Source organism: Lontra canadensis, unplaced genomic scaffold, assembly GCF_010015895.1.
Source record: "Lontra canadensis isolate GAN:19392208 unplaced genomic scaffold, GSC_riverotter_1.0 scaffold8, whole genome shotgun sequence".
NCBI classification, from domain to species: Eukaryota; Metazoa; Chordata; class Mammalia; order Carnivora; family Mustelidae; genus Lontra; species Lontra canadensis.
Genome location: NW_022631002.1, coordinates 6376885 through 6637508, shown reverse-complemented (window position 1 = coordinate 6637508; position 260624 = coordinate 6376885). Strand labels below are relative to the sequence as shown.

Sequence of the window (260624 nt, the reverse complement as noted above, 5' to 3'; positions counted from 1 at the left end):
GCTCTATGCCCAACATGGGGCTTGAATTCACAACCCTGAGATGAAGAGTTGCACGCTGTCCTGACTGGGCCCCCAGGGCCCCCCAAATTATCAATGTAAAATACTACAGTGGGGGGCATCTGGCTGGCTCAGTCGGTTAAGTGTCCAACTCTTGATTTCCTCGCAGGTCATGATCTCAGGGTCCTGAGACCGAGGCCCACGTTGGGCTCTGCGCTAGGCTAGAACCTGCTTCATATTCTCTCCCTCCATCTCCCTCTGCCCTTCCCCACCGCCCCCCTGCACCACTCATGTTCTCTCTTTCTAAATAAAAATAATAATAACTATGGGAGGTCCCTCAGACCCCCGGCTGACGTTTCACCGGCACCCCCTTCCAGTGTGCGAACCAAGTGCAGGAGCTAAGGCTTCGCACCCGGCAGATGTGGGCTCGGAATCTGGAGCACCCACCCCTCCATCATGTTGTCTTTCAATGGAAACCGAGGATAATATCCCTTGAAAAGCTGCCTGGAAGCTTGGCTGACACGCACGCGGTACCCGGGTACACATCTTGCCTTCCACCCGGCCTGCAGAGGGGTGCGGGAAGGTCCCTTATGTCTTTGGAGGAAATGCTAGCACCTTAGACAGCAGGGGATGCGTCTGGCTCTCACGCCAACCACGTTTTCTCTCTCCCCGTCAACCTGCAGCTCCTCCCCTCAGGGCCCCAGGCCTGCAGACTCTGCCGGCCGCCTTTCCTCGGTGACCGGGCCACAGCCCACCTCCAGAAGGGCCCTTCTGGCCGCCCCCGGACCACCCCGTCACCACAGCCAGTGTGACCGCTGAACTGTAACCACCCCTTAATGCGTACTCTCTTCCGTCGTTTATCCTCACGAAACCTGTGAGGTATTTTCAGATGAGAAAACAAAGACCCAGAGAGTTGAAGTCATCCGTAAAATGGAATAAGGAGCCAGCATGTGTCATCCTTTGTGGGAGAGGGATTTGAGTGCCGTGCAAGGGGTGGGCCCAGACCAGAGCCACAGGCCGGAGTTCGGAGGCCTCTGTCTGCTCCCACATCCTCGCTGGACTTGAATTTCTCCGCCCCAGCACATCCCAGGGAAGCCAGGAGCCAGCAGCATGTGACTTAGAAGGAAACAGGGTGCGTCCCTTCTCGGGAATTCTCAGGAACTTGGCTCAGCCCCGGGCGGATCTCCTACAGCCCTTGGCAGGGCAGAGCTGGGATGACTTCATGTTTGTGTTAGACACTTGCAGGATGGGACACAGCTTGTCTCCATATTTCAGGCCGATGACCTCGGTGTGAGTGGGTGACCTCCCTCCTACCTGATGGGAGGCAAGATCCAAATTCTCCGGCATCTTGATGCTGAGCAAAGACTGACATAGACCTACAGGGCGTCTGAGCAGCCCTCCAGCACTTCCTGACACCTGCTGGGTGCCGCCCACTGTCCCTGGTTCCCAGGACACCCCCCACCCAGCATGGAAACTCTAGCTGGTGCACCTCGCTTTTGCCTGAGCACTGGAATCCCCTGGGAACGCCTGCCCCCTGCACTCCGGCTTGACCTGAGACCAGAACCTCTGGTGTGGGACCCACACATTGGCATTTTTCTAAAGCTGATTAACAACCAGGCCAGAGCTACGACGCCAGTGAGTCAAAGCCCAGTGTTGAGCATTTGTCTTGTACCAGGCTCTAAGAATTTCACATTTATAAATATTAATTCATTTACTCTCCACATGACCCCTTGGAAGGAGGTGTTATTACCATTATCCCTATTTTACAGATGGAGGAACTGAGGCACAGAGTGGTGATGTCATTTACCCAGAGCCGGTGAGTGGCAGGCCCAGGATTAAATCCCAGACAAGCTGATCACTGAGCCTTACACTTGAACACCACACCCCACTGCCAGATGGGGCAGGACCGGCCGCCGTAAACATGGACAAGAAGATCTGGAAGTCAAAGTGGGCCACAGGCCAAATACAAATGTCCCTTTCATGGGAAAAGCATGGATGTTTTTGGAACGGGCAAAGGTCTGAGTTCGAATCCTTCACCCTGTCACTCCCCAGCTGTGTGACCCCAGGCAAGGAAATTAGCATTGTCATGCCTCTGTCTCCCCGTGGGTCAATGAGTGCCCACCTCATACACAGCTGCTGACACGGCAAATGGAAAACACTCGACAAAGAGCCTGGCAAATGGGCTGGAGAGTGTTCCGTAAGGAATAATTGTGTATCTTCCTCCCTGACCTCCCCATGTCCACCTTGGGTGTGTCCCCAGAGAGAAAACGGAAGGGGATCCTCTGGACCTCCTGGGTCTTCATGAAGCAATGCTTGCCTGGGACTCACCCTACAGAGCTTTGCAAGCATCTTGTTAGCAGAGGCTGTCCTTCCCCAGCTGAGAAACGATCAGCATTTCCGATCATTGAGACGGATGGGCACAATGCCTTCTTCACTTCCATGCAGTCCTGTCATTCTTTGAGGGTCGGGTTCCCGGATGCCTGGAGAGCCCTGACCTTCCACTCGGCGGTGTTGAGGGCCCTGCCGGAACTCAGGGTGCACAGGTACCAGGCCCCAAGTCTTTGGCGCGAACCCTGCCTCACTTGCTTCTCAAAGGAGCTACCAGACAGAGCGGCTCCAGCGGAAGGCAAAAGGTAAGCAGCTTTCACAAGCACAGGAGCCCACCATCTCTGGGGTGAATAAGGGGTCCTCAGCATCCCGGGGGCCCCAGTGCTCAGCCCACAGCTGAGAGGGCCAGCCAGGCACAGGAGAGAGCAATGACCCCGGGGTCCAGCCCGGGGTTTGACAAGGATCTACACCTGTGCGGCTGTGTGACTTTGGGTGTGGCACTTGGTCTTTGGAAACCTCAGTTTTCTTATCTGGAAAATGGGCTTGATTATACAAATGAGGATTGAGCTAGGTAATGAAGCGTGGTGCCCCTCACGGCTACTCAATCCGTGATAGCGATTAGCCCTCGTAGCTCCATCCATTCAAAAATTATCAAATAAATACCCAGTAACCAGGAGGAGTAGTTCGGTCATTAAAATAACTTTTTTACAATGATTATCATGGATTTCTATGAATCCAATAGCCAATAAATAATATCCAATATCTAACAAATAATACCGAATAAAATATCCTTAAGAGTAGTAATTTTACCCATTCAAGTGATATCCAATAAATAAGTTGGAGTAACAGTTACATCCATTAAAATAATTTTAATACTTGGGACGCCTGGGTGGCTCAGTGCGTGAAGCGTCTGCCTTCTGCCCTGGCCAGGATCCTGGGGTCTTAGGATCGAGTCCCACGTGGGGCTCCCTGCTCAGTGGGGAGACTGCTTCTCCCTCTGCATGCAGGTTCTCCTGCTTGTACTCTCTCTCTGACAAATAAATAAATAAAATTGTTAAAAATAAAATAAATAATAATTTTAATACTATTAGCATTGTGGACTACTGTGACTCCACTGTCCAGTAAATAATATCCAATAAAATGGGTAGTAAAGCAGTTATATCCATTAAAACAATTGTAATCCTGTAATCACCGTGGGCTACTGTGAATCCTAAGAGAGTCCATACAACATGGCGTGTGGAAGGGACTGAGTGGGGGGTCGTGGCACCGTGGACCCTTACTGATGGGGGGCACAGGCACCAACATGGAAACCATAGGCTCATATGCCCCATGCCTTCTTTCTCATCGCTGGGGGTCCGACCCTAACCCTGGGACTGTCTCCCCCTCCCCACGCGAGGAGAAAGACCCTCTATCCAGCCCCGCCCCCCTCGCCCCCCACGCCCCCACCTCCCTGCCTCAAACACCTGAAGATCCAATTCCGAAGGCGGGTCCCGGCGGCACCCGGCAAATACTGGGAACTCCCAGCAGAGGGCGCCCCAAACCCACAGGGCCGAGGGCTCCTACCCCGGGCCGCTCGCGGATGTCCAGAGGAGGAGCGAAGTCGCTGGTTCTGTCCTCCCCTCTCCCAGCCGGATCTCAGCAGGGGACCTCCTAACTCTGGATGGAGCGGGGTGATTCCCGCGGGTGATGCTGGAGGCTCGAAAGGAGGGTCGTCCTGCTCGTTCCGGGGCCCCGATCAGGGCTACCCCTGACAGTGGCAGGTGGCAGGTGGCAGGAGGGTCGGGTCCACCCCCCTGCTTAGGGCAGCTGTGGCCATTCAGGTGTGTGGCAGTGCCCACGCCCTTCAGCTGCTTCTCTGAGAACAGTCTTCTCCGGGAGGCGACTCTGCACGGCTGCCTCCTGCATTTGCCGCTGGAGCGCATCTGAGTTCGGGGCTCCAGGCTCAACAGGAGAAGCCCCGTTCTTTGTTCCTGTGCGTGGTCATGCGGACCCTGGGCAGTCCGTGCAGACAGGCATGCTTCCTTAGCACAAATCCAATCACGGGACTGTCAACGAGGTCTCTGGGAGAGCTCTAGCATCTCCCAGAGGCAGGTGCGTTGTGACCATGGTGGTCGCCCCTGTGCCCACAGCAAGGGCTTAAGTTCTCCGAGTCCTCGTTTCCTTGTACACACGGTGACCAATGGACCTGCCTTTGCCGGAGGATCATGGGGGCGGTGCCTGCATGGGGAAGGGCTTGCAGGCTTGCACAGGACCACTCTCCTCCATGCCCATTTGTTAATCCAGGCCACTGTCCTCCAGCCACCCCACCCCCCGGGACAAGACAGGCCACCTCTGTCCCTCACCCCCACTCTCCAGACAACTCAGTCCACCTTCATCTGCCCCCTGCACGGCCCCTCCTGTCATTTCTTGCCCCTAGATAATCTGGGCCGCCATCCTCTCCCCTTGCCCGAACCCCCAGGCTCCCGGAAGACCTCGCCGCCACTGGTCTCAGCCCCTCCCATCCACCATCCACCCCGTAGCCAGAATGACTCCTCTAAAATGCAAATTTGATCCCATAGCTTCCTGCTCAACATCCGCCAACGGCTTCCCGTCAAATCTGGGGCTACGCTGCAGCTCCCTGATGTGACTTACAAGCCCTTTGGTCATCGGGTCAGTGGCTGGCTCTCCAGCCCCATCCCTCTAAGTGACAGGGCACAACCATCGGGGTCGCAGGTAGGTTGGTGGTATGACACTCCTCTTGATAGTTTTTAAATATATGCACTTTTCTTCCCGAGGAAACATTTTTTGTTATAGAAAGGACATCTCTCTCTCTCTCTCTCGGGGACTACAAGAACATGCGCTCAATCCCAGTTACCGGACAGTTGATCTGAAAGTGTCTTTCCTTTGGCCTTTCCTGTCCTCATTCGGTGGCTAAGGTGAGTCAGCCACATTCCCGACAGACCGAATGTTAGGTGGATTCCGGTTCAAAGTCTTCCCCGCCCTGAAGAGCCTCTACCTCTCTGAACTGAATCGGGGCGACCGTGTGCACCCGGCTGCTCTCAGCTGTGTCCTCACATGAGACTCACACATGAAAACACAGATGGATCAACATCGGGCAGAGGTACCTTTTCCATTCCCACCTAAGGGCACTGTTAGAGGGGGCAGTGTGACATTCGGGTCCCCCTCTCCTAGTCACGGCCACATCACTGATTTATTCCTGGGGTCCGCGTGGTTCTTGGTGGGGGCCCTGAGGGCTGGCGGTTCTGTCCTTTCAGACCCGGCTCCCCGTCGCGAACCCACTTCCCCAGCTCCTAACTCAGGGGCTCAAAAACATTCACACCTGCTCCTTCTGTTACAAAACCAGTATTTTGTAATGTGACTTTCTATCCTGAATTTGATATCACAGGTGTAGAATTCACCTGCATGTGTGATTTCCAAACCAGCAATAGAATGCCCTAATTATAAAGGAGAAGGATTAAAAGGGAGATAATTTGCCATAAAATCATATGGAGTGGGGATGCTGGACCCCCTCAAAGATGGAGAGAAGGAGTTAGAAACCCACCCCGTTCCAGGATCCCCAGGAAGGCAGGTGCTACAAGAACAGATGGTCACAGGTGTGCCTGTGGCTGAGGCTGTCGGTGACATGGTTTTTAGAAATGGTGGCCAGCTCTTGGTTAATGTCCAAAAGAAACCAAGAACAGCCTTCCCTCCGCTGACACGTGCTTGCGCTCCTAGAAAATTCAGTGACTGTAATAACTGAGCAGGGAGGGGACATTTGCATTTATATGTACAATGAAGTGAGATTCTAGACACAGATAACGTCAGGCAGGGTTTCGCCTCTGTGAATGCGGATAAGTCGTGGCTCCCACACACCTGTTATCAGGACGAATTTCCAACCCTGGTAAGGGCAATTCTGCCCCCAGGAAAACAACAGCTGGTGGGTCAGCTCCCCCCACCCAGCAGGTTTGGTCATGCTGTCTCTCCCTCGCCTTCCTGTGGAGGGGCTGCACTTTCTGTAGTCCTCTCATAGGTGCCGCACTTTCTGTAGTCCTCTCATAGGTGCCACACTTTCTGTAGTCCTCTCATAGGTGCCATTCCTCCAGGGAGCCCCCCTGACCCTGCCAGGCTGGGTGAACACCCTTCTCGGCCCCCACAGCCCCACACACCACACTCTGTCCATCTGCCCCCAGGAAGCCCAGAGCTGTTGCTGTCACCTTTGAACCCCAGGTCAGCCTCAGCGCCTGGTGTCCAGGAAGCACTCCGTAGATTCTTGTCCAAGATGTGATCCTAGTAGTGGCTCCTGCCTCTGCGGTGCTCCCTGGATCCTCCTGACAGCCCAGGAGGTGTCTGATTCCTGTTTCAGAAGAAGAGACTGACGTTCAGAGAGGTCAGGTGACAGACCCAAGGTCGGACACAAGGAACTGGGAAGCAAATCTGGAACTGCAGATCCCCTAGATCGGCACCTCCCCTTCACTCTCTCTTGCTGTCCTGCTCAACGCAGCCAGTGGCTCTCCAGCACAGACACCAGGACGGGCCCCCCGCCAGTCTCCCAGATGACCCTGCCCTTCTGGGATGCAGGGTGTCTGCCTCCTTCCCACACACGCTCCCTCCTCCTGAACACAGCCATAATCCTTCCTGCCAGGCTGCCCTCTCCGTCCCCACCGTCTCCAGCTCAGCCACCCTGCACAGCCCACCTCGCAAGCTGCTGTACCCCCAGCCCAGCTCCCCACCCCAGCTCCCCGCCCTGGCTCTGCAGGCCATGCCACTAGAGCCTGCATTCCCGGTCCTCCCTGACAGCAGCGCCTGGAGGGTGGGGCCCATGCCTTACTCACTCCCGAGCCCTTCCCAGGGGCCCCGGCACAGGCCGGGCTTGTGTCCCGTCGCTGACCACATGTGGATGCTCCCTGCTGGCCGGGCTCCCTGTTAGCCGAGAAACCGCGGATGCACACCAGGGGCGTGGAGGTGCGGGCCACAGCATCATCAGGGCTCCCCAAAGTTGCAGAGAAGGCTGCTGTCACCCAGCGGGACTGGGAAGCAGGCGAGCCTCAGGGTCTCCTGCCAGCGCCGAGCCAGCCCCTCCCTCAGAGCAGAGTCGGCTGCACAGGCTTCAGGAAGCTTCCAGCCCCGAGTGGATGAGAGCTTGGCCTGTGTCTGCCTCCTCATCTGATGGATGAGGAGCCGGGAGCGTGGTTGGTAGAGCCCCAGGGTCACACAGCAAACCGTCCGGACGTCCTCCTTGCTGGGTCACCCCATAGCTGTGGTGACAAGTGGCTGACGCTTTAGCCTCGCTGTGCCTCAGCGTCCTCGTCTGTAAACTGAGGGTTTGGGAGCAAATGATTGCCAAGGTCTCTTGTGCCTTTTATACTTCAGGGTTTATCCCACAACTGCAGCAAGACTGTTTTGAGCACCTGTTATGTACCTGGAGAGTGAGATGCATTCCAGAATGAAACGAAAGGGCCCAGCCCACCTCAAATTGAGCCATCCTACTCCCTGTCCACCATCCCCACTTTATGTTAACTCTTAGCTTCTAACAGCACCTAAAATACTTGAGACTTCATGTATGTGCCACCCCCTCCCCCACCGCCACGAGTCCCCGTCCGCAGCACCCAGAGCGGGGCCAGGCACATAGTAGGCACTCAGTACATACATGCCCAATGCGGGGATGAAAGTATGAGCTGCTTTCTGGATCAGATGATCTGAATGAGATCTATCAGAGTGTGACTTCATAAGGACACCAAAGGCAAAAACAGTCACTTTTTTTTTTTAATTTATCTAAATGCAATTTAGTTAACATGGGCTGTATTGTGAGTTTCAGGGGTAGAATTCAGGGATTCATCAGCTGCCTCCAAGACCCAAGGCTCATGCCATCACGTACCCTGCTTAGTGCCCATCACCCAGTTACCCCATCCCCCCAACCACCTCCCCCAAACCATCTTTTTTAAATATATATATTTTATTTATTTGACAGAGAGAAATCACAACTAGGCAGAGAGGCAGGCAGAGAGAGAGGAGGAAGCAGGCTCCCTGCGGAGCAGAGAGCCCGATGCGGAGCTCGATCCCAGGACCCTGAGATCATGACCTCAGCCTAAGGCAGAGGCTTTAACCCACCCAGGCGCCCTGAGGCCTCTTTTCTAAAAAAATATTTATTTATTTATTTATTTATTTATTTATTTATTTATATTTGACAGAGAGAGACACAGCGAAAGAGGGAACACAGCAGGGGGAATAGGAGAGGGAGAAGCAGGCCCCCCACCAAGCAGAGAGCCCGATGAGGGGCTCCATCCCAGGACCCTGGGATCATGACCTGAGCCAATGGCAGAGGCTTTAACCCACTGAGCCACCCAGGCGCTCCCTCAAAACCATCTTTTAAGAGCAGGTTGCGATCCACACAATATTCCTGCTAACCTCAGACCTGCAAGGGGTCCTCGCAGGCCAGGTCAGCACTACCTTCCAGAGGAGGAAAGCAGCCCCCAGACCGTAAGGGATGGGCCCCAGCACCCCTGGGTTTCCAGGATGACGGGCACGTGCTTCAGCTTCCACCAGCCCACCCTCCCTGCCACAGGGAGCTGCTTTCTGGATGTTCCGGATCCTTCTTTCCCCCGCTCTGTGCCTCTGCACATGCACTTAGCCTTTGCCTGAGAAAATCCTTCCCCAGCCCCTCCCTTCTTGCCCCAGCACAGCGCTGCCCTTCCTTCCACTCCCATAGAATGAGCACCTTAACTGTGACCTCCTGGCAGCATCCCGGACGTCCGCCCGTTCCAGCACAGCGTCCGTGTAAGTGACCAAGCAAGCCCCTGCTCTCGGCCCTCCAGGCTGGGGGCTCCTGGAGGGCAGGGCTGTGCCTAGTGTCTAACTAGCTCAGTCCTCAGAGCTTCTGCCACCCAGGTGGGTGGGAGGCTGAAAGCAAATGCAGGGACTTGTGTGGTCCCTGACAGGCAGATGGGTGGGCGGGCTGGCCAAACACCAGAGCTTGCTGAATGACCTGCTGGGGGAAGGTGCGCGTATCACCGCCTGCTTCCCGGGAGTCGGTATACCGACTTTTGGTGCTGAATACAAAACCTTTTTTTTTTTTTTTTTTTTTTGGTCTCTCCACATGAAAGCACTTGAAAATGAGAGGTCTAACTCTTTTTAGGGGATCTCCTGACCTCCTGACCCATCATCACATTTTAACCTTTATTGTTCATTTTTTTTAAATTAGGGTGTAACTTATATCCCATAAAATGAACAAATCTTAAGTGTACAGCTCCATGACTTTTTACACTTTTACTATGAAACTACCACTGAGACCAAGTTGCAGAACTTGACCCCAAGCCCACTTCTCCCTCCCAATCAACATCTCCAAAGTAACCCCCATTCTGACCCACCCAGCAGGTCCTTCACCAAGCAGGCCAGCCTGTTTGCCAGGGTTACCATAATGAATTACCATAAGCTGGCGGGCTTAATATAATAGAAACTTATTCTCTTACAGTTCTGGAGGCAAGAGTCTGAGATCAAGGCCTGGGCAGGGCCAGCCTCCCTCTGAAGGCTCTAGGGGAAGCTCCTTCCTTGTCTTTCTAGCTTTGGGTGGCTCCAGGCATCCCTTGGCTTGCGACAGCATCTCTCCCATCTCTGCCTCCATCCTCCCCTATTCTCTGCATGTCTCCTCTCCCTTTTGGGTTTTGTAATAACACTTGTTATTGGATTTAGGGCCAACCCAGGTAATCCACGATGACCTCATCTACAGAGTCTTAACTTAATTACATCCGCAGAGACTCATTTTTCCAAACAAGGTCATCGTCACAGGTTCTGGGGATGAGGACGTGAACATATCCTTTTGGATTCAGTATTTAACTCCCTATAGGTACCAAATGCACAGAGTGGAGGTGATTGCCTTTCCATCTTTGTCTTGCACAGAGTTCTGGCATGTCCTTCCAGAGCCAGTCCCTGCCTGTGTCGGAATATAGGTATGTATGTTTGTGTGTGTGTCATTGTTCCACACACAGCATTCTCTATGCGCTTCTGGGCTTGGCCTTTCTTAATGCATCTTGGTAAGCATCCCGTAGCCATACAGCTGCCTTATTTTCGTTAACAGCTATGTAGTCCTCCCTGTCTGGCTGCACCCATTTTATTGAAGCAGTCCCCTCTTGATGAATATTCAGGGTGCTTGCAGTCATCTGCTGTTTCCACCAGTGCCACACAAACCACCTTGGCAAGTGATGTCTTTATACAATGTGCACAAAGCTACCTGTGCAGAAAATTCCTAGCTTTCCCTCCTTGATTTGCAAAAGACAATAAAAGGGGATTAAAGACAATCTTTAATTAAAAAAAAAAAATCTTCCCTGTGGCGCTTGGATAGCGCAGTCGTTTAAGTGTCTGACTCTTGGTTTTGGCTCAGGGTCGCGAGATCGAGCCCTGCCTCAGGCTCTGAACTCAGCAGGGAAATCTGTTAGAAATTCTCTCCCTCTGCCTCTCCCCCACTCCTGCGCTCCCTCTCCAATAAATAAATAAATCTTATTTTAAAAAATCTTGCTTTATCCGCACACACACACACGACTTTGCAGATTCATTTCCAGCCTGGTCCTCCATCGGTCCTCCATTTTGCAAAGCTGCAGGCACAAGACACTTAGGCTTTTTTTTTTTTTTTTAAGATTTTATTTATGTATTTGACAGAGATCACAAGTAGGCAGAGAGGCTGGCAGAGAGAGAGGAGGAAGCAGGCTCCCTGCTGTGCAGAGAGCCCGGACTCAGTCTCTATCCCAAGACCCTGGGATCATGACCTGAGTAGAAGGCAGAGGCTTTAACCCATTGAGCCACCCAGGTGCCCCAAGACACTTATGCTTTTTCTTCTGTTCCATAAGCTACTACTCCACGTCCTAAGAGTTTTCTGTGTTGCTACAGAGTCATCGGTTATGTTTTCGTGGCTGTGTGACAGTGTCCCTGGCCAGATGTGTCACCCTGTGCAAAACCGGTGCCCTCTGTGGACTTTTCAGGTTTATTTTCTCTTCCAGATAATTCTGCAGAGAACATTTTCTTTCCAATAGCTTTTTAATTTTTTTAAAAGGATAATTTCCTTAAAATAGTTTTCCAAGCATAATATTATTCAGTCAAAGGGTATGAACAATTTCGCAGTGTTAACTGTAAGCTGCCAAATTGCATTCCCAGGGAGACTGTCCGCCTCGTCCTGACGTAGGTGGTCACCGGGCCTGCCTAACTCACCAGCCCTGACCCAGCCCTGAGGACTCACTGCTCTCATCTAAAAGAGCGCAAGTGTGGACTTCCTCAAAGTTGCTCTGATCTGGGTGTCTTTGACCTCCCTGTCTTCCCCACCCGTCTGCTGTGGACTCCCACGTGCCCAGCTTCCAACCTTGGCTCAGCCACCTGGCCTCGGTCTGGCCACTTCCCCACTCCGATCCTGTTTCCTCATCTGGAAGAGGTAGGGTGACCACAGTTCGGGTTTCCCTGGGATGAGGGACTTCCGGTGCCATAGCCAAACGTGTCCCAGGCAGACAGGGACCCATGGGGGAGCCTAGTAAAATTCAGAGGCGCTCCCTGCCCCGAGACAGGCTGTGAGTAGGAAACCAGCTGATGGGAAGCTGGGCTGGACTCTGTCCCCCTCCTGATCCACAGCGGCTAGAGGACCCTCCCCCTCCCTCCCAGCACCCCTGGCGTCCTCCACCGCGGGCTCCCCGGCGCCCAGGAGGCGCTCACTAAGTGGGCACACGGTGAATTCGTGGGCGACTCAGAGCCTGCTCTCAGACCCTTCAAGGGCTCCCTGACAGGAGCAGGCGGGGCTGGGGGTGGGAGGTGGGATTCTGGCCATTCCTGAGACTCAGCATTTTCCATAAATTTGTTTACTCTTTGCATCTCCTCCTGGGCTTTCATAAGTCGACAGGCTCTGGGATTTGCATGCCTTTGTTGCTGGAAACTGGGTTCATTTTGTCTTGCTGGCAGCTTCTTTCTTGGCATATTTTTGTTCTTTTCTTTTCTGTTGCCGTGATGTGAAAGGTGTATCTGAATTCTTCTGTTTCTTTAGGAGACAAAAATTGGGAGAGAAAATTGCTATGTTGTGTTGCTCGTTCTGGAGTCTGTGTGTGTGTGTGTGTGTGTGTGTGTGTGTGCGCGCGTGCGCGTGTGCACACTCAGAAGTACTGCTTTCTGAAACTCACCTTGTATGCGGGGAAACCTTGCTGGGAGAAGAGGGGCCGTGAGCCCAGAGAAGGGTCAAGAATTAAGGAGCAGGTACCCAGACTCTCGTGTACAGCTTTGCCTGAGGCCCACCCCTGCCCCTCACCTAGTGGGCCATGTTTGTTGAATGGTTGAATTTTCCCTTATTTCCTTCAAGCCTTTTAAAGAAGCATCACCTTCTAGATCGGAGCTGAAGGCCCTGAGTTCAGGGGCTGTTCTGCGTCCAGGTTTTCTCTTCTGTCTCCAGGGCTATATCACCACTCTCCTGTATGTCCTTTCCCATGCGTGTTTTGAGACTACTACTATTCATTTAGCGAAAACTAGACGCAGCGTTTTTGTGGGTCTGCGTGTATGGAAACAGCATCACGCGGTCCGCGTCGCTCTGCAGCTCACTTTGGCTGACCGCTGACACCCCCAGCAAGTTTTCCACGGGGTGGATGGCCCACAGCAAAGGAGCCACTCTCCTTTGGTTGGTGGCTGTATTGGTTTTCTAGGCTGCGTGGCTTAATCAACAGAAATTTATCCTCCCACAGTGCTGGAGGCTCCAAGTCCCAAGTAAAGGTGTTGTCACGTGGGTTCCTGCTGAAGGCCAGGAGGGAAGAACCCGTTCTAGGCCTCGCTCCCGGCCCCTGGTGGCCCCGGAGCATCTCCGGGCTTACAAATACCCTTCTCCCCCGAGTCTTCCCGTGGCTTTCTCCCTGTGCATTGCTGTCTCTGTGGCCAAATATTCCCCTTTTCCTAAGGACACCAGTTGTGCTGGAGCAGAGCCCACTCATATGACCTCATTTTAACTTAATTACCTTTTTAGAGAACTCTCTCCAAAGAGAGTCACATTCAGAGGCTCTAGGGATTAGGGCTCCAACGTATGAATCTGGGTGGGAGAGGGCACATGGCGGACGGGACACAGGCTTTCCTGCTTCTCCGCCATCTTCATGGCCACCTAATGTCGTCGGACGGTTCCATTCTCTGCCAACCTGGTAATGGACCAATGGCACATGACCGCCATTTAATCTGTACCACCCCTTCCGATTTTTAAGGAAATCGAATATCTTTTCAGAGGTTATTGTTTCTGGTTCAGTGGATCCCCTTTTCATACCTTTGCCCGTTTTACAGCTGGACTTAAGAGTTGTGTCTCATGTTGAGTTCTGGAGTTCTTTCTAAATCCTAGGTCCTAGCCTGCATTGCAAGACTTTTCCACTGGTCTTTACCTTCTCTTTACGCTTGTTTATCCTTGGAGGGACAGAGGTTTTTAATTTTAACGTGCTCAAATGCTTCAAGCAGCAAGGTTTATCTTGTTGAAGAAATCCTTCCCTCCACCAAGGTCATAGAAATAACGTCTTATATTTTCTATTACATCATTCAAGGTTTTGTTTCTCAAGTCCCGGCCTCCGTGCACTTGGAATTTATTTGTGTGTGTGGTGTTCACAAAGAGCATCATTTTGTTATCCCAGATGGATTGCCAGAGGCTGTGCTCACCCCATTTCACACTCTGGTATCCCTGGTAGGCCGAGGCCCACATCCAGTTCTCTGACATCAATCGCACTGCGTACCTGGGGACTTCCCCTGACAAGGTGGGCGCCCAACACAGTGACACCTGTGCCTACCCCAAGGATGAGCCCAGCTGGAGCCTGAACTGTAGCTGCCTCCTTCTGGAAGGGTCTGCAGAGATGGGCACCATGTTCGTGTCCTGTGTCTGGTGTAACAAATCACCACAAACACGGGGCCTTGAAATAACAGATGTGTGTTCTCTCACAGTTCAGGTGGCCAGAAGTCCGAAGTTGATGTGTTGGTTCCTTCTGGGGCTCTAAGGGAGAACCTATCCATGGCACTCTCCTAGCTTCGGTGGCTTTCTGCAATTCTTGGCGTCCCTCGGCCTGGAGAGGCATCCCTCCGATCTCTGCCTCTGTCTTTACCTTCTGCTCTGTCTGTGTCTGTTTCCACTCCTCTTCTCTTCTGAGGACTGACATTAGATTTAGGGACCATTCTCATGAGGGATGATCTCATCTTGAGATCCAGAAGTTAATTTACCAAAGTCCTTTTCCCAAATAAGGTCACATCTACAAATTTTGGGTAGACACATCTTCTGGACACACTCAATCCACTACAGGGACAATCTAAAATGGGGAGAAGAGTTACTCCTCACAGGGGTGGGAAAGGAGCAAGCAACACCGATCTCCCTCACCAACGTATACTTCCTCTGGGCCCCTTGCTCAGTGACCAGCACCCAGTCTGCCATTTTCTTTCATTTCTTCCTCCCAACCCCAAATCCAGTGATGTGTTATCCCACCCCCAGAAATAAATCTTAAGGAACTGGTTCAACAGCATTAAAAATAAAACAAAACAAAAACCCTCCCTTTGTCATTGCTTTGTTAAAAATATTGAAAAGTTGGAAAGAGCCCCCAGGGGAGGAGGTTATTACTTAATTACTTCAATAATATTTGATCCTGCAAACTTACTGATAGACTTAGCAGTAGTCAGTCACTGGAGGGAGAGGGCAGCGAAGGATACTGTGGTCGTTGCCCACTCCAGAGTGAGGAGGGAACATTCCAACGTGACGACCCAAAGGATCACCTAAGGTAGATTAGGAAGGGGTCGCAAAGGGAAATCCCAGTTGCCATTGGGCGCCCTAAGCTAGTCCAAGTCCCTGAAGCTGAGTCATGAGAGCTAGGTCGACTTGGGTGAACCAGACAGAGACAGGAAGGAGGATATAGGAGATCCACCTCATCAGGACCCACAACTGGCCACCAAAATCACGAAAACATGGCAACACAGAAAAGCTCGTGACTAGATGAAAAGTACAGCCTAAAAATGGACCTGGAAGGGTTCCTCGAGAAAAAGAATTGCCATATGATCCAGCAATCCTACCCCTGGATATCTACCCAAACAAAAAAAAGGGGGGGGGCATCAAAGAGATGTGTGCACACCTATGTTCATAGCAGCACCAGACACACAATAGTCAAAAGGTGGAAACAACCCACATGTCCATTGATGGATACATGAATAAATCAAATGCTTTGTATATGAACGAGGGAATAATCTTGATTCGCCTCAATTCTGACATACGCTACAACCGGATGGATCTTGAAGACATTCTGCGAAGTGAAATAAGCAAGCCACTGAAGGACAAATACGGTGTGAGTCCACTTCTCCGAGGGACCAGAGCAGTCCGATGGTGGCTGCAGGGACTGGTGGGTGGCGTGAGGGGTTCAAGGTTCATGGTGACTGAGTTTCAGTTTAGGAAGATGAGAAAGTTCTGGAGATGGATGGCGGTGGTGGTTGTACAATGTTGTGAGTGTATTTAACGTTACAGAGCTGTACACTTTAAAATGGGCAAGATGGGGGATGCCTTGGTGGCTCAGTTGGTTAAGTGACTGCCTTCAGCTCGGGTCACGATCCTGGAGTCCCGGGATCGAGTCCCATATCGGGCTCCTTGCTCGATAGGGAGTCTGCTTCTCCCTCTGACCCTCCCATTTCTCATGCTCATTCTCTCTCTCACAATCTCTCTCTCAAATAAATAAATAAAATCTTAAAAAAAAAATGGGCAAGATGGCACATTCTAGGTTATGTGTATTTTACCACAGTTTTTCTCAAAAAAGGGTGGTTAGCTCATTGGTGGAGAGCCTCCTGCCTCTCTGAGTTCCATTGTCCGTTGGGCAAATCTTGATTTCTCCTGTCAGGTGAGGTGATGAGGGAAGCAGACAAGATGGCTGCCCTCCTGGGGTTCCAGGTGAGACGAGCAGGTAGGCCTTGCTCAGTCACACCATCAAGCTGACGTGTTGGTTCCTTCTGGGGCTCTAAGGGAGAACCTATCCATGGCACTCTCCTAGCTTCTGTTGCTTTCCGCAATTCTTGGTGGAATTTCTTCGCAGTTCTTAGCTCTGTCCCCTTGGCTGATCCACTTCTCCTCACTGAGTTTGTTTCCTTTTCTGTGACAATGGGGACAATACCAGGCCCTGAGGATGAGGCCCCGCGAGTGTCCTCTGAATGGCCCAGGAGAGAGTGCTCAGCTCAGGAAGTGCTCTATGGCTTAGCTCCTTTTCCACAGTTCTACGTCAGAAACATCTGCTTAAGGACACACTGACATAATTTGCGTCACGCAAGGATAGAGTCACGCAGCACACATATATTTTAAGGTATGCAAAATCCTTTTATATGCAAAGAAGTTTTAGATGGATATTCACAAGGGGGTGGAGAATGGGAGATGGTATGTGAGGTAGGAAACAGTCTTTAATCCCTATTAAGGGATTTACTAGCGGGGTGATCTCAGGCAAGTAACCTGACTGACATCTCTAAACCTCCCCTCCCCCGACAGACTGTTGTTTTTTTTAATTCTTTATTATGGGCATTTTCAAACCCTCACAAAAGAAGAAGGAATCATCCAATGGACCTCCACTAGCCAACCTCAGTGTAACTGCCAATGGCGTTTCCTCTGCACTTCCGCCTGCTGGCTCTTTTAAAGCGAATCCCAGACTCTTTAAAAAAAAGAATCGCCACAACACCATGATCACACCTAAAAAAGTTTTTTTTTAAAAGATTTTATTTATTTATTGGACAGACAGAGATCACAAGTAGGCAGAGAGGCAGGCAGAGAAAGAGAGAGGAGGAAGCAGGCTCCCTGCGGAGCAGAGAGCCGATGTGGGGCTCGATCCCAGGACCCAAGGATAATGGCCTGAGCTGAAGGCAGAGGCTTTAACCCACTGAGCCACCCAGGTGCCCCACACCTAGAATTTTTTTTAAAAAAACCATTTCTTGAGATCATCTAATACCTAATCAGTGTTTAATCATCCTTGATTGTCCCATAAATGCCTTTTTAATTTGATTTGCTCGAATCAGGATCTGCAAGGACCACGTATTACATTTGGCTGATACATCCTTTCCCCCAGTGTTTTACTAGGACAGTGTTCCAACATCCAGCAAAGGTGGTACATTTTACTGTGGGTCCTCGGCATAATGCCCCAGACGCAGGGGCTGGCCTGTGACTGTGCCTGGTCACGTGTCTCCCTGCAGCAGAAAGCACTTTAAAGTCTTTTTAAATTGGGGCACCTGGGTGGCTCAGTGGGTTAAGCCTCTGCCTTTGGCTCAGGTCATGATCTCAGGGTCCTGTGATGGAGTCCCACATCGGGCTCTCTGCTCAGCAGAGAACCTGCTTCCTCCTCTATCTCTCTCTCTGCCTCCTCTCTGCCTACTTGTGATCTCTCTCTGTGAAATAAATAAATAAAATCTTTAAATAAATAAAGTCTTTTTAAATCTAAATGCTAGCCCCTCTTCCATGTTTTTTCTTTGCTGTTTATTTGCTGAAGAAACCGTGTCATTTGTCCTGTGGAATTTCTCATTTGAAGATAAAAAGAGCTAACAGGCGTATTGTGTTTAGAATATAGTAGGTATTTAATTAATATTCATTATGACTTGCTTTCTTCATTTATTTATTTATTTTTAAAGATTCTATTTATTTATGTGAGAGAGAAAGACTGTTGAGGGGGAGAGGCAGAGGGAGAGTCCCACGCTGAGCTCACGACCCTGAGATCATGACCTGAGCTGAAATCAAGAGTCGGATAGTCAACCCACTGAGCTGCCCGGATGTGCCTCGTTTGCTTTTTTTAAAAAATTACAAATATCTGATTATTTTTCCAAGTGAAAATATATCATTTTTGTAAAGAAGGTAAAAAGTTCTAAAAAGTCCTTGGACTGTGAGGACTTTTCACAGCTGCCCAGGATTGTGGCCACGCAGAAGGGTGTGCTCAGCTTGATTGCTGGGCCTGCCCCATCCATGAGGCCCCCAGGAAGGACCCCGTGGGCAGTGGGAGGTGGCAGAACAAGGGGGTCGTGGGAGTGGGAACCAGAGCCAGAGGGGCTCCGTGGAAATAGGGGGCAGGAGCCAGGATCGGCCCCTTCCCTAGGGCTGAGAGATGCGATACCAGGAGGGGGCCCAGAGGAAAGAAAGGGACGTGGGGGAAAGCTGTAGGAATCCCAGGAGAGGGTGAAGGCAAAGGCATACATCATTAGGGATAGCGAGGAACCACACGGTGTGCTTTCAGTGGGTTGGGGCAGATGGATCAAAGAGGAAAGTGAGCCTCCCCAGGGAGCCGACACCATGAACTCGGACAGCAATCAGCAGGATGAGAAACACCGAGTCCTCCATCAGCCACTGAGGAGAAAAGCAGTTGGCGGAAGGGAGCTCTGGGGTGAGGGGTCAGGAGCTCTGTGCCTGGCTTTGCCACCCACGTGGTCTTTGGTAAGGCTCCTTACCTTCTCTGAAGGCTGGCTTCCCCCACTTGCCGAATAGGAGGGGTGGACAGAAGACCCCTGGTGGTTTCTTTCCGCTCTGGCAAGGCAGATGTTCCATCTCGCTGACTGCTCCTCGGCAGTGAAGGAGGGGATCGTGACCTCTAGGATCTGGACGCACTGAAAACCCCCTTAGCATTTTCCCTTACGAGGAGGCCAGCACGCAAGGACGGGCTCAAAACTGTGAGTCACCAAATCAAAGTACAAAGAGAACACGGACTCCAGGGTACACAGTCCCGGATTCCAGTCCCCTCCCTGCCACTTCCTGGCCTGTGATCTCAGGTAGGGTTCCGCGGTGGATTGGTGATGTCTGTCACGGCCGGAGGGATGGGCAGGGCCGACTTTCCACCCTGAATCCAGATCTGGGGCTTCTGAAATACTCAGGGTCGATCTGGCCAATTAACCTCTAGGTGAAATCTGCTTAAGATTTTCATCCAAACAAAACTGAAAGTGAATAAATATCGAAATAACCCACTTGCCTGAATGATGGGTCCAGGACCCAGGCACCTGTCAGCCACCAGCATGGTGAAGCCATGTGGTCAGGGGTCACACCGCTGGCTTTGATTCACAGGTCATCGTGGTGCATGCTGAAAGGGTTCCTGAGCCCCGTGTGTGCTGTTCAGGCTTCATGCCACTAACGCTGCCTCGTGGACCCAGAGCTGAGGCAGAAGCACAGATAATGGGCTGACCATCTGCAGGAAGTCTCCGGACGTGCCCCAGCAGAGGCGAGTCACGCCCCGCCCTGGGCACCCGCAGTGGCTCCCCTTGAATCACCATTGCTCTGGTATCAGCTTGAGGACAGTAGGGCAGACTTGTGTCGGTGCCTGTTCCAGAGAAAACAGGAAGAGCGACGCCCTCCGGGGCTGACCGGAGCCTGGGGACTGAGGCGTGTTGTGGGGCGAACTGGCCGCGGGCAGCACGGAGTGGCCCTTAGGTGGCAAAGTCCTAACCCCCCTGACCTCAGACTGTGACCTTATTTGGAGATAGGATTGCCGCAGATGTACTGAGTGAAGATGAGGTCATGCTAGAGTAGGGTGGGCCCCTGATCCAATATGACTGTGTCCTTATAAAAAGAGGAATTTTGCTCACAGGCACGCACAGCGAGAACGCCTTGACCATGAAGGCAGAGATGGGCAGGGGGGCGTCTCCAAGCCGAGGAACAATGCCAGCGAGCCACCAGAGCTGGACCAGAGCAGATCCTTTTCCTCACCCTCAGAAGGCACCAGGCCTGCTGACACCTTGATTTGGGGCTTGAGGCCTCTGGAGCTGGAGCGAATACATTTCTGTTGTCCAAGGCACTCAGCCTTGGTCCGCTCTGTCTCAGCAGCCCACAGAACTCATGCGGGCGCCGACAGACCAGAGTCCTGGCTTGGCCCCTTTTCTTGGGGAGACACCAGGCAAGGTGCTTTCCTGCTTGAGCCCTGGGCCTGCAACCTGAGACCCAGGGGCCGGGCCAGATCAAGTCTAGCCAGGTCATGAGATTCTTTACGTGGACTTTTAGGGATGGGAAAGTGGGAGATGGTGACGATTTAGCCCTGAGGGCCTGGGGTGAGGTGGACATGTGGGGCCCGGCGCCAGGCACATAGGCGAGGCTGTGTTCCGTGAGGGGCCCCGCGGACTCCCACAGAGATCAGAGAGAAGGAGGGGAGACAGGAGGCTCTGTGCAGACCCCGCCGTGATGCCTGCTCCTCCCAAGGCCTGGCTGGCGGCTCCTCGTGGGCTGGGTTCTCACGTGGACATTCTTTCCACAAACACCCTTTTCCTGAGTCTCGCAGTGACCGTATTTGGACTGAGCTCTTTGTCTATTTCTAGAAGGGTTTTGAGGGCCATGAGGTGAGGCACATGTTCTCCACAACCATGAACCTTGCTGTGTGCGGGGACAGGGAAGGAGGTGGAGAAGCTGCAGATCCTGCCCCAAGTGGTCGCAGGCCAGCGAAGAGTCACAGGGCTGTGCAGAGAGGCATGGGCAGCGCGACCACACCTGCACCCCCGCTCCAGCTCGGAAGGCAACAGGGAGACAAACAGCAGAACTCCAGCATCTTCCATTGTCCGCTGTTACGTGCTTCTGTGAAATGTTACATATTACATCTTCTCCTTCCTCATCCTTTTTTGCTTCTCTCATTTTGAAAGACTTGGGCTAACAGAGGAACTATAAAAAAGCATGACTGGGGCTAAAATAGTAACACACATGGTCAGAGATCGGGTCTGGTACCAGACTGGCTGAAGGCAGGTGTGATCTTGGGCAAGTTGCTTAAGGTCTCTGTACCTCGGTGTTCTTGTATGTATAATGGACAAAATAAATCTCATTGCCCTTTTGAGAGGATTAAAGCGTCATCATAGGCAAAGTGCTTATACCAGTGACTGGCACACAGTAAGCCCTATTATGGTTTTTTGTTATGATTATTAATAAGATAAAGAAATGCAGGGACGCCCGGGTGGCTCAATCGGTTAAGCATCGGTCTTTGGCTCAGGTCATGATCCAAGGGTGCTGGGATCAAGCCCCACATCGGGCTCCCTGCTCAGCTTCTCCCTCTGCTCTGCTGCTCCCCCAGCTTGTGCTATCTTTCTCTTCCTCTCTCTGACAAATACATAAGTTAAAAAAAAACTTTAAAAAAAGAAATGCCTAGGAAGGGAAGGTATATCGACAAATCTGGCAAAACAGGAATATGTGCAGAAGATCTGCTTTGACAAAATTAAGGTTTAAAGATGGAAACTGTCATTCATTACTGCGCCAGACCAACATGAAGGCATAATTTCCCCCCTTTTTCAAAAACTGCATTATAATTAAAACAGATTAGTCCATTACTTTTATCTTGTTTCTGCAATGTTTTGTTGATTTTTAATAATATTTTTCCTGGCATAGTTATAGTTACAAAAATCAGTAAAGCATTTTTCACTGTTTGAAAAAAAAAAGAAATGCATATAGTTGGGGAACACAATGAAAGAGGTGGTTGTTTCTTGTAATAAGACATTTCTTGGCGGGGGTTTCTGTCTGGCTCACCGTGACCTGTATAACCATCCTTCCCACCGTTAGGGAGTGGTTGTCAACAACCATGTTGGTTGAACTTGACTCAGACCCTGGCTGGGGGAGGGCATCTGGCCCAAACTGAGCTGACCAGGTCCTTCCCTTGGAACTGGGCCAAAGAGATCCTAGTTTGATCCCAGCTGGTCTCCCAAATGGCTACTTTCTCTCATGCTGAGGTGACATCATCAAGAAGACCCAGGGCCGGGGGGTCGGGGAGGATGGTACAGAGAAATGCAGACACACAAAGCAGAAAGAAGGCTCTGGGCCCTGGTTTCTTGCCTTTTCTGAAACGCGGCTACCTTTACGCCACTGGGGTTCAGTGAGACACCCCTGATTTGTACTCTTCATGAAGCTGCCCTGGCTTCTGTTGTTGCCGAGATCTTGGCTACATCTGGATGCTGGCTTCTCACGTCTCTGCTGGGGCTGCAGGGAATGTCCCCTCCTTTTGCTGTGGCCGGGCAAGCTGGAGTCAGTTCTAGTCCGGTGCTTATGATCGAAGAAAGAACAGACCGGGAGTGAGAAGCCGTTTCCGCCGACCACTGACGGAGCACACCGACTTCCTACTCAGCCTTGCGCACACGTCGTCTCACGAGCTCAACGGTGGAGGTCACTATGGGATCTCTGTTTCGCGGAGGAACAGTGAGGGTCAGAGAGTTAAGAGGGTTGGGTAGCGTCGCTCAGCTAAGCAGGGTGGCCAGTGGGCATCCAAGTCCAAAGTCTGTGCCACCAGCATCCCTTGCCGTCCTGCCGGGAGCCCCTGGAGGGCGTCCTCCCACTCTCCTGCTGCGGGCTCGGAGACAAACCTGGGTCCGCCTCAGCTTCCTGCTCTGCAGATGGGGGGAGAGCATCGTTCTCGCCCCTCTGAGCACTGTCTGGAGGGGCCAGTGCGCAAAGGGGGATGTGGGCAAGTTTGGGGGGGCGGCAGGTACTCCACACATGCAACACGTTCCCCCCGGATACTTCCTTTCTTGCCTCTTAGCAACGGACTCAGAGCGGATGGAGGGGAAAGATGTGAGGTCACATTTAAATTGGCCAATTTGAGCAGCTCACCGCAAAGGCTGGTGTGGGAGAGCGATGCAATTAATCTGAAAAACACAGTGGTTTTTATTTTTAAAAATATGATCCGTGGCCTTCAGTCCTCTTCGTAGCGGTGCCAGGCATCCATTTCCACGGGCCGGGAGCGGCCCTGGCGTTTGGGCTCTTTGTAAAGTCCTCGTGCATTTAAAACAGAAAACAAATGGTGCTGATCTTCTTTTCAAAAATTAAGGCAAATCAACACATGCTTGTAGGAATATTGGGGGGAAGTGGAAAGCATAAAGAAGAAAACAATATTTACCCATGTTACATCCACGTGATGGACCTAGTAAGTCGGCGACAAAAGAGACCATGAAACCCACACAAGCTTGGATGAGGCTTAGAAACACAGTCATGCTGAGTCAAAGAGGTCAGACCCTAAAGAGTATGTATCTTTAGATTCTGTTTATCTATTTATTTATTTTTTAAATTTATTTTATTTTTTTTTAAAGATTTTATTTATTTGACAGAGAGATCACAAGTAGGCAGAGAGTCAGGCGGGGGCGGGGAGCAGGCTCCCTGCTGAGCAGAGAACCTGATGTGGGGCTCAATCCTAGGACCCTGAGATCATGACCTGAGCCGAAGGCAGCGGCTTAATCCATTGAGCCACCCAGGCGCCCCTCTATTTATTTTTTTTGAAGATTCACTTACTTAGTTTTGAGAGCGAGAGAGAGAGAGAGCGAGCACGAGGGGAGGGTAGAGGGAAAGACTCTCAAGCTGACTCCCTGTGGAGTGAGCAGCCTGACACGGGGCTCGATCCCAGGACCCTGAGATTATGACCGGAGCCAAAACCAAGAGCTGGTTGCTTACCCGACTGAGCCACCGAGGTGCCCCTCTTTTGATTCTATTTCTATTTAGTTCAAGAAGGGGTAGAACTATCTATAGTTACAGAAAGCAGAGCAGGGGTTGCCTGAGACGAGAAGCGGGTGGCTGGGGTCAGCTCAAAGGAGCAACAGAGGAACTTTTCTGGGGTTGTGGGAATGTTCTGTGTTGCTATCTTGATGGAGATGGTGGTTACATGGGTGTATGCATTCTTCAACACTTATCAACCCTGTTCTCTTAAAGTGGGTGTGTTTTATTTCACGTAAATGATACTTCAATAACATGGACTTAAGAAGTGGAAAAAATGACCTGTAATCCGTCACTCCAGAGATAACCGCTGTTAAGGTTCTGTTGTGTGTAGGTAACTCAATCAATCAATCAGCTGATTGTGTGTTAGAAAGAATACTTCCAGATAAACACGCGATCCTCTGTAATGCTTTTCACGAACCTCAAGCATAATTATTTGGTGAAAACGAGGAAGGGAAGGGGAAGAGGATGGCACTTCATGTTCTTTAGATGCCCAGCTTTGCCCTCTGAAACGAGAGAAGTGTGTGTGTCTGTGTGTGTGTGTGTGTGTGTGTGTGTGTGTGTGTCGCACGGTCATTTAACTACCCAGTATCACAGGCTGCTAAGAGGAAACCTGCTCCCACCCCTCCCCCACCCTCCCCACCCAGAAGCCTAGAAAACGAGCCGACTTCACTGAGCTCAGAAGAGGGGAGGAGGCTCTTCACTGACTTCGGGATGAAAACATGACTCCTTTCCTTGTAGCAGGAGAATAGGCACATTTTATTATTTGATCAGTACATTAAATGCCGTTGGGATGGAGCGTGTGTTCCATTTCGCTGGCGCGTCTTGCCTGGTAGAAGTGGGGTTTGGGAATGCTTTCCTGGCTGGTGCAGTTTTGAGACAGAGTTTCCAGACGGAGCTTCCCGAGAGTGCCCCCGAAGAAAGAGCGCCGTGGGGAGGTACAAGATTGGGACCACTTACAGACAATCTTGTCTCCTGCTTTCGGTGTTTGGCTTCGCCTCATGCCATGAAATTGGCTCCAGAAACACGACTTAAAACAGGTGGCAACTTACTTCCTCCCGTGGGTCCCCGTGTTCCTTGACAGTCTGATAAAGCCTGCTGTGTGGTTTCCAGCCCCCAGGAGATGGCATCTGAGGAGGGACACGCCACTGCATGAGTGTGGACCATATAACGTCCCCCAGACGGCAGCCGACAGGATGCCAGCGAGCAGCGTGTCTGGGCTGAGGGGTGGGAAAACGTCTTCCTTCAAACCAGGGCTTCTCAGCCAGCGGTGAGGGGAGATTAAGCCTTCCAGGGGATGGTGGCCGTGCCTGGAGACATTGTGCTTGTCACGGATTACGGCTGCTGCGGCTATCTGTGGGTAGAGGCCGGGGTGCTGCTAAGTGCCCCTCCGGGGCACACAACGGCTGCCCCCAGGAAGACCTCTCCAGCCCCAGGTGCCCGCAGTGCCACAGCCGGAAACCCCTGCAGTGAGGCTGTATCGGGAGTGTCTGTGCCACCGCCATGGAGCAGGTGGGGAAGGTCGGGACAAGTGGGCTGGATGGAAAGTCGGGGATCAGCGCCGGGGGAAATGTGGGTTCTACACGGACGGTAGCCATGTCCGATAGCTACTGTTTATTCAAAGTGCCTGCTTTGTGCCAGGCCGTGAGCCCAACATCGATGATCTCATTTGATGTCTATGACCTGGGAAAAGGTTGTTACCAACCCAATTTAGGGTAAATCAACAAAATACAGCTGGGAAATGGAAGGGCAAGGAGTTGGTTTTCCTCCTGGGATTTTTTTCTTTTTTTCTTTTTCAGGGAGGGAGATGGTTGGAAGGGAGGGGTGTCTGGTTCCCCCCACTCAGCTAGGAGCTCTGTGAGGGCAGAATCTTGTGTGAGCCGGGTCTGCAGCACAGAAGTGCCCCTCTTATCTGTGCTGTCAGTTACTCGCCATCAACTCCCATCCAGGAACAGAAGATCCTCCTTGTGACATATGGCCAGAAGGTCAGTAGCGGGGGCACCTGCGTGGCTCAGTCGGTTAAGTGTCTGCCTTCAGCTCAGGTCACGATCTCAGGGCCCTGAGATCCAGCCCCACATTGGCTCTCTACCCGATGGGGAGCCTGCTTCTCCTTCTCCCGCTGCCCCTCTCTCACTCTCCCAAACAAAAAAAATCTTTTAAAAAAGTCAATAGTAGCCTAATGCTACATCAGTGCTTACATCACTTACCTCCTCTCATCATGTAGTCATTTTATCGTCTCACATCAGCACAAGAAGAAGGAGCACAGTTCAATAAGGTGTTTTGAGAAAGACCACATTCACATAACTTTTATCACAGTATATTAGAATTGCTCTATTTTATTATTAGTCATTGTTGTTCATCTCTCACTGTGCCTAATTTATAAATGAAACTTTATCATAGGTATCTGTGTGTGGGGAGAAACAGTCTATATGGAGTTTGGTACTATCTGTGTGGGGGTCTTGGAATGTATCCCCTGCGGATAAAGAAGAACTAATGGAACCTGGCAAAGTCCTTGGCCCTCTGGAGGCACAAATAGCTAGGTGTTTAATGGGATCAAAAGAAAGAATGAAGGAAGGAAGCAGGGCAGTGTGGCTTAGCAGTTTGAATATTGGCATTGATTTCCAGCCATTCAATGCTGTGTTTCTCCTCCGGGCCAGGCCCTAGACACAGGCTTACTGGAGCTGACCCTACACGGGCTCAGGAGAGCTGCTTGTTGGTTTTTCAGAAATTTTTCCAGTTGGTTGTCAAACAGCCACTAAACAAGCTTAAATGATATAAAGCTACAATTATGTGTATATATATATTTTTTATTATGTTCAGTTAGCCACTGTACAATTATATTTTTAAAAGGTACCAGAACTCATCACTTCCTAATTATTCTATTTCTATTAGTATCTCTGTTCTGAAGGTGATGCCTATTGCAGGGGTCTCCAAATGTGTAAAAGGGCCAGATGGTATTTTATGCTTTGCCAGCCACAAGGGGAATCTGGCCCCTCAGCCACTGTTTGCGGTGTGATCCTGGCACGCGGTATCTGCAGGCAGACATACCCTACAATGGGCTGCATCTTTTCCCAACTTCTGTTCAGTGATGCGCTTCGGGAGCCTGAAAACTGCCATGGGGGGAGTATTTCCACCGGAGAAGCCAAATGCTCTTTCAGTCAGCTGACAGTTAAACATTTACCAGTAAACCACTGGGCACAGTGATGGGCAAAACTGGAATGAACCCTGCCCTCTTGGAGGGTAGAGGGTGTTGGGTTCGTGCACCGTTTCATGCTGGAGTGGGGCAAGAAGGGGGCTGGGCAGAGGCTGGTGGGGATCTCCACTGGGAAGCATGCCAAGGAGGAGACCACCCAGATTCAGGCATGTCCCCCAGAGGGGGCAGGAGTGCTGGAAGAGGGTGGTGTGGGGGACCTCTACCGGGGCCGGCCATCAGTCCCACGTTCTCCTCCCCCAGCAGGGACTTTGCCACTTCATGGCATTCCTTTGAGGGCAGCCAGCTCTGTCCTTGCCCTCTCAGCTCAGGGGGAGACTTCAGGCACTGGGAGCGGAGATGAGAGTGCACGGTAGTCCACTGCCGTTCACTACAACCCCAGCTCCTAGCACTGTGTTTTGCCACAGTGAGTGGGCTCTCCACCCGTGTGGCCCAGGAGGGGCCTGGCTTGTCCTTTGGAGGGTCTGGATCCAGTGACACCAAGGACAACTTGTGATCCATCCGTGGAAACTCGACCAGCTTGCATCTCCTATGGAGGTTGGGGACTTGCAGGGAAGGGCTTCGGATGGAATCTGGCAGCTAGACTCCTTGATTTTTAGGTCAGGAACTTGGGACAGTGGGAGGCAAGGGTCTCTGCATATCACCCACAGAGTACTGACGCTGCCCGATGCACGGACCGAGTCCTGTTGCCTGCACATGCCCAAGCCCCAGGAAATAGGTGAGTGTGACTATCAACTGGTCAGTCACTGCCCATTTGTTGAGGTCTGACTATGTGCAGGCACTGAGCTAGCTCTTCCGTCGGCCAGGAACCGCTGGATTCTGCCTTCATGGATCTCTTCTTGAAGCATCGTGGGGGCTCCGTGTCACTGACTTCAAACGAAAACCAAGAAATAGTATTTAAGGATGACCTCAGTTGATTTCAACACTTTTCCCCTGAGCACCTGTGCAGGAAAAAATTGCAAAGATGGAGTGGGGACAACGTGGAATTTCAGGTCAAACGGAATTACGGGTTCACATCTTGGCTGGATTCCCACAGTTGTCTGACCATTTCTGAGTCTTCACTTCCTCACTTTAAGATAAGGATGATAGTGATTCTTGCCTTCTAGGCTCCTTGGGAGGAAGGAAGAAGAAGGAACATGAAAGCCCCACGTAGTACCTGGCACTTTGAATGCTGCTCATTTTTAATCCTAACTTTCCTATGTAACGTTCACCAGTCACCCACAGTACCAAGCAGCGCTGAGGATGTGTGGAAGGGCCCTGGAAGAAATCAGGGATTCTCTGCACCCTCGTAAATCTCACTCTGCTCGAGTTTGCCTCTTGAATGGGGAGAGGAGGGTCCACAGATGTCCCGAAGGTGGACAGCAGCTGCTCTGGCTGTCCTCCTCCACGACTCCATGCTGGCCCCCATCATCTCCCTCCTGGGTCCTCTCCGCAGCCTCCTCACTGACTTCCCTGTCTCCAGGCTGCCCCTCTGCAAACCTTGTCCATGTCATGCTGTGACAAGTGACCTTATGAAGGTGATATCTACAAGCCACTCCCACACGTGGTCCATGTGGCGGCTTTCTGCATCTCTCACAGGGAGGTCTGGTCCCTGCCCCTGCATTTCAGGGCACTACCTGCCCAGCCCCTTCTCACCTCTTAGGTCTCTGCCCTGTAACCCCAGGGCACTTTGTAAGTCTTAGCAAATGCATGCAGCTTCCTGGACAGGCTGACTATCTCCCATGTCTCTACCTTTGCATGTGCCATTTCCCTTCCAGGAGCACCTCTGCCCTTTACCTGACTCCTGAAGGCCTCCTGGAGTCAGGATGCGTACCCCAGTGCCACAGTATAGATTAGGGTCCTCTTGCCATTCCTATAGCCCAAGCACAGCATGGTCATTGCCTTTACATTGCTTTAGGGTCCTAGACTCTGAGCCTGATGAGCCTAGTGAGCCTGGCAAGTTACTCAGCCTCTCTGTACCCTTGTCTGCCAGAGGGAATGGTGATGGCACGTATATGATGGCGGCTGTGAGAAGGAACAGGTGTATGCACGCACAGCACTTAGCATACAGGAAGAGCTCCATAGCGGTTGGAACAGCTGGCCTAATCCCACCCCTTGATGGCCTGCGGGTTTTGGTCGCAACTATGCTCTGAATCCACATCTATACCATGAGGTGGGGGCATGGGCTGGACCCTTTCTTGTTTGATGATTGTCTCAAGGCTATAAACTTCAGAATTCCAAGAAGAGAATTTGCCAGCAAATTGTGGAGAGTTGACCAATTCCCCATTTTCTCAACTGCCTTCCTCCCAGGGCCAGGAGGAGGAAACAGCTCTGCCCATCTCCTGACACGGGGCACATGCTGGGCCCTGTGCGACCTTCTCACCCCCCATTCCTGGCCCTGGCCAGGCTCAGGGATAGGATCCTTAAGGAGCCCCTCCATCTTGCCTGTTCTTGGGAGAGAGTGGGGAGGGGATAATCCCCAGCACAGGGATGCTGTGGGCAAGGTGCCAGCATTCACCATGCAATTCAACACACACTCACACACTCATGTCATCACTACAGAGGCACCTTCCCTTAACAAAAAAGGCAAAAATCTGGGGGTTTAAATGGTATTAAGGGCAGAAGCATGTGGCTGTGAGAACGCCCCGTGGAGGTGCCAAAGCGTTCCCTGGGTGGCTTTAGGTGTCGCTCCTGATGGCAGAAAGAAGACGTTTTTGTTCCAGAGTTGGAGTTTCGAGGTGACACTGTGGCTCGTTACACAAGGGTGTTTCCAGTATGATCCTCTCCCAGTCTTGTGCTGGGCCTGCCCATGCAGGGATGAATGGGCTGGTCTGAGGGGAGAGGCAAAGCAGCTGGCAGGGCTGGGGCTCAGGCACAAGGGGAGGGGCCCAGGAACTTTGGGGAGGAACTTTGTTGTCTAGGTTCCTAGAGGGGTCAGACTCGAGGGGCACCAGGAGGGGGGCCGGGGAGTCTGTCCCCTCCCTCGGAACGCTTGAGGACCACACGGGCCGAGGCCCGCAGACATCTGTGAAAGGCCGGGGGGCTCTCAGAGCCCGGCAGGCTGAGACAGGGCAGTGTGAGCTCATCACCGGGAGAGCTGAGAGGACATTTTTAATTCGAGGAACCATCCCTGTCCTATGGCCCCACCTAGCCAGCCGGGTGGGCAGCCTGAGCTGTGCAGGGGTTGTCACAGGTGAAGCGATCCAGCCTCCCGCCCCCGCCCCTCCAGCCCGACCCGGCCACCCGCCCCTCCCCAACTCCGGACCCTGGGTTTGCACCTGGGTGCACGTCGGCCGCCCGAGTCCGCACGTCCCAGGGCGCTGACCGTTCCGATCCCGGCTGGCTGGGGCGGGGGCCGGCGGTCCGCAGCGCTCCGCACCGGCCGGAGCACCGGCCTGGGCACCCGCCTGGGCACCGGCGGGGGCGCGGCTCGGCGTGACGTCACGCGCCCCGCCCCCGCGGCCCCCGCCCACCCCCACGTTCCGGGCGGGGCCGGCCCGGGGCCTGCCGGGGCTCGCCCGCCGCGGCCCCCTCCCCAGGGGCCGCCCCCTCCCGTCGGGCCGCGCCTCTACCCCTCGCGTCCCCGCCCGGCGGCCGACTCCGCCTGCGAGAGGCCGAAGCCGCGGCGGCCGCCGCCGTTGCCGCCATTGACGTCAGAGGGGCGGGCACATGACCCCGCGGGGACCAATCGCGCGGGCGCGGAGCGGCTTCTGCAATCTCTCAACCGAGCCGGCCCCCGCGGCCCCCGCCGCACACTCGCCCGCGGACGGCCGCCCAGACACACGTACTGTACACACGAGCGGGCGGCGGGGCCGAGACACGCCCGCCCGCCCGCCCGCCCGCGCGGCCCCGGCCCCCGCCGCTGCCCCGCGTCCGCGCCCGCCGCTCCGGCCGCCGCCAGCATGCAGCCGAAGAGCTAGGAGGAAGCGCAGCCGCGAGGAAGCGCCGAGCGCCGGCCGCCCGCCGCCCGGCCGCCCGCCCGCCCGCCGGCCCCTCCCCTGCCGGGCGCCCCCCCAGCCCCACGCCCCCCCACCTTCCTGGGCGGTGGGGGGGGGTGCGGGCCGCCGCTCGGGGGCCCCGCCGCCCCGGCAGCCCGGGACAGCCCCCTTTCCCCGCCCCCGGCCCCCGCCCCGGCCCGGCCGGCCATGGATCTGACCAGCAGCTCGGGCGGCGGCGGCGACCCCCGGCAGATCGAGGAGACCAAGCCGCTGCTGGGGGGCGACGTGCCGGCCCCCGAGGGCACGAAGATGGGCGCCGTGCCCTGCCGCCGGGCCCTTCTGCTGTGCAACGGGATGAGGTACAAACTGCTGCAGGAGGGCGACATCCAGGTCTGTGTCATCCGGCACCCGCGGACCTTTCTCAGCAAGATCCTCACCTCGAAATTCCTGAGGCGCTGGGAGCCGCACCACCTAACGCTGGCCGACAACAGCCTGGCGTCCGCCACGGTGAGTCGCTCTGCGCGGCGGCGGCGCGCCGGCACCCCCGCGCCTCGCCTCGGGGCCGGGAGGCGCCCCCTCTCGCCGCCGCCCCCTGCCCGCCGCTGCACCTGGAGCCCGGGGCCTGCGGGGCGCCGGGGGTGCCGGGTCGGCCCGGGGGCCCAGGCGGGGGCTGGCGGGGGGACCCCGGCGCCCCCCCTCCTGGCCTGCCCTCGGGGCTGGCTTATGCCCAGCGGGCGGGCTCGGGGAGACCCTCGGAATTCTGCACCGGATCCGGCCCACCCCAGCCTGGGCATCTGCGGACCTCCCGGACCCAGCGCTAGCTAGTGTTTTTACGGATGGGACCGGGGGGGTAGACCCGGGGTGGGCCCCGAGGGTGGTGGGGGTTCCCTTTCTGAAAGCCCGCGGCCCATCTGGATCTGCGCTGGAGGGGAAACGAAACGAGCCCCCCCCCATAAAGAAAGAAAACCTAACAACCTCGAAACCCCAAAACCCAAAGAATTTCCAGAAGCCAGTTCTTTCTGTGCTTCACTGTCTTTTTCCTGCTCAGGCTGGTAGGCAAAACTGGGTGCTTCCCTTTCTGAAAAATCTCATTCGCACGCTGGGATGTTGGAAGAGGAGGGGGAGGGGCCAGGGGTCCCGGACTGTTTCCTCCCCACCTAGGGGTGGTCAGATTCTGGAGTGGAAGCTGGCTTTGGGGCCCTGGTCTGGCATTGTCTGTGAAGTGTGTGTCTACGTGTGTTCTGCGGTTGGTTATATTTTGTTACTGTTATTGTTTCAAATGTATGGCTGGGACTGGGTCAGCTGGATGAGAGGGAGAGGAGAAGTCATTGATGTGTTTCTGAAATCAAATCTGCAAGGTGGGGAAAGACAGCTGTGGTGGGGTCGTAGGGCATGGGGCTGGCTGGCAGGAGGCTGAGCGGGATGCTTTGTGTTTTGAAACAAGGACAGTTTAAAGCACCAGCTCTGCTTGGGCCTGAGCCTTGCTGAGGGGATCCCGTCCTCTCTGTGGAGAGGTGGCAGGTCTTCCCCAGAATGCACACTCCCCCTGGGGTGGCCGTGATCGTGATCGTGTTTACTAAGCACGGTTGTTGGGGCCGGGGGAGGTGGGGGGTGGAGGTGGCAGAATCCAGTACCTGCCCACGCCTGTGCCAAGAAAACCCAGCCAGGAAACAGGGTGTCGCTTCCATGGCATGTCACAAACATGTGGCGTGTGTAGACATTTCCCCGGCATCCATGTTCCCTTGGCAGTGTGTCACAGGCCGTGACACATGCTCCAAGGAATGGGGAGGGGGGGAAAAGTTAGCAGAAGCAGCCCTACTCCTCAAAACCACTCCTCCCGCCCCAGACCACTGAAACACACGAGGACTCTTATTCTGAATTTCGGGTCCGACGTGCTCAGAACACCTATTTTTTTTTCTTTCCTGTGGGCAGGTTGGTGCAGTATCTGCAAAGACTTCTTCCTCAGGGAGGATCGCTGGTTGCCGTGAGGCGGTCCGGTCCCGGGTTCAGGCTCATGCATGTTCTTAAACCCGTCCAAAGCCACAGGCCTGGGCATTTGTTTGGCTTTTCATTCCGTGGAGAGAGAACCTCAGAGAATTCACCAGCACGCAGTGTTTCAGGTTCAGGCAGGAACCAGTGCCCTTAATAGTTCCCTGCCTGGGATCAGGAGCCCCCCAACCCGGCTTCCGAATTTCCCCCTGCTTCCGGGGAGTGTTTTTGTTTTCCTCCCACCCCTCAAAATGAAGGGGAGTTGGGAGGGGAGAGGAAGTGGTTGAGAGGCACAGTGGCCCTCCATGGGAGAAGCCTGGAATGCGTGCTCTGGGGCTGCTGGCCATGGTCTGGGGGGGAAGCCAGCTTTGGAGGCTCCAGGCCCCCTTCCCTCCAGTGACTGATTGCTCAAGAGGTATCTAGGAGAGGAAAGAAGCAAAGACTGAGGCTGGGCACTGGTTTCTCCAGCAGCCAGAGGCCCCAGCACCACCTTCACCAGCCGAGATGGGTGGCACCTTCGTAGCTTGGCCCTCTCTGGTGAGGAGCTGTGATTTTCAGGACCGGGGGTGAAGGCCATCCGTAGAACAAGATTTGTCTCAGTAGAACCCTGCTGCGGCGGGGTCGGAAATGTGGAAGTAGGAACTATGAGCAAGTGTCCGATGGACTGGCCAGTCCCCCCTTCCTCCGCCTGTGGCCACTGGGCCCTGTGGGCAGGGGGTGGCCTTGAATTTTGCCCTGGTGGGCTCCAGTGGGGTGCGGGGCTCTCTGTGCCAGGGCCTGTGAGTGTGGAGGGGGCTGCTGAGGGCACTCCTGGCTGTGGCAGTGGCCTCCAGGGCAGAGGTGGGACTGGAACTGTACCAGGGGCCTTGTCCCATCATGAGATACCTGGTTGGTGTCCAGGCCCTGGGGAAGCAAAGGAACCCCTGAGGGGTTTCCCTGAGGGCTGGGCATTATGTAATCTGTCTGCATTTTATAGTGTGGCCCAAGGACGCTATTGAGAAATATTAACCCCAAATGAAACAAAGGTGAATTTCAGTGTAGTTCACTACCGCAAAAGCCCTGTGCAGCCCCGTGGCTTTGCAGAGTCCCCCGGCCCAGCCTCAAGGTATGATCAGGTATGTTTCCGGAGCAGGTCAGATCCTTTCATGAAATGTCCATCATCCGTGTATCAAGCCATCGGCACAGCCCAACTCAGAACCGTCTGGTAATTATCTGGTTAATTGCGTGGGCTTCAGGAACAAGACTCAGAGTGATTGATCTGGATTCAAACCGATAAACAAACCAAATACGCTCCTGCCCAAACCATCTTTGGAGTCTGTCTACACTGATCCAATTAACTGGATTGTTGTCAGAGATAAAGGCTTCCAGGACCACAGCTGCATTGGGCTAGGGTGGACACATATGGAGGCTCCCAGCACCCCCCCCCCCCCCCCCCCCCGCCAGTAGGCTGCTCTGGCTGGGCCCACCCTGCAGGTGGACCTCAGTTGTTTCCCCGCTGGGGAGATGGGCTTAGCCTGAGGCCCTGGGGGCTGGCGGCCTCGCCTCCTGGCCTGGCCATAAACTTTGCCTTCTGTGGGGTCGGGTTGGAGCTTGCCCCGGTGCCAGTCTCCTGGGCCAGTTACTGATTAAATCCTCACAGAGCCTGCCGTGTGCCGGACATGGCCTGTGACAGCGCTGGGCCCAAGGCACTCTGTGCTGGAGACTTTGGATCCCCAGTGCTCATAAACAAAGAAGGAAACACAAAGGCGACAGTGACCTGGCTGACGTGTGAGGGGTGATTGGGATGAGTCCGCCCCCTCCCTGGCGTACACAGGACCGCACTTGCGGTCCTGCCCAGACTGTGGCCTAGACGTGGTGCCTCATTCCCCTTTTGCATCCAGACTTGTCGTTCCCCTGGCCCCCTTGGGCTTTTCGTGGCTGCCAACGGTAGTGTGGGTTGGAGCCAAGGGCCAGGAGTTCTGCAGAAGCAGCCGGGTCCATACGACCAGAATCCATTTTGCTGTTCTCATGTGTGGGTTGAATTTGATCACCTGCTAGACATGTTTGTCCGCTGGAAGAGGGCTTTTGTCTGTGTGCTTTGTTTCTCTGCGTCGAAGAAGCACAAATAAGCTGCCTACCTTTTCTTTCACCTTATTTTATCACATGCAGCACATGGCGTCTCAGGATGGTGTGTCTGATCCGATTCCTCGACCAAACAGCACAGGGGTGGGAGCACAGGTGGCCGTGGCCTTCTTTATTTTCAAGCCTGAATTCCTCAGTGACTTGCTTTTAAATTTTCTCCACTCTGCTCCTCCGATGGCAATGTTTCTTCTGGGCTTTTTATCATGGTAAAGAAAAGAGAAGTCCCCTTAATCCTTGTCGGTCTCTTTAATTAGGAGTTCTCTTGGGCGGGGTGCGGGGGCAGCAATCTTCTGAACTTGGATTTTGTTAACTCAGCACCTGCTGGGTGTCCAGTGCCGAGTGGGGAGCTCAGCCCCACGGCGTGGTTTCCGCCTGAGAATGAAAGCCTGTGTCCTCCGGGGTAGTCACGGACCCCACGGGGATGTGTCTGCATGTGTGTGTGCACGCGTGTTTGTTTTTTTCCACTTTGTCACTTACCCAGCTCCTGTCTGTCCATCCTTCCCGCCTTTCGTTTATTGGATGTTTTCTGCGGCAGCGAGTAAACACAAATAATTTTTTTTTCCTTCAGTACCATTTGTCATTAAGATTTTGGGTCTATCAAGATTGTTTCCAGGGTAACATGCCTGATTGGAGGGGTGGTAGGGCAGGGGCCAGAGACAGAAGAGGAGAAAAGAATCTAAATTCTCCATAAACAGCAAATGTGTTCTTCCCCTCCCAGGTTGTAATAAATAAATGCACTTCAAGGAGGGTGTAAGTTTGATGCTGCCATTTGCCTAGTACAGTCGAGGTGCTCTTTCTGACTGCAGGCAGAATCGTGCCAGTCCAGGTGGTGGCATGTGGCATGCGTCTGGGCTTTGCTGCCAGACTGGCGATGGAGACAGGCATGTGCTACTGGCTTGGGCTCCATGGCCCACAAGTGGCTTCTGCTTGGCGCCTCTTGCTCCTGCACCTGCCGACTCGCCTGACACCGAGAGCGGGCGTTTCTGGGGTACTGTGTCTGGTGAGGCTTAGGGGTGTCCTGGCAGCCGTGTTGTCCTGAGAACAGAAGCTGTCTCAGGGTTCCTTACTGCCAGCCTTAGGTAATCAGAGTGGCCTCCCTCTTCTCCGGGCCAGCCGGGCTGGGCCCACGTGGAGGGCACCCTCTTGGTGTTTTGGTGGAATAGACATTTGAGGTGGTTGAATTATGCCTTCGATTAAAGGATTAAGTGAGATTAAGTGAGGGAATGTGATACAGTTTAGGGCGTCCCCACCATGGGGCAGAGCTGGCCTGGGCTTTGCTATCACATGGTACTGGGTCTGAATTCTAAGGTTATGATTTCCCTGGTTGTGTGACTCTTAGCACATGGCTTTCCCTTGGTGGGCCTTGCTTTTTTTTTTCCATCTGGAGGGTGGCATAATCCTACTTCATTTATAGGGTTGCTGTAAGGTTTGGAGATAGTTCCAAGTCCTACCGGGTGGGTAAGACTACGAGCAGGGGCCAGCATCCCAATGTGCATTTTCTTAATTGCCCCGAGAGAGCTTCTTGAAATTCTGCGCAAGTAGAAAGGACTGTTACTGTTTGCAAGTGGGAAGTCTCCAGAGCAAAGTCTCCTGAGATGAGCAGTGCTTTTGGGAAAGTTAGGTTAAGCAGGTTAAGACAGACTCCTTGGGAGCACAGTCTAGTTTCTTTAAACTAAACATCCCACAAAGCTCTTTTTTTAAAAAATTGCAACAATAATACCCACGTCAAAAAAATTCAGATGGTACAAGACATACCCGGGAAAAATACTGCTTTCATGACCCCGTGGCCCCTAGTTCTCCTGCTTGTAGGCAGTCCCGTTACCCGTTTCTTCTGTATCCTTGCCGCCCATTCCGGCCGTTTACATGCCGTTCTGGGCACGATTGGTCACTGGACAGTGTATTTTGGAGATGATTCCAGATCTGTGCGCACACGGCCGCCTTCCTCTTTGTCACGGTGCTCTGTGGTGGCAATGTGATGCTGCTGGACCATCTCCTGTGGCAGGACATTTAGGTTAGACCCGTTCTTTTGCTGTTTGAAACAAGACACTTTCCATTTTTCTTCAGTGGAGTTGTTCCTGGTTGGATAATTTGAATGTTTTTTGCTTCTTTGGGGGGGGTGTTCAAATACTTAGTCCCAGAATGCTTTGCAAGGAAGAGCAGACCTTCCCCCAGAGGGGGATGGGCAGTGTTGCCTGGGGTCATGGCCACCCGCAGTCATGCTTCCACCTGGCTTCATGTCACCAGCCGTGGAGCCCCCTTGGGGAGTCCGCCCACCTGGCCCCCCCAGGAGCTCAGCACAGGTGAGCCGGGGGGCTCTGAGCAGTCACGCTGACCTGTGCCCGGAGGACAAGAGTCTGTGTGGCCGGGGCTGGCTGTTTCCTGCTCCACCTGAGAGCGTGGTTTTTGTCCCCAGACTTCCTGCTTCCCCAGGATGGGAGCCAGGCCGCCCAGCCCCGGGGTAGAGAAAGGGAGGAAGTGAGAATGTCTCTTCCCCACTCCTGGCTCTGATGACAAAGCACCCAGTGAGTTCAGCGGGGCGCTGAGGGAGGCAGTGCACATTGGAAGGGAAGCTTTGCTGACATCAGCAGAGCCATAACCAAAGGGTGATGAGCCGCGTGTGTGCACTCGCGCGTGCCTGTGTGTGCTGTCCCTGTGTCCCGAGGCAAAGGAGATCTCGGAGGAAAGGTTTCTGGTGCAGGAATTGGTACCCGTGTTCAGTAGCCCTTTCTTTACACCTGCTGCGTGCAGGTGCCTCCGTGTTGGGCTGTGTGGTGAGGTGACTGGAGGAGAGCAGCCAGACCCAGTGGAGGGGTCAGACCCGTGAGCCTGAATCCCTGCCTCGCTGGGTGACCTTGGGCACGTCACCTAACAGTCTGTATTTTACCTGTAAAATTCGGACTCTGGGGATTTCCTTCTGGCACTGATGTCCGTGAGGTTAAGTGAGGTAAGGCATGGCAGTTCATTCATGCATTTATTCAACAGATAAATATCACTGCTCTAGGCACCTCGAAGAATACAGCACCCTGCCCCCATAGCCTGCCTGTTGCTGGGGTGGGTGAAGATAATAAACCACTAAGCAGGGAGATGTAAAATCTGCCTGGCTGTGACAGGGGTCCCAAGGAAAACAAAACAGGCAGGTAGGTGGGGTGTCCGGAGCTTGGAGACTGGCGACCTTGCTGTTTTGCATGTGGCAGTCAGGGAAGGGGGTGAGAACATTCCTGGCAGAGAGAATGGCAAGTGCAAAGGCCCTGAGGTTGGATTGTACTTAGAAATCACCTGGTAAAGTGGCTGGACTGGCATTTAGTAATTGCTGTACAATTGTTATTACCCCTGCCTTTTAGGAGCTGTTATCATCTATTGAAAAATATTTATGAACACCCAGAATGTGCAAGTCGTTGGGCATACAGGGAGCTCCCAGCCCCATTGAGCTTTTTTTATTCCAGAGCTTCTGGGGTGTGTGTGTGTGTGTGTGTTTTATTTAGCCAGGCTTCCTCTCAATAGAAGTGAATTGCTTTTGGAGCAGTGCTGTAAGAGACTCTTAAATTACAAAGCCCAAGGGCACCTGGGTTCCTCAGTTGGTTAAGCCGCTGCCTTCGGCTCAGGTCATGATCCCAGGGTTGTGGGATCGAGTCCTGAATCGGGCTCCTTGCTCAGTGGGGAGCCTGCTTCTCTCTGCCTCTGCCTGCCTCTCTGCCTGCTTGTGCTCTCTCTCTCACGCTCTCTCTCTCTGATAAATAAATAAAATCTTAAAAAAAAATTACAAAGCCCATCGAAACTTAAAAACCAGCTGCATTTGTCCATCCTGAGTTATAAGGGTCCTAGGACCTAGAACACTAATTTTTGAATTTGCCTCTAGCATTTTGCTGGGGTGGTGAGGGGAAGTATGTTGCTCAGAGACCCTTACAAATGACTCAGCAGCGGGACTGGGATTCACACCCAGGACTCCTACCTCCCAGCACCTTCCAATGTCTTCTAGAACCTTCCAGTGCCTTCTGCCTTCTTTTTCATTGGCCCTCCTGCCTTCAAGCTGTTATCAGAAATGATATGATCGAGAAAGGGATATAAGCAGATTAGGCTAAGTAAACTCACTTTAGAGGAAAGCAGAAGAGCTAGATTCTCCAGTACCTGGGTAGGTAGCTATATGGTACTCAGGTGGGGGGTGGTGGATATTTTCCTGGGGCTGGGCTGGTTGGCTCCGGCTCAGGTGGGGTCATCAGGAGAGGGAAGATAACAGTGGAACTAGTAGTCCTTTCCTGGGTGTCTTGAGCCAGTCCCAAGCTCTTAAAGGCCTGGAAAAGCTGCAGAGAGGAGTACGCAATCTGGAGAAACCCAGGCCTGGCCTCCCTGTCCCCCACCCCCATTTGGCTCACTGTCCAGACCAGGTGCATGTGATCACCAGCAGAGGCTCGTGTGAGGCTCAGAGGGGCCATGGATCCATCCGTGTGGGCGGGGCTGGGCGTCAGTGGGGGTGGGCTAACTGCGGGGACTGCTAGCCCCCAGATCTGCGTGACCTCACACAACGTGGCTTACTTCGTGCTCTGCTCAGTCCAGTGGTGGATTCTGCCCTGCTGGAGCTGGATTATATGGGCGCCGGGCTCCTGCCTGTTGTGTCACTGGCTGCCCCACTCCTCCCTCCTAGGCCTCACTGAGCGGGAGGTGGGAGAGGGAGAGAGCACCGAGCTGAGCCGCGGGTAGGTCTGGCCGCTCTATTGGTCATGTCTCTGTGATATGACAACTCCTGAGCACAGGGCCCTGGGGAAAGGAGGCCGTGGAATGGTGAGGGAGTCCCACCAGCATTTCTGGGACACCGCAGAGGTCTGGATGTCTTCGAGGACATGCTCTGGAAGGGAAGTTCAAACACCATGAGCCCTTCTAGCTCCTGGGTTTGCGCTCAGTGGCAGGTCAGGGGTTCACAGTCTTCTCTCTGGTGGAGAGTAAAGTAGGCTAAGAAAATGTATTGCAGGGAACGGAGCGACGCGTTCATGACCGCAGGGACATGGGTTGTCTACCTACTGTGTGTGTGGAGGGTGAGCGGAGAGGCAGGGGCAGGCCTGCCCCCATGCGTGGGTGCGCGTGTCCATGGGTACATGCACATCCGACGGGTATCAGAATTATTTCGGCCTCTTGCAGAAACATCTTAGCTGCGAGTCAGTGGGCTCATCAGTTTCTTGTCTGCTGGTGTTTGGCAGACATTCCTTCGTGAATTTGTCAAGTGAGTTCAGGGAACTGGTGTTGGGAAGTGAATGCCAAGTATTTGTAGAGTGCGTGCGTACCAGGCACTAAGTCTGCGAGTCGAGTACTGGATACTGTGTGTGCAGAGGGAGTTTCCCGGGAGCTGCGTTCACGAGGGAGTGCTCCCGGCGCTGCGCCTCCAGAGTGCGTGCGTGAAGGTGGAGGCGGGATCACTTGCCAGAGTGGGCCCCCCGGTGGGGGGCGAGGTGGGTGCCGGATTCACCAGGGCATGGTCCGGCCAAGAGGGCCCTGGTCGCAGTGCAGAGACGGGACACCAGCTGGGAGCCTGGGATCCCCCCAAAGTGGAGGCTTCAGGAGTGCAGGGATCTGAGTCACCAGGGCCAGGCGTCTGTCACGACAGTGACCATGGCGACAACCCCTTGTGAGTGCTCCTTCTCCCAGGTGCTGTGCCGGGTGGTTTCATCGGTGATCCCTGTGACAGCCCAATGACTTACTGCTTCTCTGCCCACTTTACAGATGGGGACACTGAGGCCCGGCCTCGCAGCAGACATCTTTGGCTGGCTGGCTGGCTGAGTGAGTGAAGAGTGAGGTTGCTACGGGCATATAGTTGGCGGGTCCCTCCTTGTTGGAAGGGGATTGGGGAGAGAGGTGCTCAGACCTCCGCTCTCCACCCCTGGGACCCTGTGTGTCTGGCCCCCCGCAGGACAGGCCCCTCACACCTATGCGGCTCTCCCCTCTAGGGCTGCCAATGCAAATGGACGGTGTGTGCCTCGGACCCATGTGGCACGTGGTGTGTGTGGCCAGCGCCAGGGGTCCCTGGTGTGTTGCCTTGGCCGTGAGGCTGCTGGGCTCAGCCGGCCAGCCCTGAGCTCCTCACCGGCTTCCATCAGAGGCCTCTGGTGCTTTCTGAGCCCTGGACCTGAAACTTCCCTTGTCAGCTCTAGCTTTCAAGGCTCCCCTTCTGGTACCTTCCTTCCTAGAGGCCTGGTGAGAAGGCTCAGCCTGGCCCTGGGGCTCTTGCGAAGGTATCACTATCAGGCTGAGGCCCAGGGTAGGAGTGGCAGTTTGCTTCGGGTCTGCAGTGGGGTCTCCGGCCGGTGGGTGAGCTGGGGGGCCGGGCTGCCCTGGCGGAAAGGGGAGCAGTGACTTGGCTGAGATCCATCTGTTGCTCTGGTTGGTTCATGTGTCACGGCCCTGTGACTGAGGCTTGCTTTGGGAGCAGGGAAAACGAAAGCGCTTGGACTTCACCAGTGTTCTTCCGGCTGCTAGGCTTGGGGATCCCAGCAGGGTCAGCCGTGGTGTCTGGTGGATCGGGACAGTACCGATTGTTTCCTCCTACACACCGAGTGCCTTGGATGTGTCTGTGCATTGATGCTCACACCGGCCGCTGGGGTTCCAGTTTACAGGTAGAAACTGAGGCCCTGTGAGTTTCAGGTTATACGTCTGGGACCCAGTGACCTGCATCCAGAGCCAAAGACCTTCCCCGTGTGCCACTATGCCTCCTTGCGGGGCAGTGGGGACTCACCAGCAGCAGCCCGTGATGGCGACAGTCAGGACTTGCCCAGTGCTTCTGTGCGTGGGAGCCCCTGTGAGGTGCTGCTGCTAATTCCCCCATTCGACAGATGAGTAGAGTGAGGCCCAGAGAGATGAGCTCACTGCTCAACCGGCTAGTAATGGTTGGAGCTGGGATTTGAACCCAGGCCATCTGGTGCCACAGTTGTAACCGCACGTGTCCTGTGGGCAGTGCTGAAGAGCTGAGGGTCAGTAAGACCCCCAGTGGCCAGGCTGAGCCCCACGCCGGGAGGAGGGCCTTACAGAAGTGGGGCAGAGGAGCTTGTGGACGGAGCGGAGTGTTTTGGCCTGGGGGGTGCAGCCACCTGCAGGCCTGTCTTGGGGAGAGCCGTGGCAGACGTTGGCTTCTCACCTGCCCCATGTCAATCTCGGGAGAGTGGACTCAGCCCCGTGGAGCCTCGCTTTCCTTGCCTGAGACGGCCTGGCCTGGAGGAGCTGCCCGTGGGAGCCAGCTGTGGTGACCTGCCTACGGCGAACCTGAAGTCCCGGGTCCACTGGGAGCACGCCCGGCCCTGCCCTGCCCGCCATCCGGCCCGACTACCCGGCACCCCAAAGTTCTGGCACCTCCAGCCCCTGGAGGCCTCCCTGACCCCCCAGTTGCCCTGGGGGTTCCCTTTCCCTCAGGGTGCGGTGCACCCCTTCCCCAGCTGGATGCCAGTTGCATCCGCGCCTGTCAGCCTTCCCTGCTGGCTGATGGAAGCAACAAAGATCATCACACGGGGACCATGAGCTTATCAAGTAAAGAAGCCAAAATTTCTCCCACAATCCCAGCCTCCCCAAAGCCATGCATATGAACCTTTGGGGGTGTAGCACTCTGTGCTTTTCCTAGATGAGGACGTAAGACACCCATGGGGTCCTTTGCACAGCAAGCAGGGATTAGTTCTGATTCCTAAACACGAAGCCATTAGTCCATTATCTCAGAGTGTTTCAGCTTTGTCCCCCATTGATATCGGGGCCCAAACCATTCTTTGTGGTGGAGGCCGTCCTTGGCATTGAGGATGGAGAGCGTCTCTGGCCTCAGCCCACTAGAGACTCCCCATTGTTGTGATGGCCCCGAACGCCTGAAGACATGGCCCCTGGGGGCCCCATTCCCGGTTGAGACCTGGGTAGCTCATTTACTGTCCCGCCTGCCCTGAGTGGGCCCTGGCTGTGGCTTGTGCTCCTGCCCCGGTTACCTGGGGCACGGAGGGTAAGGAAGAGCTTTGTGGGGGCTGCGGGGCCGAGTACCGATGCCCGTGTCTGGCCTGGCACGGGGCCAAGTGGCGGGGCTCTCCGGCGAGGCCCCTGGAAGGAAATCCCGCTGGCCAGAGCATCCGCAGGGCTCCCCACACCTGTGATCCCTGGATTGCCCCCCTGCTGTGCTGCCTTGATGACTCAGGACTTCAGAGATGGCCGTGTTGAAAGGAGAATTGCGTCATGCCAATAAAAGAAAGAAAAATTAGCATTCGAAAGTTTTGGTGTGAGGAAAATGAAACAACCTGTGTGGAGTGAAGTGTTTTTGGGCGTGGGGAGGGTTGTGGAGAGGAGGGGGAGTGGGCTGGTGGTAGGCTACCTGGCTGCTGGGCTCTTCTAAGAAGGCCTTCATCTGCTTGACTGAAGTACCTTCCCCTCCCTCCCAAGGCCAGGCATTGGGTCCCTCTGCCTCTTGGAGCTGAACCACACCGCCAGGAGAGATGCAAAAAGATGCTTCTGGAGTATCCATGGGTCGGGCTGGCAGGTGCGCCGCAGGAGTGAGGGACGTAGGGTAGACAGTGTTTCAAGGAGCAGCAGTCTGGGAGCTCTTCTGATGCCCCAGTGGTAAGCAGGGCCCCCTCTGGACCCAGAGAGCTGAGCCCTGGCTGGATCTCGGCCCCCATCCGGCCCCAGCAGGCCCTTGTCAGTGTTCAGGGCAGCTGCTGAAGGAGTCTGTGTGGAGGGTTGCGGGGCAGCACGCAGCCTGTCCCCCCCACACTGTGAAACCCGTGGTGGCAATGGGGGGTGCTAAAGACCCTGCCCCCCAGGTCAGCCCTTCCCAAGCAAGGACCCTCATTGTTGTGGCTACGAGCACTGGCCAGTGTTGTTGGACTCAGACCCTTGATGTTGGGCCACGGGACCAGTGGTGTGATCTGGTTCTGGTTCTGCATCTGTCAGGTGGGGGTAACAGCCAAGCTCCCAGGCTGTCTGAAGGGTGACGGAGATAGTCCCCGGGGTGGGGGTGGGGCTTAGAAGAGTACGGGTGTAGCAAGTGCTTCCCCCGGCCTGCATTCCTGCTTCCTGCTCAACTCTCCCTTCTCGAAGGCAGGGTCCTCTTCATCCAGGACACCTGCTATCAGTCCAGGCCTTTGGCTGAGTGCGGCTGTGCTGGAGGGTAGCTGGGGGCCCGAGCATCACGGGCTGTGAAGGGACAGACAAGCAACTCAGGTTTTCTTGGAAACCCTGTCCCTGGCTTGTGACCTTGGAGCTGTCTGGGAGAACCTCAGGGCTTGCTCCTGACCTTGTCTTGTGACCTCAGGCACCAGAATCGGGAGTGGACCCTCAGCCCAGGCCCCAACCCTGGCTGCCAGGCTCCTGATCTGCAGCTGGGAGGCTGGGAGGATTGAGGTATTATTGGTGGTTTTAGCTTTCAGCAGCAGTGCTTGGGAAATAAGATTTTGATCTTGGAAAATATGATTTAAAAACAGAATTGAAAGTCGCTTTTGTTTTCTCAACGATATTGCCCCTGACACATGCTTGGGGCCTGCAGAATAGCATCTGGTGCGAGTGTGCCAGTGGGCGACCATTCTCGGCCCTCCTGGGAGGTGCACCTGTGTGTGTGTCTGACGGCACCCCCCACCCCCCGCCTTCATGACAACCCTTTCTTCTGTGGTCACCTGCTGTGTCTCCTTGGCCTTATTTACACTGTCAGTGGTGACCCTGCAGCCAAGGGAGGGGGCTGCTTCCTTGGAGACCACCTTTGAATGAGGAGCATTAAATGTGTACGTATTGGCCTCATGGCGCTTGAGTCTGGTTGCTCTATCCCAACGCTCCCCTCCCAGAGGGGGAGAAGGTTCCTGTCCTTCCTGTTGGATGAGGACTGGGAACTCTGGATCCCCATGGGCCTCCCCGTGGAGACACCTGAGAGGTGGGTCCTGGTCCCCTGTCCATCCCAGGATAACACTCCCGTCCTGTTCACTTTTCTCTGTGCCCAGGAGCTGGCCACATGGCCTTCATCAGTGGGCCTCCATGCCCTGTGGCTTCCAGGGGAGGGGGGTTTGGTCAGTGGGACCCTGGAGGAGATGGAGGCTGTCGCCTCTTTAATTTAAGGTTGCTGTGGGTAGGCAGGGTCCCTCCATCACAGCTTCTGTCTCCCCCTCCCCCGCCCCCCCCCCACTTCCACTCAGGCCTGTGGTGGAAATGGGGTGGCTGCCTGGCCTGGCTTGCCTGGGACTGTCCCAGGAAACTTGTGTTTGCACTTGTGTCCCGGGAAAGCCCGCACTCCAGGCAGATGGGGACAGTTGGTCACCCTGGGGAGAAAAACCATCTCTTGTGCCTTCCCTGTGCTCTGCCCACACCTTGGTATGTCATCCTTTTGTTAACCGTTTCTCCAAATTACACCATTTTGTGTCTGCCATCTGTTTCTTCCCAGGGCCCCAGCTCATACACCAGGAGCTTCAAGAGGATGGAGTAGTTTTCAGAGTTCTTCCCTTTTAGAGCTCACAGTAACCAAATGGGTGATTCTCTAGACATGGGAAAATGAAATTAATTTCCTGGGTGTAGATTCTTTTCTGAAAGTAGTGTTGCCTTCGCAGAATGGTGACGATGCTCCCAGTGGCCCTTTAGCTGCCCAGTTACTTTGGACTTGTTGTTGTGTTAACTTTGACGCACTGTGGTGTTGAGTCATTATGACAACCCTGTGAAGAGTCTCCAGGGTCAGGAAACTGAGGCTGAGTGAGGGGAAGGTGTTTGACCAAGGCTCTGGCTGGGTGAGAGGTCAGGCTGGGGCACGAAGCCCAGTGGAGTAGTGTGGGAGGTTGGTTTGCTTATGGACCGACGAGGATTTGTACCACCCTGGCCAAACCTGACAGAAGCCACACTTGGGCTGCTTCTGGCTTGGATGGGGTGTCTCACTGGGTGTGCAGGCAGCAGATCTGATGTCTTCCACTTCCTCCCATGTGGCAGGGCTGTGTGCACAAAGCATGCACAACTGGCTGGTCGGCCGTTTAGGCTTTGCTGAATTTAGCCATGGGCAGTGTTGGAAAATGTTAATCTGTTTTTTCCTTTTCCATCCCCCCCTTTAAATTTTTGTAATTAGAATCAGGCAGAGAGAACCTGCAGGCCATCTAGGTCTGGGATGGCAAATATATGACACACGTGCTGCCACTCCTAAGTCCCTGTCCCCTGGTAGACATTGCTAATCAATCCTGGCTAATTGATTCTTGCCAGTGAGCCTGGAGACAGCCACTACTAATCAATTGCTGTTGGCCGGCAGTCTGTCTCTCACTGTACCGATTAGGAGCCTGAGACCCAGGGACATTAAATGACCCTCAGGGGAGCCACCAGGATTGTAGTGATGACTCTGTTGAAGGATGACTTTGGGTTAAAAGTCTCACATCTAAACAAGGCATGGTGTAGGGGGAAGGACCTGGGTTTCACACAGCAGTGTATGGAGCTGGGTCCAAATCCCAGTTCTGCCTCTTTCTGGTTGGAACTTCAAGTAAGTCATGTGACTTCTTGGAGCCTGGTTTGTGAAACTGGAAATTATAATCCCCGCATCCCAAGGTTGTGAGAAGTAAGTGGCTTGGGGTGTTCCTTCAGCATCCCGCAGATCCCACTTGAGGACCTAGTGTGTGTCAGGTGCTACTGCCGGCCTGTCGCGTGGTCACGCGCTGTGCGGACACTGCTCCAGCCCGGGGAGCTCAGCTGCTTCACCAAGATGAGTTCAATGATGTCTCAAGTTATGCCACTTTTCTTCCTCTTTCCTGCCTGGAGGCCCACGAAATTGTGTTGTTATTATTAATTTTTAATGACTCCCTGTCACGTCCACTTAAATTTTGGCCTGTTTGTGCTCTGCATGACTTGTTTGGAAAGTGATGTATTTTTTCTTTCATTCTTGGTCTCGTTTCCATCCTCACCCTGGAGTGGACGGTCAGGAGGTCTGTTTGTCACTTACAGGCCATCAAAAATGACAGAATCTTCCTGGCTGAATGAATGTGCCAGGACACTGGGTCTTGGACTTTTCTGAGCAACACACTCCTTTTGAAAATTTGATGAAAGCCGCGGACCCTCCTGCTGGTGAAATGATAAGATAACAGGCTTGTGGGATTTAGCATCTGCAACACAGGAAATCTTGGGGAGTCCTTCCTGGACCCCCCAGGTTATAAACCAGTCTCGGGGTCTGCAGCACTTTGCTAGCAGGAAATGGAACTTTGTACAGAAATAAACAAGTAAATGATTAAAAAAACCCTTCCTTTAAGTATGAAAGATCAAGATTTTTATTTGGGGCTCTGTTCCTTTGGCTGGGGAAGTGGATCTGTCCACGCAGCATTCTCTATGCTTGTAGCGCTGTGTTTAGTCTTCTTGGTTCTGGTGAAATATTTTTTTTTATCCCAGTCTGGAGTTTCAAGGTTGGTACTTCTTGCCCCTAAAATGTTTGTTTTCAGATTTAGAACAGCGCTTTGCTCTTCGATAAGGCAGAGCGCATCACTGAAGCCACGCTGTGGTCGGCACAGGGCGGCTCCGCCGGTGTCGCATGTGGAGCTCAGTGCTCAGCCCCTCTCGGCACACAGAGTGACCTTGGGCCGCCTCACCTCTCTGACCTGTAACGCTAGGGGACAGAATGGTCACCAACCCCTGGGTGGTCAAGGCTTAAAATGTAGTAAGCATAAAAAATTAGGCCCGGACAGTGTCCAAGTAGGCCATGGTGGATTTTGTGTTTGATCGCCTTGAACTTGACTCAGAAGTGTGGATCCGCTGTGCTGGGAAGGGCTGGTGGTTTTTTTTTTTTTTTTTTTTTTTTTGAGTGAATTATGCAGGTTGCTTGGCAAACTGAGCTGAAGGGAGCCGAGTCCCCTTGTGAGGTCCAGGACGAGGTTCTCGGGGGGCGGCGGGAGGCTGACCGGCATCTTTGTCTTCCTTGGTGGGTATCCTGGAAAAAGACCCCAATAAATGAGTTCCTGCATTGTCCTCACCTCTTCCGACGTGAGCTGGGCACCTGTCTTGAGCCCATTCTGGAGTGAAACACAGTTTAAGTGACTTGAGAGAGAGAGGGTTCCACGGGGCCATTTCAGATGTAGCCATGGAGTTCTTCTGGGCTGATATCTTTGCCACCGAATTTTGCATTTGCATGTTCTTAAGCCAAGAGAAGGAGTTGAACTTTCCCTTTTGTTTGCTTCATCACTCCCACCGCATTTCGCAGTGCGGAGGGATGCGGTGTGGTTTTTATGACTCTCAAATTCTTTTTTAAAAGTGTGCTGTGTGTCTGAACATTCTGGAGGGAGATCCGAGCCTGTTCTCTGTCCAGCTGGGTACCGGTTGTCATGGGGTAGGCCCGGTGAAATAATGAAATCTGTCACTTCTTGAGCACCTACTGTGTGCCGGGCACTTGTGCGTCTGTCTCATCCTGCAGCTGTCCCCTGGGGTGGGTTGTGCTTGTGTTTCAGGGCTGGGGACAGCCCCTGGCCTCGAGGGTCACACAGCTGTAGGGCTCAGAGTGGTGATGCACATCTTGGTCAGGCTGACCTGAGCCCTTGTGCTTTTCCCTAAGCCCCACGCTTCTCCTGTGACCTCCAGGGACTTCCTGGGTGTTCTTTATGTCGCACTCTTTGAAGATTCAGCTTAAGGAAGGGTGAGTAGGCCTTGGTTGGCCAACAAGGGAAGGCCCAGAGAGAGCTCTGCTTCTCCAGCTCTGCGGCCTCCCTACTGAGCTCGGGTGCAGCCAAGGTGGGCCCGGTCCTCCTGGTCGCTGGCCAGGGTGGCCCTCTCCCGGCTGCCAGCTCTGGGGTGAAGTCCGTGCTCCGTCTCCCTCCACGTGCGACATTGCAGGGCAGGCCTGGCTGTTTGAACAGGAAGGGGGAGTGCAGAGAAAGTAACTTTCTCATCATTCTCTCTACTTGATAGTGAAGAAAACTGAGGCTCCAAGGGGTGGGCGACTTGGACGTGGGAGACATAATTGAGACATAACGGGAGAGGTGGCTGGGTGAGCCTGCGGTGTTCCGAACAGGTGTTCGCTGCCCGTTTACCTGCCGGAGGTGCACCTCGGGAGCCGGCTTCACGACCTGGAGGCACTCACCTGCCGGCATCTTCCTCAAATGCACTCTGTGTCAGGAAGTGAATGAGCAGGTCACCGAGTCCGCGTCTGGTCCAGCAGGGCCTCGCAACATCATCTAGGCCAGTGCTCTCGTTTTTACGGTTGGGCAGACCCAGGCCAGGGGACAGACGCTGCCCGGTCACATCCCTCCCTGAGTACACCTTCTGGTTCTCTCGCTTTGTCTCCCGTGTGCTACCGCCTTCTTATTTATCTAGATATTTGAGGTTCTGCATTTTTTTTTTTCAGATTGGGGTGAAAGATACACGGCATTTACCATGTTAACCCTTCGTAGGTGCCCAGTTCAGTGGCATTAAATCCATTCACGGTGTTGTGTTACCATCATCACTGCCTGTACCCAAAACTTGTCACCCTCTCCAGCATAAGCTCCGTATTAAATCCTAGCCCCCCACCCCTCCCTGACAGCCTCTCTCCTACCTTCTGTCCAGATGAACTTGCGTATTCTAGGTCCCTCATGTAAGTGTAATCCTACAACCCTTGGCCTTGTGGGTCTGGCTTATGTCACTCAGCATAATGGTGTCAGGGTCCACCCATGTTGTAGCATATATCAAAGTTCCCTTCCTTTTTATGGCTGAGTACTATTCCGTCGTGGGAGGTGCCCTCCTTTTGTTTATCCTTTCCTCTGGTGTTGGACACTTGGCCCTGTGGTGATGGCGGCCTCACGTGTGGCAGCCAGCAGTTGTCGGGTTTCCTGCTTTTGGTTCTTTGGGTACAGAGCCAGGAACAGACAGCACTCCTTCATAGATGCTCGTCTCCCTCCCCCACTATGCAGAGAACTCGGGTTCAGTGTAGAAAAATTAATGCAAGTCCACGTGGAAAATAAAATTTACCCAGAATGCTGGCCTGTAACGTTTTTGTAGGATGGCCACTTGGATTTGCATTTTTTTCTGTCCACGCGGGATGGTGCTGCACACACTGTCTTTGGTAGCGGGGTGGGGGGGGGTGGGTCTTCACTTCGAAATACAGAAACCTTTGTGTAAGGCACTGGGACAGAGGGAGGAGGCGCCACTCAGTCTTTGCAGCCCAAGTAGAGGTCGCCACCTCCAGGAAGCGTCCCTCAGGGGTGCAGTCTGGGTCCGGGAGGGCTGCCCAGCACAGTGCCTGGCGGCAGGTTAGTCCTCAGGAAATATTTGTCAAATGAGGGACTGAAGAAATGAGTGGAAGAATGAATGAGTGAGATGAACAAGGGAGTCCACTCGAGGCTTGAGGTGGATGAGTGGCCCGGGGTCCTCTTGGGTTGGTCCCTCTCCTGGCGGTTCGTAGCGGGCCCGTTGTGCAGAGCAGTCTCAGTACAGCGAGCTCTCCCTCTTCTGAGTCCTCGCTCACATGTGTGGGAAAGGCAGAGGCTGTCCCTGTGAAGCGGGGTCCACACCCCAGTTTTGTCCTGGCAGGAGGGCCGGTGCTCAGAAGTTTGCTCAGGGTCTCCTGTGTGCTGGGCACTTGGCTGCGGGGGCGGGGGGTGGCCAAAGCAGGCCCCCCACAAGGATCTTACATTCCAGAGGGGGACACTCTTGCACGGAAGCACACGCTAATTTCAGATGCTACTAAGTGTGACAAAGTGACAAAGAAAGTACATGTTTTTCTTTCATTTTCCCTTCTGTTCCCTTCATCTCTTTTTTAAAAAATTAATTCAGTTATCTGTGTCTTAGGTGATTGGTCGCCAGGCATGTATGTATGTGCAGTTACTGGGTTTGACTCCCAGCTCTGCCACTTGCTAGCGATGACCTTGGTGATGACCTTAAGCATGGTGAGCCTCAGTTTCCCTGTGTGTATAAAGAAAGCTAGTGGGGGCGCCCAGGCAGAGTCCTGGGGTTGAGCCCTCAGTGGGGCTCCTTGCTCAGCCGGGAGTCTGCTTCTCCCTCTGCCCGACACCCCGTTCGTGCTCCCTCTTGCGTGTTCTCGGTCTCTCTCAAATTAAAAAAAAAAAAAAAGAAAAAAAAAAAAAAGCTAGCAGCGTCTGCCTCTAGGGTTACTCTGATGCTCGGTGGTGATGTGCTCCTGAAGAACTTAGCACAGTGCCTGGCAGGTCCGAGCTCAGTTCTCAAGGCTCACTGCCCTTGTCGTTGTGACCAGGCGGTCACTGGGCAGGGAGGCTGCTGGCTCTGTGGTTTGAAAACCACCAGACCCTCACCGTCCAGTTGACGGCAGAGCCGGAAGGGGGATAGGAAGGCCCTGAACGTTGTGGACTCGGCACAGCACCGCCTCCCGGGACGCTTTGGCTGACGGAATGAGTGTTCAGTAGTCCCTCCCTGCGTGAGGTTGTCTCCTCCCTGGGAACAGGAACAAAAGGGCCCAGCTCTGAAAGAGGCCCTTGTTCCTTCACCAAGTTTGGGAAAGGCAAAGGCGAGTTTCTGCAGATGGTTCCAGAAGTTCTGTGGCAGAACCAGGCTCTTCCCTCTTCCTGAGTCTCACTGGGGCCAGAGCCTTCTGGTTGGATGACTGGGATGACCAGAACGTGCAGGAAAACGAACAAAGAGAAAAACCCTCCAGCCGCCCTTTGAAGCGCCCTTGTCCTTGCAGGACTGAGACAGGGGTCTTCTTGGGCACAGAGAAGTTTTTTAATTGAGCATATTTCCAGTTTGTCTGGCAGAGGGCTTGATGATGCTGTCCGCCCCATGTGAGCGCAGCCCAGGTGTGGGTTGGGGGCCTTGGTCCTCTGTTTGCCACCTGTCCCTGACACCCACTGCGGGGTCCAGGGAGCCCTTCAGTATCTCGGGGTGTCTGCCCCAGGCCTCACCTACAGATGAGGCTCATGGCATCTTGGCCATTGCTGGTGGGGAGGGGTGAGCACAGAGGGAGCACGTGCAGGGCACCCCCAAGAGTGCAGCCCCCCGCCCCGCCCTGGGGTGCCTCTCCTCCATCTTTCCTCCCCGCCAAGAGAAGGCAGGAGGGTTTGAATACTGTCTCCTCAAAAATGCCATTTCTACCCAGGTTCAGGTCTGTGAAGAATAGAAATTTAGTGTTTTGCCTTTCATAGTCCTCCTGCTTTTGTTCCCAGTGGCCTGAGTTCCAGTGAACAAGACCATAAAATGCACCAGGGGACTCTCCATGGCCCTCTGGAGGCTGAGGTGACCAGGAGACAGCCTTAGGGTGGTGGGCGGATTTGGGAGGGGGGACAGCCACAGTTCCTCTGCCCCCAGGGGCCAGCTTGGCTCTGCCTCCAGAATCAGCTAGAGTGGGCTCATTCCCTCGCCCCTCCTACCCGCTCACACACTCAGTCCCCATGTGTGTCCTCCAGGTAAGGAGTACAGAGTGTGAAGGGCCTGGCTTCCCATCCCAGCGCTCTCAGTTCCTTACGTGGTGGAGCCTTCTGCAGAAGGGAGGGCAGGAACGAGAAAATGTACCAGGTGTCTGTATCCTCTGTGCACACTCAGTGGTTAGACACCCGTACCTGAAACATGCACTTATAGAACCCCTGCTGTGTACCAAGTGTTGTGCCAAGGGCTGGGAATACAGAGATGCAGAGACTGACGAATGTAAGGGTGATGGGGGAGCTGGGGGGAGTGCCAGGGTTCCCTGGGAGGCAGCGCTGAGCAGAGAAGGGGGTCGACTCAGGCTGGTGGGCAGCGCGGGGAATAGCATTCCAAGCTGGGACCAGCACTGGCAGAGCCTGGAGGTGTGGCAGGGTGGCACGTCTGTAGGAGGGAAGTGCCCCGTGGGCCAGGAGAGTGCTGAGTGGGGTGGGCCCAGGTGAGCCGTCCTCCCCGCTGGGCTCAGGACTTTGGACTTGAACCTGGAAGCCAATTCCCTGGAATGCCCCCGAACACCTTGTTCCTTCCTGCTCAGCCTTGAAAAAGCCTTGTTCTTTGCCCTGACTTGGTCATCATCAGGTCTGAGAACCTGGGAAAGGCTGAGCTGGTGAGGAGGGTGGGGCTCAGTTGGTTGCCAGGGAGGAAATGGCCTCTCTCCCTCAACCTTTGGTGTTGGTAGAGAGGCTCCAAGGGGCGGGCCCTTGACGTCATTTCTGGCAGGAAGCATCTAAACCAAGATAATGGAGAGAACCGTCTGGTATTGGAGATGCTGGGAGCGGTCTGCCCTGGTGAAGGGAGCCCTAGCTGGTGATCGAGTGGTAAACTAGAGTTCCCCCCGACTCGGCCCCCCCACCAGCTGTGTGACCTTGGGCAAGAGGCTTCGACTCTGCACTTCTGTTTCTCATCAGAACAATGGTGTGGACAGCGGTACCAGTCCCCGGGGCTTCTGAGAGGACGTGCATGCCCAGCATTAGCGCTGTGCCCAGCACAGAGGATGCGCGGGAGGAGAGAGCTCTTGTCATTACTACTGTTACTTCCATCCAGTATGCCCAAGACTGCCGAGGAGGGCCTGACTGAGCCCAGGGGAAGGACTGGCCCGAAAGGGCTCCCAGGGCAGGTGACATGGAACTTTGGAGTCACACATTCTGAAGTTCAGGCTCTGCCCGGCTCTGGCTCTGTGGGATGCTGGGCAAGTTGTTGAGGTTAAATTGAGTACGCTGTTTCCTTCTGTCTTAGTTGTCCCTCTTGGAAAATGGGACAGTACCGCTCAGCTCCCGGGCCCCTGCCTGCATCCCAGCTTCCACAAGTCTTTGGGAGGTGAGGTGGGGAGGGCTTCTCCTTTCCTGGGGAGCCCCCTCGGATGGGTGTGGGCAGTGCGCCCCAGCTGGCTATGGTCCCGAGGCGGCAGCCCTCTGCAGGTAAAGAGCGCTTCCCCGAGCCCTGCTGGGAGCCCCCGGAGCCCTGTGCTCTCTTTTGCAGAAGTCGTGAGCAGGAGGAAGGACAAACCACTTCCTCTACAGCCTTCAGATTTATCAGGCACAACTTTTGACAGTTTCAGTTTGAAGAGAATTGAAAAACAAAAACAAAAACAGAAAAGACGTCGAGAAGCATTAAATGAACAAAGTGGCCTTGTGCCTCTGCCCTCTGCGGCTTTCCCAGCTGGGTCCAGGCCCATCCGGGGCCTCGGGGACGCTTGATGGGGCCGTGAGAGTTTTCCTGGTGTGCCCAGGCTGCTGGCCTTGAGGCCAGGGTTCCAGGCCTATGCCTTATGGCAGGGGACGGGCACACAGGCCGGGTCGCAGAGCCAGATGTGTCAGACGTTTGACCTCAGAGCTGCTGTCTTTCTCCCTCTGGAGAAGGATGTCTGGAGAAACTGCTGAAGATAAGGCTGGGCCTGACCTGAAGCTGCCCACGGTGCCTGGAGAGTCAAGGCTGCGTGCCCGCCCCTCCACCGGCCTGCCCGTGAGGATGCCACACAGAAGTGGGCTCCTGGCTTAGATTTGGGAGAACCACAGGCAACTGTGATTTTGTAAGTCAGAAATGATTACACACTGGTTTTATCTACTTGGACCTACTAGTTCTGCAAGTAAACACAGTTCCTGACTTCCTGTTCGCATCTCTGCTGTAGCCCCGGGACTCCTGAGATCAGTGCGAAGGGAAACCTTTTCCTGAGGGGGCCAGCATGAAGCCGGGAGTCTGCAGATGCACGTGCTCACGCCCACAGAGATGCACACGTGTGTGAACACAGGCACACACAGACGTGTACGCAGCGACCCACCCACACACGTGCACGCACTATGTGGACACACACACGTGTATGCATGCGTTGGCATTTTACTGCTTGCATACTGATCTACTAAGTGTGCACGTGTGACTTTGGGCAAGTCGGATAACTTGTTTCGGTTTCTTCATCTCTATGGTGAAGTCAGTAGTAATATTTTTTCATTCTTTATTTTTTAAAGATTTCATTCATTAGAGAGAGAGGGCATGTGCCCATGCTCAAGCATGAGTTGGGGAGGGGCAGAGGGAGAGGGAGAAGCAGGCTTCCCGCTGAGCAGGGATCCTGCCATAGGGCTCCATCTCTGGACTCCAGGATCATGACCTGAGCCCAAGGCGGATGTTTAACCAACTGAACCCCCCCAGGTGCCCCAGGAGTAATATTTGTGACCTGGGATTGTGGTCAGGATGAGATGAAAGAATGCAGGAAACAAGCCCAGGACAAGACCCAGGCCCCAGAGGTGCCTAATTAAGATGAGCTATTCTCATTTTTGGTGTCCTTTATGGCGTCTTATCTTTAGCATTCCCACGGCACTTGGTTGGCCCGAGGGTCAGGGATGTGACCCATCTGGCCTGTGGTTCTCCTGGTTATGAGTAGATAGTGAACCCCATGACCCATTCGACACTGCTGACCATGAGCTCTGTGCTGTGCACTGTTCTAGAGCATTCTCACATGGCCTCTGCTCTCTGGAAGCTTGAAGTTCATGGTGGTGGGGAGGTGACAGCAAACAAGTCAGCAGTCTTAAGGGCCTTCAGAGGTGGCAAGTGCTGGCGTGACGATCACACAGGGCAAAATGGTGGAGACAGACGGGTCGGGGTCACATTTTAGTGCGCCCAAGGAGGGGCTCTCTGAATAGTGACACTGGTGGAGGGACCAGTCCTGTGGGCATCTGGGAAGGAATTTCAGGAGTCTTGATATAGCAAGTGCAAAGGCCCTGAGGTCGAAGGCTGGAGGGGCAGGCAGAGGCCAATCATGATTGCCATGGCAACCTCAGGAAGGAGCTTGGATTTTATTCTGAGTACGTTGGGAAGCAGGGACACGACAAGATCTGAAGACCTTTGGCAAAGGCTAATGAGAGAGGGGTCAAGGGCAGACTGTGTGTCCTGTTCTCTTGCCCCTTTAAGCCTATCTTGGGATCAGCCATTCAGTGGCTACCCCCCAGTCGGTGTCAGGTCTGCTTACGTCCCGTCTCCTGCATGTGCCCTCAGTGACCTGATCTGTACAATGGGCCCGGGTATAGGGCCCCTGATCCCTGCCTGGTGGCCCTGCCTCCCTGTGTCCTTCTCCGAGGTCAGTTCCTTTCAGCTCCCAGAGCACCAGCACCAGCGGCTGACGTTTCCCTGGCTTGTTTGTTGTGGGGGAGGGGTGTTTAATTGCATTCCTCCTGAGTGAATGACACAGAAAGGGCAGGGGTATGTCAGCGACGCTGCTCTGTAATTTTCGTGTCTGGGACGGGTTTCAGAGCTGAGCTGTTTTCCTCTGGCCAGCAGCGGCTGCTGCCCAAGTCAACAGCGGGGCACTCTCGGGATTGCCTTTGTTGGTGTTCTTCTTTCTTCTTCTCCTTCTTCTCCATCTTCTTTTTAAAATAAGTCTTTCTTTTTTTTACTTCCTATGAAATAAAACTGGCGACTTGGATGTGGTGGGTAAGAATTAGTAGTGTCTGTCCCTTTGGTGTGGGAGTCGGTGGGGGTTGATTTAAACATTTATTTCCCATTAAGAGATTCATGGGCTTGGAAGCCAGCATTAGAAGTGGGGTGATCTCAAGTCCCGACTGGTGATTTGAGATGCCTGTAGGACTTGGGCCTGCCTTGGAGGGAGGCAGGGACACGCTGAGCAGAGGTTGTAGGCTGGTGACCCATGAGCCAAGTCCAGTCTGCCCATATATTTTCCTTGGCCCACACATTGTTTTTGGAAAAAAAAAAAGCTTTAGTAAGTTGTCCGCATTTAAAAATTGGGAGTGTTCCCCCGCCCCCCCCCCTAAAATCTGGATTTCCATTTTCTAATAATAACAACAAAAGCAAACACTTCTGTGTCACTCACAACGACAGAACTATGGTTCTGTCGCTCTGCTCCTGTCCTCCTCAGAGCAGTCCTGTGATGCAGGTGCCTGTATTATTGTCCCCACTCCACAGCTGGGGACCCCGAGGCCAACCGGGAACCAGGGCGCTCCTGGCCGTGCCTGCATCCCTGTGTGGCTGGGCTCATGCTCTCCACTCCCCCTGCGGAGTAGGGTTCAGCGCCTGCCTGGGGCTGCGGGCATCAGACTTGGTCCCCTCTCGAGACTGGAGAGGTCGAGATCAGTGGTAAAAAAGCTGCTGTTCTGTGATCGAGTCGCCTGTCACGGACTCATCCCTCCCTCCCTCCCTCCTGTGAGGTTCCGATCCGGCGCCCTTCCTGCTCTGGGGCAGATCCACGCCCTCCCAGGTTTCACTCCAGACCTCCAGGGGAGGTGCTACGAGAGGGTCCCAGGGCAGACCTGAGTCAGGCCACAGGAGAAGAGGGACGCCAGCCTCCTGTCCCGTTGCAGCCACACTCCTGGGGACGGGGAGCAGTGCCAGGGGCAGAGACCCCAGTGCCCCCCCCACCCCCCGTGAGAGGAGCTGCAAAGGGCGCCCCGCCTGAGGCACCCTCCTCGTGGGGCTTCCCTTCCTGGGGTCCTCTTGCCCGTGTCTGTGCTGAGGCCCCGCCGGCCTGGCCGCCCGTGCCCCGCCTGAGGGGTTCCCAGCTCCTGCTTGTCTTTGTCAAAATGGCTGGTGGGTGGAACGTGGTTCTGGGGTGGCCAGGCTGGAGGGTGACTCACTTTGGGAGCTTTGAGACGTCATTTCACCTAAGGAGGCTCCAGCGACGTGGAGGTGAAGTGGCCCTTTCCGCAGAGGGCTGTGGCTTCGCGGATGGGGCCGCTGCGGTCAGCGTGGCCGGCCCCTCTGCAGCGGAGCGGAGCGTGGGCCGCCAAGTTTGGAGGCTTAACCCTTCCTTCCCTCCTTCCGCCGTGTCTCTTTCTCTGTGTCCCTAGCCCCCGTTTCTAGGTGCGTGATTTGAGCCGTGCCAGGCGGGGTAGAAGATAACGCCTCGGTCTGACCATCACCACCCCGCGTGAGGAGTGCGCCAGGCCGGCTGCCGGTCCTGCTGCCGGTCCTGCTGCGGGTCCTGCTGCGGGTCCTGCTGCGGCCGCGGGTGCTTCTCTTGCATTTGAACCCCTGCCTTTCTTTCGGCTCTGAATTCTCCACGGAGGTCTTCCTCTGCTGGAGTGTGAGAGTTTCTCCTGCTCCCTACCTTCTTCCCTTTCCTCTTGCCCTCCTCCCCGCACCCCTCCCTTCCTCTTGCCCTCACTTCCCAGGGGCAGCGCTCTCATCCCACGGGCCTCCGAGAACCTTCGGGAGACAGGGAAGAACAGGGGCAGAACTCCAGGCTGGAGTCCAGAGTTTGAGCGCCAACGTGCGGGATGTCTTAGGACTTCATCTGCAGCAGGGCTGTGTCTGTCTTGTGGGGCTGAGAGGATTCCGGCAGAACCGAGCTGGTCATTGGGGGCACAGGGTAAGTGCTTGGTAGATGTAGCTGGTTGTGATTCCATCCACTGGTAAAACACATCCACTGATTTTGTGGAAATCATCAGCCTTGGAAGTGTGGGCCCTAAATTCTTAAGGGGCAGACATTAGGGCCTAGTGTGGGCTGTTGAAATCACCAGGGCTTAGCCACTGGAGTTACACTCACTCCTGCTGGAGGTGGCAGGGTGCTCTGCTTTGTGCGAAGACAGCCACGCTCTCATCGTCTGCACTTGGACCCGATTTATCCTGCGGTTTGGGTTCAAGGCTGATATAATATTAAAAAGAAAAGAAAAGAACAACAACAAAAAACAACCCAGCAGCTTAAGCAAAACGAAGTTTTTTCTCTCATTTATAAGGAGTCTAGGGTGTAGGCTGTCACATGAGGACTAGTATGGTTACTTTGTGTTCTTTAAGGACCCAGGCCGCTTCTGTCTTGCTGCTCCACTGTTCTTAGCACTTTGCCTCCTGGTCCCAGTAACCACTCAGATTCCTACCATTGCATCTATATTCCAGTTAGTGGGAAGTGGGCTCTTGGCCGTCATAGCTGTATTCCACTTAGCAGGAAGTGGAGGTGGTGGAGAAAAGTGCGGAAGGATTTCAGCCCTTTTAAGGAGACTTCTGCTTTCATCTTTTTGGCCACGCTGAGTCACATGGCAGCTCCTAGCTGCAAGGGAGTCTGGGGAATGTAGTCTGGGAGACACACTGGGAATCTGGCACAGGTAGACCTTCATGTTTCTAGAACAGGCCCTCCTTTGGAAACCTGCTCACATGTGGAGTGGTGGAAGGAACTCTTTTCACAGGATCCTGGATAAGGACTAAGTTTTCTTCAGCAAGGGCGTAAAGTAGAGCAAAGAACCATCTTACCCTTTACGGTACCGGAGATTGGAACCGCAGTCCCTGGGAAAGGGTTGAGGCAGAGATTTTGGCTTCCTGTACATGGAGGAACAGGAGAGGTAGGAAGCTGTCCCAAAGTGAAGTGTGCGAGCAGAGGTTTGAATGGATGTGTGTCCGTCGGGAGGCCACCGAGTGTACTCCAGATCCGGAAGGAAGGTTCGTGGACCATCGTGGAAGGGATGGCTCTCTGGGGAATCTCTTCCGGGGGTGGCAAACACACAGACCATGAGCTGTGCCCCCTCCCCGTCCTGCTGATGGCAGCCCTCACTCACCCGTCCTGGGGCCCTGCTGCTCCCAGATGCCCCCTGAGAAACCTTCCCAGAGCCTCCCTGTTGCCAGAAGTTGGCTTATGAGCTGAACCCATTTACTTTTCCTGCTTGAGTCCGGTTCTCCCATTTCTGCTGGTAAGGACGTTAAAGGCCAGATGGGGAAGTGCCTGGCGAATGCTGGCGGGGGAGTCAGGCCTCCTGAGAGTCAAGTCCCTTTCAGCCACACCACTGCCCCTCCTGTGGGTCCTTCGCCTCCTGGAGACACACCCAGAGCTGCAGGGATTGCCTCCTGGAGCCAGCGTGGCCGTGTCCCGTTTCCCAGAGCTCAGTGCAGACGAGTCTCCCCTCGGAGCCGGGTGACAGGCCTGCACCTGCCACCCACCCTAGTCTGGGCCTTGCTGGATGCCCAGGAGTTGGGGGACTTGGGCAGGAAGTGAAAGTGTACACCGGCCCTTTTAGTTCTGCTATTGACCGGCGGGGGTTTTTCCTGGGGGGAGGGGCAGGGATCCGCTGTGTTTTCTTTACTTAATCTGGCCTTGCCCCATAGAGAAAACAAACGCACAGTCTCCATCCTGTTTGTAAAGAGGGCGTTCAGTTACTCAAGTTGCTCGCCTGGAAAAACTGGGAAGCTGCCGTCTCCGGCAGAAGCGTGGTGTGTGTGGGGACAGCTCAGATGGGACTGGGCTGCTCCATTTTTTAGGACAGTGGTGTGTTTGGACTGCCAGCACGTGACTATTTAAATTGTGGTGAAACACACATAATATAAACATTTCCCATTTTAACCATTTGTAAGTGGGCCATTCTCAGTACATTCAGTAATGCCGGCCTCACCGTCGTGCATCTCCAGAACCTTCCAGTCTTCCCAGATCAAAACTGTGCACCCTTTAACTCCTGACTCCCCATTCTTCCTCCGCACACCCCACCCCGGGCAGCCACCGTTCTGTTTTCTGTCTCTCTGACTGTGACTGCTCCAAGCTCCTCCTGAAAGCGGCATTGAATAGTATTTGTCCTTTTGTATCTGGATTATGATTGTTTTTTTTTTTTTAACTGAGGTGAGATTCATTTACCATAAAATCAATCATTTTAAAGTGAACAATTCAATGGGACTTAGTACATTCATGGTGTTGTGCAGCTTCCATCTCTGTCTAGTGCCAAAGTATGTTCCTCACCCCAAGAGGAAACCCTGTGCCCATTGACAGTTGCTGCCCATCCCCCCGGCCCTGGCTCTGGGCACATGGTTTGAAACCCATGAGTTTATACATACTAGCCACTTTGCAGTGTATGTTGAATGAATGAAAAAAAAATCGTCTCTGGCTGCTGAAATCATCTTGAGAACTTGCATTTCCCGAGCATCTGCTCCATGCCGGCTGGGTGTCAGCATCTGTGTTTCTGCCCTGCTTGTCCCCTGGAGTCGCCCCCCAGGTGATCTTCATAACCCCCGACCCCGGACCCCAGCCTAGAGATGCTGATTTCATTGGTTTAGGGGAGGCCTGGGTGTGCGACTTTCCCCAGAGCTCCCGAAACGATTCCAGGGTGAGAATGGCTGACAGGCATTATTATTATTATTTTTTTTTTTTTAAGATTTTATTTATTTATTTGACAGATTTCACAAGTAGGCAGAGAGGCAGGCAGAGAGAGAGGGGGAAGCAGGCTCCCCGTTGAGCAGAGAGCCCGATGTGGGGCTCGATCCCAGGACTCTGGGATCATGACCCGAGCCGAAAGCAGAGTCTTTAACCCACTGAGCCACCCAGGCGCCCCGACAGGCATTATTTTTATTGTGCCACAAGCTCTCCTCTGGGGCAGGTAATAGTATCTCCATTTCGTAGATATAGAAACAGGTTCAGAGAGGTTCAGCCACTTGCCTAGGTTCACACAGCCTCCAAATCTTTGAGTCCAGAGCCCTGACCCGATCCTTTTTCCTGCTGCTCTAGTTGTCTGTTGTATGTGGGGCAAAAAGGGGGCTTGTAGCTGCTCAGCTGTATGCTGTGGGATAAAGGAACTGCAAGCTGTCTCACTAGTGTTTATGGATGCTAACTGTGTGCCAGGCACGGTACACTTCATTGACATTTTCTTATTGGACCCCTGAGGAACCTCACGCAGGGGGACTGTTGTAGTGACATACGTTTCCCCATGAGCTGGCAGCAAAAGGGACGTGGTGACTGGGGAGAGACATACCGGGGAGATAGGTGGGGTTCCGTCAGCCATCACTCGGGGTCTCCCTTCAGCCATCATGGTTGGTGGGGGGCTCCACCAGAGCAGAGGGGAAAGGGAAGGTTGGCCGGTGTGGTGTTGGTCTGAGGGCCAGACCTGACGCTGGGCATGGGAGAAACTGCCTCCTTTAAAGCTTTGGCTTGGCTGTCTGTCTTCTTTCAGGAACATTGTGTCCCACGGTTTGTCCCTTGTTCCTCGTGTCTGCGTTTGCGATCTTCTGTGCTGTAGGACTCATGCCTTCAACAGCTGTTGCTCAGACCTGATTGCCTGGCTCTGTGAGGGGCTCTGCGGACGTGTGGGGGGCGAGACAGGCACAGTCTCCTTTCTCTACAGGCCCGAGGTCTCGCGCGGGGGGCAGATCGGAGTGGCAGGCCCTCGCTCTAGCGTGGCAGCTCTCTGGCTCTGTGGGTGCTCTCGTGCCAGCCTCACGACAGTTGTAGAAGGTCACAGGCCCTTTGGGAGGCCCTTAGGAGAGACGAGAAGGCGACACAGGTGGGCCAGGAAACCTTCCTGAGGTTGCACAGCTCATGAGAGGTGGAGGCTGAGGTCGCGCGGGGTTGTCTGGCTGCGGCGTGTGAGCTCGCAGGCGCTGACGTCATTACGAAAGAGGAAGTCCGGGAGCATCTGTCTGGGGCCAGACCGCGCTGGGGCCAGGGCAGGCCCCCTCTGGAGCTGAGGGTGCAGGCCGTGCGTCCGTTTCCTAGAACTGCTGTGGCCAAGCCCCACATGTGTGGCTTGAAACAAAACACATTTCTCATCAGACATCCCTGAGGGGGGCAGGGGCCCCCAAAATGGGTCTCATGCTACCCAGACCGAGGCGTGGCATTCCTCCTGGAGGCTCTAGGGGAGAATTCTGATTTCTGGAGGCGGCCCAGTTTCCTTGGCTTTTGGTAGTTTCACTCCACGCTCTGCGTCTGCGTCCCGTGTCCTTCCCTGACTCTGCCTCTCCTGCCTCCCTCTTCTGCAGACCCTTGTGATGATAACAGCCCACCCAGGTCATCTGGGACGGTCTCCCCCCACCCCCCTTAAGAGCCTTGACCTAAGCACATCTGCAGAGTTGCATTTGCCAGGGAAGGGAACATATTCGTGGGTTCTGGGGGTTAGGACTGGGACGTCTCTGGGGGGCCGTTACTGTGTATCCCGCTGCAGGGGAGAATGGGGCCGGCTGGGGGCCTAGAGGCAAGAGCGTGGTGTTTGGAGGGGCTCCTGGGTATCTGAGTGCCTGGACGGAGGACTGGGAGGGTGCTTGGTGAGCCAGACAGGCTGGTGGAGTGCGTGCTGGAGGCCGAATGAGCCACGATCCAGACTGGGAGGCAGGCACCTGCTAAGTGACTTCCGAAGGGAGTACCTGTCCTCCCGTCTGAGTTGTGAGCACTCAGGAGTTGCTGTGTGTCTCGGGAGGACAGAGGATGGAGCCTGATGGGGAGGACCCTGCCCTAGCCCCACGCAGGAGGGACTTTGGGCTGGAAGAGGGAGAGCTGGGAGCATTGGAGTCCTCGAGGACCCAGTGGACTCTGAGACAGAGAGAGTTTGGCTCTCTGGAGTCAGGCAGGCCCCCCATAACCACATCTATCCGCCTACTTCTCTGGAGGGTCACATACCTGGGCTTTGGAGTCCCCGGAGTAGAGTGGATCCAGTCTCCACCACATTCTAAGCTGAGCCCGTTCTTGATGCTAATCATGGGGTGTGCCTGGCACAGAGTGGGCCCACTCGCTCGCTCATCCAGCAGGCGTTGCTGGAGCAGCTGCTCTGTGCCAGGCGGTATATGGGTATATGCCCATATACCGCCTGGCACAGAGCAGAGCAGACGAGGTCCTGGCCCTCCTTAGGCCCCGTGGGGGAAGAGCATGGATAAGGAAGTAGAGAATCTTTTCAGCTGCTGAGAAATGCTGTGGAGAAAAGCACAGCAGGAAAAGGACAGGAGTGCTGGTATGAGTGGGGAGGGGTGCAGCATGTTTGTGTGGCAGCACGTTAAATGAAGTGGTCAGGGGAAGATCTGGATGAGAAGGTGATGTTTGAGTGCAGACTTGAAGGAGGTAAGAAAGCAAGCCATGCAGTTATCTTAGCACGTGCAAAGGCCCTGGGGCAGGAGTTTGGTGTTTCCTGGGAATGCAGGGAGACGAATGTGGTCACAGTAGAGCGAGTCAGCTTGAGCAGGGTGGTCAGAGTTGAGGTCAGTGAGTCAGGAGCCAAATGCTTTAGAGCCTTGTAGGAACTTAGGTTTTGACTCTGAGGGAGAAGAGAGCTGTGCTAGAGCAGACATTCAAGAAGATGGCAGCTCCAAAGCCCGAAAATGGCTCCCTCTCTCCCTCTGCTCTCCCCCTCCCTTTCCCTTCCTGTGCTGCCCACTCTGTTTTGTGGGAACGTGAAGCCCTGCTGCACTGAGCCCAGGGTCCAGCCTTACCTGCAGTCTGACCTGTGGACTTGACCTAGCTGTCCCCTCCTCCAGGCAGCCTCTGTGCTGGTCAGATACGCTTCTGCTATTTATACAGCACAGTGGTTTACAAACCCTGCTTCGAGAATGTCACAGTCTCTCCGCAGAGCATTATCTCTCCGGGCAAATAATGGTGATCTTCATCCAAATCAAAGGACAGAAGTTAAGGCTGTAAGATAAAAGTATCCGCATTTCAAGTTTTTTACCTGCTACATTTTTCCCTTAAATGTTGGAGTCCCATTGGAATCCTGTGTAAGGGAGCGTTTTATGGTTACGGACTCGGTTCATACTTGTTGAAACTACTCTGTGTGGGGTTTTCCGTTAGCCGGCAGATTTGATGGTGAACGAAATAGGTACCTCTTCTACCTTCTTCTCTCGAGCTTTACGGAAAGCAAGAAAGTAAGTCAGAATAGCTCCAGATGCATTTGGACGTCGTCCTTTCCCACGCATTTCCCCAGCTCAGGTGGGAGGACCACCTCCTCGAAGCTGTCCTTCCCTCCTTGGTCTTGCTGGTGCTGCTTCCTTCCAGCAAGGTCCGTTTTGGTGCGGGGGCCCAGGCGGTGGTGGGAGTCTCACCTGCCAGCCTGAGGAAGGGTTCTGGGAGGTGCCAGAAGCAGAAAGTGCCCAGCAGCCCACAGCAGGCCTGGCAGTGTGGCCACGGCTGCCTCCCACCTGAGGGGGCACGTTGACGCTAACGGAGAAAGATGGCCCGGTTCTAAAAGTCCCCACGTGAAACCCTCTTCCCTGCCTCCATCCCTGCAGACGGGAGCTTGAGGCACGGGCGCGACCGCAGGGTGTGCACACAGACCCGGCTGGTTAAGGACCGTTGACCAGACTTTGCAGACCCTTTGAGATGGGACTACGGGCAGATCCGAGACCCAGAGGCCCTGGGACTTGGGGCTGGGACAGGGCTGAAGGTGCCTGGTCTTTCTCTTGCTGTCGGCTTGCTGGGCCATCACTTGGGTTCACTTTGGGCTTCCTCCCTCCCCGGTTCCCTCCTGAGAGTATGCTCTGCCCAGCAGCACCCTCTCTCCCCCCTTTTTGCCTTCAGACACCCACTGAGACCCCCTTTCTGTCCAAGTCCCGCTCGGTGGATTTCGAGTAGCCCATCCTGGGCTGTGCATCAGAGTCGCGTGGTAGCCTAAACCCAGACCTGCTGCACCCGGGCTCCTCCCCGAGGACTGGGCTTCCTGTGAGGGGCAGTGGGGGCCAGGCAGTGTCACTGTCATGACACCCTCCGTCGTAATTCCTGCGGAGTGTTCTAGTGCCCGTGGGAGCCATGCTCCTGTGACAGACGTTTGAGTTGTTTCTAAATTTTCCTACCATGGTATGTTCTCCATCCATCTTTTTGTGAGATCTTGTCTGCCAGGAGATCCTGCAAATGCTTCTGAAATGGCTGGGGAGAGGCCCTGCGTGTCTCGTCCAGCTCAGCTGGGAGAGCGATTTCTGCCATTTGCTGCCTTTGAGCTGTTGCACAGTTTTAATGATAGAAAGATGATATTCATGTAAATAATTCTTGTCCACAAAAATGCCAGCTGACGGTGCCTGCAAACACACTTGCTTGCTGCTGGACACCACCGTTTGTAAACATTCTGGGTGACTGGGACGCACGGCAAGGTGGAGGCCTCGGAAGATTCTAGGAGGTTTCTAACCAGTCTCTGGTCGTCCCTCCGGACTCAGGGGAACCGATGGCTTATTTAGCACTGTGTGTGGACAGCCTGTCAAAAGAGTAAAAAGAACTAACATTTGCTGAGCACTTGGAATATGCCAGACACTTTCGTGAGGGTTTCTGGTGTTCCTCACGCAGGTGGCATTTTACACAGACGAGAAGCCGCCTGACGGACCGGCACTCTTACTGTCCCCCAGGAGAAGTTGGTTGCCGGAGGTAATCTGGCTAATGAGTGACCAAGGTGGGGTGTGACCTGCCTCGCCTGCTCGTCACCCTAGAGCGGGAACCCTGGGCTTTTGCCTGGACTCCACCTGTTCCTTCACCGTGTCACCATGTCACTGCTCTGAGCCTGTGTCATGGGGCTGATGACCTCGATCACTGGACCTGCTGCCAGGTGGTGAGGTGTGGGTGTGAGCCTGGTGCTGTCCCTTGCAGGCTGAGGGGGGGCTCGGCGAAGGCCACACTCAGGCTGTCACCCCGTGTTCTTTGTGTGTTCGTTCGCACACGTGTTACCTGCTTGGTCAGAGTGAGGGCGTGTGTTGGACTTCACGAGTGTGTCTCTGGGAGGAAAACGAGGCAGTTCTGGAACAGTTGGGCTTTCCTGGGGCTCTTCAGGGTCCCGGGACTGAGTGGTCTGTAGCTGGTGGACTTGAAAATTGACAGAGAAGTGTGCACAACCCCCGGGCCAGGGCCTTCCGTCTGTTCTACAGGCCCATTCCCAGAGCAGCCCTGGGAGGTAGATGCCATCGGCCTCGTTGGGCAGAGGAGGGAATGAGGTTCATTCATTCATTCCTGGGCTCCTTCACTCATTCACTTCACCTGGGCCAGATGTGCACTAAGCCCCAAGACACAGTGGCACACGGGGGAGCTGTGCTCTGGGTGCCTACCGGGGCTCCCTCTCCTCCGGGAGAGCTGGAACGATTTGCCCAAAGGCCCGGAGAGCTCAGGAGAGGTGCCCAGGTCACAGGCCCGAAGTGCCAGGGCTGGACCCGCGTGCCCTCCTGAGCCGTTTTGCACTTGCACATGTGAGGGCACTCTCCAAGTGGACGTGGAAGGCCCCCACCCCCATCACACAGTTTCTGGGTGTCCTTAGCCCATGGGGCCCTCACCCAGTCCCCAGAGAGAGCCGGGCTCCCCAGGAACTAATTTCTTAAGAGAACTTTATGGCTCTTAACTCCCTAAGCGGATCCAGATGTGCCTTGTGGCGGGGGCTGCAGATGTCCTGGCCATGGCCAGCTCGGTTTGGAAGCCCGGCCCTGGCAACCGCCAAGTCTGGAAATGAAGTAAATGAGCGAGTTGTTCTTGGCCATTTTCCCCTCATCTCAACCCAACTCAGATCAGACTCGGGCTCTGACCTCAGGCATCGTACATTCCAGCGTTCCTCGGCCTCCTGGGGTTCCGGGGCCTGCGCTGCAGGAGAGGAGTGCGTTGGGGGGCGTGGAGTGGGACGGGGAAGCATTCTGGAGGCGGCATGGACTGCGGGGGGTGAGGGCAGCTGAAACAACTCCATTCCTCCAGCCACCCATCCTGGGAGAAGCAGCAGGATGCCTGCTGGTTGGGGCCGGCCTCCAGCAGGAGGGGGTCCAAGGAGAGAGATGAAACTGGCAGAGCATCTGGGGTGGGGCTGGTTGGGGCCTCTCTAGCCCCCCAGCATATCTGCCCTGCGGGAGGGCCCCAGGCCAACTTCCCGAGTGCTGGGGGCCTTTCCAGGAGCTACACCTGGATTCCTGAGGTCTCGGGGAACCCGGTTCAAAGCTGGGTGGTCAGGGGCAAGCGTGGTGCTGACTCCTCTGGCCCCACCTCCCCACCCCAGGTCCAGACCAGACCACACAGCCCTCAAGGGTGAATCACTTTGAAGTGATGGGGTTCTGGGGCCTGTGGCAGGCCACGGGAGCCAACTTGGCGGGAACGGGCAGGCCAGGCAGGCTTGTCCCACTTGGCTTCCGGGCAGCTCCTCCTCTCCAACGGCGGAGGAAGCCAGAGACCTGGAGGACAAGGGTCCGAACTTGGGGGTCAGAGAGCAGCTGAGTTCAAATGTCACCTCCTAGCTGTGTGACCTTAGACAAGTCACTTAAGCTCTCTGAGCCTCAGCTGGCATTCTCTGCGATGGGGGTGGGATCCTTGCACAGACCTTCAGAGCGTCTGTGCGAGGATCAAAGGAGAAGAGCCCTGCCAAATGATTAGCTTGGTATCTGGCTCCAAAGTGTACCCAGTGGTAGCTTTGGAAGGGCTTAGCCCCGTCCGCATCTCAGAGCCACCCCCGGCGACATGCAGCCTCGACAGGAAAGAAGTGTTCGTTCTACCAGTGGTTACTAGAGAACCTGCGGATACTCTGTCTCCCTGAATCACCGCCCCCAGCTCCCCCTCTGAACTGGCTCTGGAGGGGCCGTTGGTATGCCCTGCTCCTTGGTATTACTGTTGTGGACTATATGGTCTGTGTCTGCTAAAACTCAGAGTATTAATTAACTAATTAATTAACTAATTACTGGCTGCGTGATCAAAGCACCCTGAAGCCAAGAGACATTAATCAGGAGTTAAGAGTTCAGATTCCAGAGCCAGTCAGCACGGGGTTTGGATTCCCTTTCTCCACTTCCTAGCTGCGTGACCTCGGGCCACTTTCTGAGAGTCTCTGTGCCTCAGTTTCTCCACCGTGAAGTGGGGAGAACACTGTCAACCTCACAGGGATGTTGGCAGCGGGCGTCCCGTGCTCAGGGTATGCTGTGTTGCCTGCTACGACTGTGATCTGTGCTTTGTCCTTTGGTAAGTCTTGATTACGGATCTGGTGCTCTCCAGGACACCGTGGGGAGACGGCACGCTCCTGGGGCTGCTGTAAGGGTGACCTGCCAGTTCCTTCCCCTCGGTGGCCACCCCTGGGGTCCCCTGCTTCCCTCACTTTGTCCCCAGCCCCAGCGCTGCTCCGGGCGCCCCTGGGACACTGGAGCCTCCAGACCGCCTTCTGGGAACTTTTGCCCGGCCCTTGACTCACCGTGTTGTCTTGCGAGCCCTTGTGATGTTGGCGGGATGAGGAGGAATGGCCAGCGCCGGTGGTGTGGGGACGGTAAAGCCCTCTGTGCACTGCTGTCCTGCGACTCCCAGTGCTGGGCTGCTGTCCTGGGATTCCCGGGTGTGCGTGTGTGCGTGTGTGCGTGTGTGTTCCATTCACGGCTCACTTCTTTCATTCGGTCACGTTTCCGTTTTCTCTCTTCCCCTTCGTCTTGCTGCCCTTTATTTTCGTCATTCATTCTGTACTTTATCTCATGTTGGTGTGTGCCAGCCTCACACATGTGGGAGATGCAGCCCGGAGCAAGGCCTGTACTGAGGCCGCCTGGGGGGGCTCTCCGAGGCTGACTTGAGGCGGCAGGGCCAGCTTCCTGGAGGAGGTGACATCTTAAGTGGCCGTTGGGAGGAGGAGCTGGAGTTACTGGGTGAAAAGGGGAGTTGGGGTTTCCTGCACAGGGGCCTTACCTGCAGAAGCTCCGGGTCGCCGAGGCAAGGAATGGAGTTCCAGACCTCTGGGGGGGGTGATGCTTTCTTCTCCCCTACAGTGAGATGTGTTATTTGGATGCAGAGGCCTAGAGGAGTGACCAGCAGTAAAGGTCTTGTTTGTGGAGCCGCTGTTCCAAAGGTGCTACTGTACCTAGAGGTCGGGGAGCTCTTTGGAATAGGCAGGGGGGACCTGGCATGCACGATCATCAAACTGACCCACGCAGCTGCCCTTCCCCTTAGGACCCAGCCCCTGGGGGGCCTTGGCCTATGCATCTGGGCTTCGGAGCCCCCGTCCGGTCTGTGAAGTGGCCCTGCCAAACCTGGCTCGGGGTCGGGGAGAGAGCTGAGCTGCGTGTGTGCCAAGTGCCCGGCACAGGAGAGGTTTCTGCAAATGGCATCTCCTGCCTGCAGGCCTCCAAGGTCCCAGTCCCGGCTGGGGCTGGGGTAGGAGGTGCGGGGGGTGGGGGGAGTGTCTCCCCGGCAGGAGGAGTCATGGGGGAGGGAAGGACCCTGGGAATGTCCCCAGCCATGCAGTGCTAGGAATTTGGCTCTGCTTCCTCCAGGGGTTCCAGAATCCACTAGCTGTATGGAGATGTGTGGTTCCTACTTCAGCACAGCAATCCGTCATGTTTCTGGCCAGCAGGATTCTGGTGTCTTCTCAGTGCCAGCCTTTTGGTCCCTGGGGAGCAGGCAGGGCAGCAGAGAGCGTGTGGGGCTTATGGACACTGTGGCGGCCTGGCCAGAGGCGTGCAGTGTCCTGCAGAGTAAAAGGTCACGTTGGCCTTTGGTTAAATGTGGCTGAAGGTTCCTGTTCCTCTGGCAGAATCATCACCACTGCTTATTAATTAATTAGCTCAACATTTATTGAGCTCTTACTGCATGCTAGGAAAATGGCAGCACAGTAAACAAAGTCCCTTTTCTTATGGTTGGGGGGACCTGCCCCTCACCCGATAAATATGTAGCATGTTGGGTATGGTGTGGGTAAGGACCAGGAAGAAGACCAAAGCAGGGTAAGGTGGTCAGAATGTCCACGATGTGAACAGCGTGGCCTTCACCAGAGGAACACGAGCTGAGACGTGAAGAAGTGAATGGGGAGCCACTTCGGCATCTGCAGTGCAAAGGCCCTGAGGGAGAACATGGCGGGAGGCATTAGACTGGGTCCCCTTTTATCCAGTAACCCCGGGAGGTTATAGCCCTGTTACCACTCCCGTTTTACTTGTTGGTTGTGTTGAAGCTCGGGGTGAGTCAGGACATAGCCAGTAAGCAGAGGAGTCGGGATTCAAACTTGGGGCAGACGGCACAGCCTCTGCTCATGCGTTTGGGCCGTCATCTTCACCTGCATTGGGCCACAGGGCTTGGATGAGGGACCAGGGGTCAAGGTTTGTCCCGCACCATGTGTGAGCCTGGCGATGAGCAGGTCAGGGCATTTCCCCTGTGGAGGCTCTCGGCTGTCAGCCCCAGTGGCACTAGGTGGTAAGGCCCTGATCCATGTCGTGTGTCATGGGGGAGGACAACCGTGGCCAGACATCCAGGCGGTTGGAGCTCTGGTGTCCAGTGTCGGTCTTGCAGGAGCCCAGGAGGACAGGCCTGGTTGGAGTCCCATCCACCACATGGCTGTGTGGCTCTGGGGAAGTCGCCTCCTTTCTGGTTCCTCGTTTTCATCTTGGTGAAAATGGGGTCATTAAACTCCCTGCCCAGCCTCCCTTCTGGAGCTTTTGGAGCATCAAGTAAGATTATACATGAGGTAGCCTTTTGTCAGCTCCTAAGCCCTGTACATGAGAATCCCGATTTTCCCCTTATTTAATTGCAAAAACAGTATCAAAGCAACATTAAAGACAGTTTAAAAAGAAAAAAAAGGGAGGGAAAAATACTTCCGGTTCTCCCGCTAGAGCCGAACAGCGGATACCCCTACCTGCCCACCAGCGGAATGGGTTTGAAGGCGCTCTCGGGTGAATTCCGGGCTCTCCGAAGTGCTCCGCTCGCTACCCCAGACTCCAGAGCCACCAGGACCTGCACTGCTGGGGTCCTCGCTCCGTGCTCTGTGGGTCTGGCCACCCACACTTGCTTGCGCTGTGGCTAACCGTTTGCTCTTGGTTTCGGTCCACAGCTGTGGACGGCGTTACAGTCTTAGAAGGTTCCATTTCTGGTGTTCCACCGTCGTCAGCGCGGATTCCATTTTGCGTCGTCTTCACACGCATTATTTTTGGGGCCGCACATGTTCTGTGGCTGTGTCGCCATCGGTTAGATACCGGAGCTGCCGCCCGCCCTTGTCGGCCACTGGGCAGGCCGCAGTGAAGTCCGCGCGCTCGTGGCTTCTCGCCCCCTTTTCCTACGGGGACGGATGGTTGTTTGGTGAAATTCCCAGGGGGGGATTGATTGTTCAAAGGGGTATGAACTTTCCGTTGGCTTTCCATACCGAGGAGGCTCTGTTGCTTTCCAGATGCCTGGGCCGCACTGGAGGGCCCTCGTGCTCACCCAGCCCGGTCTGCTTTGGGTTTTATTGTATGTCTTGCTCTTAAGTGAACTTTGCGGTTGAAGATGGGCCAGGGTTGAGTGTCGGTAGTCAGCGACTGACTCTGAACGCACACCTTAGCGTCCTCTGCCTGTGCCGTCCGTTCTCCTGCCGCCCCTCGTCTCAGCCGTAGCAGGGCTGTTAACAGCAAGGATCCCACTGAGTCCCCTCCGGCCAGGGTGAGGGGGGGCAGGAGCGTCTGTGGAGAGGGGCTCCCCCAGGAGTCGTGGTGGCAGCATGGCCAGAGGCTTGGGGATGGACACAGGGGACGGGAAATGAGGGTGTTGGAGAGAAAAGGAACAGAGACAAAGGTGGGTAAAGAGAGACTCCCGGAAACAGCAGTGGGGTTAAGGAGAAAGGGGGTGTGAGAGAGGAGGGGGGCACAGGAGATGGGGCAGAAAGTGAGAAGGGGTGGCAGAGGAGGGGCAGGGGTCTGGGTCGGGTGAGAGACAGCCAGCCAGCCAGAGACAGACTGACAGCGGGAGATAACGTGAGGAAGAGGAGGGATGGAGAAGGCTGGCGAGCGGGCAGGTTCATAAGTGGTCAGTTTGCGTGAGGTCATCCCTGTCTCTGTGGCCGGAAGGGCCTCTGAGCCTGGCAGGACCAGGGCGAGCAGTGGGGGTAGTAGTAGTAGTAGCCGTCCCTCCCCAGGCACGTGGCCCCAGCTCTGCCTCTGGCAGTGGCAGCGTTCCCACGGAGAGCGAGGGCACAGTCCTGGCACACAGGGGGACACTGGCACGGAATGCGGGAGCCACTGGTGCGGTCCTCCCCAGGGGCCTGGTCAGGTGCCCACATGATGGGGCTGGGGGTGGTGCTGGAGCACGGCCAGGGGTGAGGCGGTGCGGGCAGGCTGATGCAGCGAGTGTTAGCTTCTCCTGTACCTTCGAGCAGGTCTTCAGATGCGGGCGTGAATGCGGCTCCCTGCGGGCCGGAGGATTGCTCGTGGTGGGCAGACGGCCTGCGGGGCCGATGGCTGTGTGGCCCGAGGGGCTGCCCTCTGCAGCTGGTCAGCAGCCAGATTCCGGGGAGCCTGACCCAGAGCCTTGCGCCTCCCCCTCCACCCCACCCCCGAATCTCGGCTGATTTGGTCTGATGGCTCCCACCTGTCTCATGGGGAGCCGGAGGTTCTGAGAGTTGGTAATGACAGGGCTAGGAACCGTGGCGGCGACCCCGACATGCACAAGGCACGGGGGCCGTCTGCGAGCTGACCGAGGGGCTGGCGGATGAGCCAACGGGACGAAGAGGAGGGGCGGGCGCCCGGGGCTGCGGGTCTCATGGGGCCCCCACGCTGGGCTGGACGGCGACCCTACCATCCGGTGCATTTTTCAGGCCCAGCTGATGAACTGGAGCTTTCCAGAAGTCTTAGGAAAGATGATTTCCTTATTAGCTGGTTGTTGTTTTTTTTTTTTAAACTTCTAAATTAAATATTTTCGTGTCCATATGTGGAACTGTGATTCCGTATGTGATCTGTGTGGTGGAAGCCGGAGTCCCCGGCTCGGAATGTTCCGGAGGCTTGCCTCTAGGTGCCGTCCTCGCGCGTACACTGGTCACCTGGGGAAGCAGGGGCAGGTTAGATCGGCATCAGGCTGTTGGAGCTCCCTCCCGCCCAAGGCAGGGCCTGTTCTCGTAGGTGTCCTGGTCTCGGGGAAAGCTGGGCCACCTCCAGCCGGCCCTGCCGCACGCGTGCACCTGCCTGCAAACCGCAGGGCCGTTCCTCCTTCTGCCTCTCGCGGGGTTGTGGGCACCCAGGGCGGGACCAGTCCGAGGACGGTATTTCCAGAAGCGCATGGGGAGCAGAGCACTTGCAGGGGCGAAGTTTCCCCAGGGGCGGCCTCTGTTGACACAGACAGCGTCAAAGGAGCCACATGGTAAAGAGCTGCATGTCGTCCTCAGCGCCGGCTGGGCCACCGGGCCCGGCCTTCTTAGGAACTTTCCTAGGGAAGGCCATGCAACCCTCCTTTCACCTTGGGGAGGAAACAGAGCAGGGCACGCTTCCCACAGGAAGCTGACATCAGAAGAGAGGTTTGGAGAGAAGTGCTGGCAGGTTCCTTTCCCGGGACCAGTGTTTGGGTGACTCCTCATGCCAAGTGCCACACGCAGTCCCCTGCACGGTTCTGGGGGTCACGGTGGGAGCAGAGGGGCTGCCTTCCTCTCCTGGCGCGTGATGCCTGGGGCCACATGGTCAGAAGGGGTGTGGCTGGGACGCACATATCCTGGGCTCCTTCGACTCCCTGGCGTTGCCTGAGTGCCTCTGGGGACCTGGTGCTCCTGTCCCCCAATGACACAGAAGTGATTTTTATCGTGAGCATCCTTAATAAGTAACAGTAACTGCCATTGATGGAGAGCCTCTGGCTGCCGTGCACTTTCCTGCACTTTCTTGTCTAGCCTACTACAGAAGCCCCTGACGTGGGCACCATTGTCCCCACTTTACAGATGAGGAAACTGAGGCACAGAGTAGTTCCATAATTAGCTGTAGACTATAAAGTTGATGGCAGAGACTGGACTTCCACTAGGTTCTGGTGACGAAAGCCTGATCCCTTGTCACTCTTATGGTTTTGGGCAGGTCAGGTGACCTCCCTGAACCTCAGTTTAAACCTTCTCTACGCGGACCTCATTATGCTCCCGCTGGCAAAGGTTTGCATTTCTGGGAATCACTAACCGTGAAGTGCCTGGCACGTTGTCCGCTGTCATCGTCGTCACCATCCTTGTTACGATAACATAGGGTCTCATGAGAAACACACACTGGTGCTCACGGTGCCCCTTCCGGGCGGGGGGGAAGCAGAGGAAGAACCCCCGTGGGTGAGCCCCCGGGCAGGTGGGACACAGTGATCAGTGGGAGCCAGGCAGACCCACAGGGGTGAGGTTCCTCTGAGGGCTCAGGCGTGGGCGTGGACACGGAGAGGAACTGCCGTCGAGATTGGGCATTGTAGGGAGCTTCGGAGAACACACCCGTGCAGCCTGTCTGCCGCTCCATTTCCCGCAAGGAGGGAAGTTACAGATTTCCGCTCTGGCGTCCAGGGAAGGATGGGACCGACTGCTTGGGTGCGGTCCACTTGGGGGCGGGCAGTGGGGAAGCGTCCCGCACTCATCACGCCGTGTGGCCCCAGGACTGGATGCAGACCTGGCTGAAGTCACAGACCTGCTTATCGGAGGGTGGGCGGGTGCGCCCTCTAATCTGAGCTTTCCTGGGTCCCTCCTCCTTTACTTGTTGGGGAAGAAATGACTGAGATGTCTGGGCTGCTGCCTGCTGTGGTTAAGGGGCCTTGAGACATGGAGCCAGCTCGGCAGAGGAGGAGCAGCCCCAGCCTGGCCTCTGTGAGGGCTGTCCCCTCCTCCTGGAAGTTCTCCGTGATACTCAGTGGCAGGCACCGACCCTTCGGGGTCTCAGCTCCACTCAGCTGTTTTGCCGCTGGCTGTTGTGTTCCCTCCACCTTATTCCCCCTCCTAGACAGGAAGTTTTTAGTCTCTCAATCTCTGCCTGAAATGGGCATGTTTGTCAGATAATCCATGGACAGAGTGACCACATAGCAGGGAACGGAAGGAGCAGGGTCGTGTTCCCGGTGAAGGGAGCAGGACAGTTGGTGACCAAGGGTGGGGGAGCCTTGAAGATGTTGTAAATTCGGGGTTGGAAGCTCAACTGGGTCTCGGTTTTCTTATCTGTAAAGTGGGGATGATAAGGGGAGTGAATTCACACTGCAACGCGCATGGATGGGGTCTGGTGAATCGTGAGCACTGTGGTTATGATTATTGAATTTAGTCAATTAAAAAAGGAATGTGAAATCAATCTTTGCTGTGCCTGCTGCTGTGCTGTGGATATAGCAGTGAACCGAAACAGCCCCCTGCCCTCATGGGCATTACTGGTTGGGAGAGAAGGACAAAAAATGGGTAGGGACGTGAAATGTCCGTGCAGTGATGGTGAGCGCCACGGAGGGGCTCAGGCAGCACCCCGGGGCAGGGCGTACAACGAGGAAGGGTTTTTTGATGTCAGATTGGGGGGAATTTTTGTGCACACGCTTCCAAGATTCTAGTACCGCAGCGATCCTCAAACGACCTCACGAAGAGGAGGTTTGTAGAGGCGTGGTGTCTGGGTTGAGGTGGGGGTCAGCCTACACAGGCACACCCTGGAACCCATTTGGGGGCCCCTGGGAGCACAGTGGGAAACTCACACTCCATCTGATGGGCTTCTCCCCAATTAAGCAGTCAAAGAAGAACCTTCTTTTAAACAGAATGGGGAGGAGGACAAGCGGCGTCAGTGGGAGAAACCAGTAGCAGCTGGAAGGCCATCCTGGGGGTACCCACGGGTGCATCCTGGCCATGGGGCTCTTCGCTCACCCCATAGTGGCAGGGAGTGCAGGTGTTGGAGGAGGGCCTGAGGTGGGCTTGCAGAGATGGGCCGGGTATCCGAAGCTGTGGGAGGGTCTCATTGGAGAGGGAGGGGCGGATTTGGGCCTCTTAGACCAGTGCCCTGAGCCCATGGCATCCGCACTGAGGTCTCTTCCAGCCCCACAGCATCACGTCGCCGTGGGGCCCAGCTGCGTGGGGGCTCCCTTCTGCCCAGGAAGCTCTGGGCCCCCAGTGGCTGCCGTTCACAAGAACAGCCAGCATGTGGGAGGACCTGCTGTGTGTCTTGTGACCTTCTGCCTTGGGCAGGGTCATCTCTTCCCTAACACCCACTAGATGATGGCTCCATACCCCAGAGGAAGAGCCTGGCACGTGGCCAAGTGGAGCCACTTATCCGAGGCTGCCCAGAGTTGCACAGCTGGAGCTTGGGTTCGCTGGGCATGTCCGGGTGGGGGCCGGCGAGCCATTCCTAAAGAGCCCCTGGACCCTGCTGGCGGCTTCCGGAGGGGGCTTGGCCGGGGGTTGGGGGGAGAGACTTTCTTTCGCTCTCATCAGCTTGGCTCTCCGCGGCCTTACGACACAGGCTGCCGTGGGAAGGCACAGTGATAAGTCATCCTGCGGGTGACGTCCGCCGTCAGCAGCCTGGCTCCCCGAGGGCGTCCGGCCTGGGCAGTACGGTTCTAGCTAATCTGGAATCCCACAGGACGAGAGCAGGGCTCGAGCGCCAGTTTTCAGAGCCGACACCCAAGGCCCCGTGGCGGGGGACTGCCGCGCCCGCGTTCTGACTCTGCGCGGACGGAGGCCGGCCTGGAGAGCTCCTCGCGGCCCCGGCCCCCTCTCGGCGCACTGTCTTCGTAGCGTGGGGCCCCGGGTCCTTCGCGTGCCCCCGTTACCACAGCTCACACGTCTCTGAGTGGGCCCTGTCCGCGATGTGGCATGGGCCCAGGAGGCCGGCCGCTCCCCCCTGCCTCGTCCTTTCTGGGGGCACTAAGTTTCGGTTTCCTTCTCACGGCCGTGTGTGTGTGTGTGTGTGTGTGTGTGTGTGTTCGTCTGCGCACGCTTGCGTTCCCCCGTTTGTCACTTGGCGCATTCATTCATTCTCAGACGGTCAGTCATGGGGTCTGAGGAAGCTGGAACCCCCTCCCAGCTGTGGGTCTGTGGGCAGATTAGTTCTTCTTTCTCCTTGTCTGAGAGAACGGGGCTGGTCCTCGTCCTCGTGTGTCCAGCGGATGGCCTTTGTGATGTCACGTGGGTGTCTCCCTCCTTCCCTCCCTCTGTCCCTTCTTTCCTTCCTTCCTTCCTAACTTGCTGAGGCACAGGCTTGAGTCAGATGTGGCTCGCGGAGGCCTTGCTGGTCTGGGTTTTCTCCCCCACCCTTCTCCACGCACAGTCTGCTGGAGCCTCCCAGCAGCTCCCCGTCCCCCTGGATCACCCACGCTGCTCAGAGCTGCCTTCCCCTGCGGCGCTCTTAGGCCCGACTCACCATGATTTGCTCCTAGTGGTTCTGCCCACCGTGCGTACATGTGTCAGTACGTGCCCTGCACAGCCCTGCACACACACGCGCACACACACATTCACATGCCGCAGTAGCCCGTGTGCTGGGTACCTGCACGCACCTTCTCCAGGCGTCATGTTTACACATGGCACACACGTTCAAGAACGGCTGAACACACCTCATCTTGCATAACCGCGCACACTCAGCCCGCGTTTCCCGGGCCCGGGAGGTGGGCACGCTCCTGTGTCTCTGGATATACCAGGGCCCCTCTGGCAGTTTGTGACCACCCACCTGCACTCACGTTCATTCTTTTTTGCTGCACACCTGTAGTCGTTCTCCGGCTGCCTCTGAGTGCTCCACAGACACGGATCCGGTTAACCCCCCAACAGCGCCATGAGACGGTGACCGTATCAACCCCACCTGCTTGGTGAGAAAGCTGAGATGCAGACAGGTTAGGGCGGTCGCTCCGGCTGGTGCTAGCACAGGGCTGGGCAGGGATGCCGTCCTGGCCTGGCTCCCGTCCAGGCCTTGAACCTTGACATGATGGTGTTTCCCTGTGAATGTGTGTGAGCATGTCCTAGCCCCTCACAGTGTACACATATGACCACTGAGCACTCATTCTCAAGGTCATGGGTGCACATACCTCACACATGTGCTGGAGGGCAACACATGTTTGGGAACACACATCCTGCCCCTCACCCCATCTCTAGCTCCCTTTCAGGGTCCTCACGCTCGCCATGCTGGAGAGGGAAGCGATTCTGCAGGTCTGGGCCTGCCCCCCCAAGGCCACCCATGCACACCCTCCCCCTGGCTTGTGTCCTCTCTGGCGCCCCTCTTCCTTCTCTCAGGGCTTCCTCGTGGTTTCCTTCCCATTCACCTGCTCAGCTGGCACAGGACCCCAGCTCTACCCCCTGCAGACCCCTAGGAATCTGCAAGCATAGACACTGATCTGGGCTGAGGCCATGGCCACATCTCAGGGAGCGGAAGGGACTGGTCCAAAGAAACCTCACGTTACCTTCCGGTCCTTCATTTCCTGATCGGGCTCCTGGCCCCACCCCACCCCCTCTGACATCGAGCCACGCCCTCGGCTCCCAGTACTGTCCTGTCCAGGATCCCACTTGTTGCTGCTGCTTTCAGAGTCGGGTCTGGGCTTGTCGGCCTGGGCGAGACGCTCCTGTTTTGGCCTCCTCGGAAGCATCCAGACTTCTGGGCCACAACTTCAGTGTCCTTGGCCCTCACCCGCTGGGCTTCCCCATGCGCGTTCTTGCCCGTACTTGTCTCTGCGCCTTGCTTGGCTGTCCCCTCTGGGGGACCCCCTTCGTAATCCTCCCAAACATACCCAGCCTCTGGTGAGGGACCGAGTCCCCCTTTGCATTCTGCCACCTGCTGCTATTCCTTGTCTTTGCTCTGCCTTCTGGAGTGTTCTGCCAGCTCCCGCCCCTGACCTCTGTGAGAGCTGATGGTCAGTGCTGAGCCTTGCTGGGTACGGAGCCATGGGCTTGCAGTGAACCTTAGTGACTTTTCTTTTGGTGAATTTTGACTCTTCAGCTAGATGCCTGCCCTTCCTTCCTCCCCTCTCCCTTCCCCCCATCCCTCTCCTTTTCCTTCCTCCCCGCTTCCCTCTTTTCTCCTTTCTTGCTCTCCATGTGCCACGCACTGTGTCAAGCCCTGAGCACCCACTTCTTTGAAGCCCCACAAATTGAACCAATGAAAGTAGAAAAGCCCAAGGAGATGAGAAATCACCTGATTACGCAGGTGCCCTCTGCCAATCGGTTAGAAAGTTTTTATGAGCAAATCTGGTGGTTATCCTTTGGAAAATAAGCAAAGGCAAACCACTTCCTGCCGCTTCCAGGAGCCGCTCGAGCGCCTGAGCTTTCTAAGACCTACCAAGAATCTGAAACTTCAGGCACCCTTCCTCCGTTTTCCTGGAGGACTCGGCAGTTTCTGTTGGTGAAGTCCCACAGGACCCCTGGGGTTGGAGATTGCATTTCAGTCTTGTCTCACAAAGGAACGTCTGAGATCGAGTAATTTGGAGAGAGAGAATGAAGGGCAATTTTGGCCTGTGACTTGCAGACAGTGGTGCCCTTCCTATGGGGCACAGACAGCAGTGCCTCTTGGTTTTGCAAATGCCTCACAGCCTCAGGGGACCCAGACCCCCCTCCCGGGAGTCAGCCATCTCTTTGGGCCCAGGGTGAGCTCTGGCAGTGCCCTGGGCCGCGTGTGGCTTCAGGGCTCCTCGCCCTTCCTGCAGCGACCTGAATTTCTCACTGGGGAGAGAAGTTGTCCTAGCTCGTCATTCAGAGTGGTCGACCACCAAGGTGGTGGGGGGCCGGACTACAGGGCGGTTAAGACACCGGCTGGCCCTGAGTCTTAGCTTGGAATTCAGTTTTGCCAGTCACTGGCAAGTTACATAACCCCTCTATGCCTTAGTTTCCTTATTTGTAAAACAATGATTCTAGCCCTCCCCTGGGAATGGCGGGAGGACTTTTTATTCAGTAAACACACATAATGCACCCTCCACATGCTGGGCCCTAAACTCTGGCTCTGCAGACGCGAACCAGTATAATCTTCGCAGTGGCCTTGGAGACCGCTACCACCTAGCCCATTGCGCAGATGAGGAAACTGACACCCGGCTGGTCAGTAGCGGGGCTGGGCTCTAGACCAGGGCGTCTGGCCCCGGAGTCCAGGCTTGGCCTGGCTGAGCTCTGCTGTTTCTGTGGGAGGGCTTGGCTGAGCGGCCGCACTTCAGCAGGGTGACTACTTCCCTGATTTGCTTGGGGCAGTCGCAGGTCACTCCTGCTTACTGTCCTGGTGTCTCATTGTCAGCCGGGCCTTTTCATTTGGTTCTCCTGGTTTGGAGGCTAGACCACTCGGTCAGCCTGTGTGTGGAGCATTTAGGACAGCCCGGGGCCCACTGTGGGCGCTAGATTGATGGGAGCGATGGGGGGAAAGGTGACAGGGCCACGGAGGATCCTGCTTGTATGGCCAGGGGGTGCCTTCATTTCTGCAGAACGGAGAGGTCCTCCCGCAGCAGCCCATTCGCTGACTGTACCCGGGGGCATCTCTCACATGCCAGGCATTTGGGCATCTGGCTGGGCTGGTGCTGAGAAGGGAGAGAGAGAGACACACCGAGCCAGCAGCGCTGGGAAATGAAGTCACACCCAAGACCCGCCCTTCTAAGAAATGCAAAGTATTACCGTTAGTATCCTATTCACATTGCTTTGTTTGGCAAATTATGACAGTGTGTCACTAGCTGAGAGCACTCTGATTACCTATTGTTTGAATTAAAAATAAAAATAAAAAGAAGCAAATCAGGAAAAGGTTTAGAAGTTTCCCTCCTGGAGCAGCCCTCTGGGCAGGGCCAGCGCCCAGGCTGTGTGGAACCATAGCTGGTCCCCATGATGCCAGGTAATGGGTTTATCTTTGGTGTACATCCGTCATGCCGTGTCTCTCTATGCTTAGATAGGTTTGCGGGATGTTGCGGGATGTGACTTTCCCGGACAGACTGCTAAGCAGCCAGAGATCTGCTCAGGCCTCCTGGTTGACATTTTATTGAAGACCTGCCCTAGTTCAGCACCTGCACAGCATGGGAGCTAAAGAACACCGGTCTGGAGCAGGTGACCAGCTTGTTCCTATATGCCCAGGACTCTCCCCATTTTATAATTCAAAGTCCCAAGTCCAGGAAAACTGGACAGTTGGTCACCCTTCTCTGGAGTGAAGCCAGGCCCGAGTGACCGTACCCAGCCCTGCTGTGTGACTGCAGGTACGTTACCTAACCACTCTGAGCCTCCGTTTCCTCTCCTGCCTACCTGTCCCTGTCTCTCAGGGGCGCTGTGGAGTGCTGCTGGTTTCTGGGGAGCGTTGAGCACAGAGGCACTTCACCAGGGGCGGTAAACGTTGGTTTCATAATGGTTATAAATTATCTTAAGATTTTCATTATAGAACTGAGGCAGTAGACGTTATGCTCTGGTCTCAGTGGACCACCAGGTGGTTCTTCAAGTCCCACTTTCAATGTCAGTAGTCTGGCCTCCTTATCTGATGGTGGGTGTCTGGAAATAAATTCTGAATCTCACCGCAGTGCCTTGATCTCTGAGGCTGCGTGAGGCCTGTGTCCCCACTCCATACCCCCGAGCTAGTTGTGGGGTCCGGCTCTGTCCCCACTCCACACCCCCGAGCTAGTGGCGGGGCCCGGCTGCAGCATAGCTGTTGCCACCTGGGAGTCGGACAGGATGTGGACAAGTAGCTGATATTTACTGAGTGACTCCTTCACTCCTGGTGTTGAGTTGTGTGTGCTTTCTCAGTGAATCTTCACCTGAACATTCTCACTGGACAAACAGAGAGTGGAGGCTTGGAAAGGTCAAATTATATCTCCAGCGTTATAAAATGCGGAGCTGGGGCTGGAGCCTGCCTTTGTCTCTCTCCACAGACTGTGGCACCACAGGTGTGGGCTGGGGATTTGGGCCCATCTGTGAAGAGACAAGTCCAGAGAAGGAGAGGGAGGCCTGGGAACTTTACTTCTAATTTGGCATTATAATGATATTTTTTATTGTATTTTCAAAAGGATTGGTCTGCCGTGGATTAGAAACTACAAATGAAAGCAGAGTCTGGTCTCTTGGCACAGAGGGCTTGAGAAGTGCTGCCCCCAGACCTTGCTCTAGGACCCCTTGCAATGGCTGTGTGGGGCTCGGCTCTGCCGCGGCAGCAAGGAGCCTGCCCGCCCCTAGATTTACACTGTCTGGGTTTATCCTCCTTTGTCTCTGGAATGCCCCAGGACCCAGACTCATGGAGGCCCCATCTCAACATGTCTTCCGTGGTCACAAAGGCAAGGACTAGAGATGTGTGTCTGCAGGTGGCACTCCTCACTTCTCGTCATCTGGGCCCGAGCAGCACATGGGCACACCTGTGCCTTTGGGGCGTGTGTTGGGAGGAAGGTAAAGGAGGAGGCCGTGCCTGCTGGGGACGTCCATCCTGCCCCATTGAGGCCTGCTCCCGCTACCAGAGATGACTGGCCGTCTGGGTGAGGACGACTCCCACAGCTGTAAGGCTGCTGATTCTGTCCCACCATTTACCTTCCAGTTTTCAAAGGCCCCAGAGCAGCAGGTCAGACCCTCTGCACTCAGTTTCTGGTCCCCGTTGAAGGATGGCTTTAGGATTTTGTCGGTTTGGGAACTAAAAGCCTTGTCCACTTCCGCCAGGCTGTATGAGGGGAGACATTATGAGCAGTGTCAGGAAGCTACTCTGAAACTTTGGCCAGGATAGCTCCCCCACCTGGACCTTGGGTCTCTTCTTGGCGTGAAGTAGTGGCGGGTTTAGATCAGGAATGATACCGACGACCTCACGCCTTATCGGGTGTTTACTGTGAGCTGGGCACCAGGCTGGGCAGTTTCCACACATCTGTATTCAGCCTCCTGCAGCTGGAACAGGTGGAACCGTTCTTAGCCTCATGTTATAGAGGAAGAAGCCAAGGCTCAGAGAGGTTAAGAACCTCCAGGTCGCACAGCGGGGTACTGGTTGAGCCGGGGTTGGATCCAGGCCCGTGTGGTTCTCAGCTTGTACGCCCGAACTTCTGACTCGGGGTCTGAGGAGACAGGAAGGAGGAAGGGTGCCCAGAGAAGTGTTCATCCCTTCAAAAAGCCCAGGGAGATACTGATATTTGTCGTTGAGACATGGCTCCTGGCTCCATTCAGCCATTTCATCACAGGGGAAGCACGGGGCTTCCTTTTGCTGCTTTTTAGAAGTTGTCTTTATGTTACGGAAATAACATTGGAAATGAAAATGGAAACAAAAATTTGTACGGCTTAGGAACACTAGTTTGAGGTGGGGAAATGTTTCCCAGTATAAAGATTACGAAACAGGAAGAAAATGAAGTGTGTGTGTGTGTTATTTTTTAAAAATTTATTTATCTATTTGAGAGAGAGAGAGAGAGCGAGAGCAAATGCGGAGCCACATGCGGGGCTTGATCTCAAAACCCTGAAATCATGACCTGAGCGTAAGTCAAGAGTTGGACGCTCAACCAGCTGAGCCACCCAGACGCCCCTGAAGTGTGTCTTTGAGGTTGAAATGACTCACAGTCTTTTTCCCACATGTACCCTCAGCTGAGGCCACTTGCCGGGCCCCAGCTCCCTGGGGTCTTGGGTACCGGCCCTCCGCAGACACTGAAGGTGGGCAGACAACTCCTCATCTCAGCCCCCGGGGGCATCAGGAGCTGCAGAAAGCACAGGCTCGCCCGGCATAGCTTCTCCACGTGTCCGCTGGACTCATCGATTCAGAAGGAAAAGGTTGAGTCATTTAACTAACACATAATTTAAAAGAGGACTCTGTCCTCTTGCAGTGAGCGTTTTACGTGAGGGGTGGGAAGGTTAAGTACTTTCACTGGGGTGTAATTGATAACATGGTGCCCCTTTCTGGAAGCATCCATTTTAGAAGATTTGGTGAGGGGGGAAAGGTTAAACAGTCTAACTAGGGAGTCATTTAAAATATTATTTTGCTGTGAGAGTGAAGGCTGACGTGGACCGGGATAGGAAAATTCTCAAGACTAGTTAAGATTAGACACAACTGGAGTGAAGTTTGCTGCTGGGGTAGATGTGGGTTGGTGAGCGTTTGCTTCTCGGTTTCGGGGTTCTTGCAGGAGGAAGAATCCAGGGCTTTTGGGAGGGTTGGCAGTGACCAGCCCAGTACCTCTGTGCCCGTGCATCCCAGTGCTGCTTGGGACACCAGGCCAGCCTCGTGTCTGTCTGTGAGGGACAGTGCTGTCTCCTTTCCAGCCATAGTCTAGCTCCATGCCAGCGAATGCGTGTGTGTTTTCATTTCCTTCTTTGTTTTTGTCGACAAGTGACAGAATCCTGCACCCATGTTCCCGCGTTCGAAATTTCTGCACTGAACGGTAGTGAGATAGCTGCGGATGGTTATGGCGTCCTCATTTTCTCTCTGTGGCTGCGGCGTATGGCTCCCTAGGGAACCACACACCGTCCCCTTCTGACGGGTGTGTCTCCAGCCTTTGGCTCTTCCAAGGAATGCTGCAGGGATCCGCCCCCTGCAGAAGTCTTCCAGTCCTGCAGGGTGTCTCTGGGATTGATTCCTGGAGGTGGAACCACTGGGTCAAAGGTTAGGCGCTTCTGGAATTCTGATGGATCTTTCCAAACTACTTTGCACTAAGATGGTGCCCCCAGAGAAGGAAGGGCCTCCTGCGAGCTCCGGCCGGCTGTGCAGAGCGAGCAGGCACCAGAACGGGGATTGCCAGTGTAACCCCCGGGTCCTCTGTGCCGGGTGCAGCCTGGGCTGGGAAATGCTAGGGAGGACAAGTGTCACGGCCTAGGGTGGGCCTAGCTTGGCCTTGCCGGCCAGTTCCTTGCAAAATAAAGCACGTGACACGGTCAGCAGGAGCAAGTGGGATTCGGATATTTGCACACACCCCCTTCTTGCTTAGCTGGAAGGACCCCCACTTCCAGGAATTCAACTCTTTAATAAAAAATGCAGATTCCCTTTCCCTTAGCCCAAAGAGCAGCAGCTTTCACGCTGGGAAGGGAATCCTTTATTTATTGTTTTTCAGATAAAGACCACTCTTCAGGGAGAAAAGCCAGTGGGTCCCGTGAAGAGCAGGTGACACCAGCTTCCTGCATGACAGGCCCTCTTCTTGGATCCTGGGTTGGATCTGGGGGCTCTGGATAATTCTGTCCTGCAGAGGGGCAGGTGCAGCTCAGAGAGGAGCAGCGGGCGTGTGGCTGCCTGTCCCCATCCTGTGTGCCCCCAGCCTCAAGGGTTTAATTCCTGTCACTCAGGCACCCTGCGGTGTGCCCTGGAGGGAGTGTGGCTTTGGAGATGGTCCCTGGGTTTGAGATCGAGGCTCCTCTCTTTCTTGGCACCTCTGACACCTCTCTGAACTTGAGGTTTTTCAGGACTAAAAATGGGAATGACCTTCATGATAGGCTGGGTGCTCTTGGAGTCACGTTCTGGCTGTCTTTCCTTCCTGCCCTGTCTGTCTACCTCCCTCTGGTCATCCCGAGCACGTTGTCCGGTGTGGCCCCAACACAGAACTCTTCCATTGAATTGGGGCAGGGACGACTTTCAGGAAGGCTCTGGAATGCTGCCTGGGCCACCTATGGGCATGGCCTGACCGGCTGTCTGTTGGACCCTCCGCCCTCTCTACATCCCTGGGGCTGGGTCTTAGGACCTCCTAACTACTGCCTACCTGTCTCCCCTGTCATGGGATGGCTGGAGCCCGATTGTGAGATTGAAGGCACGGAGTGGACAGGCCTCCCTCACCCCTCTGGGATGAGGGCCCTTGGTCTGGAACTCCAGGTGTCCTTCTCTCCATCTAGAAGTCCTGTCCCAGAAGAACGTGCCTAAATTGGATCCGGTTGGCAAACGGAGCCTCATTTTCTGACCAGTTTACATTTATACTTTCGGATGAGGATGCTTTTCTTGTATCTCTGATGGGACATTTGGCAGAAGCCCTACAGGCTTCAGCTTCTTGCCCTGCGCTCACCCTGTCAAGTCTATGGCGGTCATCGGCTTCCTCCCACCACCCTGCCTTCTCCTCTCTGACCTGTTCGGGGACTGAGAGGCATCTGTTTCTCAGAGCTGCCCAAGAGCTATGCGGACCAGGTGTCGGGCTCTTCACATCCTTGGTGAGCCCTCATAGCTCAGAAACGTGCCCATGGTGGACACCCCACCCATCTCCAGTGTGCTTTTCCCAGAGAAGAGTGATGAAACCAGTAGAGGTGGTGATATGACCCCCTGATGTTATCACAGGCTAAGCACTTAGTTTGGGTTATTTTATTTACTCCTTAGGGCAGCATTGTAAGGAGGCACTGCTGTGATCAGCAGAGCAGTAAACTGAGGGCTGGCAGCTGAAGGCACGGGCACCATCCCTACCCAGCCTGCAACAACGTGAGGATCCCAGAGCTCCTCCGCTGAGCTGCGCGCCACCGCCGCCACTGCTGCTACCGCTGCCCTTCTCGCTGCTGCCTCACTGTTCTTTACTTAGTTAAAAAAAAAAAATCAAACCTTCATTTTGGAAATTTGAGAAAACACATTTCACCACAGAGAAGAGATCATGAATCCCTGTGTCCCTGTCACCAGTTTTGACGATTACCAACTCTGGGCCAGTCCTGTCACCTAACTGCCCTCACCTCCTCCCCTCTCCCCGAGCCACTGAATGACCTGGAAGCAAATCCTTGACATCCAGCATTTCATTAGAGGTGACTTACATAGGTTTCTCTAAAGAATGAGGTCTCTTTAAAAATAGATCTATAAATGCAATACCATTCTCAGTGCATGAGAAACTAACAGTTCCTTGACACCAAGTACCCAGTCAATGTTCACGTTTCCCCCGCTGTCTGATAAATGATTTTTGTTGGATTGTTCAAATAAGAATCCAGACACTGTGCGTACGTTATGTTTGCTTACTATGTCTTCTGTATTCCTAGTTCTGCCGATTGCGTCCCCGTGGTGTCATTGAACACGTTCCTCTGTGCCCTGCCGTTCCTGTGCATTTTCTGTGCATCCTGTGACAGCCCCTGGCCACATGGCCACCAAGCACGTGAAGGGACTGATTGGAATTTGAGATGTGCTGTGTGAGGTGCACACCCGATGTTGAAGGCTTCAAATGGAAAAAGGAATATAAAATATCCCACTTATGATGTGTTACATGGATCGCTTGTGGAAGTGATAACATGTTGGACACGGAAGGTTACTTAGTAAAATGCATCCTTTGTGGGTGGCCCCCTCCCCGTCCCGGGCTGCCTGGGGCCTGGGCTCCGGGTGGGATTTGCGAGTGGGGTCGGACGCTGGCCGCCTGACCGATGGACCCACCAATGGGCTCTGTGGTGGTCACCCGTATCCACGAGGGGTGCAAAGTGCACATAGCTTGAGTCTACCCTTTTTTCTTCCTTCATTAGATGGAATTATTCTAAAAGGGGCTTCTCCTCGGCCCCTACTTGGTCGTTCTAATGTTCAGTGCATACAGGAGAGACGGACGAAAACGAAGTTTTACAGTAAGGAGCTGATTTTGTGGTTTCTTTTTTAGTTTTTTTACTTTCCTATGAATTTGTGGATTTACATTTATATTTCATGAGTTTTAACCAAAATCCTGTGCAGTGACTCCTCTGTTGGATGTTCTGATTGTCCCATCCTGGGTTGGAGGGAACCTTTTACTTTGATGTTGACTCCTTGCCTGAAACCCTTACGAGTCCTTTTGTCTGTGTCGCCAGTCCGCAGGTTCTCCCTCTGGATGGAAACTTGCAGTGGGGCAGGCCCATGGTTGTGGCCGCTCACCAGGCCCAGGGGGTGCCTGCCAGGGCTATTCATAGGTGCCACCCTTCTCTTCGGCCCCGTTGCCAAGGTCCCGGCCAGAGGCCGGAGTGGAGGAGCCAGGCCAGCAGCGCTGGCTCGGGCCCCACGCACAGTAGGTGTTCCGGAAACGGCTGTCCAGTGAATGAAGGGACTGAAAGCTGATCTGTCGCACCACCTGGCTGGATTGGGTTCCTTTCCACCCTGGGATTCTCCAGGGACGCCGACTCGCAAATAGAGCTGGCCTTTGATTGTCTGAGCGCCGGAACACCTTTCCAGGGCTGGGCGTGCTCAGAGCTGGGATTAAGCCTGCAGGGTCACACCGAGGGTACTGACGCAGGGGCCCCCCAGCCTGCTGGCACAGGCAGCGGGGTGAGCGTTGGGTCCGGACCTTTCTCAGAGCAGAGCTGCCCCCGTTCCTAGGCCGAGCTATTGGGCTGGGGGCACAGACATAACTTGAGTCAGCCCCCAGATCAGCAGCAGGACTCCTTCCTGGTGTGAATTTTTAAAATTGCGGCTCTCAGAACCCCCGGGCTTGGTTTTCACTCCCCTGACTCACAGCCTTTGCACTGTTGTCTTTGCCGCAACAATGTTGGCTTTGCTCCCCTTCGCCCTGGCTGAGCGTCCTTGTCCCCGCAGCCCAGCCCAATCAGGGGCTGAAGGAAGGCTTTGTGAATTGGCCCCAAAATGGACCACGGGGCTTCTGTTCTGGTTGCTACTGCTAGTTTAAAAAAACAACACCGAGCGAAAAAACGCTGCCAGCTTTGTTGAAGCCCAGAGAATCTTCATCCCCCAAAATAATACGTTTGTTTATAGAGGAGGATTTCGTTAATTTACTACACAACAGGCCGGCATCCGGTGACACTCCCGGTCTATGTGAGGGGTGGGTTTGTGTCTGGATTTGCTTCGAGGAGGGGACATGTTCCAGCCCATGTGGTTGCAGGGTGGGGGTGGGCGGGGCGGAGGGAGGCACCAAGAAAGCTTCCCCTTTGCAGGGTGGGGGGGGGGGGGGGGTTTGTGACCACCCGGGAGGATCAGGGTGAGAGAAGTCTCGTAAAATGGCACATGGAGGGAGGGAACGGCAGCCATACTCAACCGGAAGAACGCATTTGGCCCTAGGACGTGGGGGGGGGCAGCAGTGCGATTTTTGGGGGGCACCGCGCGTGGCCTCTTTTGTGTCTGTGACCTCGAATGTGTGGCTCGACCTCACTGAACCTCCTATTTCTTCATCCCTAACATGGGGATGCTGTGAAGGTCAAATGGAGAAGCCCATGCGGAGCCTTCAGCCTGGTGCCGGCACACGGCAGGCTCGCCATCCAAAGGGGTGCTCGTGGTCACCCCCAGGGGGTCTTGCCGTGCCCCGTGCACACTAACTGCATGTCCATGGGTTAGTTTCTAACCCCTGTGCTCCGGTCTCCTCATCGACACAGTGGGCTGGGGAGGTTGAGTGACCAAATGGGCCTGACCTCCTTAGGGTGATGCCTGGCGCACACGCCGAGTCAGTGCCGGGCGTCACCACTCTCGGTGATGCTGGCGCACAGATCTCTCAGCTAGGGCTCCCGTAGACCCAGAATGGGGCCCTTTACTCCCGTGACGGGAGGTGCCGAGAACAGTCACCAGAGCCACCCCGTCGGAGGGTCCGGTGCTGTCTTGGTAAGTCTCCCAGCAGTCCCAGAAGGAGGTCAGATCGCGCCCGTTTCCCAGAGCTGAGGCCCGAGGCGCTCCATGGCCACACGGCCGGTTCCTGGCAGAGCTGGGTAGCCCCGAAGCCCTTATTAGCCTTTTCCCTGTGCCTTCTCCCAGCTGGAGCGAAGCACGACGCTAGCAGAGAAGAATGTCCTGGCAGCCGGCCCCGGTCGGTGCCAGGACTTGCCAGAGAACCTGACCAGGATTTCGGGATCAGCTGGGCAGGTGAGCCTAACACTCTCTGTCTCTCCGTCTGTGCTCCGAGGCCTCACAGTGACTCACAGCGCAGCGGAGCATCTCGGCCTCCCGGTTCCTGTCCTTGAACCTCCGGGTCTCTCCTGCTTTAAAATGTGGAGACAGATCTGTGCTGGGAGGCGCGGGCGTGTGCGGGCCATGAGGGGCGCGGCGCGTCCGGTCTGGCTCCGGGGGCCGGGCGGGCGGGCACCACTCGGCTGCTGTTTCAGAGAACACACCATCGATTTTCTATTGAGTGCTCGCAAGTGCAGGGCCAGGGTCAGGGATAATGAGAGGCGTGTTTCGTCAGTCCAAGAGCGGCTTCAAGAGCTATCAGGAAATCAGTCTCGGGCCTGGCAGGGCTCTGAAACCATCCCCGGCTTTCCTTATTCTTTGAGCAAACGCGTCTCCTGCACCAGGCGCTGTTCCAGGTCCTGGAGGCTCAGCTCTGCGTGTCTGAACCACCCCCCCCCCCCCCCCCGACCTCCCGTGGTTGGTTCCTTGCCCTTCCTCTGAGTGGGTGGGGGTGGGGTGGGGGAGCCCTGCAGGCTGCATGTCCCAGGTCCCCGTGTCTCTGGGTTCAGCGCTGGGGGGAGCAGGTGAGAGGCAGGGGATTTCTCCCCGTCCGTGTCCCTGGAAATCTCTCCGACAGCAGCTGCTGTCCCTCATGGCTCCACCGGCCTCCGGACAGGCCCCGTGGTTCTGTCCCTGGCCCCTGGGCTTCAGGACCATTGCTTTCTCCCTCTGTCCCTCCCATCATGAGGTGATGGTGGCGTCCTGCTGGTGCCAACCTCTGGGTCACCTCATTGTTCTCTCTTTGGCTTCTCAGCTCTTAAAGACCCTTGGTCGAACAGTCCAGGGGCTTCTGTCTTTGGAAAGATCCTGACTAATCTAGCAGGTGAAGATCCCATGGTCCTAGCTTCTGAGTGATTTCCAGTCCCATCACTCATTTGCGGGTCTGGGCCACAGTTCTTTTTCCCTTTGTGGTCTTCCATGCATGGAACCCCCTGCCCCCTACGCTCCAGTCTGTGTCGGCCTCTCAGGCAGCCTGGGCTGTCACCTCAGCTCCTCTTTCCTGGTGCCCCCGAGGGCTGGTGTACTGACACATCAAATCGTGGCTTCTCCTCTGCATTGAGTCTGCTTCTTGCTCCCCACCAGCCTCCCATAGGCTCTCAGTCACACTTCCCAGCTTTCTTTCCCTGAACCACGTGCCCGGGCTTACCGCCTGCTGTTTGCAGCTAGGTGCTCCCACTAGGCTTGAACTCTCCACCCAGTGCTCCTCCTGGGACACTCCAACATCTGTCCTTCTGTCTTGGCCAGCACCACGTAGGACCCAGCTCCATGTTGCCACAAAAGGAAGCTGACCCTGCCTTCCCAGCCTGGGCGGCTCCCCGATGGCTGGGCATTCTGGGCTCGTGGCTCCCTGAAACTGAGACCTGGTCTGGCTGTGCACTGCTGAGTCCCGGAGCCTAGCAAGAAAGACCAAAGCACCTAGATGTCTGTCTTAAAGAAATTCTCTTTCAGTCACCTAGAGATAAGCTTAAGGATGTGTAAGGAAGCAGAATGGAAAGCTGGAGACGGCCTCCAGGTTCATCAGTGAAGGACTAGGTTAATAAATTGTGGTACATCTCTTTTGTGGAATACGATGCAGAGGTGAAAAAGTAAAGGGACTATAAAAGGCATTGCTGTGGAAAGATGTTTAAGACACATTGTTACACAGAAGCATAAAACACAAAGTTTTTTTTTTTTTAACATGGACATAAAGCCCTAGAAAAATGACTCCAAGGACACACCCCAAATTGACAAAACGGATTATTTCTGGGGAAGGCAAGTGGAATTAAATCCAGGTGAAGGGGACTTTGCTGCTTTTTGCCCTCATATTTCTTTCTTTCTTTTTTTTTTTTTTTGAAAAGATTTTATCTACTCATTTGAGAGAGAGAGTGAGCACAAGTGGTGGGGGAGAAGCCGAGGAAGAGGGAGAGCACGTAGCCCGACTTGGGTCTTGAACCCAGGACCCTGGGATCGTGACCTGAGCCTAAGGCTTAACCATCTGAGCACCCAGGCGCCCCTGCTCTTCATGTTTCTGTATTGTTCAGATTTTTAGACAACACCATATTCAAGTGTCAGCTGCATAACTGTGAAATAAGTAGTGGGCTCTCAAGGGAAAGAGTACCCCTTCCCCGGCCCCGTGTTTAAGCCAGCATATCCTAGAAATCTCCCCTCGAGACACCAGGGAGGCTGGAAAGCATCTCTCAAAAGAGCAGCAGCGACTCCCTGGGGAACATGTCAGAAAGGATCCCACCCCTCGGGAGTGCTGTTTTTGGAGTTAGATATTTCCTGGAGACTTGGAAGATTCAGCTGTGGCACAAAGTTGGCAGTGGCTGGAAACATCTATTTCAGTGTTGACCTCCCGCCACAACAATGGGAACCTTTTATGGTTCTTGGATTTTCTAGGAAATTGGACACCAGTAGGTTTGTGGAATTTCTTCACGGGCAAAGTCAATGAAAAGGGTATCTTGGAGCATCACCCTCCCAACTCACCTTGACTACTTGTGTGCGCACATGTGTGTGCATGAGTGTGTGCACGCACGTGTGTGTGTGCATGGGTGCGTGTGCGTGTGTGTGTGTGCGCGTGTTGGGGTGGTGGAGAAAGTGGGTAATGTGCCTAGAGGTCTCGTCGCTCTTTCAAAGGCTCCGGTCAGTCCCCCAAGCCCCCTTTGAGACCCCCATGACTAAGGTCTGTGGATGATCTCATCCCTCCATTTCCTATTTGGCTCTTTCTTTGGTCAAAAGATAGCTGAGCGCAGAGAATTTGTCACAGTTTTGAAACTGACCTGCCATCTGCTAAGGGGTCAGCTCACCCGGCCTGCTGGCTGTCCTCTGGGCTTGTTGACGCCATGGAGTTGGGAAACGAAGAGAGGTGTCAGGGTCGTGAATGAAAACAGTGGCCTCATCACAGTGCATGGGATACAGGAAATGCCTGGACCTGTCTGGGAAAGGAGGAGGGGACAGGCGTGGAGAGACTTTCCACTGGAGTCGCTGAAGTGACCGGGCTGGCTGCACCCTCCAGCTTGGTGAGGGTTCAGGGACGGGCCGTGGACAAGGAGAGTAACAGACGCGGCACACTGCGTGGGAACAAGACTCCGGACTCGTGCGACTGTTTATTTCTCGACTAGCCCCGTGCAGTACGTGCTAGCCAGCGGAGCTCAAAGCTATGGTCTATCTGCTTCCTGTGTTTTGTGCCTGTTGGTATTGATTAAAAAATATAAAACAAAACCCCTGCGATTACCGATCTTATGACCACAGCAGACCTGCTTCTCTTTGAGAGCAGAGCTTGGGCCCCAGAGAAAGTCCTAGCTGAGCCCCCGGACCCCCTCAGCGCACACAGCACAGGAAGCGGTTTCTCTGGTCTGTTTTCCCACTCTGTGGCGCCCTTGCTGGGCTTCCCGGCCCCCAGGGCAGGTGGGGAAACAGCATCATTAGGTGGAGGGGAAGGACTTTGAAAACACACAGACCTGGCTCCGGTCCTGTGCCTCCTGCTTCCCGTGTCTGTGACTCCGGCTGTCGCTGAGTCTGAGTCTCGGTTTCAAGGCACAGACGTTGGAATAAACCATATGTGGTTGCCAGAGCTTGACCACCTAGACGTTGAATCTAGACGTTGGCGGTTTCATGTGGCTCTGTGTATCTGTGCACCATGAAAATGCCTTCATGAGGGGCTGGGACATGCTGGACACATGCTTGTGTCCTCCCCGCGGGCCCTCCATGTCGGAGGGCTTCCTGTCCTCCTGGACTGTAGTGGGTGGGATGTGGGTTCTGAAGTTCCCGCCTTGGGATGCAGGGGAGCATTGAAATCGTGACTCCCCAGAAGGCCCCGTCTGCACTGAAGAGGGTCATTATTCCACATTCGGGGCTGAGGGGCACGGGGAGCGGCCCTGCAGGGGTGCGGCCACAGGTGCTGCCGCAGCTGCTCCCGTAGGACCAAGCAGCATCATTTCACATGTGTCATGTGCTGACAGGCGCGTCCCACACCGTTTTGGGGAACAAATGTGTGTGTGCTTTGTGGAGTCCAAGCACACCTTGCGCCCGTGGGTCTAACGCTTGTGTCTCCGCTGGCCGTGTTGTTAGGAAGCGGTGTAGCCTGTGACTGAGAGCCCAGGCCCTGGAGTCCGGCTGGCCAGCGTGAGCCCTGGGTCTGCGTCTCGCCTGCTGTGTGCCCTCAGACAAATTACTTCACCTCTCTGCGCCTCAGCTCTCTCATCTGTACCAGTGTCCGCCTCATTGACTCTGTGAGATCCTGATAAGACACTCTGTATAAGCTGTCTAGTGCCCTGCCTGGCACAGAGCAAGTGATCTCTGTGGAGGAGCTGTTAATGTTTACTTAAAATACTGCTTATTGAAAATTAACGTTAGCTATTATTAATACTTAGGGCCTGATTCATGGAACAGTACCCTGGGGGAAATAAAGGCGACCAGAATTTCTCAGGGCCTGTGCATTAGAGATTCAGATAGCTCTGCCCAGTGTGCTGTGTTGATGTTGGGTAGCTCACTTAACCTCTCTGAGCCTCCTTCCTCTGTAAGATGTGGGTAGGAAGTAGGGAAAGAGATTTATGAATTGGGTCGTGAGGATGCAATCAGATGCCTCTTCTGGAAGGGCCTTACCCCAGTACCTGCTGTGCCCTAGGGGCGGCCACCGTGAGCTTGTGGTTCCACTCTGTGAGCCCTTGGTGTCACAGTCCGCCGTCTCCACTGGAGCCGTGGCCATTTGTGCAAAGAGGTACCCACGGGGCTCTTACCTGATGTGTTTGGCCCTGGAAATGTTTGCATCCCAAGAACAGGAATGCACTTTTGAAAGTATTTAATTTGGGGGTAAATGAATTCTTGATGAGCAAGAGGTGGGCTTTTAAACCAAAAAGCCAGTTGCTTCAGAAGGGTTCTCTCCATCACTCCTAGGCCCCATGGCTGTGGACTGCAGGACCCCCTCAGCCCTGCGGCCTTGCAGCAAGCCTTCCCGAGTAGCCTCTGCATCACTGCTTACTGAGCGGGTGGCACAGTGCGGTTGCCATGGTAGCAGCAGGATGTGGTTCCTATGGTGATGGTCGGCCACGGCAGGAAGGCAGCAGAGGGTTCAGTTATCTGGCGGCTCCACGTTCGCCGCCCCCTGAGCAGCACAAGACGAGCTGCCCCCACGGTCGCCGCGCTCCGTAAACCCACAGTGACTGCTGAGGTTGCTGCCTCCCTGAAATGCCGCTGCTGCTTCTGGGAAGGACAGGGCTGTGCGGGGGCATTTCTCCTTCTGCTTCCCGAAAATGAGGGGTCTGAGTGTCTTCAGGGGCACGTCAGCCAGGCCGGGGACTGAATCCAGCATCAGGGTCTGTGGGGGCTTCTCCAAAAAGCCCTTCTCCCTGGCTCCCGTGGAGGGAACTCCAGTCCCATCCAGGCCACCTTTGTTTGCAGGCAGGTATGGGACGCTGGACTCCCAAGAGAAACCAAGCAGTGTTTTAAAACTCTTGTCATACCTTGCATTCACATTCTAAGAATGGTCACAGTTTGGGGGGTCACTTTGATTTTCGAGCATGTGACATTTTTCTTCATTTGGGGGTCGATGAGCTCAGAGGGAGGAAAAAAGTCTCCTGAATGTTTCCTTTCCTTCCTGGCATTCCAAATCCGACAGAATTTCCCCTAGAGAGGAGGGTATGTGATAAAGCGAGACGTAGCATGCAGACTGTTGTTTCTTTTTTATCTAGAAAACAGGGGAGGGAAAGTGTGTAAGCAGGATTCAAGGGGCGCTGTTAACAATTGAAGAGTAAATCTGAAATTTAGGAGCCGAGTGTGGGTGGACCTGGGGGCTGCTGGCGGGTGTCAGTGTTGGGCAACGCCCAACATTTACACTTGATAAGGCTTCCCAAGAGAGCCGAAATGTCAAGTGTCTCTGCCTCTTGCTGAAATCCTGTCAACCTAGTGCGGCAACACCATTCACTCGTGTGGGTCTGGTGCTCCCATTGGTGATCAGTGATGTCACTGGGTTTCCTGGCGTGCGATTGGTGGATTGGACCCGCGGGCAGAGCCAGATGCCAGGGGGCTCTGCCTGGATTGAAACAGGAGGGAAGGCTGGTTCTCCAGACAGTTAGTGCCGGGGCTTCCCCTCCAGGACACCAGGTCTCCTCGAGGGCCTGTCCTAGGGAAGCAGGTCAGTGGCCCGCCCCGCCCCCCCTTCCTCCTCCCCGCAGCATACACGCAGAGGTGGAGGGGCGCCTTCTAGCAGAGGTGTGTGGCACCAGGACTCTGGATTCTCTGGGGGGAGGAACTCCATTTAGTGACGACTCGGAGCACACATTGCAGGCCCCGAGAGGCTTTTCCTTTTTGAATTCGGATTTTGAGAATTTAAAAAAATGCACAATTTAGGATATATGTGCACACGCACGCACACACACACACACACACACACAATCACCAGTAGAATTTGTTACCTGACAGATGTCAAAGTGACTTCCAGGTCTGGAAACACAAATAGAAAGCAAGAAAGGCTAATATCAAAAAACACATTTCTACCACCCAGAACTGACCACTGTCAATATTTTATTCTCTTTGCTTTGTCCTTTTTAAGTAAAGGAATAAACTCTTACCGGAGAAGTTATAATTACTCTGACATTCACCTCTAGTTCACCACCTGCCTCCAGGTTCCCTTCATCATAAATTTGATGTGGATCTTTCCATTAGATTTAAACACTTTCACACACATACACTCACGTGCACACACACAAAACACACACACTCATGCACACACGTGTACCATAAACAGTGTGTGGCATTGCTTCGAGTGTGTTTTTAAACTGTGCTTACAACCTGGCTGCTGGGCGTCGTCGGTCTCTGCGTCCGAGCTCTGCTCTGTTCATTTGTGTGGGCCCAGCCCGTTGTCCTCACCGCTGCAGTATCTACCCTCTCGTCCCCCACTCTCCGCAGCTGCCGTCGGGGGCAGGTTCACCCTGTCTTGTACACAGGCGGGGCCCCCGGAGCCCACGGTCCCTCGGCTGCATGGTAGGCTTTGTAACCCCCGCACCGCATCCCCATGTTGGTGGGACTCCAAAGGCAGGGCGTCCCCGCAGGCACCTTGAGCCTGCCTGGTCCCCCGCCAAGCAGCTGACTAATCCAGTCTGTCGAACCAGGTTCCCGAGTCACCCAGCCCAGCCATGTTTGCCTGATTTAGGTCACTGCCAACCCCTCCTCTCTGCAAAGGGCACCACGGCCTAGAACGCCGTCTGAAAAGGAGACACGCCGACAGCATTCTTGTTCCGGGAGCGTGGTCGGTGCCCGTTTCCCCCACTGCCTTCAGTGCCTGGCAAGGCTGAGCACCCCACGTCCCTGTCGAGTCACCCTGAGCTTGTGCCCAGCCGCCGCCTCTTCGCCCCGGGAGCGGGGACGTGAGGCTGACCTCATCCCTCGGCTCCCTCCCAGCGTCGGGGCCTCTTGAACCAAAAGTGAACCCCTCGCACGCTGGCAGAAACTCACCGCTCCCGGTTCCTGAGTCATCTGTGTTTTCGTGAGGTGTGTGTGTGAGTGTGTGAGTGTGTGTGAGTGTGTGTGTGTGTGCACATGTGACAGCGTGCGGGCGCCCATCCACCGGGGCAGGTTCTTTTCCCATCAGCTGTGGCTCCCTCCGGCCCCATCCCCGTCCGCGGCCCGCAGAGAACACCGACCTGTGACGTGCCGGGGGTGTCCTACCATCCACGTGGAGACCTGCAGCGCTGGGCCTGTCAGTGCCACCATCCCTTGCTCGTAAGGGGAGCCCTTTTGGGGCTCAGACCGAGCGTGGTCCTTCCACTTGTCAGCAGCATGTGTGGAGCCTGCAGCTGCCGGGCTCTGGGGATGAGGCAGCGTGTGGTGTCATGTATTTGGGGCTGCCATGCTAGGGCCCGCGGCATGGTGGGACAGACTGTCCAAGGGACAGGCACATGCACACACCCGACGTGGGGTTCCTCCGGTGGCCTGGCCTGCTGGCCCCAGCCAGGTGGGTGACTTCAGGCACCGTTACCTGAGCCATCTGTGGGGTGTTGTCACAGGGCCACCGTGATGTGGGGTAATTAGCCCAGTGGGAGGACATGCTTGTCCCTGTACTGGGCAGGTGACCGTGCTCTTTTACAGAGGTGGAAACTGAGGCCAGAGAGGTGGAGTGACCTGCACGTGGTGGCACAGCAGCTCACGAGCCCAGGTTCATGTGGTAGGCTAGCCCGGCGCGGAGTGACCAGGAGGCTGCCCCCCGCCACAGGGGAGGCCGTTTTTAACAGTGACAGCCCTTCTGTCTTCCGCAGGGACCGTTTTTATTTTACTTTCTGTCGGTCACATGTACCTAACATGAAGCTGACTATTCTGGCTGTTTTTAAGTGTAGAGTTCTGCGGCATGAAGGACATTCCCACTGTCCTTCCCCCATCACCGCCGTCTCCAGAACTTCCTCATCTTCCCCGGCTGGAGCACTGTTCCTGAGCCCCTGCAGCTGCCCTTCTCCCTTCTGTCCCTAGGAATCTGCTCCTCGGGGTACTTTATGTAAGTGGAATCATAGAGTGTATTTTTGTGGCTGGCTGGCTTTGTGGAGCACGGTATCCTCAAGGGTCATTCCCACCGAAACACACGCCAGAATTTCTCTGCTTTCTAGGTCTGAATAATATCCCTGTGTGTGTGTGTGTGTGTGTGTGTGTGTGTACACTCTGCGTTTTGTACCTCTGTCCATCTGGTGGAAGACATTTGGGTTGTTTGCACTTCCTAGCTGATGTGATTAGTGCTGTTGTGCACACTGGGGGGCGGGGTCTCTGTGAATCCCTGCTCTCACTTCCTCCCGGTCTGTGCGCAGGTGCAGTGAGCGTGTTATCATTAGGAATTAAACAAAAGAAAGGGAAGGAAAGCTCTTAACTTCCAGGAGTCCTCATCCCCAGGGCCATGGGTGGAATGCAGGGAATCTGGGAACTTGGATGTGGGAAAGATGGTACTTTATGGTCACTAACCTGTCCCTTGAATGTCCCATTGCCTTTGGTGAGGACCGAACGTGGTGCTGCAGCCGTACTTGTCAGCAGCCCGTGTGCCGCAGCCACCAGCAGAGATCATGGGTCTCTTTTCATGTCCTGTTCCCGCTGTTATGGGAATCTCTGAGCATCTTCACATTCGTCACCTTTCCAAAGTGACGGTAGTTGTCACACCTACGGTAGATCTTGTTATTTAATGCAGTAAAGAAGTCATCTTTTGCCCTATCATACATTTTAAGAAATATTTTGATAATTGTATTTCAGCGTGATGAGTTTCCTTTGCAAGCCTATGAATTTATTTTACACATTTAAAAAGCTGACTCTAGGGGCTCCTGGCTGGCTCGGTTGGTGGAGCGTGCCACTCTCTCTCTCAGGGTTCTGAGTCAGAGACCCATGTTGGGTGGAGAGATTACTTTAAAAAAAAAAAAAAAAAAAAAAAAGCTTGCTCTAAGAAAGGATCCTGATTCCCCACCCACCCAAGGGCTCCAAGACACACAAAAGGTCCAGAAGACCGTGCCATCCTGACCCCACGCTCAAGGGCACACGGGCTCCCTCATCTCCTCGGGGTGCACCTGGAAGACCCACGGGGCAGAACTGGCCACCAGGGCAGGGTTGCATCGTTGCTTCCTGGCTGCTCTGCAGGGGAGAGACAGAGTTTCTCTGGGGGGTGGTGGAGTGTCTGGGGTCTTCCATGCTTTTCAGACCGGGCCCCCAAAGGAAGAGAAATTCTACCTCATAATTATTGGAGTCTTCTCTGTTTCTGGGATGGCCGCGGACCGGTCTCGAGTCTGTCTGGACTCCCGGGAGTGAGCACCTGGGGCTTTGAGCTTTGCCCTTCAGGAGCTGGTGGGAGCGGCACGCAGTGGCGGTGTGGCTCAAACACGCGGCCGGACCGCCGGGGACCCGAAGGAGAGTGGGCCTCCTTGTGTTTGCCCACGCGGGACATCTCCACTCTCCAGCTGGTCGGCCCACAGTGGGGCAGGCGTGGGGGCTGCTGGGGAGCTGCATGATGGGGAAGGTAGGTTTGCAGTGACCCCGGCTTGGCAAAGACCCTTGCTGGGGGAGGCCTGGGTGAGTGGTTCAGGCCGCTTCGGCTCTACGGCCTGCATGTCAGAATATCACTGCTCGTCAGCAAGAGTAACCGTAAGGCCCGTTGGATGCCTAGGGAACGGACAGACGTCTGAAAAAGCAAGAAGAGTAAACTGTTCACTGTAGAATCGGGGTGATGAGTGGGTGGGGTCCCCTGTGAGCGCCTTTCAACCATCTTATTTCCCGGGGTGCCCGACCAATCTGAAGAGGCCAGTGAGTCCTCACAGCTCGTGGGTGAACCTTCAACCCAGACCATCACCTCTAACATGGCCTGTGTCCCGGGAGCCCCCCTTGGGCCTGTCTCGACCTAACTTTCCCGACCACTGGGTGGCTGTGGTTGGCTTTTCTTACATTTCAGCTCACGGCATGGATTCCTTCCTGTCTGGCTTCTCTGGTGCGACGCTGCGTTGGTGAGATCCGTCCAGAGTTTGCTTGTAACTGGAAGTTATTCTTCCGGCTGGGTACTAGTCTGTTTTAAGAACGTGCTTCTCCATTGAGGCATCCCGATTGCCTCCGTTCTTTGGTTTCTATGATTAATACTGCTCGGAGCCCTCTCGCGTACTCTTGGCAACGTGTGCATGGAATTCTGCTGGTTTATCGTTGGGAGTGAATTGGTGATCGCGGTTTGTGCACACTCAGGTTCTGCTGATGGTGCCAGCGGTTTTCCAAAGTGGTTGTACCTTCTTCCTCTCCTGGAAGCACGAGATGGGATTTCCGGCTGCCTCACATTCATGCTGCTCTCTGTTACTCTCAGTTTTTAAAAATGTAGCCATTTTGGTGGGATCCTAGCTTTATTCGACTTTTGTTTAGGCTTGCAAACAAAATTATCAAAGAATAAAATGATACAATTTTTAGGGAAAAAAACGTGTTTCACACTCTTACGACAACTTTATAGAAAAATGGTATTTGTAAGGAGAATGATGGAAATTGGCACCAGGAGTGAATACATATCTCTTGACTCTGACGGTTCCGAGGCTGGCCCTACATCCCGTGACCCCGTGGCTCCTGCCTCCACCACAGGCCCCGTGCTGGTGAGTCCTGGATGAAGTTTCAGAAAGCTCGATGTGGACATCTCCCTGCGCGTGGGAGGTTGGGCTGCCTTGAAGCTGATGAGCTCCTGCGTCGAGATGCTGGGACACGGAGGTGGGGCTCAGGCCAGGAGGAGGCCCAGCCTCATACCTCCGGCTTGCTCTCCGAGATGTGCCTTTGAGTCAGCGTGGGAGATTAAAATAGCTCATTGACTTTTTGCTAACTCTGGTTGATGGTACCCCTCTTCTTAGAACCCTCCTGGTGACTGCTCACTAGGGCTTCCCTCTCTGATCTGCTGCAGACGATGCTCCTGTCTGGAGCTTCTGTCTGTCGGCCCCAGCCTAGCTGAGCTCTCCAGACATGGTAAGTGGCCTTTGTCCATCCCTCTCTCCCTCCCTCTCTCCCTCCATCTTTGCTTTTACTCAACGGCTATTTAGTGTCCCTTGAACTCTTGTGCCAGGCACTCGCTCATCGGCCCTCTGTTCCTCTCCTTTCCTTCCGTCCATCCGCTCATCCAGCCGTCCATCCATGCACTCACCCAGCCCTTGATGAGCACTGGAAGTCAGGCCGTGGGCCAGGCACACACGAATGAGCTGTGGTCTTGGACTCTGAGATCCTCCCAAGTGCCCGCTCTTGGAGAAGACACATGCGTAAACGGATGCTCGTCATACAGCGTGATGGGTATCATGGGAATAAGTAAGGGGGGAAATGAGGGGTGTCTAGGCCACACAAAGGCTTCTTAAGGACGTTTAGGGGTGGACCGCATGAGGGAGGATAATGGGGAGGAGTGGATACCTGGCTTCCCTGAGGGCTCTGGAGAGGTTAGCAGGACAGTTGGGGGCAGCGGGGACATGCAGCCTTCCAAGGAGTGTGGGCCGTGCAGCTGTGGAGCCCTAGAATGGCTTTCCTAGTGTGGCAGACAGACGGAAGCCTCCCCAGAGACGTCTGGGTCCTTGTCCCCAGAACCTGCGAGTACACGGCCGGACAGGACGAGGGACTCTGCAGGTGGCTCTGAGTTCAGCATCTTGAGATGAGGGGTTGCCGTGGGCTACCCAGGTGGGGTCCCTGTAGTCACAGGGGTCTGCAGAAGAGAAGGATTTGGGAGCACCGGTGCAGAGAGTGGGAGCCGTGTGCTTTGAAGTTGAACGGGGGCCACAACACAAGGAATAAGGACACTTCTGGAAGCTGGAAAAGGCCTGGAAACAGATCCACACCTTGGTTTTGGCCCTGTGAGACCCAGTTTGGACTTCGGACCCCCAGGGCTGTAAAGGAATAAATGTGTGTCCTTTATGGCACCCTCGGAGCCCGCGGCATGGGTTGAGTGTGGGGTCCTCTGAAAACCTGTGTCCTAGGGTTGGGATTAAGGGTGGAGTGCGTGTGAGACCTTGGGGCCAGGGTTGGTTGGAACGTCACCGTTACCCGAAAACCTTCTTAGAGGGGTCCTCCTCCAGTTAGGCAGCCAGAAAATGATTTTCTTCATAGGGAAGTGGTCGTTACCATTCAGTCCAGGGCAACATTAATCTCGTTTAGGTTCAGGGAGCCTCTCCCGTCCCGATCCAGCTCCCCGTGTGTTATAACGTTTCAACCTTCTTACTAGGGTTTCCTGATCTTCCCAGGCACACAGGATGTGAAGAGAGCCCCACTTTGGGGGGGAGGATCCCCGCCAAAGTGGGGGATCCCTGCGAGCCCTTGATGGATTTCCCGTTATTCATTCCTCCCGTCTGTTGGGTGGGAAGGTGGGGTGTTTAGTGAGTATCACTGTAACCTGTACTTTCCTGAAGTCAAACAGATTTCTCTCGGTGGGAGTACTCCTCCTTTGTGGGATCCGTGCAGCCTGCCTGACTCAGCGGCTGCGCCAGCCCTCTGCCGCTCACAGTCCTGACAAGTCCCTTGACTCTCCTGCCTCCTGCTCACAAAGCCTGCTTGGTATTCAGCTCCCCTCCCGCCCCTGAAGCAGAGCCTCGCCTCGCCCGCCCCCCTCCCACTCTCCCCTCGCCGCCTCCCGACACTTCTGTGTCACTGGGAGTGGAAATCATCAGCCGCGCATGGAGCCTCGAGCCTCCTCCAGAACACCACGGAGGGCGGCGTCTCCGCGCGGTGCGTGCTGGCGCTGTGCTCTCTTACATAGATTATCTTCTTTGATCATTACATCCTCTGCCTTAACAGTTTTTCTTCTCCTGACATCCTGGGGTTGATCACTGGAGAAGCGGAACCCAGCACCCATCACATTCACCCCCTCACTGCTGCTTCTCTGCTGCTGCCATCGGCTCGTTCTTTCTGTCTGTTTCTACATTCTATTTATTTATTTGAGAGAGAGTGTGTGAGCATGAGCCACGGGGAGGAGGGCAGAGGGAGAAGGAGAAGCATACCTCCCAGGGAGTAGGGACCTCGATGCCTGAAATGGGCCTTGATCCCAGACATCATGACCCGAGCGGAAGGCAGTCGCTTAACCAACTGAGCCACCCAGGCACCCCGCCATTAGCTTGCTCTGATACTGTCTCGGACGGCTGCTGCTGGGGGTCGAATTGTGCCCCCCAAAAGATACATTTCAGTCCTAACCTCCAGGACCTGGGAATATGACCTTCCTTGGACTGGGACCTTTGCACATGTCGTCAGTGTAATCCAGTCTGACCTTTGGTTCGAGAACTGGGTTCACTGGGTTCAAGATCATTCCCTTTGCTTCCCAAGTTAACTGGTTTCAAGAGGTCAAACTGTGTGTTGTGGCTTTTCCCAGACTGGCTGATTCAAACCACTGTCGGAGCCAGAAAAGGGGGGGAAGAGATTATTGACTAAGAAACATTCGTTTCTGTTGCAAATGACTTGTTGGGGCTGGTTGTTGATTATCTCAACTCTGTTGCCATTTGTATTTAGAAATGGCTCATAAATTTGCTTATGTGGGTCTGGTTTGTCCTCCAAAATGAAGCGACTGTGCGGCAAACAGCCCCAGAGCCATACGGTGGCCCAATAGCTTCCATCTCCCGGAGCTCTGACTGCCCTCTGCGGAGCGGGGGGCCCTGCCTCTGTGATCGGTAGTTTGCTCAGGAGCTGGGTGAGCTCCGTGTGGCAGACGGGGAGACTGAGGTGGGGAATAGCCGAGGAAGTCAGACACCCGAGGCCACAGAGCTCACCTGTGTGCGAGCTGGCTTTCCCACTGCTTCTTCAGACCCAAGACTCTTTCCTGCCCTGCTTGTCTTTGTGCTTACTGCCAACAAGTTCCTAATCAGATGACGGAGAAAAACAAATACAGCCATTCCCACTGGGATGCGTGTTTGATAGACGAGCGTGCGTGTGTGTGCACGCACGCACGTGCTTGTGCGGAAGGTCAGTGCGTATGTGTCATTGTCTTCAAGAACACTGACCATCGCTAATGTTGAAAAATTTCCTAAACCACCTTTCCTGCCAGGCCAATAAATTGAGCTCCTCAGGTAAATCACCTGGCTTATCTCCAGTCTGTTTAAGAACCTTTTAAGTCCTACAAATAACTCTGCACCTCTGCACCTCCCCAGGGGCCAGGGCTGTCTGCCCTCAGATGGGTCCTGCAGCCAGGACTCAGCTTGTCCTGTGGCTGAGTCAGGAGAAGCTTCCGTGGGCCCAGAGGAAAGTGGGAGGTGAAGCTGGGGGGACTCGGTGCCATGCAGAGAAGGACCCACCCCCCGCCTTTTCTCGACCAGCCCCCCGAAGGACAGAGGCGTGGCGCCAGTGTGAGTCTGTGCCCTTTTCCCAGAGTGTGGTTGATGCCCGGCTGATCTCTCAATGATTAACCGTGCAACCTTGGGCACACCGTGTCGTCTCCTGGGCCACCTGCAAAGGCTGCGTGGCCTCCTGGGAGTTTAGCTCACAGATTGCATACGACACGCCCTGCAGTGCACCTGGAGGCCTTTGCCCTGGCCGGACCCCCTGCCCAGACGTCCACACTGCCTGCTTTGTGCTCTTGTGTCACCTGTACTCCAAAGTCCCTAATAGGGTTTCTTTGGCTGTCCCACCAACGATGGTGACCCTCCCCCTGGCATTTTATTTTCTCATCCTCTGCCTTATTTTTTCTTCTGAGCACTTACCAGAATCCAACAGATGATATATGTCTTATTTCTTTGGTTTATTGTCTCCATTGTCTCCTCCTGTTAGGAAGGCGGGGATCTCTGTTTCCTGGGCTGCCCGCTCCTGTTCTCCCCAGCATTTGGAACGGGCCTGGTCCCTGCACTTGCTCTCTCCTCACTGAGTGAGCTTCCCGGATGAGTGAGTGAGTAGGCTTAGCTTCAGAGGGCTCTGCTCCTCAGAGAATGACAAGACGGTAGCCCTCACAAGCTGGTCGGTACGCACCGAGTGAGAGCTCCTGGTACTGCTGGCATGATTGTTACGTGCCTCGTCTGCCATTCAGGGGCCTCGGATCGTCCCCCAGCACGTGAGCAGGGGCTGAGTCCGTAAGCAGAGAAACTCCAGTCCGAGGAGGCAGCAGGTAGACCCTCTTCGTCCCACCCCTGCCCGTGCCCCGTGTGCATGCCCACACGGGGAAGGAAGACCCCGGGCACTGGTGTTTTCTTTTTCCTGCTGTCTGATTCCAGGCAGGGCAGGAGAGGGGTGCCGTGGGGGCCCTGCTCCCACCTCCGCGGCCACCCCCATGTGGGTCCATGTCTCCGCCAAGCTGGGGCCAGGGCCGGGGCCTCGTCCCTGTCTTCCTGCACCCGGGCACGTCCCGGGCAGCCTGCGGTCGGGCCGCGTTTCAGGGCCAGGACTTTCAGGAATGCTCCCTCTTGACCACACAAGCGAGGCCACACATGCCCGATTGTGGTGAACTCTGAACTCTTTGAAGGAGCGTGAGCCTCACACGGCGCCCTCAGTCAGGCTTTGTTGCCTTAAATCTCACCCACTCCCCTCGCTCGAGGGGCTCGTTAACTGTTCGCACTTCTGTTGCTCATTGTTCAGAATCTTTGTGTTTTGTTTTTTAACTGGGGTATGTGTCTTTTTTTAAAGTTGTTGGTAAGGATTTCATTTCTGAGATTAAAAAAATCGTTCATCCTTTTTCAAATCCCATGTCGTGAACCCGCGTCGTCTTTTCTCAGCCTCAGTTTTCCGTGGGGTCTCTCTCTGACATACAGAAGTTTTACGTTTTCCCGTGGTCAGATCTGAGCGTCTTAATTAGTCGCTTCTTAATGAAATGTCTTAGTTAGTGGTTTAAGAAATTCTTCCAAATTTCAAGACTGGGCAAACATTCCCAACTGGGTTTTTGTTTGTTTGTTTGTTTTAAACACGTAACTGTAGAATTAGTTTAGAATTAATTTTTGGTGGAAAGTATGAGACGAGGCCTAATGCTATTCTTTCCCTCCCAAGTAGCTAGCAAAATTATCTAGTAGGATTCACTGAATAATCCCTTTTCCTGTCACTTTAAAATATCACAATTATCATGTACCAGAACTTCCAAGTGCCTGCTGAAGTGTCTCCCAGGCTTTCCATTACCCATCACTGTACTGTTTAAGTTTTCTAGACTCACCGTGTTTGGAAGGCAAACGCCTTCATTCTATAGATGGAGGAACAGAGGCACAGAGAGGTCAAGCCTCTGCCCAGTCACACAGCTCGCTGGGGGCTCCAGATCTCGAATGCATATAATTTCCAGCGTATTTGATCGTCTCATAGGTGATGTCTCCATGTTCCTGTCTGTGCTTTTGATGTCACGTTTGCTCACGGCCTATCCCTGGGGTGCGTTTTTCTTTTCAAGCAGCCGTGGTAAGTTCTCTTTCTGTCTAGGTGGAACTTGTCAAGAAGGATGAGATGAGAGGGGCGTCTGGGTGGCACAGTCGGCTAAGCCTCTGACTTGGTTTCTGCTCAGGGCACGACGCCAGGGTCGTGGCATCGAGCCCCATGTCCGGCTCCACACTCAGCAGGGAGTCTGCTTGGGAACTCTTCCTCCCCCTCTGCCCTCCCCCCTGCCTGTGCGTGTGCGCATGTGATCTCTCTCTTTCTAAAATAAATAAATAAATTTAAAAAATAAAAAAGGAATGAGATAAGATGTGTGAATTTGGTAGTACTATGCCTGGCGCATAAAAGCTTTGAGTCTGTTAATAATAATTACTATTATTTGCCAATGTTATTGACTTTCTGTAAGGTGTGTCCTCACTTTGTACCTTTCACCTTTGGGCAGAATTCATAGTAAATATACTGTAGTCACATGTCCTTGAATTTTCCGGATATTCCTGATGGCAAATATTTGACTCTGTTACCTGCCTCTCCCTCCACCGAATAAATTACTGGGATAGCCCCACGTTCTAAAAGGGCCGACACGTTTTTACAGTAAGGAAAAGTTATACACTTGAATATTCCTGTGAGCTAAAAGGACTCCAGGCCAGTTTAGTTTGTGTGTCTTGGGCTCCTGGAAAAAATTGTCCACTCAAGATTTCAAGGAAAGAGTGCCCTGGATCTCTCTCCGGGGAGTTATGTCACCCAAGGGCCCAGAGAATCTCAGTGATGCAGGACCCCAAGTCTGCCATGTCCTGTGCGTGCCCGCACGTGTGCCCCTCTTGTCTGCAGTGTAAACTCCTGGGCAGAGAGCAGCCCCACCCCAACGACTGCAAAGCAGGCCCGTTAATGTAAAGATGAGTTTCCCTGCAAAAACTTGGAAATGACTTAACTGTTGATTACTTTAGAATGACACAAGGAAAGATGTAGTCCCAGTGAAAGCTAGCAATTGGCTCCTTGAATCCATCTGGAGGGAGACGACCGTGGGTACGTAGAATTGCCCCCCATCTGTGCTGTAGGTGTCGGACATCACCCTCTTGTCATGCACATGTGGGCACGGGGAGGGGGTGGGGGTGAGCCCAGGTTACGTCCATGTGAACCATCAGGTTGAAAGCATCCTTCTTCGTGCTCTGAAGGGACCCATGTGTGGTGGTTCCTTGAATTGGAAATAGGTGGTCTTGCTTGGAGTCAAGAGTGAGCTTTAGGCTAAAGGGAAAGGTGTCATGTTACCTGAGAGCAGGGTCCATCCCAAGTGCCATTGCTGGGCTTTCCCATCACCTGAGGACCAAGATGGGAAGAACAAGGATAAACAGTGGTGGCCCCTGTCCTCAGGACTGTACATATGGACTGAGGGTTTAGGACACACCCAGGAGACAGAAAGCAAGGCAAGGGAGCAAGTGTAATTAGGACAGCAGATGCGTTTCATTGGGTTCGGACTGCCTAGAGACTCGTGTTGAGAAGGATTCTGAGGCCGGATTTGAGCTCAGCAGGAAAGACCTGAAGTCTCTTTCCATGAGGAGGTGGCAGGGTGTCCCAGAGATAAAGGCCTCTACAGAGACGCAAACTGGGGGTCCAAAAGACCCTTTGCAGAGGGGAGGAGGGAGACCATGAAGCACAGGTTCGAGTTCTTTATTTTCATTCAGTTTTATGGTAAGAAATATGGATGTAAAATATTTATAATGTAGAAAACCAGAAAATCATCAGGAATTCTGCTCTCTAGAACAATCATTGCTGTTTTCTGTGGCCGCTTTTCCTACTTGTTGTGTAGATCCTGGCATGTTTTTTCCAAATACCTAAAATCTTGTGTCCTCTTTCCTCTACTCACAGCTATTGCTACTTGTTCATTTTTCAATGCCTTACGGCAAGATTTTGAAAAATGTAAGCCCAAGGGTACAACGTGGTGTCTTTCTCACCAGTCATTAACTCTGGGGCATTATCCATCGACCTTCAGAAGTAGAATAGTCACTTATAGTCCCTTCTTTTTTTTTCTTTGTCATTTGCGGTAAAATACATAGAACACAAAATCTATCATCTTAACCATTTTTAAGTGCCTGTTTCAGTCGTGTTAAGTATATTCAAACTGTAGCGTGACTGATCTCTAACTTTATGTGGCAGGTTGTCTTGAGTGAAGTTGGGAACCACCCCCCACCCCGATGGGCACCTAGTTCCTGACCTTTAGATGAGGTGGATAGAACATAGGGCAGGCAGCGAAGGGGGAGAGACAGCACGAGCAGAGCGACCTTTGTAGTAGGCTGATTTCCTCCCCGGTACCTCCCATTTTACAGATGATGACACTGAGGTACAGACTGTCCTTGCTTTTGGTGGGGGGTGGGGGAGGTAAATGTTCCGGAATCATAAATCTGGAAAGGTGTGCAGTGACTTACATGAACAAGCAGCTTGCCAGAGACCTTGGGGCCAGTCGGGGGCAGACCCGGGAGGCAGACTTGGGTCAGCCCCATCTGCTGCACCGCCCTGCCGTTCATGCGGTCTGGGGGGATCCCGGGAATACAGTTGGATAGAAGTGGCCGGATGAGGGGTTTCTTGAATGTTCAGCGGAGGAATTAGACACAGGTGTCCAGGGGCAGCTTATGTTGAACAGCGAAGGGACAGCGAGACACCTGTGCTGTGGGAGATGCCAGTGGCAAAGGCCAGCCGAAGGAGTGACTGAGGAGTGTCCGAGGGAGAAGCAAAACACGGGGTGCAGGGTCTCGGGCAAGCGGGGTATAGGCTGAGTGTGGGAGTCAGGGGGCCGGGGAGAGGCCAGTGTTCGGGACACAGCAGTCCCGTAATAACGGACATTTGCCTGGGCTTGCCCCATCCCGGCATCTTATTGTGCCCCTGCCACAAGCCTGTGAGGGAGGTAGTGCCGTTGTACCCGTTTTCACTTGGGAGGACCACGGGTGAGATGCCTGCCCCAGAGGAGGTATCCCGTGAGGAGAGTTGGGACTGGGATGATGTTGTTATCAGAACGTCACCCACAGCCACCACAGCCCGGCCTGCCCACAGACGCTCGGAAAGCAAGGATGCCCAGGAAAGAGGGAGCCAGCAGCGGGGTCTCCCACTTACAGGAGGAAGATTCCATATCTGACGACGAGGGCTTTGCTGGAACACTGGGAACACGGTCCACACCGGTTTGCCCACCATGAGCGAGTGCGCTGGTGATTAGCTGGGCGGAGTCTTCTCGGTCGCTTTCCTTGGAGCTGGCTGGGAGCTCCACAGTCTTACTTCATCCATGGAGTAAGCTGATATCTGCAATTTAAGAAGAGCCTGGTTTTGGTAGGAAGTTGATTCAATTACTGTTGTGTAAGATTTTCTTGGTCTGGTCTTGATCCTCTGGATTTCTCTCGGCTTCAGTAATTTCTGGGCGGTGATCTGTCCCCTGCCGTTTAAGCCAAGTCACACTGACATTCAGAGCACCCAGAAGAAGGTGTTGGAGTAGCTCGTTCCAAGATGAGAAAGAGAGAATCAAGGTGGAAGTAGCACATTGACAACCTTTAGGACCTCGGGCAGCGATAGGATTATGTGATTTATTTTACTATTTTTTTTTTTTTGCCCCAGGCAGGTTGTCTCCTTCTAAGATCATTCATGCCCTCCGTACCCAGCAGAAATTGTGTTCATTCTGAATTAAAATAAAAGTACTGGTGTTCATCCGTTTGGGGAAACGGCATCTGTTACAGCTGATACGATCAGTGTATTTACAAGTTCACCGTGGGTCAGAACAGCAGCATTTATAGTCACACACACAGGACACTCAACTAGATAAAGCAGAGGAAAGAGCCCACGCCGACGGGGCCCGAGTGCCGGGATTCTGCAGCTCCTGGCCTGCCTGCCACGCCGGGAGATCCCCTTGTGTCACAGGGTCTTACAGCAAAGCGGGCGGGTGCGGCCACCTGGGAGAAAGGAGCGCTGGCAGCACGGACTTTCCAAGCAGGCGTCCTGGTGGTACAGAAGAACAACTTGGGAATGTTTCCACGAGCCCGGCAGTCCGAGGGCTTGTGTGGCGTGTTGGAAGGGCTCTCCCTGGGGCACCCCTGGGGGTAGATAGTGATGGGCAGGGGCAGCTGCCAAGCATCTGGCTACCTCAGGGGCCTGACTCAGATGTTTGCGGGGCCCATGGGGAGGGAGGAAAATGAAGGTCCCGTTAGAAGCACAGGCTGCAAAATCCACGCTTTCAAGTGCAGAGGAATGGCACGTGTACGTGAACTCCACTCTTCCGCCTTTGAGTCCCGTCTGGGCTCCTGTTCCCTTTAGAGAACATTTGGATTCTCCTCCTGGGCTTTGGGGCTGGGTGTGATTCTGTCTGGACCTGCATCTCCCATCTCCCCTGGCTCCATGGGTTTCCTGACCCCGCTGTGGCCCCGGGGTCCGTCTCCTCCGAGTGCTCGCTGTCCAGTCTCCCCTCCCACCTCCGCTCTCGCCCTCCCGAGCCACTTCTGTCCTCAGCCTCAGGGCCACTGCCATGGGGGGGTTCATCACCACAGGAGACCTTTTATGGTCCTCTCTGACCTCCCCAACCTGGGAGAGGATAGGTTATTCTCTTTATGGGCTTTATCAGCATGAGCACAATTCACATGAAAGTGACTCATCGTCGGTGGTTTTGTTTCCCTTTCTGCCACATTCACAGCTCTGTCCCCTGCTCCACACGCCAGGCCAAGTGTACACCAGAATCCACCCCCCGGGGTCTCCTGGGGAGTGAAGGACAGCAACAGACATTTGCACTGAATGGGGAATCAGCAGTGGTCGTCTAGCTGCAGGATAATCTTGCCACCTGGGAAGTTCCCCCCCAACCCCTGCCCCCAGGGCTACTTCAGGGTGAATTTGTCAGACCCAGCATATCTGGTTAAATGGAGAAACAAATCAAGGGCCAAGAGTGGTCAGTTGCTGCGGCAGCGTAGCACGTACAGTGACCTTGGTGTCTGGTCAGAGCCCGCTGGTTTGATGAATCCACCAACTGTTTCTGGTCCTGCTCATTGAAGATCTCCAGCCCACGAATGCTGTGGCCACGCCATTCTCCGCTCAGCCCAGCTCAGAGGCAGACAGCCATTCCTTTGAAGCCCGTAAAACGTTTCTTACTTCGCGTGTTATTTTGATTTCTTTTTTTAAGCTGCATACTTATCAGGCTCTGGGCTTGTTTGTTTTATGCGCTGAAGTCTGCTGGCAAATCTTATTGAGGAAAAAGATAAAGCTCAGTTATCTACTTAGTATTATATTCTTCTCGTGAAAAAGGATGCCTTACAGAAAAACAGGACGTTCCCTTCCCTCCACCAGCAATCCCGTTCCTAGCCCACACCCCGTCCTTGCAGCCCCCATACATTTCTGTACATTCCGCTCAAGCGGATCGTTTTATGGGAAGTGTGGAGTATAATTTTATGCAAGGGTTAATCAAAATGTCAGAGGAAGCCTCTTGTACGTATCACCCTGCGGTTTGCCTTGTCACTTAATAAGACTTTGTGGAGAGGTAGAACCCTACGACTCACGCTAGGTGGACTGACTCCTGTAACTGTAATGGGCAGGAGACCAAGCAGGAGGGCCGGGGTCGCCGGCCGCCTGCCGTCCCCACCCTGGGTGCAGCGCGGGCCAGGGTGTGGGCTGGGACGCGGGCTGGGGCGCTGGCCGGGCGGGCGCTCTTCTTCCGGCCACTTGTGTTGTGTGTTACCAAGGGCCCGTTGTGTTTGTTTCCAGACCTGATCACACTGGCTGTAGGTGTTACTATAATTGCACGATTTCCTTGAAGATGATACAAGCCTCTGCTATACAAGTGTGAAGAGACAGTGGTCGTTCGTTCTTCATGGAAGCCAAATGGAATGCGTAAGACAGTCTCAGGATTAAGACTCAGAATTGTTCCTCTCCACGGAAATCTTTAGTAAAAGGCAAAAGATTTATGCGATCTGAAGACAGACTCAGGAAACCTTGCTGGAAACCAGGAGCTGGGGGGCACCTGGGTGGCTCAGTGGGTTAAAGCCTCTGCCTTCGGCTCAGGTCATGATCCCAGGGTCCTGGGATCGAGCCCCACATCGGGCTCTCTCCTCGGCGGGGAGCCTGCTTCCTCCTCTCTCTCTGCCTGCCTCTCTGCCTACTTGTGATCTGTCTGTCAAATGAATAAATAAAATCTTTAAAAATAGAAAAAAAAAAAAAAAGACACCAGGAGCTGCTGCAGATGGAGAGGGGGGAGGCCCTACTCCGACGGCCCCGCGGGTGTCTTTGGGACAGGAATTGCCCAGTGCCAGTGTTAGATGGTGTGGGGTTTGTGCGAGACAGACGGTGGGGACCTCAGAGGTGGGGCCGTCTTCAAGGAAAACGCGCTGAGTCCCGACCACGAAAGATGGAAAGCAAATGCACGTCACATGTTCCCAGGAAAAATAACATATCTGTTTCATTTTGTAGTAACGATTGACTTCTGGGTTCATCCCCCAGTCGCTGGTCCTGGTAGCTCGAGACCCACCTTCTTCTGTTCACTTGCTCCCCCGAATTCCATAGAATGGTCGTCCCTCCACCTCCACCCCCATCAGCGGGTGCGACAGTCACGTCTCACCTTTCGCTCTTAGACCCGGTGCAGGACTGAGCAGCTCTTCTGAGATTCTGGGCATCCGTCGGCTGCGGGTGATGGAGAGATGCCGCATTGCTGGGCGTGGGCTCGCCCTGTGTGGGAGGGAGCTGGCTGTGGGTGAGGCCGAAGCTGAAGCCGCGAGGCTGCTCGCTCCGTGGAGGCCGGAGCAGGTTTCTACCTGGGAAGCAGGGCTGCGCGGGGGCCGCTCGGAAACGCGCAGGTGTCCAGCCGGTGTTTGGCTCTGTGTGTTCAGCAAGCATTTCTAGAGCCTCGCTGGCGTGCCAGGGGCTGTGGGAGGCAGGGGCATGGCTTGCCTGGTCTTGGGAAGCTGGTGAGACTGTTCTGTATGTGGGAGAACGGAATGCGTGAGTGTGGTGCTCTGGCCCTTAGTCCAGGGGGATGCGGTCCGCCTGTCTTGCTGTGTACTTGGGCCCCGTCGCAAGATACCACAGACTGGGGGCTTGAACATTGGTTTCTCCCAGTGCTGGGGTTGGAAGACCGAGACCAGGGTGTCAGCCTGGTCGGCTCCTGGTGAGAGGCCTCTTCCCAGCCGGCACACGGCCGCTTTCCCCGCCGTGTCCTCCCGCGGCGGAGAGAGTGAGCTCGGGGCTCCCTCCTCGGTCCCATCACGAGGGTCCCACCCCCCCGTCCTCACCTAACCTGAGTTACTCCCGAAGTCCCCACTTCCCAGTCTCCTCTCACTGGGGGTTAGGACTTGAGCATGTGAATTTGGGGGGGTGTATTGCAAATACAGACGCTCAGTCCATAACGCCGTTCCCAGCCGAGAAGAGCCGAGCCGAGGAACGGTTTACAACGGGGCAAAAAGTTGGCCTGTAGCTTTGCTCTGAAGGAGGTTGTCAATTTCCTGTTCTAGGCTTAGTGAAGGGTGATTCCATTCCAAAGAGCATCCATCTGCCTCCTGCTGCCTTGGAGTCTGTGAGGTGTGGAGGGCGAAGGTCTGGCCTCAAGGGGCCCTCGTGTCCCTCTTGGTTCTGCCTATTGCTTGCTCTGTGACCTTAGGAGAATTGCTTCCTCTCTCTGTGCCTCAGTGTTCCTGTGTCATAGGTGGGCCGGGTCAGGCTTGGGAGTCTGAAGACAGAATGGCCCTGAGATGGCACAGAGTGGCCCGATGGTCAAGCTTTGGGGCCGTCTTTGCCTTGAGCAGACTGATGCCCTCCCCTCGCCTCCCCGATCACAGCCAAAAGCCTTCTTCATTGGCACCGTGAGCACATTTAGAAGCAATCGCATTCACCCCCATAGAGTGCTGCTTACTGCTAAGATGGCATCGGGCAGTCACCCCACATTCAAGTTCAGGGCTGCTCGGACTGTGCCACCGTCCACCTGGGTCCTGTTGCTGCCCCCCTGGGTCCTGCTGTGCCTGTGTATGGTCTTGCCTCATCCCAGTAGAGCAGTAGGTCTGAACGTGCCGAGGAGGAGGTCCATCATGAGCTAAGAGTCTGAGCCTTGGAGGCAGAAGGCCCAGGCTCAAATTTGGGCTCTTGCTCTATGATTTCCAGCGTGTTATTTTCTCCCCTCTGTGCCTCAGTTTCCCCACGTGGATGAAACAGGATGAAACCGACTCCGGGCTTAGGACAGCCCCTGACTTCTCTATCATGCTTCACAAAGATGGAGTTTCATTCTGTGGGACAAAGAGAAATCCTTATTTGGCCCAGGCAGTCTCTCCTTCCAAGGAAGGAACTAAGTTTGAGTTCATTGTTTAAAAATGGACTCCTTCCAATCCAGCTGTGACCCCCGAAGTCCCTTCTATTTCAAAAACTTCCCCTTTCTCTCTAAAGAAAAGGGTTTGCTGAGCTAATAGCTGGTATGAGCCATATTGCAGGGAAGGAGGTTTCTCCTGCTTAGGAGAAGGCAACTATTTTAAGGAACCTCAGCACATTTTTCTGTGCATCCACCTGCTGCAGGAAACCTCCGTTGTGAATGAGCCTCCTTGGGGTAACCGTTCTCCTTAGAAATCAGACCGTCGGCGCAGGAGAGGGGGCGGGGAGAGACCCGGGGGCCGGCCCCACAGAAACGCAGTTGGCCCTCATTATTGCACCCTTCAGGCTTTCCCTGATCACTTCCTGCTCCCACACCAGGCTCCAAATTTGTCCAGACAGACCCACTCTTCCCTTTTAAATGTGGGAGGAAGTTTCCTTTTAAAACATGGCCCAAGCTGGATGGTGGTGCAGGTCCGAGAGCGGCTTACGGTGGGGTCTGCTGCTGCGTGTGCTTGCCCCAGCCTGCAAAGGCATTCTTGGAAGAAGTACCTGTTGAGTGTGCGTCTGTGTGCACATGCGTGTGTGTGCACGCAGGTGTGCAGGAAACCTCTCGTTTATAAACATTTCCTCCCCCACGCGGCCTGACACCGGCTCTCAGGCCTCTGTGTGGCTTTCAGAACACGCCCTCTTCACTCTGTTGTGGAGTCTGGAGGCTCCCGTTTCCGCTCCGGCCCAGGGCAGGGAGCCCGTGATGTGTGTGTGGGTGTGTGTGCTTGTATCTGGGTGTGGAGTGCTGTGTGTTTGCACACATGTGCACAGACAGTTATTGTGTGTGTTGTGTGTATAGGTGTGTGTGTGTGCATGTGTGTGGAGTGTTGTGTGTCTACTACATACGTGTGTGTGGAGGGGGGGGTTCCCCATCTTCAGAGCTGAGTAACTTCAGGAGTGGCACTTAGAACTCCCTGTCGTACACGGGACAAAGTTCATCTCCTTATTTTCCTGGCAGAGAACGCCGAATTTGGCCCAAACTCAGTCTTTTCATTTTCATCCCTGCCAGTTCCTTACCAGGCATCCTGTGCCCCAGGCACAGACGACCTTTTTCTGTTGCCCAAAGGGCCCAGGATCTTGAGGCCTTCTCGGCCTTAGAGGACGCCGGGGATTCCCATTCTGTCCTCCTAACTGGCCCCGCTCACACGGGCCTGCCCAGACCGAGCCCTCCCTCCTCCGGGCTCCCGCCTCCCACGTGCTCACAAGACCTGCTCTCCACACGCACCGCTGGGTTTATCGGACGTATCCATCGTTCCGGCAAACGGCCTGCTACCTGAGAGCAGGGGGAGCGGACCCGTCACCACGCCCGGCACAGTGCCTGGCGGGGCGCCCGTGCTCATTGCTGGTCAGAGGGAAGGAACGGTTGTCCATGTTGTGCGACTAGGAGGGATTCTCGCAGACGACCATAGCATCAGTGACAGTCCGTGTTTATTGGGTGTTTCTTTGGTGCTGAGCCCCGTGCTCTCTTTGTATCTCTACGAATGCATTTGATTCATACCCTCCTGTGAGGCAGGTACCGGCATCATCCCCCCTTGTCAGGTGGAAGCAGGAGGCCCGGAAAGGAGGAGCACCCGGCGCAGGTTGCAGAGTTGGACCCAGTGGGTCCGGGATACTCACCAGAAAGTAGGGCGAGTTACCGCGCGGCAGATCTGCTTCTGTCCTGGGAACCAGCCTCTCCATGGCTTTGCTTCCACATGACCCTGGCTTTCCAGCTCCAGGTGCCTAGCTTTCTTGGGCACAGGAACCACCCTGCACGCCCGCCCTCCCTCCCACGTGCCCTCGGATCCTTGCACAGGATTCCCATGTGCACCTGCCAGTCTGGGGCTCCGCTGAATGAGAGAGCCCGGGGCCCTGCGTGCCCGTGAGAGGATTGCTAAATTTGCCTCTAGTGGCGCCACCCCCCTCACCGGAGGCACACCTAGTGATTGCAGGGAGAATCCGTCGTGACCTACATCGGAAGGAAGTGGGCCAGGCAGTCGGGGGGAGGCACAGGCCTGCCGAGCGTCACCGTCACCCGTCGGGGATGGAAGGCGGTGATTGATGATGGAATTGCACATTCGTCCTCCCTCCTGCGAGCGCTCCTCTTTCTGGAACCTCCTGAGGGGGCCCTGCCGCCTGAGCGGGGACCAGGGAAGAGCAGCCCCAGGGGAATGAGTCGAGAGCAAGCTGACTTGCCTGCTTCTTCCCAGGCATCGGTTGGGGGGGGTGGGGGTGGCAGAAGGTCACTGGAGAAGGGAGGAGCCTCCCACTGTTGATACCAGCTGTGACCGAGCCTGGGATGCAGGGGGCACATGGTCACCTGAGAGAAGGGGGACCTGGGCCGGGAATCCAGTCCCAAGCCAGCCCGCTGGACCGTGTTCCTTCATCAGCCCCGGAAGCCAGGTGGCAAAGGGTGAGGGGCTCTGAGTTGCAGGCCCTCCACTCATGAGTGCATTCATTTATTTAATTAATGTTTACTGAGGGTCTGTGCCCCACTTGGGGGATAGAGTAGTGAGCCACGTCCCACCATCTCCTGCGCTCACGACGCCCTCAGCCTGCTGGGGAAGGTTGATGTCAGATGACTCAATGGGGACTCATACAGTAGGGTAATGAGCATCATTCATTCATTCATTCATTCACCAGGGGTGTGGAGCCCCTACTCTGCCCCGGGCAGTATTCTCAACCAGTGCTGCCCTTGGTGATCAGTAGCGCGCAGGACAGGGCTATTCAGATTTAATGAACATCAAACGAAATTGGAACTTCAGTTCTTTGAACTTCAAATAGTGCAAGGCCAGCCGAGGCTAGCGGCTGTCATGCCAGCCAGCGTGGACACCGGCCGTTTCCAGTGTCGCAGAGAGTTGTACCGGACGGCGCGGCTGCAGACTCGGGGCTGCGAAGGGGGGGCACCCCGAAGGGCTCTGTGCCCTCGGGGTCACAGGTCTAGCGACCTTGCCTCCAGAGCGGCTTGTCTGTGTTGCATTACCGGACAGGGTGATGGGCACGGAGGTGCAGACGCACGGACGCAGGGCGTCTGAGCCGAGCCTGCCCTGGTGGGAGGGACGTTTCAGTGAAGTCCAAGACACGTGAGAAGGGTGTGGGGCAGCAGGGGAGGGCCAGGGTGTCCCAGGGAGGGAGGAGCACAAGTCAAGGCCTGGCCACTAGAAGAAGGATCTCGCGTAGCTGGTGTGTGCAGTGAGGGAGCAGCTAAAGGCAGCTCCCTCACTGTGGCAGCTAAAGACCAGGACACACAGGCTCTCCTGGGACTTTCTGCCCCCTCTGGAGACTGACCCCTCCATGGGCATGCGGGCAGAGGGTCCCACACCCGGGTCAGCCAGACCCGCAGAGGAGGGTCTGGTTCCCCGGACCAGGGGTGGACGTCTTGCATGGAGCGGCATGCTGGGCACACAGACTGCTCTGTCAGGCAGAAGCTGAGGGGGGCAGGTTGGGGGCAGGGAGACGGAGGAGCAAGGGGAAGGAAGTGTCTGTTTAGAGCTGTCTGCAGGGTCCAGACACGGGGGTGTCTGTTCTCTTGGTGCCCAAGAAAACAACATCGGAAGTAACCCCTCCCCCATGGTGGGAGTGCAGAGGGAAGGCGGAGGCTATGACTTCAGGGTAACCAGGGGGATGGGATGTGGTGGGGAGGCCGGCCCCCCAGGCCTGAGGGAACCCAGGTGCAGTCTGGAGGCCCCGTCAGCTCTGCTCTCTCCTGTCACCAGGGCAAGTCACAGCCACCGGTCCAGCAGCCTTCTCTGCAGTCTGGTGACAAGAATGTCATGCTCTCAGGCTGCCGGGACAATTTCAAGGTCCTGATAGCCACTGGCGTTTATGGAGGGTTTACCTTGAGCTGGGATCTCTCACCAGAGGCCCTACTGACACGGAAGTGGGTTGTCCTCTCTCGGGGTCCTGTTGGTGGTAGCAGCAGCCCTGGCCTCCTCCCCCCGCCCCAGATGCTAGTGGCACCTGCTCCCCGTGTGACGCCTGGCCTTGTCTCTGGACAAACACCCATGGCTGAGAACCCGTTTGTCTTATGTTGCTCCCTTCCCGCAACAGCCTATCTGCTCTGTAGACAGAGCGCACTGCTGTCCGAGCTGAACTGTGCGCACTGGGACTCGAGCCTGAGTCTGGTTGCTTGGCCTTGGGCACTCAGCCTTTACCGTTGGTCTGTATGGAGGGAGCACAGCCCACGGTCGGGCGCACCGTAGGTGGTCAGTGAAGGGGACTCTTCTGATGATCTCAAGCACTGGCTCATTCCATCAATCAACCAGACCCCTCTGTTGCTAGCAACACGGGGTGGTGGGCAGGGCCTGACTCCCCAGCTGGTCCCTGACTTGCTTGACCTGCAGTAGGCCTGGGGGACCAGCCAGCTTGAGGGGTAGAGGGAATCATTTGTACTTCATGGGCAGTGATGAACCCGGCCAGGCTGGGAAATCATTCGAGGGCCAGAACTTTACCCTGGAAAATGCCAGCCTGTCCGACGCGGGGCTGTTGGTTTCCTGTCTGCTCTTCGTGCCCCGACGTGCGCTGCGGGCGAGCTGAGGAGTGCGGAGGGGCCGCTGCGAGATGCTGAGCAGATCCCCCTCTTGTCCCGGCCGGGGCTGGGCTTTGTGTGATGTGTGCATGTGCGTGCCCGCCTGCGTGTGTGTGTGCGTGTGCGGTGGGCGTGATGGGGAAGCAGCTCTGAGAGGCCAGCCGGAGGCCTCCTTGCTTGTTCACTGTCTTTGGAAACCTCCATTGGTGATGAAATCATCCCTGAAGGGCAGAGGTGGCAAGGACTGGCCTTTGCTAACCCTGGCAGTCTAGGCCAAGCCTGGAGCAGCGCCTGTGCCCCAGTGGGGCGGACGGTACTGACTCGCTCCCTCACAGGTAACTGCGTGCCCTTTTCCCCTCCGCGCTGAAAAACCATGCGTGTGCATACACGCGTGCGCGCATACTTGGCTCTAACACATGCCCATGTGAGCTCGTGTGCCAGTGTGTATACTTACGTGTGTGTGCGTATGGGTTGCACGTGGGTGATATGACCCACCCAGGCTGTGGTTGCAGGGCTGGGGGAGCGAGCGCCCGGCCCCTCCCCCCTCACTGTCACGCAGGGTGGGTACACAGCGGTGTTGGACACACAGCTCTGCGGTTACGTGTTGTGTGACCCGCAGCTAGTGATACACACTCTCTGAGTCCCAGTGTTCTCGCCTGGGAAACGGGAGAGTAAAAGCGACTGCGGGAAGGTGTAGTGAGGATTGCGGGTGACACGTGTGCTCATGGCTGGGGGCCCAGCTGGGAGAGGACAATCAGTAGATGGCATGTCCCCCCAGCCTGGGGAGGCATGGCCTTGTCTGCTGGGGGCTCAGGAGAACAGCCCCAGGACTTTGGGTGTCTCCTACTTTCAGCAGTGAAACCTTGGCACCACTGGGCAGGACCACATAGACTGGTGTCATCCCACCGTCTGCACTCTGCTGTGGCCTGGTCGTGTGGCCTCTGGTCCCAGGGGAGGCCTGAACTCAGTGGGGATGTTGGTGCTTCCATAGCTTGCCTGGTCAGAGGTAGAAGTGACAAGAAGGCTGAGGTCAGGGGCTTCAGAGACCCAGCCTTTGCCCCCTGGTAAGCACCACACTGTCATTCTTACGTGAAGCTGCTGCTCTTTTCCCTGGTGACAGCCCCCAACATTGTCCATATCTGCCCAGGAGAGGACAAAGAAAACCCCACCCCCCATTTTGTACACACTGCCTGCCCCGCCCCCTGCCCCGCTCCGTCACATACATCCAGAGGGTTCTCAGTAACCATGGACAACCGAAAGCGAAGAAAAGTGGAGTATTTTCTCTGCCTTGCCACTGCTTTCTGATTAGTCACTCCTAACTAATTAGCAAGTGACAAACGGGACAGTAAAGCTCTGAAAATATCCATTGACATCCTGGAATCCCAGCCACAGACATGGCAGAAGGGCCTGGCAAAGGAGCAGAACAACGAGAAGGCGTTTGTGGGTCCCGTGGAAGGAAGCGCGGCGGACCGAGTCGCACTGGGCGTGTTGGAAGGCGGCTGCGGGAGGCCTCAGGGACACGCTCGGGACGAGTGTAGGAGACGTGGGAAGCTGCTCCCCTTTCCCCGTCCCCCCACGCTGTCTGGAAGAAGCGATTTCATGTCCCGGTCACCCGGGGACTAAGGTGGACACCCCCCACCCCCGTCCAAGATGCAAGTTGTCAAGGGGACCCTGGGGACAGTGTAGGGGTCTCTGGCCGACGTGACAGCCACTGCTTCTAGAGGCAGCTGAGACCCCTCACGTGGACGGTTCCACCGCACGTGTGTGGGTGGCAGCTGCTGCCTCCAGAGACCGGTCCCCATGTGCCTGTCACATGGCGTGTGGCACTGGCAGACTCCCAGTCCCACGGGCATAAGGTGGCTTCTCCCAGCTCTGTTGTGTCCGTGGAGGGTCCACGGCGACCTGCTCCACGTGGGCAGTGCAGAGGGGGGCAGGTAGAGGTTCTCCCAGCTGCTGCTGCGGTCCCCCCTGCCCCCCCCTCCGTGCAGCCTCCGGGTGCTCCGGGGAGCTCAGCGCCAGCTATGCAGTCCTGTGGCCTTGGCAGTGACATGAGTCATGTTTGTTTGTCCCACCAGAACCCATCCTGTCCCCATGGCTTGGCTGCAAGGGGACAGGAATCTTTGTCTTTCACATACTGGGAAGGAGGAGGGCACCAGGACCTTGTGGCTACTAGTAATGCCTGCTGTATCATGGATGGCAGTTCAGGGGGGCTGGTCGTGACCGGCGGGAGGTCCCACAGGTACCCCTCAGCTTCCTGTGGCTGCTGTGACAAATTCCCACAAACCTGGTGGCTTCAAACCACACAGATGTATCATCTTACAGTTCTGGAGATCACAAATCCAGAATGGGTCCCCTAGGCTAAAACCGAGGCTTCCACAGGCTGCCTGGGTCCCTTGGCTCACGGTGGCACTGCTGGACCTGTGCTCCTGCTGTCGTATCTCTGCCTCTGTCCCTCCTGCCTCCCTTTTACAAGGACATTGTGAGGACGTGGGGCCCATGGGATAACCCAGGATTGTCCCGCATGTCAGGGGCCTTCGTGTAGCACCCCTCGGCCCACGTGCTGTAGCAGGTCCCACTTTCACTGGGGGTTCGGATGTGGACATCTTTGGGGGCTGTGGATCCGCCGACCCCAGTGCGCCAGCCCTAATAGGAGAAACCAAGTCCCTTCCCTCCTGCCATCCCCTTAACTCTGTCCCCCCATTTCCACCACCACATTGTGCTGGGGCTGATGAGGTCCCCGCCCTCACAGTTTCCAGTCCATTCCAGAGCAGAGACCGACAGCAAGGAGAGATTCCATGGGTGGCGAGTTTTATCAGGGGACCCAGCCGTCTCTGCGGGGGATCGGGCAGGAAGTGACTTGTCAGCTGTGGTCTGAGGAAGGAGGAGGGTTAGGTCAGCGAACTGGGAGCACAAGATGGGTTCCTTGGTCACTTGGTCTCGGCACCCAGGGCCTGAGCTCCCGTTTCTGGAAGTCGCTACTCATTTTGTTCACTCTGGTCCGCGTGCTGTGTTCTCAGCTCCTCTGGCCGCTGCTCCCTGGAAGGCGGGAGGGCTCTGCTCCCTCCCCGCCCTGGTCTCTGGCCCTGAAGCCGGCCAAGCCTCCGGGAGTCTGACTGGACTTGCCTGCAGAAATGTGGGAAACAGGACCAGGACCCTATTTGCAAAAGCAACAAAGTTGAAAGCCGGGCGGGCAGGCGGGGTTCAGCTGTTTGCACTGGGGGAAGCGCTGGCCTCAGAGATGCCTTCCTCCACCTCCCCCGGCCAGAAAGGGAGATTGTTTAAGACTCCCCTGATGAGGAACGTCTCCTCCAAACAAACCCCGCGGCCGCGGGTCCTGTGCCAGCCTGGAACCGGGCGGGGGGGGGGGGGGGGGGGTGGTGCGGCGGGGGGGGGGGGGGCGGGGGGGGGGGCGCGGCTGTGACACCGTGTGTCGCCCCGTCATGATGGTGGCTGAGGCTGCTCAGGCCCAGGGGAGAGCAGCCTTCGGATAAAGGCCGACCACGCTCCCCCGCTTCAAACACACCGCCCCCTCAGCCGCGGCCATGCCATCGTGTCGTCTCTTGCCCGCGCCCCCGCCCCTTGCCAAAAGGGGTAGGTAGGTAGCGTGGTTGAGTCCTCTTTGGGGTGGAAAAAAGAGAATGAGGCCTGAGCTTCGAATTAGTGAAGACAGACACATCGCCCCACCGGCAGAGGGGCCACCCCCGGCTCTCCGTGCCGCAGCCTTCCTCAGTCCCCTTTCTGTCGCGTGCCCGCGCTCCTCTGCTTTCCCGGCAGCCTCTGGGCGCCCGACCCGATGGGCAAGTATTTCCAGGGGGCCCTGAGCAGCAAGGTCAGTTTCCATGTCAGAAGCAAATCCTCGGCAGGGAGACGGAGGCGCCCCAACCCTGCCAGCACCAGCAGGTGTGACCTGGCCTCCTTGTTCCCCACTTGAGGCATTTAGAGCAACCATAGTAAGTAATTATTAAGTTAATTGTTTGTCTTCCTCACTGAGCTCGGTGAGGGCAGAGACCCTAGGACACAATCGGTAGCCAGTAAGTGTACCGTGAGTAAGAATGGCTGGAAGAATTGAGTTTTACCTGTGAATTAACAAATTCCAGGTGTATAGTGTAATGTCAAGAAAACACCCTTTTCTTCAAAAGGTATTTCTTCATCTTACTCTGTCCGCGAGCTCATTCCGTGGAGGAGGAGGCTGAGAAGCGGGAGGATTCGGGGACGTCTGCACCAGGCGCATGTACCTTAGACTAGTGACGGTCGGTCGCCGTGCTGCCTCACTGCTTCCCACAGCGGTGCCCGGGCAGACATCACTAATCAATCTCCACTGCTTCCTGTTGAGCCCCAGTGCTGCTGCGGAATCCCTCCAGGACGCCCCCTGCAGGCGTTTGAGAGGTCTGCAGAACCCCAGGTTGGCAGCTGTCTCCACGGACTCTAATTCATCTCATACCTTCCGTCCAAATTTCCGACTCAGGACGGATGCTGTACTTCTCTCGTTTTCTTCGTTCCTCCAGCGTCTACAAGTGTCCTTCCTCCTGCAGCCGCTTGACTGGTCGAGTAACCCTGGTCAGGCCACTTTATTCTTCTCTGGACCTTAGGTCCGTGTCTGTAGAATGGAAGTAACGGTAACCCCAGGCAAGGCTCCATGAGACCCACCCAGAGCATAGAGCACTTAGCACCGTGCCTGCGAGCACTAGCGGGTACTCAGGAAGTGATCGCAGTGTGAAAACAGAGTGCGAGGCCCTGGCTACAGGTGGCGTGGGCTGGGAGCACCCAACGATGCCCAGCCCTTCACAGAGACGGGGAGGGCGGCGCTCTGCAGCCTCTAGCAAGCCTTTCTTAGCACACTCCCACAACGGGGGCCACCCTCTCTTGCCCTGTGCCTCACCCCTCCATTCACAGCCCCCGGGATGGTGCATCCCATACAAAAGGGCCTCACCTCAGGTCCACAGCATCCAGGGAAAAGCCAGAGGAAGAAAGCCTGTCACTTCCCCTCTTGCAGAAATCCACAAGAACATTTCCTATGTTGTCATGGTTATAATAAGCAGCAGGCATCATCCAGGGAGGGCGAACGTGATGGAGCAATGTGGGAAAAAATGCCCTCAGTTCCCTTTCCTCCAAGTGGCCACTGTGGCTCTGGAGAAATCAGGGTCCCCTGGGCTTTGGGGGGGAACATTTGTCTCCTGCTGATTTAGCTGCAGGGCCCAGAACGGCCCCCCAGCGAGCGTCCACGCAGATGCAGTGACCCCGCAGACTTGCTCACATCACTGCCACGCCTTCCCAGGGTGGGGGTGCAGGGTCCCCAGCCTGATCTGAGTGCAACCCTGCAGGCCCGGGGTCATGTGAAGGGAAAGGGCTTGCCAGACAGGAAGTGGGCGGAGAGGACGCACAGCTGGGAGCAAGGCCCCGGGTCCTTCTGCAGCTCCTGCCACTGTTGTGCGCAGCTTGTCCCGTGTGTTACCTGGGCAGCTGTGCTTCTTTCTTCCCTGCCCCCTGCTGGGAGCACGAAGCCTTTTCTCCTCTCTCTGTCCCCGGGCTCATGTTTCTCCCGGCACCTCCAGGTGCTCCCGTAGCCACGACTTCCTGCGAGGAGCCCAGCAGCCCTGGCAGGTGCCCACCATACCTCCCTCCTCCCTGGCTGGGACTGATGCTCAGAGCACCGAAGCCACTGGCCCGGGGTCGCATAGCTTCCAGCTGACAGAGCTGGAATGTGCAGCTGTCCTCCGATTCTGGTGCCCGTGCAGTGGGGCTGTGTTGCCTCCTTGGGACACACATTGGACCTTTGCCTTAACTTCCCATGGATGAGTACCTGAAACCGGTGGTAGGGAAGAAACTCAAAAAGTGAGAGGGGAGAAACATGAAATCCAGGAGCTAGTTTTGATGTGGGTCAGTGTGGAACAAAGGACCGCCTTCCTGGCCCTTCCCTCCAGCAGACCGTCTGCCCCAGGGGTCCAAGACCCCCCGCCTCCCCAATCCATCCGTAGCTGTGCACTCTACACTAGGTGAAACCCTTTCTGCCAGTATTGCCCCTGAGGCTTTTGTCTGTCCCGATGCGGGGGCCTGATTCCTGTCAAGTGATTGTTCTCCCTGGATCTTAGTTTCCTCATCTCTAAAGTGGGTCAGCAGTAATGCCCACCGGCCCACGAGCCATGAAGATGACAGCTAGGAGCTACACCTTGTCATACAGTAAGTGCTTAATAAAGAGGAATTTCTTCGTGGCTGTCATTTCTCTCTCATACACCGTGAGTATAGTCCCTGCCGAATGGAGTCCCCATCTTCTCTGCCTTTAGCCTTTGTTTCTCCGAGAAGCGCAGACCCAGGGATGGCCTGGAAATCACGTCAATGGGCTCCCTGAACTCGGGATGCCTCCAGCCAGGAGAGGCATCTTGTTGGGGTCCGAGCATGGGTTCCAGAGTCACATGGCCGTGTTGCCTCTCCTGTAACCTTGGGCGAGTCACCTCTCTCGTCCGAGCCTCTCTTTCCGCTGCTGTAGAATGGGGACTTACTCTAACATGAGTCTTGCGGTTCGTTTCCGGGTCTGGATGAAACTTCGTCATATGCTTAGTTAGCCCCGTGCCTGGCGCGCTGGGGGTGCCCAGTGAGGACTGTTTTTAGCAGGAGGTTCATGATATCTTGGTGGATGTTGTTGCTCTTACTTCGGGGTGTGTGTGTGTGTGCACATGCGTGTGTGTGTAAGCTGGGGAGGGAAGGGCTGTCTGTCAGAGCTCTCCCAGGAATGGAGCCGTGCTTCTCTTGCCCTTGCTCCCAGAGCCCCCGTGTTGCCCAAGCTGCCAGGCTGTGTCAGTGGTGCCCAAGGCCTTCTAGAGGGTCAGGAAAGTGTGGCTCTGGCCTAGTGCTGCCTGTCACTGGGGCACAGCCTTTTCGAGGAGGCAGGGGCTGGCCTGGGACCTTGAATGTCCCACTGTGCCATCCCCACTAGGACCCTACATTCTGGTACAACCTAGGCTTGGGACCTCGAGAGCAGAACTGGACCCCACTGGGGCTGTGCACGGGTGGGCATGGAGTGGGGAGACAGGCATTGAACTGGTTATTGCCAGGGGAGTGCTCTAGAAGATGTCCATGGCCTTGGGGTGTGTCCACTTTTTGGCTACAATGAATAATGCTGCTGGGAACCTAGGTGTGCCAGTCGGCCCTTAAGTTCCTGCTGCCGGTTCTCCGGGGCATGTACCTAGGAGTGGAGCCGCTGGGTCACGTGGTAATTCTGGGTTTAATCTGGGGAGAACTACCACTGTTTCTGCATGGTGCCCGCCACATTCTGTGTTCTGCCCAGCAGTGCACATTCTGGTCCTCCGCAACCCCTCGGCCCTTGTTCGTTTTCTGTTCTGATAGTAGCCATGCCCACGGGGGTGAGACGTCTTCTCCTGGTAGTTTTGATCGGGGTTCTGAGAGCCCAAAGGTGGATTAGCGGTTACCCTGGGGCAGGGCTGGTGAGCGCATGCGTGTGCGACGGGGACCTGGTGTCAGTTTGGGAAGATGAGACGGTTCCAGAGTTGGATGTGGTGATGCTGACGCCACAGTGTGGGAACGGCTCATGCCACTGCACTGTGTGCGGAAGAATGGTTACGACCATACATTTTATGTTATGTGTATTTCACCACAGTTTGTTTTTTGTTTTGTGAAAGGAGGTGCCACCCCGGAGGAACCCAAGTTAACGGGCGTTCTGTAACACTTCCGAGCGGTGCTCCTTCAAACTGTCAAGCTCTTCAAGGACAAAGAAAGGGAGACACTGTTCCAGAGCAGAGGGGGCTGGGGCGCTGAGGGCACGCGTGTATGTGGGGTCCTAGCTGGGATCCCGGGACAGGAAAGGGGCAGTGAGCAGAGCGCGGTGAAGCCCAAGTGAAGTGTCATGTGCCGGTGCTGGTCTCTCGATCGCGACCAGTGTCCGTGCCCCCGGGGGAACTGGCAAGAGTAGAGCAGAGGTCCCCGAAGTCCCCGTACTACCTCTGCAACTGCATAACCTCAAAACTGTTGGAAAATAAAAAAGTTTAAAAGGAGGAGGGATGAGTGCCGGGTCTGGGTACAAGTGGTCAGGGAAAGGACCCCCCCCCCCAAAAGTTCCCTCTGAATTAGGACTTGATGGTGGGTTGAGGCCAGCCTTGCGTGTGGGGAGGGTTGGGCTGGGTGAACAGGGGCAGAGGTGCCCAGCCCTCCTGCTGAGGGAAGTCCCCCACCCCGCCCCATAACCCCTGGTCGACTGTGTGTACTATGAACTTGAATGCTTAGAGTAGCTCATGTACGTGGAATCATACAGAATTTGTATTTTTATGACCGGCTTATTGCACTTAGCACTGTGTGTGTGTACCCCGTTTTCTTTACCCATTCATCTTTCTCTGGACACTTGGGCTGCTTCTACCCTTTGGTTATTGTGAATAATGCTCATGTGAACATAGATGTGCAAATCTGTCTTGGAGATCTTTCCGTTCTCTTGGGTATATACCCAGAGTGGGATGGCTGGATCATATGGTGGTTCTATTTTTGATTTTTCGAGGGATCTCCATACTGTTTCCCATAGCGGCTGCGCCGTTTGACATTCCCACCCGCCGCGGGTAGAGGCCAGGCCTGCTTCCCAGCGCCGCACGACGCCCAGGACTGCTCGGAACCCGACGAAGAATCCGGCCCCACAGGCCAGCGGGGCCGCAGCACAGGAACCCTCGGTGTGAGTGAGCAAGGGGTGGAGGGAGACACAGAACGCACTTGCAGAGGTGGGGGTGGGCCCGTGCGGGCACGCTGCCATGGAGAGTGTGACGAGCGTGTCCCAGAAGGAGAAGCGCGAGAACCAGGGCAGCAGTCCTTATCTAGTGCCCATCTCAGTACAGCAGTCCGTATCTAGTGGGCGTCTCTGTACACAGACACCGCAGGAAGGACCCGTCGGTGCCATCTCATTTAATCCCACCGACCACGAGGGTGGCCGAGAGGGTGTGGAAGGTGCGCCGCACACAGTAGGGCCTCAGGAAGCCGAGCTCACCCTCCTCGCGCACTGTGGGCTCGCGGCCTGCAGCCGGTGACTCTGCTCCCCTCCAGTGTCTGCTCGCCCCTGTACCCTGTCCTTGAACACTGGTAGTCAGGCCGGCGGGGGGACAGGGGCACAGGTAGCCAGCCCCTCCTGGTGGCACGTGTGTGCCCGCGGCTGTGAGTGATGGGGTGGGGTTGCCCAGCAACCAGGCCTGTGCGTCCTGCCTGCTGCCTGGCCACCACCAGACTTCCTTCTCTGTGGGGTTTCCAGCTTCGAGGCATCGGGGGGTGCATGCCGGGCAGAGGAGAGGGTGTTATCGCTTTGTTGTCAAAGAGAGCAGCGGGCCTGGCCCTGATTATGACCAGTGGTTTGGGAGAAGAATGTGATGACAGCTTATTGCTACAGTAGCAACAGTGGTTGTTCATTGAGCGCCTGCTGTGTACCTGGTATCTTGCTCATGATTCTTTTGTTCATCCTCATTGAGGACCTGCTATATATGCCTGCCCAGGGCTCTTCCAGGCACAGGAGTACAACAGTGAGCACAATAGGCAAAGCCTTTGTTTTCATGATTCCTGCATTCTGGTAAGGAAAGGGAATGAATAAGTGAACAAATACACAATGTTTTAGGTAGCCACCAGGCATTCTGAAGAAACACAGCAGGGGAAGGTGGTACACAGGGGACACAGGATGTCATTTCCTGGAATCAGGGAGAGTATTGGAATAGAGCCTTGAATTAGGGGAACCAGCCATGAAAATATTTAGGGGAAGTGTGTGTGCATGTGAGTGTGTGTGTGTTGGGTGTGGGGGGGTATAGTATGTGCAAAGGCCATGTGGCAGGAGCAGGACTGGCAGATTTTAAGCAACTGCAAGGAAGCCAGCGGCTTGGAACAGAGTGAGGGAGGAGGATGACTAGCGCTAAGGCCAGAAAGCATGGAGCTGGGCAGGAGAGTCTTACAGGCAATTGCCTGGGCTTTGGGTTTTCTTCTGAGTGAGAAGAGAGTCATTGGAGGGTTTGAGCAGAGGAGGGACACAATCTCACTCAGCTGCTAGATGGAGAGTAGTCCAAAATTCTAATCCAATAGTCATTAGCCATGTGTGAGGCCATTTACATTTAAATTAATCGAAAAGAAATAAAGTTGAAAATGGAGTTCCTCAGTCGTGGCTGCCACATTTCAGACCCTCCCCAGCCCGTGCAGCTAGCAAACATTTCGAGCCTCACCGAAACTTCTCTGGGGCAATGCTGTCTGAGGGAGGTGAGCCTGCATACTGGGGACCTTCCAGGACTGCCAAAGTAGTCCAGGCAAAAGGAGAGGCTGATAGGTGGCCCCTTGGCAGCCCTGGTAGCGGTTGTGACAGGTGGTGGGACTTGGCACTAGCCTGGAGGGAAAGAGGGCTTGCTCACGGGTTGGGAATGAAAGTGCATTGTGGGAAAGCCAAGGGCCACTGGAGAGGCCACTGCGGCCCGAGGGTAGTTATAACTCACCTGAATGAGTGATGTGCGCCCAGCACAGCCCGAGTGCCATACGTGGGCCTCCTGGAACCCTCAGGCTGGCCCCATCTTCCAGAAGAGCCAGGTGGCTCCACTGAGGGGCATGACCGGCAGGGCTCACCCCACTCAGGGTTCAGGCACCACGATTCAAACCTTGGTCTTCTCAACTCTGATGCTGTTCCCAGGGAATGCCTCACTGGTGCTTCTCTCGTCCCAGCAGCGACCCGCGAGGCCCGACCTGTGGTGTTGGCCGTGTTGCCCAGGCATTTGGCCCTGGGCCTCTTGGGCCAGGGCAACGCTCCCAGGGCTGGGGCCTGTGAGAGTGGGTCACATAGCCAAGCAAGGCTGCTGGGATGTCTGGCTCTTCCTCACCAGCAACGCCCCCCCAGCCCCCCATCCTGGGCAGTTTAGCTCCACTGGGCTTCTGAGCACCCCGAGTGGCTCACTCATCTGTCCAGGGCTGATGCTGCTGGCGCGGAGGGCTCCGGGTTCATATCTCACAACAGTTCTGTGTGGGAAGTGGGCATTTCCCCCATTTTCCAGATGTGGAAACAGGCTCAGAGATGTACAGTCACTTGCTCGAAGTCACACAGCTATGAGGTAGTAGAGGTGGAATTTGAACTTCGGGTTCTCCAAATCCAAAGCCCTGGGTCTGGGATCCACCCGCCTCAGATGGGAGCAGGGTGAGTTGGGCCTCTTGTGGAGGGCTGTGCAGTCTCAGCTTCAGGCCTCGTCCTGCCCGTGGGGTGAGTGGGCTGGAGTCACATGTGGCTTGGCAAGGCCCTGACGCACCCGGAGGAAAGGGCAGCTCTCTCTTTGCTCAGAGACTCCCCCAGCTCACCAGGCCATGACCTGCATTGTCTAAGCAGGGGTCATTTTCCACTTCCCACAGCCTGGCTGGCACCGGGGATGGCCGGCACCCAGGATGGCAGACACAAAGAAATAGCGAGAACATAGCAAAGCCCGGTGGACTGCCTGGGGAGGCATCTTGGCTCAGTGGTTCCGAGCTTGTGTCTGGGAGCCCACGGTCCTGAGTTCAGGCCCCAGCCCTGCTTCTTTCACTTTAGTGACTCATGCAGCTTGTGAATTTCTGCAGGCTCTAGTCTGCTTTCTGTCGTCAAGATGAGAATGTCAGTACTAATGACGTCCTCCATCTGGGAGGGCAGCCCTTTTCTGTCCACAGTGGGGCCCGCAGGCTGGCAGCATCGGCCTCACCTGCAGCTGGGTTAGACAGGCAGGCTCGCAGCCCCCGCCCCTGCCTCCTGCGTGGCCGTCGGGATTTTCGCCAAGCACTCCAGGCTGTCCGTCTACACGTGAGACACAGGAGGCTGTGGTGTGGACGGAACGAGGTGATTCAGGCACTGCTGAGCGCAAGCAGTACGCCGTGGGCATGTTCTGTCTCCTCGGTAGCGGTGTCTGGAGCCGCTGCCCGTCCTGCACTCTGAACTCTTCTCATTATAGCACTTCGTGGTGCGGAGATGAGGTGCCCTGGAAAGCAGATCAATACCTAGAAAAGCTTCTGCCTTTGGCCCTGCTCCTGCGTCGAGTGAGTCGGTGCCCTCTGACCCTTTACTGCTCCTTGAAGGGCCAGACTCCATTGCAGACCACGAGCCGGAGACCCGTGCTGCTGCCTGGTGCGCAGAGCAGAGGTGCAGACCGCAGCCGGGGCCCGCGGGCCAGCCCCAGAGCCGGCCTTTCTACCCTGACAGATGCATGGTCCGAAGGAGCCCTGGGCTGGGTGGGCTAAATAAGTCTCCTGGGGAGGAGAGAATGCAGCGCTCCCATGGGCACGGGTGCTGGGCAGCCCAAGAGGGGCTGCGAGTAAACATGTGTTTGCACTGGGCCTTCACCGGCCTTGCCCTCGGCACCCCCCACTCAAGTCACCTTCCTTGGGAGAACTTTCCGAAGACGTGTCCACGAAGACCTCCCGAGATTCCATTTAAAGCGTGCAGGTGTATTTTGGATGTGCGTGTTACACATGTACTGCTCTCGGAGCAGAAGTAAAACCACAGCGCTGTTGGAGAGAGATCTCATCTCCGTGCACCGAGGTTCCGAGGCCCTTGCCGGCATCCCCTAGGGGCTGACGGGGGCCGTGGATGGCAAAGACGAGAAGGAGCAAGCTCTCTGAAATCCGCCGCCCTGAACTCCGGAGCACACAGGCAGCGTGGGCGTCTGTCCCAGGAGCGCGGTTCCTGGGTGTGGCGGTAGTGGGTTGGGCTGCTGTGTGGTTTGAACAAGCAAAGCCCTGCAGATCACACTTTGAGGAATTGGGCACTGGGGAATGTCTCAGCAAGTCAGGCCACGGAATAGGTGCTCAATGAATATTTGATGGCGGAGGCATATTATGTAGGCATGAATAAAACATGCGAGAGCTTATGGATAGATATACGCAGAAGGAGTTGACAGAGGACAGAACGCTGAAGGAGAGCGTCTGAGGAGCAGGGAGTGGTGTGTGCTGGGGTGCGTGGACACAGGTCGAGGTTCGAGGACAGCAGGGCTGGGGCCTCCAGAGTGGGTTAAATGATGAGCAGGGCTCTGGTGTGCCCGGTGAAGTCCTCCATGTTCCAGGAGGGAGCTCAGGACATTCTTGTTGAGGACAGGCTCAGGCTCAGTTCAGGGAGTGAGGCAGGAAGGGGACAGTTACCACGGTGTCTATAGAAAGTCTGTACTGGGACCAACGTCAGGGCAGTACCGTGAACTTTAACCCACTGTCTGGGTCCCATCTGGGTGTGGAAAGGTGGCCGGGACTCTATGGCCGACCTTCCAAAGGGAAGTTTGTCCTTTTGGGTGCCACTGGGCTTACTCAGAGGAGAGGAGCCTTTCTGCCCAGCCTTTACTGTGTAAACTCTTACATATCCTTCAACACCCACCGGAGTGTGCTGCCTCCAGATAAGCTTCCCAGTTCTAGTGAGGATCACGGCAGCCCAACTCGGGGAGCTGTGGGAAGGTGACCGGGGCAGGGACTGGGAGCCCGGGGCCCCTTCATCTCCATTTCTGTCTGCCATTCTGCCTCCTCGTAATGCGGCTGCACACGGGAAAAGAAGGAGACTGTGCTCTTTCTCACCGTTGTCTCCAGGTTCCCAAGAAAAGCCCCCCATCCGGCCAGGCTTAAGGTATGTGCTGACCTCTGGACCAGTCGCCGTGGCTACCAGCCTCAGTTCCAGCCATACGTGCGCAGCTTCCTATGGTAACCATGGTGACCCCACCACCGGTCGCCAGTCGGGTCAGGGACATCTGTGGGGAAAATCAAGAACTTTCACAAGGGGAGGGAGTGACCGTGACCGTAGCTGTGTGGCCTGTGCCCCACACCCAGGACGAGCTCACTTGCCTCCTGGCCTCTGATTTGTGCTCTCAGCGGGAAGGTGGCTTTCGGCACACGTGTCTCTGCGGTTGTGTTTCTCTCCCTTGGAGGCTGTGAGCTCCAACAGGACATGCTGGCCTTGCCCGTCTTTGCCCAGCCCTCTGTTGGGGCTGCAGTGCAGTGAGTGGGTCCGGGTGTCCCATTCGCCCCCTCGTCTGGGTTGTAGGACGGGGACCAGAGCATGTCCCTTTGCGGACACTCTCCAGTGAGCAGGAGGGCCACCAGAGAGGCGGAGAAATAGTTGGTCCTTTGAGGCTAAAATCGGGCGGTGGGAGACGTGGGGGACCGTTGACTGTCATTTGTTTAGACAAGCGAGGCTTCTGCCACTCTGTCTCGGGCACTCTGGGGGAGACAAAGGCGCTTCTGATGGGAGGCTGCCCTCTCCCCAAGAAGGAGGGCGCGCCGGGGCGGCTGGGTGCGCTTGCTTCCAGATGAAATTATGTGCTTGGGGTTTGAGTGGACTTAGGCCTCATTCATGCATGTCTGTTTGCTCAGCCTGCCAGGCCCCCGTACCTGGTCTCCCAGCCTCCTGGGGACAGATCGGGGCCTTGCTGTTCTTCCAGGGAGTTAAGGAGCATTACCCTCCCCTGTGCTCTCTTTCCCTAGTAGCTACCGCTCAGGGCGCCCACCCCTGTGAGGCCAGGAGGAAGCAGCTGGAGCCACTCAGAGCTAGGTTTGAGTCCCCGCTCTGCTGCCCTTGAACTGTGTGACCCCGGGCATGTTACTTGACCTCTCTGTTTCCTCATCTATACGGTGAGGCTCATATTGCTTGCCTACCAGGTCTTGGCAAGGCTCTGCTGCATTCATTCCAGCTTCTCCTAGGATCCAAAAATCCTGCAGTCAGTCCTCTTCCCAAGAGAACCAAGTGCTCTGTCCATGACAAGACATGAACAAGAATGTTCAGAGCAGCCTTAGTAATTAGCCTAAAATTGGGAATAACCCACATGTCCATCAGTACTAGAATGGATATACAAATTGTAGCATGATCACATGACGGAATACTATACAGCAGTGAACAAGGACAAATACAGACTTGTGTTGAGCAAGATAAGCCAGTCGCAGATGAGTACATACTGCATGATTCCATTTATATGAAGGTCAAGGGCAGATAAAACTGGCCTGTCGTGGGGCACCTGGGTGTCTCAGTCATTAAGCCTCTGCCTTTAGCTCAGATAATGATCCCAGGGTCCTGGGATCGAGCCCTGCATCGGGCTCCCTGCTCAGCAGGGAGCCTGCTTCTCCCTCTCCCACTCCCCCTGCTTGTGTTCTGTCTCTCACTCTGTCTTTGTCAAATAAATAAATAAAAATCTTAAAAAACAAACAAAAACCCAAAACTGGCCTGCTGTGATAGAGCTTGCAAGAATGGTGACTTCTAGGGGACACTGACCAGAAAGGGGCACCAGGGAGCCTTCTGGGTGTGGGATGATGGTCCCATGAATGTGTTCCTACCTGAGTGTCTGTCAGGTTTGTGCCCGCCATCAGTGCACGGGACCGTATGGAGGTGACATCTTCGACACCCCGTAACCCACGCACCACCCCCCCTCGCCAAGGGAAGGATCCCGCAGCCATAACTGGTCTGTCAATGCTCACTGGGAGGATCACCAAGGTGCACTCGCAGATCTCTGCTGCCCTGTGCGAGAACCCGCCGAGGAGCCACAGAGGCCATGGTGCTCTCATGGGATCTTGTTGTCCTCCAAGAGTGTCATGCCTGGCCTGGAGGCACGGATGCCACAGGCCAGGACCCACTTTGTCCTTGCGTGTGGCATCCACAGCAGGCATATTTGGGCCTCAAGAAAACCGTGGCCCTGGGAGCATTCACTTACCTTAAGTCCTAGTCCTGTGGTTGGAAGAGGGACAGACTGGCTTGCCCCAGAGAGCCCTTTCCTGCTCCCCTGTGGACCTCAGTTTCCACTCCGGGAAGTATGAGGCAGCCGGAGGGACATGTGCACATCACCCAGGAAATAGCCCCTGGCCCGGCCCGCCTGTCGCCCCCGTGCCCCTTCTCCACACACCCCATCATGTCAGAGTGTGTTTATTTCATGGACTCGTGGCGCCCCTGTCAGCTCCGCAAAGGCAGGGAGTTGAGTCTCTTGCTCGTGGCTGTATCCGCAGCCCTTGGTGTGTAGTCAGCACTGAATAAATAGTTGTCAGCCTTGTGCTGACTTGGTAGTGGCTGTTAGAAGGTCCTCTTTGTATGTTCGTGCCCGAGGCTTTCTCTGGGGTGGAATTGAGGCCAGAAAACTTGAGTGTCCTCACCCAGGGATGATGCTGGAGCTGTCCGCTGAGTTGTTCAGTGTCTGCTTCATTTTAAGGCTGGAAGTCACTGAGAGAGGAGAGGCCCATTTTGCAGATGTGGAAATGGAGGCCCAGAGACGTGCCAGGGACTTCCCTTCCAGGGCAGCTTTGATGGTGAAGGAGGGCAAGGGAGCCTCTGTGCTTGCCCTTGGCATTGACCATGGACTGTGGCATGATCTGTTTCCCTCTGACTTCTAGCTAGTTCTCCCCAGTGCTCTGGCCATATGCCAGCCCTCTGCCCCCCGGAATTGGGGGTGTTAGGAGGGAGCTGTGTCCCCGTCCTCAGGTGAGGGGCTGCTCGGTGAAAACCGTGCTGTCTGTGGGCCGCATGTCTCCCGTCTCAGCTTGGCTGGGGCCCAAGGTGAGGGCACCATGCCTCGGGAGTGAGTCACTCTCTGTCCATGCCAGGCAGGAGCTCCAGGGGACAGGGGAGTGACCCCACAGCGTGCAGGCCCAGTGGGAGGAGGCCCAGGCACGGCCCCCAGCTTGTGAGGCGAGAAGGGAGGAGAGTGGAAACTTTGACATTAGTGGGGATCAACCTTACAGACCCACAAGAGTCCTGGACCTTGGCTCTTTGTGTTCGAGAAACCACAAAGGAAAGGAGAACTGGATTTGGCTACATAAAAAAAGTGACCCTTGAGTGTGGAAAAACAGACCACTCAGCCTTCCCATAAACCGCCCCGAAAGGCAAGAGACGAGTTGGGGAAAGGCAGGGGCAGCATATCTGACAAAGAGTTAAATCACCTTAATACGTAGAAGGTGCACATGAATCAGTAAGAAAATGCCTGCCTGGGGGAGGGGGATGTGCAAAGCATAAAAGGAGAAGTGTAGCGAGTGGCCAATAACTCAGAAAATATCAGCCTCTCAGCGAGCAGAAAGACGTGCGCTAAAAAGAAACTGTGATGCAATTTCTCGCCTGCAAAGCTGGCAAAGATTTAAATATGAGAATGCATTTTCCAAGGAACAGGGGTGCTGCAGCACTTCTGTGGGCCTCTCCCTTGTGGGTCTGTAACCCTCTCCCCACCCCCTGAATTGGTTGCTCTTCGGATGACCTTGTCCTGTTACCTCGTGTCCACAGAGAAGGTTAGTAGCTGCCGCTCTTGAGCGCCTACTGTGTACCAGGCTTCCTGCTCATGTCCTCACGGCCCGGACAGCCTGCCTGTGTGGGGTGGCTCGGTGCTCCATTCTGCAGGTCAGAAAGCCGAGGCTCAGAATGGTGGAGGGACTCCGGTGCCATCTCCCCTTGGCTGGTGGGACCCGAAGGTGAATCCAGAGATAACGAGCCCCTGAGGCCGCACTCTCCTTTCTGCTTCCCTCCTGACCACTGTGTGGGCCCTGGCTGTCTTGGAGCGAGAGGATGTTGACTGGGGCCCAGACGGTCCCCACATCTCTGGTCTTCACTTGGACTTTCCAGAAGCCGTGGTCTGCGGGAGCCGATTAAACCAGATCCGTCCTGCCCAGGAGGCCGGTGGTTACAGAGGTGCCTCCCTGTTGGCCCGGATGCCGCCCCGTGCTTTTGCTTCTTGGCACAAACGATCCCGTAAGGACCTGAGCCCTCCGTGTGGGAGTGGGGTTCCCTCCTGAGACGCAAACATGCACCCCCACGGTGCACGCGCTCAGGGAGAGCGGTGTGGCCTGGAGAACACGCAGGAGGACTCGGCCGGCCTGGGTTTGAGTCGGTGGTATGCTGGTGCTTCCTGGGGAGTGGTGGGTTTTTGGAGAGGTGGGGGGGGGCCTTCATCTCTAGAGCGTCCCCCACGGTTAAATACGTCCACTGCGGCCGGAGCAAGTCGGAAGAGTCCCGTCCATCACACGCCGCCACCGTGTCCCACCAGCCGAGACTAGGTCTCCCCGCCCGTGGGTGTGATAACCTGCCTGACAGGGTTTTGGGGAGGACTGTGGGTGAATCCGTGTCCTGCTCGGAGAGGCACCTGCGCGTCGTCGGTGCTCGCCACGCGTTTGCTACCACGTGTGCACAGCTGTTCCTTCACTCGGTCCTTAGGTCCGTCACCATTGCCTTCCTAAGGACCTACTGTGCTCCGGGCCTGCGCTGGACTCTCCCTTTGCCCCCACCTGCCTTGGAGCGTCACTGGCAGGGAAACCGAGCAGGTGCACTCGGCCCCACCCTCGTTTGCTGTGATTTGAGCCGAGGGCAGCCACGTTTTCCTCCTTGTCGGGAGCCTCTGCTTGTGTGGCCGCCTGACTTTGAGGCTGATGAGGGTCGAGAGGGCCCAGGCTCGGCCCCCAGGTGTGCGACCGGCTGCGTGTGTCCTGCGTGTGCCTTGCACCCCGTGTTGTCAGTGCAGAGGACGTGACCTGGCCCTTCAGGGGTGACTGTCACTGGGGCAGGTGCAGTGGGAGCCTGGGCATGAACCCGACTCTGCCGGCTCCTGCTGATGCCTTGTTCTGAGCCTCAGCGTTCTCATCTGTAAAACACTCTTTACTGAAGGGTGGGAGGTTGGTTTTGAGGTGGCCGAAGCTGAAAGGCCCTTCCCCGTGGCGTGTTTTCAGTGAGTGAAGCACACTGTTGCGTCAGGCCTGGCTTGGCTGGGCTACACCCCCCGCCCCCACGGGCAGGGGACTTCGAGAGTCTCCAGGTCCAGCTCTGTCTTCCTTTAGGCTCCAGCAGGGCCTGGGGAGGGGGATGGGGAGGGCTGAGGGAAGGGGCTTTCCATGGTGAAAACACCTGTTTTAAGAAGACATCCTCTCTCCGTTTCTGGAGGACCATGCTTCCCAGTCCCCTTGCCAGGCCACATTCAGGTCATGGGGCCCGCCCCCCTCACCCCAGCCCCCATGGCCACAGTAATCAGGACCACATTTCCTGAGCCCTGCCTGGTGCCAGGCCCTTCAGAGGTATGCTTTCCAGCCCCTGTGACCCCCTGCAGCATGATCCCGTAACTCTGTCTGGTGGGTGCGAAGCTGAGGTCAGACGCTGTCGTTCACCTGCTCACAGGACTTGGTCGAACTCAGCTGGGCGGCCTGATTCGCCTCCCTCCGGAAGCTGAGCTCCCCGCCCCGCACCAGGTACCAGCCTTGGAGCCATTTGGTTTGGTAGACAGGGACGACTAGTATTAGCCTTCCCATAATGACTTCCTTCCAAGAAGCACAGTATGGACAAGGGAGATTTTGAAAGGAATAACCTGACCGTGGAGAAACCTGCTTGACACCTCTTGGCCTGAGGGGCCTGTCATCAGCAGCAGTGACAGGTCAAAGGAGGGCAGGCAGCCTGGCGGTGATGTAAGGAGAAAGGCACCAAACTTCTGGGACCTTCTCAAACCCATAGGCCCCGTCTAATTCTGAGAAAATCATCAGTCCAACGCCCATTCAGGGACGTTCCGAAAATCACCTGACCAGCACTGCTCGAGACCGCCCAGGCCGTCGAGAACAAGAAGTCTAAGAAGCTGTCACAGCCCAGAGGAGCCTGAGGCGATAGGAGGACTCAGTGTAGTGGGGTGTCCTGGATGGATCCTGGGACCAAACAGGAACGTGCAGTAAAAACTGTGGAAACCAGAAGAAAGCGTGAACTTAGGTTACAGTAATGCACGGGTGTCATTTCCTTAGTTGTTACCAGGCCCACCGCACTAGCATTAACAAGGGAAAGCAGCATTTTGCGCACACGGGAACTCTCTGTGCGCTCTTTCCCATTTTTCCGTAAACCTGAAATGTAAAAAATGTAGGGAGGAAAAAAAAGGCATGCCAGGGAGGCGTGGGCTTGCGTGGCTCCCTTCCTGGTGACCCACAGGGCGGAGCTTAGTGGGCTTCCGGTGTGGCTGGCGTGCGCCCCCTTCCTTGCCTTGGTTGGTCACGCCCTGGCCTGACCACTGAGTGTGCCCAGCGGCCCTGCCTCCCAGGTCAGGAGCCTCTCTCCCTTGATGCCCAGGAAGAATCCCAGCCTCCTCTTCCACTAGCAGACCTGCACTTACATGTCCTCCCCGCCCCAGGTTCTGGCCCCGGCCCTGGCCCCCTCTGCCTTCATCTTGCAGGAGGGAGGGTAATGGGAGGATGTCCAGCATTAGACCGTTGGTGGACTCGCTCACCAGGAAGTCCTTGGCCCCGACCCTGGACAGCAGCCCAGGACACTTTGATGTAGTGTTCTGGCTGGTCCCTGGGCCAGTTCCCCTCCTTCTTTGCCCGGGGCTTTTTTGCATGTTCTTCTCAAGGCTTCGAAGACCTTGAGCTCACCATCTGAAGCGGCCGTCTCTCTTTCCTGGATCTCCAGCATGGTAAACTCTGGCAACCGCCTCAGACTCAGTTTCCCTTTCTGTCCATCAAATCAGCCTCCTTCTGGGCTGCGGGGTACCCCTTGCAGCCTCACCGCTGCACACAGCCCCTGTTAGCACTCTCTGTGGCCAGGAGAACCCTGGGGAGGAGCCCTCCCATTCATTCAAAGGCTGATCCCAGCGGCGGGGTTCTGTCTTGGAAAGAGCCCCCTTTCTCCCTTGCAAATTTCATGGGGTGTGGTGCGGGTGGGGAATGTTCGTTAAGTGAGTTCTTTTGAGTTCTCTCTGAGATTTATTCCGAGTTGTTTCTTGCTCTTCTTGGCCTTTCATAGTGACACCAAAGAGTAGGCAGGAGCTAGAGTTCTTTGAGCATTTACTCTGTGCACACACTTTTATTTCTTTGTTCTCCCCACGACAGCCCTGGGAAGGAGTCTTCCTGCCCCTCTCTCCAGCCGAGCTGCTGCGGCGCCTGGAGCATGTGCTCAGGGCGCCAGCTCCCGGTCGCGGAGCTGGGCTCTCAGACTCGACTCAGTCTGATTTCACATCCAGGCTCCTTTCTTCATGGCCTCAGCTTGCCTGGTGCCCGGCGGCCCCCACAGTCGGAGGGGCCCAAGGTCCCCAGGGATGGTTGTGAAATCGACCTGGTGCTTCTCATGGAAAGTGACATAGTCAAGGTCAGTGACCAGCTCGGACTTTGTTCCAGGACCGAAAGGCCCTCTTTCTGGGAAACCCCCTAGTCCCGGGCCGACCCGCATTTCGGTCACCCCGCCCCTGTGCAGGTTTTGTGACATTTCAGGTGTTCGGTAGCCGCTACAATCTGATGGCGGAGGCACAGAATATTTCCGTCATGACAGGAAGGTCAGCTGGATGGTGCTGGTCTAGAGGGTTGGCACGGCCGGGGCTGCCCAGCCAAGACTTACCTCACTTCCCCATGCTTAGCATCCTGCTGGAGGCTGTAGGATCTGTCTTCGTCTCTGGGTCTCCTTGTAACCCCGCGGCCCCTTTGTCCAGACTACCAGCCGCCCCCTGGCACCCTGGCACCCCTCCCCACACTGTCCTGCTTGGCCCATCCCAGGCTGCCCGTCGCCCGACCTGGACACCCTTCCCAGTGCGGGGAGTCCTGCTGGCCAGCAAGCAGGAGGACGTGGAGGGCGTGCTGGGTTTGGCACCTGACGTTGTTGGCTCAGCTGGACTGGGCAGGCCCTGTCCTGGGCTCTTGGTGTCTGTTCACTCCATCAGGAAAAGGTGATGGTTTGGCAAATACTGGGAAGCTGCTGGAGGCTTTCCCATTAGACAGATTGGGAAACTGTCAGTCACTAAAAAACTGATGGTGGGGCTCTCGAGGAGGGAGAGAGAGTGGGAGGTCCTATAAGAAAGAGGCTTTGATTTTGACCTGGAATAATCCCTCAACTTTGCCCATTTTCTCACCCTTCTGTGATCGGGTTTGATGTGCCAGACGCTGTGCTCGGTGCTAGGGATGCCTGGGTGAGCTCTGGGGCTACGGCACTGTCCCTGCTCTCAGGGGTTCACAGGCACTGGGGAGAGGCAGACACATGAGTGACAAGTCACATTTCAGCTCAGCTGGTGCTTAGACCACTACAGCTGAGTATTAGCATGGACTCAGTGTGAGGTCCCGTGGGCAAGGACTGTGTTGGCTCAGTGCACAGTAGGTACTCACTAAGCGGTTGCTGGAGAAACGTTTGTAGGGTGTTGTCACCATCTGCTGAGGTCTTTCTCGTCTCTGTCTCTTTTCGTCCACTGAGACAGGATATTTTTTTCTCCCATTTGATAGAGTTCAAAGAGGCACGCCCTCTAATTCAATGTACCCAAGGAGAGTTGCCTTCGAAGATAACTAAGATGAACTGAGCACATGCCAAACACTTTACCCTGATTGTCTTTTCAGTCTGTGCAACAAGCATATGGGGGACAGAGGAGGAAACTGAGGCACAGAAAGAGCCGGGCAGTTAAGCCCACTTGGTGGTGTCCTGCTGTGGGACGAGGACGCCTGAGCCTCCCTCGAGCTTTTCCGGGTTCACGATATTCCTGACATGCTGGTTTGGACTGAGTCGACCCTGGCACCGACTCCCTAGTCCTTGCCCTCAGCGCCGTCTGCAGAGACAGCTCCAAAGCTGTCACAGGTCTCGCTCTTCCAGGAGGCTTGAGGCAGCAGTGATGTGGGGCTACGGGAACAGAAAACTTTTCCCCGAGTTAAGCCAGTGGGTCTCCTGAGTGATGATCTGGGCCCCGGGAAGGAAGGTCCCACGCGGAGGCTGACTTCATCCACGAGTGCAGGATAAACACCATGACGCGCGGCCCTGGAGGCTGCCGCCAGGGCCCGGGGACATGCCCGCCCCGCTCCCCTCCCTTACTCCTCTGGTGCCCCCAGGGAGCCCAACAGTGCTGCAGCCCCAGCCAGAGTGCTTGGAGCTGTGTGGCGCGCTTAGGAGTCCTGAGTTCCAGTCCTGCCTCTGGGCCCTCTTAGCCATGGGAGCTGCACATGGGCAGGGAGGGGTCTGTGCCAGTCTCTTGAGGAGGGACTGGTTTCTGGCAGAGGGTCTGGTTCAAGGTCTGAACATTTTGATCCCTTAACGAACACCTGAATAAATTTTGCAGGCTGGATAACCCCTAAAATACTTTGAAATAAGAACAAATGCTTCTAGATGTGTATTTTGTGCCTGGTGCTGTTCTAAGCCCTTGCTGTCTATTATCTCGCCTAGTCCCTGTGACAACCCTGTGGGATGGGTGCTGCCATCTTTCATCAGCTCTGAGACCCCGCTGCTTGTAAGTTACCCCCTTCTCTTATGTAGCTTGGAGAGAGAAAAGACTGCCACCAGAGCCTTGCTACCCAGCCAACTTTAAGGGAGGTTCAGCTGTGTATCTTTCAGCTGATGAACTACAGTATTCCCGTGTCCATTCTAGATGAGGAAGTCAAGGCACAGAGAGGCACGTAACTTGCTCAGCACGCAGCTAGTGAGCCGCAGAGCCAGGATTCGAACACTCGTGGCCTGTTAGCAGAACCTGGTGTCGTGACCACTGCGCTGCGCTGGGCCGTTACGGGAACCAGCATGGAGCGGGGGTCAGAGCAGAGGAGCTGGTGTTGTGTGTTTCTGTGGGTCCCACTCCCGCGACTTAACGAACTTCGTGGCTTTGAAATGTCCCTGTGCCTCCCATCCCCACCACCATCACCACCATCACGACCAGCGCCATCATCATCGTCACCACCATCACCACCACCAGTTCATTCAAAGAGGAAGATGCTGCACGCGTGTCCTCCCTGCTCTCCCTAGGGCCTAAGGTACACTAGATGCAGCCGCTCCCCGAGTCAGTGATGCTCCGAGGCCTGAGTCACGTGAGCCCTGGGGCTTTCCCAGCGTTCACCTTCATATTGTAACACAATGTGCAGGTCATGCCTGCCTTCAGAAAGGAAAGGCAGGGCAATATTTTAAGTGCTCTCAACCCCTGTCCTGGGAATAACAGGCCACAACATTTGATTTGGAAAATGAGAGCGTTTGGGAGTTAGTGCATGTGAGGAGGGAGTAGGAGAAACCACCTGAGGAGTTCTTTCTGGGTCACCCAGATTGAATGCAGTGTGAGTCCTTTGATCCAACCTGGCAACAAGCCCAGGGGAGAGTGGGAAATCCCAAGAGGGCACTGAGATGAGCTGTCAGCCTCTGTTTCCTCATCTCTGAAATGGGCACCGTAACACCGTTACACTGCATCCATTACAGTTCCTGTGCCTTTTCTCTTCCCTCACCACACTTCTCTTTCTTATGTCCCTTTTGGGAAATAAATTGTGATTTTTCTTTTTTCTGAAAACTTTTCCCTGCGTGGTGAGCTTAGATGATTGTTATAAGGGCTTTTTCTGAGGGGACGATGTTAGAGGCGCCATGGATCCTGAGCGTGAACTGCCAGGTCAGGTCCTCACCTGTGAAGGGAGAGGAGAGGAGCAGGAGCCGACACTGACAGGGAGACCAGCACCCCATAATCCAGGGCCTGCAACACCACCCAAAGGGATTTGGAGGTTTTCTAAGAGCTAAGGCAGTGCCACCAGTTTCTTAAGAAAGGCAGTGGTCTTTTCGTGCAGTCGAGAAGGACTTCTTCCCGAATAAATGAACTGCCACCCTCATCTCCAACCCCTTCCTTCCTGGTGGTGCCAGAAGTGTCTTAACCAAGTATTTCCTAAAATGAATTTTGTTATATACGATAACAGGGGTGCTAGCAAAAAGTAAAAATAGTAACCATCACCACCACGCCAGAACAAACGCCACCAAAGATTCTGTGACATAGAAGCAGTATAGGCAGGTTTCATGGCTACAGGACTTCTCAGTGCCTTTAATATATCATTGCGAATTGTAAACCTCAGTGAGGGGAGTGACAGTTTTCTAAATGTATTTGTCTATGGAACCTCTCCCTTCCTCTCTCCCTTCTTCCCTCCCTTCCTTTGTCTTTCATTCAAAAAATGATCTCCTCTTGGAACCCACATTAGAGCTGTCCTTGTGAATTTCCCCCTCCCTTCCCCTGGTCCCTTCAGCCCAGAAAGTATGAAATCTTCATGGACGGGCTGATGTGGAGGATATTTTTCCTGAGAGGCTGAGTAAGGACGCCTTGGGCTTTTCCACGTGGAAGACATCCCAGAAAGCTGTGTGCTGGCATGCTTGGTGGCCCTCTCTGGGGGCTGAGACCTGGAAGCGGCAACACCTGCTCCCTGCCTGTACTGGCTACAGGGACAGGCCATTGCAGATAAGCCAGACCTCTCTCCACGCTGGTCCTCAGGGGAGGGCGGTGACAGAGGTGAGCCCAAGCCAGCTGCCGCCCTGGAGCCCTCCACTGCCTTCGAGGTCCCGCATCACTTGTCACTTGGCATCAGCTGTCCTCTCCAGCAGTGTCCCTCTCTCCTCCACGCGGGCTGATGGGGTGGGGGAAAGGAGCCTTTGGCCAAGAGTCGGGAGACGCATGTTCCAGATTTTCGCTTGGGCCACCCACAAGTCTAGTACCTTCTCCTCACTCAGGACAACCCTTCAGTCTTTAGAAGGCAGCTTCTGCCTTGAAAGTAATTCTTCCCCTTAGAGAAAATGGTTCACCTTCAGTCTCCTTCCTAAAGCAATCCGCAGAAACCTGCTGGGCCTGTTTTTTGGGTATCTCGCTGGGACAATGGGAGGAGACACAGGCTTGGAGCGATGGTTCCTGAACCAGAGCAGAATGGGAGAGAATCCCGGGCCCTCCGGACCACCCTGTCCCCCTGAGGGGCACCTGCTTTATGTTTTGCCTGTCGGGACTCTGGACAAAGATTTCATTTGAAGAAAGCTTCTGCTGCTTAAAAAAAGAAAAAAAAAAAAAGAAGAAATGATAGAACAGGCTTGCAAAGTACTAACCTAGGATAGATGGATCCCCGGTTGTCTTTCTAAGGAAAAGATGTTTCAGGTAGAGCCCAACCAGTCAGGATCTTCGGGTTCATAAGAGTTCCTGCTCCTCTTAGGACCCTTGTAGGCAAGGAGGGGAGGGTCTGGAGCCGTCTCCTTGCCTGCCTTTGGAGGCACCCGCTTCATCAGCTGCCACATCCCTCCCTCCTCTTCCCACCTCTCCCTATGCCCTCGCCATCATGCACCGTGAGGGCATGACTATGACCTGACCCATTTCTTGGACAGACAGGAGCCTGGGACGGTTTTCTGGCACCAGAGCCTTGGACACAGTGAGCCTTGTACTGCTCACTGAGCTAATAAGGCTTTAGAAATTCAGATAAAATCCACTTTACATGAAATTAATCATTCTGAAGTGAATACTGTTGCACAACCCTCTCTTCTATCTGATTCCAGAACATGTCCACCCCTCCAGCAGGAAATTGCACCCACGAGAAGTCACTGCTCGCTTCCCCCTGCTCCCCTCCTCCAGCCTCTGGCAACCATCGATCTGTGTTTTGTCCTACAGCTTTACCTGTTCTGGAAGCTTCAAGTAAATGGGCTCCAACCATACGTGGTCTGCTCTGACCGGCTTCTTTTAAGTAGCGTGAGGATTTCAAGGTTCATCCCTGTTGTAGCTTGCTTGTGTCAGTCTGTCGTTCCTTTTTCTGGCTGGCTAATATTCCGCTGTGTGGATGGAGGGTGTTTGGTGTGGCCACTCACCTGCTAATGGGACACTTGGCTTGTGTCCACCTTGTAGTTATTGCAAACGATGCCGCCGTGAATGTCCGTGTTTGTTTGAGTCCCTGCTTTCGATTCTTTGGTCTGTATACCTAGAAGGGAGTTGCTGAGGTTAGCATTTTTAGGAACGGTGACTTCTTTAATCCCCCCAGAGCGCCCGTAAGTAGATACAGATGGGAAGACTGAGGCATGGTGTTGGAACCTCCTGCCTCACATCAAACACTTCCAAGCAGCAGAGCTGGGATTTGAACCCACGGAGTCTGATCCACGGTGGCCCCGGAAATCTTTCCCTGGAATGTTCATCTGCTGTCACGCCAGTTCAGTCCCCATTCCTCTGAGCCAGACGAGACCTAGGCATTGTTTTTAAAAATCACTTAGATGGAGCTTGAGAAGGGCAGGTGAGCTTGGAGGTGTGGGGGCCAGGAAGGGCCCCTCTCGAATCAGAGGCCTGCCCGAGAAGGGGCGCGTGGCCTTTGGTGACTCCAGTGTTCAGCAGGAGTATTTTCGCGGTGGCCAGAAACTCCGCTGTTACCTGTGGACCTTGGTGTCAGTACACAGAGGAACGCCTCACTTACTCGGAGGCCACTTTCCCACGAGCACGCTGATCCCAAACGCAGCCCAGAACCCCAGGAAGAGGCAACCCCTGAGCTCACAGCCTTCACCCCATCGTGCCCGGGGCGCCGGCGGCAAGCGTAGTTAGGGTTTCTGAGACCACGGAAGTAGGCGCAGCTCACGAATTAGGAGAAGGGAGCGAGACTCGCAGGGACTGACATGCTGTCCCCGAGAGCAGAACTCCCTGACAGCCTGCAGAAGGAGGGGGAGACGGCAGAAGGAAAGATGGGAGATGCGCCGCTGCCTGGGCCGTTCCCGTGGGTTGCCAGGGAGCAGCTCGCCGCTGTCCGCGAGCTCCTGACGGTGGCAGTGTGCAGTGACGGACGCTCCAGACGACGAGCGTGTCATCACGAAAAGGGCAAAGGGTATTCCGCGTGGTCTGTTAAAGCGAAGCAAGAGGAGACATTTCTATCTAAAAATTATTAAATTTTTTCTAAAGGGCCTTGGCACTCAGAGGGTAAGCTCTGGCTGGCGTTGCCTCTGACCTTGGCCGCCTGACGGGACAGTGAAAGGGGAAATTGTTCCCGGGGCTACGAATGGGATCCTGCCGACATCTGGGCTGCCTGGCCCCTTTGTCCCCCCACTGACGGCGGGCAGCGTGGCGAAGGTCCCAGGCCCCATGTCTGTGTGAACGTCTCCCCCCACCCACCCCCCCGTCATGAGTCCTGCCCCTGGGGTTGGGGCTGTGGGCCCCTCATACTGCTGTGGTCCCAAACAGCAGCAAAGAAAGCTCTGTTCTTTGACCCTGACTGCCATCGGCCACCCGTCTCTGCTCGCTGTTTGTTGTGCAACTGTCCTGGGCTAAATCTGAATTCTTTCTCAGTCAGTGCCCAGTTTCACTTTGTAAAAATACATTATTGGGAATATTAGTCCCTGGGTGGAGAGGCCTGCCAGCACTCAATGGAGGTGGCTGGGAGAGCTTCCTACGGTCGGGTCAGGGATGCGGAGGGAGCGGGAATCTCTCCTCTCCCTGTCCTTTACGCTGGGGCTTTAACTGGGGAGACTTTCCTTTGGACCCACGCTTCCCTGTCCCTCTGTGTAGGTGCCCCAGGTTCACCCTGTCCACACGGGTTCTGGGAAAGAGTATCTGATCAGGTTTTTTTTTTTCTTTTTTAGTGACTTAAAAACAGCAAACATTTATTATATCACACCATTTGGAAGGCCAGGAAGCAGCTTAGCTTCCCGCTGGAAGCCCCCAGGTCCTGGGGCCAGAAGGCCTGGGTTTCCCTCTCCAGGCAGAGCAGGGCCATCCGGAGTCACTGGGTGGAGGATCTAGACGAGCGGGTTGTGTCTCAGGAAGAAAGCGCAGGCCATGTTTGGAAGACAGTAAGGCTGGAAGCAGGAGATCCAGATAGGAAGCCTTTGCCGTATTCCAGAAGAAAAACGAGAGGAGACAGAACCAGAACAGAGAATTCAGAAAAGTGTGGGTCGATGGAAGGGGAAGGAGCAGCCACGTTTGACCCTGGTCAAGGGTTCAGGCCATTGGGTTTTGCATGTGGCTGGCACGTAGACGTGGTTGCCACAAGGCAGGCTTGGGAGGCCGGAGGGAGGATCCACGGGTGGGTCTGGCGTGGCCAGAGGTCATCAGGGTGGCGGTGACCTGCAGACCGTCCCGGGCACATAAGCCCTCCGTGAAGGCAAGGAGCTTTGCTTTGCCTGATGACGGTCTCAGCCCCCGAACATGCTGGAAACCCGTCTGCGGCGCGCAGGAAGCACTCGATAAATATTTGATAAATGAATAAACTCTGAGTCTGAAGCTCAGGAAGCAGACTCTTAATCCAGTTTTTAGGTGATTTATTTCAAGCTGAGGCCGAGGCTGTGTGTACGTGTGTGTCTGTAAAACTACCTTTCTCTGCGCAAGAACGGCCCTGTTTCTACCGGAGATGGTCGCCGGCGCCTGGTGGAAACGGCTGAGGCCCTTGAGCTGGTGCTGGGCGCGCGCGGACACGGACGAGCGCGGTCATGCCGGTGGCTTGGCTCCGCCTACGAGGGGGGCTGATGCTCTCGGACGCGAGCTTGGACGCGAGCTCTGTCCCATCCCCTGTGGACCAGCCCAGCGTCCTCCACCGTCTGAATTACTCGCGTGTGATTCGAAGCCAGGTGATGATTTCTGCTCCTGAAATGGGCTCTGAAGGAGCGCCCCGGGCCTCCCGCTGGTGGGGGCGCAGTCTGTGGGGCCTGTGCACCTGCCCAGGGGAGTCTTCCTGGGGAGCCCACGCCCCTGCTTGAGGACGGCAGAGGCTGCCAGCCGACCCCTCCACCATCATCCTCGCGGCTGGAGACTTCTTAGAACTCATGGCATTGGTTTTAGACTTTTTTTTAATTGAAGTGAAATTCACGTAATATAACATTAGTCCGTGTGAAGGCTGCAGGGCCCCACAGCCACCACGGTACTCAGGTCCCCTGCACAGGCCACAGTGGCTCCCTGTCCCCTCCCGCAGCCCCCGACAAGCACTCACCTGCTCTGCGTGTCTCTGGACTTCCCTCTTCCAGATGGTCCGCGTAGGCGCAGATTGCTGGGAGCCCTTTCATATCGGGCTTCTTGCACTTAGTGTCGTGTTTTCGAGGGTCGTGTGTGTTGGAGCCTGTGTCCGTACGAATTCACTGTCAGTGAATGTTTGTTGAGTGAGTGCGTGGTCCAGTGATAAACACACAGCATTCTCACACTCAGATTCCGTGGCTCCCTCTCGCTAGCTTCTGTGAGCCGTCACGTCATTCATACGTGCTCCTGTCTCTCCAGAAGGGGTTTGGGGTTCGCTTGGGTCTCTCTGAATGGCATCACCCCATACCTGGCCTCCCAGTTTCAGGACCTAACTCCTGCAGGCTTGCAGAGAGATGGGATTTTGGAACCCCTTGAGGAGATGGCATGCCAAAATGGACCACTGTTGGATAACACACATTTAGAAGTGCTTTTCGCGGACGTAGCGGAAATCGCACACAGTGGCCTGTGTCCCTGAGAGAGACGCTGAAGAGGAGGGTAGGGCGGTTTTTCCCTTGTTCACGGGATGGCTCACTGTGATTGTTGTGGTAGCAGCAGCAGTAACAGAAAGACACGGTTGTTCGGGCTTACCTAGGTGCAGAGACATGTAGCAGCCGCCGTCCTTGCTGGTGGTCCACTGAGTCACCCCTTACACTGTAAATGACTCAGTGTCTCGTGTACTGGGGGAATCGAATCCCTGTGAACCCCCACATTCCTCAGTTCTCCGGTGGAGTCCAGGCATTACAACCTGGTGTTCAAGGCTGTCCATAATTGGGATCTCATCAGGTTTTCTGACTCATCTCCATCAACCTCTGTCTCTCCACCTGATAAACTTCTATTCACCCTTCAAAACCCAACTCATACATCACAGAACTTTCCGAAGTCTTCTTGAATGACCCCATAGCTAAGTTAGTCCACCTCTCCCCGGGCTCCTGTGGGCCTCCACATCTGTAGATATCATACACACAGAATTCTAATAATCTCTAGGCATGTCTGATTCCCCCACTCAACTGAGAGGTCCTTAAGGGAAGGGATTCTGGACTGTATTTTTTCTTGGAGCAAATGCTTGCTAAGTGAATGAGGAGAGGTGTGTTTGTGCGTCTGTAACGTTGGGTAGAGAGGGAAGGGGGCTAGAGAACTCAGGAGAGGAAAGATATTTGGATTCAAGTTTGTGGGTTTCCAGAATTCTAGGGGTTCACAGAGATCTGCTGAGACCTGTAAGCTATTTTCCTAATTTTGAAAAGTGTAAAAAACAGGCAGCACGAGATAAAATCTGTGGGGTTGGTTGTTCGATTTTGTTTTCCAATGCAATGTATTCAGTTCGATGTGGCAATACCAGTTACATGGCATTGATCCGGAACACTAGTGGACAGGAATCCAGGCTCTTTTGTTTGTGAAAAGGGGGACGTGTGTGACCATTACCATGAGCAGGGGTCCTGCGGAATGCACCCCGATGATGGGAGCAGCTCTTTACAACTGGCACTCGTTGCTATCTGCCTGTCCCTACTCTGTATCCGATGTTAAATATTTTCGCTCTCATTTCTGCTCATTATGTCATAAGTAGATTGTTTTCCTGTCCTGGGCAGGATTTTAAAAGGTGGAATGCCTGAGGGTAGGATCGGTGGGGTGGTTAATCTGGGTCACATACACACACGTGGGGGCCTGGACTCTGAGGCTGTCTTCACCTCCACACTCGGAACCACAGCTTGAAAGTTCTCGGCTTCCTGGCCTCCCGTGCAGACCATCACACCCATCACACTTATCACCTTGTGTAAGCCCAGTGGCAGAGCCGAGGCACCCGGGGGTGAGGGGGCTGCAGAGCCCAACAGGGATCCAGGCATTCTGAGTCCATATTCCAGAACTTTCTTCTTCCCACCTGGATTCCTGATGTGACTCAGCCCCTCTCTCTTCTCTCTGCCTTGGGGGTGTAGTTTTGTTTTTTAGAGCAGTTTCAGGTTCATCACAAAATTGAGGGGAAGGCACAGGTTTCCCACACAGCCCCTGCGCCCCACACTGCCTAGCGTGCTCTCTATCAGCGTCCCCACCAGAGCACTACGTTTGCTACAGTTAATGAACCTACGATGACTTACCGTTGTCACCCAAAGCCCATAGTTTACCTCGGGGCCCATGAGTTTGGACAGATGCTCAGTGACAGGTGTCTACCAGTGTAGTATCGTAGAGAGTAGTTTCACTGCCCTAAAAACCCCCGTCCTCTGCCTTTTCACCCCCCTCCCCCAAATCCCTGGCAACCACGGATCTCTCATGGTGTCTCCATAGTTTTGCCTTTTCCAGAATGTCATAGAATTCCAGAATCCTATAATATACAGCCCTTTCCGATGGGCTTTTTTCACTTAGTAAGATGCACTGAAGGTTCCTCCGTGTCTTTTGGTAGCTTCATTTCTTTTTAGCACAGAATAACATCCCCTCGTGTAGCTATGCCGGTTTCTTTATCCAGTCACCGACCGAAGGCCATCTTGGCTGCCAGGTTTGGGCGATTACGAACAACGCTGCTCCAAACATCGAGACGCAGTTTTTGCGCAGAGCAAAGTTTTCAGGAGCTGATCTTTAAGGACTCTGTAGAGATCCTACCTCAGATGTGGTTCTGGCCCTGCCGCCAGCTTCCTCGGAGGAAGATCACTGGGTTTGGGCATAAGCAGCCAGCCGAGTGAGCGTTCCCTTGTCACACATCCTGGAGCCCTTGGATGGAAGCCTGCAGCCCCCCAGGCAAGATCTGAGCCGAGAACAATCAGGGATTTCCCACTTCTTCTTTGAAAGACAGCAGCGCTGGCTGCCAGCCTTGCTTCCCCAAGAACTATTGTGTTTATTTGTCTAAGATTATACCCTGCCTGCCTCCAAGAAGGCTGCGGCTTCTCAAGACACCATGTGAAATGAGGCAATTAGGAGCTCATGGAACGAGCCCCTCCAGATCCCCAGGGACGGGCCCCGATTATCGTTTGGCTGCTTGGAGCATTCTGTTCGGGCAGCACAAGGGAAACACGGTTTACACTGTTTTTGTTTTCTGACCAGGAAAACCACACAAATCCTTCTCGCGGGATAGATCTCTTCCCTTCCCTGCCTTTCTTCTCTGCTGCCCCACTCTGATGAAACCTCTCTAGGAGATTCTGGGGAGACCTGTCGACCCCAGTTGTCCACAAAGGGAGACGGTGTCTTCTCATGTTTCAGTTCTGACCCTTGCCACAAGGGGCTTGTTAGCTGGGCCCTGTTAGGTCCCCTTCGGGTGGTCTCATTTGTGGCCGAGGCTGGTCGACCTTGGGGAGTACTACGCGGTGCTTCCCCAGACGTCTCTAGTATTATCTCTGTGTGACGGTTTAATTATACTCTACTTTCCTATGAAATTATTTGGCCGTGCCAAAACCCAACCACCACTTTTGTGCTATCTGCTTATTTAGTCTACTTGAACTTATCCCTTTTTTTTTTTGTTTTTTTGCTCATTCATCTCCCATTCTGTCTGTCGCGCCCCTACAAGGGAAATTCCATGAAAGCAAGGACATCGTTTTTTCACAGCACACAGTAGGTCCTCAGTGCTGCGTGCAGGGACATTGTCACTGTGTGCGAGACACCCTGCTAAGTGTATCACCTGCGTCCTCTCATCAAGTCCTTGTAATGACCCAGTCCTCTGGGCTCTGTTACCAGCCCCATATCACAGATGAGGAAACAGGTTCCAGAAGACTAACTTGCTCTCTAGCCCCGGAGCCCAGAGCCCATAGAGGCAGACCATGTGAAGTCAGAGTTTCTGACTCCCACACCTGCGTTCTTTGCCACTACAATCTGAGAAATGTCTAAAATTACATATATTCTGAACACAGAACGGCTTTTCAACAAATTCATATTCGTAACAACAGCTCATACCTACATTTGAGGTACCTTGTGTCTGTTTATGTAGACGTAGCGTGTTTTCTGTCTACAGGGTATGCGTGGACGGGGATGGGTCTCACTCCCCACAGCGTCCCCATAGCCTGTCATGGGCCTCGTACACATGAGCTCTCTCTGTTGAATGATGCAGATGTGCATGATGAGAAAAAAACAGAGTAATTCTCAAGCCCCCAACCCCCATGGTCTTTGTCCATAGATCAGCAACCATTGATCCAAAGGAATGTCGTCTTTTCAAAGGAAATTTTTTCATTGAATTGTATAAAACACCTACAGAAAAGCACACAGATACTAAGTGTACACATTTGAATTTGCACAAAGGGAACACGTCCTTGTGGCCTCTACCCAGATTAAGACAGAGTGGGACCCCCCCCAGACCCTCCGTGGTCCCCCATCCTGCCACCACTCCCCAAAAGGTGACCACGACCCTGACCTTTGCCAGCGTCTGTCCCTCACATAGAACAGCCTGTGTGGAATGTTCTCTTGTTGGGTGGGACTCACCCTGCGGCTGAGTAGATGTGTAGTTTGCTACTCCCCCGCCCGATGGTTCTCCGTTGGGTGTATGCGCCATGATTTCTTTATGCTTGTTTATTACCAGGGTCATTAGGGACGTGCTGCTGTGAGTCTTAGGGACGTGTGATCAGTGTACACGTTCCTGTGGGGGCTCTCAGAGTGGAGCTCCTGGGCACAGCGGGGTGGGGGATAGAGTTAGCTTTAGCAGATGCTCGCTCGCTGCCCGAGAGCATCCGGGCTCCTCCACATCCTGACCATTGCCGGACACTATACTTTCCCCCCAGTTTTTAAAATATGGTGAAATATACAGGAAGTGGACCCATTTTGAAAAACATACAGTTCTGTGTCACTAAGCACGTTGGCACTATGTGCAGCTGTCACCACCGTTCATCCCTTGAGCTGTTTTCCTCTTACAAAACTGAACCTCTGTGCCCATAAAACACGAATTGCCCATCCCCCCTCTTCCAGACTCTGGTGGCCATCACTCTCCTTTCTGTCTCTCTAGGTCCCTCACATCAGTATAATCCGAATATTTGCATGTTTGTGGCAGGCTTTCACGGAGCATACCGCCCTCCAGGTTCATGCGGGTTGTAGCATGGGTCGGAGTTTCCTTTTTATGGCTGAATAATATTCCGCCGTATGTATATGCCACATTTTGTTGTTTGCTCACCCACTGATGGGCACTTGCTGTTGCTTCTACCTTCTGGCAGCTGTGAACCATCCTGCGCGGACATGGGTGTACAAATCTCCATTCAAGTCCCTCCTTTTATTACTTTCAGGTACATACTGAGAAGTAAATCGCTGGGTCGTGTAGTAAATCTGTGTTTAGTTATTTGAGGCATCTCCATCCTGTTTTCTACAATGGCTGCAACGTTGTCGACTCCCACCAGCAGTGCACAAGGTTCCGATCTTTCCATCTCCTCCACCAGCACAGGTTACATTCTGCGTTTTGGTGTCGGTTTCGGTAGTGGCCATCCTGCTATGTGTGAGGGGCTGAAAGTATCTTTTTAAAAAAGCCATTCTGTGAGGTGTGTGGCGATCACATGGTGGTTTTAATTTGTGCTCAAAGTAACGAGTTGGTCTAGATGTCTGCCTTGAATAAAGGGTTGTTGTAAGTGATGCGGGATCATCATTGGGGTGATTCCTAATTATTGTGATGGTGCTGGTACACAGTAGGTGTTCAGTATTTGCCTGTTGAGCTGAATGAAGTTAGTGGTGAGAGTGGCAGCTGGGTACTGGCATTCCAGAGGTGAGAGAAGCAAGACGTCCTTGGATGGTAGGATGCCGGCTGGAATGCCAGTCTGTCTGTCTTCCTTTGCAAGAAATGACCTGTTCCCTTCCCGAGTCCTTAAACCAGCAACTGATCACTACCCAAATCAGGTGTCCTGTGGAATAGAAGAGATGTCACAGTTTGAAACAGCTGCTTGCTGTGACTGCTGTGTGGGCCCCCAGAGCCTTGAAATGACGTCACACCCTCCCAAGTGGCATATGAAAGACCAGCCTTTAAGCTCTGATCAAACGTGACCACGCGTATGTGGGTGTCATTCGTGTGCGGCAACACGTTCTGGAAATAACGAATCCACATGGTCTCAGCGTGGTGGGAACTGCACTGGCCTCAGGCCGGCCTGTGCCCACGTGGCACTTGTTGCCCGGGCGAGTGTCTTCCACGGCCACTGTGCTCTTGGAGTGTGTGAGGCCAGCAGCCAGCTGTCCATTTTCACTGTGTGCCATTTTGGTTTGTAATTAGCATTTCCCCCCCAGTCCCCTTGTTGGTTGTGCTGATGGACACAGACTTCAGGTGGGCTCTGGGCTCGTCTGTCCAGAGCCCTAGGCTGGTTTCCAGAACAGGAAAGCCTAATGGTGCAAGAGGCGTTGTGTCCTCGAGGGCCTCTTCTGTCCCCTTTCTCCCTGTCTTCCTCTCCCTTCTGCAGCCCAGGGGCTGCTCTGTGCTATCCACCGAAGCCAGCCCTGTTGTCACCATCGTTACAGGGCTCCACAGTAATTAGGAGAGTTGGGCAAGACAGGATTTAAGTCTTGGCTCCACTGCCCCTTTGTGACTTTTCTGCTCGGTCCCTCGTTGATTCATCTGCAAAATGGGAAGAACAACGCTGTACACCGTAGCATGTTCCCGTGCAGGCTCACTGGTGCTTACAAGGTCCTGTGCGTGTTCAGGCTCCTGAGAGTAGCTTCCTCCTTCCCTCAGGTTGTCATGAAAGGTGGATGGTTTCCATCCGTGATGGCACAGGCCTGGCCAGTAGTTGGTCAGCATCTGCCCAGGGGCTTTTGTGATCTCAGAGAAAGAATGTTGAATCCTGTTGGAACGGCATGAGTCGCTGAACGGTGAGGTGCGTGCCTCAGGGTCGGGCGCTCTGTGTCCTTGGAGCACAGAGTGTGGTGAGCAATTCCGAAACTTGGGTCTGCTGCCCACTGACAATGCCCAGCACCCCTGGGGTCTAGCTCAGGAGCCTCCGGAAGGATGCCCGAGGGACTCAGGGCAAGCAGACCCCGTCTCGGCCAGCCCAGGCATCCCATCTCAGCTCTGCCCCTCTCAGCTGGGGGACCCTCAAGGGTTACCACGCCTCCCTGGTCTGTCTCCTTGCGTGTGGGACCAAAACATCATTCTCAATCTTTTCCTCTCTCCCCCATTCCTTTCTCTCTCCCTTCCTTCTGCTGGTGTTTTCTAGAAGACTGTGTTGATATGTCCCCAGCTTTCTTCACACTGTCAGAGGTTCTTGGAAGCAAGTTTCAATCATGCTGACTCATTTTCATTGTTTTGGGAACAAGAATGGTATGTGGGTTGCCCCACGTAGGGTCCCGACAGTTCGCTTGGGGGTCATCTCCAGCGGCCTGATGTCCTCAGTGGATGTGGGTGGTTCTTGGAGAGAACCCCACATCTCCTGGCTTCTGGGTCATTTGCTTTCATTTTGGGAAAGGCCCAAGGGGTTTCTCCCCAGATGTGTCCTCTGGGAAACTTCTGAAGAACTTGGCTGATGGGCACACCCACAGAATTCAGGGGTAGGTCTCAGGCCAGTCGTTAGAGAGGACATTGCTAGAGAACATCTTGGTAGGACCCAGCCCTAGTGGATATAAGAAATAGCAAATTCATCCACTCACTTCCCCATCCACTAAAGTCACCTTAGAAAGAAAAAGAGGAAAACATTCCACTCATTTTAACCCATCCATCCACCCAACCATCCATCTTGTATATATTTATACCCTGGAATGGTTTCAAGCAGCAGTTGGCAACCTGTGGCCCCAGGCCATACCTGGCCCTAGCCTGTTTTTGTCAATAAGGGTTTGTGTGTGTGTGTGTGTTTTAAGAATTTTATTATTTATTTGAGAGAGGGGGAGAGAGAGAGAGTATAAGCAGGAGCAGCTGCAGAGGGAGAGAGAGGTGTAGGCTCCCCTCTCAGCAGGGAACCCGACATGGGTCTCAATCCCAGGACCCCAGGATCACAACCTGAGCCAAAGGCAGACGCTTAACCGACTGAGCCACCCAGGTGCCCTCAATAAAGTTTTATTGGAACGTAGCCACAATTCATGTACTGTGACTGCTTCCACATCACAGCGACACTGTTGAATTCTTGTGTCAGAGACCATGTGACTCACAAAGCCTACAGAATTGACTGTGTGGCCCTTGACAGAAAGTGTGTGTGCCGACCTTTGGATTAGATCAAGGGGCTAGAGTTCTAGTCCTGGCTTTGTTCATAACTGGGTGCATGACTCTAGAGCAAGTAATTCCTCTTCTCTAGGGCCTCGTTTGTCTCAGCTATGAAATGGGATGCCCCTGGCACCGAGCTCACGGGTCGTTCTGAGGAGTCAGTGGGAAAACGTCTGCTAGTAGTTGACCCAAAGACGAGGCCCACGGATGATCCTTGATCAGGACACTTCCTCTGGACGTGGACTAACATGGCATGTGGAAAAAACAGGATCCCTTAGTGCATGGGAAGGTCCTGGGGCCACAGCGTGCCCAGCCTATGAGGACACAGAGGCAGGTGCCCCTGTTTTCAGGCTGTTCCAGGCCACAGCTCTGCTGCAGCTGAATTATACCATCAACTAGAATATGTTCTTAAAGACCTAACAATTCACTGTCTGATCCCTGCTGGTCTCCTTACATCTGGAACACCAGACAGGTCCAGTGAGGCCTGCATGACACTGGCGTGCGAACTGAGTTAAATTACTACCAGTATTAACAAAGAAGACTACAGTTGCTGTTCCCAGCCTTCCCCCTCAGAGCTCTAGAGCTCTGATCTTGAGCAAATGTGCTCTTTCCTCTTGCAAAAGCATCCGTGCCGAACACGGGGAGCACACCAGACGGGCAGGGGAGCCGTGCCGAGCACGGGGAGCAGATCGGACGGGCAGGGCAGCAGACTGGACGGGCAGGGGAGCAGAGCTGGCCTTTCTGCCATGGTAGCTGCGAAGTTTCTGTTTTGCTCCCACTTCCTCTGTGGGCTCCGAGTCTAGTTTTGAGGAGGGTGCTGTCTCTGTCGCAGGGCTCAGAAGTCCCCTCTGTGGTAGATGTGCTCCACCTTTTGAGAAAATTGAGCTTTGTCTTTTGCCTGGTCTGTCCTCCCAACTCAGGAACCTCTGTCTTTTCTAAGGCATAAGTAAATACCTGTGACGGAGGCTCTGCAGAGGGACTTGTCACATAAAACTTGCCTTGATTCCCTGCAAACGTGCATCTCTTGGGCTGAAATAGAAGCATTTTACCGTGTGGATACCCAGGAAACCCACTCCTGGGCATTTCCCCAAATGCTTTTGTCTCTGCTCTGCCCACCCCAAATATGTACAAAAACGCTCACAGCAGCTTTGTACACAGTGGCCCAAACTGGAAACAACCGAGGAGCCCTCGACATCCGTGGTCCATGGGAAGGAACGCTGCTTTGCAATTAAGAAGCAGCAGCAGCCCCAAATGTGCGCATTCACAGCCTACGCTGAAACAAAGGAGCCAGACACAAAAGCCTGTCTGCTGTGTGACTCCATTTGTAACAAGTTCAAGAACCGACGACAGTGACACACACCTCCAGGGACTGCGGACGGGAAAGGCACTGGGGACCCTGCCCCAGAATACGTCCTGCTGAGTACGCACGACCCGTGCACTTGCACATGTAATGCACTTGACCGTTTCTGTGTCCACCTTCATTTAAACAAAAAGAGGAGAGAGGAAATCCAAGAGTTTGAGAAGGTTGGGCAGTGAAGGGCTGTGCCTTGGGCTCGGTCGCATCTCAGGCCCCTTCAGGAATCCTTGAACCTCCCGACCTATCCTACAGCTTCCTGTCCCCAGCCTGGGGTCCCACACTGGGGGCTCCCGGTACTCGCCATTCCCTCTGCTGGGAGTGCAGGGCACTGCCCTCCCCACCTGAAGACCCAGCTCAAAGGTCACTGTGGGAAGCCTTCCCACAATGGTTCCGCCCCACCCCCTGTCCTTTGTACCTTCTACCTCTCAATTACAGTGCTTATCCTGTGGTGTTGTTGGTACCTGCCTACACCTCTGCCTCCCATCACTGAGGCCCACTGTGGCACACCCTGGCCATCTTGGGGCTCCCAGGCCAGCATTCCACGGGGCAGGCAGGCCACATGGTACAGAGAATACGGATCTGACCTCTAAGTCCACACTGTGGCCTTTCTGCTGGCCATCTGTGACGTGGGTCACCATTTAGCCGCTCCCAGCCTCCCCTTCTTCCTCCACGAGATGTGGGTCCCAGTGGTGCCCGTCTCCACGGGGCCTTGTGACAAGTAGGCCAGACGCTGCCTGTGACTGCCCCAGGGCCTGGCCTTCAGGATTTACGGGACTCTTGCTCCCTAAAAATATTTCCCAACTTGTGGGCGGGACTGGGCTGGCTCGTGTCACAGCCCTCAAGAACGGCGATGAGCCCCTCGCGTGGCACAGGTACCCAGGGGCACGGGTATGGAGCACCACGCCCCGGGGACGCAGATTTCCGTGCCACAGTGGTGACTGAGGTTGGAGAGTCCGAACATGGAAATGTCAGTTCTTCCTCTGTCACTAAGCCTCCTGAGCCATTTGCCCATAAAAGGGGGCGGCTGCCATGGCCGGACTCATGATTAATGAGCCAGAACATGCCTCCTGACCGTCTCCACGGAGTGTAGTCCATGGAGATCAGCCTTGGCCTGCCCTGGCTGGCCCTGCCCTCATGGCCCAGCCTCCAGGCACTCCTCTGCCAAGGTCTGGGCCGCTGGAAAAGGGGCCCTCGGCTCTGGTGCCTGGTGGCCCCTCCCGGGCCCCCAAGGTGGGCTGGGCATGGAGGGCTTGGTTGAGATGGGGCAAGAGGATGTGGGTGAGTGAGTCTGGGGGAGGCAGTGTCGGACAGATGGGCTCCCGCTTGACATCGGTCTTCCAGAGCTGCCTGATCACCCCTGCGCTCAGGGCCGACTCCAAGCCAGAGCACTCCTCTCTGTGCTATCTTTTTGGGGTCATCTGGGGGTGAGGGAGGAAATCTGGAAAGGTTGGCACAACCTTTCAACCTCCTTCCTTCTTGTTGAGGCTTGAAAATAATCATCTTGGTATAATGAGCTCCTGATTAGCACCTGGCCCCGTGCTGGGAGTCTAACTCAGTGAGCTCAAACGGATGAGCCCTCACTTCGTCGTGCCCCTGCCTGCAGCCCCCTCCCAGCTGCCTTCTGGAGCCGCCCTGTGTATCCCCCTCGGAGTCACACTAGCAAGTTCTCACAGGTGCTGAGCACAGGAAGCGCATTTCATTACTCCGCACAGCACCCTCAACGCAGGTATACGGTTACCTTCTTTATTGCAGTGTAAATCACATGCCGTAGAACTCCCCACAGGCTCGTGTGGAAACTCTGGTTAACTTTTTCCCAAGTGGCTGCACCACTTCACGTTCCTGCCAGCGTGGATGAGGGTTCCGGTTTTCCCTTATCTTCTCCAACACTTGTGATTTTTAAAATATAGCCATCCTCATGGGTCTGAATTTTTAAAAACAGCCATCCTCATGGGTCTGAATACCGCCTCACTTTCGCAAGGGAGAGAATGGAGGCTCAGAGAGGCCGAGTGACTCGCCTGAGGCCACACAGCCCACAAGTGGATTCGACTCTCAAACTTGTGATTTTCCAAACAATCTCCTATCGAAGCATGGCACACATGCTGAGAAGTGTACGTGCTGTGTCCTGCCTGATGCACGTCAACAGTGTGGTACCACCCATCTGAATCTAGACCTGCGACGGTCCCGAACGGCCAGAAGCTGCCTCTGGCGCCTTTCTAGTACAGTACTGTCCCCCTTCGGGGGTAACCGGTAATGTACCAGCTCACCCTGGCGTTCCCAGAACATTCCTGGTTCTCGTGCTGAACATCGGAGTCGTAAGAAACCCCCCCGGGGCTCGGGCAAACCAGACAGCTGGTCACCCCAGTGGCCAGGAAACTGACCTCTCACAGCACGGAGGGGGTTTACCTCCTTTTGGACTCGATGTAAATGGAAGCGTGTGTCTATGCTTCTGTGTCTAGTTTTTCTCCCTCAACGTTAGGTTCACGTAATCCATTTGCCTGCTCTGTGTCGTCGCGGATCACTCTTTCTCACTGTGTACTGGTCTCCGGCGTGAGCACACAACGCTTTCTTCATCCGTTCTTCCGTTAATGGACGTCTGGGTGCTTTCAGGTGTGTTCCGATCTAGGGCTGCCGAGTGTTTAGGCAACATGTGTGCACAGGTCTTCGTGAGAACATATGTCAGCATTTCTTCGTAGCACTGGGACAGCCGGTCGCAGGGGGTACACGTGTCCGGCTTTCACAGATACGAGCGCACAGGTCTCCAAAGTGGACACTTGTCACTGTGTTTCCCACCTGAGCTGTTCTACTGGAGGACGGCGTGGTAGTGTCTCCCTGTGGTCATCCCCCTGATTTGAACCCACTACCTGTTAGAGACAGAGGCTGGGACATGTGCCCTGAGGGTCTTGGTTCTCCTCCCAGCTCTGTCCCGAGTATCTGTGTGCAGTTGGGCAAAGCTTGGAACCTCCATCTGGTCTACCTCGGGGGGTGATGGTCATACCTGCCTCCGGGGGGGGGGGGGCACGGGAGGGGGGAAAGGTATGCAGAGGTGGGAGGTGGGCATGGGGAGCCAGCGAGGTTGCTCCCAGCCTGAGAGTTCCTGACACGAGAGCAGAGGGAGGGATTCCTGGCACCCACGCCTGCTGTCAGCTCCTTGGGGCCTCAGTGGGAGCCAGGGCTGGATTATTAAGCTCCTTACAACCAAGAAAAGAAGAGTAAACCAAACACCACAAAACACAAGATGGGTGTATTTTTCCTCACGAGAGACTTTCTCGCTCAAAACCAAGTTACTTTTATGTTACGTGTAGCTCTAACAAGTTGGGTGCTCTGGCTCCATGGGCTACAGCAGAACACAGCGACCTTGTGAGGTCGGGTGTGGGGATGGTCCACTGGCTGCGAGAAGAAGCAGCCTTTTGGCCTCAGGGGAAGTGTTGGAGAAGCCGTCCGGACAGACACAGCATCTCCAAGTCAGAGGCCAGTCGGGGAGCGTGTGTGCCCCAGAGCGTTGCGGGGCTGCTGCGTACTCACCAGCGGGTGGCGGCAGCAACAGTGGCCCTGGGGCAGCCAGAAGGGCTGAAATTGTGTTGGGTGTCTGGTTTATGGAAAGAAAGGGAGGGGGGTGTGAAAGGCGTTTGGGGAGATTTGCTCCGGGACCGGGGCCCAGACTGACCCATGTAGCAGCAAATTGTTACCGCCACTTTGCTTCTGCGGCACAGCTTTCCCTTTGTGGGATTAAAGAGAACATCAAAATATTTTGACAGGCCTTTCCCGAGTGAGCCCGTGTGGGTTTCTGCCCCTGAGGCCGAATGGAGCTGTAGGTGGCCTGCGGACTCGTGGGGCTGGGTCACAGGAGGCAGGCAGATCTGGGGACCCCGGCCAGGCTAGCTTCTGGCCCCTCTGTGCATAGTGTGCGTGTGCGTGTGCGTGTGCGTGTGCTGTGTGTGCCCGCAGGTACGCAAGCCAGGTCTGCATCCGGCTGGAGGAGTTGGCAGGGCACGGGGCCAGTGTCACCCTCCTGGCTGGTGGGAGATGGGATCCTGGGTCTGTCTCTTGAAGGCAGGGGTCTGCGCCTCAGTTTTGCCTGTAGCGTGTGGATCAGCAGGGGTGAAGCCAGGCCCCCGCCGGTGTGTGCCGTGTGGTGAGAGGAGATCGTACCTGTCCAGTCCTCAGCGCTGGCCTGGCCACACGGGCACCGCGCCAGGAACGCCGGCCGGGGCGCTTGTCTTTCTGTGGGGGGGCGGGGCGCTCCACGAGGCTGTGTGAGCAGAGCCTGTTTCCTTCCTTTCCCTGAAAACCGTGTCAGACTCTTCCCCATACCCCAAAGGTGGAAACCCCCCGATGTCCTTCCGCTGATGAGTGAGTAAACCGGCTGCGGCCGTCTGCTCGGTGAAGTGTTAACTCCGCCGTAAAGAGGGGCGAAGTGCCAATGCCTGGTTCCGCGCGGGTGAATCCCCGAAACGTGACATGAAAAGGCCCAGAGAGAAGGACCCGTGCCGTACGATTCTGTCGAGGTGAAATGTCTACACAGGCGTATCCGGGTCAGCAGCCCTGTGGGGGAGAGGTCCTGGGGAGCGACCGCTTCGCAGGGATGCAGTCGCCTTGTGGAGCGCTGGACGCGTCTTAGAGCTGAACTGAGGGGCAGTTGCGCGACATGGCGAGTGCCCGAAATGCCACGGAGGTGTACGTCTGAAAATGGTCGGTGTTTCCTTGGACATCACATGCATCTCTGCTCCGTTTTCTAACGAGCTGCAGGGGAGGGGGAGCTGAAACCCCCTCCTCCAGGTGGAGCCCTTCTGTGGCCCCGTGGCGCCATCATTGTGACGTTGTCATTGTTGCTGTTGACTGTCCAGAAGGGCTGGAAGGGACGCCCCCGTCCTCCGACCTGCTGTCTCTTTTGAGGCTGTGCGTTGAGGGGCTGAGTGGCAGGAGCCAAGCCTTCCTCTTCCAGCTGGATGGTGCCCTGTGAAGTCGGGGTGTGCAGAGCCCCGACATGCTGATTCAGGCAGCCTCCCCGCGGGCAGAGAAGGGACCGGTCTGCAGCGTGGCTCACCCAGCCGGGTCCCGGGGGGACACCTACCCCCACCCCGTGCCAAACAGCCTGCTGGTCTCTGCCCAGGTCCCCAGGCGGGCAAGGTTCCCCGGCCTCCTACATCCGCTGGCCTCGGGAGTGAGCGCGTGGAGCGTGTTTCCAGACCTGCTTCTCCTCTTGGGGTCTGGGAGCCTCTTCCCTGCTCCCCTTCCCAGGAGTGGCACGGGGCACCTTCCTAGTCTGTACCTTGAGTCAGCCTGGAACCTCATTTTGGGAGTCGCAGACATCATGATTTACATCGGCTTTTAGAGAAATCCCCATGGAAACCAGCAGACAGGTTTGGGTGGAGGGAGCTGGCTCCCCGGAAAGCAGGGAAAGGGAAGCCTGGGGCCTTTTAGACTGGGCGGGGGGGATGCTGCTTCAGGTGCTTTCGGTCACCCTTTACCCTGCGGTTCTGACGGGGAAGTCCGAGAAGGTTCCCCGTTTGGAATGGCAGGCTGGAGGCCTTCGGGGATCCCTGGGGGCCTGATGAAACCCTTCCAGCCTCTGCTGTCTTGAGCCTAGATGCAGGCATTGGTGTGTGTGTGGAGGGGGGCACCTGAGAAGAAGCTCATCTCAGAAGCAGAAGCAGAGTGTTCCCTTCCCGGTCTGGCAGAGCCCCAGTTCCTCCCCCCGAGGTAGCCCCTCATCAGTCCTTAGAGCAAAAGTACAAAGGCGTCCCAACCTGTTCCTCACCCCCCATCACGGGAAAGCAGCCTCCCAGAAGCCCAGACCCAGGCTTGCAGTCACCTTGTGGGCAGTTGGCAGCCGGGTGGTCCCTCCAAAGTCACCCGGGCCAGAGCACGGCTTCTGGTGGGACCCGGCCAGAGTCGGGGCCCAGCGCGCAGCCCCCGCCCCAGCCTTAGCCAGGGCTCCCCAGGTCTCTTAATGTCTCTTTAATGAGAGCAATTTGGCAATGACGTAAAATATGCTCTTGCCCTTTGTCCCAGTAATTCCATTTCTGGGAATCTGGCCTAAGGAAATAATCCTAAATATAGGGTAGAAAAACATGTTTCACAAGGATGTTCATTGTAGAGTTGTTTATAGTAGCGTAAAATGAAACAACCACACTGTCCATGGTCAGGGGGAGCCGTGATAAAATAAAGAGCAGCCAAAATGTTTTGTAGCCACTAAATGATAGTTCTGGAAATTATTGTCCAGAATATAGGAGGCGCGTGTGATGTAACATTATGTTAAAAAAAAAAAAAAAAAAAGGAGGGAAGGAGGGAGAGAGGAAGGAAGGAAGGAAAAAAAAAGAATTTACAAAATCATATGTATCCTGTGACTCGGGCTCTGTTAAAAAAAAAAAATTGTGTATTAAAAATCCTCAGGAAGGTGATATACCAAAGCAGTAATGAGTGGTCTTGACATGATTTTATCTGGAAGATTGCCTTCCACTCATCATCTTCCAGCTTATCTGTAATATTCACACATCGTCTTTCTTGGGTTTGAATTTATAATTTATATTCAGGAAGATTCACCCTTTTAGCATATAGATTCGAGTTTTGACAAAGGTATACAGTCAGGTGACTGCCACCCGTGATGGAGATCGAGAACACTTCCATCACCCCAGAAAGCTCCCCCATGCCCTTGGTAACGGGTCCCCACCTCCGCCCCGGCCGCTGGTGGCCGCTGGTCTGATTTCAAGCCCCAGGGCTTGGCTCATTCCAGAATGTCACGCAGACGGGAATCCTGCCGTGCACCTCGCCTTGCCTCTACACGGAGAGAGAACTTGGTCTGCTTATTGTTCTCCTACATGTACCTCGCAGAGCTGGATTTCCTAGCTTCCCCCAGGAGGAGAATTTCATTTTCCTTTTCATCTGACTCAGCCTTTACCCCACGTAGGAATCTCCTCCACCGTCGCTCTGATCATCGTGTTCAGATTACCGGGGAATTACCAGTTATCTGTGAAATCACCCCAGCCGTGCAAAAGTACCCAGGATGGAGCAGGTCCGTGGCCAGTGCTGGCTCACACCTGAATCCGAAGAACAGCGTTCAGGGGCTCTCGGTCCCGGTCGGCCCCTGTCCCTTGCAAGGCCCCCAGGCTCCCATCAGGGCTCTGTCTGGAGAGACGACCCTGGGAGCTCAACAGTGTGGCCGCGGTTCGTTTCTCTTACTGAGCCTTTATCTTGGGACTGTGGGAGAATATACGGGAAAGTGACAAAGGCAGTAGGAGTTTACTTGTACCCCAAACCCGCCACCCTGGTGGTTGACATCTCACAGAAACATGATACCTTTGTCACAGCCAGCGAACCAGTACTGATATGCTGTTACTAAAGCCCATGCTTTAGTCACTTTCCTTCATTTTTACCCAGTGTTGTTTTTCTGTCCCAGAACTGCATCGGGGAGCCCACAGTGCGTGGAGTGGTCAGTCTCTGTGGACGCAGGCTTCTCCAGCTGGGGACAGTTGCCCAGACTTCCCTGGGTTTTGATGCATCCTGGTCAGGTGTTTTGAGAAACATCCCTCAGTTGGGGTTTATCTGATGTTTTCTCACGGTTACATCGGAATTATGGGTCTGGGGGAGGAGGACCCAGAGATAAAGTTTATCATTTCTCACAGTAGTTCCTTTTATTTGGCTCTTTGGAAGTTCCAGATGCTGCGCTAAGCCCTTGACAGATTGGAACTCCTTTAATAATTGGATCTCCTGATAATCCTGTCTATTAAATTCTGATTTTACCATTGGATAAAATGGGCTCAGAGAGGTACGGTAACTTGCATAATGTCACACAGTAAGAGGCTCAAACACAGGTCCCGTTGATTCTACAGATTTTGCTTTTAGCCAGTATTGCTTCCAACAGTGGGAAAGCAGTACATCTGCTATTAAAAACCAGTATGTATTTATTTATACCCAACCTTTCCCCAAAAAGCCTATGTTGCAACTTCTAATCAAGGCCACATTGAGGCAGCTGAAGCAGGGTCGTGAGAAAGGCAGACGCAGGCGGTTAGCAAGCCCCGCCTCCCGGGAGTCCGGAGCGGTCATCTCCCGGAGCGCACTGCCAGGGGCTGGGGGCGAGCACGGGGCCGCGCAGAGCCTCGTCCCATCTCCCGGGCCCTGAGGAGGACACGGGGAAGCAGAAGCCTCGAGACTTCAAGGTGTGTTTCTAGAGGAGCGAGGCCGGCCATTTGCTTGGTCTGAATAACGAAGTCCTAATGATTTTCCAGACGGGCCTTTCTTTCTTTCTATGGTGTGGCTTGAGCCGGCCGTTCCCACATGTGCTGGTGACCACGCTGTAGCCCGTGTCTCCTGGCCTCTGGCTGTATCGAGGGGTCAGTGGACTGCAATTTGGAGACGGACTGGACTTTGGAGAGGGAGAGAGGCGGGTGTGAGCCATACAGAAGGGCCTTCAGCGCAGCAGGTGCACGGTGCCATTGCTTCTTAGAGGACATTTTTTAAAAATTTATTAATTTTTAATTGATTAATTTTTAATTTTTTTTAAATTAAATTTTTAATTTTTAAGACTCCCAAAAACCATCTTCCCAAGGATGTTGTGTGTAGTGATTGTAAGTAGTACACGGATGAAGAGTTTTTCATCTGGGAAGATATTCCTTCATTTATGGAGAAAATAACGATCAGCTTCCAAATGCCATGGTCTGTTTGGGCCCTTGAAACAGACCAGGTGGAAACTCTTGCTCCCCTGGTGCTGGAACACTAGCAGGGGAGACAAACAGTCCGCAGCAAACAATAAATATTTGAACGTGGGTTCAGAAAATAAATGTATAACCCATCCTCCAGACCCCTGGTTTTGCCGATATTCTTGGGACAAGATGTGCTGTGAGAGCTGAGTCACCCTAACGGCAGAACGTGGAGAACATGATAGTGCCCGGGCTGCTGGCATAGGGTGAGGGGTGCGGGGGGTCCCCACATCGGCCTCTGGGAAGTACCCGTGTGACCATCTCTGTCAGACACAGCGGCTGGGGGACTGGCGCCGAGGGGCGGGCCGCTGTCGCACCGTCCACTGGCCCCTGGGCCCCGGCAGGCTTGTTGCGCCACCTGGACCCCTACAGGAGCTTCCAGGCTGTTCCTGCTTCTGCCCCCTCCTCCTGAGTCTGTTCCCCCTGCAGCCCTCCACGAGGACCCCTGGCAGGGCCCACAGGTCCCTCTGGGAGTGGCTATCCCTCTCTCCAAGACCTTTCTTCCCTGAGCCTTCCTCCCCCTGGCCTTCGGCTCCTCCCGGAACATGCTCAGCCAGTGCCCACCCCTGGGCCTTGGCACAGGCCACAGGCTCCAGGATGTACGTTCCCTCCTCCTGTCCAGGGCGCTGCAACTCCTAGCCCCTGGGCACCCTATCTGGAATCTTGGTACAGCACTTGCTGTTTGCCTCTTTTGTTTGTTGTCTCTTTGCACCGCTGGGCTCCTGTCTGATCTACTGCTGTATCCCCAGCACCTGGCATATGGGCCTGTAATGTAATTAGTGCCTAATAAGTACATCAGATGAATGAATGAGTGAATGAGCAAATTGATTGATCAATCTCTTATTTCCTGAGCCTGGCGGCTGACCGTATCAGGAAAATCTGAGAACCCCTCACGCCCTCACCCCTCTCCACCGCCCCCCCACACTGTATCTCTACTTTGGCAGACAGAAATGGGCATTGAAACCCTCATGGAGGTCCTAAATCCTGACAGTAAAATGGAACTTGCCAGGCCATGGATTTCAAATCTCATCTCCTCTTGCTTGCAGCTCAGCGGAGGGGTTAGGGTGCTAATTTCCGAGTCACGGGTTCAGTTCTGCCCTGGACAGCAAGTCACAGGACATCTCAACTTCCCCGTCCGTGCAATGGGATGGTCCTGGCCCCTGCCCCGTGGGACTGCTGTGAGCATGGAAGGAGAGAGCGCTTGCCACCTGCCTGGGGAATGCTGGGTGCCTGTCCGAGCTTAGGAGATGTTAGCTGTTACACTCTGCCGTTTCGGCTGTGTTATACTCGTCTCTGATGCTGCTTGAGCGTGGCTTCCTGGGGTCAGAGTGACAAGGACCCCGCCGTGACCTTGTGGCCAGTGCATCTCCCTGGTTTCTGGTGCCTTCTCTCCAGGACAGGGGAGCTCACTCGGCAGTGAGTGGCTGTGAATTTCTCTCTCCCCACCCTTACCCCAGCATTGATCAGTGATAGCTGTTACTGTTCTTTGCACACAAACTGTTGAGCTCTTGCTATGTGCCGAGCACTGGGGAGAGAGGACAGGGATCAGGACAGACATGGGCCTGACCTCCCCGAGCTGCAGCCTGGCCGGGAGGCAGATGTCAGCAGGTGACACACAGTATCAGTCCCCAGTAATTAAATAGGGTGTGGGGGGCAGCGAGGGTCCAGGGAGGGATGTGACCTGTTGGGTTATAGGGTCTGGAGGGCCCCCTGAAGTCCCTGTGTAGCTGAGGCCTAGATGGTAGAAGAGGAAAGGCCAGGGATGGAGCCACAACCTTTCTGGGACAAGGGGCAGGTTGAGTTGCGACGCCTTTGGCAGGTAGGCCACTGGGGAGGTGTACGAAGAGAAGAAAGCAGATGAGGCTCAAGGAAGGAGCAGGACCAGATCCACTGGGCCTGGAGAGGGTGGACGGGTGTGTGGGTTTCATGCTTGGGCCACCAGGAGCCGTGGAAGGACACTGAGCAGGGAATAAGGGGATCGGGTGTGCTGACGTGGACCATGGGGACTGGGTGCTGAGTGGCGAGCGCTTGTCTGTGGAGGGAGATAAGACCGGGAAGCCGGTGGGGTCTGTGACTGCTTTCTGGGCTTTCTGGGCAGGAGAAGGTGGTGGCTTGGCCACAGTCAGGGCTGAAGAGATCCAGAGCCTGCCCTGTGCTAAACCCACAGATGCCCAGAGGGACAATGCACAGGCTTTGCCCTCCACATGCCCCCAGTCCAGTCCCGACTCTGCACCCCCAAACACGGGCGCGTTGCCACCATGACCCGTTTCCTGCAGCCAGGATGCTGCCAGCCAGGAAAGACGGAATTCCTTTGGTTCCCAGAGTTGCCCAGCGTCTGTACCAGTCTGCTTATTGCCGGGGTGGGGATGTTTTCTGGAACCTTCTTCTGAGGCATGGATATTGTGCCTGTCTTGTAACCAATGTGTGTCTTTTCTTTTTCTTCTCTCCCTCTCTCTCTCTCTCTCTCTCTCTTTTTTTTTTTTTTTTGCTGCAGCCAACTGGGTACATGGAAAACTCAGTCTCCTACAGCGCTATTGAGGACGTTCAGCTGCTGTCCTGGGAGAACGCCCCAAAGTACTGTTTACAGCTCACGGTTCCTGGGGGAACGGTCTTACTGCAGGTAGGAGAAACAGACATGAACAAGCAGTTTCCCTACCCTGCCCCCGTGCCCTCTCCCTCCTCTTTCCCTCAGAGGAAGACTGCCAGCCACCAGGAGGCAAGGTTGTTTAGCCTAGGGTGCTTTTTCCTCTGCTGTAATAAAGGTAGAAACGGAGTCCCTCTGGGGCAAAGGAAGAGGGAACGTGCCCAGACTGAGCTCCCACTGCCGGCCTGCTGCGGCCCCGCAGCTTTCTGTCTTACGCTTTTTTTCTCTTAACAAACCTGAGAAATAGGTCTTCTGATCTCCATTCTGCAGATGAGGAAACTGAGGCACAAAGCCACGTTGTTAGGCCTTAAAAGGCTATAGAAAAGCAAGTTAGGATTGGATGCCACCTTTTGCTGTAATTCAAGTGGGGAGGAAGTTCTTCTCGTTGGCCTGAGTCCTGAGACCCTGATGGAAATATGAGCTTTCCCCTTGGGAGAGGGAGCATTTGGTGTGTTTCGGTCAAGGCTGTTGGTTGGAAATGAGGCAAACGTTCAAACTCTCTGAGGCAAAAAGAGAGTTTGATGCTGTAACTGTATTAAGGTAACTGGGAAGTCTAAGAGAGGCTTTCAAGCATAGCTTGATCCAGGAGTCAAATGCTATTAACATTCAGTGCCTCTCTCTCTCTCTCCATCTCCTGGCTCTGCTTCTCTGTGTTGGCTTCATTGTCAAGGAGGGACTCTCCATGCATGGGAAAGATGGACTTCTGTCCTTTTAAAAATGTGAGAGTCCATTTTCCTTCTAGTATCTTCCTAGAAAATCTCATAGAAGATTCTGATTGGCTCTGCTGTAGTCCCATGCCTCCCATGAAATGCCCTACCCTAGGTTCCATACCCACCCTTGACCTTAGGCAGCGTGTACTCTGATAGCCCTACCAAGACCGTGTGGTCGGGGAGAGGTGGGCCCATCAAGAATGGAATCGTGGCAGAAAAAATTGCTGTAGTGCATACACAGGACATGTTCCGTATCTTTTCAGGCAGAGCCGCCCCAGTTTCCAGCAGGGACCCCCAAGTCTGAGACTCCTCGTTAGAGAGAATGCACTCTCTCATCATTGGGAGAACAGGCCATTCTTTCAGCAACAGTTTCTTTCTCACTGTCACTCCAGGGAAATCTGCCCTGAGCCCAAAGAGACGCTTCCCTCAAACATGTTTCCAAAGTGGCCATGAGATTGCGTAACGGCGTTTGACCCAGGAGGCGCGCAGTTCAGCCTCCAAGGCACGCAGGCTCCACAAGCTGATTGCAACAGCTCATTCCTTAGGAAAATCCTGGTCTTTACTGTCATCTTTGGAGGACACCAGACCATGCCTGCCCCTGTATTTTCCTCCTGCCTCTGGCGCCCTCCACATCAGCCATCTTTCTTTCTTTGGAGGGCTCTCGTCTCTTCCCTCCTCGCCTCCAGCGGGCAGAGTTCTCGTGTCTGTCCATCTGGCCCCTGTGGGCTGGGGCCTCAGCCGCAGGGGAAGATTCCGGGGAGCACAAATAGGGTTCTGTGGAGAAGCTGAGCCGGTCTGTCCCCTGTGCGGGGGAGAAAGGCAAATAAGACCCTCGGCCCCATCCTTGAAGAGGTCTGGGCCCTCTGGGGCGGGCGGAACGGTAAACGGTGGCTGCAGGGACAATAGCTAAAAGAGAGGCACATCCCGGAGGACTGGAAGCCCAGAGCAGGGAGTGACTCACTCGGCCTAGGGGTTCCAGAGGAGGCTCCCTGGGGATGGTGACGTTAGAGCCGGGCGTAGAGGGGTGAGTAGGAGTGCGCCAGGATGGGGGGGACACATTGAGGGCAGAGGCAAGGCGGGTGCAAGGCATGAACGTGGGAGAGGGGGAGGCATGTTCAGGGCCCCGTGGATGTGTTCAGGGCTGTTGGGTCATAGCCAGATGGTACTGGGCTTGTTGGCTGAGTAAAGAAGCCAAGGCTATGTCCTGAGGGCAGTAGGGAGCCACTGAGGGTTCTTAAGTGGTGACGGGGAAAAGGGGGAAATGGAGGTATCCATCCAGCTGCAGGGCAGAGAGGTCTGAATGTGGGCACGTCGGAGGGAGGCAGGGGCGGGGACCCTGAAACAGCCCAGCTGGAGGAGGTGCGTCCCTGAGCCCCCATCTCCTTGGGGGGTGTCGTGGTTGCTGCTTTGCCAGCGGGAGGGCCTTGTTGCTTCTGGGTCGGAGCGGCCAGCGTACCCCCAAGGAAGGCCGCACATCAGTGAGGCCTGGAGACACGTGGGTTGCCGGGCAGTGGAATATCCCTTTAACCCAGGCCGTGGCTGCGGGCCGGCTGTGATGACTCGCCTGGCCAGGGCCGCATCCGGCGGCTGCACGTCAGAGCTCCCCCTGCCGTGCCGACAGGCGGGCCCGCTCCAGCATCCCCCCCCGCTCGCCCGCTGCTGCCCCCCAGCTCCGCGGATAGACGGAGCGGGAGAGCCGGCTCAGAGCTGGGACGGGGACGCCGACGCAGCCCTCCACCCCCGTACTCGGGGAGCCCAGGTGGGTGCAGCGCCCCCCCCCCCGCCTCAGTCTCTCCTTCCACCCCTTCATCCGCTTCTACCTTGCTTCCTTCTCATCATCACCCCCTCCCCCTCCTCCCGTGACTCATGGGTGGTGCGGCTGTCTCGGGAGGGGAATGGTTTCCGAGTCATCTTGGAGGTAGGCCTTGGGCCGGGAGGAGGCTGAGGAGGTACCCGGAGCCCCGGGCTGGTTCCCTGAGGTGCCGGCCACCGTGCGTCTCACAGGCCCTTGTGACAGGCGCTGGGATGCTTTGCTTTGGATTTGTCCTGGTTCACGTGACAGGACCCAGAGCAGTGGCACGAGAGAGCAGCCCTCCCTGCTGGGGGCGGGGGAGGGACCGAGACATCCCAGGTGCCCGGGGGACGAGGCCGATGGGACAAGCTCTGTGTGGGCTCCTGGTTGGCAGAGGGTGAAAATGCCCCGAGTCCTGCCCTCCAACAGCAGCCCCCGGCCACACGGGGCCATCAGCATTGTCACTGTGTCAGACGAAGACGGCGGATCCACGGGCCACCGGCCTTGCCACCGGCCTCACCGCCAGTGCTCAGTGGACGTCGGCTGCTCATTGGACAGCCTGGTCAGGAAGCCTCCACCGTCACAGAAAGTTCTGCCGGACAGGGCTGGGCCCCAGCGCCGCTCGTTCTGAGCCCGTGCTCCACGCGAGGCTTCCCGGCCGGAGGAAGGAGCCTCACGGGGCTCGAGGGTCTGGGGTCGCCCGGTGCCACTGCACATGCGCAGCTCTTCTACCTGGGAGTGGGGTCGGGTTGCAGGGGGTCCCCACCCTCACCTGCCGGTCCCTCCTTCTCAGGTCTCAGAGAGCTTCTCTGGATCCATGTGAATCTGTTTCCCCTCTCCCTCTCTGTCTGTTCCCTCTCTCTCTGTCCCTCTCTCCCCTTCTCTCTCTCTCTCTCCCTGTCTCCCTCTCTTTCTCTCTCTCTCTCTTCTCTCTTTTTCTATCCCTCTCTCGCCTTTTCTCTCTCCCTCTATCTCTCTGTGTCCCTCTCTCTCTGCCTCTCTCCCCCTCTTTCTCTCTCTCCCTCTCTCCCCCTTTCTCTCCTTCTCTCTCCCTCTCTCTCTCCCTCTCTCCCTTCTGAATCTTTTGTCTCTTGCCATGTTTCACTCTCTGCTTCTCCAACAGTTTCCTTTTCTCTGATGTCTGTCTCTAGGCCTCTGTCCAACCCAGCCCTTCTCTCTGTGCCTCTCGACTTCACTGCCTCTATGTCTCCTCCTCCCTCTGTTCCTCCCTCTCCAATCTCCGTCCCTCTCCCAGGGACCTCCTTACAAAGCTGCTTTGTTAGAATTTGAATCGGTGCCTCAGTCGGACCCCTGGGAGCTGACCTATCCGAGTTCAGGGAAGGTTAAGAGCGGCTCTTAGACCCGCGTGCCTTCGCCCAGCCCAGAGACACCGAGCACTCTGCCAGCAGGTCGAGTCGCCAGACAAAGACGCCAGCCTCTCAGCCTGGTGCAATTGGTGTGTTTCTGGATGCTTTGTGTTTTTCAGCGTGAGCCCCTAATGCCATGTTATTAGGATCCCCGGGTGCAGAAAGGACCTATTTATCTTCTTTCCCCCCTTAACGCCCTTTGTGCTGGTGTTTCATTGTGAGGAGGTAACTACATAAGAGCATAAATGGCACGATGAAAGCACCTGGGGGGCTCCTTGCCGGCCCATGGGGTGGGGTGGGCAGCATTCAGGACCCCCGTGGCCCTGACCACCTGGGGATCCGTGCCTCGCGGTTGGTGTCCGCGTGTCCATGGGAAGTAGACAGAGGCCCCCGCTCTTCAAACCAGGGTCCGGGCAGAGCCAGAACCAGGACACTGTCCCTTCCCGATGACCCTCCGAGACTGGCTCTTCTCCCGAGAGGATCTCCAGAGGCCAGGCGACAGGGGCAGGGACAGGGTGGGCTCCCTTCTTACTGGAAGCCGGCAAGAAGGAGCTTTCCGGTCTGAAAAGCACGTGCTGTTTTTTCCCTAAGAAGTTGGGCCAGGAAGGAGAACTTGGGAACAGTCACCCACAGTGCACCCTTGGCTGTTTTTCTCACCTCTCGAGACAATACAACAATGAGAGAGAACTTGGCAACTTTCGAAGAGGAAATTAGGCAGAATTTGCCTGGAACAGGGCCCTTCCAGTGTTCGAAAGATTTATCGCTGGGAGAAGTTGGCTCTGGCTTGAGCGGGCCTGCCTGTTTCCAGGGGCTCTTTCCCATGCTTGAGTCGAGTGACCATCAGTCTCTGAGCTATGCCCCATGTCCCGTGGGGCCAAGTCGCTGGTTCGGTTGCCTGCCCGGCAGTCTGGAACCCCTGTGCAGAAACTCACCATGTCCCCGGGCCACACACAGCCCAGGCTACTCTCCCTTTCACTGGAAGGCACTTAGAGATGCCTGCACTGGGATCCTGGATGTCCCCCAGCAGCCTCCGTCCTCCTCTGGAACTAGACAGACCAAAGGAAGGAGCAGCTCCTCACCCACCGTCTCTGGCTCCGTCAGTGAGAGATGCGCCTCCCCTTTTCCGGAGGAAAGTTCTGGTCCACCCTCTTGTTTGCAGGGTGGGACCTCCTGGAGATTGGAACTGGAGCCAAGTCCCTCCTCCTCCCCTCTCACTGGCACAATGCCTTCAGATTTCCCAGCCCCGTTTCTGGAAGCCTGGTGGAGCCCAGGCACGTGGCCCTCATGCTCAGCGTGGACAGCCTGTGTGGCCAGACAGACCTGCGTCCCCGCCCAGCTCCGCCGTGCTCTCTCTGGGTAGCGTTGGGCGAGCAGGGGTAACCTCTCGGGGCCAGTGACTTATCTGTGAGCTAGAGCCACAAGACCTGCCTCCTGGGATGACGTGAGGGTCAGTGTTACTACCTGTAAGATACTTCGCACCGTGCTGTCACAGTAGATGTTCGGGGAAAGACCGCCATGACTGTTTCTTGGTCTTGATCAGATACAGCCGGGGAAGAGGGTATCAAGGCTGAATGGTTCCTGTGAAGTTTTGCTGCACATGACATTTTCCTCAACGCGCAGAATGGGTGATGCTTCAGCCGTCCACCCACCCCATGCGTTTGTACATCCATCGACCCGTCCGTCCCCCCGCCGTCCTTCAGTCCTCACCCACCTGTCATCCATCCATCCATGTATCCGTCTGAGCACTCACTCGACAAGTCAGCCCATCTTTACTCAACAAACATCTCTTGGAGTTTTGTGGACGGGGAGCTGAATCGGTTGCACACGGTGCCCGGCCTCGCAGAGCTCCCGGCCTGGAGGGAAAGAACAGCTGTGAGATGAGCAGTTGCAGGACCGTGGTTCTGTCTGATGAGGGGGAAGGCAGGGCCAGCCAGGTCGTGTCACACTGTCACACTGTCGCACTGTCACACTGAGCTGCAGCGACGTGCAGCCCCCACCTCGCAGGGTCTCGGAACATCAACGGATTCTTTCTCACTCGGGCTGCCCATCCTCGGTGGTCAGCTGGGAGCAGGACTGATGGAGCCGGCACCGTCTGAAACGTTGCTGGTCACCACGGCTGGGCCCCCTGCTCGATAGCGCCCCAGCCCCCAAAGGCTTCCCCTGGAAGGGAAGCGGGTCATGTGGGCCTGACCCAGCCAGCGGCTACCGGCGCCACCGCGTGCTGGGAGGAGAGCTGGAAACGTTGGGGAGGATCCCGATGACACCACCTCAAGTCTGGGCCTGGGTTTGCTCACTGGAAGCGTGGCAGGAAGGAACAGGTTGGGCTAGAGTTGGGTCCTTTCCCTTGGTCCCTGGTGCATTCTGAGACTGCCTACGTGTGTGTGTGTGTGTGTGTACAAATGTGCTCTCTACTCGGGTGTGAATCTTCAGCTTGTTTCAGGCTCTCAAAGGGTTTCAGGTTCCCACAAAACCCCCCAAAATTGAGAGCTCCTGGGCCAGGTGATCCCTTTGAACCTTTGATTCAAGGAGCCTCATTGGCTGTAATGGACGGCACCTCCGCTCTTTGCCTTAGATGAGTGCGTTGGGTGGACTTGTGACCCCAGCGTCACTTGGGAGATGGCGGTTCATCCAAGGGGACTCTGCCCCCTTTCCCTGTCCTGTGGGTGGGACAGATAAAGCGCGGGGGCTGGATGGGGCTCTGAGAGTGGCCGGAAGGAGCGCAGGGTGGTCCCAGTCGAGGTGCTGCAGGAGGCTAGTGGTTTCGAGCTCAGCGAAGAAGGGGTGTGTGTGCCAGACGAGAAACCAGGCAGTGAGGGTGACGGTGTGGCCAGGGGCAAAGCTGGGTCAGCTTCTGGGCTGGGTGGCAGGGCCCTCCCCCCTGCTGTGAGCCCCAGTTCCTCACCTCAGAGTGATGGGTGCGCAGCATTGTGCCCGATGCCTGGTAGGTCCCCTCAGCCCGTGTTACTGCCCTGTGGGTGCCCCGGTCTCAGCGAGGTGGCTTCCCGGGCCTGTGCTAGAGATGGGGATGGGAGTCCAGAGTCACACAGCTCTTTCCAGCCGGGGCCTACCAGCTGCTCCACTGAACCCAAACCTGCCTTCTTCCCAGAACGTGACACTGACCTCCTCCGGTTGAAATGCTCACGGGAGGATGGATATGGCCAGGCAGCCGGGTCACGGAAGCAACGGGGCTCAGAGGTTCTCCCACATGAGGAGAGACCTGGAACGTGCAGGGTGTTCTTCCCGGAAGGTTAGGCTGGGAGCCGAGGTGACCAGGGCGGGTGAGATGGGGTTATGTCCCTGCAGATGCCCTCCTCCCCCTCTAGGCCGTGAGTCTGCTGTGAAAGGCCGGACGTAGTGGACCCAACTGACCCGGGGACAAGGTCCCAGGCACCAGAGCAGGAAATCTGGGTGGCCCTTCCCGCTCAGCAGCAGGCCGGGCCCACTGAGGTCTGGGCAGAGCCAGACGGCCTGTAGGGGATGCCAGGAGGCTCAAGATGTCATCAGAGCAAGCTCCGGCTCTGGGAGCTGGCTGGCTCCTTCAGCAGCAACAGGGCAGAGAAAATGCTTTGGAACATCTGTTTTTGAGCAGGAAGAAGGGTCCAGTGGTGCCCTGGAGATCCATCCGGACTCCCAGATGCAAGCAGCCAAAATGGACTCGGGCAATCTCCAGTAGAAAAGGAATATGCTGGAAGGATTGATGGGAGCCTGGAGAACAGGCTTGGAAAATGAACTGGAGCCAGGGCCAGTGGTGGGACCCTGTCTCGGCCTGGTATTCCCCTTTACAGGAAGATACTCCTTCCTGCCTCATGAGGAATTCGTACCTCCTTCTTCCCGAGCCACTTTGCTCAAGACCCAGAGTCTCGGGCAGGAGCTCCTGACTTTGCAGCCTGGATCACCTGCTCACACTCAGCCCTGAGGGGGGCCGGGGACTTCCTTAAAGATCCCTAACAGGGTCTCACACGTCAGGGAGGTCCCCAGAACGGGAAGGGGTTGTACCAGGTACAAGGGAGGCAGGTCTGTGTTGGGTCTGGTCGCTGAGTCACCGTCTGTGCCTCATGGCCACTGCCCCACGGTTGGTGAGTTCGTTCGTTCTCCTGTGACCAGCCCTGAGCGTGCCAGGCACTGCTGGTCAGCACTGGCCATCTGAGAAAACATTCTGCCCTCAGAGAGCTCACCGTCCACTCATTCACTTGTTCATTCATTCGTTCAGCTGGTCTCGCTCGGTCAACTGGTGCCCCAGACCCTGGGGACACACAGAGGCATGGTGACAGTCACACAGGGGCACCTGTTTGCGGGGCAGCGTGCTGAGGCCATTGGGCACAAAAGAGGGAGAGAGGCACTCCTCCCCCTCTCCTTCCTCCTGTCCTCTCTGTCATCCTTTGTGTCCTCACTTGGCCATTCGTTCTAGCCAGTGACACCCTAGGGACACTGCCCGGGTCCACTGTGCTCAGTGTGGCCCTACCTCCCATGCTCGTTCCCCATGGCTGCTGTGACTCGTTAACCACAGACTTGGAAACAACAGAAATGTGTTATTTATTTGTGGTTCTAGACGCCGAAGGTCCAGCATAGGTACCGAAGTGCTAGAATCAGGGTGTCAGCAGGGCTGTCTCCTTCTGGAAACTCTTGGGTGCACGGGTCTCCTTGCCTTCTCCAGCTTCAGAGTGTGCCGGTGGCCCTGGGCTTGTGGCCGTATCCCTCCAGCCCGTGCTCCGCCTCAAACTGTCTGACCTCCTGCCTCCCCCTTGTCAGGACCCTTCTGATGACTGTGGCGCACCCAGATATTCCAGAATAGCCGCCCCATCTCAAGGGCCTTCACTGACTCCCATCTGCGAAGCCCCTTTGTCACGTCCAGTCACCTGTTCACCAGTCTTTGGGGGTCAGGGGACAGCCTTTGGGGGTCCTCTGGCTGCCCTCCCACGCTGGCCCCTCTGTCCGGCCAAGTGAAAGAGCTCAGACTGGAGGTGAGCTGGGGCTGGCCCTTCCCAGCTGTGGTCCGGGGACATCTCCCCCGCACCTTGCCCCCGCCACCCCGTGGCACAGAATTGGCCAAGGTGGGATCACTGAGAGCCCAGAAGGTGGCCCAGGCTGCAGTCAGGGCTTTTTGTTCTGGAACAAATTTATCAGCACCCCTGGCCGTGGCCGCACGGCTCCCGATCGTCGCTGTTTGTAAAAGCCTGCACGTGCCACACGCGGGGATGACCTCATTGTTTGGGATCCTTGCGTCGTGCTCCCCAAGCATGGGGTGTATTTTATCATCCTCGTGAACCAGAATGGTCATGAGATCGCAGAGCTCGGTCAGCACTGAAGGGAGGCGACTCAGCCCCAGACTGTCCGGGGCGTTGCAGGACCCACGGCTGACTCCCCTGCGGCCTCCGCCTCCCCAGTCAGGTGGCGCAGGCTCTGGGTCTCTAGCGGACTCGAACCCGGGTCTGTCAGAGACTCACACAGAAGGTGTCCCCGGGTCCACTCCCTCCTCAAGGCACAGGTGCGAGTTTGCCTTGTGTCCGTGGGCTGGTCTCAGTCTGTCTGAGATACGGGTGGGTCTCCGAGCTGGCCCCCCAGGACCTGAGGCCCCGCTGCACTGGCCACTGAGCTGGGTCATCCGTTCAAGCCCAGAGAGTCCCCCAGACTCTGCCTGGGAGAGCAGCTAAGCTTTATCAGCAGTTCAGGTTTGAAACCTGGATCCCCTGGACGGAGGGGGACCCTGAATTTGTACCTGCTTGTGCCTACGTGTGTGTGTGTCCATGTGGGTGGGGAACGGATGTTGGATTCTTGTGCTTGGAGAGAGGCTCTGGCCTTAGTGAGAGTCACTGGACCATCAGGGTCAGGGTCACCTTGGAGCAGACCCCCTGTGGGGTCAGACGAGAACAAACACTGCATTTCTGCCCTTGGGATGGTCAGTGGGAAACTTGGAATGCCACAGCTGTGGTTTACAGCATGAGTCGGACGGCCTGGGTTCACATCGTGGCCCTGCACCTCCTGCCTGTGAGCCTGTGGGAAACCTCCTAACCTCCCCAAGCCTCAGTTTCCTCACTTGTACCTGGGATGATGACGTGGACACTCCCAACTTCCCAAGGCAGAGGACCCAGTAAGCCAATCCACGCATGGGCCCCAGTGCTGATGCATGGGCGTGCATTAGTGTTGGCCAGACCTTCCTTGGGCCCCGTTTTATTTGAGAGGAGCTAGTGATGACGGTGGTGATGACGGTCACGACTGCAGTCGTGTCACCCCCTGCTTTGGGGCTGGCCCGATTCTTGGTGCTCCCCAGGAATCATTCCCAGTCCTCATGACATTCCTGCAAGGTCAGGGTTCGTGGCCCCATTTTACAGATGAGAAAATTCAGGCCGAGTTGCCAAGGTCTGTGCACAAGGGTGGCATGGAATTTGGGATGGTTTTGCCCTCTGCGTGGTGATTTTTAACTACGGTCTACCTGAGTTCAAGGCTGGGCTCTTTCTTCCCTGACCTTCTGCAGTTAAAACCACAAGCTTTGAAGCCAGCCTGCCTGGGTTTGAATGCACTTAGTTGATGTGAGATCTTGGAGTCTCGGTTTGTCCCTCTGAGAAGTGGGCGTAGTGCTAGTCACCTCACAGGGCTGTTGGGAGGACTAATGGCAGAATGTGAGGCTAATAAAGGCCAGGCACCTGGAGCAGCGCCTGGTAGAAAGGAGGCCCCAGAACTGCTCTGGCCCCCACATCTGACCACCAGGCCTCTTTCCATTCATCCCGGCCCCTCCCATCAAGGAACGCGTGCAGTGACTGCTTCCAGCCGCCAGTGTCCAGAGTCACTCCTACCCAGCAAAATAAGCACACAGGGACAGTGAGGTCTTGTTTCAGGAAAATCCCCCTGGTAGCGCTCTGTTTCAGTTCTGTACCTGAGAGGTTCAAGGCAGACCCTTCTGGGTAGAGGAGGCTGGGCCGCGCGTGCTTGGGCCCCGACATGCGGCAAGCTGGTGACGGCCTCGCTGTCTTCTTGTCGTTGCAGGCTGCCAACAGCTACCTTCGAGACCAGTGGTTCCATTCCCTGCAGTGGAAGGTAAGTCCTGACATGGTGGCTCACAGAGGGCGGCTGCCTCCTGCGGGCCCACAGCCAGTCTGTTACCTAGAGGTGTGAGGGCGGACATCTCCTGCCTTCCAGATGGCTCGGCCCAGGAGTCTTACCCCATTGTGGAAGAGCCTCTCCCCCTCGTCCCTCTGATGTGCGATGCCTTTCGCCCTGCGCTGGCGTTCCTGCGCCCTTGGCCGCGGACATTGCTGTGAGCTGTCTGGGATTGTGCCTGCTTCCAGAAGGATCACAGAAGCACTTGCTTGTGGAGCAGGGGCTCTCCTGAGGGGCCGGGTCAGACAGGGCTCGGGGTGTCGAGAGGCTGGGTTGAAAGTGACTTCGGACGGTTGCTCCGAACATAAACCTGCCAGAGGTTCAAGGGCCCAGCCGTTCTCCCACATCTTCACTTCTTTCAGTTACTGCTTCTTTGGCCCGATTTTCCTGTTCACCCTCTGCATAGGAGGGCCCAGAGCCTGTTAGCACAGAAGGAGATGAGGCCTCTGCTGGTCCCTTTCAAGACCCAGGGGCCAGATCTGCCGAGAAGGAGCCTCCCAGCCCCCCGGGGAATCCACGCCGTGCCCCGGGTGTGGAATGTGCAGCAGCTTCTCCCTCCACCCTGCCTCCCTGTCCCTCCCGCCTTCGGATCTTTTAGTTTAGAACAAGCCGTGACAGTCCTGTGGCCTCGCTGAGCCAGCAGGGTATGGCCGGAATGACCGGTGCGTGTCCTGAGCTGTGGTCATTACCGTAAGCTGGAGAGCCACGGAGGGTGAGCAGCGGGCCCCGTGCAGGGCGTCAGGCCTCAGGCGGTGTCGGACTGACCAAGGGAACACTCGGAATTCCTCTCGTGCCTCTGAGGGACTCTCGTCACAGCCTGCCCAAGGACGGAAATACAACCCTGGAAAATGACACTCCTGGCCCCAAACAGGGCCGCGCCTCCGGTCTCCCCCGACAGCTGCGGGTCCTCTCGCTTGGCACCCATGTGGCAACCTCAGAAGCTCAACCTCAGAGTGACTCTCCGAGTTGGGGCTGCGGAAGGAAAGGATTAGAATTTATTGAGCACCTACTGTGTGCCAGGACCATGAAGCTGGGTGCATCGTGGCCATTTCACCCTTGCCGCAGCCCTCACAAGGCTGATGACTGTCACTGCTCCCATTTTATGCTCGGGGACGGTGAGGCGAGGCTGGAGCCCAGCTCTCATAGCTCGTCAGGGCTGGAGGCCGGGTTCACACCCAGGTCCCTCTCAGGCCTGCAGGTTTCTGAATGTGCAGGCAGAAGGCATCGGGGGGCAGCGAGGAAAGCAAGGTGGCACATTCCTGCTCACGGAGTCAGCAGGAGCTACGGAGAGCTGTTTCCCCAGCGGGATTATCCGTGGTCCCTGAGGCCTGGCTGTGTGCTGGCCTGTGTGTCCCAAGACAGGCTCGGCTGATGTCAGGACCTGCCGGGGGCCCGTCTGGGGGTTAAATGCCAGAGGAGCAGGGAGGATGAGAGGGATGGAGTGGTGGGGGGCTTCTGAAGGAAGGGCCCATTTCACCGCCACGCCACGAAGGCCTCCTCCCCCTTCTCCGAATGCATTTTCCAAGTGAATGGAAAGGTCAGTGGGCGGCTGCCTTGCTGTGTCTTAGATCAGGAAGGGGCAGGAAACTGCTGCCCCCTTGACAGTAGGGAAATGCCTCCCTGCAGAGGTGGCCAAGACCCCTGTGGAGGGGCAGGCCGGCTGTCTTCCATGTTCCGCCGAGCTCAGCCCAGCTGGGCCTGTTCTGCAGCTGCTGTCTGCGGCCTGTGGGAACACCTGAAAGGCGGTACCTGTGGAATTTGTGAATAGTGTGTGGCTGGGAGGGAGGGCTCAGACGGTGGGCGTGGAGAGCCAAATGTCCGAGACCGAGCCAGAGCGATGACTTGAAAGTGACAACCTTGAAACGTACAAATTTAAACGTCAAGTATTGCGTGTGGGATTCAGACAGTTTGACTGAACAGCTACAGAATCGGGGGTGCCTGGGCTTCCAGCAGTGTTCAGGAAGGCCTGGATGTCTGCACTCAATTTTGTGACGTTTGGTATCTTTATGGTTGTTAAATTTATTTAAAAAAAAAAAAAGCCCCCCCGAAACAAAAAGAAAAAAACCCCAAAAGCATCCAGGAAACCCCAAGTCAGAGTTTCAAGGAACTGGCAGATGCCTGGCAGTGTGTGGCCCTTTTGCCATGTGGTAGACGGTGACCTTTGTTCTCACTGTATAAGCTTTTACTGGTGTGTTGGGCGGGTTAAGACACTGGCAGTTTTCCCCCTTTGACAGTTGCCCCTCCCCCAATAATTTAGGTATGCTGCCACCAGGTGGCAGTGGTATCTTAGTGTCAACAACTTGGTTTCAGTTTCAGTGGGATTGGAGGAAGCATGCTCTCCTTTTTAAAATGGTGAAGTTTAAGGTGCTTTGGAGGCCCTTTGGGCTAGCAAAATGAGCTGAAGACCTGGGTTCGAATTCTGGTTCTGTTAGGGTCTGGGTAGGTTCTGGAAGTGTTCATGAACTCTGATGCAGATACAGTGTACCAGGCATGGCTGTGCACATTTCTGTTCCTTGTCATTCAGCAGATGAGGGAGCCAAGGCTCAGAGAGTTCTAACGACTTACCACAGGCACAAAGCAGATCTCAGTACAGATCTGCGGGTCTGCCCTGCCTCTCCGGCTGTGCCTGATCGTGACCTTGGGACCCTTCAGCCCACTCAGGATGTGACCTTCCGCCTCTCCTGCCTGTTAGAGCCTCTCTTTCCGCCATATTTATAATCAACCTTCTTGGCTTCTTCCCTTTCCTCTTTTCAGTATCTTTTTAGAAAATCAAAAATGAGGACTTCAGAAACCCTGCAACCTCAGCTGGATTTTCAAAATTTTCTGCATATTGTTTTTGTCGTTTTCCGCTATACCAACGTGTGTGTGTCGTTGCTGCGGCGCACGTGGAGAACCCATTCTTTTATTTGTAAGGAATGCTGCCTATTAAATACTGTGTTTCCATTGGTTTAGTTTTTGCTGAGTTGTGCGGGTGTCTCTAGGGCCTTCTCAACAAAGAATTGCTCCCAAGGGGAGCCACATGGGTTCTTTGGGGCTTAAAAAACCTTGAGTTACTACAGTAGTACTTGGCCCTCTGAAGTTCATCCCCATTCAACAAAATCCATATTTTTTAGTATTTAATTTCAAAGGGAGGAGGGAAGTAGAAGGAAAATGCCCAAGAGGGCTCCTGGGAGGGGAACTGGGCAAGGATAATTAGAAAAAGGCTGTGAAATGCTCAGTCCGCCCCAGATGGTGTTGTAGGATACGGATGTGATCTTCTCGCCGGCTCCGGTCTGCCCGGGCAGTGCTGGTGCTCAGTGACCTCAGCGCCCGACCTCTGCCTTCTTGTGCCGTCACACTATGCCTGGGGTGTTTCCTTGGCCCAGACCCTGTTTTGAGCATCGTGTTGTCTCCCCGAATAGTCCATCATTACTGACACTTACGTGTGAGGACATCTGAGTCCCCGGCCCATGCTCCCAAGGGTACCCAGAAGGGTCCCAGCTCCCAGGTTCCCCTTCCCTGCTCCCTCTGCCCCTCCGCAGGCTCCCCTCTTCCTCTCGGCCTCCTGCCTTTGGCCAACACTGCTCAGGGAGCGCCTCCTCTTGGAGGACAGCCAGCATCTCCAGTCCCAGGAGGGAGGGTGGGACGGGGTTACTCTGGCTGGTGGGACAGCAGCGCCAGCCCTCCCAGGACCCTCCAGAGCGCAGCACCCTGAGGGCTCCCTGGAGAGGGCAGCCCTGTTTGGCTTGGGTGGTTTGGCTGAGGCCAATTCCTAGGGGTGTGTGAGCGTAAACAGTTTTACTGAGTTAATGAGGCCTGGTTTCTGAGCGAGAGATGCACCTTGGAGGCCAGTTCCTGTGGAGACAGGCCTGTGTGTGAAGACTGTGAAGGGACAGGCCTGCCTACGAGTGCAAGGCCATGAGGGGACAGCCCCGTTCCTGTGTTCAAGGCATGTGAGGGCATCGTGTGTGTTTACAAAGCAGTGAGAAGACTGGCCCGTTTCTGTGTCCTCTAAGTTTTGAGGCAAGACGCTGAGGTGTGCACAACTGTGGGGTCAGGCCTGTTGGGGTGGACAGCCGCTGGCTGGGAGGAGGCACGCACCAGGCCCAGTAGGGAGCTTCCAGCTCTGGAAAACGGCCTTTTCACTTCCGGGGAGGGGTTCCGTGTGGGCCCTTGCGCAGGAGTCCTGAAAACCAAGACTGTTTTCCCCAGTGGGAGCTGGGTTCCTAAGAACGGTCCCCGAGGCCCATCCCAAGTGCTGGGGCCAGAGAAGCAGAGTCTGCGTGAGACGAGACGCTGACCTGCTTTCTTGTCCCAAGGCTGCAGGGCAGAGGAGGTGCAGGGCTCTGGGAAAATCCCAGCTCAGGTTGGCATCCTCTCCGGCATTCCGCCCCGGCCACGGCGCCTCCTCTCCCCACACAGGTTTCCCCAACCCCTGGGGTGGCCGCAGCCTTGCTCACCCCATCCCTGGCTCTATCCCTCTTCCGTGCAGAGCAGGAGGGTGGGAAGGAATGTGGGGTGCACATGCCTGGGGGAGGGAATGGGTGTGTTTGTGTGAGAGAGAATGTGGCATGTGAGGGGGTAACCAGGTAGGAGTGTACTGGGTACGGAGTGGGTTTATTTGAGCCTCTATTTTCTTCTCTGTCAAATGGGGAAAATCCAGCACCTTACTCACCGGGTCGCGGTGGGGTGCGATGCCCTGCCGTGTGTGAGGCGGTTGGAAGGGGGCTGGCAGCCACGGCTGGTGTGAGGCTCCTGTCGGTGTGGCTTAGCCACCCCCCACCCAGGCCCAGCCCCTGACCTGCCCCTGCCAGGCGTGTTTCAGAACTGGGGATGGGCAGGAGGTGTCCTCAGGAGCGAGGGCGACCGCTGTTCCTCGAAGGCTTGTGAGCACTGCTGTGCCTGGTACTAAAGGCACATTCGCTCCCCGGTCTTCGCTCCCCCATCTCATAGATTGGGGGGGGGGCAGCAAGGACATTGCCAAGGACAGTCAGCTCCTAATGACACCACAGCCAGCTTCCGCAGCAGGCCCTGGCTGAGCCTGACATGGAGGTGAGCCCATCCTGTGCTCGGAGCCCCCACTGAGGCACGGCCACCATCAGGGTCCCCCATGTGCAGGTGAAGACTGCAGACGGAAGCCTAGGACCCCGCCCCCCCGTAGGGGGTTTGCAGGGGGCTTGCAGGGGGCTGGGCCCCTCACCCCATTTCCACATGGTGAGAGGGCACGGTCCAGCTTGTGCCCACATTCCCGGGCAATCAGGTCAGGGGACAAAGGGCCCTAGAACTGATGTCCCTTCCTCAGAGGGAAGCTCCTGGAGGATGGATGGACCTACAGTGGGTACTGTTGCCCCCAACTCTGACCTTCCTCCTAGACCCACCTCCCTCTTCCTTTTTGGGCCTTTCCTCCTGGGGAAGAGCCACTTTTAGTCCTGCGTCTGGGCCCACCTGCTGACCTGCCTGAGTTGGCAGCCCCCCACCCAGCCCGTGTGCCCCGAGTCGTCATCCAGCTCCCTCGCGCCCAGCAAAAGCAGTAAGTGGCCATCATCACCCCACTGAATCCTCACAAACCCAAAGAGGAGCCTGGTCTCCCTGTTGCCCATTTCACAGATGGGGAGACTGAGGCTGAGAGGTTAAACCCCTCGCTCAGGGTCAGCGGCAGAGCTGGAGTGTAGACAGAACTCCGAGTCGAGAACCTGGGGAACCTGGGGTGGATCTCAGCCGCCGGGAATGTGGCTCCCAGCTGCACGCGAGTCTGGTGCCTGAGGCGAACGTGTGCGTACATGCACACACGCCAGACAGTCCCTCGCCCTCGTCAGCTGGCACTGCCTGGCCGGCCTTCCGCTTCTTTCTTTTCCGGTGCCTGGCGTGTGCAGGGCCTCGGTGTTTCTGTTTTGTGCGGCATCTCACGAGAGCTTCATGCCTTTCTCTCAGTCTCACAGACACCGCGTGAGGGTTGCGGGAATTAGCCGTGGCTTGCCGGTCCCGTTTCTTGTGGGTAAAGGCTGATTGCCCTGTTTGTCCTGCGTGCCCCAGGACCGCTGTCAGGCCACCTGTCCTGGGCCCAGAAGGTCCGCCTCTAGGTGGACCAGCCTGCCTCCACATCTGCCCCAAATACACCATGTCCCCCGTGTCCTCAGAGGCCAACATCGAGGCCCTGTGTGTCCAGACCCAGCCCGGCTCCCAACCCTGCTCTGCACTGGCCACCGCCCTCCGGTGTGGCCCCTGGCTGGGCTTGCCTGCCCCAGCTGAGACGCCCCCTTGTCTGGAGGGAAGACAGTGACCCCTGCGCACCCCTTCCTGCCCCCATCGCCCTCCTCTCTGTCCTTCCTCCCCTTGCGCTCTCCATCCTTTTTATAGGCATCTTAAAAACACCTTCACAGCCGCACCAAGGGCAAAGCCACTCGGCTCCTGCCAGCCCCCACCCGACGACTGACTTCACTCTTGCAAATGTCCTCCCTGGCCTCGTGTGCCTTTGCATGGATGCTTTGGTGGCTGTGGCCGTCCCCGTGGCTTCAGCACAGCCTTGCTGCAGAGACACCTCGACGTGTCCGGGGCTGTAGGCATCAGCTCTCCAGGCTGCATGACATCTGTGACGAGGTTGTGGCCTCACTGACCACACGACTTGCTACGGCTGGGCGTTCAGGCTCTTCCGGTTTCCTCCGTTACCGATAACGCAGTCGTGCCTTTCCCCCAGACCTCGGTTTCTTGGGAACTACTTTCTTAAGGCAGATTTCCAGAACAGTGGCCACTGTTCTGGGGTATGTTTTGCAGCCCTTACCACATTTGCCAGTTGGCTCCCAAAGGAATAACTTCTGCCGTGCCTACAGGTGAGAGCTCGGGCCGTACTGCCTGGGTTCAGATCCCAGCTCCACAGTTGTTGTCGGTGTGACCCCGGGCCAGTTGCTTTCCTCTCTCAGCCGACTTCTCCTCCTAGAGTGGGGCTCACAGTAAGACCAAGCTTATTAGGTTCTTACAAGGATGAAATGGGTCAGTAGAAATAAAGAACTTAGAAGGGCACCTGCTGTGTGAGTGAGTGTTAGATCAATGTTGATTGTTCTTATTCTGCTTTAACCATCAAAGACGCTGTTTCCCTTTGTGCGGAAGTGTCCTAGCAGACAGTCCAGAAGGAGGGCGGCACAGGCAAGGCGCGCGTGCCTTCGACCCGCGGGGAGCCCGTGACAGGCGTCACTAATGCATGTCTGTGCTCGGTTCCCCTGCGGCAGAGCCCTTCCCAGCTGAGCCCCTGCTGGCTGACCTGAGGAGACGGAGGAAGCATAAGCTTCCTTCCTCCCTGCATTGTGACCTCTAGACTGTCATCCGTCCAGTGTTGCTAGGACCCACATCTCATTCTGTTGGCCCGGGCCTTGCCGTTTTGCGGGTTGTTCATGGAGGAGTTGTCAGGCTTCCCGACTGAAACTCTGGGTCTGGTTCTCCTCTGCTTGGGAAGGGCGTGAGTGTTACCTGCCCACCTCTGAGAAAGGAGGTGGTGTGACCACTTTGTGCCCTTCTAAGTTCCCTAACGGAAACGGGACAAGGATGAGTGGGATTTGGCTGCAGCCCTCTTATGGGCCCAGGCACACGTTGGCTTCAGTCAGATCAGAAAGGCCAGAATTCCATCCAGATTCATCTGTGGCTGTCGGTCAGGGAAGGTTTTGTGACTTCTTAAGAGGGGGGTCCCAGGCTCGGTGGAGAACGCTGAAAGGGGTGGCTTCCCCCCAGAGGCACAGCTCATCCCAGCCCAGGACGGGGGGAGGGGCCTCCACGGAGGGACAGCGCGGTGGAGCAGAGGCCCTCACCGGCTGCTTCGCGGGGACCTGTGCTCTGTGGAATGGAGTGGAGGCCCTTGGGGCTCAGGCTGCCAGCCCCCGGGAGGGCCACAGTCTCCAGAGACTCAATGGGCCATTGGGGCCCTATAACTAATAACAAGGGCAGCTTCGGGGATTGAAACTAACAAGTGGCAGAGGGCTGGGTAGCCTTGGGGAGGAGAGCTCACGCTCTTGTGGGCTGTCTTTACGGTAGACAGAACAATTGTCAGATCTGTACTAACATCAGGAGCTGTGCTGGGGGCTTTCGAGTGTGTGTGTGTGTGTGCGCGCGCATGTGTGTGTGTGTACTATCTTCACATCATTGTGTGTGTGTGTGTGTGTGTGTGTGTGTATACTCTCTTCACATCATCCCCAAGTCTGATTAGGCCCAATCTTGAAGGTCTGCGGTCGCACAGCCAGAACCAGGCAGAGCCGGTGTCTGAATCCAGGTGGTTGGTCTCCAAACCCAGCCTCCTCCTTCCAGCGGGAGATGGCACCACCGCGGCCATGGGGAGGGTGGGGACATGGGCACAACAGCCCCATTTCTGAGCCCAGCAAGGCAGAGGAGTGCCCAGCAAGCGTGAGGTCCTGGCATGGTGTGTCTCCACTGATCCCAAGTAGAGCACTCTCTGGCATAGTCGTGGGCCATTTGAATCCGTTAAGTAAACTTTTCATTGAAGGATTACATGCAGAAAGGGACACAGATCAAAAGTGTACTGCTGGGTGAACTTTCCCAAATTCTCACCGAATTGACCCGAGTAACAGTCAGCCAGATTGAGGAACAGAGTGACTGCCTCCCAGGCATCCCCTTGGCCCCCCCAAGCCCCTCTGCTTCACCCCCCCCACCGTCAGAGAAGACCACTGTCCTGCCTTCTGTCAGCCCAAATGCATTCTGCGTCCCCCCCCTTTAGTGGACACTGCCCCCAGAGTTTTCCAAAGTGGTCACACCAACTTACATACCTACCCCCAGCGTATAAGAGGCCACCAGCACAGGACATGTAACGATCATATTTATTAAGGGGTTTTTTTAATACTCAAAAGGACAAAAAGAACTAAAGAAAATTCCCACTGCCCATAAACCTGTTCATACATGTTAAGTTAAAAAAAAACACCACCACAAAGCTATGATTGGCATGTAACAAAATGCACACATTTGGCTGTTAGCGTAGTGAGTTTTGACTATTGTATTGACCTGAATAACCCCCACCCAAATTCCTGGCCCCCCCGAGAAGATTCCCTCGTGCCCCTCTGCTGTCAGCCCCCTGCGACCCCAGGGCCTCTGTGAACTCTTCTGGGGGGTGACGGCTGTGGGTGTATGTGGCGGTTCTCAGCGGCACAGGAAGGTGTGGGGGGGCAGTCTCATCCCCGTGCCCGCAGAGCAGGCCTGTGAGCCCCTTGTGGGGGCTTTCGGAAGGTCCTAGGACTATTCCTCTGTAAACTCCACACAGACCGTAGTCCCCACACTGTGTCATTCTTGGCTCCTTGACGCTTTAAGGACCTACTAGGGCGATCTCTCTCTGGTGGAACCCACAGATCTGCTTCATCCTTTTTATGGTTTTACAGTATTCTGTTCACGCAAGGGTCAAACTGGGTGGGACTCTAGATCTTTCCATAAAACCCTGCTGTGTAGACGGGGAACCGGAGTTTCTGCAAGAAAGGAAAGGGGAGGGGAGCCTGTGGGGAGCACCCTCTGTCTACAGGCCAGAGACAGCGAGAGGTGCTTGCTGTGTGATCTGAGCCCCTCGAGACAACCCCCTGCCCCCCCAGCCATCCCCAGTCGGTAGGTTCAGAACCTGGAGCCCCAAGGCGGGTGTGATGACCTACCCCAGCCCACCAGATCAGGAAATGGAGGAGCTCGCTTTGCACCACATCTCTGGGACCCCAAGCCTATTGACCCCTCCTGCCCCAGCGGGGCTTCCCCAGCCCCCACCAGAGGGCCAGGCTTGGGCTTTGACCATCCAAGACCCTTCCCCCCACCCCGACCTCCTTGCGTGGGAAGGTCTTCTTCGGGCCTCAGGAATGGTGCGCGACAGCAGCTCTCCAAGTGGCCAAGAAAGAAGTGCATTTGTGGGTTGTTTTTTTTTCTCCCCAGACAAGGAAGGGGGGCCCAGAGCTTTGGTGTGTCATCCCACGCACGCTTTGATGGGGGCTGATGAGTCACTGAACCATACAAGGAAGTTTTTTCACGTAAATGGTTTGCGGGTGAACTTGTTTTCTGCCCTTTAAGGCAGATTTTTTTTTTTTTTCCTCTTTCTTTCTCTTTAAAGAAGAGCCTTTAAAACGGAAATGTGAGGCAACATCTTGACAAGCAAGACCTTTTGTTCTGCGGGGGTCTGCAGCGGGCCCCTGTCGCAGCTGGGTGGTGGGCAGCGGCCCCGGGAGGCCGGCGCCGCTCGGCTCTCCGCGGGGGCCGTGGCGGGTGGTCCGGCCGCGGCTGGGAAGGTGGCCTGCCACCCTGTGTGCCTCCGAGGCTCCTGCCCGACTGTTGGCTCTGTTGGCTCGGAGACGGGGCCAAACAGACTCCGAAAAGAGCAGCAGCTGTCCCCACAGAGGAATTAGGGCCTCTCCTCACCTGATGATCATAAAATACCCAGTGGGGCCGCCAGCCCAGCTCTCTGGATGGCGAGGTGTTTCAGAGCGAGGCTAATTGACCAGGAGCCTGGGCAGAAGCACCACAGACATGGTGGCTGTCACCCACGCCCTGCTCCCCGGGGGATCCTGGTGCCCTCCTGGAACCAACAGCTGGTCTTATGGGACACCCTGAAATGGACAGAGACGCCCTTCTGAGGCACCCTGTGCCACCCCAACAGCCAGCCGACTGTGGCAGCAGAAGACCAGGGTGGCTTGCAACTGGGTGGGGGGCCGGGCTGATGCTTGGGTAAGACCTTTGGGCTGAGCAGATGGAATGTGACCTCCAGCTCGAGCTGACATCCAGGGACGTGTGGACTCTGAAAAGCATGTCCTGGACGTCGGGCCAGGTCAGCAGTAGCCATGGGGCCCGTGGTGTCTGCTGGCTTTGTCACCATCTGCATGAGAATAGGGTGGCCCTTGTCTCCCCTCGGGCCTCCCAACCACCGTGGACGCGGGGGTTCCAAACCAGTCATTCTCAAAGTGGGGTTCCCGGACCAGCAGCACCTTCTTCACCTGGAAATTTAGTACAAGTGCCAGTCTTCTGTGTCACCATCTTGAGTGTCCTCCAGGTGATTCCAAGGCCCACCAAAGCTTAAGACCTTTACTGAGTGCCGACTGTTTTCCTCCACTTCACTGTGTTGTCCTCGTCAGGCCGTACAGTGTCACCGAGGGTGGGGATTGGACCCCCTTCCACAGACAAGAAGACTGACTCGCAGACTAAATAACTTCCCTGCGTGGCCGAGCCAGAATTCAGACCTGGTCTGCGCCTCCTTCTGTGTCCTCCAGGCGCTGCTAACAGGTCCCTTGCAGCCGGAGATCAAGGGTAACTGGCTGAACAGGTCTGTGGCTTTTGGGTCACTGTGCCAGCAGCTCTCCCATTTGTGCAGCCAAGTTAGAATCACCGTGATGGCCACGCTCCCCATCACGGACCATCGCGGTCCATCACGGACCTCCCCTGGGCAAGTCTGCAGGGCCCTCCTCAGCAAGGAAGGGACAGCTGCCCTGGAAATTCTGCCGCTCCACGAGACCCCCCCAACTCAGGAAGGCAGGGACAGATGTCATGTTGGATTCCAGCCCACCATTACCTGCCAGAACGGGCGCACCAGGGGGCACCTGCAAATTAATTAGGGAGCTGAGCTCTTTTCCACGTCACTCGTAAACTCAGACCCAGCCTCCAGCCCAGAGGAGGCAAACCCCCTCACCCCCAAGGAGGAGTGGAGGCTTCCCAAACAGATGAACAGATCAGATGCCCTTTGAAGTAATGTGAGCACTAGATACAGTGCTAAGACACATGAACAATGGAGGCCCCCACGGAGATGCCATCGTCTTGAGGCTGAGCAAGGGAACTCCTTATTTGGGATAGAGATTTCCCTTTATCAGGCCCAGAGGAAACAGGATGGAAACAGGGGCCTGGTGGCGCTGTCCCGTGCTGTCCCCCACATTTCGGGGAGCGAACCTCACTAGGGGCTGACCCCTCCCACATGGCAGAGGAAGAGAGCAGCTTCTGGTACAGTATGTGCATTTTTAAACTTACTCGGAGGGTTGCTATTACAACCAGGGGTGTGTCTGCAGAAGATGGCATCTCCTGTTAAGAACTGGCGAGAGCCCCCCATTGCGGTTTTCACTCCAGGTTCAGCGTGTGCTCCAGGCACAGAAATGTCCCTAGAAAAGTCATAGCAAAGTCACAGGGTCTCCTGAGCTGCCAGTTTCAAAGGTGGGGCCTCAGCCATGGCTGGGATGTGAAGGGACTGTGTCGCATTTATCGCTGGGGCGGGCAGGACAAGCCTCTGGCTGGCCCAGAGCCTGGGGAGATCAGGTGGGCTGCGTTCCTGGAGACCCCAGCGGTCTGCGCTGACCGAGGGGGCTGGCCGCATGCTGGCCGGATGGCCGTGGCCCCCGAGGAAGGGCTCTTTGACACAGCGGCCTGACCAGGAGGGGAGAGCATGGGAGTATGGCAGTCATAGCAGCCGATGGTTGTGGCCAGAAAGCCCATCAGGAGGGTCTGCACAGAGGGCTGAGGTCAGGCAGGAGAACTGCTGTTTGCTTCATTTTCTAAATGTAGATGCTACCTTTGCCCACTGATGCTTGAGGTAGCTTTACAGAGACGCGCAGCAGGGAGTTAGGAGAGGAAGGGCAAGATGCAGGGATCTATGTATAATGTGATGCCCTTTTTTTGTAAAACGAATGAGAGACAAAACAGCAAATCAGGGGACCAAACTAAGTCGGTGTACTTGCATTTGACTATGTGTGGCCGTGGAAAAAGATATGAATGGATACATGCCAGGGGCTTTTTCTGAAGAAGGGGCATTTGGGGGACACAGCCCCACCCACTCATGCTACCATAGCACAGTGTGGCTGGAAAAGCTTGGAATATTGCTTTCTGGCCCTTTACAGAAAATGTTTGCCAAACCCTAGTATGTGCAGTGGTGTTAGTATGGGTTCAGGGGTACAGGGGTGGGGGAGGCGGGGTGGGAGACGAGGTGAGGTTAATAGAAGTCCAGCGTATGTGATACGGGCTACATTTATGCACACATTTATCCTGCTGTGCGTGTGTGTGTGTGTGCGTGTGTGCGTGTGTGCATGCACGGAGCACGCACGGAGAGGACCCATGGAATGACGGCCACCAGCATAGAAGCGGCAGGCGGTGCCACACTGGCATCCTGGTGCTCTTCTCCCCACCTAACATGGTCTGTAGGATTCTCTTTTCCAGGGAACATAAATTACTTGAGAAACCAGGTACTCTACTGCAACACGGGGAAGTCAAAAATATCAGGAGCTCAGATACCTTCCAGCTCTTTCTTAGAACGTGGGATTCTGACCGCTTTGAAGATTCGGTGCAAGGGCAATACCACCTTCATGATCCCAATTTCTGAACTCTTTGGGGACTTTTTCATATTCCTTTTTAATTAAATGTACAGTGCGTAGATCTGGCTTCCTGGGACCATTTGAAGCATTACAGATAGAGCCAGAGCTCCTCCTTCCCCCGCCCCCGGCCTTGGTTTTCCCTCAAGCCACTTCCCTCTGCAGGAAGACAGCGGTCATCAGCCTGACCCGTGGCCCTCCCGCCACACCGCGCACAGTGCACGCGTGTGAATCTATGTGCACACGTTCGTGTTCGCTTCTGCACTTAGTGTCTGGCGGATGTGGGGCCCCGGCGGACCTTCCAGCTCTCCTTCCTTCTTGTAACTGCTGTCTCCGGTGACCCCGTGCATGGGGCCACGGCCTGTTTGATGTGTCTTGGCTGACAGGCGTTTCGGGGGTTTCTCGTCACCCTTCATTTTTCTCAGGGGTTAACCGTCGTCGGCCAACGTCCTGCCACACTCGTCAGCTGCCCATTTACTGAGCACCTACGAAGTCCTGGTGTTCGGCCTGAAATACCACGGTCTCGTCAACACCTCCAAGAGGCAGGTGCTCCTGTCATCTCCATGTCCCAGAGGAGGAAATCAAGGTTCCAGGGAGTGATAGAATTCTCTGGTAGCTGCACAGCTTATCCACAGCAGAGCAAAAGTTCGAATTCAGATAGGCGCCCTCACTCGGTCCGGGATACTGCACACACCTGAGAGCCAAGACGGGGCCTCGCCCGGGCCCCGGGCTAGTGCGGGAGGCGAGTGAGCGCAGGGACGGGGGATGTAGTGTTGGGTGTGCTGAGTATGAAACTGGGATCCCCCCCCAGCCTCCCGACAGTGTTGTGATGAGCTGTGGAAGTCACGTGCAGCCCCTTCCCGGGTGTCTCGGCTGGCGTTCTGTAGCTGGGGGGCGGGGGGGCAGCTGGGAACGTGGCCTCCCCTGGGGTTAGGGCCACGTGGAGACAGGGGTGCATTTCCAGAATGCTGAGAGCAGGTCCGGGGCCGTAGCTGTGTGCGCTCACCGTCTTCATGGACCCTGACTCAGGACAAGCAGGTGCCTGAGTGCGGGCAGCTCTCCCTGCGGTGTCCAGGTGGCTCCCTGGTACGAGGCTGTTGGGGCAGGTGCCCCGGGCACAGGCAGCAAACCTGGCAGGAACACCAGCGTTTCCGCCCTCTGAGGGAACAAGAAAGAGACAGGGGTCCACATCTCCCCCAGGAAGAGAAAACCCAGGCCCCCAGTGCTCTCTTCTCCTATGCATCATGGGGACAGACTCCCAGGCCCCACCAGGCCTCACCTGGCCCCAGCTAGCCCCACCTGGCTCTTTGGAGTTGGAATCTGCCTTTTTTTTTTTTTTTTTTTAAGATTTAGTTATTTATTTTAGAGAGAAAGCGCGCACATGATTAGGAGGAGAGGGAGAGGGAGAGAAATCCTCAAGCAGACTCCCTGCTAAGCAGGGAGCCCCCACGCGGGGCTCAACCCCAGGACCCTGGGATCATGACCTGAGCCAAAACCAAGAGTCAGCTGCTCAGCCGACTGAGCCCACCCCAGGCGCCCTGGGGCTCTGCCTTTTAACAAGGCTGCCCACACGGTTCCTGCTGGCGTCTGGGGATGAGGAGCACTCGGCGGTCGGGGGGCTTAGAAGACGAGGTTTGGCACTCACCATGGCAGAAGCTTCTTACGTGTCGGTCATTATTGCTGACCTTTGCTTTTCCTCCGTTTTGGAAACACTGAGAGCCCCTTCCGTGTGTCCCGAGAAGCTGCGGTCACCACGCACAGCAGGGCAGAAGCCCATGAAGCCTCAACCCCAGTCCCCTTGGAACTCAGAGCTCAGGGGGAAAAGCAGCCACGTGGAAGCTTTTAAATCCGATCAGACCCATCCGGGCGATGACACGATTTTGCCAAGGGTTCGGCAGGCCCTGAAGTGCCCAGTGGGGAGCCCAGCACCAAGCCCGGCTCCTCTCTGCACCAGCCAGATGTGTGGTTGCCCAGGCAACCGGCCGATGCCCCAGAGACCGGGCACAGGTCGCTGTGCACGAGTTCCTGCTGTCTCCTTGGAAGCATAATGACTGCGGAGAGACTGCCTCCGGCGGGCACGTAGGAGGCCAAGTGCCCAGGCTCTTTCCCCTCTTTCAGACCGATCGTCCGTCTCCCAAGGACCTGGCTTTCCAGGCAGATGCCCCTGGACGCCCAGCTGCAGCCAGTCGGGAGCTGCCATGGGGCAGTCTCACCTCTGCGGTTAAGGGACTTCTCATGCGTCTTGGAGCAGGTGTGACCTCCATCGAGGCAGAGGAAGCTCCCAGGCGTGCCCATCCAAGTGGCTCAATGGTCAGGCGCTGGGGATCCGCAGCTGCACCGGCTCCCAGTTCCGGCTCTGGCTCTTACTTGCCACGTGACTCGACCGCTCCCAGCCTTGGTTTTTCTCCTCTGTAAAATGGGCCTCAGTAGACCACACACTTTGTTGAATGGTTAGGAAATTCAAAACATTAGTTCATTGTATAAAGTGCTTCACACGGTGCCTGGCCTGTGGAGAGCACCTCGGAAGCGGTGACCATTATGGTCACGTGTCACTTGCCGTTTGTGTTGTTAGGCCAGTGGTTGTTCCTGGAACATGGTAGCCACTGGGTAAGTGGTGGTCAGTATAACTGTGTTTTGTAGCTTTGTGAGCCTGGTTGAGCTGTGCTTTACCTGCCAGCCAAAGGTGGGGGTGGGGGGCAGACCAGGGCTAGGCTGTGTCTCGTTTTGTGTCCTATCTCTTACTCCCAGTGGCCCCTTGGAGCCAATGGCCAGAGTAGGCGTCCCTACCTCCTCTTGAAAATCCTGAGTCCCTGGAGGGTAATCACTGATGAATCCATCTGTCAGTTAATTACACCAGCAGGTAACAGCCCAGTAATTGTATTTGCTAAATTAGCATCTCTTTGCATGTTCACAGGGGGGCTGGGAGGTTATCTGCTGTCTCAGGTTGAGGGTCAAGACCTTAGCGCCAAGCAGGCATTGTGGGGATGACACAGGGCTGGACACAGGCCAGGCTTGTATCTGAAAGCAGGTGATGGTCTTTGATGCTGAAAGGATTTAAGATGGAGTATCCAGTCCCTCTGGAAACCTAAAGAGAAGGCCAGCAGCCCAAGCGTTGGGGCCCCCAGAAACACACTGCTTGGAAGGGATGGCAGGGATGGCACGGTACCCTCACGGCCCCAGAGCGAGTTGTGAAGGAATGAGGAGGGCCCCTGTCTAGGAATGAGAGAGGCTGGACAAGTTGCCCAACCTGTCAGTCTTCCTGGATGCGAGCGGACAGTTGGGGACACCACCCTGTAGAGCTGGGAGGGAAAGCTGGAGGAGCAGGCCAGGTGGCAGGGTGCTACTGACATCCCCAAAGTGCTGGCTGACTATGGGGAGAGACAGTGAATGTGTTGCTGGTCCTCTGAAGACATTGGTGATGGGCGGCCCCAGGACCTTAGGACAGCATTGCCTGATGGAACTTTCCTGCCGTGATGAGAATGGTCTTTCTCTGCACCGTCCACCGTAGTGGCCACTGGCCACCCTGTGGCTGTCAGGCAGCCACAGCCACAGGGTGGCCAGTGGGACTGCATCACTGAATTTTTCATTGTATTTCACTTTAATTCAGTTAAATGTTAATAGCCACATGGGGCTAGGGGCTTTGGGCCTAGGCAGCCCAGCTTTGGGCTGTCTACTGGAAGGAAGTTCTGACAGCCTGTCTGGTTCCTCCCTGGGTCATTTTTCTCGGCAGCTCCAAGGAGCTCCCGGCCGCCCCCCTCTAACGACAGGTGGTGGGGAGCATGCGCGCTCGTGGGAGCCTGAGCCGCGGAGGCTGCGCCGACCAGCAGAGCAGCCCATCACCGGGAGCTGTGCTTCCAGCACGTTCCGAGTCACACCCCCACCCCCCCACCGTGAGGGGCACACTCCCGGGCACAGCTTGTCTCCCGTGGAGGAGCCCACAGGCTCTGCGCTCCCAGGCTGGAGAACCCCGGACGTCTGCGGTTGTCTCTGCCGTGGGAGCAGTTGCCGGAGAGATGGCGGGTGTTGCCCAGGTAACGTCCCCTCCCTGACGAGCAGAGGGTGAGGACGGCAGTGGAGTGACTGGTCTGCCGCACGCACGGGAGGCGGGAGGCTCTGCCCACTGGCTCTGTTGTTTCGGGAGCTGGCGGGGCTTAGTCACAGAGGCCGGGAGTCCTAAGTTCCCTCTGCTTGGGACCACTCAACTGCTAGGACTTGGTAGGCGACAGGACTGAGAGCTGCTGGTCAGCCAGCAATGGGGCTGAGCGCTTTATAGACGGCATCTCGTGGAAGAGCCCGGAAGCCTTGCACAGTCGTCAGTCTGACCCCACATTGCAGATGAGGCCACCAGGGCACAAGCGATAGACCGTGAGTTCCACGAGCACTTGGGGCCTGTCTGCTTTGCTCATCATGGGGATCCTCAGTGCCGAACACAGTGCTTGGCACATCGGAGATGGTTCCTGGTAATTTTTATTGAATGGTTGGGTAGGGGATGGACAGACGGATGGGTGGGTCAATGGATGCGGGCACCCACCTGTGGAGGGATGAAGCAGAGCTTAGATTTGAGCTGAAGACACACCTATTGCAAACCTGTACTCTTGACCTCTGAGCGGGACTGTCTCTGCTTTTGTCTGATGTCCTCCTCTGCCTGCCTAGGTTGGGATTTTTGTCTTAAACATTGTAATTGAAGTATAATTTGCACACCTTAAAAACCACCAATTGTAAGTGTACGAGTCAGTGACTTTAGTAAATTCATAGAGTGTTACAGCCGTTATCGCAATCGTGTTTTCGAACGTTTCCGTCATCCCGAAAGATGCCCTCGTGTCTGTCTGCTGTTTCATCCCCGTTGCCGCCCCGCCTCCAGCCCCAGGCAGTGACTGTTCCGCTTTCTGTCTTTATAAATTTGCCTTTTCTAGACATCTCTCATGAAAGGAATCCTACAAGATGTGTTCTGCTCCCGGCTTGCTTGACTTAGCGTCACACTTTAAGGTTCATCCATATCGTAGCACGTGTGAGTAGATGCATCCTTTTTACTGCAAATACCAGTCCGCTGTGTGGATAGACCACGTTTTGCTTACCTGTTCACCAGCTGGTGGACGTGGGGGCTGGTTCCAGTTTGAGGCTCTTATGAACAATGTCACGGACATTCGTGTCCTCGCGCCTGGGTAGAGTCTCTGTTTTATTTCTCTTGGGCAGATTTCTAAGAAAAGGACTGCTGGATCGTGTGATAAGTGTATGCTTCATGCTTTAAGTAGCTATCAGACTGCTCTCCGGGGGCGCCGTGCTCCCGTGTGAGGCCATCGGCAGGGCACACAGGTCCCAGTCCTCCAGGTCCTCACCGACACTTGGGGTCGTTGGTTACAGTCCGCCTGGTGGGTGTGAAGTGGTGTCTGCTCGTGGTTTGAACCGCTGTCTCCCTGGCCGCTCGCCATGTTGGGCAGCTCTCTCTGCACACTCATTCCTAGATTGGCTTTGCCTTTTTTCTCTAAAAGGACAGATAGCAAATATTTGGGGCTTTGCGGGCCACACTGGATTTCTCTCCCATGTTCTTTTTCTTTTTTAAAGATTGATTGATTGATTGATTGATTTGACAGAGGGAGATATAGCGAGAGAGGGAACACAAGCAGGGGGAGTGGGAGAGGGAAAGCAGGCTTCCTGCAGAGCAGGGAGCCCGATGCAGGACTTGATCCTGGGACCCTGGGATCATGACCTGAGCTGAAGGCAGATGCCTAATGACTGAGCCACCCAGGTGCCCCTCTTTGGGGTTTTCTGCTTCACAACCCCTAAGAACATTCTTGGCTTCCTTGCACGAAGCGAAGCAGGGGTCTGGGTTTGGCATCCTGCCGCACTTTGCCAACCCCTGCTTTAAGCCCCTCATGCCCCTGCTGAAAGAATCCAGTGGCCCATGGAGTCCACGCTGAACATGGCAAGAGGTCACCCACCCCTCCTGGTGAAGGGGCTCACCGACAGGACGATCCTGCAAAGCCAAGGGCCAGGCTCCCGAGGCGTCCCCATCCTAGCCCCGTGGTGATTCAACACCAGATGAGCTCATCAGAGTTCTTGGGATGAAACCTGCTAATCTGTCACCCAAGGCAGTCCCGCGCAGGCCTCCCTCTGCCCTGTGGCTGCCCTGTCCCGGACCTTAGAGCCTCTCGTGGGAGCCAGCAGCCTCTCCTCCCTGCCCCCACCGTGATCGCCATGGTCGCTCCACCTGCTGCTCCTATTAGAGCTTCCCACAGCTCCTCCACCCCTGGGTGCCTGGCCTCCAGCTCTCCAAGCCTGTGGACTTGTCCCAGGCCTCACCGCATGCCACCCAGCATTCTTGACCCCCTCCATCACTGTGCCTCTCGACATCTCTACCCTTCCTCTCCGCTGTCTGCATCAGCCCCGACAGAGGTGATAGACGCCTCTGGAATGAACCAGAGCCAGTCTGACTCCTGAATTGTCCCTTTGTAGCTGTGTGACCTTGGGCAAATCAGGCCACCTCTCTGGCCGTGAGAGTCCTATGCGTAAACGGGACACTAGAGGCTGGTAGTAGACGTTACAGACAGGCCCTCAGCCACTGGGCTCACTGGGACGACATGTCATTGCCTGGGGCCATGTTCTTTTCCAGCTACGGGAGTGCTTTGTCCTAGGCACAGGGCAGTGGAAGTACGGCCGTGTACAGGGAGTTGGTGGGTAAATGATGCAGCTTCCTCACTCCCTGGGGGTGGCGGAGGGGTGGGATTCATGGTCTCCTCGAGTTCCCCATGGGATTCACAGCCAGCTCCATGGTGGCCCAGTCATAATGCTTGGTGGGGCCCCGTTAATGATCCCCTTCTCCTCTCCTGCCCCATTAATAACTGCCTTCTCCTCTCCTTCTCTTCTCCTTTCCTCCTCCACCCTGCACCAGTGTGTCCTACATGTAAATGAAGAAACCGTTTGCACATGGGTTTTTGTCTTAGGGTCTGTTCTGGGGACTCTTAGCCTGTGGCAGGTCCCCAGCTCCGGGGTTACCATGAGGATGGAACGAGATGATGCTCAGAAGTGCTCAGTGGGGTGCCTGGTGCATAGTATGTGCTCATTGTGCATTGGCCCTTGTCACAGCCCTGGGACCTTCTGGTTTTGAATGCACCCACTGGTCCTGGGGAGGTCTGTTAAGCAAGGGCTTGGGTGCTTGCAAGAGAGCTGTTGTTCTTCCCCTGTAAGGAGGGGTGCGTCGGTGAGCGCTGAGACTGATGCCGCCCTCTGGGCCCTTTTGCCTGGACCTTGGTGCCTCAGAGTCTCGGGGATGTCTGAGCGTGGAGAGCTTAGGACCGCAGCACTCACGCCCCTCCCCACTGTGTGAGGGTGTGTGCCCCACCCCACAACACGCTGACTGTATTTGGCAAAGTTTCAGTGAGGGTTGGGTGGAACAGTGTTCACCAAAGATTAATGATAGCTATTTCTAGGTTGTGGGATTTTTGAGGTCTTTTTTCACTTACCCTCTCCTTTGTGCTTTCCAGCGTGGTTCAGATTTCTTACAACGAGCAGGCATCATTTTCACAAAAAGAATGAAGTCATTATTCCTTCAAAGGTAAATAACTTGCAGCTGATCAGTAGATAGGGCTTTCACGGCCCAGACCATATGCCACTCTGGAATCTACTGTGGGGAGACATGGGTGCGAATCGTGTGGTTTTCTTTGGGGCTTAATACACGGCCCATTTCTATGGCCATTCCGCGGTCATTTAACAATAAAGCAATTCTCTGGGTATGGAGCAAAACCACCGTGTCCAGGACTCATAGGAGGATGCATCTTCTGGGAAGGATCGGTTCTCGCCTTGGGAAATGTCCCCATGGTGTTAGACTTTGGGCAGTCTGTTGGCATAGGCTGGGCAGCGTGGAGGCGGGCCATGCCATGCTCCTGGCTGACGGGGATGGGGACTGGGGCTGCTCACCGGCCCAGGGTGGCCTCAGGGAAGTGGGTGCGTCTTGTCGTGAAATTCATGGGGCTCAACACATCCTCATTGTCACGATCACCCCCACTGACCTTGTAATCACTGTTCATGGACACCCTCTCTTGACAAAGCTTGCTGTGTGTGTCTTCCAGTCCTTAGAGGATCTAAAATGGTCGACAAGTCAATGTTTCTGGCATTTCCGCTCCCCTGCCTGAAGAGAATGATGCTATCTCCACTTCCCCCACTTGTCTCCTCTGCCCTGCTACCCCTCGGAAGGGGACTTGTCTCGTTCCAGTTCTTGATGAGGGATGGTGACTGTCAGAGCACAGCCAGATGGAGAGGGAGAATGAAGGGGCTGTCCTGGGTTGTGGGCAGGCTAGCCGGCAGGTGAAAAAAAGTGGCATGGCAGGGACAAGCTACATTGATTTCCATAAGAAAGATCAGGATTTGGGGCATGTGGGTAATTCATTCTGTTAAGTGTCTGCTTTCAGCTCAGGACATGATCCCCAGGCCCTGGGATTGAGCCCCGCAGTCGCGTTGGGCTCCCTGCTCCGTGGGGAGCCTGCTTTCCCCTCTGCGCACCAACCCCCCCGCCCCAACTGGTCCTCACTCTCTTAAATAAATAAAAATTTTAAAAGATCTGGGCTGGTGAGGGGAAACAGACTTCGGCGTGAGTCAGCTATGTGGATGACAGTGGTAGTGATGGGGCCTGGTTAGCGAGCAAGAGAGTGGAAACTCATGGAGTTTGGGAACAAACAGGAGATGGACAGTGGGGTCCTGCTTGCATGGCTGCGGGTGTCCGCCTCATCCCTGTAAAGTTTCTCCAAAGAGACGGGTTAAGAATCCGGGTTCCTTCTTTGTTGCCAGGGTCTCTGTTCGGCCTCTGCCTTCTAAAGTGGCTCTGTACGGAGAGTGGCCACACGGCTCCAGCATTTGAGAAGGTCACACACTGAAAGAGGCTGCCTGGTTTATAGAAGAGGAAACTGAGGCTCATAAGGTGATAGGCTTCACAGTAAGAACCGGGCCTGACTCCAGAGTCTCTCTTGTGTTCCGCTGTGAGGCCTCGCCCAGCAATTAACTAAGGCTGACAAGGATGGTTCCCCCAGATACTTCCTCAAAGGCCCTGGGTTCCAAGACCACTTTGTGACTCCAAACTCAGAAACTCGGTGGTCCTGGAGACCCTGGCAGCCTCAGGGGCTGGTGGAGGACCCTGACCTCCTCCCTCTCCACTCCCTCAGTGAGACTCTGGCTCCAAGATTGTGACTTGTCACCCCAGCTGGCTGCTGGCATGGTGACACTAAACTTGGGTTTTCCCTGGGGAGCAGAGCATTTAATGAAAGAGTTCAGCCAGTGGGAGTCTCCCAAGCCAGCCAGGGCAGCCGTGGGGCAGGCAGCTGGAGGGCCGGGAGGGAGCTTGGCTGGGACCTCCGCCTTCCGAGGGCTGCTGTTTCCATGATGTCAGAGAGGCGGAACTCTGCCTCACAGCGCAGGAGACCACAGCCCTCGCCCCAGTGCTTTCCAGCCCTGGACTCGGCCCCGAACAAAGGTGAGAGCGCTCGTCTTACTCACCGGGCAGAAACCGAGGACCGCCTTCGCGCTTCCTGGGGGCCTCGGGGCTTGTCACCACCTGGCCAGAGTTGAATTCCTGGCCCCAAGCCTGCCTGTCCTTTTTCTTAACTGGACTCTGCTCTCCAGGGGAGCCTCATAGGACGGGGATGAGAAAAGCCTCCAACTCAAGGAAGGTCCTCTGTGGACCCTTGAAGGCTCCCGCTCTGACTGTGCGTCAGTGCTTAGGGAGTACGTTTGGCAGCTGTGATCTGAGAGAAACCTCTTCCTTCTTTTTTGAAGTTGTTGGGAATAGTGTGAAGGTTTCTCGGCTAGTGTCCGGGAGGCCTGGTTCTTTGTAGGCACAGCCCGTGACTCTGGGCAGGACGATTCCTTTCTTGGGAGTCCGTTCCTTACGGGGAGGGAGTGGTCCACAGCGGCTGTTTTTCGGGGCTTACAGGTCCTGATGCGTCTGTTTCTTTGATCGTCTGGCGTCTTCCGCCATCAGCGTGTCAATAACATGTACGTGTCTCCTTCTCTCTCCCAACCAGAAAAAGATTTACAAATACAAGAAAGTCCTGAGTAACCCAAGCCGTTGGGAAGTCGTGTTGAAGGAGATCCGAACTCTGGTGGACATGGCCCTCACGTCCCCCCTGCAGGATGACTCCATCAACCAAGCCCCGCTGGAAATCGTCTCGAAACTGCTCTCAGAGGTAGGATGTCCCTCCTGCTGGGCTTTGCGCGTGCGCACGTGCACACACACACACACACACACACACACCCAAGCTCTTTTCCTTTCCCTCTGCTGAGCACAATGCCGTGCCCGGCGGCAGAACTGGACCCACGTTGGCGCTGTCTCCCCATTGCCCAAGGAGCTGAGAGGCGTCCCCCAGCAGCCTGAGAGAGCCCAGGAGGAGGCTTGTCCCCAGTGCTGCAGCGGAGCCGCCCCGGGGGCGAGGCGGGGCTGAAGGGGCTGTTGGCTGCTGCCCTGCCCCACCACCCAGTGTGGGGGCTGGTCATGGGCCTGAGGCTGGGCTTGTGGCGATGGTGGTAGCAGCGAATTTCAGAACCTCCGGCTCGTCCCCGAGCTGGAGAACGGCGGTGACAACCCCAGAGCTCCAGGCTGGGCTTCCTCCCTGCCCTCGGCATGGGGGCCCGCCGTCCCTGCCCGTCTCTGTCCTCCCCGCCGCCCTGGCCTGCATGGGCTCCGGGGGCCCAGGCAGCGACGGCTTCTGCCCCCGGCACCCCGACCACCGCACAGCAGCGGAGAATCCATCGGCGGCTCGCAGCTGACTGGGCTGTGCTTTGCCGAGCAGCCCCACACGAGGGCCTGTGCCGTGCTGGACACTGTGCTGGGCTTGGGGATGAAGACAAGCCCATGTTCCCTCAGGGAGACAGACAGGAGCAAGGGGGCTCGATCGATGTCAGTCCCGCTGTTTGTGAGGAGGTGACAGCTGCTGGGAAGCACGCTGTTGACTCTGTCCCAGCCATCTTCTCCGCGCTTCCCAAATGCTAAGGCTTGCCTTGTTTGTTTGCCTGCCTGGCCCCCGGAGACACTGGCGTTGATGACTTCTGATTTAAACTCTGCATGGCCAACGGAGTGATGCTTCTGTCCCCCTCCCCTGGGACGGGCCCCTGCTCTCCTGGCACGCCCAGTTCCTTGGGTAGCTAGCTGCTAGATGCCCCCTCTGAGACTGCACCAGCTCCTTGCCACCTAAAACCACCGCTTCCTCTGGGGGCCCAGGCTGATTGCGGCCGCTCAGTCCTAGAAACTGCCCAGGCCTTCCAAGTCTGTTGAATAGAGGGTCCCTTGCCCTGGAGGCAAGTGGGGCAAGAAGTAGGAGGTGGGCGGTAAAGATAGCTACAGGGAGCAGAGGCCACGCCCTCGGGTGTGAGACAGCTTCATTTCACCGCAGAGCGAAGACTCAGGCTTTGAAATCAATCACAGTCAAGGTCTGGAATTTGAGACCAGGCCAGATGCTGTATACCCAACATTCTATCCTGGCTTCCCAGCCCGAGGCCAGGCTGGAGGCTCACCATCAGTCAGCACCTGCTGTGTGCCAGCAGGTGTCATGGGCCATGCACACAATGTCTCAGGTAGTACACCTCCCTTAGAGAGCTAGGCCTGCTGTCTCCATTATACAGACGAGGAAACCGAGGCCCTGAGACATTGAGCAATATGCTGAGCAGGCGGTGGGGCTGGAAATTTCACCTTAGGGCTTCCTCCCTCTCACTGCAAGGCCAACCATCCACCCTTTCTGCCCAACAGTCCCCACCCCCACTGCCGCACCATCATTAGATCAGGCTCACTGTCAGGACGACGGGGAAGGTGGCAGGTGGACACAGTTGCCAACCACTGGCAAGCATTTATTTCCATCTTACATGTTTCATAGACCATGTGCCCCTGGGCCTTTGCATCGCTTCTCAGGCCAAAGTTTTAAAAATCATTGGATCCCCAAGCACTAGTGAAAGATAAAGGCATTTAAAGGGAAAAGAAAAAAAGAAGCAGGCTGCATCTGCTGTGCACCTACTGTGTGTCAGGCAATGAGTCAGTGTCACTCACTGTGACACACAAGCGCTGCCATTTGCTAAGGGACAGAGCTGGGACTGCAGTCCAGGCAGCAACCCCTTGAGGAAGGTTTAGCGCCTCTCTGAGTGACACACATGCTCTGTGACCACTGCTTTGGCATTTAGAGCTGATCTCCAGGTACCCTGCGAGGTGAGTCCGAAAATGTACAGACGGGTAAACAGAGGCTTGGAGAAGCTGTCACTTGCCCAGGGGTCTGTTGCATCAGTGGTGGGCCGGGATCCACGCCCAGGTCTGCCTTTTAGGAAAGCTCACGCTGTTTTGCACAGATGTGGCATAAATTGGTAGAGACTTCCTAACCCGGGGTTTGCGGGGGGTGCCCAGCTGTGTGGGACTTGGTGGTTGAGAAAAGGAGTTGTAGAAGCACAAGGACCTGGTTCTTCAGATACTAACTGGCCTTGGACAGTTTACTAGGTCTCTCAGTACTGTTCTCATCTGCGAGTTGCAGTGAAGACGAGCACCCATTTCATAGTGCTCTAATACAGACAAAGCGCCTGGCCCTGTGCCTGATACACAGGGAGCACTTGATAAATGATCACATTCTTGTTGTCATGGGAGATGGCTGTGATCTTGACCTTAAGCACTCTCAGCTGCAGGGTCTAGGGTGATGGGTGGAAAAACAAATCCCTCTCCTTGCCCTTTCCTGTTTAGGCTGTAGGGGCTAGATGATTTGTCTGTTCTCTTTACTCATGTTGTTCCTGGGGTCTCCTTCGAGGAGGCTCCAGGGGTCCCCAAACCATCTGGAAAGTGGGCAGGATCCGGAGGAAGGGAGCGAGGGAGGGGGAGGAGGGGACTCTTGGTTCTGAGAAAGGACTGTCCATCCACTGGCCAAACACAGCTGCCTCCCTGACCTCCCGGGCCTTTGTGGAGTGGCCGCTCAGTTTAGGGTTCCCATGTCCTCTGTGATGCCCTGGCTGTTAGTGAGCTCTCCCCACCAGGGCGGAAAATGGCCTTGGTGGAGAGAAGTGTCCCTGCAGAGTGGCACAGGCTGCCGCCCACGATGGGGACAAAGGACTTGGCATCTGTGCTTGCCACAGGCTCTTCGTGGGAAGGGCACAGGTGCGGTGAGGACCCGGCCGGGTCCTGCAGAGCTACCTGCCACAGCCTGAGAAATGGAAGTGCCCCTTGCTTGGGCCGAGCACCAGGGCTCAGTGGTTGGAGATTCAGGTTTTGGCATCAGGACGGAGGGGGTCAAACCCCCACTCCACCCACTCTTCCCTGTGCGCCGGGCACGCAGCTGGACCTCGTGAGGCTCAGGTAGCTCACCTGGCGATGGGAGGGTAGGAGAAGCACTTCGGGGAAGAAGCCGGTGCTCCCAGCCTGAGGCTTAGCGAGCTTGTCGTCGCTTGTAAGGCAAGACCAAAGCTTTCCATCAGGAAAATCCACTGACATTTAATAATCAGCCACAAACGGGCTCCTTAAGCACTACCAACGTCCACAAAAAGAAGAAGCCTTGGGAGTCTAAGAAACATCCTTTCCCCTTCCACGTGCTCATGAATTCTAAGTGCACGTGGGCTTAGAGGGCCAGGCTGTCTCCATGGGAAGCTGGGGACAGGAGGAGCACAGACACTGGCCCGGGTTCCGTGGCCGTCCTCCCCCATCGGGCAGCCAGACAGAGCCGTGTTCATAGCCCCCCGGCCCCGCTCCTGCTTCAGCGGGTTGTAAACTCGTTAGATATCCTGATGCTCCTTAAGCCCGATGGCAGGTAGCAAACAGGGTGGGGCTCTTCCTGGAACCCAAGAACTGACCATCTGGCCAGGTGACTGTCCAGTGAGGCGGCACGTGACGAGGGGACAGACGTGACTCTGTCAGGAGATCTGAATGGAGACCAGTGAGAGCCCGTGCCCACCGAGACACACAGACAAAGCAGAGCACAGCACGAAGCTAGCAGAGAAGACGATAGTGACCGTTTCTGGGTTTTCCCATGATTTCTCATTTCTCATGTGTTCAGGCCTCTCCTCAGCCGTGTATTCACAGGAGAGTGGTAACAGGTACCCACTGGGGGAGGAAATTCCAGATTGAGGAAGAAAAAAAGCCCGAAAAATGAAACAAATTTAATCCATTCAACTTACTATTATTTCTACAAGCTAATTGCTAGAATTTGAATTTAGCTAAAACGTGTTTGGCTCACAGAACACCATTCTTCCGTGGAACCCAGTTGGAGAGTCACTGGAGTACTCTATGTGCTGTGCCTGAAAGACAGCCTGGCACGCAGTCAAGATTCTAAAGTCTGTATCTTTCCGTGTTTTCCGTGAACCCTATGACCGGCAGGGAGCATGGGGTTAAGCCCTATATGAATGGAGGAGCCCCATTTGTGGAAGGAAAAACTGAGTCTCACCAACAAGGAGGGACTGGTCCAAGGTCACATAACTCCCAAGGGGTGAAACTGAGACTCGAATCCCAGTGTCGTCGTCACCGCCCCCCCCGCAAAGTCATACTTTTCTCCCTTCCTGGCTGAGCCTTGGAGGGTTTTCTGATCTGCTTGATTAAGAAAAAGCAACACCTGCACTCCGAGAAGCTGAAAGAAAGCATTTTAAACTCTTTGGACCTTTGAGATGCAAACATCCGTTTGATTAATATTGTGGTTTTGTTTTGTTTTGTCTTGTCTTCCTTGGTACTCTCCACTCAATCTCTTAGAACACAAACTTGACTACCCAGGAGCATGAGAACATCATTGTGGTAAGTCTCTTGAGATTCCTCACCCCTCTGTCCCCCTCCCGATGCCACAGTCCCTGCCCTGGTCTGAGTGACTTCTCGAAGCGCTGGTGTATCCACCAGCGTGGCGACCGTGCTCGGTCTTGTCTTTCCCGTCAAGCTGGACTGTCTGCCTTCTGCCTTTGCACATTTCAGGGCCCCAGTTGACGGGGGAGGGAGAGAGAAAATTATCTGTCTTTGAGGTTTGTAGTGAATGCATCTTCATTGCGTCCTCCTTCCTGAGTGCTCTGGGGGGAGTTGAAGGCAGGAGATGGCAGAGAGCATATGATTTATTTATTTGGAGGCATAACCCTATTAGCTGAGAGGTAAGCATTTTCTTTCTTGCCCCAGGACATGCCTCCTGATTAATCCACGTATAGAACCTGGATTTAATTCTCTCTGATACACAAAAAGTCCTGTTTTCTGGGACTTGACTATGATGAAAGCATCTTGGGAGTCAGATAGCTTCCTGGGGGATTTAAGCTCTGAAATGTAAATCTCATGGGAGAGAAAGGAGGTTACACCTACTGGGTGCCAAGCACTGTGCATGTATTTGAATCCGTAGGTAATGAAGACAGGCCCTGCTCCCACGGAGTTTATCTTCTATTGTAGGAAGACAGATGATATCACTGTAAAAACAGAGGCATGTAGTATAGAGAGGAGAGTGATCAGCTCGCCTGGGAAAGAAGGCATGGTGATTCCTGGAGGCAGTGATGTCTGAACTGGGTTTTGAAGGATCAATAGGAGTTTGCCAGATGGCAAAACAGAGTAAAGACATTCCAGAGAGAGGAAACAAAATAGGCCTAGAGATGTAGAACAACGTGGGATATCCTGGAAGCTTCAGCATCGCTAGAGTATAAAGTTCAAGGATGTGGGAAGTAGGGAGGCAGAACGGAAGATGGAAGTGAGAAGCAAAGCCTTATGTGCCCAGAAAGGACATTCACCTGCCCCAGAGGTCCTACGGCTACAACCTTTGAAACAAGGGCAAGATGCCAGACTCTGTTCCCCTCTGAGCTGAATGAAGGTTTCTTGGGTCCACCCACTTGGCCCTGGCAAGCCCAGCCTGGGGAATCACCCTTCTCACCCCAGCTGGGTCTGGTGGGTACAAAAGGAGGTGTTGTCATGGGGAGTAAAGGCAGCAGCTTCCATGGAGCCCCACTTCCAGTGTCTGGCACGTACTAGATGCTCCCTGGGAATTTGCTAAAAACACAGAAGGTTTTTACCCCCTTGCTGCACCCTGACCATGCCATGCCCTCTGTTGCCAGAATAGGGGGATTGTCAACCTGGGTGCCCCCACTCCCCACCACCACCTTTCCCTGGTATACTATTAGTTAATAAATTCATGTAACAAGTGCTTGTTGACTTGAGGACAGGTATGTGCCAAACACTAGTCTCTGTTGCACAGACCTAGAGCTGCTACTGAGAGGTTCACTGTGTGCTAGAAGAACGGGGCAGGTCGGCAGCTAATCAGGAAATAACACGGTCAGGGCTTGAGATTTGTTTGGAGTGTTAGGGGAGCACAGAGGGCAGACACCTAGCATCCTCCGCCAGTGAGGGTGCTGGGAGGAGGATGACAGAGGGCTTCCAGGTGGAGGTGAGCAAACTGGATCTTAAAGGAGGGGTGGGAGTGCTCTAGGGCAAGGCAGTCCAGGGAGAAGGCCCAGCACGGGGAAGGCAGAGCAGTGAGACTGGCTGGTGGAGAAGCAGCTGGGGACATGGGTGCCAGGAAGGAGTTAGCGTCTTCCTCTCCCTTCTGGCGCTACCTGTGGGTCCCCCAACCCCATACTCTTCAGCCCTGGAAGAAGGGTAAGGGCTTTGGACCGGGGATGAGCCTGGGAAAGGAATTTTGGTCTGAGCAGTCCAGGCTGCTTTCTTCCAGTGAATTCTGTGGGGCTGACCCCTTCACTGGGGTGGACTGAGCTTGCGCACTCAGCAGACATGACAGAACAGAGAATTTGATCTGAGGTCTGCCTCTCAGCCCTGCTCTGTACAACCTCCTCCCCTTTGGTGCTCTGTGTTACCAGTGCCCTTATTGTCACTGGGAAGCCTTCTCTCTGCCCAGAGATGACCTTATCCAATTTGACTTCTCAGCAATTAGTCTTCTCCCAGCGGGGCTTTGTATGTTTTTAACGTGCTTATTTTTCAGAAATACTTTCACAAGTAACTTGAGTTGGTTGGATTCAGTCCGTCTGGGGTCGGGCATCTGTCTGTCCCATAGGTGGTTATTGGCTGGTAACAGCCAGCATGTCCCTGGAACCTAGTGCCCAGACCGCAGCCACCATCTACATGCTGGGGAAGAGGGTGGCCTTCACCCTGAAGCTCAATGTGAGCTCAAGTTTGGAGCCGGTGCAGACCCGGGGCCCACCCCACACGAGCTGGGTCCTTGGGCAACTGATGGGAGAGCTTTATTGTATTGAAAATACCTTTAAGATGTTCCTTAAAAATGCTTTTGCGAGTATTCTATGAAAATAATTTCATTAGAATAAAGAAAAAAAGGGAAAGGATTTCACCCCATCCCAGTGTCCTCTTCAGAGAATTGCCCTGGCGGTTTTCAGGTGGTGACAACCCCACATGGGTACGGTTGTGTTTCTATTTTCTGTTTTCAACATTAATGATGCAAGCCTAGATGGGCTGTTGTATGTTGATTTTTTTCGTGTACCGCGTCTTGGGGGGATGCTTTCAAGTCTCTCCGTGCCTCTCTGCCCCTCGGTTTCCAGCCTCACTACGTGGGCATTTGGGGATGAATCATTCCTTCTGGGGGGCCTGTCCTGGCCATTGTAAAACGTTGAGCACCATCTCTGCCCCAACCCGCTGGGTGCCAGTAGCCCTTCCCCATCGTGGTGATCAAAAATATGTCTCCAGGGGAGGATGGAAAAAAAATATGTCTCCAGACGTGCCAACAGCCCCTGGAAGCAAGGTCAACCCTGGCTGGGGACTGTTGACCCACCACATACTTTCTACTGGCTCTAGAATATTTTTATCTAACCAGATGGCCATTCAGCTAACTTCTGGTTAACTGTTAGTTAACTTTTTAGTCATTTTCAGCTAACTTGGCATACGAAGACTCAGTCTCCTCATCTATGAAATGTGTGTGACAACAGTGCCTTTCTTACAGGGCTCTTGGGAGGGCTCAGTGAGCCAGCATGCCAAACATGCTCCACGGGGACCGGGCTTATAGAAAGAGCCCACAGAAATATAAGCTCCTTTTATTAGTCATACCTTTAAAATGATCATAACTGTCTGACCAGGGCAGGCCTTGTAACCTCCCTGACCCTCTGTCTCTTCCTCTGTACAAATGGGAGTAACTCCCACTTGACCTCACTGAGTTGTCATGAGGCCCCAGTGAGCTAATCCTGTGGAAGCACCGAGCCCCCGCCCGACGCCCACTCTGGGCACTTCAGTCCTTCCCACTCCTTAATTCTGTGACTCATTCTAGAGGAAGAGGGGCCCGGCACGAGTGGGGGGCTCAGCCCTGCACATGGCCCCTCCTCGGAGCTGGGTGTGGGAGGTGTTCTCTATCTGCTTCACCTGGCACAGTGGCCGCTGGCTTCGTGGGACCCCTGAGCACTGGCAATGTGGTTTGTGCAGTGGAGGAACCACATTTTTTATTTTATTTCACTTATTTCCTGTCCGTTAAAATCGGAAGGGTTGCCTGCACCAGCGGCTACCGTGCTGGGTGCTGCCACCCTGGACAGGTAAGACCCTGGACTGTTGGGCACCCAGCTTGGAGGGGCTCCAGACCACAGCCTCAGTGTCACTGGCTTCCTCCTCCACAAAAGCACATTCGCATAAGTGACGTCGTGTCTTCTGGGCCCCCAGTGAGGCTTCCTTTCCCTGACGGTCCCAAGCCCAGCGGAGGGCCTTGCTGAGCGGTCCCTAGCCATATCCAAGGCATCGCTGCAGGGAACAGCTCACAGAGACCCTCTGAAATTGAGCAGGCAGGCTCCGAGCCCTGGGAGTCAGTGATGGGGAGAACATGTCCTCACAGAGCCCTCCCGGGAGTCGGGCCGCATCACCACCCCTTGCTGCTGTGCCCAGTACTGCCCAAGACAGTCCCTACCCGCCGTGATGGTGACAGTGGGCTTATCTTGAGGCGGAGACTCCAAAGCTTCTACAGTTTTCTCTTTTCAGATCCTCCCAAAGACAGTCACTCCAGTTCTCCCCATTTTGTAAGCTAGAAGACTAATGTCCAGAGAGGTTGAGTTGCTCACACAAGGTAACACAGCCCGGTGGTCTTGGTGCTGGATTCTGGGTCTCCTCTTGGTTAATCTTGTGCGCATTGTGGCAAACAGGGAAATGAGTGGACTTCGCGTAGGTACTAGCCATCCAGTAACTAACATTCACGGAGAGCTGACCCTATTTCAGACTTCGTACCAGGGGTCCTCGGGTGGGTGCAGTTTCGTCTCCTGTGAGGCATTTGGCAATGTCTGGACACATTTCAGTTGTTTACCTATTTTATTTGAATTTGAAGTTTAGCAAAATCATTCAAACAAAGTATGAAAGAGGAAGAAAAATAAGAATCAGACATCATTCGGATCCTGGTACGGGAATGGCAGGGGGACCGTAAGAACTGTACAGTGAGCCTCAGAAGGCTTGGAGAGACATGAACTCAAGGCACCTGCCTTAATGTTAAATAAGTGTTTCAGGAGGCTTCTTGGTCTCACACCCGGCTGAGGCTTGCTGCTGGCATCCATTGGGTTGAGAACAAGGTCACTGCTAAACATCCCGCATGGGACAGGAGAAACAAGCCCCAGATGGTAACAGGGCAAGGCCAGGCACCCTCCCTCCCGCTCCTCTGCAGACTCTTCTCTGCTCCGCTTTCTGGGTGGGAACTCGGGTGTTAAGAGAGGAAATAACTCGTTCTAACAGTTAGGCTGTCGTGAGTGCCAGGGCTAGAACTCGCACCCAGGACTCTGCCCCCAGGGCCTGGGCTTAGAACCTGGATCCTCTCCTTCCCTGTTGTTCCAAGGGGGACGTGGCTGGACGGCAGCAGGTTGTAGAGTCCCTGAGGTCGCATGCACTCACATTGGTGTGCGTTTTCCTGGAGGTTAGCGTGGAGCTTGTACCAGCCATGAGCCCCCAGCTAGGACTCCTTGCTGGAGGTTCCAGCTCACCTTTGCTCGTTGTCTTTCAGGCGATTGCTCCTTTGCTGGAAAACAACCATCCACCACCAGATCTCTGTGAATTCTTCTGCAAGGTATAACCTGACCGAAATGGGGCTGTGTTTGCAGGAGGCAGCCCACTTCCGTGTGGGCATGCTGGGGGTTGGCTTTGCATAATTTGCTGAAAACCCAGGCTTCCCTGACCTGGGTCAGGGCCCCAGACCAAGCCAGAAGGCAGGTCAGGCAGCCTGCTCTTAGACACACAGCTCTCTCTCTGCCAGGCAGGTGATAAGCGAGGCCCAGGATCCAAACCAGTGGGTCAGGGAGGAGCGTCCGGCTTTTCCCTGGAATATCTTTGTAGCTGTCTTGGGAGAAATTTGTAGCAGATTTTCTGGGTTCCTGACGTCAGAGCTGGGTTATTATTAGCCAAGGCTCGTCTGAGCACCGGCTGGCCCACAGTGGGGCATAGCCGTGGGGCTTTTCCTGAATAGGGAAAGCAGGCCAGGGATGCCAGGTTCGCTGGGAGGAGCCGCAGAGCAGGCCGTCCGCTCCCGGGAACCCAGAGCCAGGCTCGCAGTGGGATTTACACGGACCGTGCCCAGGGCACGTTGGGGACCAGCCCTCCCTCGCTCTGAAAACACACTTCAGCAGCCCGGGGGCTGAACCAGCATGCAGTCCTGTTTTGTTCTTTGCTGTGTGATTTTTTTTCTTTTTTTCTTTTTTTTTCTTTTTTTATGTAATGATTTGATGTCCTTGGAGAGACGCAGGGCCTAGGTTTGCTGCTACCCCAGCACTCTCTGCTCTCGCACCTGCTGACTCTCTCCGACTCATGCTCCTTTCCTCGCCGGCTCCTTCCACAGCCACACGCTGTCCCTGGTGGGCGGTGTGGACTCCATCTACCAGCAAGACGAGCATGTGGCCTGGCGAAGCAGGCCCCTGGAGAGCCCTGTGGCTTCTGGAGGAAAGGGGACTGTGATGCCCTTAGTGCCTCTCTCTGTGTCTGTCAGGGGGCGGGAGCTCTGAGACTACAGACACAGGGTCAGTTAGCCCCTTTGGCCTGGTCTCTCCATCAGGAGACCATTTCTGGCAACCCACAGAGCAGAGGGCGGGCCCGGCCTGCCAGCCTAGAGCGCCCGGGTGCCTTCTCGGTGTGCGCGTCTGGGCACGTGGCGGTGTGTGCCTTCTGGGCCAAGCAGGCAAGCACCTGGGCGTCGAGCTGGGCCTGCAGCTGTGCGTGTGAAAGCGTCAGGCTTCTATGCTCAGTGGAGGCCCCCTCCTCCCTGGGGCCTCGGTGGGACTATAGACTACTGAAATATGGGCCTTCTTGGCCCCTGGCACCAGGGGGCGTCATTCCCCACACGGAGTGGGGTCATACGTCCCCACATATGCTTGGGGTCCTCCTTCCTTCCTCCTTCCTGTCCCAGCAGGTCATCTCCTCTCTCAATATTTTGTCCGATTTAATCCACATCTGCTCCTTGTTCTCCTCTCAAGCTGTATGGTTTCTCCCAGATTTCATGGTTTTCAAACTCTTGTTCTATTTTCTTTTTTTTTTTTTTTAAGATTTTTATTTATTTATTTGACAGACAGAGATCACAAGTAGGCAGAGAGGCAGGCAGAGAGAGAGAGGAGGAAGCAGGCTCCCTGCCGAGCAGAGAGCCCGATGCGGGGCTCCATCCCAGGACTCTGGGATCATGACCCGAGCCGAAGGCAGAGGCTTTAACCCACTGAGCCACCCAGGCGCCCCCAAACTCTTGTTCTAAAACAGTGGACCTTTGTTCAAAGTCAGTCATACCTGGAGGTTCCTGGTAGCACGGTTTAAAAACTCATGATGTAGAAGAAACCTTTCTTTTTGGCATTTCCTTATAGAAATAGAAGGCTGCCCCGTCCTTTGGAGGGAGGGGTCCGAGCCTAGGGGGTCCGTGAGCCTTCACGCTGTTTCCCCTGTGGGAGGGTCCGAGTCCCAGCCTCCGTGCCCTACCCACAGGCAGCCTGTCCAGAGAGGAGAGCTTGAGGGGAATGAAGCCGCCCCCACTGGGTCCACCCTGGGCCAGCTCACTCCACACGCCTGGGCAGCCTTGCCTGCCCGTTCTCCAAACCACATCGAGGAAAGTTCATTGATCTTAGATTTCCCAGGAAAGCCCTGATTTCTACTCTCCCAAGTCCAGGGTCCTCACGCAGGGGTTAGAAACTCAGCGCCTTCAGGCCTGGGCAGGTTCTAAATGTGTTGGCCTGGTGCGGCCTTATCTGTTCCACCCGAAGGCCTTGACAAACAGAACGTGCTGATGAAGTGAAGTATGGTGAGTCGCGTTTGATGGCCTGAAGGCTGCTGTCAGCCTATCAAAGCGAAAGCTGGAAAGCCACAGGACTTTCGAGATTCTGGTGTCCAGACACGGAACTCCTGGCATTCCTGCACCCAGTTTCCCAGAGACTCCTCTGTTAGACCGCGTGCTTTGCATCTCAGTGCTGCAAAGTGTCAGGACCTGTCCAAGTGTGCGCCTGCCCGTATCAGCTGATGAACTCTCACTTTATTAATTTTTTTTTACAGATTTGATTTAATCTTTAGAGATTAAATTAGAGAGAGAGGATGTACTGGGAGAGAGGCGAGGGAGAGACAGAGTCCCTGCTGAGCAGGGAGCCTGATGTGGGACCTGGGACCCTGACCTGAGCCGAGGGCAGATGTTTCACCAACGGAGCCCCCCAGGCGCCCCACGGTCTCAGAGCCACAGGCGAGGCCCGGACTTCAGGGGCCCGTTCAGCTCCGGCTGAAACCTGCCAGGCTCAGTGCTGACCACGCCCTTCTGTCTCCCCAGCACTGCAGAGAGCGGCCCCGGTCCATGGTGGTCATCGAAGTGTTCACTCCCGTGGTCCAGAGAATCCTCAAGCATAACATGGTGAGTTCCCCTGACGCCCAGGCCTCAAAGCCGGCCTCTCACTTCTCCCCAGCCTTTCGCCATTCCCCAAAACGTGGAGGACGGGGTTGGCTGGCCTGGCCTGACAGCCAGGAACGGGGTTGGGATTCTGTTGAAGCTGGGGTGTTCGTGCAGCCTGTCCTCCTCGGCTCTATTTTCTTCTCTTAAGGCAATGGGAAGAATCTTTTTCACAGTAAAAATAACAAAAATAGTGTGGCCAGGGGAGAAGAGAGAAGTTCCCCGTGTGTAGAGTCACAAGCGTCTGCAGACACTCTGCCCAGAAGGAGGGGGTGGGGCGCCTCACGGCTTCAGTGGGGGCCGTCCGGACGGTGTCCTTCCAGAGGCACGGGACAGAGGGGGCAGAGAGTGACCATATGATGGAGAAACCTGACAGTGACAGCCATAGTTAGCGGGTCACGGTTTCACGGTCACCAGCCATGGTGACAAGTCACGTGAGGGCAGGCACCCTGATATAGTGTCAGAAGGGCACCGTACCTCTGGGCACTTCTTCTCTCAAACCCATGGGCCCTGTCTAATCCTGAGAGAAACATCAGACCAGTCCCCATTCAGGAGCATTTTGTAAAACACGTGACCAGCACTGCTCAAAATTGTCCAGGATGTTAAGAACAAGAAAAGCCTAAAAATTGTCACAGCCCAGAGGAGCCTAAGGCCGCAAGATGACTACATGTAGCAGGGTGTCCCGGATGGGGTCCTGGAACCACAAAAAGTCATCAGGGGAAACAGAAGCAATCTGAGTATGGGCTTGGCGGTCTGCAGGGCCCCTTTGCATTCCCATCAGTTCAGCGAAAGCAGCAAATACTGCTTTCTTCCTGTTACACATGGGGAAACTGAGGCTCATCAGAGCACACTCACTGACCCCAGGGGCCACAGCTGGGAATGAGAGTGACTAACATCTACTCTTAGCTACTTTTCGAGCACCTTGCAAGCGTGTCCCATGTCATTTAAGTCTCATGAAAACCCAGGACCTCCTTTCCCAGATGAGGTGGCGGGGACCCAGAAAGCCTCCGTAGATCACTCAGGGAACCGGTGAGCAGTTCCGAGTGCTCATGACGGGGGCCAAGGAGCAGCCATCGAAAGTGAGGACCAGTGTTCCAGTGCGCTCTCCCGAGCCAGCCCCCAGCCTGGACTCAAGGCACCTGGTGATGGGGAGCCAGTGATGTCATTGCAGCGCACGTTGGGGCGCTGAATCAGAGGTGGGGTACCTGTGACTACTGCCCCCTGCCCTGTCAAGATTCAGCAGTGAAAACAGCTGTCTCCACACCAACCCCCAATCCCCGTCTGGTTGGAAGCGTGTGGCACGTGTGCTGCTCCACCCCATCCCACACTCATGGCAGACATCATGAGTCGATTGCAGCACTGTTCCGGCAGAGCCCGGAGATAGCTTCAGAGTCCGTCTCAACCCAGGATTCCCGGCGGCCGCTGGTAACTGACGGTGCTGGCACCATGCGGATCCTCTCTACCGTTCCCTCCCCGGAGCAGTGTCACCCCATAGCTGAGTTGCTGCTTATTTCCGACATTCCCCCTTGATTTGAGATAAATGTGTTTCTGATTTCCTGAATGCAGGGAGAGGATTACTCCATCCAGTTCTTTCCTGGGACGAACAAAGACGTTCCCCGCGGTAGTGGTGGAGAGTGTGAATTTGTGCCCTAATTTGGGCTTTTATAGTTTCAGGGGCATTCTCCGGTTTCAGGCTTCTGAGAGGAGAAGACTTCCAATTGTTAACTTTAAAATCACAGTGGAGGTGGTAGGAGATGAAGCTTGTACCCTTTCAGAGTGTGGAGCAGAGATTTTAGAGTTCGTTTTGCAAAGGACCTTCCTGTCACAGCTTATCGATGACAGAGCCCCAGCCCCAGGTGTCCTGTCCTGGCCCAGGCCTCCTCGGGCACGGAAGAACATTTTCACGTAGTCTGTGGTCATCAGGAGGCTGTCTAAGAACGCTTCTTTGGGGGACATCTGACTTCCGAAGGGAAAAATGTTAAAATTCAGGCCCGCCTCCCACAGCCAGTCCCAAACAACATCTCCCTTATATTTGGTGAGTTTTATGGGCCTACAGTGTTGACCATGTAATAATTTTCTGGATAAAATTCAGAACAGTGACAGGGCAAATCCACAGTTTATAGCATCTGTTATGGCCTGGCAGAGATCAGAGCCCTCCAGGCATGAATCCTCACTTGACGCTTGAAGAGCCCCCAAGTGATCCCGGCGCTTGGGGCCGCCGTAAAGCTTCACGGCTGCTCTCTGCCGTCAGCGCCCAATGACCTGCCGCGAACTCTGTCAGAAGAGGGCCGTGGATGGCAGGTGCATGTGAGGCAGTGACCGTGGCTTCCGCTAGGCCCGGGAAGCCAGACGTACTGTTTTGAGCTGGAGCTTTTGGCCGGTGTGGGGAGTCTAGTCACTGGTTAGTGGGTGTGCCTAGCCTGCCACCAGCCTCACAACTGTCCTCATCGCACGAGCAGTGGCTTCTGTTGACCACGCGCGCAGCGTTTCTCACCAAGGACGCACTGGAGCATTTGGGAGCTGGAGGAAATCGTAGACCGCAGAGGTGTTCTAAAATGTCAGAGCTTCCCCTGTCCTCAGGGTTCATCTTTTGCAAATAGATTGTGTGTCCCATTTCCTAGATGAGTACATTGAATCTTAGAGAAGAGTCTCAGTGTTACTCGTTGGACTGAAATAAAAATTAGATACAAATGGAAGCAGTCCTCTAGAATGTTCTGCTGGAGATTCTAAACAATTTGTTAAACTGTATTGTCAAGAATGACCACGGTCCCTGTGCCCACAGGCCACCCATCAGAGTGTTCTTATAGCAAGGGAGGCAAGAAGATGTGGCTGCGGTCCCTAGCGGACTACTGGGTGATCTGACCACCCTACTTGCCAAGAGGAGCGTTTTTAGCTTTTCCAAAGGTAAAATGTACCTCACCCACATGTTGGAAGGCCATGAGACCCATTTATGATGTTCATTTCCAAGAAAATGACCTTGACTCTCCAGAAATCTAACAGCAGAGATAAGGACAGTTATCTTTAGCAGAGTTGAGTTGAAGCAGTTTTCATGGACTTCTAAACCCTTAGACGTGGAAGGGGGCCATAGAGATCCGTGGTTACAGCCCTCACTCCACAATAGAGTCTATGAGGCCCCGAGAGGGCCACACAGCCTTCCTGTCACCGTTTTCCAGGGCACCAGGTGACTTGAGATGTCTCCCTCAGTTTGGAAGCACAGTCAAGTTTCAGTTTTCTCTTCACACAGAGGCCTTATCTAGCCCAGGGCTGTGTGTGTGTGCATGTGAGCATGTGTGAGTGTGTGTGTGTGTACACAGGTTCGTATCTTCCTTCTGAGCTTCCCCTGTGGCTTCTGCTGCCGTCCTCATGGACGAGCATCGTCCCGGTGGGGAGAATGGAAGCAGACGAGGCCCCTTCAGTATCTTGAGGACTCTAATTCAGCCTCTTCACGCCAGGTGAAGAAGCACCAAGCAGCTCTAGAAACTCGCTTCTCGGAGCTGGCAGGAGGGCGTGGGAGGGACGTGTTCTCCTCAGAACTTTCTCGAGGGCCCTCAGAATCAGTTAGATCCGGGAAGACAGTCTCTGCTGTTTTATTTTAAGTTAGAATGCCGATGCCGTTGCCCTTTACTGAGGGGTTCCACTTAGTGGGGGCAAGAAGAAGTCCGATGACTTTGGAGATGTGACTCTTCCCTCTGACGTCTTGCGGGCCACCCTCCTCAGCACGCTGACGCGCCCCTCCTGACCGTTAAAAACCCCGCCCACAGGACATGAACAGAACTGCCGACCTGGCAGCCCTTGCCCCCACCCGTGAATGTGGGGAAGGACGCAGGGTCCCTTCCTGGCCATCGTTTCTCCTCTCCTGACAAGTCCCTGAGCCCGCAGCCACCAAGGAGATGGGCCTCTCCACTCTCAGCTGTACGCTGCCTCCTGCCCCGGTCGTGCGCCGGGTTGGGGAAGCTAAGAAAACAGAAGTGTCCAGGAATGCCACTCACTGGAGCAGGCGGGAGTCCCTCTGCCCTTGCTCAGTGCCCCTTAAGTAGGCGTCAGCTGAGGTGAGATGCGGGGGCTCAGGCTGAGCCGGTGGATGGAGACGTCCTTGGCCCTGGGGGCTGGGGCCTTTCCCTGATGTTAAGCAGATTCACCCTCCCTCCCTCCTGCCTGTGCCCTTTTCACACGGATCCCCGGACACACACCAGCCACGCACTCTCCAGGGCACACACCGCCCTTCCCAGGCCATAAGCCTCACACACGCATACATGATGTGTCTCTCACACACACCTCCTCCCGCACCCCATGTGTCTCACACATACCCTCCCACACCCTCCCACACCCCACGTCTCTCACACACACACCTCCCACATGCCAGATCTCTTACACACACACCTCCTCCCACACTCTGTGTCTCTCACACATAACCTCCCACACCCCATACCTCTCACAGACACCTCCTCCCACACCCCATCTCACACACACACAACCTCCCACACCCCACATCTCTCTCTCACATATACATATCTCCTCCCACACCCCATGTCCCCCCCCCACACAAACACACAAGACACCTCCTCCCAGACTCTATGTCTCTCACACATAACTTCCCATACCCCATACCTCTCACACACCTCCTTCCACACCTCACATCTCACACACACACTACCTCCCACACCCCACTTCTCTCACACATGCACATCTCCTCACCCAGCCAACGTCTCTCATACACACCACCTCCCACACCCCACAATTCTCGTATATACACCCATCTCCTGTCAGACTCCGTGTCTCTCATACACATACACACACCTCCTCACACACCCTACATCTCTCACACACATATCTTTCTACACCCCATGTCTCCCTCACACGCATACCTCCTCCCACACCCCATGACTCTCACACATACACACATATCTTCTCCCACACCCCACGTCTCTCACACACACACTCTTATACATCTTCTTTTATACATCTCCTCCCACACCCCATCTCTCTCTCTCTCCGTCTCATCTCACACGCACACAAACACACCTCCTCCCACACCCCACTTCTCTCACACACACACACGCCATTACCTGTCCAGCCAGCCTTTTTCAAGCTTATCCATCTGTTTTCTCTGCTTTTTTGGTTCCATGTGCCATATGAGGGTAGCTTTTTCTACAACCAAAAGGATAAGGTCATCAAATGCTCCTTAAGTATTTTCTGGAACCAAGGGGTTGGCTGGGGTCTAGAGCATGAGGGAGCCAGCTGAAAAGCCCATGACTGGGAGCCATCTTCACCCTGGGGCCATGTCTGGTTCTTGGACCTCCTTCCTGCCCTCTTGCTCGGGAGAAGAAACAGGCATCTTTTCATTGACGATGGTTGGGGACACTTAGAGTTACACTTGTCCGGGGCTACGTTTGGCTCCTCCATACCCCCAAGAAGTCCCAAAGCCCTCTTCCAAAATTGATGGCCCCAGACAGGACATCTCCTGCCCCGGCTGTGCTGAGTGGCCTCAGGTGATAGCTCGCAGAAAGCAGGCGTCCAGAAACTCTGTGGGGCCTGTGGCATCTGTGGCTTCCCAGGGGTTGTGGGAGACCCAGCTCAACATGCGCAGGCCCCCTCCCCACTGAGCGGAAGGGACGCCCCAGCTGGTCTCTTTGCTGAGCACGCCTTGGCGCATCGGTGCCGTGCCAGTGAGTTCGCTACAAGTGCCGGAACCCATTCCGGGTCAGGACGCATTTGCTGCTCTCCCCCGGCAGCCATCAAAGGGTGTAAGCAAGAGCGTGACGAGGCCAGGTTCTCGAAGGGAAAATGTGTGCCTTCTAGAAAGTGGAGTTGGCTAGTTGTCTCCCCGTTGCCTTCCACACCAGCAGTTGTGAGCAGAGCAGGGTCGCACTGCCCCTTCTGGGATCCCGGCCTCCCCTGCGGCCTGTCCCAGCTTCTCCCGTCTGCTCTCTCTGTAGGACTTTGGGAAGTGCCCACGACTGAGGCTGTTTACTCAGGAGTATATCCTCGCCTTGAACGAGCTCAACGCGGGGATGGAAGTGGTGAAGAAGTTCATTCAGAGGTGGGTTTCCCAGCTGGACCCCCTCCCCACCTTGCCTGCCAGCCAGCTCTCCTCTCCAGCCCAGAAATACTTGCTCCCTTGATGCCCGGAGAGAGTCCACTTGTATTCAGAGGCCCCGAGCATCATCTTCTGGGGAGCTGTCACCTGGGTCCTCCCAACCACATGTGGTCTGAGACACTTACTAGCTGTGTGATGTTGAACTGGTTGCTGTACCTCTCTGGCCCTATTTACTCCCCTATCTGCAGGGGTTGTTGTGTAATTAAACAAGAAGATACATAAGGAAGCTCCTAGCACAGTACCTGACACACGGTAGGAACTCAGGAAATGGTACCAGTTCTAAATAATAGGATTATTTCCACGGGTCCCACACCTTACACCCCTTTGGTTTATGAGTGCTGAGCACGTCAGGAGACAATCCCTCGCTGGCCCCGGAGAGGCATCACTAGGGACTAGAACAGCCACCTCCCAAACTGGGGAAGAAGAAAGCAGATCTTCTGGTTCTTACTTACTTCTGGGGTTTTGGAAGAGAGGGCTTATTTTTTCTTTGATTTTTAAAGCCTCTCCCTGTGCCGCTGTCTCCTTATCTGGAAAATGAGAACCATCGTACTCACTTCATCTGGTTAGTGTGCCGGTTTAGTGAGCTAATGCCCGTCAACGCTAGCTACTGTGTCCGTGGGCTGCACACGTCAGCAACCTCTCGTTTTTGAAGAAAATCAAAATAGCCTGTTTAAGCTGGTTTTGGAGCTTATGTGTTTCCCGAATAAACTCACCCGAAACTCACAAAGCATTTCTACATCCAAAGCAAGCATTTCTCCGCAGGAGCCCTGGTGACTTCAGGGTCCCTTTAAAGTACCCAGCTGCAGTTTGTCGAATTTTTTCAGGTTAGGCTTCTCTCGTCCTCAGCGGCCACAGTGACTTTCCAGAACTTACAGATATCATTCCCAGGCTCCAAACAGCCTGGGAGTCACAGTATTGGTCCCATTTTACAGAGGAGAAAACTGAGGCACAGAGCTAGCCATAATAAACAGTAGTAGCCAGCATGAAGGGAGGACTTGGCGAATGTGTCCCAGGCCCTGTGCTGGGCCAGGGCGACCATAATCACTTTTCTTTCAAAGCAGGCCTCTTGTGAGACTAAAATGTGGTATTAGGAATCATGATTCCAGATCCCACAGGCATAAATACAACTGTCCCAGGATATAGGACTGCCATACGCTCTTTCCATGAATTAGAAACTGGGTCCTTACCATAACCCATTGAGGGAGGGAGCCACGTTCCCATTTGATAGCTAAGCAAATTGAGCATGGCAAGTTTAAGTAGTTTACCAAGACCCGCTTGTGTGGATTTGAACCTGGCACCCTGGATCTACAGCCCCTGGCCTGGAGCTTGGCTCTGTGCCGCCTGCACGTGGCAGAGCCAGGACCTAGATCCCAGTGTTGCCAAATGCCCAGCAAAGAACTCAGCGCACCCTCCACCCCCGACCCTGACGGGCGCCCCCCCCACCCTGCTGCCTCCCAGCGTGAGTGCCACTGCTGCCACGGCCTGCTCACCCCTGTCCTCTGCTCTCTTCCAGCATGCACGGCCCCACGGGGCACTGCCCCCACCCCCGGGTCCTGCCCAACCTGGTGGCTGTGTGCCTGGCTGCCATCTACTCCTGCTACGAAGAGTTCATCAACAGGTCAGTCCCCGCTGCCCCCAGGAGAGCCTGTGTGGGAGCCTGCCACCACCTCTGGATGGGGACAGTGGGGGACAGTGAAGGGCCGGGTCCCCGTGGAGGGCGGCTCGTGCCTTGACCAGGCCAGGGAGGTGGAGTGGCGTCTGCTGGGACGGCCTCAAGTATGTTGGCCAATCCCATGAGCTCCCCAATTGCCAGCCCTAAACCTGGGGATGTCATTGGAAAAGCAAACGCTGGGGATCTGCATGGGCAGCCGTGAGGCTGTCGTGTCCCCTCGGCTTTAGCAGCAAGTGATTGATTCTGAAGGTTTCTCCCCACCTGGCATGTGCGACACGTGGGGCTTATGTGAGAGAGAGATGCGTGCATGCTGGTGCAGGTGTGCGTGGGGGGTGTGAACGTGTGCGTGCATGTATGTGTGTGTGCACGAGGACTAGCAGGAGGTTTTCTCCCTTTCCCCTTGTCTCCTTTGGCAGAATTTCCTTTTGCCCATGGTGCATGTGGATTTCTTGAGCACCTGTGCATGTCAGGCACGGTTTCGGGTGCTCCTGGGGGAGCTGGTGTCCAATATGCAAGATCAAGGCAAATGGGCAAAGGCTGAGAAAACAAAATGGAGCCATGTACTAGAGCTTGGCCAGAAAGGGGCATGGCAGGGCTGCTGCCTTGGGTCCTCCAGGGTCTGGGTGCAAGCAGCTTATTAAGGACGTAACCCAAGGAAGCTCTGGGAGGGGACCCGAGAAGGGAGGACAGCCAGTAGAGTCTGATGACCACTGCAGGCACCTGCACGTTCCCCACTGGGACCTCCCAGGAGACTGTGGATCATGCCTGAGTCATTCCCCTGAGGGATGATGGCACTGGGGTATAGTTACTTACCAGCTTCCATTCTTTCCCGAGGTTCACTCCTGGGATGCAGGGTGACGCACTTACCACTAGTTTGCGTAGAACTTTAAACAGTGACCTCTGGGGTTTTTAGAGAGGATACGATGTGCAGGATCAGGGAGCATCTGCTGAAGCTCCCTGTCTGGTTGTTCAGGTGGTACACTGCACAACTCCCAGGGGAGCAAAATGTGTGTAGCTAGAGCTGGGGGCATAGCAGAAGTATATTTCAGTCCTTAGAGAGAAGGCAGTGGAACATTCTGACACACAGAAAATCATACAAATGAAGCTTCTTAAAACAAACACTGTACTTTGAGGTCTTGGGGAAGGTGCCACAAAATTTTATTAAGGGCATATTTTCTCACGACAGAACTTGAGAAGGGAGGATTACTCTTTTCAGTGTCCTTAGCCCTAGATCCTGATACTCAGCAGGGACCTGTCCACTTCTGAGTCATTTCCCCGTTGAGAAGGTGATAGAACCCCTGGGGCCTCAACATGAAGACGTCATGCAGGTCATTCACGCGCGCTTGTTCTGTGCCCTACAGCATGTTGTATTAGAGCAAAAGAAACAAAAAAAAGCAGCAGAAGGTTAAAGGCTAGCACTTGGCTTGTGCGACCATCCCAGCATCCCTCTGGGCAGGGACGGTCACTCGCCCTTGGCCTCCCACGTTGTAGCTCTGGAGCCGGTCCGCATGCATTTCTAACTCAGGCCACCCTAGGAAGCAGGGAAACCATTAGGAGTGTCCCACATTCTCAGGCTCCCTTTCCTCCCGAGGCCATGACTCATCTTGGCCTCCCGGGGCCCACTCGGTGGATGCCTGACCTGGGACTAGGCAGGGGCAGGAGCAGCAGCAGGAAACAGCAACTCCCAGAATTTTCCGTGTCCTCAAAGCCCTGCCCAGGTGCCCTGGAGCAGGTTTTCCTGACTCAGGAGCAGGAAGCAGAAGAACTCTGGAAACCCCTCTCCCAACACCCACCCCAGGAGAAGGGCAGAGGGGGAAAGAACCAGAATTAGGAACTGTGCATACAGTTGTACAGACAGGGGCCTGGGGACAGCAACAGCCAGCTCTCATCCTTCTCATTCTCTCAGTCCTCATCTGGTGACAGCCCAGTACGTGCCAGGGGCTGAAGTCACAAAGGTGACCACCTAGATGGAGCCCTTTCCCTCCGGAGCGGACAGTGTAGCAGGAGATGGAGGAGTAGCGAGGGAGCAAGCAAGGAGTTACAGCGAGCTTTGGTCAGGGCTGTGAGCGCAGAAGCCAGAGCCATCATTGACGGGGTCTGTGCCAGGGAATCTCAGCCCTGGCCGCCTATCCATCACCTGGGAAGAGTTTACAAGATCAGAATAGCAGCTAAGCGCGCATGTGCCCTGTGACCCAGCTGCTCGTAGCTTTGGGGACGTTCATTCATCATGTACAGGAATGTTCTAGCAGCGTTATTTGTAACAGCCCCTAACTAAAATCTGCCTCCACTCCGATGTCCTACGACAGGAGAGTGGATGGATGGTCGGGGTCTGTCCACGCAAAGGAACACTATGGAGTAGCAAGAATGGATGAACTAGAACAACAAGCAAACTGAATAAATTTCACTAAGGCAAAACGAGACAGAAGAAGCCAGACCCAAAAGATACTTGCAGTGTGATTCTTTTTCCTGGAATTTCAAGAACAGGCAAAAGGACTACGTAGTGGGGGGGCCAGAAGAACGCCCCCCCCCCTTTGAGGCGGGGTGTAGCTGAAGGGCATGAGAGCAGCCTCTGCGTTTCTCGAAATGTCCCCATCTTGATGTAGGTCAGTGGTTCTCAGCTGGGAGCTGTTTGGAGCCCCACAGTGTTTGGCACTGTCTGGAGTCACACAAGGAAAGTTCACGAAGCTGAACTTGGTTGTCCCGGGTGTGCTAGAGCCCTGTTGCATTTGGAAGCACGTCCCTTCCCAACTCCATAGTCCATGATGGCACCTTAATAGTTCGGGTTCGGTTGTGGTGGCGTATTCTCACCAAGGACACTGGCACACGCTGCAGCCGGGGCACTGTTCTTCTGGCAAGTTCTTGTTGTGTCAGCATAACACTCCTTATATCTTAAAAAAAAAAGGGGGGGGTGCCCAGGCCCCATCCACTGTAATTCTGATCTCATTGGGATGGCCCTGGCATTGTTTTTTGTTTTGTTTTTGCTGTTGTTGTTTTTTTCATTTTAAACTTCCCAGGCAAATCAACCGTGTGGCCAGAGTTGAGAACTTCTGCTCCTGGGGGAGGTGAGGAAGGGATCCTTCAGAGAGGTGATATTTAAGTTGAGAGCTTAAGTTGGCCCTCAGTAAGGCAAGAGGCAGAACAAGATGATCCAGGAAGCGAAAACAGCACGTGCAAAGGCCCAGAAGTGCAGATGGGGCTGGCATTAGTCACCTTTTCCATCTCTTGTCCTTAAACACCTGCTTCGGAATCCCCAGGCTGCTGCAGACTGCTGGACACAGCATTTCCTGGATGGGTCCAGGAATTCTCCTTCTTTGCAGAGTGCACAGGCGATCTGCTCCTCGATAGAGGCCACTGCAGGGAAGGAAGGGAGGGAAACAGTGTGACAGAGCAGAGAGACAGATAGAGAAGCAAAGATGGGGTTGGGGAGGACAGCAGCCGTGCCAGGCCTGGCGGGGGGACTCAAGCTTCCCTTGCTGAGCTGCTCCTGGGGATCGTGTTAAAATGCAGATTCTGATTCAGCAGGCCTGGGGTTTCCAGTCATGTCGGTGCCGCTGCTTGGGGACCACGCTGTGAGTGGCACAGCTGGCCCTGTGCTCCAGCTGTGGAGCATTCATTCCGAGAGCATTGGGGTCGCCAATAGGTTTAAGTAGACTACGACAGGACTTGAAGAGCTGTCAGTTTCCTGATTTCCCCCTGGCTGCTGCTACTTGGAGGAGGGACTGGAGGGGGCAAGCGTGACCTTGGGTGATTGCAAGCAGTTGCCCAGGGTGGAGGCCTGGGAGGGCGAGAGCCACTCAGCCCCCTTGGAGCCCAGAGTAGTTTCCTGTTAGTTCCTCCAGGAAGTCACCGTAAGGGCTGCATGCTGGGGGACCTTTGCTGGGCTCAAGTCCATCCCACCCTGGTGGTCAGTCCCTGGAAGATAAACCCTGTGTCCTCCGGGACTGTCCACAGTGCTCTCGGTGAGTACATAATGTACTCGCAGAAGAGCAGACAGCTTGACCCAGGGTAGCCTAGCTCGCTGGAAAATCACCCAATCGGAGCCAAACAGCCTTGAAGATGCACTTCTAAATCCCCGTGAAGGCAAACGAAGGGAAATGAAGTGTTGAGTGTTTGGGTAGCAGCTTAGCTCTGAACCCGCGGATGGTTACACTGCCCCCCTCTAGCCCCAGCCCAGACCACACAGGTTTCCATCAGCTGTTGTGCTCTCGGACTTTAGTTGATGGGTTTCGTTTCGTTCTTCCCCAGTGAAGTCTGAAGTGTATTTGTTAAACATCTTTGCTGGGCTCGGCGGAGGCCTGGCCTGTGGCTTGTGCTGGAGAAATTCGGGCCCTCCAGGTGCTTTGTATCCAAGATCTGTGCTCTACCCGGTCCTTGGGCACAAGGAGTGTGTGCGTGTCTTTGCAAGCACAGGGCACATGTGTGTGGCACATTGAGGGCGGGGCTAGACAAGCAGCTGTTTGCGATCATGCTGTCATGCTCGGACTGTCTTGGAGCAGTGGACTCAACCTTGACTGCACACACGGGGAGCCTGGAGAGTTACTGGTACCTGGACCCCAACCCGGAGATTCTGATTGAATTGGGCTTCGGATACTGGTATCCAGCCAGGGGTGGAAAGCTCTAGTTTGGGGATAGAAGTGTGGAGGTAGCAAGTAGAAGACATCAGGGAAGACTTCGTGGAGGAAGAGGAGGACCTGCACGGGATTATATGGGATCTTGGAAGCCCCTGTGGTGGTGAGGAGCCAGGGCTTTGTAGTCAGAAACCTAGTTTCAAATCCCAGCCCTGTCCACTTACAAGCCATGTTTGACCTCTGAGAATGTCTTTGCTCACTGGTAACATGGAGATGGTAAAACCAGCCGTCCAGAGAGGTCTCAGTATCTGTGCGGTCTGTGATATCCCTTCGTGCTGTGCCATCCAGGAGCACCAGGGAAGGAAGCCCATTTCTGGGGTTGCCTTCACTCTAATGAGCCTCCCACTGAGTGGGGAGGTTCTTTAACCAGCCTCAAGGCCCTGACAAGTCCTGCTGTGGAGAGGCCTAATTTCAAGGCTCTGACAAGTCCTGCTGTGGAGAGGCCTAATTTCATTGTTTGACCCGGCATTTCCCACACAGATGTGACCTCACTGATGCCATACATCCGTTTTCTCAGTGAACACCTGTTAACGAGTATCATTCTTCCAGGTGCTTGAAAATGCTGTACCTGGGGTTCAGCCAAGAGCAGGGGTGGACAGGAGGGAGCCGCAGACTGCAGGAGGCTAGAATTCCGGGGTCTGGGATCCCTGGTGGAGAGCGGATGCTGAGCTTTCTCACCTGGCCAGGGATGGGGCAACAGAGGTGAGGCCTGGGCCTGCCCAGGGGGAGAGAAGGGCAGCAAGACTCCAGATGCAGCTGGAAGCAAAGGCACTTAGTAGGTCTCATAGACAGCCAGGGGAGGCCCTGCAGTGGAGGTGGCCGCAGAGGCCTCACGGGTAGCCGACGGCACCACCACCGGGTTCGGGGAGGCCCTTGGCACGGGGGAGCCCACAGCCCGTGTGATGGCTCGGGGCCGCGTGCAGGTGGCCGTGCTCACACCGCTCTCCCCTCTCCTGCCAGCCGCGACAACTCCCCCAGCCTGAAGGAGATCCGGAACGGCTGCCAGCAGCCCTGCGACCGGAAGCCCACTTTACCTCTGCGCCTTCTGCACCCCAGCCCGGACCTGGTGTCTCAGGAAGCCACGCTGTCCGAGGCACGGCTCAAGTCGGTGGTCGTGGCCTCCAGCGAGATCCACGTGGAGGTGGAGCACACCAGCACTGCCAAGCCGGCGCTCACGGCCAGCGCGGGCAACGACAGCGAGCCCAACCTCATCGACTGCCTCATGGTCAGCCCCGCCTGCAGCACCATGAGCATCGAGCTGGGCCCCCAGGCCGACCGCACCCTCGGCTGCTACGTGGAAATCCTCAAGCTGCTGTGAGTGTCCCCTTGGCGGGCCCGTCTCCAGTCGGGCGGGAGAGCGGGACTCGGCGGGGCAGCGTGGGCATGCTAAGCGCGTGTGCACACGTGTGCAAATGTGCACATTTGAGGTGTGCGTAAACGCGACGGGCGCACAGGACGCAGATTCGGGTCGTGAGGACACACATTTGGGGTGTGAATGTCTGTGGACGTAAGCTCTGTGCAGGATTGTATGTGGGGGGATGTACAGAGGGCTGTGTGTATTCATGTGTGTGCATAAGCGTGACCTAGATAGGTGTGTCCCTGAGGTTGAGAATGTGTAGGTGAGCGTCTGCCTCCAGCCACCAGGATGGCCGTGAGCCCGTGGGCCCCCAGGTGTGTCTGCGAGTGTATGAATGTCTTTGCATTTGGCAGAGGGGCTCACTCTGGGTTTGGGAGTGCATGTGTGTGTTCAAGGGCTTTGGCTGTGTGTGGGTGTGACAACACAGGTGTGGTTGCCCGAGTGTGTGTGTGTCTGCATGTAGGAGGCTGCATGGATGTGGCTGTATGTGGGATTTTCTCTGTGGGTCCGTGTGTGTCTGGAGTGCCGCTTGCGTGTGTGTGCACACTAGTGTGTGCGTGTCTATGCTCATTTTGCTTCTGTGCTGGGGCAGTTGGGCGTGCTCCCTCGGGGTGAGCGTTTGTGCACCAAGCTTGGAGCATGCGTGTGTGTCGCTGTGTGTGCCCGTGCACATATGCCTGTGAGCCAGCACGTGACTGTGTGTACTTTGTGTGCATTTCGCATCAAGTCCCAGTGCCCTCGCTCCCAGCCTTGCCCGGTGAGCAGGGACAGAGTGGGGCGTGCAGAAAAGCTCTGAGGAGACAAGGGACCCGGGTCGGCTGTGCTTGGTGCCTCCCTGCGCTCGGGGCTTCGGGCCCATGTGCCCACCACCCCCCGAGCCTCAGTTGTGTGCACCTGGAATGAAGGGATCTTAATATTTGGCTCTCGGGGGTCCTTCCAGTTGTACTTACTCACACTTGAACCACCCGGACCCGTCTTAAACTCACATGTACCTGGTTCCTGGAGGCACCGATGAAGGGACCCCCTTCGTCTGGAGACCCCAGCAGATGCCTCCTGTCCTCGCTCCCACAAGTCCTGTTCTTCAGACGGAGCTCTGCACCGCCCTTGGGACCGAGTCTGGAACCCGGCATTTCCAGGCGCAGTCAGTGGTGGCTGGTGGGCTCTTCAGAGGGATTGTGGGCACGACTGTGTGGTCATCTCCAGCCAGTGCGAAAAGGTGCCTGTCTATGGACCGGGCACCAGGGCCCCTCGATCCAGGGGGCACCTGGCTCCTGGGGCTGGTCAGTGTTGCTGGGCCGTTGCCAAGTCCCGGTTGTTGCCCAGCTCTGCCAGTAGGCTCTGCCTCTCTGGTGAACGTCGAGTCGTTGCCGAGCACACCCGGGGGCTGCAGGGTGGAGGCGCTGCCGTCCTGGCAGCAGAGGCCCGCGGGGGGCACAGCCACATTGAGCCAGAGGAATTCCAAATTCTGCTCAGAGGGCGTTGCTGAGAATGCATGTCAGTTTCTTTAAAGCGGGGGGGCAGCCCCCACTTTCTCCCGGGAGTGGTGATCAGCCCTCCCGGGGACAGGTCGGCCATCGCCCGCGTCTCGCCTTGGCCCCCTTACTTCCTCCAGCTGTTCTCCATAAACACCTGGAACTCCCAGGCCCTCTGCTGGCTCGGGCCCGGACTCAGATTTCTCATTAAGCACTAAGGATTTGCGTTTCATCATGCAGTTGACACATATTTTTTCCCCTTCTTCATAAACATGCTCACAAATGCGGATTCTCTTCCCCCTGTCTGCTTCCAGACCTCCTGCCTGCCTCCACGGCATGGGGGGGTCAGGTGCCCGGTCCAAGGCTGGCCATCAAGAGCCAGGATGCAGTCCTAGCTGCTTTCCAAAGGAGCACCTCACCCCTGCCCGGGGCTCTCCACAAAGCAGGTTTATATCTGTGGAAGCCTTTTGCACCTTGGGGTCAGGGGGAGGCTCGGCACAATTCAGACCTGAGACATTTTTCCAGAGCCCGCTGCCTGTTTGTGGCGATGGCCCGCTTGAGGCCCTCAGACATAGTGACCCCCACACCCCAGCTGCTCCAAAGGATGGTGCTTCGGAAGAAGCAACAGATTCAGAGTCAGACTGCCGGGTCCTGGGCTGTGGAGGCCGGGGCTGGCTTGTGGCCTTGAGTGAGTTCCTTGGTCCTCTCTGAGCCATGGCTGCCTCCAGGCACCAACGTAAGATGGACATTCCCTGGGCACTCGGGCAGCGTAGACGCCTCGCAGGCACAGACACCACACAAGTGGGAGTTACTACACTTTCTGGTTACAACGGTGTTTCCTCTATTTTAAGATACCGTTGGGAGTGGAATCCCCCTCGATTTAACAGCAGCGCTTTGAGAGGAAAAAAGCCCCAATATGGCATTCCGTGCACGCCCGGATCACAAGAAGCATGTGTTGTCTGTGAATTGAGGACGTGTGGCCACCTCACTTAGCCTGCTGTATAACTGCGGGCAGTGTTCTTGGCTCCTGGGCCTCAGTTTTCTTGTCTGTACAATGGGTGTCATGACATAGGGCCTTTCTCACCATAGGGCCCTCTCACCAGCTGGAACACTTGCCAGTGAGTATTATGTGTAAAAAGGAAAGAACAGAGGATCTAATACGGAACGGGAGGGAGCTCTTAACAGAGCCTTGTGGGGGCCAAAGAAGCCCCACTTAGAGCAGGCACTGCTACTCCCCGAGAGTGTGGGCAGCCCAGCCCATAGCCCCTGATTAGTTGCCTTCCCATGGGAAGGCCTGTGCATCACTGGAATCTGACACCCTTGAAAAGTAACATAAGCCCCAGGAAGTTGCCCAGAGACCCTTAAAAAGGAAAACTCTTCCCAGCGCAGGCCAGCATCACTCTGTGAGGTCCAGGCTGGGTGGTACGATGGAAAGAATGTGGACTCAGAAGCAAGACTGAGCGAGCAGGCTCGGGTCTGTGGGGTTTTGGAGTCTACCTCTTTTTTTTTTTTTTTTATTTTTTTTTTTTTTTAAGATTTTATTTATTCATTTGACAGACAGAGATCACAAGTAGGCAGAGAGAGGCAGGCAGAGAGAGAGAGGAGGAAGCAAAGCAGGCTCCCCACGGAGCAGAGAGCCCGATGTGGGGCTCGATCCCAGGACACTGGGATCATGACCTGAGCCGAAGGCAGAGGCTTTAACCCACTGAGCCACCCAGGCGCCCCTGGAGTCTACCTCTTAACCTGAGAGGCAAAGTGTGCCGCTCACACCTTTCTTCTCCTTTATCAAACACTTGCCACACACATACACCGTGCCTGGTCCTGTGCCCAGGGAGAGGGGCCCGACTGCTCTCCCACTCTCAGTCCCTCTGCATCTGAGCAGCGCTAACTAGGAAAACCGGTGACATCGCCCGCTTGGTGGGATGGAAGAAGGGAGGCTGCCGGCCCCTGGGAGGACACCGGCAAAGGGGACGGGCTTCTGTCCAGGGAGAGAAAAGAGCAGCCATCATGAGCGAGCAGTGGTCACATCCCATCTTCTGACCAGCTCAAATCCGGCTACTTGATCTTTTGCAAACACCCACGTTTTGAAAGAGGTCTTGTTGGGCTGGAGGTGAGTTGGAGGACACCTCGTCCCTCAGGGGCCCTCAGGGAAGATGCAGACAAGACTTGGGGTCGTCCTAAAGACTGGGCAGTGTAAGTAGAATGTAGGAGGCGAGTGTCTGCGTCGCCCAGGACAGCACTGCTCAGTCAAGAACTGTTCTGGCCAGATGCCGCGCCGGTCAACACGGAGGCTTGGTGCCAGGAGCTGTGGGGATTGTTCAGGGGCTTGGAAACACTCTCCGACTAGGAATGGCTGAAACAGATTTCAAAGGCTGAGAGTTGGAGAGGGAGGGTGGCTGGGCCGGAGGGACCAGGACAAGTCCCAGAGCATTGCTGGAGTCTGACACCCCCCACCCCAGGGGCCACCGCATTGTGCCCTCTGGCTTGTGGCCTGAGAGGCCTGGGGTTCGGGTTGGGTGCTGGTGTGGGAGCAGCTGTCAGGGCCAGAGTGCTGGGGACTTGCGGCTTCTCAAGGCTCGCACGGCGCACCTGCCCTCTGGCCGGGGTGTCAGCTGCTGTTCTATGGGTAAGATGGGCTTTACCCCCGCCCCGGCACCATGCAGAAGTTCTGGAAGTCAGGAGGAAATCAGGTGCTGGGAGGAAGCATCTTGTCCCCGGGACGGCTTAGACCCCTGGTTCAGGCAGCAGCTGTCACGTTGGCTCACGGTTCCGCCGGGCGTACGTTGTGTGTCTGCCATGCCAAAGCAGCGGCTAGCTGCCCCAAGCCCTGGGGACCACCCTGTCCCCATTTCCTGTGTCCATCCCCTCACCTGCCCAGTTTGTCTCTGGTGTTACCTATGCCCACCACAGCAGCAGAAAGGTGGTTCTCAGCCATCTGGCTTCTGAACCCCCAGTGGAGTGCAGTGTGAGGCTGAAGACCTGGGCCTTGTGCTCACCGAGTCTAGCTTGCCCCCGATTAGCTCTGTGACCTTGGGCAGCTTCCCTGACCTCATTGCGCAGTCAAGGGAGTTCTAGAGCCAGCTAGCTCCATTCATGAGAGGACTGCATGTCAGGTGGTGGACGCCTACAGCTCATCAGAGGCCTTTGGGATACTCAGGGGAGTACTGAGTACTTAGGGGACCTTAGCTCCCTTTCCTCCATGAGCACAGGGAAGGCCTGGCCACCTCCATCCCTGGAGCTGGGCGGGCAGGCCTCTCCTAGCCTCATCACCATGCTTCCTTCCTTCCCAGGCCAGACTGGTCCAGCAGCCCTGCAGCTGGTGCCGCTCTCCACATGCTCATGGCGGGTGTTCTGCTGGCCACGGGTGTCCCACACCCCGTCCCTTGGGCTTGGCTAGCCCCTGGGCACCCGCCCTCTGCCCAGCACACCTGTGCACCCCAGACTGGTCAGCCCGGGCATTTGGAGCAGGACCAGGAGCTAACTGCCAACTTGAAGCTGGGCCCGGAGGTCCACTGTCCTCTTCCACTTTGTGCCTGTGTCCCCCACTCGCAGTCCTGTGTGAGCTGCCACGAAGGAGGCCGAGCTCGAGGCCGGGGAGCCTGAGCTTAGCACCCAGGGAACGCAGGTGACCCGCGCTGTTCTACAGAGTGGGCTCGTCGATGTCCCCTTCTGCTCAGGAGTGAACTCAGGCCAGGCCGTGCTGCTATCCTGAAGGCTCCCCAGCTCCGTGCCCTCTGACAGCCACTGATGAGCACTTTAAAGTCCCCTCAGAGTTTCCTGTACTTAACGGCATTTCTACACAGAATGTGTTTTGTTCTTTTAAAGCCAAGAGAAACTAGTAAGTGCCTTTTTCAACAGAGGGAAGTGGCCTCCTGGGCAGGTGGGAGCAGGAAACGTGACGTCATGCTGTTCAGTGAATAGGACCGCAGACACGGGTTCCTGGGTTCCAGCCCCAGCTCCTCCTGGCTGTGTGACCCTGGGCCAGCACTTACCCTGAGAGTTTTCCCATCTGTAGAATGGGGATGGCCAGTGCGTCCAGCTCGGCAGGTTTCTCGGAGGGTCCAGGGGCGGATCCCCGTGTGCGTCTGGAATAGCCTCTGCTCATAATGAGCTCTGTCTACTGAGTTCACTCCTGTTACTTCTAGATTTGCAGGAAACCATTTGCTGGAAAATTCTAGATTTGCTGGAGTCAGACAGGTGAGGGCCGTTGTGGGGAGCGGTTAAAGGGAAGACAAGCTTGCCACAAAAATCAGTGACTCCCGCCCCCCAAAAATCAGCCCACAGGTATGGGGTCATAACGGGTCTTCGTATCCCGATGTGCAGCCGACAGGCCTGTGGGCTTGCTGGGCCCGGCCACCTGGCACGCGGCTTCGGATCCTGGCTCCCCGCTTCCCAGCTGTCTGAACACAGGTGGGGCCTCAGTGTCACCTGTGAGGCAGGTGTGATGCCCTCAAGTGCCAGTCCTGAGGCGTCCGCGAGCAGGTTTTTGCCTAGTGCGCAGCCTCACAAGTGCTTAGCTGACCTGCACAGGTGGCACCGTTAGGACCGAGGTCAGGCCCCCAGACACCTCTGGGAATTCTTTTCCGCAGCGGGAGCTGGGTTCTGAAGGCTGCCACTTTCTCACTGGTGTGTGCAGGAAGGCAGGGCAGGAAAGAGCTGTCACCAGAGGGCTGTGTAAACGGTACCTTGTCGGTGGGGGTGCCTTCTGGTTCCTGGGCATCAGAAGGTCTCGACTGTCTTTTGGTGTAAAGTAGAGACATGTGGCCTGTAAACAGATAAACAACATATTGGGAGGACCATGAGGGACACATGTCAATAAAGCTCCTCAGGCCGGGGGGGCAGAAGAGCACCCCCAGATGGTGGTTAGAAGCTTGAGAAACACCAGAAGCTAAGTGGGAAAGAGACCCAGGACCACAGGCCCCTAATTCGGGTTTGGATCCTTTCCCTGCCCAGGCCAGTCCAGGCCCATCGGGCCCCTCCTGTGGGCAACGCCAGGTATCAGTAGAGGTCCGACTGTAGCCCCCCTACCCCCAAACAGAGACCCTTGGAATGAAGGGTTCAGATACCCGCTTCTGCCAGAACCCAGCCTCCTGCCCAAATCAAGACAGGATCCAGGTCAGACGGCACGCTCGAGTGTGCAGCTGAGGACACACGTCTGCCACTTGTCAACATCCCCTTCCACTTGGGAGTGAGCACCAGGCCCTGGCTGCGTCTCTCTGACATGTGCTAGGGCCACAGCTCAACAGGCCTCTTCCGGGAGCCAGCCATCTGCCTGGCCTGGTGCCCAGTCCAACAGGTGCAGAGATAAGGTGCGGCGCCTCCCGGGGGTGCTGCGGGCAGGGTGTGTACACACCTGGGCACCCGGAAGTCTTTAGCATAGGAAGGGCCGCTCCGGTGGCTTCCCTGCTGGGTAGGGTTAAAGCACTGGGACTGCAGAGGTGCCTGGCTGGCGTTGGGCAGTCAGTGCGAACTGGCTACCTCTGGGTTTGCTTTCCAACACAATCCCCAAAACCAGAGCCACCGGGGAACCCAGGTCTGGGGCTGTACCCGGTATAGGCACTGGGCGGGGCAAGAAGAGGTCACGGTCCCAGAAGCCCCCGAGGTCAAATTCAGAGGACTAGCTGGTGATTTGTACAAATAGGAAACATGGTGGGCCTCATTTTCCTCCTGCAGAATGGGTTGTCGGAATTCGGGGCCTCATGGGGCATCTGGGAGTGTTAACAGGGGCACGTGTGAATGTTCTAGTGTCTGGTCAAGGCCCATCTGTCCGCAGGCCGAGGCACTGCCGTGCCCCACGTGTTCCTGCCCTTGCCCCTCCTGGCTCCTCCTGGGGGGCAGGATGGGGGCCCTGCCGATTGCACAGCAGCCTCCGGGAGCTGTCACTTCCCTTCCTGGGACCTCTTTCTGCGGCACAGCCCTGCGGTCACCTGGCCTGTAACAGACTTGTGGTGGTCAGTCCGCTCCCATGGTCTCAGTGGCCCCAGCCTGCAGGAGGCTCAGCCCAGTGCAGCTCTCGTTGTCGTTCATGCCGGTGTCCCTGTTCTCAAATGGTCTGTCCCAGGCCGGGGTGTGGGCAGGACCCTCTAGTGCCTGGTCCCACCGGAGGCCTCCATGGCCGTCCGTCAGAGCCGCTGAGAGTCGAGCCTGGATTGGATTCCTCACCCACCGCGGCTGTGGTAGCTTGCACAGTTGACTTCTCTGTGCCTCGGTTTCCCCATCTGTTGAGTGAAGCCGATCGTAGTTACTTCACTGTGAAGAGTAAGCAAACAGAGCGAAAGCCTGGGTGTCGTGCGGCTCTGTCCCATCTACTAGGTTTTGTTCCATTAGGATTATTCTCCCGTGGTTGTTACTGTCATTTGCAGGAACTGTTTGGTTAAAATGCTGTTATCTGGACATGGGAGGAGAAGCATCTCATAAATAGGACGGCTTGACCCAGACTGCAAATAAGTAGCATGTAACTTTCATTTTTTATGAATCAGTCTATACATCTCCCCCTCTGTTCTGGTCAAAGATGAGAATGCCTTTGCATCCCCAGCATAAGCCTTCTCTGCTAGGCAGCTCAGGTGGCCGCAGCAAAATTATACAGACCGGGTGGCTTTGGCAACAGAAATTTATTTGCTGGCAGTTCTGGAAGCTGGGAGTGTGAAATCTGGGTGTGGGCGGGGTCGGTTTCCTCTGGGGCATCTCTCCTGGGCTTGCAGTGAGCTTCCTTCTTCCCGGGTCCTCACAGGGTCCTCTCCCTCTGTTAGTGTGTGCCCTGGTCTCCTCGCCGCATTGGGACGTAATCACGCTGGGTTACGGTCCCCGCACCTCGTAGCCTATTTTACCTTCATTGCATCTGTGTCTCTAAACACAGACACAGTCTAAGGTTCTGGGGGTAGGATTTCAACCCACTGATTCAAAAGTTAGAAGGAGCAACGATCTGGTGACCTGGGTGCAGAGGTGGGGTGGGATGAAACCCCAGGGAGCTGGAGGGTGGGCCCCTTAGGTTGCCATGAGGAAGCCTTAGGACGGGTTCTGCCCATCAGGCCCGGAGACACCAGCTGCTTGTGTCCCCAGCCCCCTGGAAGCAGGTGGCGGCTAGAGCAGAGTTGGTACTGTGGGCTTCTCTGCCAGACCCCGGCCCCCTTGGGGGCCCTCCATGATAGCACATGGTAAACCTCTCCTTGTCCAGTCCTAACCTGACTGTCGCCCCCTCTCTTTTTAGGTCCGACTATGATGACTGGAGACCATCCCTGGCCAGTTTGCTTCAACCCATTCCATTCCCCAAAGAGTAAGTCCCATTTCGGTTTCTGACCTCCATTGTCCACAGGTCACCCCGGGAATACCATGGACAGCGGTGGGAGAGGGAGAGGTTGGTCTTCCACTGTGGGACCCCCAGGGAGGCACCACTACCCCTGACTCCGAAAAATGGGGAGATGACCTCACCGCAGCATTACAAGGATTCAGTGAGCTAGGAAGGCAGGCAAAGCCCTCCCCACCATGTCTTCATGCAGAGAAGGGAGCGATTTTGATCATGCCTCCCACGTGACCAGGACTGCCTGCCTGCGCTCTCAGCGACAGCCACAGTGAAATCATAGGCTAATGCACACAGAATTACCGTCTGTGCCATCCCACAATACCCTGAACGCACTCTCACTGCACCCATTCCCGTTATGAGCTCGTGTTCCACTGCAAGCTGGGCCAGGAATGGCCAGGAACGTCTCTCTCTTGCCCGCCCTTATCTCAATACTGAATTTACCCGAGGAAAATAGGGAGAAAACTGTGTGGCCGATAATGGCCTGAGGAGAAGGCTTTGTCCGAGTAACCAGGCCCTAAAATGCCTCCAGGCCTCTGTTTTGACAGATGTGGAGAAACCAGGCCTCGGGAGGCAGCTCGGGGCTCCCTCAGGAGCCGATTAACGAGCCGGTGTTTATGAAATGCAGCTCTCCAAGGGGGACATTATACCCGGTAATTGCCCCATTTGCTGGCCTGGCCTCCCCCTGGGGCGCCCAGGACTCAAGACCGGAGAAATCTGACTCCGGAGAGCCACGGCTGTCTCCAAAGAGCAGTGGCGTCATTGGCTGCATTTGCTGTCCCCATGGCCCCGGGGACACACGTGACAGTGGGCCCATGATGCAATTCACTTGGAGAATGGTCCCCGAACGCCCCCCGATGTACAGCAGTAATTAGCGCGGCCGTGCCTTCGTGGAGGAACAATTACCAGGCACACCTGGGTCACAGCCAATCCGCTCAGTGCCACTGCCGTCTGCAGGCGCGGGCCCCGGGGACCCGGGGGGCTCCGTCTAGTCCCCTCCCTACCATCTTTGCCTCATCAGAGGAGGCCTTTGTTGTGCGGTTTCAAGGAGGGACAAAATGTCCGTGTTTCATTGTCAGCCTCCTCCGCATTCTTCGAATCAGACAAAGCCTCACCGTCCCCAGAGGACAATCTTCAGTTCGTGGTGGGTTTCAAAAGCCTCCCGCTAACGGCAGTTTTCCCTCTCTTTCCGTTGCAGGGCTCTCGCACATGAGAAGTTCACCAAGTGAGTATTGGGGCAACACCCTGGTTCCCTCCTTCCGGTGCGAGCGCCCTGTCTCCCGAGGCCATCCCCCGTGGCCAGCCCTCCTTCTGGCCCCTTCTCAGTCACGTGCATTCTGGAAGGCAGCTGTGGCTCCTCTTGTGCTCCTCTTGTGCACCACCTGTCCAGGCGCGTCCGGGCGTTTCCTGACCCCGGCCAGCTCTGCTAGGTTCCCCGGCCCAGCCCTCTCCTCAGCCCCCACCGTGGTCCACGCAAGCCGGGACCCTCGGAATGACTCTGCCGCTGCCCCGTCTCTTTCAGGGAACTCAAGTACGTGATCCAGAGGTTTGCAGAAGACCCACGACAAGAGGTGAGGCCTCCCTCACGCCCTCAAAGCCACCCTGTCAGGGCTATGGCAGGACGCCTGTGGGCCTCTCCAAGCCTTCTGTAGCTTTCTGTCAGGGCCTCCTTGTCTCCCACGGGCATTGAGAACAGTTGACAAAGGCTCCTTGCCTTGTGCATGAACACAGCCACCCCCTTGTGATGGGGGAGCCCGGCCCGTGATGTCAGTCCTTCCCTAGAAACTCAGGCTAGCCAGGGGTGGTTGCCCACCAACGGGCTGTTTCTTATGGGGGCACAGGCCTTGTCTTAGGGCCAGGCTGGCCAGGGGTTCCCAGCCCGCTCCGGGATAGCGGCGGATCCTCTGTAGGCCACCGTTCTGAAAGTCAGCAAGCTGGGAGAGGCATCGGAGTGGGGATCTGAGCCAGCTTTTCTTTCCCGAGCATGGCGGAGGCCTCCCAGAGGGGCCACTGTGTCCCTCCAGTATCTGGGCTTCAGGGAGAGCTCAGCTTCCCCCCCTGGAGGCTGTGTGAGCAGGGACTCGGGTGGCCTGGCATCCTCCGTCCGCTAAATCTGCAGATGACAGCTGGTCTTGCTTTGGTGCTCACCGTGTGTTAGACACACGCGTTTTCTCCTTGAATCCCCCCACAAGCACGAGTAGGTCCTATCATCACATCACCCCCATTTACGTTGGAAGTACCCTCCTCTTAGAGTGGAGAAACCTGAAATTGAGGGACCTCCCCACGTCACACAGCTGGTACCTGGCCCAGGCAGGATCCAAACCCAGGGAGTGAGGCTCCGGAGCCAGTTGAGTGCCCAGCTCTGCGGCAGACACACGGGGCCAGACGGGGCTGCGGGAATGAGCTGGTTGCTGGCCTTGCCCCGTGGAGCTCGCAGCCCCCTTCTCCGCAGGCACGGGTCCTGGGATGTGAGGGGATCTGGCCTCCAGATGGGGACAGACCAGGACACGTGTGCCCCCAGCAAAGCGGGAGGTTAAGGATCAGCAGAGGAGGGAATGATTTCTTCTCCTTGGTGGAGCCAGAATATCCTCTCCTCAGGCCCCATGGTAAAACTGTTCTAGAAGGATCAGGTTCTAAAACACCTTGATTCTAAACCCTGGTTTCCAAGGTGGTCCTCAGGTGCAGTGGGAAAAAGCAAAAATGGCCGATAGGGAGTTCCTAAGTGGCCGGATACAATGCTGGTCTAAAGTGTCCTTCCTTCACTGTGTATGAAGACGGATTCTCCGAATTCCCCTGGAAGGTGAGCCTCTAGTTCAAACACAGACTTTGAAGCTGAAGAATAAAAGTGGTCCCAGCTGCTTCCCAGAGCGGAGAGGCAGAGCCAGGTGCTGGCAGGGAGCGTTCCAAGAGCTCGGTGCCATCCGCAAGGCCCCAGGGCACTGGTGAGCAAGGGGCCAGGTTTGCTGGGGATGCCCTGTGCCCAGCACGCCCCTCGCCAGGCCTTGCTCCAGGCTCCCGTGTGCCTCTCCCTTTGCTTCTCTTTCTCCTCCTCGAGTCCCCTCCCACCGTCTCCCTCCAGAAGAAGCCACAGTTACAAGTCGTTTGTATTTGCTGAATAGAGTTCCGTACTCTTGATTCCTGATTTCTTTGAAGCAGACAAATTAACATTTGATATTCTTCCAGCTCCAAGGGAAAAATCAAAGCCCCACCGCCTCCTTTTCTGCTTACTTGTGTGTGGGTTGGGATCAGCTACGTGTCTGCGAGTGAGTGGCTTTTGGCAGCAAATTGTCCTTCAGTCCTGAAGGAAATGATGGGACACATCTCTCAGCTCTCTTCTGAGGACAGGGAGGAGGGAAAGAAACAAAGGCCTTTGTCTCTCTCTCTCTCTCCCTCTCTCTCTGCAGTGATAGGAGGGGCCAGGGTGGATGTGGAATTCCTTCTGGACACACGCACACACATGTGTTTGCACACTCGCGCACACGTGCCCACCCACATACTGACACGCGGAACTCTGGGAAGACAGTTGAGACCCACAGAGCCATGCTTGTGCATGAAACCGTCCCACCCGGGTCCGAGAGCCTTCCAGGGAGAGGCACAGACTCGGAAGGAGGTGCAGAGCTCCAGCGGAGGAGAGGCAGTGGGTGCCCTGAGAGCGAGCAGGACAGAGGATGGGAGGGAGCTGAGGGCAGAGAGCCAGAGAGAGGATTTAGAGGTGCAGAGGGAGAAGGGAGAAAAAAGAGCTCCCCCCGGCCCCCCGAGAAGGGCAGAGGAGGAGAGGGGATGAGTCTAAGTTGCTTCGAGCCTCTCTCCCCCTTTATTTGGCCTCAGACTTGTGTTCAGGACGACTAACCAAGCCAGGCCTGGCCCTTCCTCCATCTGTGCTGAAGGTGTATTTCTGGAGTTCCCCAGTGTGTGGATACCACACTTTTCCCCAAAAGGCCTTCCATGGTATTTAGTAGGAGGTGGGAGTCGCTGGGCTAGAAGTGAAACAGGTTTCTTTACTGCGGGACTTGTCCGAGCCTTTACCGTTGACCTGTCTCCCTTGGGCCCTCGGGGGCTGACCACTGTGCCCCTCGTCTGCCACAGGTGCACTCGTGCCTGCTGAGCGTGCGGGCCGGCAAAGACGGCTGGTTCCAGCTCTACAGCCCCGGAGGGGTGGCCTGCGACGATGACGGGGAGCTCTTCGCCAGCATGGTATGTGGGGTGGGACCCCTCACTGGGCGCGGCGGGCAGGCCCTGGGTTTGCATCTGCTGGCGAGGCCAGAGCTGCCCCAATCCAGTGGTGGTGGCCAGCCTGGGAATTTCCAGGCTGTGTCGAAGCTGAAGATGTAATAAGGTGACGGCAACAGGTGTCACGTGCTGTCTCTCACCTGAGCAGGCACCCAGCCAAGGGCTTGAAACTCTTGCTCTCACACAGTCCCACTCAGCTCCGTGAGGAGGTGACACTCACTGTCACTGCACCTCGAAGACAAGGTGCTGAAGCCCGAGGCGCTCCTCGCCCAAGCTCCCAGCATCCTCGGGCCAGCTCAGCGTGGGCCCCTGAGGGCTTGGTGTGCACCGGGGTTCCAGAAGGCACTGTAGCCGCACGGGCTCTGCCGACAGAGGCCAAGGTCAGGATGGTCGTCTCACCTTGGAGAGGAGTGACCTGGGGTCACCAAACCAGTAACTGCACCCCCCGGTGACTTCCAGTACTTTCCTTGGACCGGACAGCTCATGTGCACTATTTCTTCATCGTCAGCCTTTCCTCCTAAGCACGTCTGTGCTGAAGCAGACCGGGGAGTGCAGCGGCCTGCCCGAGGTCACACAGGCCTCCGGCCCCCATGTCCCTCCTTGACCCAAGCCCACACTGTCCAGAGCCTTGTTGCAGACGCGGGCGCCCGGCCAGGGCCTAGCACTCGAGCAGCTGTGGTTGGTCTTGTCTGTCTGCCGGGCCACCCGTCTGGCGGACCAGCAGCTCACGGAGCTCTCCGCAGTGACGGCAGACCCCGCGCTGCCTCTGGAGCCTTTCCTGAAAAGGACTTAATTTTTAGATCCCCTTCCTTACGCACAGGCCCTCCACTCCTCACCTGTGGCCCGACAGGCCCCTCTCGAGTGCCCTGTGCATCCCTGGCCTCTGCCTGCCTGCACCCCCCACCTCTCACGAGGGCTCCCCTGATGTCACAGCGTCACCGTGGCAACAGCCAGCGGTCCCCCACCCCTCGGTGCGGGGACTCAGTGTGCAAGAGAAGTCAGGGAGCTGGCAGCTTCCCCGCCCAAGAGATTGCGTCTGTGTGCCAGAGTTGTTAACGACGGAGCGGAAAAAATATACATGGAAAGGGAAGCAGACAGCCCCTGGGATGGCAGCACCTCGTTTCCATGGCGACGCAGGGCGCAGGAGAGGTCCCCTTGATTAGGCTGCCATTTCCAACCATGGAAGGGCATTTGCTATCGCACGAAGTCTGGGGAGAGAGCACACGAAGTGTTTGGGCCCCCAGCCCCGGTGGTTGGGGTCCCCTGCCCTCAGGTGGTCACTCAGCACCCCTTGGAGCTCCCAGAGGGTTTGGGAAGGGGGAGGCGGAGCTCCCTGCCTTTCTCTGTCCTGCATGTGGTGGCAGTGTACCCCAAATGCTAACCCCTGCCAGACACCTGGCAACCCCTGGCAACCCCCAGCCTACTTCCTGCCCCCAAGGCTGACGCTCCAGGTGCCTCACGTGCGTGGAATCCTACCAGACTTGTCCTTTGTGATCGACTTACTCAGCCCCAGGTCATTGGGGTTCATCCGTGTTGGAGCATGTGTTTGGGGGGGGGTCTTCTGAATCCCCCTGCAGGGAGGGGTCTGATGATCATTTCAGATCTAGTGTCCATGCAGGAGGTGGGCGGGCCTTCTGGTTTTGGAATCCTCCTGGCACCCCGGAAGCAGGCATCTCAGGCCACAGCACCTTGGTGGCCCCTCCTTGTCACACAGGCCGTCTCTCCTCACAGGTGCACATCCTCATGGGCTCCTGTTACAAGACCAAAAAATTCCTGCTCTCCCTGGCGGAAAACAAGCTGGGCCCCTGCATGCTCCTGGCGCTGAGGGGGAACCAGACCATGGTGGAGGTAAGGAGCCGGCCTGCGCCCCCGGCACGGTGCCGTCCCATCTGGGCCTTGGTCCTTGTGGACCAAGTGCCTTGCAGGGGCCCGGAGCTTAGGGCAGCTGGGAGCACAGCGGCCGAAGAGGCAGGGGTAGCCGTGGCCCGTGCTGAGCCTCGCGGGAGCGCGGCCTCCCTCACATGACTTACCCTCTTGCTTGCTCTCCTTATTGACCCTATTGACCTTATTGGCCTGAGGGATCAGCGGAGGTTTCTGTCCCGCTTTTCTGTTGCTGTAACAGACCAGCCCAGCAGGGCTTCAAACGATGATGCTCATGTGTTTGGCTCACGGGTCTTGGGGTTACTGGGCTCAGCGGACAGGCTCCTGCTCTGGTCTCTGGTGAGCAGGCCGGAGCACCTGGGACTCCAGGCCTCTGTCCACACCACAGCCTTCCCACTCACCAGGGAGCACGCCCCTGGCCCAGTCCCTCTCTGTCTCCTCCCAAAGTCCCCAGGAGCCCGAGGCCCCCAGAGCCACTGTCCCAGGGCAGACAGGCAGACGCCATATCGTCTTCCTCACGCACCTTCTGCGTCAGCCGGTGTCACTGGGCCACGTTCTTCCCGGGACAAGCGCCAGCCTGTAGTCAAGGGCTGGGGCTGAGAACACCGCTTAGCGGGAAGAACATCCCAAGAATTTGAGCCCCAGAGCTGCTTCCCTGCCAGTGAGCCTTGTGGTGAGATGTGGGGGCAAGGAGTTCCCAAGAAGGTGGGAGCAGAGTGTCCAGGCCAGGCCCTACGGCAGGAGGAGGTGTGGTGTGAGAACAGGGAGGAGACCAGCATGGCTGAGTCAAGGGCAGAAGGTCAGGCATTCGGGTGGATGCGCCCGGAGAGCCCACGCGGCCCTCAGAGGCCCTGGTAAGGATCTTGGAGGTTTGTCCCCGTGCTTGTGCAGGAGACCTGCAGGGACGGGGGGCCAGGCGGCAGGGGAGCCATGCTATGAAGACCTGGGCCAGCCGGGCTTTCCTTGGAAGGGGTGGAGTCATGGGAAAGGGAACCTGGAGGCAGGGCTGCTTGCATGTGAGGCCCGGGCCCCTGGGAAGGAGGGCCGGCAGCAGAGTGACCTGTGCAGTCACCCGAAGCCCCAGGAGGCGGGATGTGCCCGGTGTCTCCCCGCCCCACAACTCAGTGACCATGTCTTGAGCACCAACCGTGGGGTAGGCAAAGGGGGCGTGAGACTAGGGATGGAAAGAGGTATCCTGTTTTTTGGGCTTTCTACCAACCCTTCAGGGCCTAGCGTGCACCCTTTCTTTGTGCGTTTGCCGAGGGCCTGCTCTGTGCTCAGCTGGGTGTGTGCGAATGTTTCCATTGTATGGATGGGAAGCTGTGGCTGGTGATTTGCCCAATCACACAGCCAGAAATGCAGAGAGGAGAGAGCATGGTTGCTCGTTTTTTAGGATAATATTTTGGGGAGCGTAGAGCACGCCGAGCTTATCCGTCAGACCCCTGTCCCCCGGTCTGTGGGGCTGCTGGGCCAGGCCGAGGGTTTGTGCCTGTAGAGGGCAGCCCTGCCCAGAGTCTCGGACAGGCTGTGAGGTGCCTCCCGCTCCCGGGCAGATCCTGTGCCTGATGCTGGAGTACAACATCATTGACAACAACGACACCCAGCTGCAGATCATCTCGACCCTGGAGAGCACGGGTGTGGGCAAGCGCATGTACGAGCAGCTATGTGACCGGCAGCGGGAGCTCAAGGAGCTGGTAAGGCCACAGCCCGGCTCCGCGGCTCCAGAGCTGGGCCGGGCAGGGAGCTCTGCTTGGGCGCACCGGGGCGGAGCCCAGGACCACCGCACCTGCATGGGGCTCTGTCCCAGTGAGTCCTCCTCCAGGCCCAGGGAAGTCGGGACCATACGTGCCACGTCCTCACCCCCAGAGTCCGGCATGCCAGTCACTGTCGCCCTTCCTGTATGTCACCCGTGTCCCTCAGGCACTTCTTGAAGGGGGCCAGGGCTGGACTTCAGAGTGGCAGTGAACTCATGCCGCTGGTCCCTGCAGCAGCTGTCCCCCAGTGGCTGATAGGGGAGGGTGTGTCAATATTCCAGCTCCCTCAACACGCAGACGGGACTACCTCTGAGACCTGACCCAGAGGCCCCAGCGGTAGCGATATGCTAACACTCCCCTCCTGAAATGGCTTCACTGTCTCCCTTCCCCTGCTGCTGTTTCTTGGCATCCCCTTTCTAATAAACCAACTGAGCCCCAGCCTTGTCTCAGGGTCTGGCCCGAGACCAAGACCACCATGTTGCCTTCTACCGCCCTGAAAGGAACCTGGCTGTGTGTGATGTCAGCGGGGACGGGGTGTGCAGGGGAAAGAATGGGTCGTAATCAGTCTGGTTTCTGTTGCAGCAAAGGAAAGGCGGGCCCACTAGGCTAACACTGCCCTCCAAGTCCACAGTGAGTTGGTTTCATTCTTCTGTGGGGCCGGGGGGAAGGAAGAAGGTGGTTAGGCCTCCCTGCTGGAGAGCAGCAGACAGTGTCTGGTGGAGGTGAACAAGGACAACGTAGTCCTTGACAGGCCACCTTTTCCAGGAGGGATTTGGGTTGCCGGAAACCAAACATCGTAAAGATTATTGTTGAAACCGATGTTAATGTGTTACCAGTTAATAATAGTAATAGCTAACATCCAAGTAGTATTTAGGTACCAGTACTGGGTTATGAGTTCATTTTATCACTGTAATAATACTACGAAGTTGGTGCCTCTTTTTACCCCCATTTACAAGTCTCCACGGATCTTAGTCCCATCTCTCCTGCTGCCCCACTGTCCTTGGCATAAGACTTCTACCTCATGGTTCAAAAAGGCTGCTCAAACTCTAGCCGTCATGTCTGCATTCAGACCAGCAGAAGGAGGAAGAGTGAAGAAGAACATGCCCCTTCCCTTTAAGGGCTTTCCTGAATGTTCTAGTGGACACATCTCCCCATATATCATTGACCATGTTCAGCACGTGGCCACACCTGGCTGGGAGATTAGGGCAGCTGTGTGACCGCTAAAACTCAAGGATTCCATCACTAAGGTGGAAGGGCTGTTACTTTCGGTGACCTTGTGGTCTAGTACTCACACATGCACGGATCTACACAGGCCTCAGAGTTAGGGGGGACATCGGTGATCGCAGGTGGGAGATGAGCCGAGCTGCTACAGGGGAGGGTGAGTTGGCCAGGTGCACGTGGACGCATGCACACACGCGGGAGGGACGTGGCCTCAGAACACCCCAGTTGGTGATTCAGGCTGTGAGTCATGGAGCTGGAAGCTTCCTCCCTCCCCCACGGGGACATAGAAGCAGCCCTTCCCTCCCCGGCAGCCCCCTCGGTCCAAACACCCCCCCACTGAGCCACGGCATCACCCCACCTCCTGGGGATTTGTTGCCCCCAGTTATAGCTTTCTGCGGGGCAGGGGAGAGGAGGCGGGGAGAGGGGTACGATGGGGTCTCAAGAGCTGCTGGCAGCCCGAGGCCTTTCCCGACACCCCACCTGCCCGTGTGTTTGCAGGATGCCGACTTGGCTCGTTTGCTGAGCTCCGGCTCTTTTGGGAACCTGGAGAACCTCAGTCTGGCCTTCACCAACGTAACCAGTGCCTGCGCGGAGCACCTCATCAAACTGCCTTCTCTCAAGCAGCTCAACCTGTGGTCCACTCAGGTGCGCGCTGCCTGCCTGCTCCCTGCTCTGAGCTCCCTCCCACCCCTGCACCCGCCTTCCTGCCCCCAGGCACCCCGACACCGCACCTGCTCTGCCCCTAACTCCCTGGCTGGCCTCTCTGGCCAGAGCCCATGGCCCCGTCTCTGGATTACCACAGCCCCTCCCAGCTCAGCACCCACTCCCGTGGCCAGAGGAGGTCTAGGATTTCATGAAGCCCATTTTGCAGGTGGAGTTGCTGAGGCCCGGGGCAGGGATGTCCTGGGCAAAGTGTTAGAAGCCCTGTGAGGCAGGGCCGAGAGGTGGGCTGGTCTCACGCACCTGCCCGCGGAGCACGTGGCAGCCCGTGGGCCTCGTTGTAACGACAACCACAGCTCACAGCTGCTCGCTGCCTGTCTCAGGATTGCTTGTGCTATTGAGCCCCTCGTGTGGCAGGGCGTGTGGTCCCCACACCATCCCTGGGACGGGTAGGCACCCTCGTTTGACAGAAGAGAAACCTGGGTGTTCCTGGCAGTCTGCTTTCCAGGCCCGTCCCACCCTATCCCACCGTCCTGCCCAGGGAAAAGCTGCTGGCCCCCACTTGGATCCGTAACCACTGAGTTCCCAGCCCTCCCTGACAGAGAGCAGGAGTCCCGGGGAGGCCCTTGCCCAGCCCACATCCCACCAGCAGAAACTGGACTCGAACCCAAGTCAAGAGAAGCATTGTCTTTGGAGAGAAGCAAGGGCAGCCCAGGCCCCCCCCGCCCCGGGGCTTGGAGGGTGGTAACTCCGTCCTCATCTGTCAACTGCTACCCCAGCCTCAAGGTCATTTCTCCAGGGGCCTGGGGGCGGCTGGTGGAGCATCAGGGCTGAGAGGGTCTCTGCTCCACAGTTTGGAGACGCCGGCCTGCGGCTCCTGTCGGAACACCTCACCATGCTCCAGGTGCTGAACCTGTGTGAGACACCCGTCACCGACGCCGGCCTGCTGGCCCTTAGCTGTGAGTCCCGAGGGCACGGCCGGGGTGGGCAGCCTGCGGCTGGCATGCGTGCGAGTGAGCATTAGCACACCCCGGCTAAGCACGGACTGCCCCGTGCACTGTGCCAGGTGCTGGGATATAGTCCTCCATCCCCCACGTGGTCACTGAGCACCTGCTGTGTGCCAGGCACTGTTCTAGGTGCTAAGAACAGCACAGCAGGGGAAACATCCCTGCCCTCAGGGAGCTTATATTCTAGAAGCAAAAGGGAAAATGAGTACCCGTGCCCTCCAGATACTTGCCCGAGGAACCAGGTTCAAGGAAAGTGCTCTAGGACATTGCTGCCCAGCTGCCCTGACCAGTGGCGGTAGCCACCCCCTGCGGTTAGAGGCACAGATTCTCAGGTCCCGCCCCAGACCTGCTGATTCGATTTTAACAAGATGCCCAGGGGACTCCCTGCATTGTTCAAGTTTGAGAAACGTTGCCCTGATAGAAAGGGTGCCTCGGTGGCCAAGCCGGTTAAGCGTCCAACTCTTGATTCTGGCTCGGATCCTGATCTCATGAGTGGTGGGATCAACGTCTGCATCGGGCTCTGCCCTCAGCAGGGAGTCTGCTTGGGCTTCTCTCCCTCTGCCCCTCCCCCCACTTGCACACGTTCACACTCAGGGAGCCCAGAAATGCTGATTCCCATACCCCAACCCTTATCTCCTGGACTAAACTCTTGGGTGCTGAGCCTGGGAATTTGCACTTCCCGTTTCTGACCTGCTGGTTAAGATCAGGGGCCCCGTGTCTTGGCTGGGAGGAATCAAGGAAGGCTTCTCAGGGAGGTGATCTGGGTGGAAAAGAGACATATGTAGGAAGTGGCCGAGGAGATGATATGCTGGGCAGTGGCCGTGGCTCCTGCGAGGTTGTTGGCAAATTCCATATGGCTTGGGAGGGGTGGGGACAGGAGGCAGGAATAATGGAGGGCAGAAAAGATGAGGTTTGAAGACATTTCTCTACAAATGTGCTCCTTGGATACTGTCATTGGAGCCCCCCAGTCGCTGGACCAGTGCCCCCAGGAGGGGGCAGAGCATCGCACCGCTGACGTGCGGCTCCTGACCAAACCGCAGTTTGAGACCCACTTTCAAGAATTTGGGGCCTGGGGCAGCCCTGCTGGAGAGTTTGCAGAGTTCCCCTGGGGGACGGGCCAGGCCTGGTCACTGCGGCTGATCTGCGGTGTGGTGGGCAGGCGCTGGGGACACTTGGGGTACACGCAGTGGAGGGAGTGAGAGAGAGACCAGGAGGGAGAGAGGCTCAGAGAGCAGGGAGAGAGCATAGGCGCAGACCAGCGCTCGCCTGAGACTGACCTTCTGTCCTGGTGGCCCCTGGCCACGCCCCTGCAACGCCCCTGCAACGCCACTCGCCCCACCCCATTTGCTCATCGGGGCCTGGGCCACTGCAGTCAGTCCCCTGGCTTGTCTGCCCCATCCCTGCAGCTTCCCTGAGCGGGAAGGTCTCACTGATTCCGTGACGGCATCTCTCTGTCCTTGTACAGCCATGAAGAGTCTCTGCAGCTTGAATATGAACAGCACCAAGCTCTCGGCGGATACCTACGAAGATCTAAAGGTACTTCCTCCCTCTCTCCCTCCCTCCTTCCTTCTCTCCTCTCTTCCCTCCATCCACCAGCATCTAGATACTGGCGCTTCGCCCTCATGAAGCTTATTCTCCCGCAGGAACGGCTCTTACTGCAGCAGATAAGGCAGTAAACAGAGTAAGGGCAGGTTGAAAGGAGGGATAATGAGGAGGCCAGCAGGCAGTGGGTCGGGTGAAAATAGGGAGGGCCTGTTTGGCATGTGATCATCAAGGATGGTCCCTTTGAAGTAGAGGCCACAGCAGCCGAGACCTAAAAGATAAGCCACAGATGCAAAGGGTGAGAGGAAAAGCAAGTGCAAAGGTCCTGAGGCAGAAAGTGTTGGCGTGAGCTGACTTTGTGGCTGATGTGAGTAGAGAGTGAGAGAGAACAGACTGGGGCCAGACTGAATAAGGCCTCATCAGTCACAGAAGAGCCCCGGATTTCATCCAAGTTCAGTAGAAAGCTTTCGGAGGCTCTAAACAGTGGAGTGAGTTATGCTTGTAAGTGCTTGTTCTGGCCGTTACCAGGAAAACGGATTTTTTTGTGTGGGGGCGGGAAGTAGTGCAAGCAAGAGTAGAAACAGGAAGCACATTAATGGGGCTGGTGCCGTCACACAGATAAGAGTCTGGACTGGCAGCCTGGGCTAGGTTGGCAAGATAAAATTGGGGAAAGGAAAAAGGATCTGAGTGGGGAAAGGCAGGGCACATTTTGTTTGTAAAACAGGTCCTAGGGATTGGAGAAGCTGGGCCTTCAGCAGCCTCCTGCCCCCGTCCCAGTGGGCCCGGTCCCACCTGCCCCAGCAGGCAGGGAGCGGGCTGCAGGTAGCCAGTGCCAAGCACGGAAGGGCTGGGCCAGGTGGCCAGATGGTCCCGCCAGCCTACTGGCGCCTTCGCGTGCAGGAAGCCACTCGGAGGGAATCCTCCCCAGCAGGGGAACCCCTCAAACCTCCCACTCAGCCAGACCCATGGCCGCTGTCACAGCATCTACTGTGTACCAGGCCCACACTGGGGGCAGGGACTCCACAGTGCTTCTGGGTCCGTCCCTACACCCTGGGCGGAAGCTCAGTCCTGGCAGACGGATAAAGAGTAACCCAGGCAGGACAGGGCTTGGGGACCAGCAGGGAGGGCACGGGGGACAGCCAGCCCTGTTCAGTGGGACAGAAGGGCCTTCCCAAGAGGAGGGCTTAAGAAATGAGTTTGCCAGGCCGGCCAGAAGAGAGGGCTGTCCCAGGGGTCCTGAGGAGCGCATGGAGAGGGGGTGGGGGTGGAGTGGCCTCAGTGCCTGCCCCGCCTAACCTTGGTGAGGTCAGACCTCCCCCGGGGCTTGTCACAGGTGCAAACTCCAGGGCATCCTGCCCAGTCCAGATGGGCATTTTTGCCCCACTGCCAAGGATTGCTATGCCCCTGAAAGCTGGAGGAGCCCAGATCCAGACACCAAGCAGCACAAGGGCATATGCAGTTGGGGAAAAGCCACTTCCACATATTCAAGAGACACGTGGTGCCCACTTGAGGATACTGGCTGGTGACGCCCCAGCCTCAGTAATGCGGGAATCGGACCAGCCTGGGGGCGGCCCGCCTGCCTCTGGGGCCACCCAGATCGCTGCCCCCCCGCCCCCCACACCACCCGTGCGGGAGAACCTGGAACCACTTCCTTGTGTTGCGGTCTCCTGATTTTGTGAGGTTGGCTTAATTGGCTTAAGGGTTTTTTTTTACAGTGCTGCACGGGTGACTGCAGGCCCCCAGTGTGTCACCTCTGCCTGGGCAGCTGGGGGCCGTGAATCGGGCCCCAGGACAGAAGCACTGAGGAGCTGTGCGCTCGTGTGTACGCACGTGCGGTGGAAGGTCGCCTGGGCCGGGTACACATGGGAGAGGGAAGGCAGGAGTGCAGAGAGGAGAGCCGTTAGCCCTCTCTGCGCAGGGCAGGCTTGTGGAGAAAAAGCTGCTGTTTATAAAGGAAGAGAGGAGCCGTGTCTGGGCAGCAGGGACGGAGCGCAGGAGGCGGCTCTGCGCCGTAGCAGGTGAACTAGTCTCGTCGGATCTGACGGAGTGTCCTGCGGGGGAGACCCTCCGCCGCCCCCCAGTACCGGCCCTGACGGGGATCTCATGGTCCTGTGATCCTGCTCCGTTCGCCTGCCCGACTGCTGGTAGTGACGGGATGTAAACAGCACAAGGGAGAACGTCCCCGTCCCTGGAGCATACTGCTGTGTGTTCGCTGTTCCCGTCCTTAGCGCCATCCTGGGAGCGGAGGACTGGGTCCCATTCATTGCACAGATGACACCTGAGGCTCCTGGAGGCTGGGGGCACGGCCCCGGGTCCTGCGGGACCTGGGTAGAGTGGTAGAGCTGGGCTCATGCCCCAGGCTTCCCGCCTACTCCAGAGCCAGGGACACACGGCCGGTCAGAGGAGGGGGCCATGATATCCCCAGCAGCTGTCACCTGGGCCATACCCACATGTACTGCCTTCTCCCCAAGGTCACCCAGCTCTGAGCTCCGGGGAGCCCCCGCTGGCAAGGTGGGGAGGGCAAGGTGGGACCCCCAGCCACTGAGGCAGGGGAGCCAGGCACCGCGGGGCCTGGTGCTGGAAGGGACCGGCTCCTTCTTGCCGCCCCACAGGCCAAGCTTCCCAATCTGAAGGAGGTGGACGTCCGCTACACGGAAGCCTGGTGAGCCTCCCGCCTCGGCAGGACGGCGTTTGCAGCTGCAACACACAACTCTTGACTAATAGCCGTAGAGCACCGGTCCTGGGGTCCTACCCCCAGCGTCCTGGCTGTGAGATAGATGGGGGAGTCTTTCTGGGGGCGGAGGGCGGAGGGGGGAGGGGGTGGGGAGGGGGGCCGTGCGCACGCCCAGCCCCACCTAATTCTTTTAGCTTCATAATTGGAAACCTTGACCTGATCTAAAATGGACTTTGTAGCAACCAGAGGAGCATCAGCGGGTCGGGGGAGGGGGTGGGGTGGGCGTGGGGGGCTTGGGGAGGGGGGACCCTTTGTGGATTTTCTTTGCCTTTGTGTTTAATGCTGTGTGGGAGAAGTCAACCCTGATGCCGCCATCACACGACCCCGATGGGCCTTGAGGGCTGAGGAAGGATGCTTTCTTCCTCAGAGGCTCCACCGAGAACTCAGCCCCTGCCATTGGGACAAGAAAACCCAGACATGTCATCCCACCGTCCTGTGTCCTCGCCATTGCTATGCAAAGTGATTCTTGTTGTACATAAGATTTAAATAATGCGCCTATTTAAGAAATGTTGACAAATTGCAGGTCTGGGACCTGCCTCTTATTTATGAAGTCTTTGACCCTCCCTCCCTCCCTCCTGCCCTCCCACCCTGCCCACCCCTGGCCTGTAGTACTGTACAAACCAGTCAGCTGTTGGGGTAGTGGTAGTATTATTGTTATTTTTTTAAAGGAAACCGACAAAAAAAAAAAAAAAAAAACCTCCTTGGAAAATTAATTGCTTTTTTGTAATGAATTCTGTATGCTAATGCTCGGCCGTCCGTCTGCCCTCTCCCCCCGCCACCCCCAGCCACTGTGCATTTCCAAGTCCCACGTGTCTCCAACTTGCTCACGGGTGGGGGTCAGGAGGCTGGGAGAAGTGGGAGGTGGGGTCCCCATGTTGTAGTCTTGCTCCCGCCAGGCCCCGGCTTTCTCTCAGCCCCTTTTACACGTGTGTGGGAGGGGTGCTTGACCTGTCCTCCCAGCCCCCTGCCTTGGAGAGCTCCCATCTGCCGTGGCCTCTACCCTCCCCATCCCCACCGAGACTGTGGCCCGCGGCCTCCCCTCCATCCTGTGCTTCGCGTGGTCTCCTCATGCATGCCCGCTTCTTTGCATGGTCTCTTGGGAGAAGAGAGAGACGTCACCTCCACCAGCCTGACTGCCCGCCCTGCCCCCCATGAATGTGACCACTGCGGCGCAGATACCCCTTCTGTCCCCACCCCAGTCCCGAAGACAAACCAACCTCCATTTCTTTTGTAAACAGTCTGGCTTTTTCTTAACATGCCCTCACTGTACAGAACAGCCCTTTTATGGTTTACTTGGGGTCCCCTCTCCCCCCAAGCCCCCTTTTCTGTTGGTTTAGCACAAATACCGCCCCCCTCTGGCACCTCCAGACCTAACCCCCAGTCAATGTAATTGTTTTATATATATTTAATCTTATTCAATGGAAACCATGCTTTTGTCGTTTTATACTTTGCTAGGTAGACTTTATTACCCCCCGACTATGCCCTCATTTTTTTAAAAAAGGAAAAAAAAAAAGAAATTGGGTTTCGGTCTTAATTCATTTTACGTGCCAGGTTTTATTTTGTGTGTGCGTGTGCGTGTGTTCTGTTTCGTGTTTTGTTTTGTTTCTGTTGTTGTTGATTTCTGTTGTTTGGTTTTATTCTCTCCCCTCCAGTCCCATACTTTGTAGCACTCTGGTGCAGGAAGAAGCAGAAGCAAAAAAAAAAAAAACAAAAAAAAACAAAAAACAAAAAAAAAAAACTTTAAAAAACTTTTAAAAAGGAAAAAAAAAAAAAAAGAACCAAGACATGCCACCTTTTCCCTTCGCACTGTTGCTTTTCCTGATGGTTAATACTACTGTCACGTAGCTGTGTTCAGAGATGTGAAATACTTTCAGGCAAAAATAAACTGTAAGTGACTCATTGACATCTGGCCTTTCTGTGTGGCTTCGAGGGAGCCTTTCGGTGGGGGTGGGAAGGGGATAAGACCCAGGCGGAGGTCAGGACTCCTGGGTGTCCCGGGCTCCTTCCCCGCGGCGCGGTTGACATGTGGGGCCAGATCCCCCTTTTCATGACGTCACTCTGGGCATCCTAGGATGTTGGGCGGCGTCCCTGGCCTCCACTGGCCTCCCCCAGTCCTCACAACCAGAACACCCCCAGGGGACAAGAATCGCACCCCCGGGGGACACCGCAGGCAGCCATTGTATGCTCAGGGCCCCTAGGGCAGCTCTAGTCTAGAACTTCTCCACCCCTGTGCCTTTCCTTCACCTGGGCGTCTCAGGAAATGCAAATTCTAATTTCCAGGGTCTGGGTGGGGCCCTCCTAGGACCTCTGGGCAGCGGAGAGGCTGCCGGTTTACTGAAGCTGCTCTGAGTTCAACAGCCTAGACCATCCATCCAGCTGCCCTGGCACCCACATGTCCCCCCAAGAGGGGTTCAGTGCATCCTGGGAGCTTTATTTCTACCCCTCTCCTGAGTCATTTGCCTTCCAGCGTTTTCTCACTAAGACCCCAGCCCAGTGGCCCCATTGCTCACCCTGCCGCATGTCCAGGCCATCGCCAGCCCTCAGAAGCGACTCCTTACCCATCTGTACGTCCACCTCCTTCACCGAAAGCCAGCCCCTCGTCTCTCTCCGGTTGCTGGAGCGGCACCCTCACCGTCTCCCGGGGTCCATCCTACACCCCCTTCCAACCCTTGCTGCCCACCCTGCCTCTCCCCATCCTTGCTCCCCGTTCCTGCCCTCCTTGCTTCCAGAGGCCTCTGTACACCCATCGAGGGGCCAGCCCAAGAACGTGATGGGGTATCCGCTGCTCCGCCCCCGGCCACACCGGGAAAGCAGGTGCCGTGGGCGAGGATCCGGAGGGCCCTGGCGGAGACGCGTGTGTGCGTGCGGACATGTGTGCAAGGCGCTGCTGCCTTCTCAGTCACTGATCCTTGCCGCCCCGGGGAGGGCCTGGCTCACCCCAGTGCACATAACACACCAAATGCACGGAGGGGGGGGGCGCCCTGCCAGCCATCCTGTCCTCAGCCCTCCTCCTCACTCCGTTCTGCATCACCTGGGATCCCCTGCCCCTGGCTTCTCGGGGAGCCTGGGGAATGCAGGCTACGCAGAGGGGGTCGGGAGGCCGGAAGAGAGATTTCAAGGTGCTTCTTCCTCTGGGCATCCCAGCTTCATGGTATCCTCCACTACTCTGGCTCAGGGAGTAATACCATTGTCAGCCCAGGCCTCGGCCTCGTCGGACCTGCCCGCTCCTGCTAGCTTGGGAGCCTCACACCCTTTGACCCCCACCTGCCCTGCAGGAGGCCCCGAGTCTGGCCATTGCCCTCCCCCTGGCACGCCTGAGCCTCACTGTGTCTTCCCTTTTAAGCCAGTGGCTTAAAACAAGACATGTGTTCTCTCACGCCTCGGGAGACCAGAAGTCCTCAAAGTCAGTATGTCGGCAGGGTCGCACTCTTTCCTTATCTCTTCCAGCTTCCAGGGGCTCCGGGCATTCCTGGTCGAGGCTCCACTCCCCCAGCCTCTCGGCCTTTCTCACCCCAACCCCCACTCCTGCGTCTGTTTACCCTCTGCCTTCTCTTACCGAGACTGCTGCCGCTGGTTGTAGGGCCCACCTGGATGACCTAGGATGACCTCATGGACAGGTCCTTAACGGGATCATCTCTGCAGAGACTCCTTTTCCAAATAAGGTCACGGTCATACGTTCCAGGTGAAAGCATCTCCTGGACCCCACCACTGGAGGGCAAAGATGGGAGTGAGAAGAGCCCGTGTTCCATTGTTCACACTTCCAAGTCTGGGATTCGTCCTGCGGGCTCTGAACGACAGGGAGATTGCAATTATCCATCTGTTTTCTAACGAAACACTTCGGTAGCCCCTACTGAGTCCTACTATGACCCTTCTTGCCTGATAGGGAAGTGGAGGCCAGGAGAAGCTGGGTCTCTTGGTCAAGGTCGCACGGGGAGCAGGGCCTTGGGGGGCCATCTCCGCGCTGCTGCCTGGTGGATGGATGGGGCTGGGACCACGGCAGGGACCATGTCGAAAAACAGATTCAAGAGGAGCTTAGGAGTCGAACTGCAGGACATGGGACTGGTACAGAGGGAAGGCCGGCAAGGAGTCAAGGATCGGGTTCAGTTTCTCGGCGGATTCCCCATGTCAGGCTTCGAAGGGCCTAGACTTAGCAGTTCTCGAGGACAAGCGGGGCTGGTATGTCTCCCTCCTAGTGGGCTCTGAGGCCTGCTTTCCCTGGGGGCGCCTCCCTACACGGTCACCAGGTATGTCCACTCTAGCCAAGCTGGAAGGAGTCTACAGCTGGGGACCCCAGAATCCGCTTGCACCCGTGTTTAGAGCTGGACGGTGGCACCTGACGGGAGCTCTCCTACGTGGCCAGCAGGTGTGGAAATTGGTTTGCCCTCTTTGGAAAGCATTTCAGCTAAAGCTAAGCTCCTGCCCCACCCTGGGCATATGCCCCACAACCCCGCTCCTGGGCGTATGCCCCAGAGAACCGAGTGCTCGTGTCCACCAAGAGACGTAAACGAGAACACTTCCAGCAGAATTCTTCGTAACCGCCAAGGAACTGGAAGCCGCCCAAATACCCACTGAGAGGAGAGTAAACAAAGCAGGGGAGTCACGTGGCGGGACTGCACAGGTGTCCCCATCAATAGGAGAATGAATAGATACAGTGACACAGTCCTACGATGGAATTCTGCAGAAAAGGACAAAAGAGCCAACTACCGCTACCCACAGTGATGTGAACTAATTGGACAGACATTCCGTGTGTGCAAGGAGCCAGACATCAGTGAGGGTTTGCCACCGGATCCCGTTTACCTGAGTTCATGAACAGGTACCAGGCATCTGTGATTATGGAGGTCAAACGGAAGTTGTTGATAGCCCAGGGGCAGGACGTGCTATTGACTGGGAAGGTAGGAGGGAGCTTTCTGGGGTGATGAAAATGCCCGGCTTCTTGATCTGCAGTCACACGGGTGTTTAAACGCTCATGGAGCTCCACATTTCAGATCTGTGTCATTTACTGCACAAGTGACACCTGGGGGGTTCAGTACATTAAGCCTCTGTCTTCGGCTCAGGTCACGATCCCAGGGTCCTGGATCCAGCCACGGGTCCTCGAGCTCCCTGCTCTGTGAGGAGTCTGCTTCTCCCTCGGCCGCACTCATGAGCTCGCTCGTTCTCTCTCTCTCTCTCTCTCTCTCTCTCTCCTCTCTCTCAAGTAAATTTTAAAAACTTTTTTAAAAAGTGGCATCAAGTGGACACAACCCAAATGTCCCTGACCAGGTAATAAATAGGTAAATCCAGACAACGGACTATTATCTACCTGCAAGAAGGAATGCACTATAGATACTCATTCCAACACGGGTGAATCGTGAAAACATGATGCTCGGGAAAGCAACCCAGTTGCAAAAGACCACATATTGTTTTGTTCCATTTATAGGAAATATCCAAAATAGGCAGACCTATGGAAAGGGAAAACAGACTGGTATTTACTGGGGGCTAGGAAGCAACCGCTTAATGGCAATGGGGTTTTGTTTGGTGGTGATGAAAATTTTTTGCAACGAGAGAGGTGGCGATCACACAAGACGTAATTGTTCTAAATGCCTCTTTAAAATGGTGCGTGTTGCATGAATTTTGCCTTCGTTTTGAAAAACGACATCCAAAAAGCAGATTTTAGAGGAAAGCTGGCTGCTGCTCCTCTCTGCTGGGTCTGGGCCTCGGAGGGAGACGGGTGCCAATGCCACCCTGACTTCTAGCCAAGCTGTACTTGCCCATCCTCACCAAGTCGCCTCCCGGTGGAGCTTTGTCCCCTCCTCAAACACTCTACTGCCATCTGCTGGAAAACTGTCTTTATACGTACACAAACGCCCTTAAATGTGGCATGCTTGTTCCATGCACAACCCGCGCAGCTGTATAGAGCGGGACCTCTGACTTGGCTTTATTTTTCAGTGTAGCTCTTCAGCTTTCGATAGGGCCTTGAAAACCTCCATGCTGCCCTCCTGCCACCTCACCCCCACCCACGCCCTCTCTAATGCCGAGTAAGGTTGGCTTGAGCCGTCTTCTCAGATTTGTCAGGGACAGCGGCCGTGTGGTTCCTGATCCCCCCATTCCTGCTCTTCAGACACACCTCTAGAGACAAAGCTTCCCCAGAGCACCTGTGTTCATCTCCACAGCAGCGGGAGGCTGAGGACTGGAGAGAAGGTCTCCACCAAGCCCCTGGCAATAGGCCTCTTGGCTGTTTGTGTTTCCTCTCCATGTAATGGTAGGAACAAGCTGTTCCTCGAAAACGCCAGGCTGTGTCTCTTCTCCGATGTGCCAGGGAGGAGAAGGGGCTGCCGGATCCCGTGGGAAAGAGGCTCAGGGAACGGGGCACCAGGATATCTGGGTACAGAGCACAGGTATCTGTCCACTATGGCAGCTCCTCTCTGGCACCCACCCCCAACCACGGCCACAGGAGAGGTGGGAAGTGGGTCAATGATTCTCTCATGGGTTTTCATTTTGTTTGTTTTGT

At 55.6% G+C, this 260624-nt stretch overlaps 1 protein-coding gene and 1 non-coding gene across 3 annotated transcripts; one reads left to right on the top strand and one right to left on the bottom strand.

The window, feature by feature from the left end:
• The first annotated feature begins 30938 nt into the window (after positions 1–30938).
• On the top strand, positions 30939–254976 carry CMIP (c-Maf inducing protein). Of its 2 annotated transcripts, XM_032853888.1 has the most exons (21): positions 30939–31333; positions 169426–169551; positions 180426–180476; positions 203827–203988; positions 208500–208541; positions 213691–213753; positions 216469–216549; positions 222522–222625; positions 224196–224300; positions 229943–230296; positions 239019–239084; positions 240307–240333; positions 240631–240679; positions 243195–243302; positions 245070–245186; positions 246773–246913; positions 247556–247603; positions 248693–248839; positions 249708–249813; positions 251327–251397; positions 254016–254976. In XM_032853888.1, exons 1-21 carry the CDS (start codon positions 31034–31036, stop codon positions 254067–254069), a joined length of 2322 nt encoding a protein of 773 aa, XP_032709779.1. In that variant the 5' UTR covers positions 30939–31033; the 3' UTR covers positions 254070–254976. The 2 variants fall into 2 exon arrangements, with proteins under 2 accessions (XP_032709779.1, XP_032709780.1); XM_032853889.1 differs by lacking the exons at positions 30939–31333; positions 169426–169551; positions 180426–180476 and adding an exon at positions 197815–197847 and having other exon boundaries at positions 254016–254974.
• Positions 112220–112338, bottom strand: LOC116866002. The gene has a single exon (XR_004382297.1). It is a non-coding gene; the product is annotated as a U5 spliceosomal RNA (small nuclear RNA).
• Positions 254977–260624: the final 5648 nt, after the last annotated feature.

Bases quoted from the DNA above. Each gene is read 5' to 3' on its own strand.
- CMIP (XM_032853888.1), top strand. From the start codon at position 31,034: ATGGATCTGACCAGCAGCTCGGGCGGCGGCGGCGACCCCCGGCAGATC. The intron at 31,334-169,425 runs GTGAGTCGCTCT...TTTTTGCTGCAG, and splicing joins ACAGCCTGGCGTCCGCCACG to CCAACTGGGTACATGGAAAA. The intron at 208,542-213,690 runs GTAAGTCTCTTG...GTTGTCTTTCAG, and splicing joins AGCATGAGAACATCATTGTG to GCGATTGCTCCTTTGCTGGA.